The 288,358-nt window shown below is 44.0% G+C and overlaps 1 protein-coding gene across 1 annotated transcript; it reads left to right on the top strand.

Annotated features, from left to right (window-relative positions):
* The first annotated feature begins 51,404 nt into the window (after window positions 1–51,404).
* HMCN1 (hemicentin 1) lies at window positions 51,405–280,416 on the top strand. The gene is made up of 107 exons (XM_044439180.1): window positions 51,405–51,864; window positions 85,366–85,436; window positions 89,296–89,454; window positions 90,805–90,927; window positions 109,368–109,539; window positions 111,095–111,201; window positions 118,157–118,277; window positions 118,789–119,052; window positions 119,226–119,370; window positions 122,678–122,799; window positions 124,209–124,484; window positions 129,824–129,965; window positions 130,998–131,125; window positions 131,683–131,796; window positions 132,744–132,902; window positions 134,582–134,776; window positions 135,899–135,997; window positions 136,791–136,918; window positions 139,733–139,877; window positions 143,937–144,049; window positions 145,173–145,332; window positions 146,125–146,299; window positions 152,141–152,268; window positions 156,255–156,527; window positions 158,587–158,682; window positions 159,815–160,009; window positions 160,956–161,086; window positions 162,277–162,424; window positions 163,471–163,597; window positions 165,869–166,023; window positions 173,131–173,409; window positions 174,329–174,610; window positions 175,225–175,333; window positions 177,399–177,568; window positions 178,730–178,884; window positions 180,348–180,471; window positions 181,336–181,437; window positions 182,996–183,172; window positions 185,195–185,346; window positions 186,464–186,587; window positions 189,465–189,643; window positions 190,984–191,080; window positions 193,250–193,372; window positions 194,519–194,680; window positions 194,783–195,064; window positions 196,993–197,160; window positions 198,721–198,834; window positions 200,234–200,320; window positions 201,692–201,883; window positions 202,287–202,460; window positions 203,745–203,858; window positions 205,930–206,075; window positions 207,474–207,624; window positions 209,436–209,627; window positions 211,379–211,492; window positions 214,139–214,326; window positions 215,694–215,790; window positions 216,719–216,880; window positions 217,777–217,890; window positions 218,004–218,206; window positions 219,204–219,285; window positions 219,573–219,704; window positions 220,750–220,899; window positions 221,256–221,415; window positions 222,052–222,176; window positions 225,579–225,762; window positions 226,957–227,054; window positions 228,644–228,922; window positions 229,422–229,618; window positions 229,737–229,818; window positions 230,530–230,666; window positions 231,219–231,360; window positions 232,459–232,603; window positions 233,691–233,818; window positions 235,435–235,591; window positions 236,655–236,776; window positions 238,291–238,455; window positions 239,335–239,442; window positions 240,807–240,944; window positions 241,942–242,076; window positions 242,600–242,869; window positions 244,622–244,812; window positions 246,200–246,413; window positions 247,609–247,743; window positions 248,092–248,282; window positions 248,990–249,071; window positions 249,670–249,939; window positions 250,462–250,632; window positions 251,601–251,771; window positions 252,209–252,379; window positions 253,693–253,863; window positions 254,902–255,072; window positions 255,975–256,145; window positions 258,846–258,995; window positions 260,191–260,328; window positions 260,897–261,018; window positions 263,004–263,241; window positions 264,618–264,680; window positions 265,623–265,742; window positions 266,133–266,267; window positions 266,893–267,006; window positions 268,570–268,695; window positions 269,592–269,720; window positions 271,121–271,471; window positions 276,246–276,365; window positions 277,421–277,547; window positions 280,039–280,416. Exons 1-107 carry the CDS (start codon window positions 51,567–51,569, stop codon window positions 280,403–280,405), a joined length of 16,947 nt encoding a protein of 5,648 aa, XP_044295115.1. The 5' UTR covers window positions 51,405–51,566; the 3' UTR covers window positions 280,406–280,416.
* The last annotated feature ends 7,942 nt before the right edge of the window (window positions 280,417–288,358 follow it).

The following is a 288,358-nucleotide window of genomic DNA, read 5'->3' as shown; positions in this document are numbered from 1 at the left end:
GTTTCTCCAACTCCTGATAGCTGAAGCACACCTGGCTCAAGTTTCTGTGGCACCTGAAAAGCTCTGTGTTTAAAGTATGAAAGAGTAAGGACTCCCTGCCCGAGTCTCTGCATGAGTCCCTGATCTGGGCAGGAATTACCCATTCCCAGTGGAAGGTGCCTGGAAGGCGAGAGCAGGAACTCGTGAGAGGCTGCGAATGGCCTCCTCTGTGAATGGCTTTTTGGGTTCACAGTGCCCCTAATTATTATCTAATGTAGATTGTAATCCTACATCCAATGACTTGGGAGCAAATTCTGTTGTAGTCAATAGGGCTTCCTTCTGAGTAAAGGTAAAGGTTTCCCCTTGACGTGAAGTCCAGTCATGCCTGACTCTAGGGGGCGGTGCTCATCTCCGTTTCCTGGCCGCGGGAGCCAGCGCTTGTCCGCAGACGGTCTCCGTGGTCATGTGGCCGGCATGACTAAACACCAAGGTGCAGGAACGCCGTTACCTGCCCACCGAAGTGGTACCTGTTTATCCACTTGCATTTGCATGCTTTTGAACTGAGTAGACATGCATAAATCATTAGTTACATTCATAAGGTGTGCTAATGGATTTCTTCAAGCGAATTCCAGAACATAGCAGTAGAGTTTTGGGTCTGGGGTATGCCAAATGATCACTGCATCTAAATACATGAAGATGTACAACTTCAGGGCAAGCGTCGAGCGCAAGCTCCACAGCTCCAGGAGAAAGCCTCTTGGATTTCTCCTGTTCTTCACCGCAGCAAGCTGTTCATCGGTCCCTTGCTCTGGCCCAGTGGTGACGAGCAGCGCATGAGAGCATAAGGACAGCCCTGCCGGATCACAGCCAGGGTCCACCCAGCCCAGCACTCTGTGCACATGGTGGCGAACCAGCTGCCCACAGGATCCCCCGAGCAGGATGGGGGCCAGACCTCCTGCCCAGCTCCTCAGCCACGGGTTTATAGGACTCGCTGCCTCTGAATGAGGGCTGGGAGAGGCTGTTGCTGCCCTGCTCCTTGGCTCTCTGCCCATCAGGCAAGCAAGTGGCCCCAAGGGTGTGGGGTAGAGGTTGCGAGTGCTGGACCGGGGCTTGGGAGATCCTGGTTCTGGTCCCCACTTGGCCGTGAAACTCTCTGGGTGACTTTGGGCCAGTCACAGACACTCAGCATAATCTCTCTCACAAGACCGTTGCTGCGAGGATAAAATGGAGGGGGGAAAAACCCTGGAAGACACGTTGGGTTCCTTGCAAGATGAAGAAAGGTGGGTATGCATGTAACGTAGTAACAATACTAAAACCCTGACGCCTGCCTTGACTCCATATTTCAGAGCATCTTCCCAAATACAATCTTAATAGTAAATGTTTGTGATAATGGCACAGATTAGGTTGGACTAGGTTACTGATGCTCAGGGATCTTCTTAAATAAAGAAAATGAATCCGGTTCTAAACCTGGAATGGTGAGCTCTCATTCTTATTCTGGGTTGTGTAGGAAGCTCTCATTGTTGCATTGTGTTTTGTTTTGCCTCTTGTGTTGTCCTTGAGGAAGGAACAAAGAGTCCAAGTTCACACGGATGTTAAGTTAAATGTTTTGTGAGCTTAAAAAAAAGGAAGCAAGCAAGCGAGTGCCTGTGCTTCCCGCTGCAAAATTATGCAAAACTATTTTCATAACAGCAAAGCTTTTCCCAAAGTAAATGTTTCCTTTGTTGTATCTATGCGGATGCATTTCCCTCCCAGAAGCGAAAATATTTTTTGCTATAGCACTGCCTCATCCTTTCAAGTACAGCACAAGGTTCAAGGCACTGAGATTTCTATTGAGAAGCTGTACCATGTTTTGGTGGAATCATATTTGTTATGAAACAGTGTTAGATTTGCTGGTTAAAGTTTTGGTGAACCCTTCATTCTCCTGTCATGGAATGCCTTCAATTCCTCATGCTGGTATCCTTAATGTGCCCTTGCTCCACCATGTGTAAATGAGTCAAATTAGGTAGCAATACAGCCAGTGCTTTCGATCCAATGCCTTTTAGTGGAATCAGCTTGTGCGTACATTTAGCTGACAGACATCAGTTTGACGGCCTGTTGAAACATACACCCCGGAGCAATGCTCCTGAATGAAGGGCGGTTTTGAGCACTGCCACCAACAGCATTCCTCATGTCACTTGTGGAGTCAGTGGCTTGATTTGTTCGATTCATGAGATCTTTCTCTCTGCCAGAAAGGGTGGAAGCATCCTGCAGAGAAGGTGGATCACCCATCCATTTGTAGATGCAAATGCCCGGCTTCCATGCACGCATTTTGCACAGAGGCACCTCTGCCGTTTCGGAGATGCCTGCTGGCAGAAGCGAGAAGCAAAGGATGAGCGAGGGAGGCAGTGGAGGATTCCTGAGCTGGTGGAGGCCAGTGGCCGCATGGGCTACCGCAGCTCCCTGCAAATAACGGCATGCCTGGCAAGGCGAGATGGTCGGAAACTCCCTTGCACATTGCAGGCTGTTCAGGGGGAGTCATTTGATTCTGAACAGGAGGAGGGCGAAGCCTTGGAGGCTCTTTCAAGGTTGCCTTGTGGGTTTTCTTGGGCTGAGCAGGAGGATCAGCCTGTTTTGGAAGGGGAGGGAGGGTTTTCAGGAGCAGCAGGGAAGCCTGTGTGAGACCCGGTCCTTGACCCCATGGGGAGAAATGAGCTGCTCAGGTGGAACCACCCCATGAAGCTTTGCTGGACGGGAGCGGCTGCAGGGACATTTCCAGCCTGGATTGCACTCTTTCCTTGAGCAGAAGCTCCCCTTTGCAGCTCGGGTAGAAAGCTCTTTAGAGCGCAAACCATTCTGTTATCCTCAATAAAAGACCTGCATTTCAAAGGATCGTTCTGCATTTTGGAAGCAGGGGAAGGGAGAATGGGACCAGCTCTGCACTTGCACTGTTGATTTCTCACCTCCCTTTGTATGTCTCGCACCCGTGCACAGGTTCAGCACTTTCCTTTCAGTCCAGGCCTGACTTGGTACATGTTTCGGTCTCCTGTATTTATTTATTCCATTAATCTATTTCTATCCGGCCTTTTTCCCTTTGAGGAATTCAAGGCAATTTATATAATGCTCCTCCTCAGAGTCTTATCCTCACAACAGCCCTGTGAGGTGGGCTGCCTGAAAGTGAGTTGCTGACCCCATGTCTCCCTGTGGGTTTTCTGGATGAGCGGGGACTAGCGCCCAGCTCCCCTAAGTCCCCAGTCCGGCACTCTTACCACCACCCCACGCTGGACCCAAGGCCTTGCCTCATTCCAAGGGCCGGACGAGTTGTGTCACGGACAGCCCTTTGCACACAACCGCACAACGGCTCCCTGCTCCCCCTGCACGTGCATGCAGCTTCGCCCAGCGGACCATCCATCCCAGGAGACAACTTTCTCCTAGCTTTCTTCTTTTCCACGATGCCAGGCACATGGAAAAGTGTGACTGGTGATGGGAAGACAAGGCAGAGTGGAGGGTGTCTGCCCCACACCAGTTTTGATATTAAATTCTGACCTATGCATGCTGGGATAGCCCCTTGTGCATTGCCAAAAGAGAGGACAGAAGAGGGAACCTATCGATACAAACTTTGCTTTTGCTGATTTGTATGTACAGATAAAAATGAACAAATACTTACTCTAATTTAACTCAAAGGACAGTACGTCTCGCCATAGTGTGGAAGACAGTGACCCATGTGCCTTGGTCATGTGGCAGCCCTGGTGGGGTTGATTTCCAATTTTAATATATGTTTCTGCTGCATCAACTCTCAGCAAACCCTTCTGATGCTGCTTTACCTTGAAACTGGGCCAGGACTGGACACCTGTTCAGACAGGGGATTGTCATTAAAGTTGGGAGCAGTCCTCCAGCCGCCCTTCCAACAGAGGACTGTTCTGTGTAAAAGGAGACTCAAGGCCACTCCGTAACTTGCCATACATGTGAATGGCACCGGCACAAATACAGTAGCAATAAAGTGGTAGGCTTTTTTTTAAAGCACACCTGCTTTGATCCTTTGATTAACTGCTTTTATGCTGCACTTCTGCACAGACAGCTGAGATCAATGTCTTAAATGACCGTTTGCGGGATAACATCATGGCAGAATACGCTGTTGACGGCTGCAGTCAAAAGGTTCATGCCGAAGTCACCAAATGTAATTACAGGTTCAGCCATTTCCCTCCCTCAGTCTCACCACAGAATGTCAACCGACAATGTTCATGTTTTCGTCCATCCTGCAAGGAACCCAGCCAGTCATTTCAGCCGGTCAAACCTACCCACATCCCACTTAGCTCAAGGACACCGTGCAGGCAGGAAAGGACAGCAGAGACACATGTGTCATGGCAGAGAAGACGTCAACAACATTCTACATAATGTTTATCCCCAAGCACCATGCAAAACTCAGCCTCCGAGCTACAGCAACAAATCTTTGGTTTTTAAAAAAAATCTCACCTGTTTAGTAGCATGAAGCCATGGTGGTGATGGTTACCTTCAATTCCTTTGAAGCGACTTTCAGATCTATTAAAATTTCACACTATATTCCATGTTTTGGTTGAGTATGACCTTTGGTTTACCGTGCTTGTTTGGCATTTTATGTGTTTGCAGTACATGAACTCTATTGAAAATCGAGCTGTCAAAGTGAAATTAAGTACACACATTTATTTACTTACACATTTCTGGACAGAGTCTTCTCAAGGCAGTGAAGAATGTTGCAAAAAGTATAAAAAACATTGCATTTTCAGTTGAGTCCCTGGCTTGACATTGACCCCTTACATTTTTGCATACATATTTCATACCCATTAAACATAAAATATGCTTAATGGCTTATCAGCCTTGAATGTTCAGTATGTTTTACTTCAGAATACCAAACAGAAAACTGTGCTTGTTTCTATGGGGAGAGAAAACTGTCAAATGCCACTGCACTCTTGAATTAAAAAATATTGGACTGGTATTTGATATGTATGTATATATGTATGTATCTAAGGCAGTGGGCATGGGCTTGGGTGGACTCCGAGGGACGTTGGAGGACAGGAGACCCTGGAGGAGCATTGTCCATGGGGTCATGAAGGGTTGGGCACGACTTGTTTGCAACTAAACGACAACAAAGGCTTTTAAAAACCATTTGATTAGCAACAGCTCTCAGAATGGCGAACAATTTAAAACAGCATGATTATTTACAGAATGTTGGATGGTTGTGGGTGGGAAAGATCGGATCAAATATGGCCTGATTTGCTTTGCAAAACATTTGGAGAAACACAAGCAGCTCAACTGTTTGGAACAAAGGTGCAGCCTGGACTTTAGTGCAACATCTGGCCCAGTTAGACAACATTTAAGGGCCTCCTACCCCAGTATGGATTAGTTTTTCTATTTCTTTTGTCCATAGTGATGAGGATGGGTTCCTGCCAGCTGGCCTCAGACTCTGCGTCCTTTCAAACTGAGTTGCAATGGACCTGACATCTTCTGTGGGAAAGGGGCTCTGGGTTATGCCCCCAGAACTCCGGCCTCCGCAGCCAAGTCCATCCACACATTAAGACTGCTCCATGAGCAATGAGATCAACTGCTTGGATTGCTTTGGAGAGCAATTGAAATACCCAGACTTGTTTGGAGGAAATGCATACCTTTGCTTAATTGCAGTGCTCATTACAATTACTTGCATTTGTAATATAGAAATGTTGCATGTAAGTGTTGGCCTTCCCCAACGGTTTGGGTGGTACAAACATAAATCTGAGATGACCCGATGGCACACAACAGCAGCAGCAGCAGCAGCAACAATAATTCTGGATTGGGGGTGGGGGGGTGTCCTTAATTGATTTTAAATGTCTTCTCCAGTTAAAGAACAAAGCAGGTTTCTAGATGAGCAATGACACAATACTTCTTGAAATTCAAAGAAGTATTATGTCATTGCTAGTGCAGAAACCTGCTTTGTACTTTCAGCACCAGAAGAAGTCAAATGGATTAAGAACAAATGAAGATAGTCCGGTTTTAGCCCAGTTAGAACTTGCCAGGGACACCTGAATGAAGTACCAGTATCATAGCCACTAATGAATCACCAAAACACAAAACCCGAAAACCGTCAGCTCAATATTTGCATATGCTAAATTGTAGGTACGGATGTATAGATGCAAATTTAGAAATTTAAACAGAAATATAGTACACCTCACTGCAGTGTTGAGCATAATGACTGAATCAAACAATGTTTTAATCAGCTTCTAGAATTCTAGCACATTCTGGAAAGGGGGAAAAATCTCCTAGGAAGAGGAATGGCTCAAGAGATACCGCTTTTAAAGCATGAGTAATGTGGAAGCTACAGACTAATCAAGAGAAACCTGGATGCATCCTGGAAACTAAAAAAAGGTTAATCTAATCAAGCAAAGACTTTTGACACATGCGTAATCCTGGCTCGTGCCATTCATACTGCTCACGTCAACAGAACGGCTTGCATAAAATGAGATTACTTGCATGATGCAAAGTTTGTGTCAGGCAGTGGCCTTTGTGACCTCAGTCTGCTCCATCTGTGACATTTTCTGTATCCTGATTTTACCTCCGCTCTCCCTGTTCTTGGCCACGTGTGCCAAGTTGTAAGAAACTGATATAATCAGCATTAGTGTTTCTATGGTCCAGCCTCTCCTAGTCTGGAGCCTTCCAGATGGTTTAGATTTCAAGTCCCATTAGCCCCAGCTGATCAGGGATGCTGGGAGGTGTGGGTCAGAGCACTGTGATGGCATCATGTTGGGGAAGGCTGCCATGAAAAGCGTTTCACGTACTTCAGCTGGGCTCAAACTGGTTTAAGTGATGAGTTAGCACTGGGCTGGGTGAGCTTACGCTGAACCCTCCATCCCTGCTCCGGTTACATGTCGGCGTCCGTGCTCTCCCAGTGCTGCCAGCCTGAAGGGGCGGATCCTGTCTAATCTTGGAAGCTCAGCAGGGCCAGCCTTGGTTAGAATCTGGATGGGTGACCTGAGTGTATGATTCTGCGATTATTGTTGTAAACCACTTAGAGAGCTTCCCCTACGGGCAGTATAGAAATATAACAACAACAACAACTTTGTCTTGACGTGGTTTAACAAACCAAAAAAATAAACAGATCCTGGCTCATTTTCCAGTTTTTTAGCTGGTATTAAACCTAAGTGCCCAAGTTTTGAGATGAAGGGGAACTCTGGTTGAGAGACAGTGTAGTGTGGTGGGAAAAATGTTGTTCTGGAACTCAGGAGATCTGGGTTCTAGTCCACACTCAACCATGAAGCTCACTGGGAGACTCTGGGACTGTCCCTTACTCTCTGCCTAATGTACCTGCCAAGGTTGTGGTTGTGAGGATAACATGGAGCTATGCAGACCTCCTAGTATTACTCAAAGGAGGGGAAAAAGGTGGGATATAAATTTATTTATTTGTTTCCCTCTCAATAGCCCAACAGGACTCACAAGTGTCTAACAATATCAATATACAGCTCACAGTGCAAGTACGGGGGGAAGAGAGAAGGAACTCCGTTGGAGCAGAATGAGCCCTTGTAATCAGATTTTAAATTCAGGCTCTGCAAAATCTGCCGCAGAGGATAGTTTTTGCCTGGCGCCAAAATTAGAGTAGAGGTGGCGCCAGGTGGGCCTCTTTAGGAAGCCCATTCCAAAGACTGGGGGCAGCTACCGAGAAGGCCCTTCTTCTCAATGCCATCCCCTTTGCTTCCTTTAGGGATGGCTCTCTCAGAAGGACCTCATTCCCAGATCTCAATGGGCAGTGCTTTTTTTGTCATAGAACGCACCGGAACGGAGTTCCTGCACCTTTTTTCGACAGATTTTCCAAATTTTAAAAGTAACTTTTGAAAAGTTGATGTTTGGTTCACGTGGATTTGAATCACCCTGTCGAGCGTAGCAGGTCGGCGGCAAAATCATTAAAACGGTGCATGCGGGCTGCCTGTGTGTCGAATCCGATGCGTGCGCACTTTGTTGGTGCTGGTTGTGATGGCGCTGCTGGGCTTGTGATTGGTCATGTGGTCGCTCGCTGAGCTTACTATGGGCGGCAACGTTATGTTTCGTTACACAACTGACATGTGTGGGTGTGTGTACAGTGACTGACTACATGCGAAAGGTAAATAATTTCATGAGTTCCGGCACCTTTTTTCTTACCAAAAAAACACACTGTCAATGGGTATTGGAAAAGGTGGTCCTTCACATGCATCATCATCATCATCATCATCATCATCATCATCTTTTTGCTGAAACTGATGCATGAAGGAAGAAGGGGAAAGAGGAGGGGAAGCTCTTCCAGCACTCAGGGATGGCTGCAAAAACCATGGTTTATGCAGCTCTGAACCAGACCAATTGCTCAGCCTTAAACCCCTGATATGGCAAGCTGGTACGGAGCGGGAGACTACGAGACCAGTGCCACCCAGTCGGGGCTGAAATGATGGTGAGATTTGGACAGGAGACCTCCAGGATCATTTTCCGAGCTGTCATGTCATGTGGCACAGGTCAAAACATTGCTACTTGTCTGGACCTCACTGGTTTATGGCCTTTCTTAAACAGCCTTTTATCGTTTTAAGAGTGTACATTATTCATATGACTTATTTATTGTTCATCGGCCTGATATTGTTTGATGAAGCGTGGTTTATAAATAGCCAAATGAAGAAGGGGAATCTGAGAATTTAAAAGGAAGGAAGAGCTTGTGCTACAAAGCCAGTCGGAATAGGTGAGTGTGTGTGCAATTCTTTTTGTACTTTGTTCAGAAGATTATATCGCAAAATCTCAACCTGCGTCTTAAGTACAATTTGTACCTTAACCCAGTGTTTCCACAAATACAGAATTCACTCCCTGCCCTCCTCCTTCTTGATCTACCGGCTGAGGTTTCTTCAAGGGGACACGCTCAGTTTCTTAGCTGACGTTCTGAGCTGAAGAACAAACGCAGGAGCTGTGTTTGTTTTGCTGCTGAGGCTGAGGTGAGAATCTGCAAAAACACGCATTTCAGATCAAATAAATATGATCTTGCAAGCATGAAGAAATGAGCCGGCGTTCTTTCCAGGGGGCACAAAAAGCTAGCAGAGAGTTAACTTCTGCCCAGAAGGCATTTCTAGGGAAAGTTTCCCCCAGGAGAAATGTATCTATTGTTCTAAGGACGCTCTTTGCCATTAATTTCCCTGCTGCTCTCACATAAAGGGGGCTTTAGGTGACTCAGCAGCCAAACAGAGGATATTAAAGCTCAGGCGGCTAAGCATAAAGATTGCCCTTCCACCCCAAGGCCAGTGCTGCACTGGACGGACCTCAGATGCGGCTTTCCATCCCTCTGGCTCTCCATTTCCATCTTGCAGTCCCTGCTTACCTGTAGCAGAAATTCTCTAGCTTCGCCTTGTGGTTTATTTTAGCCATGGACCAGCTGCTGGGATCCAGGCTTCTGGAGAAGGCTTTGGGGGTGGTGGGCCAGGAGACCTTCTGGTGGCCGCCAGAAAGATAGCTCTGTGACCTGGGAAGATGATCCATCAGTCCATTAGCTTGGTGGGGAGGGGGGGAAAGACCCCTGCCTGTGTCCATTTGGGGAAAATAGATTCTGTAGTTGTCTGAGACAACATGCCCAACTATGTGTGATTTTTACTATGAGATCATTTATATGTACCTGCTGAATAGTCTTTCCTGCTGTTAAATTCTATTTTATATGTCCTTTGCATTTCAAGGCTGTTGCTATACAAGTTACTACCTGCAGTGAATTTCTCTGCCCTCGTCTTTCCTTGATCTGATTGACTTCTCCACTGAGTCTTGCCTTCACATGATGTGCCCAAAATACGTCAGCTTCGGTTTTGTTACTTTTGCTTCCATAGCAAACATAGAAACAGAGTGAGTCAGAAAGGGTCTCCCGGGCCATCTAGACTGACCCCCGGCTCCAGCCGGCTCCACTCACGACATGTCCACCATGTGGACGTCCAGCCTATCCTTGAACACCCACACCAATGGGGCCTCAAGCACCTCCCATGGAAGCCCATTCCGTACCCTCGGGGTCCTGACTGTCAGGAAGTGCTTCCTGGCATCTAAATGGAGCCTTGGCTCCCTGAGCTTCGCTCTGTTGGCACGCATCCTGCCTTCCTCCGTGTGACATCCCCTCACATAGCTGTATGTCGCCAACAGATCCCCTCTGAGTCTCCTCTTCTCCAGGCTGAAGAGACCCGGTTCCCTCAGTCTCGCCTCATACGGCTTCCCCTCCAAGCAAACTTCTGGCTTGCTTGGCTCCAGCTTTGTCTGATTTGTCTTTCTTCCAGGCCAGGTTATTCTCAAAGCTCCCTTTCAGCATCACAACAATTTTAGTCCTCTCAGCTTTCGACACAGTCCAGCTTTCACACCCATACATGTTTGCTTCTGGGGCACCATCTGAGCCAATGTTCTACCATGTTCTGTGAGCCTTCCCAAGGCTTAAAATCCACTGGCCCTGCTCCCGTGAGTTCTAAGCAACCTGACCAGCGGAAGTGTATTAACTGGCATCAAAATGAAGCAAATGCAAATTAAATTCAGCACGTTGGGCTACTGCGACCAAGGCCAGTAAAGGGGTTGGCAGTCCGTCAAGGAGAGGACCAGTGCTTTTTCTGTCATACAACGCACCGGAACAGGGTTCCGGCACCTTTTTTGATGGATTTCCCAAGTTTTAAAAGTAACTTTAAAATTTAAAAGTAAATTTGATGTTTGGTCCACATGGATTTGAATCGCCCTGTCAAGCGTAGCAGGTGTGCGGCAAAATCATTAAAACGGTGCATGCGGGCTGCCTGTGTGTCGAATCCGATGTGTGCGTACTTCGTCCGCGCTGGTTGTGATGGTGCTGTTCAGCTTGTGGTGCTGCGTGGCTTGTGATTGGTTGTGTGGTCATGCACCGAGTGCTTACTGTGGGCGGCAACCTTTATGTTTCATTACACAACTGATGTGTGTGGGTGTGTGTACAGTGATTGATTACATGTGTTGGGAAAATTTGGATAACTCCCGTCTGAAAAGCATTACTTCTGTGTGCTTTTTGCACTGTGGGATCAAATCCTGTCTTCCTTCTCAAAATCAAGCAGTCACTGTTTAAAATGGCATTCATCCCCCGCTCCTTTCTCTCACCTTTAGCTGTAAGCTACAGTACACAGGCCATTTAGTCCAAATATACATTGTATACCTTCACAATGATTCAATAGTCATTGTTGGAATTCAGTTTACAAGGAAGTATCTTTTGATAGCCCAGAGGCTCCATGTGCCCTGGCCAATTCAGAATGTCTAGAGTAGATAAGAGTTTTGAGTTCATGCATAGTTTCAGTAGCTTGAATTTACATGTCTAAGCAGACCTGGAGATGGGTTCAAGGTACTGAACTAAAGTGTCAATACAGGCAATTAGAAATATTGTAATCTCATTGTTACTGTGTGATTGACTGACATTTCTTCATCTGTTCTGTATGTGATGATCTCAGAATCTTATTGTAATCTCTGCATTCTGTCATCAATTGCCCTGTACCTGTGTACCTATAAAATACCCTGCAATGTGTTGAAGCTTTGCAGCAGGGTTCACCTCTGCCTGCCCGGTAATGCAGCATGCATTATCGTGAGTGTACCGCGGGAACCTTGGATAATACAATAAAGCCTCAGATGGTCTGGACGCTTGATCTTTCCCAAGAACCCGAGTTTTATTCCCTCTTATCAAATTGAGATTCTGGGATTCTGATTCTTTTAAAGGTAAAAAATTTATTCTTTAAAAAGTTGGTGAATTGAATATCTTTTTTTTAATTTTTAGTGTAAAAGTGTAACCCCAAATTTACAAATGAAAAAAATTACTAATTACTTCTCAACCACCGGTCCTGCTAATAAAAAGGCCAGAATATTAACAGACACAATGACAGAACACATAGATACTAACAGCAGGGAAAGGAATCGAGAAGATTTGTTGGACAAGAATTGGACAAAACTTTGGAATTTACTATGAACATTTGCCTTAAATACAATAAATTAAATTTATGTTAAGAACTGAATATATAATTTTTTAAATAAAAGATTAACAAGATGTGAGTTCCGGCACCTTTTTTCTTACAAAAAAAGACTCACGACTTTGACCTCTTCCAGATCTTTTCTGCTGGACAACTAGCTGCTATGGGGCCTCACCTGTCCGTGGCCATGTGGGACTCGAGGTCCTGCCTTCCCGCCAGCAGACGAGGGGAGAATAACCTATCTTAGTCTTGTAAATTTAACACAGTCTTCCCAAGTCTGATGCCATCTAGATTTTCTAGTCTGCCACTTCTGCCATCCCTTCTGGGGTGATGAGAGCGGTTTTCCAAAATATCTGGGAAGAACCAGAACAATACCTGCATCTCCCTTACACATGACAAAAAAATCACACTGCCAACAAAGAACCTGGGAGCCTTTTGTAACGTGGCTGCCGGGATGCGTGTTGCATCTAGTCTGGTGTGCATTTTTATGTGTTCTTCTGATGTACAAACAACTCAAACTTAATTGCAATGAGAGGGAGCCGGTTGCTTGAAACTGCATTGGCTTTTCTCATTGTGATTTTATGGTGTGCTTAGTTACAAAGGATATGGTCCAGTTGCCAGAAACGCCATACAAAAAGCAGAGGATTCTCAGAACAATTCCCTCCATTGTTTGTTCAACTTGGTTACAGAAAGCCCCAGAGTTCAAACAGCCAAAGAAGTGCGGAATGTCAGCCATCGTGAATTGTGTGTGCACAATTCAAAGGCCGGGTTTCTCTGCATCTAACACTAAAGCAGAGAAACGAGTTTTTCCTGCTGGCTCCTTCTGCACTCAATGCAGGGAGGTTCCACATTAGAGCTTGCCCGATGGGTGATAGTCAGCTAAAACATAATTTGCTTATGGAAAAGCCTGAAGAGGTTCTAAGGCTGTGGCTGCTGGGTAGCTGCTGCTAGGAATGACCCCCCTCCCCATCATCTCCTACAAAGCACATAAAATGATTATCCCCATCTCTTGATGACCACCAGGGGCAGACTCATGTTAACCTTGCATTGCACATGCTCCTAGTCCTAAAGAAGCACGGATTCCTCTGTCCATTTTGCCCTCTTCCATATTTATTTATTTATTTATTTATTTATTTATTTATTTATTTATCTATCTAAAACATTTCTATGCCACCCCCATCGCAACAAAGCCTCGGGGCAGCTCACGAAGAATACATAAAACATACATAAATAATAATAATATAGCAATTAAAAGAAGAAGAAAACAACAACAACGACAACATTTAAACCCCCCCGGTGCATTCTCGGCTAAAAATTTTAAAATCCTAATTAATACAATAATTTAGCAATTAAGTTTTAAATAAAAAGGTCTTAGCCTGGTGCTGAAAAACAAATAATGATGGCACCAGGCGGATCTCTCTGGGGAGCGCATTCCATAGATGGGGCGCCACCGCAGAGAAAGCCCTCCCCCGGGTACTCACCCTCCTTATATCATTCACAGAGTGTTCCCAGAGAAGGGCATCCGTTGCTGATCTCAATATTCACATGTTGAAAATCTCACTCTCTTGCCATCCTGTTTATGAAGAAAAAAACCCACACACACACATGAAGTTCACATCCATCCCCACCCCCGGATGCCTATGCATTGCCATGGGTGTTCGTAGGGAGGAAATCTGTACTTGGACAGTGGCTTGCAAGGCTTTTCCTTTGTCAGTGTTTAAGCCAATGAGTGGACATCCAGGGCTCTGGGGTCAGCTCTGCTCTGACTTTTAAGAATTTCCTCTTAATGTCCTGGGCCATCTTGAGGTGCTTCTTCCACCCCATAGCTGAAGACAGCACAAGGAAAAGAAGGGAAGGTTTGCTGGGAAAATTGAGATAAATCCTGGCAGAAAAGGGTTGCTTGTGTGTCTTTGTGTTATACAATGCCTGCACCCCTTTCTCAGGAAGCACCCAAAGATTCCAAGCCAGGCCACTGTTTGGCATTCGCTGTTGCTGTAAGGAGTGGGACTTGGTGGCTTCCCCAGGGTGCTGCCAGGGCTGCTGTTTTGCGGACCAGTAAGAACTGGTAAGGCTGCCAGGTGAACAGCGTTGCAAGCACCCTCATTTGCATGCCAAGACTCACAAAAATCCCATGATCGTTATGTTAATCTCCTGCAATCAAATGCCACCGTACTGAGCCCCCTCTGCAGACCTCTCACCTTCCTCTGACTGTGTTCATCTTCTTTCGTCATCAACCGCCCAGCTGCTGGGCCCACGTGACTCAGAGTCTATAAAACACTCTGCGTATGCTCTAAAAGCTTGTAGTTGGCGGTGCGGACCACCACCCAGTAGCACGCAGTCGTAAGTCACTGCAGGGGCCTGGGTGGTCTCACCAATAAAACGCCAGGGTTCAAGGCGATTCGCTCTTCCCTGCAACTCCTGGCAATTCATTGTTTCCATTAGTAAAGGCTCTGTCACTTCTATCAAACTTGGGATTTTTTTATTATTGGCTAGAGAAATGGGACTTGCCTTAGATTTAAATATGTTTCTAAGTTATGATAAATGGATTTGAATATGACTCTAGAATGTTAAAAAAATATGAGTAGGGGGCTGACCCAGTATGTCTGATGTATTTGATGACTGATGTCTTTAGTGTTAGTTTAAAATCTTAATAAAAATTTATTAAAAAAAAGTAAAGTTTCTGTCACTTTCCATGCAGAAATGCCTCTTTTAACAGGGCTGCGCCTTGAATCCTTCTTTCTGTGGGAACCACGCCATGTGCTGCCCTTTTATCCTCCTGGTGCCTCCGTTAAGGACAGCACATATTGGTGGCCATTTGCACTTGATCTTAGTGAGTGAATTTGCACACACCTCAGGGCACACCTGCCTGGTCTGTGGACCGCGTGGCTGAACAAGCAGCATCTTCTTTCTCTGTGGAATTCACAAGCTGTTTGCCAGGGGAGTTCAGCACAGGAGATCTGGTATGTGCCAGTCTAAGCAACCTTCCAGGCAGCATGGCTCTCTTTATACTTCAGCAGTTCGGCAAATTGAGAGCAAGCAGGGATTGGTTGCTGCTGTAGCAACAGTGGAGAGAAGCATGTGATGGCAAGTCCTCTTGTTGTGGGCTTCTCTGTAACCCTGTAAATTCAACGCCTGGCTTAGCTTGATGGCTTAGCCCTATGATGGTCTCCCGTCTGTCGATGGATGTAGCTAATTGTAAGTTCTTATTTCCTTAAAAATCTTGATCATAATCTGAGGCCTTAAATTTTGCTACAGAAAAATAAACGGTTAGAAAAATAAACGAAACCATGTCCTTAAGTACAGTTTCCTTGCCTGAAGGATGAACAAGAACCACCAGAGCACCATCTCATGGTCTGAGAGGGGAGAGACCACAGAGTCCAAGCCCTCCCCACTTCAGAAAGAGCTGCGCTAGGTGTCCCCACCTGCAGGTTGCAGCTGGGCCTGTAAGAGAGAAAAGGGGCATGGTGGGAAGAGGAGGGAGGTGGGACCACAGATTTGTGCCAGCTTCCCCCAGGCTTCCAGTCTCCTTCCCTCCCTTGCCCAGGTGATGGGTCTACATAGCCTAAATGCCAGCACAGAGAATCTCATTCCAAGCATAAGAAGCACTGGAGTTCAGAGGCTCCAGGCATTGTGGGCGTAGGGCGTTGTATTGGCCCCAAAGGCTGTGATCTCAAAGCCGCCACTGGACTAAGCAGTCTTCCTCTTTACCCAGCATCTTTGCAGGGACAGCTTTTTCCTTTACCACTGAAGTGCTCACATTGCAGCCTGTGGCTTGCTGTGCCCTGTAGAACTCAATGCCTACATTGAGATATCATGTGGTTTGAACCTAACCACAATAACAAACCATGGCTTGTTAAAATGGTTTGTTAAAAATGGTTAGTATAACAAACCATGGTTTGTTAACCGCAAAAACTCAAGGACAACCACAGACAACCCATGAAGAGAACTCATGGTTTGTTGCTGAATTGTGAACTGTGGACTGTTTGTAGTTAACCAACCATGGTTAATTCAGAAAACATGAGAACTGACACATTCTGGATGATCAGGTTGCCCGAACCCAGGCAAGCTAATAAACCATGGCTTGTTTGCCATAGACAAATCATAGTTTGTTGTTGAGTTGTTCACTGTGGATTGCTCATACTTAATAAACCATGGTTTGTTAGCATGGTGGGTTCAGACAACATAATGTATGTTTCAAGAACAAACCCCAGTTCGATGACAACCCACACTTGGCCCTTAAATATGAGATAGGAACTATTGACCACCGACACAGTTCTGCTTTCGGAAGCCAATGTTTGGTTCTGTGCCCCAGACTTTCTATAAGGACAAAGTGTGATGGATGCAGGAATTGGTTTTGGATAGAACTCCCCCTCCCCACAAAAACACTCTTTAATTTTTTAAAAAAGTTATGCACACTCTGGAACATCTGGCAAATGCCTTTGAGTTTATACACAATGTTGATCACCATCTTAAAAGATGTTTTATGCAGTTACTGGCAGAATGTTGGTAGGGGAAGCCAGGTTCCCCTAGTGTTGATTATCTTCATGTTTAGAGTGAGGAGATTTCATCTCGTCCCTTGTGAGTCATGCTCTGCTGCTTGTATCTTCATTTCTCATCACTTCCTAAGTACAAGGCAAGATTAATTCCCCTCGGGCAGCAGGTGTAACAATAGTCCTGCATTCTGAAAAGGCGTTTTGCTCATACTGGAGATGTAGCTTGCAGTCCTGTCCATTAAAAACAGCAAGAATGGGGACACTGGTGGAAGGGTTTCACTGGCAAAAGAGGGTTTTACTGGCAAAGATCCAAAGTAATGCGAGGAAAAAGCTGAGCATGTCACCAGCTCTCCAAGCGTCTGTTATTGAATTGTCAGTTTTGCTCCACGGATACAGGATGCCATCTTTCAAGACTTCCTTTAAATTGCCATCAGGGACCTCCCTGTGTAAGGGAAAGTTCAGGACCAAAAGGGCCTCTGGAACTTGAATTCTGGCTTTTGAATCACATGGTCCATGCCTTGGACCTTTGTTCGTGAGCTACTCCAGATCTTCTGCTCAAGTTTTGGAACCTTCAGGCACAGAAAGGGACAACGAGGTGCCCAGTTTCCCAGAAGGCCCTGTCTGTGCACTCACCTAATATTCTGAAGAAGAAATCTGCTTCTTCAGAGGCTGCCTGCCACATAACAAAATATAGGAATTTCAAAACACTTTTGCATAAAAGTGACCATGGACAAAATACATGCCTATGTATAACACGGATGGTCAATTGTTCTTCACCTGCAAAGCACACCTCTTCTGAGCCTGCCAAACTGGGAACTGCAGGGTTAGTCTTACTGAAGAATCCTTTTCTTCCCACTCCCAGTGACTCACCTTCCATTTGACTTTATTTTTATCCTGCCTTTCCTTCCGCAGGAAATACAAGGTAGTGTACACAACGTTCTCAGGTATTCTCGCATCCACCGACCAGACTCAGACTTGTATAACCTCATCAAGGGAGCACAAACCAGTCTGAGATAATATCATATGATCTTCCGGGATGGTTCTTCCACCCTTTTGTAATTTTATGAGGTTTTTTAACATTGCTCTTTAAACTTGTGGGAGTTAGTGATAATTTTTATTCTTTTATTTTTATTCTGTGACCATAGAGTAAACATTGATGGATTGATTGACCTCCAGCCATTGGGTACATCCTATTTTCTCAGACAGTTTCTTTTCTTTCTTCTTCCTAATCCTGACTTTTCTTGTTCCATTTCTCTTTCTGTTGCCCAGTTAAATTTCACAGTATTCAAATCTTGTATTTGCCAGTGAAACACAGAAAGAAATATATAAAAACCCCTAGTGTTTTAATGCAAGCTCAATCTTAATGCCAATCCTCAGCTCACATTTTCAAAAAACTGGCAGGTATGAAATTACCTAGTGAGTTTTCTTCCCCCGAAATTCTAAGTCAATAGAACCAAGCTAGCAGCTACCAAAATGAGGTAGAAAGCAGAAACCCAAGAAACAGGTCTACAGAATATGAAATATACCACCAAATTATTTTGGCATGCAATAAGTTCTTAATTACACACACACCCTTTGGGCTTCTCTGTGCATTTGTGATTTCTCACTCATAGAAGTGTGGATATTCTTTTCACAATGAAATCACCCTCCAGGGGTATGGAAACCTAGCACCTGTCCTGTGTTTTCTAGCCATTTGGGGCCCTTTTTTCAGAATGATGAAAACCTAGTATTTTCCTGGTTGCTACCATACTTTACTACAGAAGAACAGTGCAATTTTGCAGCAAAACATATAGGAACTTAAAGGAAGGCAGAGAAGAAAACCCCTGGAAATAAAACTCATGTGAAAGTTTCTTTAATCAACTTGCAAAGAAAATGGAAGCAGGAAAAAAGGCCTTGGTAAAAAGCTAGGTTGTATGTCTCACGTAAATTAGTCCTTTGTTCTCAAAGCTGGCAAATGAAAAAAATTATCCTGATGATTCCTACTTCTGACAGCCGCTGGCTGTGTTTGTTCTGCTGTAGCTGATTCTGGAGGAATGTGCATCTCTTGCGTTTTCTGCAAGATAAACCACATGGCAGTCCAAGGAGAGCTGGCTGTTCTCCAATGGAAGAATACCAGTTATTCATGAGGACCTGTAACCTTCTTCTCCTCTCAGCGTGGTCTGCTTTCATTTGTGATTTAAGGAAACAAGGAACCTTGAACTGTTTTGAATCATTTATCAGCACTGTGCACGGAGCATCTGGTTTAATATAAGTTCTCCCCACTCCAAAAAAGAGAAAAAGAAAGGGGGGAAAAAAGCAGATGACTGCTCCAAGGGGCTCCACACTGCATTTCAATGATGGAGAAGACAAGTCTAACGAAGGGTGAATGCAATGTATGCAAATCTGGTTACACAAATTTAAGGCTAAACTAGAAGATGGTAGTAGGTGTGAATTCATGTGGGTTTCTGTTAACAAAACTTAAAAATAAATTTCCATTGCTGTGAGGCACCTGGGTTCTAGTCCCTACTCAGCCAAAAAACTTTCAGGGCGACTGGACAAGTCCCAGACTCTCAGCCTCGCCTACCCCACAGGGTTGTGATGATAAACCTTGGGTTTCTTGCAGGAGGAAAAACGACAGGATATCAATGCAAACTAATGATAATGGTAGAATTTGTGTAAGTATGTTGTCCTGAGAATTGTGTAAACCTTAATTTATAATAACAACAACAATGATAGTCAATGATACCACTGCTGCTATAAGGGATCAGCATTCTAAATATGCTGCGTGGCAAAGTTTAACTCTTTCCTTTGTTATTAACTGTCCTTCCAGAGCAAACACCCGTGGAGTAGCCTATGCGCATTGATGCTGCAGAGTGGGAGAAAAAAGGTCAGTCCTTCTTCATGCAAGAAGTCCGTTTCAGTACTGATCACCCTCCTGCAAGGTTGCTCTTTACATGCTGCATGAAAATTAGATTGCTGAAAGGAAGGGGCATCAGGAATTTCACAGGTCATTTGTTAAGTCCTTCATTTCAGCGGAAGAGAAGAACTAGGAGCTCTTCTGCAGGAGGCATCTTTTCTGTGGGTGCTGACATGATGCCAGGGTCCCTCCTGTTCTTTGCAAACAATTTGCATTTTTCTTTTTTCAGTCAGGGAAATTCTGGTGTAACTGGAAATGACAGTGAAACCCTAGTCTAATTGTGTGATTCCACTACACTACAGCACCACCTAGAGGTCATGTAATGGAATACACAGCAAGGCAGAAAAAGACCCCCCCACCCCCCCAAAAAGTAAAGGATCTGTGCCTGCTTTCCAAAAATGTGGGAGCAGAAACCTGAAGAAGTGACAGGTTAATTTTTTTATGGATTGCTGTGAACTGCTTGGAAATCTTCACCTTTTGGCTCCCGTGCAGAGAAGCAGTGGTCCTCTCCAATACAATTAACTCAAAAAGCCCAAATAGTTCCAAAACAGTTCCAGGAATGCAGTGGAAGTGCACACTACTTGGAATTTAATTTATCAGGAGTGTTCTCCAAAAAATGTTTGAGCCACTCACAGCCAAGGGCAGTCAAGAAATGAACGAATCAAGATATTCTGAAAAAGCTCCCTTTTAACCTCAGCTGGTTATTTTTTCAGTGTTTAACTTTCAACAAGTGTTGAAAAAATCACTTTTAACTCTTGATTCTAAAAAGCTTAAAGTTACATGAAAACTGAACAAATGAAGCTTTTTGAAGTTTTTTCTCTTACATGGCCGCTTTCTGGGCATTTATAAGAAATGATATCTCTTTCTTGAAACTCTAGGACTCCTTGTCTGCGTGACAGAGCATCCCTTCCCACAATTCTTTAGTTCATGCCTTTAGCAATGCACTTAAGTCAACTGCCTATAGGAGAGGAAATAAATGCAAGCAGGTGGAGATATTATTCCCAGAAAGATTGGAAGCAATTTCTGTTGCTAAGTTTCCATGTTCCAGATTTACTAATTCATGCTGAACTCAAGATGTGTGAGTTAGTACACTACCTCTTACTTACACATTTATAAGCCTCTCAGAGTTCTCTACCTGGCTGAGATCTAATCAGTGGATTTCATAATAACATCTATTTTCTGCATTCTGGACATTTTTTGAACAGTGCTACAGTTCCTGAAATCACAATAATCCCTTCATATTCAAATACAGGTTTCATAATATTTTTTTTTTTGCTGAGAAACATGCATATTGAAAAGTGTAGGTTCACCTCTTTGCACCTCTTTTCTTTTTATATACAACACTTCCCCACAGCCTGCTCAATTAAAATGGGCCCTTTAAAAATGCCCCGTGTTACTTTTTCAGTCCTCATTGCACATCTTTGTAGTCCATTGAGCATGCTAAGAATCCCTTATTTCTTGATTACTTAAGAATAGTTCAGAGGCTGTCTTTTAAAAATAACACGATGTGTGTTAACCAAGGGTGAGCTAATTTGCAAGGTTTTACCCCCTTCACAGTTAGCTCATGCCTCTTATTCTGAGAACTGCAATGATTTGAAATCTTAATGTCTTTTACATTGTCCTAGGGAAACAGACATTTGCCCTTGGAGAGGGTGGAAATGATTTAACATAGCTCTTGGTAAAGCATTTTTATTCTAAATGCTATATTTAGAATATTTAGAACACTATATTTTTTAACCAAATGCAGGGCAAGTTCTGAGTAATTCATACTCTTATGGAAAAGAAACTCACTTATTTCTAAAGGGAAAATAATGCTATTGGGCAATTCATTGTATTTCATATGTTGGCACAGATCAGTTCAGCTTTTTACTAATTGTTCTTTTTAAACATTGCTTGAAAATGGAAATATTAAACTTTAACTTAAGTTTGCTAACTCTAAGTTAAAAACTGGTTCTTTTGGCATTTATTCCTCTCTCCTCCCTCCCATGATTGCCAAAATGGAACTTCAAGCTAGTTGGCAACCTGGGGCAGAGCCTTTTTAATTGTGGAACTGACTTCCCAGAGATATTCTCCAAGTGCCATTCTTATAGACATTCTGGTGCCAGACCAAGATGTTCTTATTCAAGGAGCATTTTAATTGTTGATTATTTTAGTTGGAATTTGATTTCACTTGGTATGTTAAAGTAAATTTCAGTATTCTTAATTGTGATGCTTTAAGATTTTTCCAGTCTGTTGTTAAGCTATTCTTTGGTGCTCCGGCTATGATGGCAATACCTTATTTTTATTATGCACTGAGACTGTGGTTTCAAGTGTTCTATTTATGAAGCTTTATGTTGTTGGTTTTTAATTATGTAAACCATCTAGAGAACAATGTGGCTGTGAGATGGTATATAAAAGTGCTAAATAAATTAAAATAATACATAGCCATAGGGAGCCGCATGCAGGCCCAGGAAATTACGGGGGCAAAGTCATTCAGAGGTTTGCCCTACTGAGATGCCACGGAGATGCCCTCTCTTTTCCAAGTTCTGTTCCCAGGGAGTCCTCTGAAACTCTGGACAGGTGTCCTGGAAGAGGTGGGGCACTGGGATGGATGAGGGTGAGCTTAAGCCAGATAAGATGGAAATACCATGATTTGTGGAATCTACTGATATGGATGGAGGTTAAGATTTGACTCTGAAGGGGGCCATGCTCCTGCTGAAAGGTCAGGTATGTCACCTGGGAAAAATGTGTTCTGTAATCTTGCAAATCTTGTGAGAGCAGTGGAGCTTGCAAGGCAGGTTAGGATTGTTAAACAGTTATACCACTCTGTCCCCTGCAGCTTCTCCACTCTCAATTTTCATGTCCTCAGACTGGTTTCACCCTTGCTTTTGAATAGGAAAGTTGCCCGAGGAATTTTTCACATGCATTGGCGTGTGATGTGGGTTGTTTCCAAATGTAGGCAGATTGGGGCTGAACTGACTGAAGTTCCCTTTAGGTCAGCCAGGTTGCTCTAAAAGTTCTCTTTCCTCTTAAGAATGTGCAATGGGAAGAGACACTGGAAGCCATGTAAACAATAGGTCACCATGTGCCTTTGAACACATGGAAGGGGAAGAACACCTTCCACCAGGCCATTGTTTTCTTCAAAGAGGAAACAATTTACTGAGGGATGTTTACTTGCTATTCTTTGCCAACTGCTAAGAACCAGAATTACATTTTTCTTCCTTATGTGGAAGGTGTGGGAATGACTGGGAAGCCAATATCAAAACTTACCCCAAGGGAAAACTGCAGTGGGTCATCAGACGTTCAAGATGACCCTTCTTCAGCAGCTTGTCTTCTTCTTATCATGCCTTAACCTGGATCCCTGCCTAAGGTGATCCAGGAAGTCCCTGTTACTGCATCATAAAGCAGACCTGACATTGTTACTAGCGATAGCAGCAAACCTCAGAATTATTTGACGTTGGCATGTTCGTAATTCCTCAATGTGTAACAAGCTCTAATTTAGATCCAACAAATTTTTGAAGGGTTTTTAATTCAGACCAGGTTAAATAATTTCTTACATCTGGCCTGCATATGGCAGGCATTTCATTGTAAGTGTACAGTATTGGGATGTGCAAAAGAGAGTCCCTTGCAGTTTTATCTCCCTTGAGAAATAGGGACCACAACACAAGGTTTCCGCACAACTACCTGTCCAAGGATTGGTCTACATGGCTTGCGTGTGCATCTTGTACACTGGAGTTTTGTGTCAGATCCTTGGTCTGAATGCATGCTCACATCCTTGACCCTACGGGAAATATTTGTTATGTGAGTCTCTGTGGACGATACGGCCTTTGTAGAAAAGTGAGGGAAGTAAATTCTCCTGTTTGTTGTGTTTTTCCTTGGCTCGTTTTAAGGTTCTGGAAGCCAACAGGAAGAAATAAATACGTCAATTGGTGTGACCATTATGCAAGCTAGAACTGCAACTTTTCTCTTTTCCTCTCTTCCCCAAACTCATGACATGATGCTTTCTTGCAGCTTGGGAACAAAAACACCTTACAGGATATCTGTTATAAGTATTCATGAAAGCCCTAGTTTTCCAGAATAAGACTTTCTGCAATGATAAATGGACACTTATAAGGCTGCCCTTCTCTCTTCTCCATCCCAGTAAGTGTGACAGAATATAATTCAGGGCTTGCAGAAAATCCGTGGGTTTGCTCAAATTTTAGGGATTCCCTTCCTCCTATACCATAGGTTAACCCATTCAGCAGGGCCTCCAATTCTCTGTGTAGCCTAATCAAGTAATGCATGATGTAAACACTCTCCAGAATTACCTGTTCCCAGAGGACGCTGCCTGTTGAGACTCTGCATGAATACCTGTTCTGGACTCACTTTTCTCCATTCAGGAGTCACATCCAGATTATGCAAGGAATGGCTTTCTCTCAAAGGAGGGGGAATTCTTCTTATACACTGTAAAGGGGAAGGGTGTGTTTGCGTGAATGTTGTGGGTTCAGCTCTGCTTTGTAGGTGAGAAATGTGAGCATAGCTATTGAGGAGTTAGGGGATCATCGAGTTAGCTGAACTGACAAGTGGTGCTAATTAGCAGAGGCTTTGTTAACTTTGGCATTGTTCCGTCTTGTTTGGAAGAGGGTACGAGACATCATCCCTATCCAATGTGAGGAATGCAAAAAATTGCAGCGTCGTGTCATCTGCCTTTTGCAGCAAGACAGATGGGTCTGTATGGAATCCAGGAGCTTTATGGCTTTAGGAGCCTCTGCGTGCAGCAGTGTGTATCTCATGACAAAGCAAAGAACACAAAAGAGAGCTTGGGATGGCGTTATTAACTGTGAACGACTGGGCTGCATACCACTGATTCAGCTCCATGGCAGATTTTCCGGGACTGTGTACTCAAGGAGGCTGTGCGTTACATAAGGGAGGCGTGCCGTGCGAGGGGACTGCATCACACACGAATTATTTTTCCATAAATTGTGCTTCCACAAATACTCGGAGCCAAGGCCGGACTGATCTGTTGGGTTACTTGATCTCTGATGCTTGCGGGGCAAAACATATAGCCAGAGGGCAACAGCAATGTTCGAAAAGCTGGATTTAACCTCACGCCGGGCGTGCCTTACACTGGGAAGCGCTGGCTAATGGACGAGGGGTGGGAGCAGTGGCCAGGTGGGTATTTGTCAGTCCATGCTCAGAATGTGAGCCCATGGCTGGTCCATCCACACATCACTTGGCCACTGCAGCTATTGCACCACTCAAAATACGGAAGGAACAGTGTTGTAACGCTGTCGTGCTCCCTCGGTCAGGATCGCTGACGAAAGCCAGCTCACGCTTCTGCTTGATCGCTGAGGTTTCCTGATTGCCCAATGCACCTGCCAGAGTGGCAGAGAAGCAAGCCGAGAATGTGGTTTGGGGGTGGGGTGCAGTTTTGAGAAGCATATTCTGGCATGCCTCCTGCCCTTCTGCTTTATCTCTACTTAACCTCTGGGTTGCTTGTAAACCAAGCAAATATTATAAAGCAGCCATAAAGCTCCAGGACACACCCACTGAAAGAAAAATATGCCGTACCACATGGCTCAGGCAGTAAGAAATGTGCAATTATATTCTCTCTCTCTCTCTCTCTCTCACACACACACACACACACACACAGAGAGAGAGAGAGAGAGAGGGAGGCAGGTGCCAAGTTTGTGTGAGGATCTGGGTTACAAGCTCAAGATGACAGAAGTCCCCGCGATCCAATTGATAAAAGCAAAACTGGTGTCAGAAATAGATCTGCTGCTGGGGTTGATGGGACCTGTGCTCCAGAACATCTAAGTGCACCCCCTTGAGAAATGTGGCCCTAAGCCGTCTTTGGATGACTGATTGTCACCCATTGAACTCCTGAGAGAAAATCCCCCATAGTTTGAAAAGCGATCCTTTTCAGCAGAGGCAGTTGACTCATTCCATATAGGAGTGGATGCACCTTACGCATTCCGGCATTGAGCAATTGAGCGATGTGTATGTGTGAACCAGCCATGGGGAGTCTGGCCTAGAACAGACTAGAATAGTACAGCCCTGTACTTCAAACAGATGGTAATTTAGCACGTCCTCCCCCCCCCCCGCCCCGCCCCGTTACATCAATCATAGCAGTGCATAGGGTTTGCAGGGTGCAATTTCGGCCGTACCGGCCACAGCTGCCATCTCACAGGGCACCCGCATATCTCATGTTTGTTATCATCAAGTGGAGGACGTGATCAAGACCAGTGATGGGTCAGCCCAGGCTCCACGTGAAAGTTATTTCCTGTTGTTTGTTTCTGTTCTGATTCCAGTTCTCAGAATCAAAGCAGAAAAAGAGGAAGAGTGTGTGTGGAGGAATTACTTTGTAAGAAACCGACAGAAAGAGATTCTGGCGAATGATAAAGATGCTTTGTAGAGCGGTGCCCAACATCTTCTCCCAATATCGTGCAGGACTACAGCTGCCAACATCACTCAGCCAGCAGGGTTGTAGTTCAGCACACTGGAAGGTACCACAACTGGATTAGCTTCCCTTGCGTGAACGGGGTGCCTTTTCTCCTTGGGAGTGCCACTAAACGTGGGGACAGGGGAACCTCTGATGGACAGCAGTGCTCTTATTGTGGGAAATCATCTTCTCCCACTTAGGAGTTCCTCTCTGTATTCTGGAATATGCATGAAGCCCATTCTAGTCAAAATGCAGGACATCGTGCAAATCTGCAGTAGTGGCATGCCAGAAGCCCACGTCCAGAACTTGCACTCTTCTGGGTTTAACCCCGCAGGTCTGATCTTGCAGGTGCAGAAGACTGAAGTGGCAGAGTGGGCTGCACCAGCTCAGACTGCAGGGAGGAATAAGCATTTGTAATATCCCTGCAAGTAGAAGAGCTAGCATGTCAGGGAGGAGAATGCTTGCTTTGCTGCTTTTCTGCTTGCAGGGAGTTTTCAAAGAGGGGAGCATTTAAAAGAAAGAGTGTTGATCCATTTGCTGCCCGAGTAATTCTGCTGCATGAGCAGACAAGGCCATCTAAAACCTGCCAGACTAGACGTTGTGTTAATTTCCCAGAATGCATGCATACAAGCATCCCATTTACTCATTGGTAGTTAACTGCACCTTTGTTTCTTCAGTATTTATGGTCTCATTCCACTGGTTATTTCTTTCACTCAATTATTGGCTAAGTTTATATCCAGCCATTACAACAGACCTACGGGTCTTAAAAAGTTTGGTTTCCTTAAAAGGACACATACAACACTCATTCCAGCTGGCACATTCCTAAGAATGAGCATAACAACAGTATCAGTAATTCCTTATCTGGAAGGGGCTGAGAAATCCAATAAGAGTGTTGAAGTTCTGGGCTTCTATGTGCGAACCAGTCCGAAACAACTAGCATATATCGTCTTTTTAAAACATACACATAGCCATTGCTGCTTTGGGGAGGATTTTTGCCTTGTGTACATTTATGGAAGGAATAACCCTGGTGCAACAAGAACAATATCGATTATTTTAAAGTGCAAGGGAATCATGTGATCCTCCCCTACTTGATTGCTATGCTGTCCCAATATCTGGAACAAGAAATGGGTTAAAAGCTACCTGGCTGCAGGGACTGGATGTAAGAAATCCATGCGCAGTCTCTGGTCTGTGGAATGCAACCTTCAAGGTGTCACCATTGCACAAGCCCTTTGCGTATGCGTGGAAATGCAGACAAGTCCACGAGGTTTACTGCCAAGCCGTGATAGCACAGGCTGGACTGGCTGTGCTTCTTTTGCCTTTGTCCTCAAAGCTCACCCAGGGGTTCGTTTTAAATATTTGCTATATTTACACAACTTTAGCAAGAACGTGAGCCATGGCTGGACTGACTCTCTGTCCGGTGGCAGAGAAACGCACCTGCATGTCGAGGGCCTGCTGCAGATGTACGGCTTTGCCCGAGGGAAATACCGTCCCTCAGCCGCAACGCTTCGGGAGGCGGGCGGCAGAACTAAGTGTTACTCCATCTAACAGTCTCTTGCACAGAGACAAATGACGGGCCAGTGAAGAGTTGCAGCCAACTGTTCCCTTGGTGGGCTACTTGCCAAGATGGAGCACTGCTGTCCACTCGCCCACCCGGATGGGTGCCCCAGGGGCAACACACGGGCCACCTCGTTGCCCATTCCGTGCTACTGTCCCCTCATGGTTAGCCTGAGCCACCAGCTGGTGAGGTTCTTCCTGTCTTAGAGGGTGTTCATATGGGTGCCGGGAGGAAGGCACCGGAACACCCCATCCCTGCTGGCCCAGCTTGAGCCAATCACCCTTCCTTCCCCTGCATAACTTAAATCTCAGGTGGGGGTGGACAACCTGGGATGCTCCTTTGGACTTACAGCATCCATTACTTTGGTCAGCCTAGCCAAAGTTCAAGGATCGTGGGAGCTGCAGGGTAAAGTTTCTCCCTGCTGCCTGAAGATGCAGGTAGAACGTGGGGTGAGTGGGAAGGAAGAGAACATCAAGGGTCCATGCATCCACCCACCCGTTACTTTCAGCGGCCGCTCGTAAGGAAGTTCACTAGACATGCTGCTGGTTAGAAAGGTGAGACCTCTTCCCTTCCCTGGCTGCTTCCCCCTCAGCATGACTTCACCTGGTGAACTTCCCCACCGGCCTCTGTCACCTAGAATTGTGCTTTGGAAATACGCACATTCATCTCAAAGCAAAGCTTGAAGTGAATTTCAATTTGCCGTCAGCCCTTTGGTGTCCATGCAAGCAAAGCCTGAACTCGAAAGGTCAGCTCTTGCGCAGACGCCAAAAACTCCTTGGGCGAGATATCCCATGATTATGTCATCTGGGAACATGGGGAACGAATGCACATTAAGTGCCGATCAGTGGTGTATTTATTGACCTATGAAATGTACTGCTACAAGTCTGAAAGGAGCCATTGACGACTGACAGTGTTCATCTCAGGAATATATCCAAGTGAGCAGATTGTGAAGCCTGTGGAACAACTCCGGATTGCAGGCACAGGCTGTGTAAACATCCTGAAACCGATAATGCAGAGGTTTCTGCTACTGAGAAAATATCACTGGGTCTCTACCGAGGCCCTTCTTCCGGATGCCAGAGGCCTCGACAATGGGAGCTTAGCCACACACAACTGGGCCGGGGGGAGACTGTATGAGGATGACCCCGTGTTGGGCCTCTGGCATGTCTTCTTTTATGGAGGGCCATCCTCTGTTTGAGGGGCTGCCAGAGGGTGGTCTTCCATCAGACCTGTCCATTTCACGACTGGGATAATATTTCCCACCAATTTTGGGGGATATATTCCCCCCTTTTGAAATTCACAAGTGAATGCTACAGGCAGAGTTCTAGAGTGCAGTTATGCTGAGGCAAAGTAATTTACGTTAGCAGCAGATTCGAGCTGAATGTTGTCCTCTGTCCCAGGCCTGGCACAGAGATGCTGGGAGTGCTTCCAGTATTCCAACAGTGTGCAACTCTTTCTGTCAATTAAACAGCATGTGTGAAACAAACCATAAGTGTGCAGGGGAACAGAAACAGTGCAGAAGGACAATCCGTGAGTTGCGACCCTTCCAAAACACCCGTGGCCAAGATTGCACGGCAGGAAGAAAATGGGCACTTGAAAGAAGTACTTTCTGTTCTGTTTCTGCTCCAAGACGGAAGGGGACAGAAGGGGACTGTCTTGTAGCCTGTGCAATGTTAATGGATGGATCTGCCTTTTGAAATGGGAAAATTCTCTGCTTGAAAGGAATCAGGTTCTGCAGATGCAAAAACTGGAGAACTCACACAGCTGCACCGATGGAGCGAGCACTCTGTGTTACGCTGAGCCCAGCCGTGCTTTTGCTGCAAATCTAGATAATAAAATAAAATAAAATGAAGGGAGGCCAGCCCTCCTGAAGACGTGGCAGGTAGACAGATACTGTGACCACTGCTTGAATTGCTCACTGATTAGGTCTGTCAACCATGTGGTGGAACTGATCTTGCTTCCCAAAGGAAACTCCCAGGGCAGATAACCCGGTATGCTCCTGATAACTAATTGGAGATATGGTATCTGCTTAACTAAACAATTGGTCATGTGTAGGACAAGAACACCTTTGCACCCAACTTTTGCAGTTACATAAGAAGAATATTCAGTGCAGTGTACAATGCAGTGCGATGTAAGTTAAGCAGGATTTAAGAGCTGCGTCCTTCTGCATTAAGACCTATGTGAAGATACAGAACTCACGGCTAAGTAGGAACCTAGAAACAGAACGAGTCAGAAGAGGTCTCCCGGGCCATCTAGTCTGACCCCCGGCTCCAGCCGGCTCCACTCACGACATGCCCACCATGTGCATATACAGCCTGTCCTTGAACACCCGCACCGATGGGGCCCCAACCACCTCCCCTGGAAGCCCATGCCATACCCTAGTAAACTTGTCCAGGATCAATTTCCGCTGACGTGCAGGTTTGCAGTCCTGATCTTCAGTGGATAGCAGACATGCTGGAACTTTGGCTACAGCTTGCTCTTCAGAACATTCTTTGAATCGTGAAACTTGTTTAGGTTCTTCATATTGTTAACATTTACTAACATTGTATTTGAATATATGCATTTGAATCATGCCTTGTTAGGCAGCCTTAGATTTGCACCCTAAATTTCTTCAGACGACCCATGATTCGATTTTTGCTTTCTCTTTCCTCCATTTTTCCTCGGCTTGTCTAGTCTTTTTCTTATCAATGCCAAAAGCCGTATTGTGGTGATACCAAGCAAATATAATAAGAATTATTGCAGTTTTCTAATTTTTTCACTATTGGCCACATCGGGGAGTTCACCAGTGTGAAATCAGGTGTGTAATTAAGAGTGCTGAGGCTTGCATACCTCCAGCGCTTCTATCTTTGTGGCGGCACTTCATGCCTGCATTTCATTTAGGCCGCCAAAAGTGGCCAGCAAGTGCCATGCGGGTATTTGGGAGGAGGGTGCGGCACCACGTGGCTACGGCACGAGCACGGGCCTCCTTGCTTCCTCTCCAAGCCCAGTTGCCAACCTTGGAGGGGCTGCTGGTACCGTTGTTTCCGTGCTGCATATGCCAGCAGTCTCTCCTGGCTCTCCCAGCTCCTCTGCTCACTGTAACACCCCCTTTTCTCTCTCTCGAGGGGGACTTTCAAGCCACACAGAGGGGGCTGGGTGATTCTCTCTGCACCAGCAGTGGGGTAAGGGATGGTGTGCCTGAGCTCCAAAATCACACCCCCATTCACACAGAATCATGCCTTGTTAGACAGCCTTAGATTTGCACCCTAAATCACTTCTTACGACCCATGATTTGATTTTTTGCTCTCCCTTTCCTCCATTTTTCCTTGGCTTGTCTAGTCTTTTTCTTATCAATGCCAAAAGCCGCATTCTGGTGATAGCAAGCAAATGTGCACAAGGGAGGAAAAGGGGAAAGGCTGGCTTGATCTTGAAGCATGAGCAGGGTTAGGCTTGGACTTAGGGTTTATTTCATTTTTTTTGAGCCAAGGCACAGTGAGGAATGAATTTAAAGGAAAAATGCACCTGGGTGGGCAGATCAAAACCTTCCCCTCCTGTGTGGTGGCCCCAGTCCAGAAGTGCAAGGGTTACCTACAGGGTGTGCATTTTCTATCCTTACAATGGAGTGATGGAAGCAAACCTAGATGCAAGATTGTGTCCACATTGCTCTCAAGATTCTAGTGTGGTAGAAGCAGCAGCAGACTGGATCCTTTCCTTCCCACCCTCCATTTCTTCTTTTTGGCTCTAGGAGTTTTTCAGTTCAACTAGGGAGGGGGCTGCAGAGGAGGAGGGGAGCAGACTGGAGGGGGCTCACAACATGCTCACTGGAATGCCCCCCTTTCTCTCTCTCCAAGGTTGACTCTCTGACCTTGAAGAAGGGGCCGGTGTAATTCTCTCTGGGCCAGTTGCAGGCAGAGGGGAATGGATCAGAACTCCAGCTCTTCTTTCTGAGGTTGGAGCACTATCCTCCGCCTTGGTGTGGAGCAATCCACTTTATCCTGTGATCTCCAGGATGCACACCCAGGGGCCATAGGATCCCTCTGAGCCTTAGCAAATGTTGATGTATGAAAGGGTGTAGACTTAAACACCTGGAGGGCAACCCATTTCCTACTCTTGGGCCAGGCTGCACTAGACGGCATGCATGCATCTAGGTCTGCTGGGACCAACAAAGATGGAATGGCTGGTTTTTCCATTTTAGGTAAAAGGTAAAGGTAAAGGTTTTCCCTTGACGTGAAGTCCAGTCATGCCTGACTCTAGGGGACGGTGCTGATCTCCGTTTCCTGGCTGAGGGAGCCAGCGCTTGTCCGCAGACGGTCTCCGTGGTCATGTGGCCGGCATGACTAAACACTGAGGTGCAGGAACGCCGTTACCTTCCCACGGAAGTGGTACCTGTTTATCTCCTTGCATCTGCATGCTTTCGAACTGCAAGGTTGGCAGGAGCTGGGACGGAGCAACGGGAACTCACCCCATTGTGCGGACTCGAACTGGCGACCTTTCGATCTACCAGCCCAGCAGCACAGTGGTCTAAACCACTGCACCACCTGCAGTCCCTTTTGCATTTCAAAGAACATTAAATCTGGTTCAACCTTGGCTTAATCTCCAATCTTGGAGGAAACACAGCTGCCTGATTTCTGGAGGGGATGGCTTTAGACTCCAGCCATCCCTCTCCCCAAAATGGGGGTGTTTCCAGGGTTGTTGGCTGATGCAGATCTTAACTTACATGCCCTATAGCCACGTTTTGACTTCCAATATTTCAGAGAGAGAGAGAGAGAGAGAGAGAGAGAGAGAGAGAGAGAGAGAGAGAGAGAGAGAGAGAGAGTGAGTTTAGAGGATGAATCTGTGACCATGCCTCCACCTTGTGGTCAACCAGGACACAGCGCTGGTTTTTCAAACCTGCCCGTAGATCCTGGATTGCATGAGGCAACAACCACTTATTTGGATCAGAATCATTTAAAGTTCCTCCAATGCACACCCACCTGGCAGCTGGACTCATTTTATACTCCATAGGTGTCAGCAGAACTATCTTTTCAAGAAAGGAGGCGAGCCAGGGCCGTCTTAACGCATGGGCCTGATGGGCACTTGCCGGTGGGCCCCATACGAAGCTGTGTATGTTAACCCTTGAACAATTGGAAAACTTCCAGCATTAACAGTAGTTGTAGTTGTCGTAGGGGCCCCAGGACACTGCTTTGCCCGGGGCCCATCATGCTGTTAAGACGGCCCTGAAGTGAGCTACCATCGCAGCCACTGCTCAGAGCATCTGCTTCTTTCATTTCTGGGCTAATCCACCCTGTGTGTTAGATTGCAGAATTAATTTCTCCCTTGTGTCGTAACCAAGGAAGGGAAAATCCAGCTGGAATCCAGTTCTCTTGCGTTTTTCCACACTTGGCCTCGGCCAGGAAGTGAGCCGAGCCCAGATCAAGTTCCATGAATGCTCCAGTGCACTAGCAAACCGCTTCTTTCTGCAAATTACACAAAGCGTGCAATTCTTTGTGCAATGCATGCAAAGCGGGTGGAAGCAGAATTCTGCTTGCACGGGTTGGACTAGCTTCTTGTTGGATGCCTGGGTGAATGCTCAGTGTGAGGGGAGCTGAGGGCAGAGGAAAGCAGGCAAGTGTTCGGGGAACTAATGTGAGGAAATCAAACAGATTCCCACCCAAAACCAGATTCCTCATACAAGGCTACTTGCAACATGTAACCACAGCCACAGGTACTTGTAGTCCCAGGGGAGCGGAAAGCAAATTTATTTATTTATTTAAAACATTTATATGCCACCTATTTTGCCCATGGCATCTACAAGCAGCTAACATCAGTCAATTAAAATACATTATAAAACAATAAAGCAACGTAGAAAACCTAATAAAATTACATTAAATTAATACAACTGGGATGTATTAATTATTCATTTGGGATGCAAAGACTTACATGTTTACTCAGGAGTAAGGCCCTTAAAAATGTTTGATCAATCTTGTATTTAAGTAAAAGGAGCTATAGCTTTAGTTTCAAATGTCTGTGCTATTTATATTCTCATTTTTATCCCACATTTTGGCCACAAAATGCAGACTCCTGAGATGCCTAACAACAAATTTAAGTCACGTTACACACATGTGTAAACTTCCATTTAAAATAATGCAAAACAACTGAACAACGCATCACTATTATTGTGAAGCTTCTAGCAGTGTTGCCAACAGCACTAAACCAGGTTGGCTAAGCTACTTCTGAAGGGAGATGGCCTGTGCACAGTTTCCTTAAGAGTCGATGGTCTAAGCCAGGAGTTGGCAACCTTTAACACTCAAAGAGCCATTTGGACCAGCTTCCCACAGAAAAGAAAACACCGGGAGCCGCAAAACCCTTTTGACATCTAAAATGAAGATAGCACTGCATATATCATTTTTTACCTTTATGCTGTGTATAAAAAAACTATAGTGTGTTGCATTTATGAAATCAATGAACTGCTACAGAGAAAACACATTTTTATTTCTGCATGCAACAAAAACATTTTGAACTCCGAAAAAAAAGATGCTGGGTTGAAAGTTATTTTCAAATACAATACTCAATGTCTATCTGAGTCCTCCTCGTATTTATGAAATAAAAAGCCGAACTTATATTATCCACTAGCAGTAAACAAACATGCCACCTGCAGCAAACCAAAAATGCTGTCTGCTTCTGTGTGCCCTCATCCTTTTATCATGTGGTGAAATATTGAACAAACATCCCTCTCCCAATGTAATAATGTTGCTGGAATTTTTATAGAATCTTCTTAAAACAAAGAAGTAGATCTATATCTTCATTATGATTTAGCTGCAGCTCTTGTTCAGTCACTAAAAACTGTTATTTTTAATCTTACATTATAAACTAGTAGGACTCCTTCCATATATTTTGAATAGGAGAACAGCTTCCCGCAGAGTCAAAGTCAGTGCTAAAGGGCTGCATGCATTAAACAGCAAACCCCATAAGTTCATCAGCAGTAAAAGCAAATGAATCTACCCACGTTCCATTAAACTTTTGGTTTTCTTCGGAAACTTTCCTTTTCTTTGGATTTATCCATGGTTGGAAGGGGGGAAAGCTCAATAAAACAGGGCCAGGGGTCAGTCCGCAGATATAGGTGTGTTTAGTGACTGATTAGCAGATAAACAGTCAAGTGCTGTGAAGTGTGACAGGTCCCAAGCACAGCTTTTAACATTCGGATGAAGGAGATGACATTGGGACAAAGAGAATCTTTTCAGCAGTTTGTTTCGTGTAACATGAGAGCCTGCAGGAAGCTTGTTCCGCTCTTTCCCTGCACAATAGCAGAGGAATGTAGCGATTTACTTAACTAGCCGATTGACTTAACTAGCTAGCGCTGCGTTTCTGAGTGGAGCTTCGAGCAGATCGGCAGCTGTGCCGGCGCATGTTTTGAGCGACGGAGCCACAGCAGAGGGGTGCAAGAGCCATGTGCGGCTCTGGAGCCGCAGGTTGCCTACCCTGGTCTAAGCCAAGCAGGCTTCTTGTGGGAATAGAGTCCAGAGAACAGTCAAAAAACACCCTCAGTGTCACAATCCATTGTACTATGAATGGGTTATGAAACACTTAGCAAAGTGCCGGTCTGAGGACACGGAGAGATGTCATATATGAAAAGTCTCTCTTCCTGCATGTGTGTTACATAACCAATACTACATCTTCCCCATCAAAACAACTTCTCATGTAAACTTTTTGAAACAAGCTGGGAAAAGCAACTGAGATTATAGCGATACAGCTGACAAGGGAAAACAATTCTTGCCGTTTTGAAATCACTTAGCATCTCATGTTACTAAAATTTACCAAGAATACTTTGAATAGATTGAGCCAAGACTACTTTGCATACATTAATTTTTCTCTAGCTTTGTTTCCTCTGTTGTAGAGATGAATCACTGTTTTGGCCGAAACAAGAGGAACTAATCCAGGAGCTGTAGAGTTAAATGGTTTGTATTTGACAAACAGAGTTTTGACTTCCAACAGACATGCCATTCCGCAAATATGTCAAGGCCACATCACTGCAAATTTGAACTCAGAATTGGGCTTCTTAATGGCACCTCCTCAGCCTGGGAAGAGGTAATGAGTGGAGTACCACAGGACTCAGTTCTTGGCCCAGTGGTGCTCTTCAACTTTTTTATTAATGACTTGAATGAAGAGGGGAAGGGAATGCTGGTCAGATTTGCAGATGACACAAAACTGGGTGGGACAGCTAATACCCTGGAAGGAACAAAATTCAAAGTGATCTTGATAGGCTGACGGCAACGGAATGAAATGAAATAGGGACAAATGCCAAGTTCTACATCTAGGAAAAGGGAACCAAATGCACAGGTATTTTATTTCCGGTTTATGTCCTGCCTTTTTCCCACAAAGGGCTCAAGGCAGCTTACATCATTCCCCTTCTCCATCTTATCCCCACAACAACAACCCTGTGAGGTAGGTGGGGCTGAGAGTCTGTGACTGGCCCAAAGTCACCCAGTTGGCTCCATGGCTGAGCGGGGACTCGAACCCGGACCCTCTGAGTCCCAGTCCCACGCTCTTAACCACTACGCCACACTGGCTTGGCTCAACAATACTGTAAGTGAGAAGGACCCAGGAGTTGTTGTAGATCTCCAGCTGAAAATGAGTCAACACTTGATGTGGCTGCAAAAACGGCTAATGCTATGCCGGGTTGCAGTGCTCGATGTTTAGCTTCCAAATTATGTTCCTCTCTGTCTGGTACTAATTAGGCTCTCTCTGGAGTCCTGTGTCCAGTTCTGGGCACCACACTTTGAGAAAGATGCAAGCAGACTGGAAAAAAGTTGAGAGAAGCACAGCGAAGATGATCCAGGGATGGAAACAAAGCCCCGTGAGACAAGACTGAGAGAATTGGGCAAGTTTAGCTTTGAGAAGAGAAGACTGAGGGGAGAGTGCTCTGTAAGTACTTGAGAGCTGGGACCTCTTCTCAATCATTCTAGAGTGCAGGACATGGAATAACGGGCTTAAGCTACAGGATGCCAGATTCTGGATGGGCATCGGGAAGACATTCCTGATTGTTAGAGCAGTACAGCAATGGAACCCGTGACCCAGGGAAGTTGTGGACTCTTCGGCACTGGCGGCATTCGAGAGGCGGTTGGACAGCCATCTGTCGGGAATGCTTTAATGTGGAACCCTGACTGAGCAGGGGGTTGGACTCGAGGGCCTTGTGGGCCCTTTCCAATCCCTCTGTTCCATGTTTCTCTGATTCTACGCGTGGTGGACCAAGTGCCATGGATGTGCCTGTATGGGAAGACAGGGCTATAAAGATGAATGCAATCACCTGCCGCCTCCATGTGTTAGTTGTGCTGCAGTGAGCCTGATTTCTCTAGTCTCAACAGGCAGGAAGTAATTTGCAGGAACGTTTCCCAGCCCCTTGCTGTGCTTATATTACGTAGCATCCCCGCTCTGCTTTGTCAGTCGGATGGCTTCAAAGCCAGATGGATTTTATTTGAGTGGCTGAAAATGGGAGCTGAACGAAACGCACGCTCCTTGTATAAAGCACCCTTGGCTCCGAATTCTGTGGGGCAGGTGGAGGTCAGTTCCCTTGTGATGACGGGGATGATGGCGCAGCATTTACACCCTGTCTTTCTTCCTCTTGCAAGGGAACCTAACTGGAGCCCGTGAGATAGGTTGGGCTGAGAGTCTGTGACTAGCCCCAGTCACCCAAGTTTCCCAGCTGAGTGGGGACTAGAACCTGGATCTCCTGAGTCCCAGCCCTGTGCTCATAAGCACTACCCCACTCTGGCTTCATTGTACCACACAGTGGAAAGGGTCTTGGCCTTGGTTTCCTATGGAACGTCCTTGCAGTTGATTATTTTCTCTAGCTCCTTCATTGCTGCACTTCCAAGTCTTACTGGTCTTTGGATTTCTTGGCAGTGGACTCCCTTTGAATTGAGGACTGAGCACAATTTAAACAGAAATATGCCACTTTACATCACAGTTGAGAGTGTTGGGACCAGATAACTTGGGCATCCGCTCAATTTGCTATCGGGATGTGGATAGTCAACTGATTGCGTTTCTTGGGATTCTTTATCTTTCAACTGGACTTGGATCAGATAGCCTTGGAAGAGAAGAGAATTCTTCTGACTACCATTCAGGTAGACCCATGGCACCGTAGCCATACAAAGCATTGTGCTTGGTATGAAAAAGAGGGATACCGAGAACATTTTTACTGGCCTGCTTTAAATTTTGCTGCATGAACAAAGCACATCTTGAATTTTAACCCTGGATAAAAATCTGTCTTCTTAGTCTTCACCGAACTGCCAGTGTTGCAGGCTAGAAACAGACAAAGGATCGGAAAGTCAGTGTAGAAGATACCAGAGGAAAATAGTTCTATTTTTAGTGCCTTTTTGTTATATGAAAGCATATGTGTAATAGAAGAGGTAATCTCTCCACCAACTATGCCTTTTCTCGGAAAATTACACCGGGACATAGAATGCCACCTTCAAGGCTGACAATGAGACTTGATGGAAAATTCTTACTTTTGAAAGACCAGTTTCAACAAGTCAGTAATATACTCTCTGAACCCGGTTTCTTTAAAATAACTGAGCTATGTTTTCTTGTTGGGTATTCAGCACTGCACAGGTGAGCTGGTCTAAATCATAAAAGTGCATAGCATAAAATAAAATATTTAAACCAGCTAGCTCCACAGAAACTCTTAGAAGATAGGCAGGCCACTGTTCTGTCTGAGAACAGGGCTATACGCCAAATATTTCAGAGAGACCTTGCATCGTTTCAGTGGTGGCTGCAGGAAATGGCTCCATATGACTCGGATTTGGGGAGTATTGGGTTTTGTATGTGTTGGTGGAGGCTTAGCTGGATCTTGTTACAAGGGAAAGAAATATCTGACTTATTATCCTTTCTAAAATTAAGGGTAGCTTATGTGGATGTGGAGGAAGGGAAGTGAAAGCATTAAGGGTGGCATCCAGGGTTAGTGTGACTTGGAGGAGAGCGATGGAAATGAATGGAAAGAGAGGCACCCACTGATGTCCTGCAGTTCTGTTCTAAGTAGGAATAACATTGGCTGCAGCCCTCAGGTTTTAACTGCTTGAAATGTCTGGCATAAATCTACCTGGATGTGGGATCTTGCTTGTGAATTATGCTTTCATTCCAAATGTAATCGTAAGAAAGTTGCACTGTTAAGTGAATTTCTCTGCTGTTCATTATATTTATTGTCCATGGTGGTATTCAGGAAGAAGGCCAATTTCTGTCTGAAACAGCTTGTACTTTTAAGGAAGGTGTAGCTAAACCAGAAGAGGGCAACACATGACCCATGGCTTGTATGAGCCCCCTCAGCATCTAGTGTGGCCAGGAAAAAAAACTTTGCAGCTGGATTTCAGCAGCAAATCACAATGGAGGCTTAAATATTAAATTTGCCAGCACACTATTTCAGAAGCAGGGCAAGAATTTCAGAAGCAGGACAAGAATGTTGCCCATACAGGGGGGGCCTTCTAGGCCATCTGGCCTCGCTAAGTTCCCAGCCATTGATCTAAACATGGGTTATTCCAAAGGTATGAGTAGAACGTGGGCAAAAGTAGAGAGGCAGTGTGGTGTAGTGGTTAAGAGCATGGGACTGGGACTCAGACGATCTGTGTTCTAGTCCCCGCTCAGCCATGGATGACTTTGGGCCAGTCACAGACTCTCAGCCCAGCCTACCTCACAGGGTTGTTCTTGTGGGGATAAGATGGAGGAGGAGAATGATGTATGCTGCCTTGAGCCCTTTGTAGGAAAAAGGCAGGATATAAATAAATAAAAATAAATAAATAAAAAGTAAACGAGTCCCAAATCCCCTCATTATCTAAGTGATGGCTCTAAGGGTCTTCCTCTTGCTTCTCTGGTCTTGGTTTGTGGGCTGCCTTTGCAGCTGCTGGTGTCTGGGGCATGTTGGAGGGTGAAGGGGAGCTGGTGGGCAAGGCCTTGAAAGGAATTAGATGCCCCATCCCAGCAAACGCCACCTTTTGTAGAACCTCATACTTCCCCATGACACAAATACAGATTCCACAATTCCACATGACACAAATTCTGTCCTAAAAGTGACTCCCAGAGCATCCTTAGGAAGCTGACATGGGCATGAAGAAGAGCAACCAAAATGATCGAGGAGCTGGAGCAACACCCACACCAAGGCAAGGCATGGCACTGGTTGGCTTCCCATTAGCCTCCAGTTGGCCACCGTGCAGCCAGAGAGCTGGACCACAGGAAGAGTTGTCTGCACCAGCATGGCTTTCCCCATCCTTGGAAGTCAGGCAGTTCAGTCTGGAAGAAGGGGATGCTCAGAGATTATTGCTGCTTTCCACAGGGGCTTGGGAACAGGAGCAAGCATTCCTGGGATTTGCTAGATGCAATCTGAAGGCAGAGGAAAAGTGAAGCTTTCCCTCATTTCCTTTCATCTCAGTGGTGGCCACGTGCCCAAACATTCCTACAGACCTGAATGGGGCTTAAAATGTCTAAACTTTGCTTGCATTGTGCGGGTTGTACCAAGTGATTTATTTTAATATACCAGTAGAGGGTGTCAGCGGCTTTTATATCCTTTATTAAAACCTATAGGGACCTTTTCTCCATGGTAGCCAAAGATATAGCGAAACATTAACAACACTCATCCTCATCTGTGCTAATAATTGTGTAACAACAAACCAAGAAACAAGGGTTCCTTTTAAAAGTCAGATCAATGCCTTTTTGCACTGTCGGGAAAAAAATAAAGTTGGAGATGGCTTGAATCGATCCAGCTGAGAGCTACTTTCTGGGTCACTATCCACTCCAGCTCATGCTAGGAAAGTGTTTATTTGTGCCATGACAATAACTCTTACATACATGCGGGCTTGAAGCCATTCTGTACCATACGTTGAGCAGATGTACATCCTTCAGTGGCACAAATGAGAATTTAGAGAGGAGGAAGCTGGTTGGACGGTGGATTTTTCTGAATCCAGGACTGAAATAGTGAAGCCAAGTTTCATTGAGAAAACTAATTCTTTTCTCCAGTAACAATGAGAAGCAGTGGCATTTGCAATCCTTGTTGTGATGTACAAAGCATTAGAGGAGTGATCTATCATTGTAGAGGCACAGGAAAGGGAAGGCACATCTGTGGAGATGGATTTGAAATGCCCTGAAATCCTGATGTAGGGTTGCATCTGCAATTCCTCAAGCGTTGTTCAGGAAGCCTTCAAATACCTCCTCTCAGGTGAGAAGTGCTTGAAGGGATGAGCACAGCAAGGCCAGGCGGTCCTTCTCCTGCATTCGTCTCTTGTTGTAGAAGGTAGACCTCAGCTCCGACTGATGGAGAAATGTAGCTGCCCCAGGTACTTCCAGGAATGCTTCTAGCTGATCAGCAACACTAAATCTCACCCCTCACCTTATTGGGGTTGTGTGCAGGGATTCCATCTTTGCCCTTAACAGGTTTTCAGGGGTAAGAAAAAGACCAGAGAAGTGATGGGAAAAGTTGAGTGGCTCGTGAATGGGCACCTGGATGTACCTCCATAAGATTTGGTGAACAAGGCAGGGCAGTAGGGCAGACAAGGCGTCCCCTGGCAGCTTCCTGGCTCAAACTTGAGACCAGCCTCTATTCTACTACATAGAGAATAGATCTACATACTGGATGTGAACACTAGGAGCAGTCTAAAGCACTGCTGTGTAAATATTCATTTACATTTGAATATTTATATATTCAATTTACAGTTATTCAATTTACATTTATATACCTCACCTGCTGGTCCCAGGCAGCCTCTCCAAGAGTCCACGGGTGCCATCCAGGGCGGGTGCTTGTAACCCTCCACATGCAGAGGATTTCTAGCTTCTACTCAGAGTGGGAAAAGCTTGGAGGCGAAGGCCACCCCTGCGTTCTTCCCATTCTGCCGAGCTGCTGGACAGCTGGCCTAACTGCAGTACTTCAGAGGGGGAGAGAAAATGGCTGAGGTGTCGGCAGGATATGGTGTATCTTGGTGGTCCCCATCTTCTCCCTTTCCTGCCTCTAAATCCCTTCTCCGAGGTTGATCATACAACCTCAGAGAAGCAGCCAGCATCTTTCCCTGCTGGCCGAAGGGGAGGGGGCGCTGAGCATGGATCCCCAGCTCTGAGGTTGAAGCTGATGTTGAAGCTGTTGCTGGGGAAACCCAGTCTTCTTCCAGGTTGGAAATCTGAAACCTGCCCCTGAGCCTGACAGCCTCATAAGCCCAGTGCAAGGAGACACACAGTATCAGTCATATTCCATCCTGGGATCAGCCAGGATGACCTGGCAGATGCCGCGTTGACCCAGCAGTGTGCACGCTCCTTGTGGGGCACCAGAATGATCTCAGGCCGACCAAAGACCGGTTCTAGGCAGGCATGGTGTATGTCCATGGAGCCCTTGTGTCCCCTTCTGGGGAACCTGCCAGTGGGACCCCTGAAGGCTATAAGACATCCATGGCATGAGCAAAGGAAGCCCATTGCCCACTCAGCCCGGAAACACCTTGGTGTTTTGAAGATGGAGGCACCACCTGCGACTTGGTGGTCAAGCAACCCCTCAAGAATCAAGGCAACCTTTAAGAGCAAGTGTCTATCCAGATATAAAACTTCTGGCAAAATACAGAGGATTTCAAGATGTGCCTTTGGTAGAGACTCCAGGATCTCTGGGTTGGAACTGAAGTGCTGCTGAAACATCTTGCCATCAGCTCTAGAGCTCTTGTTTTGCTGACGTTGCTACAGAAGCTTGGACTCTCATTTGCCTCTTTCTTGGCCTGTGTTTGTATCTGACTCCTTTTCTATGTTTGCAGCATGGTTGTGTCTCCTAGAACCCCCTTTTTGCCTGGCAAGACAATGCTTCTCGCCATTGCACCTTTATGGATTACTCCTGCCCAAAACTGCTCCTTGGCTGGACTGAAATGGCTCTGCTTGGTCTTTTCCATTTACTGACTGTCCACTGGATTCACCCCTCTGTTTGCTTTACAAATGAGTCTGACCTAGTCGTTCCTGATTTATCTGCTTAAGTTCGGAATAGCAGAAGTTATCTGCTCTGAGGTTTTTCTTTGGCTCCCCCTCCCCTTCCCACTACGGTGAGGATATTCTCCTCCCATTTTCATAAGCGTCCATGTTATAAACCTATAATAACCGAGGTGTTCTGAAACATATTGATAGTTAATGTACTTCAATGTGCAAAGAAGCTGCTTCAGCCTGGAAACAGTGATTTGTCTCTCCGGATAGAATGCCATGCAGAATAATACACTTTGGACCATATGTTGCCTCTTTCACACCACATTCAACCATGTTTTCCCAAGCTTTTCAGCTGTGAATCGGAATGACACTTCTCTGAAACCTCCGTGGTGCAAGCAAGAGAGGAAGCAGAAAACAGTAAAAATAAATCTTTGGGCCATTGCAGGATGGAATATTTTGCCACCAGAAATGTTAAATTTTCTTTTAACAACATACATAATAGAATGCATAATGGTTTTTCAAGATGGGTTCTCATAAGCTATTCTGGTGCAGGTTCAGCAATTCCACTGCGACGTAACCTTCCTAGTACATAAAAGTTGTGTTTTCTGCTTGCCAAAGCCTATGAAGTAGTGAAAGGCCTTTGGCCTTTTGAAGCTCATGGTCCATGTGAGCTCTAAGAGGGAATCACTGTTGTTCCAAACTTCAGGAAAGAGTGATTCAAAGCCCAGAACCACAAAATTGAAAAGATCCCTCAAGAGTCCAATGATTCAACTTCCTTGTATTGAGGCAAAATGTTTTACACCTTAAACCACCCCAACAGATGTTTATCAAGCCTCTGAAAAATCGCAGGAGTTTCCTTGATTTTCCTATACATCTCTTCCCTTCTCCAGCACTCTGATTTCTCCCCCATTCTTTTATTAAACGAGTTAATGCTTGGTCTATATGTTCATCGTACAGTTAAAAGAGCTAGAAGCTAGCTTGTCCGAATACATGTTAAAGCATCAACTTGTTAAAATCAACCTTGCCATTAGCTTCCCTTACAAATGAATGACTTACCCTTAGGTGTAGCAAAATTGTTTTTAGAGGTGGGGGGGGGGAGCCATGTACACTCTGTCTTTGCTATGCAGAAAATCAGTGAAATATCAGTTTCACCACAAGCCTTCTTAAACAAAACAGATTATTTTAGATCCGTATATTTTAGCAATTCATTTTGGATAATTTAATTCACTGGCTGCTCCATCTACCTGCACAATTGACCCAAGACAGCTGAGTTGCCAAAACTGTTGTGGAAGTGCCTCTCTGGGTTAAGCTAGCCCTGGTTTCTAATGCAGTCTTCTGCCTCTGATTTTATTGCCTTGGACAGCACAGGGTTATGGGACAATATCAAGTAGGTGGGAATCCTGGCAAAGGGAATCCTTCCAATGTGAAGTCCTAGTTCCCTTATACTCAGTACTAACCAGCCCTCATCTGGAACCCTGTGTCCAGTCCTGGGCACCTAAGTTATAAAAAGACGCAGCAAAGCCAGAAAGGGTGCAGAGGAGGGCAGCAAGGATGATTCAGGGATTGGAGGCAAAGCCCCAGAGAAAAGGTTGAGAGAACTGGTTCAGCCTCAAGAAGAGAAGACCAAGGGGGATATGATAGCACGCTGCAATTACCTGAAAGGCTGTCACAAAGAGGAAGGACAAGATCTCTTCTTGTTCATTCCAATGTGCAGGACATGGAATAATGGACTTCAGTTAAAAAGAATCCAGATTTAGACTAGAGACTGAGAAGAATTTCCTCACTGTCAGAGCTGTACGACAATGGAACCTATTACCTGGGGAAGTTGTGGGTTCTGCTTCACTGGAGACATTCAGAAAGTGTCTGGGAGTCATCTGAGTGGGATGCTGTGAACTAGTGTCCTGCAACACCAAGGGGTTGGATTCATTGGCCTTCTGGCCCCTTCCAACTCTACTAAACTATGATCCCAAGAATGTAGTGGGATTATAGGGGCATCCACCCCACCTTATCCCTCTGCTTCTTGGCAACTTCAGACATGCCCACCTGTCAATGATACCATCAAGCAAACACACACACACACAGAAACACACTATCCATATCTCTGCAAAGAGAGAAGGGATCGTAGGGAAGGTGTAAGGAAAAGCTCACTGTTTATGAAAAGGGAACTTGTTTGAAAGTTGTCTGTAGTTCCAAGTATGTGGAATACGTGCAGACACTGCTTTACCACAACAGAGGCTTTGTGAGAAAGAAGCGTTTGTGGATACATCCTGCTGCGCAGTTCATGTAATCTGAAGGAAAGTTAACATCCTTCTGCAGCACTTGTGGGATTGGGTGAAGAAGCATTTCTTTCTGGATAGCTTCATGCATGCTGTTCTTTGATGGAATCTCCAACTTTCCCCTCACTCAGCTTTTGGATTTGTGCTTGCTTCTTTGGTTACACATTTTGGATCAATCTAATCTCTTCCATTACCAGAAAGTTCAAGCCAGGTTTCTGGATCCTCTGATGGGCCTGATCCAGAAATGAAGTCCCAGACTGCTGCTTTCTGGGGACGAGGAGCAAAAATGGACTCCCAGAAATGAAACAAGGACACTGGCAGCCCTCTGGCCTTCCCCTTTGTCCTGTTACCACAGAGTAATTGATCAGAGGATGGGTTCTTAACCAATTTTTGGAGATGTTTCCAGGAACAAAATGTGAGATATTTTGCCCAACCCGTATTCCAAGGGAATTGCTGATATGTGTGTAAGTCACTCAACATAACAGTCTTGCAAAAGGATGACCCAAAATCTAGAGTACAAAGATAACCCACCTTTACAGAAAACTTGGAACATCTAGATTTATCCTTCACTTCAAGGTTCTGCGAATGTTTCAGCGAGTCAGAGCTGTGTTTTTCAAGCAGTAAAGATTTGCAGAGGATGGTCTTTTTTATGGTCTAGGCTTTTACTGTGTACACTTCTCACAGCTCTGGTTAAATACTTGCTCCTCATGATGTCATTGATGAAAGGGGAGGCAAACAGAACGTAAACATCTGTTTTTTATAAACCAACCCCAGGCCTTATAACTCCATCAAAATAAATAAAAAAGGTTTCTACATGATTAATTTTCCAGTCACAACGTGATGAGGCTTGGAAGCATAGGAGCTAATTACCCATTCTAAGTTCCGTAAAGTAAAGGACTGAAAATCAATATTACAAACTCAATCAAAGGTATCCCCCACACCACCAAATCCTCATGACTTTATCTGATTGAAGTAATGCTGCAGCACTCTTGCCCCATCCCTAGTTTTATGAGAAAACAACAAGGCTTTGTTTGATTTCTGGATTCAGAAGAAGAAGGGCAGTTTTCAGAAGACATGTCTTTACAGTAACCTTGCTTCCACAACTCAGTGACTGCCAACTCTTCTGGACTCCAGATCCCATTATCCTCACCACTTTCTATGTTGCCTGGGGCTGATGGGAAGTGAAGTCCCAAACATTCAGAGGTGTGCAGGACATTTACAACTTCTGAGCATTAGGCCCAGCTCTCAGCATAGAAATTATGCATGGGTCTCCACTGAGGTCCAAGCTACAATTTCCTTACTATCATTCATTCTCAAGCTACCGCTGAACCTTTCAAAGCTTCCTATTGCTAAAAGCACAACTGCATGATTTATATTGTATGCGCGCGCGCATCTGCTGTTCAAAGCGATCTTGATAGTTTGGACTGCGGGGCTGAAAACAACAGAATGGCATTTAATAATAATAATAATTTAACAGGGACAAATTAGAAGTTCTACATCTAGGAGGAGGAAACCAAATACAAGATGGGGGAGTCTTGGCTGAATGATACTACAAATGAGAAGAATATTTTTATTCCTTTTATTCAAACGTCATTTTAACTGTTAATACTATTTATTTTATTCTTCGGCCAGGGCGACTTATTTTATATTGTCAACCTGTTTTATGTTTTTACTGTATAATATTTTAATCGATATTTTTGTGAGCCACCCCGAGGCTTTGGCGAATGGGGCAGCATAGAAATTTTCTAAATAAATAAATAAATAAAATATCAGAATTGTTGAGATCACAAGCTGAATATGAGTCAACAAAGTAGAGTTGTTGCAAAAGAGGCAAATGTATTCTGGGCTGCGTTAACAAAAGCATCACTTCTCGATCTTGTGAGGTGCTACCATGCCAAGCTGTTTCTGGTTTTTTTTTAAGTCTAATTATATAACTGTTTATTTATGTTTATTTATTAATGTTGTAAGCCGCCCCGAGGCTTTTTGCAAATGGGGCGGCATAAAAATGGTTTAAATAAATAAATGCTTTCCCTTCACTCAATACTAGTTGGGCTCCAACTTGAGAATTGTGTCCAGTTCTGGGTGTCACAGCATCACAGTTCAACAAGGAGGCAGGCAAAGTGCAGAGGAGGGCAACAAGGATGATCTGGGGACTGGAAAGAAAACCCCATGAGGACAGACAGAAAGAACTGGGCACATTTAGTCTTGGGGACAGAAGACTGAAGTGAGATATGATAGCAGTCATCAAGTCCTTGAAAGGTGGACACAGAGGAGAGGGCTTATATCTCTTCTCAATCATTTTGGAGGGTAGGAAATGGAATAATGGGCTCAAGTTGCAGGAAGCAGATTCCAGCAGGACATCAGGAAAAACTTCCGGACTGTAAGAGCAATAGAAGAATGGAACCCATGACCTCAGGAGGTCATGGGCTCTCCCACACTGGGCGCATTCAAGATGCAGCTGGACAGCCATCTGTTAGGCAAGCTTTAACATGCAGTCCTGCATGCAGCAGGGGGTTGGATCTGATGGCTTTCCTGGAGGCTCTGAATCCTTCTAGGATTCTGTGATTCCTGTCTAAGTCAGCTTATATAATCTTCCTCTTCTCCATTTTAACAGCAATCCTGTGAGGTGAGTTGGGCTGAGAGTCCATGACTGGCCCAGAGACATCCTGTGAGCTTCATGCTCAAGCAAGGTCTAACTACTGCTCCTTGTGAACTGTTCCTCCTTCAGATCTTCTGTAGCCTTATTAGAACTTATTTCGGAGGGAGTCAGAAGCTCTCAGCTGTGGGTTTTTAGAGGATTATTTTGCATGTGTTACACAGCCGTTAGAGCACAACCTAGTATTTCCTTGGATCCGGATGGGAAAGAGCTGCCGTCTGTTCAGGCCCCAATCCAAGTACTTAATACAAAGTAGGCATATCTTTACTTCTGTTTTTAAAGTAGCTGGATTCCTGTCAACCCTTCCAAGGATCCTGGATTGCATTCTTTCAAGGATCTAGGATAGGTAGCAACATTAATTTCAAAATATAAGGAAGTGCTCACAATGAAATAGAGATCCATAGTATGTATTATAGCCAGAATGGTATGTTTCCACTGCAACAGAAGAGCATGGAAAGCCAGTTCAAATAAATGTGCTTTCTGCGATATGTTCAGGCTTGAACCTTGGTGGCCCTCCAGAGAGCTTCTTATCAGGTTCCAGATGCCCTGAACAAACTAAGGTGCGTGATCGATTTTAGCAGCTCTGCCACCCCAAGCAGTCCTTGGCTGGCGTTCAAGTCTACATTCAGCCAGAACAGACTGGGCACACACACATTGGATGTCTCATGTAGCCTGTCAGCTCTTGGTCATGTGAACAGTAAGATGTTCCATTGACAATCACAACTATGCGATGCTTCATTTACCGCACTTCTGAGCCTGAAGCATGGGAAAACGCTCTTCACCACTTGGCAGCTGAGGGAGGTGAGTTGGCTCATCAGAGAACATCTGTGGTAAGTTACTACTTTGGAGTTTGTGCACTGAACCTCTAAATGTCCATAGGTGGGGAGACAAGGAGACCAGAAATACTTGCCTGTCAGTATACTCAAGTATTGGGAGCAGGATCTTTGGGTTGTGATAACTTCTCTTTGTGTTAGGATGAAAGATGTCAAAGCATTTGAGCTTGGAGTCTACTTCTTTTCTGATGCAACCTAGAGCAGTGGAGAGAAAGATGATCTTTAGAAGAGAGTCAGAACTGCAGCAGAGTTCCTACACGAGGATGGGGACAGCTTCCTCTGTGCCTTTTTTGTTGGGTCTCCCATCCTTTCCTTTCATAGATGGTTATGTGAAAGAAAAGTATTGATAGCAACAGTCTAGGAGAAGAAGGTTGGCCATCAGAATCGATGACAGCAAGATTTCAGATATAGTTTTTCCGGTTTTATCAGTGACATGCTTTGTGACAGGAATTCCATGGTAGATGAGACCTTGGTTCTCTCCATGGGTTGTGGACACTTGGAAGGATTTGCTCTGCTCTACTGCTTTAGGAACAATATTTGCTGCTTTTATTTTTAGACATATAATACTTTATTTGCAGAAAGGAAGAAAATCGATACTTTCCAAATATGGTGTGGGAAGAGAGCTCCTGGGTTGACAGAAAGAAGAACAAGGATTTTCCTAGATCAAATCAAGACAGAAACAAAAATGACACAACTGAGGCTGTCTTACTTTGGACACATCATGAGAAGGCAAAACTCCCTGGAGTAGACGGTCATGCTAGCAAAAGGAAGACCAAATATGAGACGGGTGGATTCCATAAAGGAAGCCACAGCCAGGAACATGCAAAAACTCAGCAGGGCTGTCAAGGATCGTATATTTTGGAGGGCTTTCATTCACAGGGTCACCATATGTCAAAGATGACTGGATGGGACAGAACAACCAGCATTGTTGTGAATTGATGGAAGGGGAGCCCAAAATGAAAAATGTTATGTTGACAACTGTTTGGGCTTCTAAAATGGTAGACATCCATTGGACATCCTTTGGACATTTGGACATCCTTCTCCATAATACCAGATACGTGGGTTTTCTGGGCCAGTTCAGATGCTCACACAGGTGGTGGACCTCTTCATTTGCTGGTGGAGTGGGTGCAGGTGTATGATTGTATGAGGTTTGTGCTGTATACAGAAGCCTGTCTCATGGGCATCCTCGATTGAGTCAATTCTTCCCCTTTATTATTATTGCATTCGATTTATAGCCCAGCCTTTTCTTCTCTTGCGAGAAATCCAAGGTGACTTACATGGTGCCATTTTATCTTCATAACAACAACCCTGTGAGGTGGATTCAGCTGAGATTCAGTGATTTGCCCAATGTCACCCAGTAAGTTTCATGAAAGAGTGCGGAGTAGAACATGAATCTCCTAGGTCCCTAGCAGTATTCTTACCACCACACCAAAAGGGATCTACCGATGGTTGTGTGTCCAACTTTAAAAGGGCAGTTCTTCATTTGAAGGGCTGCCCTGTCCAAGAGCAGGAAAGAGTCTTGAAATCAAAGTTAGCATCTCATCAGCAGACTGGGTGATTGGTCATAGTCTAAGATCAGCTCAGGGAGCCAAGGCTCCCTTTAGATGCCAGGAAGCACTTCCTGACAGTCAGGACCCCGAGGGTGTGGAATGGGCTTCCATGGGAGGTCGTTGAGGCCCCATTGGTGTGGGTGTTCAAGGATAGGCTGGACGTCCACATGGTGGGCATGTCGTGAGCGGAGCCGGCTGGTGCCGGAGGTCAGACTAGATGGCCCGGGAGACCCCTTCTGACTCGCTCTGTTTCTCTGTTTCTAAGATGTGATGTGCTGGATTTCTATTTAAGTTGTAGCAATTATTTCTAATTTTGCATTTTTACCAATACATGTGATTCCAATCAGTGCCCTCTTTTCTGGCACTGCATTTCCTCTTTTTAGGAGTGTTGTGCATGCAATGCCCCAAGCTGGAGTCAGGGTACTACTTTGCAGGCTGACATTCCCAGGGTCAGACTCCCTGGTGTCTGCAATTAACGATGGATCCGGAGCGGCGTCCCTGGGAAAGAGAGCCTGAGACCTGGGCAAGAGCTCACTGTGCGCCTCCATTTTCTTAATGAAACTAGTCCCACTCAGCCGTGAGGTCCATTGCATAGCGTTGGGCCAGTCATGGATTCTCAGCCTAACCTACCTCACAGGGTTGTTGTTTGTGAGGCTACAGTGAAGAGGAGGACAACCTTGGCAGCAGCCTTGGCTACCTTGCAAGAGGAAGCAAGGTGGGGTGTAAATATAATGTAATAAGTCAGGGTGGTATTTGCACGTGCTGTGCAAGAAATGTTGGGGGCCACAGAAATGGTGGAATGGCATTGCATGTGGGCCACAAGCCGTGTGGTCCCATGCCGACCAGGGAGTGCTGGTCTAACGGGTTTTGGCTGGCTTGGCAGCCTTAGTAGCCTCAGCACGGGGAAAAGCTTGACTCTGGTTGCAGAGCATAAAGACAGGACTCTGATAGGAAATGAATCTGTCACCCCAGCTCACCTTGATTTTAGGATTCTGCTTGCATATTAAAAGCATGTCTGAACTGGGATTTAAAAAAAAAAACCTCTTTGTGTGCATTTGCAAGAAACACACGAAAAATCTCCACCCCATTTTTTTCTTGCCAGTCTGAGCCAAGCTGACGGTGGGCACTTGCGGGATGCCTGCTCCCCGCTGAAATTATTCCTCTATTAAATAGCACGATATAGGAAGCAGAAGAATTCTCCAGATGCCTTTTGGAGGGCGACTTCCCCACCAAATCATCTCTGCCTCCGAGAGCTCAATTTACTTCCTTCCACTAAAAGAACAGTGCTTGTCCTTTCATTTAACTCCCCCCCCCAAAAAAAAAAAAATCAGGGGTGTGTGCAAAACGAAAATCTACCCAAAGGCAATACTGGGGTCCAAATAAGGGCACTTCCCAATGGTGTGGATCTAAGGGGTTCTGGATCCCCCCTTCGCCCCCCCCAGTGCCTTTTAAACATGCTTGATAAAAGGAAGCAGAAAGCGACCCCCCCTTCCCACAATCTTTCTCCCTTGCACAGCCGAATCACAACCGTGCCTGTGTTTTTATGACTGCATCTGAAAGAGATTTGCCTTGAGTGATTTTGTGGCACTGCCGTGACCCCGAATACCATTTTTAACAAGTCGCCCTAAAAGGGGGCCTCGGAGGCTATGGCGGGGAAGACGGGTGGACCGATGGGATCAGGGGGAGCGGAGCGGGGCGCCCACTCCGCGCTGCCTCCGCAGCCGCGAAGCTCCCCGCGGCAGCCGAACTTTTGAGAGCTCCGCGCCTGCCAAGAAATCCAGAGGCGGCGGCAGGAGCAGCAGCAGCTGCGCGGGGGACATGAATGGGATTCCCTCTCCCTTCCCTCGGTGAGAGGCTGCCAAGCTCTCGCAGACAAGTAGGCTGGGGTGGGGGGAAAGAGCCAGCCACTTGCAAGCGAAAGCTGCCACATTCCCTTGCCTCTCTACCTCCCTGGAGGCGGGATACTTTGGGGAGGGGGACAAGGTCAAGAGAAGGAACGGGACTTCTGGTGCTGGCTTGAAACAAAGCAAGAGCCAATGTTTCCCCCCTCTTTTTAGAGCACCGGACGGGATCCTTTGCGATGCTCCGCGTGGGGGACTGAGCCGAACACATAGTTTAGGGAGCAAGGAAAGGAAGAACATGCGTTCCCACAGTCTCGTCTGCCTGTGGGCTGCGGGATTGTCTGCATCAGTATTTTGGGCTCTCCTGTTTTCTCCTTGCTCTGCGCAAGATGCTGCTGTCGAACTGGAGATGGAAGGCACCGCCGAAGAAATTCCGGAAGGCGCGTCCACCTTGGCGTTCGTGTTTGATGTGACGGGCTCAATGTACGATGACCTGGTGCAGGTGATCGAGGGAGCCTCCAAAATTTTGGAGACCTCTTTGAAGAGACCCAAGAGGCCACTTTACAACTTTGCCCTGGTCCCTTTCCATGATCCAGGTAAGACAATGCTTTCCGGTGCTCCTCAAACGGGTACGGGATGCAGAGCTGGCTAAACACACGCACACAATCACACACACTTGCACAGGTAGATACGGATGCATACAAAATCAGGCAGGTTCAGGATCATCTGGTGACTTTAACTTAACATGGAATGCAATAACAGCACAAATTATTTTTCAGGGTTAAAACTGGAGGGCATTTGGCTCTTTGTGCTTCAGAAAGATTGAAAGGGATGTGATAGGCAAACTTATCTGAGGATAGGTAATTTTGGAATGGCTCGGCAATAAATGGGAATGTATCACACCCATCACTTTGGAAGTAAAGACATTGCAAATTTACCTTCCCCAAAGTGTTCACTGGAAAAAGGCACACCCAAAGTTTCGCAGGAGTCTTTACTTACCTAATGAATGACTTTCTCACAGGCTCCCAGCATGCTGGTGTGCCTGGATGGACAGATGCCTTGGAAATGATGGCTACAGAAGCCTGGAACACAACACCTTCTGTTAAATATTTGCTGCTCTATTTTCCCAGCATTTTCAGATGCAGCAAATTGTGACCCTCAAGTGGTGTATTTTGGAATACCTGTCCATCACAAGGAGGTGGAGAATGCACCCTATTCATAACAATCAGAGGTGGTCATGGATTACATTGAATATATAAATTTGTACTCCCCATTTTCAATCAACATTTCTAGAGTTTTATTCTAAACTGGTACTTTTCTCAAGCTGTAAGCTGGACACATTTGCCTGCACAAAAGCTAGTCGCAACAAAGGATGCTGTGGGGTAATGCTTTGCATTTTCCCAAAGCATGACCTTTGACACTCCTCCCAAAATTGTATGCTGCTTTGTTTCATTTCTCAGTAAAGTTTTCTGCAATACGATACAGGTTTTATTGCTGTCAGCTTCAGTGTTGTTTTTCCTCCTCATTTTCCTGCCTGCATTCCTCATTCCTTCGTCTGTTTATATACATATTCTTCTTGCTTCCTCTCCCACTCCTCAGCATCTGTTTTCTATCCCCTTTCCAAAACCTTCTCCTCTTCCATTGTCAAATGACTCTAGGTCACCCCCAAAGGAAATAGAAAAATTGAAAGCTTGGGCAAGGGGCATCTGGCGGTGGAACTCCAGAGATAAGTTAAAACTGACCCCTGACAAGTCTGTTTAAAAATTCAGCATTCCTGCTGTCCATTTCACCTGAGAAGCACTGGAATGCCAACATCTGGAATTCAGTTGCATTGGGGGGGGGGCTGATAAATCCAGTTGTTTCCAGCTCTTGCTGCGCTGGTTTGCCTTTAAGGAAAAGGCAGAATACTTATCAGGACTGGTAAGATAACAAGAGTGATTGTTAGTGGTGACATATTGCAAATACTTTCCATTTTAGTCAATTAAAAAAAGCATGTTTTCCCCAAGAGTGTTGCAAAGCCATTACTTGCCGTAGCAAGCATGCTACAAAGGGGAGTGGGAAATGCATGTTCTGTCTGCTGTTGCAAGGCACCAGAATATTCAAGAGGGAGAAATTACCCTTGTGGTATGGTACATACCAGCAGAGGGCCTGAACTGCAGAAGACTGAAACTCCTTTGTGTAGCTTTGAACTAGCAAGCGATTTCAAAGCCAGTTGCCTTTTCCTCCATCTGTGGTTGCTTGCCAACCAGCTGGAGAAGGTTTAGTTGATTGGTCATCAGCCTTTTAACTGAACAGCAGAGAATATGTAGATATATTTGCACATCACCTGAAGCGTTGCAGTACATGCCTTTTTGAGGCACTGACGTATGCTAACAAACTGTTGAAAGTGCAAAAGGTAACACTCACAGTCACAAGCAAGAGCCATCATGAATGTGGTTTTTTCCAGAAATAAAGTGTGGGCTTCGTACTCAACCCCTTCTAGTTGGTGAACGCCATTGAATGGCCTGAGATAGCGAAGGTGCTTTGTGTGACCAGGGTGTGGAGAACTGTGGTCAACTGACCATCCGTTCTACACCGATGCTTCTTGCGGGATTTAGGCCTTATGATGAGCAATCTTCCAATCTTATCTGTGTCAGGTATTGCGGGGGCTGAACCGGATACTGGGGTGGGAATGTGTTCTATGTTCCAGGGGACAATTCTCTGTCTGAAGGCATCCTCTATTTATAGTCACAATTTGTTTTGAAACCCAATAATTGGAAGTAGGACAGGGAGGGATCCCAAAGCTGCCCAGAAATAGTTGGCACCTAGATAACAGACTAAGTGGGCAGGCAAGTTTCCTGATTAGAATTTCCTCACTATGGTGAGATGTATTTTGATCATCTTTAATTATAACCAGTATGTCTAAATTTGATCTTTAATATAAAGTACTTTGAACTCATACCCATCTGTGTCCTCTTTCCCTCCTTTTTGGGAGGGTGCATAAACTCTCTTTTTTTTGGGGGGGGTGATGTTTAAGTTCATGCCCTCCCCTACATGAACCCAAGGTCCTTAGACTGGAATTTAGCCCACAGGAGCCTGGAACTAAAACAGTGTAAGCTTTAGGGCTAACTTTAGGTACAACAGGGACTTGGGTTGGGCCCACCTGGGAATCTGAGGAACTGCTATGGGGCAGTGCTACAAAATGGCTCCCTAGCCCCATCATGGCTGCTATGAGGGGTGGCTAGTCCAAAGAGCAGGGAGATGAGAGAACTATTGAAGGGCGAGGGGGCAGGGAGGAAAAATGGCATGGCAAAGACAAGCAGGAGCAAGTTAGCATCAAGGAGGGGACGGAACCAGTGAGGAAAAGGGCTGGAGAAGCTAAATAGTGAGGTCAAAGGCTGGAAGCTGAGAGCAGCAGTGGGCTAACGGTGAAAGGGAGAGGGAGAGAAAAAGCCAGGCTGCCTATAATTGGTAGAAAGCTGCAAAAGGGCACCCAGTCCAGCCGTGGTCAGTGTAGCTTCCTTGGTTGGTGGCCATGCAACCCTGCCTTTCTTTACATCTACAGGCTGGTGTGGTGTTGGAAGGAATGGACCAGAGAGGCATGGGTTAACATTCCTGCTCAGGCATAAAACTCAGGGGCTCCCATCTTTGCTTTTTCCCTTCCTCTTCTTATCCCCTCCCTCCTTTCTCTTCCTTATTAAGGGTTAGGAGGTATTTGCCCTCCTCCTCCTCCTGTTCTGATCATGATTTTATTTCTGTACTGCCCTATAGCTGACTGTAATGCCAAATGCCACTTTCATTACACTGTAAACCAGATCTGCACATTTGCTTCTAATCATGATCATCACTATGAATGTGATTAAAAAAAAATCATTCCTGTTAAGGGACTCATGGGCTGGTAGGTGTTACCTAAGGACAAAGACATTCCTTGCAACATATTCCTGTCCTAAGGCAAATTTAAAGGAACTGGGGAAGGGAAACTTTGCATCCAGACAAAAGCTCAGAGATCAAAGCCTGCTGTTGCTTGTTTGGTTTCTGCATTGCTTTCTGACCTCCCATTAATTAGCTCACACACATCAGTGGGAGGAAGAGCAGCGGGAGAGGACAGGAAAGCACTGCCCAGCTGAGCGCTCCAGAGCCCTCTCCAGTTAGCTCAGAGCCTCGCAGCCTGTGGGCCACCTTCTGTTGTTGGTGTCTTCCTGGAAACGGCTTAGAACCAGGGTCTGTCTGGAGAAGGAAGGGAAAGTGAATCTCCCCAAAGTTACGTGATCTTTCCTTGACTGGATCCAAGCAAATGGCTTTGATTGGTGTCCCTGTTCCCAGAGAGAGGGCCTTTGGAGAAAGACTCAGAAGTAGCCCGATTGCATGATTTCATGATTTCAGTGAGATCATAGAGAGCTGGCCTAGTGGTGAGAGTGCTGGAGATGGATCTGGGAGGTCCAGGATCTAGTCCCTGCTCAGCTGTGGAGCTCACGGAGTGACTGTGGGCCAGTTAAGACCTCTCAGCCTAACCTACCTTGCAGGGTTGGTGTTTTGAGGATTAAATGGGTTGGAAGAGGATGATGCAAGATGCCTTGATTTCCTTAAACAGGAAGAAAGGAGGGATATAAATGTAAAATAAAAGCAGCATTAAATAGTTCTTTCTGGTTTGGTAAGAAATAAAATAGTTCATCATGCGGATACCTATTGTACCTAATCAAATATGAAATATTAATCAGATTGTAAAAACAAGAGTTGTTTAAAAGGCCCAGGTGAATAAATGGGATCGACCAGGGAGGGAAAAACCAGTGATTCCCAGGCTCACTTCAATTCTCTGAAAATAATCTCTAAGCTCATTTTGGTTCATGCCTTTCGATATCTTTTTTAGCTTATTCAGACAAGAAAACTGCATTTTTAAACACAATAACAAATTCAGGAATTTGGAAAAGCTTGCATTCAGGATTGCTGGCACGGTTGGTGACTAGATGAAATTGACATACATCCCTAGACATGAAAATGACCACAAAGGTATAACCAGGTGAGAGTTTCTCAGGAAGTATTCCAAAGCTGCCATCCAGAAGGCCTTCTCCCCAGTTTCCACCCATCCCGCCATCATTTGAAGGCAAGACGGAAGTATGGCCTTGGAAGGAGACCTTGAGATTTGGGTAGACAACCAGGGGAGAAATCAATCTTTCAAAGAACCTGGATTCAGGCATCCAAAATACTGATTTGAAGAGGAAGCTTGGTCTTTACATGGAGACATGTTGATGTTCATCCATCGTTTCGATGTGGACCTTGACATCTAACAGGTTGAGAGTTGTCCATGGTGTGTCCGCAGGTGGCTGGTAAGGCCGATACGGGCACGGAGTGTTCTGCCACATGTCAGGCAGACATGTGTGGGCACCACTGTTGCAACATTTGCAACTCTGGCTCTACAGAGTGCTCTCTTCTCTTGTGCTACGGTTGTCCTTCTGGCTTCAGAAGTTTGGCAGCCTTGGTGGATCAGCGTGCGCCATGTCGATCGGTCTTGTGCCAGGGTCTTGCAGGAGGTGGTGTCAATAACCAAGGACTTGAGAGAGGCTTTCAGCGTGTCTTTGTATCGCTTCTTTTGTCCCCCTGCGATCACTTTCCTTGAGACAGCTCACCATAGAAATGCTGTTCAGGGATGTGGTGGTCTGGCATCCTTGCAACATGGCCTGCCCAGGGTGTCTGGACTTTCATCAGCAGGGTGTGAACTGATGGCAGGCCTGCTCTGGAGAGGACCTCTGTGTCTGGCACCTTGTCCTGCCACCTGCCACATGGAGCTGTCCTGCCAGGCTCCTGGAACATGGAGCTTTCTTGGACTTCTTGTGCTACCTAACAGCTGATGCCCTGGGAAGATGCTGTAAAGCCTTACAAAACCTGGGGACTGCAGTACCTGTTGGAACACCTGTTCCAACCATGACCTTCTTCATCACTGCGCTCAAACCCTGGTGCCTTCCTCTGAGCGCCAACTCGGAGGGGGGCTCAGAGGGTGGCAACAAGGGGGAGAGCCTTCACTCTGGTGGCCTCCCATCTATGGAACAACCTCCCCAGTGCATCCAGCACGGTGCCAAACTTGTCATCTTCTGGGCACCAGGTTAAGACAGCCTTTTATGCTGTGGCCTTTAAAAATCTACTTAGCAGCCCAGGGGCTTGAGCAGATTACCCATTCTGGGGGTTCCTCTTTTTGCAGGGTCAATTTTACTGTATGTTTTAGTGGCTTGGTATTTGTTTTAATGCTGCTTTTGTTTTCTGAGACTTGCATTGTATTTGATGGTTCTGTTTTTGTGCATTGTTGCAAACTTCTGGAGAGCATCAGCTATGGGGCAGTTTAGAAATGAAATGAAATGAAATGAATTAATTAATGGATGATGATGATGTCACTCTGGGTAGTGTATATGTGCTCTTAAGAGCGGGGAAACTTAGCACTGTGGTAGCAAAGAGACCGAGGGGTTTAGTTTGGGATCCAGGTTGAGTTACCAGAGTCCCTGGTGCAAGATTCAGACACAGACCTCATCCTCTGGAGCAAAGAAGGTAAGAAAGAAATGAGCACACATTCGTGGAAGGAATGCAGCATGGAGAATGTTGGGGTGCAGGGAGACTTTTAGCCCCAGTGGGGTGGATAAAGCACTTGGACGTCGACTGGCATGCATTTTCCAGTCAAGGGTTTGGTATTGGCAATCTTGCCGTGTTTTGGTTTTGAAGGAGACGCATTCAGGAGAGGGGATATTGGGAACACATGTTTTTGGAGCCTGAATCGTAAAAGTCTGTCATGGTGGAAGGAGGGCCTTGGTGTTACAGGACCCTGCTCAGCACGCTCTGGTAATTGGCAATATCTGTTACCAGACTCAGCATAGGCTGAGGCTCTGCACTTTCTCCCTTTAATTTGGTCTGACTCTTCTGCGGTGCTGCTCACGGAAGAGGATGCGTCTTATCCCAAGCTTACGATCCAGTGGAAGGTTAACTGACAGCTGGTGGAAGGGGCTGGAATTTCCTGTTTAGATATATTGCTGTTTAATTCAGTTGGTTATGTCGCGTCTCCTTTTCACAGATCAGACCTTGATGCTCTGCTGGCTTAGTTATTTGATAAGTTCTCCTTCTTGTCCATTGTTCACCCAGCCTCTGGATTTTGTAAGAGGAGGAGACCTTTAGTGGAGTGTCTGTCTCCTTTCAGAAGGAGCCAGAATCTTTTGAGGGCTCTCTCTTTCTCCCACTACTCCTTAAAAGAAAAGCACTCTTTAGAAGCTGCCATCCCAAGCAAAGTTGCCGGGGGAGGGGAAAGGAAGCATAACTTCACCCTTTCCCAACCAGTTCCATCCATCCTTCATCCTTTCCCCACCGTCACTCAGCTCCAGGCTGCTTTGGCAGATTGTGTTGGTCAGTGCGGATACTTTCAGGTCTTCCTCTTCTTGCAATCTTGCATGGAATCAGAATTGGTATTTTAAAAAAGATGGTGCTAAAATCAGTGTCAGTCAGAAGGAGTCCAAGGATGAAAGCAGGAATGAATGACATGTTAAGGGTTCCTGCAATGTGCTGTTTGGGGGGCTGTCTTTGAAAATGGTCTGGAAACTTCACTAGATCCAGAATAGGACAGCCAGATTGTTAATGGGGATGGGCTCATGAGAACAAACGACCCCATCTCTCTTCCAGCTGCGCTGGCTGCCAGTTGAACTCTGGACCTGATTCAAGGCACTGGCACGAACATTCAAAGCCTTCAACAACTTGGCGCCAGGTTACCTTGTTCCATAAGTAGCTACCTGGGTCCTGAGGTCATCTTTGGGGGTCCAGGATCCCCCTCCAAAGGAAGTGAGGCAGGTGGCTCCCAGGAGGAGGGCCTTTTTGGTTGTGGCTCCCTGGCTGTAGAATGAGCTCCCCAAAGCGGTGCACCTGGCACCTACTGTGTAATCTTTTCAGCACCAGGTGAAAACAGCATTTTAGCAGTTTAGCTTGCAGATTCCTCACTCATCCCTACGGCAAGTGTCCGGCTGTCCATGGAATAGCACTGGAAAAGGGCACCAAAAAAGGTGACCCAGAAGGGGAATGGTACCGCATCACCCCTTGGCCATGAAATTCTCTTCATGTGAAGTGTTGAACTTCTAGTTCCCAGGGTCCTTCACCTTTTCAACACCTCCCCAAGTTTACAGGGAGGTATTCACTTTTGGGAGCTTATGGAAGCTGCATAAATTTCCTCTGCATTTACTTCCCAGTCTGCCAGTTGGTGTGAATTGCCCCTTCATTTACTTCCCAGCCATTTAGCTTTCATATATTTCTGTAGGCTTTTCAAAAAGAATGGCAGGGACCACAGGAGTATGTGTCCTGAAAAGGAACTGCCTAAAGGAAGGGAAATACATCCCCTTTCCTGAGTAGCTGGAGACTTGACAAAGTATTAAAAGGGAGGAGGGCTCAGACAGCTGTCAATTTAGCCATTAAAACTGAGAAAATTGCATTGCTAAGTGGGTGATAGTGTTGCCACTCATTCTCAGTGCATGTGCTTTCCCTCTGTTTACTGGTGCTTTTCAGTTGACAGCTAGGTAAATGATAGCCGGCCACAGTACACAGGTCTTGCCTTGTCCTCGCTTTGACAGCTGAAACTGACAAAAAATTGACAAGGCAAGAGTACAAATATCGTACATGTGTGAGTGTGCACTTGAGCAAGAGCGAAAATTTTTAAAAAGTGTAATTTTCCAGAGGAGAAAAATGAATTAAGCTGTGTTGTTCCAGTGGTGCTTTTCTGAGGCTCTGAAAAACAAACAAACAAGCAAGCAAAAAATAAAAAGGACTGAACAAAAATGGGTAGCAGCAAGAGCAGGGAGGGCGGACAAGAGGGATATGAAGGACACTGGGATATGTACCAGAGTTGGCTGGAAGACTGAGGGGGAGACCAACTCATAGTGAGCAACATGGTCCGTCTGGGGTGCTCTGAGAGGGTGAGCAAACCACAGGCCCGTCATGGATTACTGCTACAGCACATGGCAATGGAACCAGTGAGCTAAGGAGGTTGTGGGCTCTCCCACATTGGAAACTTTCAGGTGGCCCCTGGACAGCCACCTGTCAGGAATGCTTTAAGTTGGAGTCCTGCAATAGGCAGGGAACTGGACTGAATGGCCGTCCAACTCTACCATTCTGTGATTTTCTGATTTGCTAGCTAGATGGAGTCACTGCAGCAGCCAGTGTGAGCTTAGGTGGATTCCGGGGGATGGTGGAGGACAGGAGAGCCTGGAGGAATATTGTCCATGGGGTTGTCATGGGTCAGACGCAACTTTGTGACTAACATAAATAAGGCTTCTGCAGACTTGCTCAGAAAGTTGCATCTTCTGCAACTACCAGTGGTTGAAAAATTAACTCTGGTTATGAATGTATTCTAGGTTGAGGCCAAATCTACCCTTGTTTCCTGCTTCCTGTGCTGATCACATCTTCCAACAAGCAGTCTTCAGACTCTGCTGTATACCAAAGAGTGTAACTGTTTCACCCACCTACTCCAAAGGTTTTACCTGCCTCTCCTACAATTACTCAGTAGTCTGAATTCAGACCGATCTTTCTCTGGGTTCAGCTAGCCTTCATCCCTGGGCTTGTATTATGGGACTAAATAAACCCCACCACCCTGGACATCCTTAATGCCACATGGAATGCATTTGTCATTCAATCCTCTATGAATGGCTTGCGTATTGCAGTCCCTTTGACAGATGCTGCTTTTAACTGCATGTCTCTTTAAGAGCACCTCTTTGTTCATGCAAACCGGTGCTGGCAAGCTTCCAGGAGGTTGTCTGAAAGCTGAGCCAAAGCAAAGGAATACGCTTAAACAGCCCACTGAGTGCCAAGCTACACGTTCAGCTCTTGTAGGTATAGCTGACCTGCTAGTTTTCTTTACTCCAGTGTAAACTGCACGTGGTCCTGATTTGGATTGGACCAGTGTGCCCTGGAAGGGAGGGATTTAATGTCTTGTCTCCTTTTTCCAGCATGGAGACTTTCTTTTCTTAAATCCACTCCCTGCTGCAGGAGGGTAGAATTTTTGAAAAGAACCGATTGGAGAAAGGTTCGACCAGTGTGCTACAGGGCCACTCTCATTTACACTGGAGTAAAGAAAAATCGGCTTAGCAACACCTTTGCCGCAAGCTGAGCAGCCAGCTTGGCTTTGCCCAGGCTGTTCAAGGAGGTGAGAGGCAAAAGAAGAGGATACAAACATTGTCCCATCTGACGATACTAATAAATAGGCATATGCAGATCGAGAGAACAAGTATCAACATTGAAATCGAAGTACCATCCTTTGCACCCTAGTGGGGTCACTGTGGCCGGGTGACTTGTGCCTCCACTGTCCAGGTGACGATGGTCCTTGCTCTCCCTTCCTACGGGTCTTCCTCTTTGAATTGGACTGCACAGGTCTCCAGCTGTGAGATGAATAGGAATGGCCAAGCTCCGGGTATGTGGTTGCCTCGTTTGTGTGGTCCAACCTTTGTGCATGAAGCTGGTTGAGTGGAAAGCAAAGCTTATGGGTCAGAAAAACGTAGAGTCCTAGAAAGTGGCGGGACTCAACGCTCCCCCTTCTTTTAATTTGGCCTTGCCTGGGGGAGTTCCTCCACAACTGGAATGCTGCCATACGGTTCAAATTAGATGCTCGATGAGGCAGGGTTAAAATGTAAGCAGGAAGCCCATTGTAATTTTCATGCCTCGGACACTAGTCCATTTTCATGAGCCGTGGTTTTAAAATGTCTCTGGGGAAGCTGAATATCACTGAAACATTTCCTGAGTTCGCTTTAGCTGCACAATGGTATGCCGAATATTGTTTTTGCAAAAGAGCTCTGTTCTTTTTAATGGTCAGCTAAGCTGTAGAGCAGCTTATTCCACTGACCCAGGTTTTGCAGTCTTAATTGTTTTGGAAAAGAAGTCATTTGGGGAGAATGCATCATTCTTGCTTTGCAGCACCAAATAGAGCGAAAAGCTCTGTTTTAAAACCGATTCCAAGCTTTAAAGGGATGGTTTGCACATGCTCAGCTCAGTTTCTCACCGCTTTCTTACTTGACCCTTGGTGACGCAAGTGGGCTGCACTCCACAGAAAAACTTTGACCGGATGGTTCAGAGCGTAAAACAAGCCAGTGGGTTGTTGAGAAAGCCAGCAAAGGTGAGCAACACTGCTACATCTCGCACACCAACTCCCTCCACAATAAACAGCCTAGAAAAGACGTGCCACTGGATTTCTTAATACCATGAAATCTGAACCTGGTCTCTGAGTTGTTGGGAGAATTCTGGGCTTGGGCATCATGGTAAACCATCCTGCTGGGTTTTCTCTGCATCTTGCTTGTGGAACAGTTTGGCAAACTGGCAACCCTTTAAAGAGGGGACAGCCTCTTTTTCAGATCAGTGGCTGCTGCCATAAAGTCAAGTGGCTTATAGTGGACATAGTTCCGAGCGATGCCAAGCCTCATGGGTCAGGGTGGGGGTCCTTCTGCGCCATCTCTTTGATGAGATTGGAAACGGTGGGGCCGGGAGCGCATCTCCAGGTATTTGTCTTTGATCTTGCTCTGCTGTCTAATGGCCCTTGCGCAACCTTTGGCTTTCGATGGCCAGCCGCAACATTTAATTCCCTCCCTCCTTGAGTTATTGCAGTGCCACCGTCATTGCAAGCTGTGCCGCAGTTATTCTTTCCCTCCACTGCCTCTCCTCCAGGGCTGGACCTCATTCTATAAACGTAAAAAGTGACCTCCCTTTGGTCTAGGGAGCATATATTCAAAATAATCTTAGGAGCTATAGAAAGCAAAATACTCTTTGCAGCCATCGGAACTGCTGCTAACTCTTCCCTCTTACTCTGTTTTTCTTACTCCCTCACTCCTAGGCCTTGAGTCAGTCCTCAAGTTACAGAGAGGATGGTGGTGATTTCTGAGTGGGACCATTTTAGGCTTCCACCAACTATAGGATGTTTTCTTTACTGAGGCCTGCCTGGTTTGATGCCCTGATTTGTCGTCCTTTGGGTACCAAGTGAAGAGAGCCCTTGCACTGAAAATATCCAAGCTGAAGGTGGTGCCCATGCCTGGTGTATTTTTAGCAGGACTCTTTTGCATTAAACATTGTTTAGCTGCTTATTTTTTTAAAAAGCAAGTAGTTATTCGAGGGCTTGCTATAGACCCATTTTAGTGCTTTGTTTCCTTTTCAGACTGCAGTCCTGATTCAGAGAGTTTTGATTATTGGGTGGTATGGAAGGTAAATCAACAACGAATGGTGCCATTCTATGGAACTCCTGATATGGGTTCTGGGACCAAGGATTCTCCAGGCTCCCAGGTCCAAGGTTGGTGTTGGGATTCCAGAGGCCCTGCTCCCCTTGCAGGTGCTGAAGAAAGAGCCATGCCGGCCACCTCTCTGAGATTCCAACTGGGTCTCAGAGAGGGCTTGGCGGGGTTGCCGGAGAGCAAAGGAGGCGGGACGGTCCGGGCTTGGAGCTTCTGCTGCTTCCCGCTGGAGGCTCCATCTTCTTCCATCTCCCTCCTCAGTGCATGCCTTGCATGTGACTCTGAATTCACAAACGGGTGTGCAGTGAGGGCAGGGGGCACAGGACTGAGCCTGAAACCCAGAAGTAGCATGGCAGAAGAAACAGCTGCGTGGAAGCAATTTGAAGGACTAGCTTTCTACATCTGGGGGCGGGGGTGGGGGCGGGATTTGACCTGGGAGGGACATTATTAAATATCAGCTTTTTTCCTTTTTTAAAGACGGAGGTCTGAAGCCAGGGGTGGTTGATCCTGCTCTCTCCTTCCTAATCTGGGACAGACACATTCTGCTCAACTTGGAGTTGCCAGTTGTGGGATAGTCTAATGGCTTATCCTCACCTCCCTCCTCCTCCTCCTCCTCCAGCTCCCTCTTCTTCCTCATGGTTGTTACCTGGTCAATCAAGTTCACCTTCAAAGGAAGTGCAGGCATGGAAGGTCGAGAGAATTGCTGTGGCAATGCTGCTTCTTCCAACTGGAAGGCCAGTTTGGAGGAAGAGAGCTTCTTTCTTGCCCCGCTACTTCTGAACACTCCACTAAACCACTGGCCAATTAGAGTTTTGTCATTAACACAAGGTGTTAATTCACATGGCAAGAAGGTACGATTTGCATTGAGGATGGCTGCATGACACTAAAGGGAAAAGCTGTGGATTTTGTTTGTTTGCTTATTAATTAATTTAATTTAATTTAATTTCTAGCATGCCTTTCCTCCAAGGAGCTCAAGGTAGCATGCAGATTTAGTCAAAATGTGGAGACCTCTAGAAATTAGAGAGTGAACACCAGAAATAACAGTTTTCCCCAGTCTTTTCTTTCATGGCACCTTAGTTAAGCAATTTCTTTGACTTTGCAGTTGTTACTCCATATAGCACCTAGACAACAAAGTTACACCCCATCCCAGTGGCATAATGTCCTTTATACTTTGTTTGGTTGTAGTTACAAGGCTGAGCATAGCTACATTTCTTTGGGCCTTTCTTATGTGTGTCCAGTTTTTGTCTGTTAAAAATGTGTGCATTTAAAATATGGAGTGTTTATGTTCGGGGTTTATTGGCCAGATAGAATTTACTTTCGTCATGTTTCAAAGTAACTTTCTAGCTGCAGTTGGGAAGAAAAATAGCAAGGGGAATTGCACCTTGGATGCATCAAAGTGAAATATTTCCTTGGGTTGATTGTTTTAAGGAAAGGGCTAGGGGATGGACCCTCCTCAATAGCTGCGAGGGCCCAAGGGGGTGATGCATTATGCAGAACTTGCTCATGTTGCAGGATGCATTCACTTAACATGTGCAAGGAACATCTGGAGTCTCACCCATAAGTGTTTTCTTAGCCGTGGTGGGTTATTTGTAATATTAGTATTGGCATTGATCTTGTGCCTGGAGGCTCCATCCACAGTGAAGAACTTTTCTTTCTGTTTGGTATTTCGCATGCACAGCGATGAGGCAATGGATGGCTTGTGGTGTGGGTGACATTCGGGGCAAATGTGCGCATTCGCATGCACGAGCCCTTAATAGCCTGATGTGGATTTGACAGTGTATTGAAGTGATAAAATATGCTATAACTAATTTCATTTCCTCATTGCTTCTCAAGTAAGAAACACAAAGCATCTTTTCATTTGCACTGGGGAGATATTCAGGCCGATTAAGATGGAGAAGAAAGGTTGCTAGAAGCCTGTGCATTATTGCATTGGAAGAGGTGGTAGAACAGAAGAGCAAACAGGGGGATTATTTTCATAACAACTGGACCGTGTGGCTGCCAGAATCAGAACCACGTGTAGGCAAATGGATGCTTTTCTCTAAATTCAGTGGCTTTCTCTCAGTGGACAATATGTGGTTATTCTGAAGCCTTCTCATCTGTGGGGCTCCATTTATGGAATGGCTTTCCTAAAGAGACTTAACTGCCCCCCCCCATATTATTATCTTTTGGTCCCACACAAAGACCTTTTCTCCCTGGCTTTCTCCACAATTTCTCCTATGTTCTTAGAGACTTAGTTGTTAGATCTTTTTGGCTGTTCTGATATATCCTGCTATTGTGCATTGAATTGCATTATTTCAATCATTTGTAAACTGCCCAAAGAAACTTTGTTATTTGGAAGACCCAAATACATTGAATACGGAATTGTTTTCTGTCATTCTCAGGGACTTTAAAGTAGGGGTCTCAAACTCAACTTACCTGGGGGCCGCTGGAAGTAGAGTCTGGGTGAGGCTGGGCCGCATCCAGTATTCTACCACCGCGGTGGTGCTGGTCCACTCATCCCGTGGCCGGCCCGGGCACCGCCGGCGCTTTGGAAGCCGCAGGGCCCCTGCCCTGTGCCCCGCCCGTCCCGGCAATTGGCCCGCGGGCCACGCGTTTGAGACTCCTGCTTTAAAGTGTTCCCCAGCTCTGTGCATCTGTTCAGCTAATGGGGTAATGTCAGTGTGCAATACAGCAGTAGCATCAGGCGTATCTACTTCTGGCTCCCATGTTGTTGTTTATATGCTTTGGAATTCCCAGCTGCACAAAAAGCTGCAATCACTGAGGTGGGACATGGTATCCCTCTATAAGTACCTCAAAGGCTGTCACAAAGAGGAAGGGCATGATATCTTCTTGCTTATACCAGAGTATAGGATGGAATAATCAATTCAAGTTGCAACAACCCAGGTTCAGGCTGGACATCAGGAAAGGCTTCCTCACTGTCAGAGCAATACGACAGTGGAACCAGCTGCCTGGAGAGGTGGCGGAGACATTCAAAAAGAAACTGGGCAGCCCTCCGAGTGGGATGGTGTAACTTGGTGTCCTGCAACAGCAGGAGGTTGGACCCAATGGCCTCCATGGCCCCTTCCAACTCTCCTATTCTATGTTTCTAAGATGGTGCCTTTCAACAAGACCCCTTGAACTTATTTCTGAGTGGACATGCTTCCTCATGGTCAGAGCAACACGACAGTGGGACCAGCTGCCTGGAGAGGTGTGGGCTCTCCCACACTGGAAACATTCAAGGAGAAACTGGACAGCCACCTGAGTGGGATGGTGTGACTTGGTGTCCTGCAACACCAAGGGTGTTGGATTCGATGGCCTTCATGGCCCCTTCCAACTCTCCTATGATTCTATAATCTTATTTTGAGAAATATGAGAATGTTTCAGCTGCTAGTTTCCAGCAGGCAACCCCAAACCTGAATTTGGGGGTGTCTGGATTTTAAGGAGGAACACAGTGGAGGAACATTTTCAGTTAGATGAAGAAACCAAATTCTGGAAAGAAACATTGAAGCTTATTGTTGTTGCTCCTATACCCTTCCAGAAAGAGATTTCCACTGATGGTGGCAACCAGATTTTGGGATCACCCCACAATGGAAATTACCCTGCCACATTGCCAGATTTGATGCTTTTCTTGAGCAGCACTTGGAGAAATCATGAAAATAAAAGAAAGGGTCATTTTTCTTACAGTTTCTCAGAGATATGTGTGGAATTGGTTGAGCTAATCGAGAATGAAGTTCATATGAAAATCATTCAAAAGATTAAAGAGGCAAAATACTTTTCTCTTATTATGGACTCTGCAAAAGATATTTCTTCTACCAATCAGCTATGCATTATTTTTCCTTGTGACTTGGATGGAGAAGGGAAGAAGCTATTTTAGTCCTTCCTGCCCAACTGACAGCTATGCTGGATAAAGCTTATGTAAAACTGTCACTAGGAATCTTCAGAAGTGTGATTTGACATGAAGAATTGCAGGAGACAGAGATATGATGATGTGAGTAGCTAATTTCAGGTTCACACTAAAAGTATGAACAACCATGATATGTTTGTGCCTAGTGCAGGGCTAAACAGGATGATAACTTTTCAGTAAAGTTGTTCAAATCACCCGATAACTTCCTATGCTTATTATTCCGGATCTCCCTAGAGATGGAAAATAATACAATATTGATCACTGAATCAAAATCAAAACAGGAATACACAAAGGTTCACCTTGAAAACATGTTACGGACAAGATGGTCCTGGAGAGAAAATGCCACACAAATTTCTCTTGTTTAGTATGACAAGATTTTGGAAGCCTTAATAGAGATTACTAGTGATTTCAGAGAGAAAGTAGTGGTTAAATTAGAAGCAAACTCTTTGATACAGAAGAAACCAAGATCCTGAAAACACTTGAAAAACCTTTTATGGAAGTATTCTGGCATAGAATCTTTCACAGATTTGACTTTGTCAGCAAAACCTTATAAAATCCAGGCCTTATTGCTGTTTAAGGGGAAAAGGGGCATTCCTTCATCTTCACCTTTGTCTATGACACATGGAAAAACTTTGAAGATGTTTATGATGAAGCAAATAAATTGAGTAATCAAGTGGAATTCACATATCCAGTTGGAAGATCAGCTGCTCAGAGACACAGATTAATTTTTTCAGATGGAAAACATGATTGCAGACTAACTGGTAGGGACAAGTTCAGGGTGAAAACACACTTAGGATGTCTTACATAAACATGAAATATGACTGCATTGGTTCAGAAGTTGTGAATCTATTTGGAGTCCTGGCAGGACTGGATCCTTCTCAAAATCTTGATGCATTGGAGTGGGGCGCAGAAGCTCCAGTGAGAATTTACTGACTGAGCTGTCTTCTGAATTAAAACATTTTATTTGTGCTACTGCAGAGGGATGTGGTGAAGCTAAGACTACTGCACTTAGCATTTCAAGATAATTTATAGTAAGGACCTGGTTGAGGATTTTCCAAATGCTACCATAACTTTCTCTGCCTTTATCCAACTCTGCCAACTTAGAATGGTGAAAAGCGTTCTCAGAAGTAACCTGGATTAAAAATACCAAACATTCCACATTGCTGCAATCGAGACTGTTCTAGTTATCTCTCTTCTATCTGTAGAATGGGATTGTCTGACAGAAATCTCTTTTGGTAGTCTCTGAATCTGCTGACAAGAGAAGTAGAACAAAAAGAGATGAGCTAACTTCAAAACTATTCTGAATGTAGTTTGTCAGTGTCCTTATAACACTCTGGTGTCAAATACAGTTGTTGTTTGGAACCATCTGTCACGAGCCGCGGTTCCTCCTTCAAGCTTTCAAAAGCCAGAGACCATTTTCCTTGTGAAACATTCTTTATTGACTCAAAAGCACAAATCAGCCAGAAAGAATCCCTGAGGACACACAGACCACTTAGTTGAACCCAATCTAATATTCACCTCCAGGAAATCTCCTTATGAGCATGCCTGGGCCCCATCCCTTTGAGAGGGGTCTTCTGAAAATGACCACGCCTGCTCTCTGCATGCCGATCCTCTAATTGGGCTGCCCTACTCTGCTGACAATGCATCATGGGGTCGAAAACCCTACCTGCCTTGGCAGTGTCTGAGAAACTCTCCTGCTCTGAGTCCTCTCCTGCCAGCTGTGCATCTTGATTACTCTGAGTCCACCTGAGCATTTGTGGAGTCTGACCTTGAGATAGGCATCTCTGCTTCCCTCATCTCAGCATTTTGGCATGGCCCATCCTCCCCAACTCCCCTTTGATTTGCTTCACATTCCTATTCCATTCCTTCTGAAACTCAGCCAAGAGGCCTTGGAAACAAGGGCCCAAAGCAGCCATTCTTTTCACTCCCAATAGCATCCAACGATGCCTGTCTGAGAATAAAACCCACCACTATTTCCATTCCCAAATGGCCAGCCCTGCACTTTCCAGGGATAACCTGAAACATGTGGGGACACTTGTTCCTGGAATGATGCAGGTCAGCAGGGCTCCCTTATGTGAGTTCTGCTGATGTGCCCGCTTACAGAAATCTGCATTTCCACTTATTTTCGGTGGCCTCTGGAAGTGGGAAATCTCCTTTGTACAAGCCATGGGTGGTGCTTGTGGAACAGATTTGGTAGGGCTGCCCACTTATTTTATTCATTCATTAATTACATGTTTGCCCTGCCAATGAGCCAATATGGCTCCCTGGATATAGCCACTTTGGATACGGGCCAGTGTATCTAAGCTCACTGCTTTTTTTCCACCTGAGGGTGGACAAACAACATTGTCACAAAATGCTGTGAGGAGATGAGTGGACAGAGCCTCCCATAAAATACTGTCTGTGTCTTAAAAATGCCCAGTTAGGAGGCCAAGCTGTTACACGGAGCAGTGTGCATCGCTTAAGAATCTTTGTGGTACAGTGGGGTACTGCCGGAAATGAGCATCAGCTGGATCAAAGCTGAACTTCTTACCTTGGAAGGAGAGCAGGGGGATGTGCAACGATCCTGAATTGGTTTTTTCCCACACACACCTCTCCCTTCCTGTGAGGGAAGAAGTGGAGTTCACAGCAGCTGCACCTCTTTGGACGTGGTGAAATGTAGCATGATGTAATATAACCTCCAATGCTCAGCAGTCCCTTTGCTACTCTGAACATAAGGTTCCACACCCAACGTCTAATGTGTTGCACTGTGTAATGGCCAGACCCTATAGGGATGCGAATGATAATTATGCAAGCTGGGGAAGAGTACAGGACATCTTCCAGCACACCATACGTTATATTTTTATGGAATGTAAAGATGCTCTGGTTGAAAGAGTAAACAATGATATTGTACATTCCAATACTTTTTTTTAAATTGGAAAATATTTCATCTAGTGAAATTCTAGATCACTCACATTAAAACATCCAATTTACAATGTTTGAATGGTTAGAGCATTGCAAATGGAATGTTTTATTGAAACTGATCTGAATGATCACTAAATGAAATCATGTCTAAATAGGAATGCACACCTATCTCAGTTAGAAATAACAGTCTGAATGAGCCAGACTTTCTCTGTCTTTTAGAGGACAATTTGCGTGCAATCTAGACTCTGCATTCACACATGGCAAGCCACCCTCTGTGTTACCATGGTTCAGTTTCTCACCATGATCTATGTGACAGATGATCAAATGCTTTCCATTAGACTTTATCCATCCTCCTTGCTCAGTCCTCCTACTGTTGCCATGTATCCCACCTGCCACTGCACCTGAAATTCAGTCCTAAGGTGCATCACTCTCTGCTTGTGCTACCTGCTTCTTCCTCATTGGCCCATGCATAGAGGTTGGGTGGCTAGAGTGACTCCTGAAATCATTGTTCTTTCCAAAGGACTCTGTGGTAGTCACATAACAGGATTGTGGAAAACATGATCCTGCGTTCAGACAACACAACAAGCCATGATGGTATCGAGAAACCATAAAACAAACCATTGTTTCTTATACTGGTTTCTAAAGAATTTACCATGGTGTAATACCACAACTGGGTTTAGACAACACAACAGACCAGCAATGTTACAAAATCACCATGCCGTGCTGTGCTGTTTGAGCCTGGCCAATGTGTCTTGGCTGGGACAAGCCAGGTTTTGTGCTACCATACTTTCATAAGGGAACGATTTCTAAATTAGGTTATGCCCTTGTGCCCATTTCACAGTTTCCTATAAATATACAGCTGGGTCTTTTGTTAGGAATATTTAGCCTGGTCTTACCAGAAGCTTCTCTGCTTTGATACTACCATTGCATCTTTTGCCATGGTAACAGAGATGGACTTTGATGCAGACTCAAAACAGCTTTTTGCAATACATCTTCTGTAACCATGTAAGACACATGTCAGCTGGGCAGGTATATAAACCTTGAACTATTTTGGTCTTTGTATTTCCTTGACTACAGTTCTGTATTCCTCCATAAATCCACCATCTTTGTTAAGGAAAGCCATCACCAGTGTTCTGACCAGAGGGCATTCCAACTAATCCTGCTTCATTCCACAGTAGTGCCTTTGTCCTTTCGGCCAGGTTAATGAGAAATAGTGTGCTAACCTGATCAGGGATTTGGTCAGAAATTGGAAACTGGGAGCATTTGTCCTTCCTTCTGTGATACACAAAGCAATTGTCCTTCCTTCTGTGATACACAAGAGCTTTACTATTCTTTAACACAGTAGACTATTACGGATTCTTTGTGTTTGAAACTGCATGATCATGTAATCCACTTTGACAAGTGACTCCTAGGATGCCAGGTTAAAGAGAAGGGTAAGGACTCCCCAAAGGACCTCCATCACAACCATCCTCAAATGGCTTTATTCTTCTCTATAATGGCTTTACCCAATGTATGGTGTGTACATAGGCGGACACAAACTGATTGGGTGGGGAGAGCAACATAACCCAGACGAAGGTCTTACTCACCAGGCAGCTTTGGGTAAGGCCCTCAGTCCATTCCTATGTATGTTTACTCTAGGGAATTTTGCTGATTGCAGTGGGATTTATTTCTGAGTAACTGTGTCGCATGCTGCTGATTAAACACAAGACCAGCTATGCAAGAATATCAATGCACTTTTGAATGTCTTTCCATGCTGAGAACCTTTGGCTAGCAAGATGAAAGCTTTTGTAAGCAAGGCATGTTCTCTACCCAAATTCATGAGGCCCACCCAGTCTTTCCGATTTGAGCCTTTGACATAAAATTATAAATTGCTGCATGTATGCATAGATATGAATATGCATTTCCCATATACATGCATATATAAATATGACAGCAATGGCTAAAACGTTATGAATTTCATCATTCACCTATAGATAAATATGCAAAGTTTGTGAACAGTTTAGGCAATGTTTGTGAACACCCCATGTTTAAGATGGTTGGTGTTCACTTGCATAGGTCCAACTTTTGAGAAGATAGGGACATATTTTCAAACATTTGCACAATTCATTCTGGATTATAATGACAATGCTCACCTTCCAAATTTCAGAATTCACTGCATGTACATGGTTGAGATGGGAGAACATGGATTGTTTTTTCATTAGATTTTTTTGGTGGTGTTCTTATTTTTCCAGGGGTGTTGAGGCTTACCGTGGCTTACCATGCTTAGGCTGTACACTCAGTTCCTTTTCACTTCACCTTTCCTCAAGACCTACCCATTAGCTTTTCAACATTCCTGGAATTCTGACCCTGCAGAGAAATGTCCCAAGGGGTGCTTTTTACTTCTCATGAATGCTGCACAGATGTAGAAATATGCAAAAGGGTGATGTAACCATTCAGTTGAGCAGATCTATTAAATTTTTGTCTCAGATTGCTACTGCTAATGAGCAGAAATAATTAGCGGTGGCTTCTAAATGGACTCCGCACAGGTAACAAGATACGTCAGTGGCGATTCAAAAGCCTTTTTCCTGAGATCCATGCATCTGTTATTCATTAATATATTTAGCCACCTTTTTTACATCACTGCAGCGAAACTGAGAAGAAGTTGCCCATATATTCCATGCTGCCTGCTCTAGTCCTCTGGGAATCATCTTCTGAAGTTTGCTTCTGCAAAGTTAATATCAATTAATCACTGAGGACCTTTTTAGTGGTCACCCCTAAATTGTGGAATGGCCTGCAGGGAAAGCTGTGTCAGAAATCCCGTATTATGACCTTCCAGAAGGAGTTTGAGATAAATCTCCTCTGAGAAACTTTCCCAGTTTAGTTTCATCCAATATCCTTGTTTTAAGGCTAAATTCAAATGGTTGCTGGTTTTAATTTCTTGCAAACTGCCCAGAGCCTATGGGGATATAAAAATCAAAAGAAATAAACACAAAAGGAATTCAAAAGCATACTGTTGTTGCCCTGCTGATCATGAGCAACGGTGATGACCCCGGTTGGGGATAAGCCATGCACCTGATTACCATTGTTAGAGAGGAAAACTGGCGCAAGGCTTACGGGCTCAGCTGCTTGGTCAGGCTGCCATTTTTCTCCTCCTGCACAGTCCTTGTGTCCCCTGGAAAGGTCTGAAGGGAAGAACCTGCTCTAACATCTGTGGATCCCCTGAGTGATTTAGCCTCCTGATTGTGTAGGGACTCTGCAACAGGCCATTCACTTCAAAGAATGAGCGGGCAACACGGGAGACAGCACAGAATGCGACACCAGAGGTGGTTTAATTGTGGAAGAAGGACTAAGGAGGACCAGGAAATGTTCTGCAAACAGGATAAAGATGTGACTGAATTCTGGTAATGGTTTTCTGGCAGCATCGCGCATGTTCCAATTTCTGTAGACTTTGATCTCTGTAATGCTTTCCAGTGTTCAGTGGGAGTTCCTATGCTGGAGGTGTGGAGATTTCTCCATGAACCTGCTCGCTTCCTCCTCTGTATCTTCTTCCCTTGCAGTATGTGCCTTTTCTTGTTCATTGTATCTGCCAGCACTGCCAGACAGATTGTTTATTGTATCTGCCAGACAGATTTCAGTGTCTGTCTGTCCGTCTGTCTGTCTCCTGGTGTCTGTTATTCTATTTTCCAGATTGTGATTCTGCATTGTTCTTGGGGTAAAATGGCCACCATCACAAGCAATTGCCCGTGGTGTCTGACTATTTCTTTCTCCAGAATGCTGTAAAATGAGACAATCTGGGAAAACAGCCTGGGTGGTGCTCAGAAGTATGTGCTAAAATCAATGTTGTCACTGCTACTCAGACATAAGCACAAAATGATTAGACATAAGCACAAAATGATTAGACATAAGCACAAAATGATTAGACATAAGCACAAAATGCACGCTGCTGAAAAGAAAAATGTGTATTCAAATTCGTATTTCATGTTGTCATCTAAACAATGGACAAATACATGAATTGAGCCAAAGTGTCTAAGTAGATAATTTGTTTTTAGAAATGGTTCTGCTTCCTAGGAAATGCGTACAATTTATCAAGTCAGCTAATTAGACTGTGAGAGTTGGCCAAAACTTTTGGGACTGAAAATAAACTCTGACAGTGTAGCAAAGAACTGTTGCATCTCCCTGAAACCTAGAAACCTCAAAGATCAGAGGTACTCCAAAGGACATTACCAGTCCAGAATCTTCCCAGATTTCCACATGGGCAGAAGAGCCTATGTTTGTAAAAAGCTACCCTCTGGCTGGGTCCATGTGGCACGACAAGCAACCAGAGAGCTTTCCATGGTGTGAGTTTTTCCACCTGAATGTGTCCAATGGATGGTTCAGTGGTTTCTATGCTAGTGTGGTTTCCGCCTTCATCACCCCATCCTCCTAGCACGTATCCCATCAGCTACCGTGCCTGAAATTAAACCCCATGCTGGGTGGCCAAGCAGCTTTAGCTGCATACCAGTACCATGGAAAGCACAACACCAGGTTGTGTATTTTCAAATAAAATGGAGGGGAAACAATAAAGAAAAAGAAGAAACGGCGAGCCAATACTTTGGAAAGCGTAATTGATTAGCCAGTACTTTTGTCAAGCAAATAGTGACGTTAGAAGGATGCTGGTGTTTCACAAGGCAGAACATTTCCATGTGGAACCTGGTTGCATGTTGCACATGCTTTCAGACAAGGCTTGTATGTTTCAGTGAGTTCCCTCACTGAATTTTATGGGAAGCCCAGATGATGTTGTGTGCTGCTTGGAACCTTCCCATCTTTCCCCAGCGCTGGTTCCACCTCTTTTCTGTGAAGGAACTTGTGGTGCAGCCCCTTCTGAGTTGCATTGCTAGGAGTCCTGCATCTGGAAGCACCTATTTCTGTCTTCAGCCTAATCTGAAGAGGGTGGTACTTTGGGATACTGTCTATTAATTGTGTGTTCTGGTTATTGATGAATCCATTATGAAGGTGTGATGGAAAAGAGCAGCCTCAAGCCAAGAAAAATTGGCTTTCTCAATATTCCCTGGGAATATTGAGATCTGTTTGAACTGAAATGAACACGTAACAGTAATAAAATAAAACTGGTAATAAGAGAAGCTTCCAAAACTTCAAAGTCAAAGTAAACCTCAAAGTCAAATCATAAACTGGATGAGGACTAAGTTAAGTCACACTTTAGAAAATAAGTGGGGCTTAATTTAGCCATGACTAACTTGCTCTGTTGATTTTACTGGGATTAAAATATGACTGATTTAGTTTGGATCTAACTTCACACCTATAGCACAATGAAGTGAAAAATAAGGGAGAACTGGATTTTGTAACTAGTTTTATGGATGCTAAAACCAATTTTATCTATAAATTATTTTGGGAAACATGGAGATTTCCATGTTGGAAAATATAGGACTCTTCTCTCTTTATTTTATTTATTTTTATTTATTAAAACATTTCTATGCCTCCCCTTGCCGAAGCCTCTGGGTGGCTCACAACATTGAATAAAATACACAATAAATTGAAACAATAACAATTAAAATATATACAGTAGAATAAAATAAGCCGCCCTGGCCAAATCGAATTCAATAATATTAACGTTTAAAATGCTGCTTAAATAAAAAGGTCTTCGCCTGACGCCGAAAAACAAATAACGACAGCGCCAGGCGGACCTCTCTGGGGAGCGCATTCCATAACAGGCACCACCGCTGAGAAAGCCCTCCTCCAAGTAACCACCCTCCTAATTTCCTTCACTGAGGGTTCCCGGAGGAGGACCTCTCCCGCTGATCTTCTGTCTATGGTCTTGTTTTGTTCACTTGTTTTATTCTGGCAACCTTTTAAAGTTTTGCATGTTTGTATAATATAGGCATGGTTTTATAGTACAATGAACTTCGGTGTCCTCAGCTGGTTTGGGCCATTTATTCCACTATATTTTATATGTAGGATGCAGTTCTTCAGTGACTTAAACCATCTGTGTGGGGTCCTTGGCAGTTGACCACATGGACCACTGCAGACCCAAGTACACCCTGGCAGGATTAATGCAGAGGCTGAACCTAAGAGTCAGGGGGACTGTGGGAAGGATGGGCGGCCCAATCAGGGCAGACAAGCACATGCAGAAGCTGACAGGTGGGGAACAGAGCAGGCGCATTGTGAAATAAAGAGAAGCTGAAAGTGGAGACACCAGGAGCAAGCTAAGCAGCTGTGAAATCAAGACCAGGGTGTGCCTGGTGCTCAGGTGTAGATGCATTGCAGCTAAAGCCAGGACAATGCTGACTGGATTATAGAGCTATACTGAATCACGGGACGCCAGGTGGGGAGTCTCCTGATCTTGGCCCTCACACTTGTCCTCTGCCCCCTAAAATAGCCCTGTGTCTTCAAGTGAGGCAGAAGATACTTCACCAGTGCTGAAGGAAGACTCAACTGGGCACTGCTGGGAATATACTGTGTTTTAACCTATCCACCATTGTGTTATCATTTTTTTTTTTCTAATGAAAGCCTTCTGCATCCCTCAGATGTTTTCTCTAGAAGGTTCTAGAGCAGTGGGTTGCAAGAGTGACAGCCTCAATAGGCATGGGAGTTGTTTCAAATTGGCAACTACTACAATAGGGAACTTTTGATTCCCCAAAAATAAGCACTCATAGGATAGCTACTAAAGCTCTAACTATAGGATCTGAGACATATTTTGGTTCGACTTGCTGCTACAAACTGATTGGGTTTTTTCTGCTACAAACTGGTTTCTCCTCTTCCTTTAAAATTGTATAATTAAAGTCAGCTTCAAAGTAGGAGCCAAAAGCATCTGAATAATCATAATGTTATGTAGGAAGAAATTGAATAACTCATGACACATTTCTGACTGTGAACCTCTTGGCAGCAAAGACATGATTCAGGTCAATTGATGCTATTTAAGAGTGGTACATGCATCCGCCAGCCTGTAGTGAGTCTATTGCAAATGAGACTTCCAGTCTGGTTTGTCCTTAAACCTCCATGTGATATTTTTCTGTGGGTACAGCTGGAAGGAAAGGCACGGAGATTCTGCCAAGGTTAAGGGCAGTTGCTAAAGAGCTTCATTTGCTTCTGGTACAAGCTTATCCCATATTTTTGTGCCAAGAAAGCAGAATTGGTTACATGTGCATATACGTACTCAATTTGCTGAAGTTTGCCTGAATTTGGTAGGGGGAAAACACCTTTAACTGTTTTTAGACTGATACTAGGTTTGGACATTTGACTGGTTGAAAAAAATTGTCAGTTATCGGTTGGATATTGTCAAATAATAGTTAAATATTTTTCAAGCACTACCCTTATTAGAGCAATAAGCAAAAAGCATAATCAGCTTGTTACTTATGCTAATTACAAATCAGATTGGTAATCTGTTCCTGTGAAACAAGACATTATTTTTATCCAAAACACAAATTGTTTATTAGAAAAATGTTGCATAAGGTTTCTATAAATTTGAATGATTTATTGAGCAGTTCTTCTCTGTGGTTTTTATCCTGGAACAGAAAGGCCACCTTTGGTTACAAAAGTTAAGAATAGAAATTAAGTAAGAAAACAAAGAACCAGCACCAATTAGAAGCCAAGAGTCGACGATTGAAGGCAGCTGTAAAAGTAAGACATGACATCAAAAATGGGGAACTGTAGTTCAATGTAGTTTATTTACCAGGATCTTAAATGCAGGTCATGCCCAAGACATTTTGCTTCCTGAGATGGACTAGTCAATTCCCTGCTTTCAGAATCAAGATACCCATTAACAATGTTAGTTATTTGAGGCACCTCCCTCCCCATGTATCTCCCCTTGGAAGTAAAAAGAACCACAAATGTAAAATGACCAACATTTAACACCCAGAATCAGAATACAAAAGCCTGGTGGCCCTGAAGGTTGTTCTCCTGGGGGAAAGGCCAGAAGGAGAGAGCTGGGAAGAGTGGCTAGCAGGGTGGCTAGGAGATGGGATGGGAAGCAGCAGTATGGCTATTGTGTGATATTTTGGTATTTCACCACTGGTGCCTCTCAAAATGGTCAGCCACATATCGGACAGGTGAAGAACCAGCTAACACATGGGTCCCCAAGTGTTTTGGACCCCTGGGCATGACTGGGAATTGGAGAAGATGCCATGGGCACCACCACAAAATGGCTCCCTTGGAGGATGTGGCTAGTCACAAAATGGCTGCCATGAACTAAAGAGCCGGTGGTTGTGGTGATGAGAAGGACCCAGGTTAGAGTCTGTGGGGGAGGAAAAGGGGCGAGACAAAGGGGTAGAGGGGTGAGTGTCAGGATCGGGGCCTGAGTGACCCTGCAAGTGCCTGCAGAAACAGGAGCCCCCTTGCAGACTCTTGCAGGGAGCAACTGAAGAGCGACCATGCAGTGCAGCTGGAGGTCCTGAAGGGCAGCAGAAAAGGCTTTCTGGCCCTGCTGTTCCTTGTCACAGCAATGCAAGCTGTCCTGGTGTCTCCTTGTGTTCTGGCCCTTGCATCTCTGAGCCCTGCTCCAGGCCTGCTCCAACCCTTACTGCCTTACTCCAGTCTGTTCCTGCTTGCTCCTGCTTGATCCCGCATGCCCTAGTCTGCTCCTGCCCTGCTCCTGTGTGTTCTTGCTTGCTGCAGTTGTTCCTGCCCTGTTCCAGCCCCCTCTTGTCTGGACCACCTTTCTGTGACTGCTTCTCTGGCATCAGACCACTGGACTGTCTCTGGACTGTGCTCTCTCTATTGCCTGTATAATATTGGACTGCCTGCTGCCTTGACTCTGACCTTGAACTGCTGATCATGCCCCTAGCCTTAGCCCAGCTATGCTGCAGGAGCTGGCTTCACACCAGTCTCCTGGTCCCAGCGTTCTGCCTGTTCCAGCCACCACCCATGTTCCAGCCCTTACAGAGAGAAAAAGCAAGGCTAAAGGCCAGAAAGGGAGAGGAAGATGATCACTTGGCATTTTCCAGGGTCTTTATTCAAATATTTTGAAATGGGAAGGAAAGGGGGCACTTCATGCATATTATTTGAGGTGCCATGTTGGCACCCCTGAGCTACTGTAAGGTCTAGAAAATGTGTGAAGAGGATAAAGGTGATAAAACAACGATCTCATTGTAACAAAATGGATAGCAACTCACCAGGCTTAGGGATGGGGGTGAGGTGTAGTGGGTCCAGTTTATTAAGCCAGGGCTTAAGTTCATTGGGATGCAGGTGGCACAGTGGTTTAAACTGCTGTGCCACTGGACTGGCTGAGCAAAAGGTCGCTGGTTCGAATCCGCACAATGGGCTGAGTTCCCGTTGCTCCGTCCCTGCTCCTGCCAACCTGGCAGTTCGAAAGCATGCAAATGCAAGGAGATAAACAGGTACCACTTCGGTGGGCAGGTAACGGCGTTCCTGCACCTCGGTGTTTAGTCATGCCGGCCACATGACCACGGAGACCGTCTGCGGACAAGCACTGGCTCCCTCGGCCAGGAAACGGAGATGAGCACGGCCCCGCAGAGTCAGGCATGACTGGACTTTAATGTCAAGGGGAAACCTTTACCTTTACCTTAAGTTCGTTAGCTCTCCAGATCCAAGCATTCATTATCTGTCTGGCAGTGGTCATGGAGAATGGTGAAGCTCTAAGGAATGCTGAAGAAATAGCTGAAGACCTGATGAAATGTGTGTTCTTTGTGAAGCTGCTTTAGTAAGCCGCGAAAGCCAAAGGGGAGCTTGCAGGGTTGGGCTGAGGGAGTTCTTCCCATGAATCGGAGCCGTTGTTGTGTCTCTGCTGCTTAGATACACTCCCTTGGGACACTGGTGGCTTTTCGGGGCATTTGCTACATAGTCCAATGGTGATGATGACGTGCTCAGCTAAAAATGTGAAGCAGAGCTTTCCTCAAAGTGGTCAGTTCAGGAGCATGAAGGTCCTTGCTGTGGAACTTTAAGAAGCATGCAGAAAAGTGTGAGAACTTGTATATGTTTTGCTCACTCAGTGTAAGAACCGGGGAGGTCTCTATCAAAATGCTGAGGTGTAGCCTTGCCTCCTAACTGGTGCATTCTTGTTTAGCATTTCGGCCTATTCTGTAGCCTCTGGAGGAGCTGGAACACGTTTCATGTTCCTTGGGCTGAGTTTCTCTTTGTCCCCTTAGGCATTTAAAAAAATCTTCAGAATTTTGTAAACCTTGGAGTTTCCTGAACATGTAGATACCTTCTCTTTGTTTTTCAGTGGTCTGGTTTTGGCTGTAATCCATATTCAATATGAGAAGGGTGTTCTGTGGTGGTGTCTGTGAAGGATGGGATAGGGTATTAAATGGAAATTAAATAGATAATGTTAATCCATATTAATCCTGGCCGCCCCTTGAGATCTGCGGGAGAGGCCCTGCGTGAAAGAAATTAGGAGGGTAGGTACTCGGAGGAGGCCTTTCTCTGCGGTTGTTGCCCCAGAGAGGTCCGCCTGGCGCCGTCGTTATTTGTTTTTCGGCGCCAGGCGAAGACCTTTTTATTTAAGTGTCATTTTAATTGTTAACAGTATTTGCTTATTTATCTGGCCAGGGCGACTTCTTTTATATTGTTATTTCTTTTATATTGTTTATTTTTATATTGTTATTTTTGTATTTTATCTTATGTTGTGAGCCGCCCTGAGGCAAATGGGGCAGCATAGAAATGTTTTAATAAATAAATAAATAAATAAATTTGGAAAGTAGATCTATAGGGCCACTGAAAAGTTTAGGTAGCTCTAGACATGCCTATTTGCACATTGGTTTCCTTCCTGTCAAGCAAATAAGTGGTTGCAATAGCGGATGAGGAACATTATAAGCTGGTGAACGAGTTGGTGGCGAGAAGGGAAGTCCTGCCAAGTGCCTCCAAAGACCCGCAGATGGCCTTGAAATATGCTGCAGAGAACGAGCGAGATCTGCTGGACCTTAACATGGTTTGCTTAGTGTGCCAACCTGCCTTGTTGCTTTCAAGCAAGCCAGGATTCCCAAGCCAAGATCCAACTCTTGTTTGCAATCCTGGCTTGTAAAAGCTTCAGCAAGGCAGGATCGCAGTCTTGGGCCACCACTGTGCAACCACTTCTGGTTTGTTTAGCCACTTACACTAGCGGGCACGTTCAAATAGGTGCAAGCAGACTGTGTGCGCTAGCATCCAGCTTGTTCACAGTAAAACAAGGATCTGCCAGAATCCTGGGCTACTGTTCTGCCACCAAAGCAGAACACGCCTGCCTTCCCTGGCATTTCCTTCTGCTTTGGGCTGAAGCCTTTTGGATGTAGCTGTTTAGGGACCCAAGGTGCCTCTCAGGGATTAAGAGAGTTCACCCACCCCATTCAATATTTGGTTTGTATATCTGTGCTTCCCCTCATTCCACTCTGCCTTCCATGCAATTTGACATGAAGAATTCCTAAAACAAATCTTGCAGCTGGAACACGTGCAAATTGTTGCAGTGTGCAGTCCTTTCGGTTGAATTGAATCAAGGCTGTTTTGATTTTGAATGTGATCCTGGACTTCTTCTGATTTGGATATTAGGGATAAGCTAGGACCAAAGCAGGTACATCATCTTTTTTTTTTTCCATCATTTTTACTTTAAGGTGCAGAGGATGAGCCAGTTATCCAAAGCCTTCTCTCCCATCTGCTCGGGACCTGGTGGAGAGCGCCCATCCTATACCTATTCCCGAGTAAAAATGAAAAAAAAAAAAAAAGATGTAGTTGGCAAATATGGATTTAAAGTAATGTCAGCTTTGGCCTTTAAAGTTATTTAAAAATCATTCACTTCATGTGGATTTAATTGTTCTGATACCTTACATTTTATGGTTATTAGTAAAGGGTCATTTGCAGACACTACAAATGTCACAGCTCAGACTCATCCATATGAGACACAAAGTTCTCAAAACATACTGAGATGCTTTGAAGTGTTTTAGTGCTGTCCCTTTCCTAAGGGGAAAAAATCATTTATTGAGATACTTTAATATTTGTTTGTTTCTGAGGGGTGTTGCTTTCCTTTCCTTTCCTTTTTTTGAGTGGGCAGGATCAGCATTCTTATAGCTTGTCAAATCTGTTGGCAGACAGTTGTGTGCAGTACTGTTTGGCCAGTTGCTTAGGGACCAGCCTAAACACCATCTTGGTTGTGTTAACTTCAATTTTGTGGTTTTCTAGTGTAGGAAGAGAAGGTCTCGTTTGCTAACAAGCAAGTATGGCTTGCAGCGGGAGGAGAAAACCTTGCATGTGTGAGCTCTTTGGTGTGTTCTTCAAAAGGTTTTCACATTCCCAGAGTGAATGTTGACAGTTGATATTTATACTTTTGTTTTGCAACCAAAGAGTGAAGTTGAAAGCTGAAGCAACATGAAGTTCTTTGTTTATAATTCCACCAGGTTTCATGCAATATTGAAAGAGACAACTGGGGCTTCCACACAGACTTGTCTGATTGCTATCAATCAAAAGGCATTACAATGCTCTTCTGACTTGCCTCCCAACTGATTTCTATGTATGTTAAAAAAAGGAAAGACAAAAGAAGAAACTGGGAAACATGGGAAGTTACCAATGGAAGATGAATATGGACACCCCAGGAAAATTCCATGTTTGGGGCAGAGTTTTTGCCCAATAGAAGCCTTGTCTGAAAGCATCAGTAAAAGTGTTTATGATTTCAGCCTAAATTTATGTTTATATGTATCTCTGAAATTCTGAATTTTCCTTGCAACAACCTATGTCTTATGCTGGATCGATAAAAGCCATCTTTTTTTGAAGTGCTTTTCGACATTATAAACCAAAACACAATGGCAACCGCTTATGCAAGCAGCAAACTACAACGGCAGGGCAAGGTTCGGTTGTTCCTGTCCACTTTGCTAGTTCTGTGTAGGAAGAGATACTGCTCACGCCCTCCCTGAAATGAACCATGCAGCCGCAGTTGTTGCATGTACCAACCTGGGCTCTTGCTCGATGAAGAACAGGGCATGGAACTGAACAGCCTTTCGGCACATGAAAGCCCTGTGTAGGCACACCCCTGACTTCAAGTATCAGTTGGGTATATGGGAAGTTCCTTTTTTTTTAAAGGAAAAGCTCCCAACTTTAGTATTTGGATCTGGGGGGAAAGGAGAGGAAGCAAACTACCTGAAGGAGCGCTTACATCCTTATATGCCCAGCCGCCCCCTGAGATCGGCGGGAGAGGCCCTTCTCCGGGAGCCCTCCATGGAAGAAGTTAGGAGGGTGGTTACTCGGAGGAGGGCTTTCTCTGCGGTGGCGCCTAAGTTATGGAATGCGCTCCCCAGAGAGGTCCGCCTGGCGCCGTCGTTATTTGTTTTTCGGCGCCAGGCGAAGACCTTTTTATTTAAGCAGTATTTTAAATGTTAATATTATTGAATTTTATTTGGCCAGGGCGGCTTGTTTTATAGTGTATGTTTTATATTATATATTTGTATTTTATTGTATGTATTTTAAAATGTTATTTTATTTTTTTGTTGTAAGCCGCCCCGAGGCTTCGGCGAATGGGGCGGCATAAAAATGTTTTAATAAATAAATAAATAAATAAAAAACTAGTCGGTAGAGTAATATAGTATCCATGCCAGGTCCCAGCCTGAACATTTAAGGAGCTGTCCTTGGTACTGAACCTAACCCCAGTATAGGTCCCAAATTGCAGGCAGCTGCTATAAAGTTCAAATTTAAGCATGGAGTGCATAGGCCTCCGCTTTGACCTTGAGCTCCTGGTCACTGCTGGAAGCCAGTTCTTATATACTCAAGATTCCCAAAATTCCAGATCTTAATTTCTCTCCCACCCCCCCCCTTCAGCATTTTGTAAACTCTTCTTCATATGGCTTTTCTTCTCATCCATTTCTTCCTTTATCATAATCTGCATGTCATGCGGTGCTTGTTACATGAACCTGAGAGTCAGCCTAGAATTGGGAGGAAGACCCCCATCCAAACTCTTGGACCAATTATTATCGTGTAATCAAACCTGTTGTTGTGAGACTAAAAGGGTGGCAGGAAAGACGGATGCATGTCGCTTTAGCTTCTGGAACAAAAGACAGGATATACTTGGAATACAGTTGGTGGACTGTATCCAGTGTTAGCCTCAAGTAATCCCCATTCATTTCTGTAGGACTATTCCAATATCAGCTACAACCCTATGTATCAATATCAAACTCCTTTGAATATCTGTTCTTATGTAGCTAAAGGACTTTAATCTGTGCAAAAAAGGGAAGAATCAGTAGCCCATGGGAACCTCCACAAATGTCCAGAAGAACTTTTATAAAAGTGCAAAAGTTTGCAAAATGTGTACAGAAAAAGAAACCCTGATATGTGGGAATGCTTCCCAGTCAGTGGAACGAGGACTGAACATGCTCAGTGGGCAGGGACTGCTGGCTCATCTTGGATAGTGGCAGAAATTGTTAGAGAAGGGGCAGCTGGAACAAGAATGGAATGGATTATCCTGGAAAGGTCCATCTGTCTGGAACCTTGAACACGCCACACTGGAACCCAAGCCAGGATGCACTTTGCCAGAGCTTGACAATTCAGGGCACCCAATCAAAGGCCGCAACTGCATTTTAGTGAAGAAAAAACTGGAACTAAATATTTCCCTGTATCTGAGCAGCAAGTGCCCTGATCTTGGGAGGGTTGCTAGAGCCAACAGGAGCTATTTTCTGGAGCACGGAGAATGTAGAGCCTCGAATGTAGACTCGAATTTGCAGCTTAACCCTGTGGGGTAGCTTGGGTTGAGAGTCGGTGCCTGGCCCAAATTCACCCAGTTGGCTCCATGCCCAAGCCACGATTAGAACCCAGATTACACGAGGCCCAGATCTGTGCTCTTAACCACTACACTGCAAAGGCTTTTCATATGTCTGTGGAGGGTGTGTGTGTTACAGATTTGTATTGGGATGCCCAGAAAGGATGCTCTGACCTTGTTCCACATTGTATCTTTCCATTCCAACTGCACTGTACATAACGCTACTCAAGTAAAAATGTATACATATCAAGTAAGAAGGGCACATGTGTAAGGGCATGTGTGTAAAATGTAAACAGTTTGTCACAGCTGGGCAATTCTTCTTGTAGAGTTGTACACATAGGGCAGCATTCTGCCACATCTTGATTAATTATTTTAAATCCGTGGATGACCTCATATCTCTTGTCAGAGCCCACGATTCTGAAGCTATTCTTTCTCTGCAGATTTCCCCTGGAATTGAATTATTTTCTTTTCCTTTCAGAAATTGGTCCTGTAACAGTTACCACAGATCCAAAGAAATTTCAGTATGAACTCAGGGAACTTTATGTTCAGGTGAGTGGGCTTCTTGCTTCATAAACTCTCCCTCTCTCTCCCTCTCCCTCTCCCTCTCCCTCTCTCTCATACTAAATGTGTTCTTGTTCAGTATGCTTGATGTGGCGGAGGGAGGACAAAAATATGACTCAGCCCCACCCTCCATCACACACACTTACGTTCTGAAGAAATAATGTTGATTCTACAATGTCTGTTTGCTATAGCACTCTCCAATTTGGGAGGCATTTTAGAACTGGCTTTAGCGGAGTCAATTTTTTAAAAAAAGATGGCTGCCACCGAACAAAGCCTGCAACTAGTTTTATGCCCTTTAGGGAGGTTTGGATGTGAGCAGACTGGCCCAAGACTTTTTGCTGCCTGTTGGGAAGGACAAGATTACATTATTCCCTTTCATGGAGAGATGCTGATTGCATGATCAACTCGAAGGGGGATTATTGGATAGCATCAAGACCATCAGACTACCTTAGGAGGAGCGGGTCTGGTTATGGGGTCCCCATGACTCAGTTCTGAAGGAACAGTCAGCTGGGGTGGGTGATGGTGGAGGGTTCTCAAGACATTGGAACCACCAACTTTGCCTGATTGTAGGTTGTTGTTGAATCATAGGTTGCCATCATGTGTGAACTCTGTACTATGATTTTACTGTGGCTTGTTAGCCAAGAATAATATAACAACAAGCCAAGTTTTTTCTTTCTGTTTGTTGTTGGCGAGGTGAACAACCCACGGTTAAACCACAGTGCAGGGTTTGCATGTAGTTACAGCCCATTATTTAATGACAAACTATGATTCAATGGCAATTCATACTTAACCCATTCTCAGCCTGTTCACTCAGTTGCAGGTAAGTGGAATAAACAAGCAGCAATTCATTCTAAAATCCTATCAATTAAACACAGTCTTACAGAAAGTTGCAAGAAACTTTTGTTGGAACAATAATCTGTGTGGTTCTGGAGGGAAGGCTCCATCCCCACCCACCACACCACAGTCACACAGCTGGAGGTATGGGAAATTGAGGTGGAAAAGGGAACAAAGGGGAGACAGTTAATAACAGAACGTTGTACACAACAATGTATTTTCACTGCAAAGAGATGGATTTATGCTGCAGGGAAGGGGGAAAAACATGCTTTTCATTAGTTCAATAAAGAGAAGAAAAATAATGTAATCATGTAATATTTTGGGAATGCTAAGGCAATGGAACAATTTTCAAAATGCGGTTTCTGAATAGTCTTTATTGCTGAAGTTGTGGTGATCAGATTCGACAGACCTGTTGATGAAGGTCGTTTAGGGATAATGCATGACTCCATGTGCCTGCCAAGAAAAGCTTGTAATATCATGGCAGAATATCATGGCTTTGAGCAGTACAGCCCCCTTGTTAAAGAAAAAGAGCAAGAAATACAAAAGCCAGGTGAATGCATACACAACGGGCATGCCAATAGGACAGGCGTAGATTGATTTAGAGCATCCTTCCTTACGTGGCACCCTTCGGGCATCTTGTACTACAAATCCCATCATCCCAAGACAGAAGATCAAATGGCAGTACTTTCTGGGGATAATGGGCTTTGTAGGGCAACCCAGCTGGTTTGGAGCCTGTTTTAAAGTGTGGTGGCATTTAAAGTAGGATGCCCGGGTGTTCTGGTCCTACTACAGAACCCAGGATTCCTAGCGTGAATATTGTGATACCTTAAAACAGGCTGTAAAACAGCATTTTCCAACCTGATGCCTTCTTTTGATCGTATATTAGGAGTAGTAGAGTGAACAGAAAGAGGGCTTAGCGAAAGGAGTGTTCTCAGAAATGGAATCTGACATGGTGTACAACAGCAAAAGTCAAGGCACTGTAGTAATTTTTCAAAATTTTACTTACATGAGCTATACTGATTCGTCCCTAAAGGCATTAGAACATTGCCAATTCGCATGAATCCAAAGGTGTTTCCTTCTACAGTGATTTTTCCCACTTGCTTTCTGGATGATAGACCTTCTCTGTTTGGCCATCTGTTCTAAAGTCAGAAGTTACATTTCGGAGAAACTTCCAAACAGATTAATGTTTTAAGAACAGATAGAGCACACTTAGGTAACTGGTAGATTTGGTCAGTTTCTTTCTTGCTTTTCCGGCAATTGATCCTCAAGTCCCTTTGCGATAATATTTGGAACAATTACAACCAAGAAACAAAAGCAACCAGAAAAGAGAATGCAGGGGGAACAATTAAAATACTTTTGCATGATATCCAGCCAAAGGTTTAGGAGAACAAAATAATTTTATTTCAAATTGAACACAATAAAGTAGGCACCTGGCTAGCATGTTTGGAAGCCATGCCACACATGGTCTTTCACCAGGCCCACGTAGCCACCCAATTTAATTTGGGAAGGGGCCATTCCCAAAGCAGGACCTCAACTGAAGACTGAAACAAATACACAGCCATAATTTATGCACACCCAATCTACAGAGAACAGGGATTTGTAATATATAGTCTTAAAGTGCATTATAATTTCCATTTTAACCATGACTGAAAAAATACAGAAAACATATGCAAATCTGCTCCCAGGAATTGTGGCTTGAATCCTGAGAAAAGTTAATAAAGATGTTCACGGAAGGAAAATTTCACATCCTTTGTTTCGCAGACAGCCATGCATGTCCCTTGAAAATCTTCCCCACAAGCTTGTGGGCCTCCTGAACAATTTGGGATGGGGTGCAGGAAGGCTGCTAGGGGATGGGGGAATCATTTAGAGGGGAAAAGATCAGGTTGGAATCCATTCATCGGACATATTTCCCACACTCATCAGGAAGCAAGCTGAGCCGAGATGAAGCCCGCGAATGCTTAGGAACAGATTCTTTGTGCAAAGTATGCGAATTACACAATTCTTTGTGTAAAGTACACGCAACCTGCTAGTCATGTGTGAGGGTGCAGAACTGACAGCTGCCTTCCTGACAGATGCCCATGCAGGTGCTTGGAGAGAAGCAGATTTCGGGAAGAGAGAAACTGTACAACTCACTTTCTGGGGAGCTGAGCTGAGGAAATACAACTGTTTCCCACTCCCAAACCAGATTCCTCACACATCCCCAGCATCACTCAAAGTCAACCAGATCTCCGCCTGGTTTCAGCTGCTTCTCCCACCCCCAGCATCCCTCCATGTCTTACCCAAGGGTGCACCAGCTCTGCAAGGAGGCTTCTCCGTGGCTGCTGGGCGAATGTCAAAATGACCACAAGCTGTCTTAGGATCCAAGGCTGCGTAATGCAAAATATGCAATAAGCACATGAAGAGACATTAGTGTGTCCAGCAATTAGTGAGGCTGGGACCTAGCTGAGTGCGTTTCCTGAGACTGTGCTCAGGAGTTAGAACCCTCTTTGGACAAAAGTTGGGTGTTCTCCATTGACTTCTATGGTTGGCAGGAAGCATGGGACCTCTGTATTGGCCATGAATGGCATAGCAGTATACTGTCCCTAGGGTGTATCACCAAGATCTAGGTTTCTTCACAGTCCAGTATGAAGCTTCCCTCTGACTGCAGCTCAATCCCAAACCTTCAGCCAGCAAGTGACCTTAGAAACACCCTAAACTGAGGTTCACACATGCCTGAAGTCTGGATTCAGATATGGCCATCTGTGGTCACTGTTTGGCTGTGCTACTAGACACCATATGGGACTCATTTTTTCATGAAAAAGTTGAGTTTTCTCTTATGGCTTTCTATTCAAGGAGAAGCATTCCCCATACATTTCAGTCGCTGGCACTGAAATCATTTACCTGTAGGAGATATGAGGAATTCAGGATTTTGGAGTCTTCTATCACTTTAGCCCTGATTTTGGGTTTATTGGAAACCATGTCTAAATATAATGCTTTCCAGTGATGAACTGCCTTATCTGCCAATTATGAACAGGGAGGTGGTGACTGTCCAGAGATGAGCATTGGAGCCATCAAAATTGCCCTGGAAATTTCTCTTCCTGGTTCATTCATCTATGTGTTTACTGATGCACGGTCCAAGGACTACAAGTTGACCCATGAAGTCTTGCAGCTGATTCAGCAGAAGCAGTCCCAGGTAAGGAACTCCCTTCAAATTGTGTAGTGTGGTGCCCAATGGTGTCCATTCAGCAGATAAGACTGTAGGATTGATTGATAAGTCATCAGAGATAATAAGGAATTTCTCTTGCGTGCCATATGCTTCCCATTGGATGAGGCCTGTGGGCCAGAGGTTTCCCATCTTTGTCTTAGATGGAGCATTTACCATGGGGGTTTTCCCCACATATTTGGAGCCCTCTCTTGGTTTTCCTTATTCGGGGTTCCCACAGCAGCTTCCTGGACCAGGTTAGAACTCCACCCTCACAGAGCTGATCTAAATGTGTCCCCTCCCATTCCTTGCATGGGGAATGAACCTTTTACTGTGCATGGAAAGAGAAAAATATGGGATGCCCTGTCTCTTTCCACACCTCGGTTCAGTTGTGTCTTACCAGCAAGAGACAGGAGAGACCAGAACTTCCAATACTGGAGGCTACGTCGAGTATTTCGGCTTTCCCTCTCAGCCACATAGGAGGCTGTGTCCTGCCTGCGGCTTCTGATGTACAGACTTGGATGCCATGCTCACATAGCCCATCCAGCCCCTTCCATGCACAAGAGTCTTGCGAAGTTGCAGAAGAACAAACATTCCAGTGAAAAGTCTCTCCAGAAGAACCCAAAGAGCTCTGAGCATGCTCTGGGATGCAGAATACCTGCTATTTTGGAGTGGGAAAGAAGGCAACTGGGTCGGAAGGAGAATGGAACGGAGTAAGGAAAAGGATCCCGGTGTGGCTGGCTGAATGGAGCCCCCTGTGACAGCGCTGCAGAGTGCCACAGGTTTTGCAGATCGCACGTGCCATCAGCAATATTTCCCAGTGGCGGTCTCTGCGCTTGTTGCTCCAACGGGCTGCATGCCTTGCACGGCGCCCTTCCACACATGTCCACCAGCTGCTGCTGTTACTGACGAGGGCTCAGAGCCCCAGTGCTAGGGCTGCACAGGAAACAGGACTTCAAGTTTGGAGCTAGATAAGAGGGAAGCAGGAAAAAGAAAGTGTTTGTGTGGGGAGGTACCCATTTCCAGTTTTTTGACCTATTTAATTGGGATCTTTGGCTGTGCTAGCTGCATTTTTGCTTAAAAAGCAAACACACATTATGAGAGATGAAAACTTGTAATTATGTGCGGCCCTAATGAATGTGATGAATTAACATTGCCCATCATCTGAGTTCTTCTGAAAGATATTACACTAATTGCTTGAGACTGAAAATATTAAACAAAGTTCATTCCTTTAATGAGGTGATGAATATTTCCTGCAGATAATTGTTTTCTGATGCTTTGCTTCTCCCCCATTTTCCCCCTTTTGTTTAAATCTCTTGTTTTGTTTTTCACACCATCCAGGTTGTGTTTGTTCTAACAGGAGACTGCGATGACAGAACGCATATCGGTTACAAGGTCTATGAAGAAATTGCATCAACAAGTTCTGGCCAAGTTTTTCACTTGGACAAAAAACAAGTCAATGAGGTATGCTGGGAGAAGTTTAATTTTGATGGTGTTCCCATATTGATCTTTTATGGGAGAGGGAGATACTTATATTCCATGGGATCCTCAACTCACGGAGTTAGCAGGGGCCATTTAGGGGGTTGAGTTCATCTCCATGTTCCCTGCAGAAACCCAATGAACTCAGCCAGATGGTTTTCCAATCTTTGCATGAATCCCTCCATCAAGAAGAGGTTCTGCTGTCTGACCATTTCAACCTTTGGGAAGTTTTTCCTGATGTTCAACACAAATCTGCCTTCCTCTAACTTTAGCCCATTACTTCATGCCCTAGATTCTTGGATGGTGGAGACTAGGTTGTAAACCTTTCTGTGTGGCAACCCTTTAGGAACTTGTAATGTATTATCATAACCCCCTTAGTCTTCTCTTTCTGAGGTTAAATCTACCCAATCAATCTTTGTCACTCTCCTCTGAACTTGTTCCAATGGTTACGACTCTTTCTTAAAGTGTACAGTTTTTACATTTGTATCTCGACCTCAGGACAGTATCCTGGGAGCTGTTCATGCCATCCTTTTCCTGTTTCTAGCATGGGCTTTTTCTGGACTAGAGTCTGCTTCGTAAGATGGATCACTCATTGTCCTCTAGTTTTAAGATACAGAGATATATAGGCATAGAGACAGATGATGTGGGTGTAGATGGAGGGAGGGAAGGAGGCTGGAGGAGGAGAAAGAGAATAAGGAGGTCAAATGGCAATGATTGAAAAATGTACAGACTGATTGAGGCCTTTTGGATCATGTCATTTACCTTTTCTCTTTCTTTTTCCTGGACATACATTTCCCCCTTATTTCAGTCAAGAATATTTTTCCTTCTCTCCTTTTTTTTTCTTTTTTCAATAAAGCTTTTCAATGAAGCGAGTGTGGTGGATTTAGAAGATCTGGCTTCTAGTTCCCACCAGCCCATGAAGCTCATTGGGCGACTTTGGGCCAGGCACTGACGCTCAGCCTGACCCATCTTACAGGATTGTTGTGAGGATCCAATGGGGAGGAGGAGAAGGAGGAGGAATATCTAAGCTATTTTGGGTTCCTTGCAAGGGGGAAAATTTAATAGTAGTAACAACAAGAAGGCAGGATTCCCTGAAGAAGACAACCATGATAGGAAAAACTGAAGGCAGAAGAAGAAAAGGAGCACCAAATATGAGATGGGTGGATTCCATAAAAGAAGCCACAGCCAGGAATGTGCAACATCTAAGCAGGGCTGTCATGGAGAGTACGTACATTTTGGAGAGCTTCCATTCATAGAGATGCCCTAATTTGAAGATGGCATGATGGCATGTAACAACAACAACACATGAATTCCTAAATATCCCCCGCAATGAACAAATATGAAAATGCAACTTTCTAGCAATTATATATTGGCTTCAACAAAGCAGACCAGGTATCCCAGTTTCCCAGGTATTCATTTGCAGGTAACATCTATATGCCTCCTGCTCAAAGGTTGAAAGTGTCTTTAGGTCCTCATTTCGCTGCATTATAGGAAGGGACTGTTTATTCTTCCAGTGTTGTAACATCAGCCTTTTACCTGCCGAGATGATGTGGGCAGATCTGACATGCTTCTTAGGGGAGGTGGTGTGGCTACCCTTGGTGGGACACGATCTGCTCTCTGTTCAATGGGGCCTCAGAATTATCTCCGGCTCGTGACCATATCACATACATTGCACTTCAGAATGAAGCACGCACAGCCTTGCTTATTTTATATGTTATTATATAGACATTTATATAGATATTTGTCCAATTCAGCCCCCAGCTGGAAGAAAAACTAATCCACTAGTTCCCCTCTTTCCCACTGTAAGAGACACTAGATAAACTGAGCTTCCAGTTTTCAATTATGATTATTGCTATTGTTGTTACTACTGCTGCTGCTGCTGCTACTACTATTATTATTACTACTACATGTGTATCCCACTTTTTCCTCTTGCAAAGAACTCTGATAGAGATTATTTGACCAAGGCTGGTTATTTATGGCAGAAGATTATCAGCTTACTTAGGAGATGGGGAAGGTCCCTCCAGGTGACAAGGAAAAGTATAGCATTCACACACCTGATTCTCCTCCCCTCCCACTCTTCAGCATTTGAATTTAGGGTTTCCAAAGCCTTCAAGATTAGACATCAAGCACGCGTGATATTGGATGCGGAGCTTTGGATTGCATTTGCAGTAAGGATTTGTTTGCCATTCTTAAAACAAAAACAAGAAGCAGAAGAAATTCTTCTACTCACAAATCTTTTATTGGGCACTCTAGAAATGTAATAAATGACTGAATGACAGTGAACATACACGGAAAACTTAATGTATGTAAAATAGGTCCCATGACCATAAAAAGGAACAATAATCAGTGATAAAACAACCATCCTAGCATTGCTTAGCTATTTACATATGTAGTTGTCTGGAAAACCAGTATCCTTATTAATGCCCAGATGAATAGGACCCAAATTTGTTATTTGTTCTTACAGAATCATAGAATAGTAACATAGAAACACAGAGCAAGTCAGAAGGGGTCTCCCGGGCCATCTAGTTTGACCCCCAGCTCCTGCCGGCTCCGCTCATGACATGCCCACCATGTGCATGTCTAGCCTATCCTTGAACACCCACATCAATGGGGCCTCAACCACTTCCCGTGGAAGCCCATTCCATACCTATTCCATATTCATAGGAGAGTTGGAAGGTGCCATGAGGGCCATTGGGTACAACCCTTTGCTGTTGCAGGACAAATTACACCATCCCATTCAGATGGTTGTCCAGTTTCTTTTTGAATGTCTTTAGTGTGGGAGAGCCCACCACCTCTCCAGGCAGCTGCTCTTCTGCTACTTCATGCTGGAGCCTCCTTTTGAAATTCCTCTGTAGAACAACAATAGCTTTCAAGTCCACCAGTAAGTGCCCAGGCAGACAGAGTCTTGGGACAACCTTCTCTGAAGGCTGGGTTTCTGCAGTGTCTCTGCATCAAGAGCGATGGATAGATGAAGCCTTGGATGGTGACACCATCCCAGCAGCAAAGCATCCAGAGATGTCATGGTCAGCCTCTTTGTGAATGACTGTTTGATGTTCACCTTGAACTAATTAATTTCTCATGACACAGGAACAGTTTTTCCATGACACAGTGCCCAGAATGCAATTTGGGAAGGACTCAGTGAGACCTACCAATCTGCTTACTCCCTGAGCAGCATTGAACTGCTTGGTTGAAAAAGATAATCATAACCACCTTGTTTTCTTTGTTAAAAACCATTCACAGCCATCATGTTTTAAAGGTGCGCTCTAAAGGCACAGTAATTTCAGAGCTCTTCCAGAGCTGTTCAGGTTCCACATTGTTGTTATGGACAATAGCTGTTTCACAAGCTCCTCTTGATTAAATTTGCCGAATGAAAAAGTCACATGTTGTTAATTTGGATAATCTGAATCATGTGCCATAACTGTAAACATTCCCTTGGACTTCCCAATATATACAATAGCCCATCAGCTTCAGAAAAATATACATATGTTTTTAAAAGTTTGGCGTTTTGGTTTATGTTGTCAGAGTTTTGACTTCGACTGTTCCGTGCATGAGCTTTAGGACATCATGAGTATGAACTTTTGGATGACTGCTTCTTTTTCTGGTGGCAGATCTGTGTATGTTGTGCTTGGAAGTGGTGTGTCTGTTAGACTAAGTCTTTGTTCAAGAAATAGAAACTGGGGATTTTCATTGCTTGTCTGACAACCTGAGGCAGGTGGGAATAGACAGAGCTTGCTTATAATACAGTTCAGAGGTAGTGGATGGGACAAAAGGCAAAAGTGTCCTTTTGTGACAAAAGGTAACAGCACATTTTATCTTAAGCCAGGAGATCGCCAAAAGATAGGCAAAGGGGAAACGGGCATGGCCTTCTGGGGACTCTAAAAGACTTGACTGAGACACTTGGAGGGATGGATTTCTCTTCTGGATCTGAGGTTCTGCACCCCTACTATAATATAAAGAACATGGGATTTAAGATACTGCTAAATATAGATTGCAATATCTTTTTTGTTTTGGTTTTTTTTGTTTGCCCTCCTCCTTCAAATCATGTCTGTCTGCCAAAATATCAGGCCCTGTGACAGGTTTGGCACATCTAAGGTCTGGGGTCATGTACCTGCCAACCACCAAAAGCAGGTTTAAACTTACACTCTTCCCTCATGAGTAAAATTGGCCATATAACCCCTCTTGGCTTGGAACTGAGCAGAGCAAGAAGAAAACTGCATTGTGGGGAGTACAATAGCCAATGAATTCATGTGCTTTGTTTTACAGGAGGAATGGGGAACCATTTTGGACCCAATGGCTGAATCAACCCAAGTTGAGATATTGGGGTCACATGCCAAGTTTGAGAATGAGACTTATCTAATGTGGGGGGGGGGGTGTTCTGTGCCTACTCCAGATGGGGCCACAGCCAAAATACACCTCTTCCATTTCCATGCACAGGCACACAACCCATTCACACACTTTAGTAGACTATGGTTAATGTTATTTATGAGTACCCTGACTTATTTTAGGATTCTCCTTGGAGATATCTGTACCACACACTAAAATCTTCTACAGCCCATTTTCTTTCTACTAGGGGTCATAGCTTGACCTGGCATAGGGAGAAGTCTAGAGACCACCAATAGTAGCCACACTTATTTGTGTTGGGGTTCTAGACCATATGCCTAATTACACAGCTAGCAGTGCATTAAATTGGACCATTTCCTGGTCCTGTACGTGAAAAGCAGGTTAATGGAATCCGTAAGTACTTTAAACAAACTTTACAGTGCTTTGTTTGTGAAACTTAAAGGAAAACTTCTTGGTGTCCTGTTCCATTTCCTACTTTTAATATTAAGTTTTCCAGTTGGAACAACTAATAAAACCAAATTAACAAAAGCTGTGCCATTACCAAAAAAAAAAAAAAAAGTTATAGAAGAGAATCAGCTTAAAAAAAAATATCCAGCTGCCACTGAAACCTGGAGCAATTTATTAGTGGAAAAATTCATTTGGAATCTTAATCCTTACATGGGTAGTTTAGATGCACCTTGTGTATGAACAGAGATTATAGGTTAATAATCTCAGTTCGTTATGTGCAAAATGTGCTCATTTTCAATAAGTGAAGTGAATGAAGAAGTAAAGTAAGTAGAGAATGGCGCTTTGTTAAGGGTCCACCTTATGAGTCCTTCTGAGCTGTGATTTGAACACAAAGCAGGTGGTTCTTCTGAAAATGGAAACTGCCCTGCTCTGAGCGACTGAGGCCTTTTGACCTATGGGTACATTTTGCAACTTGAGAAACTGCTGTGGGCAGTTGGTGGATTAGTGGACTTGCAATTAGTGGATTTCCACTTGTTGTCCACCTGTTGCATCTATGATGTTGGGATGCATCTTATTCAGTAAAAAACCTTTTGTTCCATGCCTGTTGGACACCATAACATCCCTTTAATAAAGGATTGTCTAATCCAGCTAGTTGCTGGCAATGCAATACGGTTGATGCATCTTTTAAACATATATTTTGGCAAGGCCTATTAGTCGGTTCCTTTTGGAGGGAGGTTATTGTACAGATAAATTTTGTAATGTAACAATCTTCAATATTCATGTATGGACATGCTCCTTTAAATTATTTCCTTGCTTCATAAAAAATAATAAATGGAAGGGGAAATGGAACCTTCGCACACTTTTGACAGCTAAAAGACTGATACTGCAAAATTGGAAGGATAAATGTTCACCTCCTATAATGCAAAGGAACAAGACCTTACAATGCTTCTGATATCTGATCAGATGGCATATGGACATCAGCTACTAATAGATACTTATTTAGCTATTTGATCTGCTTTTGCTGAATCCTATGTAGAATTGCAAGGAGGTTGTATGCATTTCATACAAATGCAATCATTTTTTAAAAATGGAAAGCACAAAAAACAATTTAATCTTTTGGAAAGCCATGAGCACCACATTTGAGATCCCTTTGAAGGGCGGGTCCCACAGGTGCTGTGGTGTCCTTGGACAATGCACTGGCACCGCCTGTTCTAGCTGAGACCAAAATGCAAACCCTTTCCTGGATTTGGCCTACTTCCAAGACCAGGGGCTCATCTTGGCACTCCATATCCTGGGTGATAGCTTCTCCTAGGGGGAGCTTTTTCTATTCATGTAGGCACCCCATGCAGGCAACTTAGAAGCCTGGAGGAACGGAATTCTAGATCAGAAGGGTGACCTCCATGACCAGAAAGGGCTGCCCTACTGTAGAGGCCTCCCTTGAGCGTGTGAATCACTGAGAAGGGCCACATGATCTTGAGGGTGAGACTAAACTGGAGAATCCTGCTGTCCTTATGTATCTATGTTGTCTTTGCGCACAAGTAATGCAGCCTCCCGTATTTATATGCACCATATGATTCCTCCAATTCATTGCATTTCATGTACGTGTTTTCTTTTAAAGCAACATATTTCAGTCAGTTATGACTAATCTTAACCATATTAATAAATTTATCTCGGCTGGTGAACTTTTGCTTGTTTTGACACAGAGAGGTATTGTATTCTGCCAAAAATGCAGATGGCTTTTTGAAAGGAAGGGGAGCAATTAAAAATCCATATATCAGTGTGGATTAGCTCTCCAATGTTATTATATTTTTAAGGAAACAAAGCAGAATTTCAAAAAGCTGGTCTATTAATGCAGCCCTATACTTGCCTTTGCAGAAGTATTTCCCAAAGAGTTCAATGGCTCCTATTCCTAGGGAAATAGGTATACAGTCCAAAGCTGTAATCCTACATACTCATGTTTTGAGATCAACCTTGTTGAATTAATTAGGATTAATGGCTTGAGTTTGGATGGGTTTGGCGTATCTGTAAAATGATTTAAATGGGAGTTGAGCAGGTGCCTTCCTCTTTCATGGAAATCAGTGGGACTTCAAATGGATGAACTTTGGGTCGTGTATGCACTAGTTTGGGTGGATTCTACGCTGTGGCAGAATTTTACCCTTGTTTTTTCTGGACTATGATGTCATTCTGGTAAATTATGAAATGGGTGGCATTAAATGGAGCTCAGCAGAGAAAATAGAATAATCTCACCAAGCTCAGACTTTGATAGTTTTCTGGTTCCTAGAGCCTAGGTCACACGAAAGGTCCATTTAATCAAGCACAGGGTTTCTACGGGGCCACCCAGTTGATGCTGGAAGGCTCACAAGATGGGCATAAAAGTGGTAGTCCTCGTTTGTTGTTTCTTGGAAAAAAGTATTTGGAGGCATCACTCTGCCTTTGAAATTGGAGGTCACCTCTAGACATTCTGACCAGTACCCCTGCATAGACTTTCCCCCTGTTGATTGGGCTATCAATCCGATTTGTTTGCCATTCTTAAAAAAAACAAGAAGCAGAAGAAATTCTTGTTATAAAAGTCACCTAAACATGACTGAATATTGTGACAGTGAATCTGTTAAATTAAATGAAATGTTTGTCCTGCATGCATCTAAGGTTTGCAGTTTTTTCTGTTCTGAATATACAGTTATTCAGTTTCATTGGAGCACCTCAAGTTTTTGCATAACAGGAGAGACTCTTCGATTTTCTATTTGAAACTGTGAAAGCATTATACTTATATTTTTTGTAAGGTTACTAATATTTGGAAAACACAATTGTGCCCCAGAATAAACAACAGGAAATTGAGTCCAGACATGCGTTCTCCACATTTCAACATACATTCCAGGTGATGACTTGATGGTAGAATAGACTTGAAAATAAAGCAAAGCAAAACAAAATTAAATGAAAAGCTTCTAAAGAAATGTTATACTTTCACTTCTCTAGCATTCGGCAAACTGTAGTCCAGCTCTTTACAAAACTTTCAGCAATCTTGTGTCTTTACAAGAAAAGCTTCAGCTTCAGACTCCTCTTTCCCCAGCAACAAAAATCCATAAGCCCAAGTACAACGTAGTGGTGAATGTGATACCTTCTGATTACATTTTGGGACTCCGCCTCACGTATGAGTTTCAAGAAGCTGTAAGAACTGGCTTATTCAGGTGCCTTGAACTTAGGAATATTATCAGTGAAACTGCAGCTCAGTGTTTTGCTCTGCTCTGAATTGGGCAGCGAAAATAAGCTGTGGTAGGTCCGATGGTTTATTTTGGCCATGTCCAATATTATGCCACACATCAGTGGTGGCCAAGTTTTTCTGGAACGTGCATCTTGAGGCAAGGCAAAATGTTAGCTACTACTAATATCTAAATTGTGCGTGCTTAATCATAATGATTTTCCTGTTTGGAGTCTAAAATAGTCATTTCCCCATGAAGCCTTGGACTGAGCAAGTCTTCGCCCTTTCTCCATTGGTTCAGTGTCTTTGTTTCAATCTGTTGTGTCTTCCTTGTGGAAACGTCATGGAAGTTCTCTAATTTGAACCCATTGTTGGTGGTTTCTGGGCTCTTCTTAGTTCTCCTGCAATTTGAAAGCTGAAATGCCTCTCCTATGTCTTCGTTAGTGGCAAGTAGAGCTTTATACTAATCTATGCTAGTAATTTGACCCTGGCATTTGCCTTTGGACCTGCCCACCACCAGAATCCCTTCCACTCAAGAACTTTTCCAAAATGGCATGTGGATCCTGGGCTAAAAGACATCTGGTATTGCTGCTTATTTGGCGGGCGGGGATGCATATTAGACTGCAAAAGTGGAAGGCGCAGTGCATCATGCTTGCAAACTCCCAAAGTGTTTGTGCAGATATAGGTAAGGAGGTAACATCAAGCTGGAGAAGGGAATTTTAATAAGAAGTGAGAGTTCAGTCCTGAAGTGGTCTGTGACCAATTATTTCTTAGACAAATATGTATTATTGAACTGTGGAATTTAAATGTACTTGACATATGTTTTCAGTTTAAAAGCCTGTGACAAATTTTGTTCATTTCCCCCTACCTTCATAATAAATGGGCTCCATTTACATTTAAGTTACTGGGTTGAAAAAAGGACAGGGGGAAAGGAAGGATTTATTATGCTACCTACTCAGGGGTACACACTTCGTTGAACAACTTTTGCTTTTGTTATGTAACAGCAATTTGTCTCTGATGTATGGTGACCCCATGAATGAAAGCCTTCCGAAGTGTCCAGCCCATGGCAGCTCCATTCAGTTCTTCCAATACAAAACTGTGGCTTCCTCTTTGGTTAAGACGCATCTCATAGTTGGCCTCTTTCATCTACAACTTTCCCTAGCATGAGGGTCTTCTCCAGGGAGTCGTGCCTTCTCATGATGTGTCCAAAATATGATAGCCTCAGGTTGGTCATTTTTGCTTCTAGGGAAATCTCTGACTTGATCTGATCTAGGAACCACTTATTCATCTTTTTATTGCTCCAGGTTATACTCAAAGCACTCCCCCAGGACCGTGTTTCAAATGCATTGAGTCTCTTCCTGTCAGCTTTCTTCACTGCCCATATTTAGAAACATAGAAACAGGGCGAGTCAGAAGGGATCTCCCAGGTCATCTAGTCTGACCTCCGGCTCCAGCCAGCTCCGCTCACGACATGCCCACCATGTGCATGTCCAGCCTATCCTTGAACACCAGCACCGATGGGGCCTCAATGACCTCTTGTGGAAGCCCATTCGCACCCTTGGGGTCCTAACTGTCAGGAAGTCCTTCCTGGCATCCAAATCGAACCTTGGTTCCCTGAGCCTGGGTTCGTCAGAGCGCGTCCTGCCCTCCTTTGCAGGGGAGAGCAGGTCTCCACCCACCCCCGTGTGACACCCCTTCACATACCCAATGATTGTGATTGGGAATACAATAGTCTGGATTATCTTAACCTTGGTCTCCAGCAAAATGCCTTACACCCGATCTTTTCTAATAACTTTGGATCCTTACAAATATCACAAATGGTAAACCAGTTAGCACCAGCATTCAATAAAGAAAAAGTTCAGTGTTTTAAACTCAGCAGCATATATTTTTTTTAAGGGAAGGGTTTCAATCTTTATTTCAAGATACAAGGAACCAATGACCACAGGTGCAACTAGTTTCTGCGTTCCACAAGATTTGTGTTTCACAAAGGTAGGTTTTCCCTCTTTGTCATGTGGCAAACTGCTTCTGATTCCTTGTATGATGTAAAAGTCTCCATAAAAGATAGAAGATTACCTGCATATTCAGTCATCTCTCTCTAACTATAAGGACTACACACATGCCTTTTCAAAGAAGAAAGATAAGGTTCTACTGTCTGATTTCTGCTAGGTACTGTATTGCAGGTAAAATCAAAGAATGCAGCCAGTGCTGACAGCAAAGCTGTAAAACTGGATAGAAAAACTACTCTGCATGTGAGGAGTTCTGTTCCTTGTAGCTATGAAGAGAAGCCTGGCAGTGAATAAGCGACACCTGCTGAAGTGTCCAGAGCCAGACGGCACAATACAACTGTTGGCCAGGAGGGTGTGTAGCCATTCACAAGGGACCTGCAGTAGGAAGAGGCTTCAACCTCATGTCTAGTTTGTGGGTTTCCGATGGGCTTCTTGTTGCTTGCTGAGGGAAACTGGATGCTCAATATGTCTTTGGGAAACTGGGATCTGGTGGTGTTCTTATAGGATTCTGTTGGGATCAGGGAGCAGAGCACCATGACCTGAGCATCTGCTTTCCTTTCATCACATTTAAAGGAATCAGAATAAGGAAACAAAATTCATTCAGACCTAGCTGTAGGTCTTTATGTCCCTCACGAGTCTCCTTGGGAAAGGTCTTTTGCATGTGGGCAACTGTGACTGAAAATGTCTTCTTGATCACAGCATCGTGACTCCTAAGCTTGTGACTCCTATGCCATGGGTGCACCTTATCCACTGCCACTTTCTCTGCATTTTAAAGGAGCTATTCAGAGGGATCCATGATGGTGGACCTCTTTGGGGAATGGATTCCAGCACTCTGGATAGCTCCCAGGAAGCTCAGAAGGAAAAGAGCAATGGTTAAGAATCACTGCTGACATGGGAGTCACCCCCCTCCCCTGCGTAGGAGGATCAAAGGAGGGTGTCTGCTCTTCATGTTCAAAAGGCACTCATGTGGGGAAGGGGGGTCTTTTATGCATCTGGACCCCCAGCTGGTACCTCTCTGGGTTGCAGTGCCAGCAACAGGGCACAGACCTATTTGCCCAGCTGCACTGAGCCAGGGGTGGAAAATGACCTCTGTGCACACAGGGGCTGTGTGGAGTAGTGGTTAGAGCACAGGACTGCAACTTGCAAGATCCATGTTCTGGTCTTGGCTCAGCCATGGACCTCACTGGTTGATTTTGGGGCAGTCTCTCTTTTGAGCCAGGGTGGTTGTGATGATAAAATGGGGGAGCAGGAGGGCTCTGTTAGCTCCAACAAACTTCATCATGTGAAAGTTTCATAATAATTTCTTCAACTAATCTCTATCATTTTAGAACAATGACGTTTTAAGCAAACTGAAATGAAAGCAGTTGCTATTATACAGTCGACAAATAGACTGTTAAGTGGCAGCTAGCCAGGTACTTTTACAGAAGTCCTTAAAATATTTAAAGCGAAGACTTTTAAATTTTAAATTTAACCCATGCTAAGTTATGGTGCAGAAATATGGAGCTTTGCAGATGGTAAGAAAACTGAAAATGCCCAGAGTTGCTCCTGGAACCTAATTTTGGTGGTTTCTATGTACTTCCTAGCAATTTAATTAGAGGCAAATTGGATAGTGAAAATATTTCTGGATGGATATATATAAGGAGAAAAAGCAGAATATTAATGTACTATAATAACAATAGCCAGCTGTAAAGATGATAAAATGCATATGAATCAATGAGAAGCTCTTCCTATTGTCTGTTGTGAGGATTCTCTCTCCTTCCTCTCTCTCAATTCAAACACATATTTTTAGAATCTGATTTTAAAACAAACACTCAGTCTTGGCCTGACACATTTCATCATCGAGTCAAAGCCAGCTGTGTTAGCATGTGGTCTACTTAGAACCCAAGTTTATAAAGGCAGAGGGCAAATTAGCAAGTTTGCAATCCTGCCCTAGAGGCAAACAACACACAGGCAAAAGAAGGAACTCTGGCAGGAAAATGTCACTGGAATATTTTAAAAGTCTCACTTCAAGGGTGCATAAGCAACTGTGTGTGAGCCCATCTGAGTGTGCACACGTGCGTGCCAGAGAGAGTTGCTCTCACACTTAATTTTGCCAAACTCTGTCTCCTCACAAACAATGGGGAAAGTGGCTTCATTGAATGCCTTATGTTGATTGAAATGCATAATGTAGCCTGAGACTACAAGACTTCACATTTCATCCTTTGCACGTTCACAAGACTACAAGACCTAACATTTCATCCTTTGCACATTTCATCCTTTGCACGTTCACAAGACTACAAGATCTAACATTTCATCCTTTGCACATTTCATCCTTTGCATGTTCACAAGACTACAAGATCTAACATTTCATCCTTTGCACATTCAGATCCTTTGCACATTTCATCCTTTGCACATCCACAAGATCTAACATTTCATCCTTTGCACATTCAGATCCTTTGCACATTTCATCCTTTGCACGTTCACAAGACTACAAGATCTAACATTTCAACCTTTGCACATCCAGATCCTTTGCACATTTCATCCTTTGCACATCCACAAGACCTAACATTTCATCCTTTGCACATTCAGATCCTTTGCACATTTCATCCTTTGCACGTTCGCAAGACTACAAGATCTAACATTTCATCCTTTGCACATTCATACTTTCTCCTCCCATACCTGGCCCAGGTTTTTTCTGCTGAACAAGAAAACAGCTAGGGTGCTGCAAGGCCAATACTAACAAAATATTGGAGGCTCACAAGAAGAGAAGCAAACCCTGCAGGAGCCAAGCTCAAGGAACCAAGATTCAATTTGGATCCCAGGAAGCACTTCCTGACAGTCAGGACCCCAAGGGTATGGAATGGGCTTCCACGGGAGGTGGTTGAGGCCCCATCGGTGAGGGTGTTCAAAGATAGGCTGGACATGCACATGGTGGGCATGTCATGAGCAGAGCTGGCTGGAGCCGGGGGTCAGACTAGATGGCCCAGGAGACCCCTTCTGATTCGCTCTATGTTTCTATGAACAGACCAGTCCAGCAGCCCATTTTATGTGGTAGCCAAAGAGATGCATATGGGAAGTCCAGAGGCAGGACACCAGTGCAGCTATTGTCCTCCAGTGCCTGGCACTATGGGGCCTGGAGAGAAGTCAGCCATGGGTGAGGATCCTTCAGTCTGTTGTCTGGAGGCATACAATCCTCCTGCTTCTCCTCCCTGCATCATCCTGTACAGCAACTAAGCGTTACATAGATTTGTTTCTTACATATTAAAATGAGCAAGAAAGTGTCAGCCATGGGGGGGGGCAGTCTCACAGGGCTCTCTTTTATTATTACTACATTTCTATACCACCCATAGCCAAAGCTGTCTGGGCGGTTCACAACATTGAAGGCACCCCTCCAGATTTCAAAAAGGGCCAGTCCTGCTTAGCTTCCAAGATTAGGCAGGATGTTAGTCTTGGGAGAAGACCTCACTGAAGCCAACAGAAGGCCTTCTCCAAGTCGAAATGTGTCTGGGATGTGCAACAGTGGATGGAGATGCCATTGTTAGACAATAGCCTCCCTTCCATCATTTTGGTTTCCAGGCCATGCTCAGACTTGATTTCCTTGAGAACCTACTAGATCATGTACTTCATAGCCTGGCTTTCTTTCTACACATTTGGAAAGGCATCACTGGGCACATTTGGAGCCACTCTCTCCATCGCGGTGCATAAGCCTTTGTTCATTGCTGCCCCTGTGTTTACTTCTCCCTCCCTTGTAGGGTTCAGTTCCAAGCCCTCCTGGTGGATTTCTTCATGCTGTAGCCAAATACATCCTTTCCAGTCCTGCTGAGGGGCAACATATTTCTTGCCACCAGCCCATCTTCCAGGAAGTGTAGCCCAGAGCCCTGGAATTAAGATCTCTTATATTGGTACCACCTTCATAGCTAGACAATGATCTAGAATATTTTCTTTCCTCTTCTACTGGAAGGATGGAAGAGTGAGTTATCCGGGTCACAAAGTTCTTGAGTTTCTTTCCCAGAGCTGCATTTGGCAGAGCAAATCCAACAAGGGGTAAAAATCTGATGAATTTCCATTATTTTCAGCCCCCCCCCCCACCAATTATTCTAGTTTCCTAGTCCTGCCCTCATGCTGACTTGCTGCAGTGTGGGTTGAGCCAGCTCACAGACCTCTGCTGCTAAGATGGGCCATGATTTGTGAAATAAATCAAGAAAAAATGCTAAGGAAATTTACACAAAATTTAGCTGATTTGTACAAATCGGCAAGTGAAAAATATGTAGTTCTACCACAATCTGTACAAATGGCAGATTGCTTCCATAACTCGTATGCAAAATATGCTATGACTATGTACTTCCCAGGTGCTGACTGGGGCAAAACTTGCAAAATACTGTGATTTGCGCAAATTGCATAAATTTGTGCAAATGGAATGAGCAGTGCAATTTATGCATATTTCCTAAGTGTTACAAATGTGCAAACTGCAGCCCATCTTACACTGGAAGTCCACAGGAAAAAGCCCAACCTGGTCTGCTTCCAGTCATCAAACTGGACTTCCCTCTGTCAATGCATCTGTATTCTTCTTAGGGAAGAACCAAAGACATACCCACTCAATCCAAACCTACCAAGAGAAGCCTTTCTCAGATTCAAGTTAAAACAACTTACTAGATCTTTTCTCTGCTGAGCTTTAACTGGCCTTGAAATTGCATCTCAGAACTGGCCCTTGAGCTCTTCAAAGCCAGAGGCAAGAAGTGTGAACAGTTTGGCTATTAACTGGGAAACATCGTCTTTAGATTAAATCTCCCAATCAAACACCCATTAGAATTTCCCACTATTTCATTTCCTCGTGTCTTCTAAAGGAGCACACGAAGCGGACAAGTGTAGTGAACATGAGACAAAGGGGCAGCAGCCAGTTGTCCACAAGTGCCCAGGAGTTACTTGGCCGAATTAGTATTTGAAATGAGCGTTCAAGTCCGTTCTTCCATGCATTGGGGATCACGCAGGAGAAAAGGAAATAACTAAGGGAGAATGACAGCAATATAAACGAACAGACAAGCCCAGAGAAAACGCATTCCATTTTAACAAATAACATCTTTGCATTCTCGTGTCCCTGAATACAATATTTATGTATTCTTGGTGTGAAATTTCATCAGTTCCACAGAAACATGCTTGCTGTGAGTGCTCTCTTTCACATCTGTGAATAGCTGATAAGGAAAAAGTATGGCACCTCATTTTAGTGACATTAAAAACGGTCCATATATGTATGGTGCTTATCCAAAACAACCCAGAATGCTTGATGCAAAGGTCTGGGATCAGTTAGCATTAATGGGATTGTTTGTTATTACAAAAACCCCTCTTGTGTCTGGAATAAATTTTAACTTCAGATCGTATGTAACAAATGCGGAGTTGGAATGCTGTAATGGACTAAGCTTCCCACTGCTTTAACAATCTTGACTCTTCTGATTTTGACAGACGGAAGGGAACAGAAGGACTTGCGTAGTTTTGTGGTTGAGAGGTTTTGTTGGGCTTCATGTGCCTTATGCCACTTGGATGTCCATCCTCCCAGCTTGGAGAGATCCCTTTGGAGCTCCTCACAATCCCTTTTGGTTTTAACCACCCTAAATAGTTTGGTATCCTCAGTCAACCTGGCCACCTCACTGCTTAGTCCTTATTCTAGATCATTTATGAATAGATTGCAAAGCATTGGTCCTAATTCCTAATCCTAACGCCAATTGGTCCTAATTGGTGTTTTATATTTTTATACCTAATAGATTGCAAAGCATTGGTCCTAATACCTAATCCTAACACCAATTGGTCCTAATTGGTGTTTTATATTTTTATACCTAATAGATTACAAAGCATTGGTCCTAATACCTAATCCTAACACCAATTGGTCCTAATTGGTGTTTTATATTTTTATTGTACAATATTTTAATTGATATATTTGTGAGCTGCCCTGAGGCTTCAGAGAATGGGGCAGCATAGAAATTTTCTAAATAAATAAATAATAAAATACAGAACCCCGTTGGACCCCACTGCTTGTCTCTTTCCTTTGGGATAAATTACCATTTATTCTCACTCTCTGATTTCTGTTCTTTAACCAGTCACTGATCCATAGGATGAACTCCCCCTTTTTAATCCATGACTGCTCATTTTGCTCAGTAACCTTTGGTGAAGAACTCTCTCAAAAGCCTTTGAGAAGTCCAGCTCAGCAGTATCTACCCGGTTTCCTCTGTCCCCATCCATGTTGATACTCTCACCAAACTCTGAAAAGTTAGCAAGACAGGACTTGCAGCGTGTAACAGCAACAACTGGAACAATGCTGGTGGGCAATATCTGATCATTTAGCCTGCTCTTAGTGTAAGTGGTGAAGACAAGATATTTGATCATGAACTGCTCGTTATACCGAAGTGAACAGATGTGGAAATAATTTCCCTCATGAGTGGGAATTTGCGGTGCATTTTCTAATGAGCCTCATCCTGTGCATTTTAAATTGTAGACCTGCTGTGGGAGTATTTTACAAGCCGTTGTCAGTGTTTTATTGCTAATCTGATTGATAGCTGAATTGTGTTCTGTTTATGAAATACATTGTTGGAATATTGTGGTGATCTTGTATTGCTTTATTATAGCCACTCTTCTAGCTATTTGTTTTTTGCTGAAATGTTCCTGAATGAATTAAAATTGCATTGAGGGGAATGAATTATGACCACACGTCTTTAAATATCTTGATGTTCTACCAGTTATAGGCTGCTGTTTAGTTATTCTTGTTGTGCAATATAAATAGTGAGGTAGGAATTTTGTTCAGTCCAATCTCTCTGGTTATTATGGATTGTTATCCAGCTTTCATTCCATTGCTTGCTCAAGAGGTTTTTTTCCTTTTTAATCACTGCTTTGTTCAACTTGTTCTAATGCACAAATGCACATTGGTGTTAATATGTACTTCCACAAATTGGCTTTTGTTGCGTTCGCTTCATTTCCTTCCCTACTGACTCCCGCACCAAAAAATTTGGGGTACTATTAAGTGCATTTAAAGGAGTGTAAGAAATTGCATTCTGTTACATGTGCAAAGACCTGTCCAAAAACAAAGGAATTCCCAGACACATGTAACTAATGAAAGTTTATGAACACAAATTCCAGTCTATTTTTTTAAAAGTTTGGGACATGTGTGGCTTCAGCTTCCTGGCAAGTGTCTCATGGAGTAGTTAGCCTTGGAGCCTTCGGCCTCACTTGCGTTGGAAAGCCAGGGGAGGTGAACCCAAACTGGAAAAGCACGTTGCAGAAACCTCTGTGCTCTGTCAACTGTTGCACAGGCAACAAGAACATAGGCAGCTGTGGGGAAAACCTGGATCCTTGAGCTGTGACTGTAGGCACAGTGGCCTCCTGAACAGAACCAGGGCGTGGAGCATCAAGGCAAGCTTGGGCATAGCCTGGGAAGTTGGGGTGAAACTTGGAAGAGCCTGGAAGATTGGATGGAGTCGGGACAGAACTAACATACTTCAGACAAGTATACAGAGATCCCCCTGCCAGGGAGAAGTGATCTGGAGCCCTCCTGATGTTTTGGGCTACAACTCCCATGGTCCATTCTCAGGGATTATGGGTGTTGTAGTCCACCACTCTGGAGGGCACCGGGATGTCTATTCCTGGGGTAGATCACGGGAAGAACTTGTGAAGCTCTGAAATGTGCTGTCTTTTGAGAGCCTCCCAAGGCTGGAATCATATGAACTTATACCTGGGAAAAACCCCATTGAATACAGGGCATCTTATCTCCAGATACCAATGCAGTGGATTGCATTCTCACTGCAGCTGTCTGAGAGAATGTGATTTAATTGGCTGGACTAGAAGATGATTGCTGAGGTTCAAGTGGGCTTCTCGCACTACTGCTCTGCCAATGACAGGCGGAAAGAGTTTGCTTAGAACCAAGAGAAACCTTGAACCATGGACCTCCTCGGAAACTTCCTAGTGCATTTACCCTAATTGCTTTCATTGCTGTCCCCACTTTCATTTTAAAGGGATTTATGAGACACTGTTAATGTGTCTATTTTTAAAAGCTGAATAGTTTCAAAGGTGTCCTCAAGGCTAGACCTACTGACATGAATTTATTGCTTGATTTCTATAGAAAGTTGGAATTCAAAGACTTGTGAGGAAATTACATGGTACAAGTGGCAACACTCCAAAGATAAATCATGCTGGGTGAAAGGAATGGGGCAGAGGCAGGTGATCCCGAGGTCTCGGTGATAGTCCTCAATAGAAGCTGCTTCTAGGCCTTGGTGAGCACGGCTTGCAGACTATGTGGGCTTGGCTTTGGCTGGAGGTGCAGTGCGTTGGTGTAGGAAATGGGGCCTTGGTCTGTTGGGCAGCTGTTTCATGACTGCTGAAGAATCTAGCCGTGGTGTACTTTGGGTATTTTTCTGCAAAGCAAGAGATACATTCACTGAACTACAGTACAATTGTTGATATCCTTGTTTCTTGCAGGTTCTGAAATGGGTAGAAGAAGCTGTACAGGCTTCCAAAGTTCATCTCTTGTCCACGGACCAACTGGAATCAGCAGCAAACACCTGGCAAATACCTTTTGACCCTAGCTTGAAAGAGGTCACAGTGTCCCTGAGTGGTCCTTCTCCAGAGATTGAAGTCCATGATCCTTTAGGTGAGGGCTTTATATTCTCAGCACCTAAGCAAATGGAAATTCCCGTGATCCTTTAGGAGAAGCCATGCCTGTGTAGGTGATATAAAAACAGCACACATTTGTACAATAGACAGGGCCGATCTAAGGTATTTTGCTATTTGAGGTGATAGATAAGCCGGCATCCCTTCCCTGCACAAAAGGTGACCAGACTAGCAGTTGGACATTGGCCAAAGGACTATTTCTTCTATCAGAAGTTAGCTTAGAAGCATGTTGAATGGCAGAGCTCCTCCCACTGTTTAAAAGTCAGAGATGAAGCCGTATCCATAGCTATTTGTAGAGTCTCCCACTGTAAATCCACATAGTCTTCCAAGAAGCCTGCTCTAAAATTATTTTCCATGTATTGCTATCCCAGGATAAACCCTGGACAGTACAAATGGCATCCATGTCTCTGTTAGCACCTTATTACTAGTTCGCTACTGGAATTCACCTGGGAGCATCTTTTGTACTGTAAATTAGTAATCCCTCAGTTGTGTGCTGGAACACACAATAGTAGGGAACTACTATTGCACAGTGGGAAATGGATTACCTGCAAACCGAAGGACTAATCCACAGAAAAGGTTGTTCCCTGTGTCTCTGTATGATTCGTCGTCTCCTTTCTCTGTAAATTGTAATTCAGGAAATAATCACCCTTCAACTATTGGGAGTTTGGGAAACAGTCTTGAATAATCTGTACTTTTTCAGTGGTAATTCTCTTTTGTAGGACTTGGGCCATTCCTCAGGGTGCTTATCCATATAAATATCTAATGATGTTAGTAAAGACTTATAAAGCCCTAAATGGCCTAGGGCATGGATATTTGAAGGAGTGGATCCTTCCATATATACCTCCCTGGCCTCTGAGATCTGGACCAGAGGTCCTTCTTCGGGAGCCCTCTTTCAAGGAGATCAGAAGAGTGGCTACCTGGAGAAGGGCCTTCTCTGCAGTGGCGCCCCGTCTATGGAATCGGCTCCCTGGAGAGGAAAAGCTGCTTGACACTGTTTCATTTTGGCACCAGGCTGAAGCCTTTTTATTTTCCCATTGTTTTAAACATTAATACTGTTTTTAAGATTGATTTTATATATTATTATCTCAATGCTGTATCTCATTTATTTATTTTATCGCCACCCTGAGACACTCTGAAGGGCGGGATACAAAAGCTTTGAATGAATGAATGAATGAATGAATGAATGAATGAATATCTCTGTGAGTGGATTACTCACAGGAGTAATGAAATGTCAAAGGGAATTTGTGCACGCGTGTGATTTGATTGAGTTGGCTTGACGTGTCATTCCACTTCTCCTAGCATGCTGCAAACAGCAAAAGAGCCGAAAGAACCGCAACAGATTTGCTGGAGGTTTGTTAGATCTCTGCCCCGTCAGTGCCAGGATGCCCACACTATGATAGATCTGTGGTAATGGAACATGCTCTAGATGTTCAGAGAGTGTGTATGGTTGTCAAACGGTCCAGAATAAGAGATTGGCCCATTTTTGAGGTAACTGGTAAATATAATAGTCTTATTTCTCATTTCCCTTGTTGCAGGTAAACTTTTAAAGAAAGGATCTGGCTTGAACGAGTTGCTCAATATCGAAAACTCTGCTAAGGTAGTGAACATAAAAGACCCTGAGCCTGGGATGTGGACAATTAAGGTACTGTTGCTATGGTGATGATGCAGTCAGTTTCCCACATGTATGCTATAATTCTGTATTAAAGGTTCAAGGCAGGCTACACACACTGATAGAACAACATCCTTCTCGTTGTTTTGCAGGCTGGACAAAAGATAGATGTCCACATGGTTCAGACCAACACCCAGAATGTCCTGCTAGCATGGCCAGTGGTCAGGAATTCTGGAAGCTGAAGTCCGAAACACCTGGACTTTCTGCCCACCCTGATTTAAGATGAAGCCCTTTAAAACTCTCTTTTATTAGGATTGTTAGGATAAAGGTGGTCCCATATGCTGAAGGGATGTTTAAATCCTATCGTTTTAGTTCACTGTTTTGCAGTAGCAATCAATCAATATTTATTGTGTGGCACCAGAACCATAAAACAGTACCAATGGTACAGTAAAAACATAATATTTGAAACATGCACTTGCTTAAAAATACCACCGAAAAAGATGAATGATTACAATGGAGGTGCAAGAATCATCTTGTGAGATCATATTTCAGAAAAAGAGGAACAGAGCCAATCACTCCATTGTTGGCCGATTTCTGCCAGCCAGGAAATGATCCTGATACCATCTCAGTGACCTTGCAGGGCATTTGGCCCAAACAGGGATAATAATTATGTTCTTCACTGAGAAGACCTCATTAAAAATGTTCCAAGGATTTGACTACTAGATTACCGTATCGACAAGGCTTTTCACATGGAATACCCTGGCATCATCCTTCCAGAATTGCAATGTGTCGTGATTAAATCTGATCCTTGAGAGGAACAAAAAACCCCACAACAGTTCTTGGGGACAGATTGGCAAGATATCTGGAGCATTTAGGAACCTTAAACCAAGAAATATTGGGGAACAAGGTTTACAAACATTTGATAAAGATCAATGTCCTTTCTCCATTGTTCCAACATGGGTTTTATAGAGCAGAAACAATGGGTACAGAGTAAGTCTATAGAAAAGTCTAGTGAATACAGTGTAGTAGTAACATCTTTAAACTGTGGACTGCATAAAATGTATCTTTGGAAAAAACTAAGGCTATCTCAGGGAGGAATCAGCATAAACAACCTTGGACCCGAATTTCAGGAAAGTTGTGACCTTCTGGGCAATCCAGGACATATGGGTGGGTTTCTCCTTGGCTTTCATGTCCTTTCAGGGCTGAAGCCAACCAGGTCTGTATTGGAAAAGTGAGAGCCATTCTCAGTTGAGTGCTTTCTTTCTGGAGTGGGATTCAGCCACAAAGCGATCAAAGCTGCTACAACATTTATGTGTCTGGTGAGAAGACCGGGAGATTAAACATAGGCCAACGAAGCCCAAGGACAGGAATTTTGATTCCATGCCTTTTTAGCTTCTCTGGACAAACAGAGACGTAAGTCTGTCACCACCCCAGTGAAGCAGAAGAAACGCCTGTGATGTGCATTATTACGCAAATGAGCCGACCCCTGCCATTGCTCCTGAACAGTGTGGAGTCGTCTCTAGGTGATATTTGTGGCTCGTGTGATTCCAAGAGCACAGTGCAAGCATGACGGAATTATTCCACACTCCACTGCTGCTCCCCAAGCACACACAGCTCCCCAAGCCAAAACATACAAGCTTTAATTACTTAAAGGCTCTTGATGCTGAGTTGTGTCTCCCCCTTGTTCCAACTGTAGAAAGTACTCGGTTAAAGATTACAGCCAGCACCACAGTGTAGTGAAGTAAGGACATGAGGGAAGTCCTGCTGGATTGGACCCGAAGCCAATCTAGCCCAGCACTCCGTATGCATGGTGGGAAACCAGCTGCCCACAGGATCCCTCCAGCAGGATGGGTGCAGGGCCTCCTCCTGTCCAGTCTCCTCAGAGGCTGATGTATATAGGCATGCCTCTTTGGCTGAAGGAGGAAGCGCTCAGCCAGCAAGGCTAGTAAGCACTGGTCGCCTCATGAATCTCCCCAGTCCCTTTTTAAAGCCATCCAGATTGGCAGGCATCACCACTTCCCCTGGCAGTGAATCCCATAATTTAACTGTCAGAGTAGGAGAGTTGGAAGGGGCCATGAAGGCCATCGGGTCCAACCCCTGCTGTTGCAGGACACCAAGTCACACCATCCCACTCAGGTGGCTGCCCAGTTGCATCTTGAATGTCTCCAGTGTGGGAGAGCCCCCCACCTCTCCAGGCAGCTGGTTCCACTGCCATATTGCTCCGACAGTGAGGAAGCTTTTCCTGATGCCCAGCCTGAATCTGGGATGTCACAGCTTGACTTGATTATTCCGTGTCCTGCACTCTGGCATCAGCAAGAAGAGATCTTGACCTCCCTCTTTGGGACAGCCTTGGAGGTACTTCTAGAGGGTTATCATGTTCCCCCCTCAGTCTTCTCTCCTCAAGGCTGAACATGCCCAGTTCTCCTAATCTCTCAACACAGGGCAGTGTTTCCAAACCCTGGTTCATTTTTGTTGCCCTCTGCTGGACCCTTTCTAATTTCCCTGCATCTTTCTTAAATCTTGGTGCCCAGAACTGGACACAGTATTCCAGACAAGGTCTGACTAGTGAGGAGTAAAGAGGAACTACTACTTGTGATTTGGAAGTAATTCTTCTGTGAATGCATCCCAAAATGGCATTGCATGAATAAGTACTTCCTTCAGCAGTACTTCCTGAACCACCTACCAATCAGCTCCATGGGATGAACCCAGGTTTGAGTTGCTACGGGAGATGGAAGAAAAGGTCTCCCTCTCTACTTTCTCCATACCATGCATTATTTTTAACACCTCCATGATGTCTCCCCTCACTTGCTTTTTTTCCTAAGTTGAACACTCGCAATTGTTGTAGGTGCTGCTCCCAGGGAGCAGCTTCCGCCCCGCAATCCTATTTGTTGCCCTTCTCTTGCTGCCCTTAGTTGTGCAAATTCAAACAGCTTTTTCTCTGAAATGTCGGCAATTTTGAAGTGTGAGCAGGTATTTGAGAATGTTTCTGAAGGACACATTCTTCTGCTCATGCTTGTGTTCAGGATTGTGAACAGGGCCTGCTCAACTCTTTTGCAACCACAAATAAATTCTGATACGTTCAGAATTTTTGCTTCTGCAGGGACAGATGGAAGAAGTCTGTGATACAGTGGTGTGCTTCCAGACATTTGCACTTAATTAAAGCTTTAGTATCTCTGACTAGAAAAAGTCACATTTTGCAATCAAATTAATTATGCCACTCATTTTTAATTTGCCATGGGATCATGCAGGAGCAGCAGCTTTAGTAATGGAATTACATGTAATTACTCCTCAATATCACCCCTGTTATAGGGAACACTGGAACTGCAGACCTCAGGAAAGAAACTAAAGTTGGGATTAGATGCAAATGCGTATGAACTCAATCTCCAAAGAGCAAATTCAGAGCATCAGAAAGCTCTTACATTCTTGTTCTGCTGGAAGGTGGATCAGAAATCTTCCAGCCAGTTAGATTTAAATGAACCATTTCTTTAAGGAGAGAAAGAAAATGGGGTGCAAAGGCAGAAAAGAATCAGAAATCAACAGGATGTATTTGCAGTTACCAGCTACAGTTCTACGTTTAGCACTCCTGCTATTTACCATGGAGTTCAGCGAGAGCGATGTAATTGGAATTGTGTGCAGAACTGTAGCAACTACAAATAAAAGAGCTGTCTGTTGGATGTTATATTTATTCAAAAGGTGATGTGATGAGGTACCATTCGCTGCTCACCCAGTTTCCAAACCAATTCCAGTTGATTGGGTGGAGAAGGGTAACAATAAAGAAAGACAGAATCAGTCCAGTTTAATGAGTTACACCCTTGTAACATAAAGCCATCTGTAGCTATAGTAACATATAAACAAAATGTACATACTTTCTTAAAACTAAACACCACCCTAAGCCAGACTGCAGGTTTGCATATAACAAAAATGCATGAAATCCAGTGTATCTGAGGCCTTTAATTCAATTTTCTAAAAAGAACCAAAGCCCTGTCACTGTAATTACTTGGATGGAGCTGCTTAGATTTAACTATTTTCAATTACATTATGAGGAGGTGGGTTGCTTGTTTGCAATGATGTGTACAAGCACTTTCAGGCATTGCTAGTCCTTTTCTGAGAGAGACGTATTTCTCTCTGACTGCTTAAACTCGTTCCACTGTGGTTTGGTGTGAGACTGATTAACCATATTTTGGGCTGAATTTCTATCACACAGAATCCTGTAGCATGGAGGGGAAAGCAACCTTATGAAAGTGTTCTGAAAAGATTGAAAACAAAAGTGCACTCTCAGAAATTGAACCCAAATTTGCTTGTTGCATGTCTGGAACATCAAGGTGGTTTGCATTCTAAGTCAGGACAATTGAAGCCAGCCATCGCTTTACAAACTACATACATAAAGATAACAGGATAGAAGAAATTTCACAGAAAGGGCTTTGTTGGTTTCTCCTTTGTTATTGTCCTCCAAGCAGGGGCTTTCCAGAGGTCAGGGCACCTTCCTATATTGTGTGGGCTGCATCATGAGGATGAGTCACCCAAATTAGGTGCTGCTATTTGCATAAACATGGCTGAGTGCTGAATTCTGGTCAATTCTCTCCTCCCCAAACACACTTCCCCACTCCTCATTCCCATATTCAAGAAAGTTTTGAGAGGCTTCTTGGAGGGAGTTGGGGGCTGCATATATGCAAGGAAAAACCCTTCTACAAATGTCCTTCTGCTTGCAATTCTCAAGGTCAACCTCACTTAGATAAAACAAGTCCTAGCCAATATGAACACCCAGGCTGCCTCCTAACTTAGGGTCATGGACAGAGCTCATTCATTTCTTCTACAGCTCCAAGGTTGAGAGGAAGCCTAGAGTTTGTCATGGACTCTAGAGGCTGAACCCCTGTCTCCAATTTAAAGAAAACTAGCATCCTAGAAGGAAAATCCAAGATCAGGCTACTCCAAGAAGCATTAGTTTCCTATGTGTGAGGATATGTTCACTTTCCAAGAATATGAGCTCTATAACTCATGTTGTCCCACCATAAGTTTTATGGCCTATTTGTCCACCTCAGCATTCTAGCCATTTCTACCTCTTTCTGTTACCTAAGTCTGGGACATTAGGAGCTTCCTGAAATTGTCTGGAGGACCACAAATTTCTCTGAAGTGCCAGCACTGTGGTCCTTCAACCTCAGCGGTGTTTGCCCTATGATGGCCAAGCCCCAGCTTCGCTTCCTCGTAGCCAGAATGAAAAAGAACCATGACCGCTGCCTTTCCGAGAGTGGAAATTCACCTTGGAGTGAGGAAAAGAACACGTTGAGGCTATTTGCCCACGTGAGTTCCTACCAATGTCCCACCATCCTTTGTGGCTCCTACCTGGCACTTGACTAGATGGTACAACAACGTCCTAGTATTGCCCCCTCCTAGTATTGACCAACAACCACTTCAGGTGTGCCCAAGGACTCAACCATGTCTAGTGAGAGCATGCCTGTTTGCAATTTGGACAGCAAACCATGCTTCCCGTAGCCCTCCCTCACACACATACACAATGCCAGTTTGCAAACTGCTTTGGAGGGTCCCTTCCCTTGTGCGGGATTGCAAAATTGCAGTTTCAAAGCCTCCTTGGCTTTGCGGAAAAGAGTGGGCAGTTGCTGGAATTCCAGTAATTACACATGGCATAATTTACCCATTCAGTTGCTTTTGCAATAAAATGGTAAGAGCACTAATGAAGGAAAAGGGTAATTTTCTTAAACGTTGCCTCCCATCGTAGATGCACTACATAGATGTTGTGTAAAAGTATAAAAAGGAACTCTTGTCACTGTGTTTGTCTAAGTAACACTTAACAGCCAATTATCGCTTGATAACAGGAGTCTTTTTTGGCACTCTGTTAACAAAAAAACAAGAGTATTTTCTCTACTCCATTGATCTTGACAGCAGCTCCACTTTGCCAGAAAACCCTGGGGGTGGTGATTTTACTGAAGTGAAATGCTAAGCCATATAAATAAATAGCAGTGCTCCAAAAAAGACACACAGGGATTCCTCACAGTAGCCCAGAGGGACTGGATTGTCTAAGTCTTGCTTTTATGGAAAACAACTGTTTCTTTTAGGGTGCCCTCCTAGTCAAACTTACCCGAGAACAAGCTCCATTTAACCAGGCAGGACTTTCTTCTGAGTAGACACACATTACTGTAATGTTAGTGCATTTGCTGAGTATTGGTTTTGCTAGGCAAAACAACTCCTGTTCTTTTTAACTTGACGTGATTGAATGCCAAAGTCATCCATCTTAATTCCTGGTATGAGGATTAGATAGGGATTTATGGATTCAAAATTAATCTTAGCAGTTCTTCTCAGCCCCAACTTATGCCTTCCCTTCCTTTTAATGGGCATGCGCTGACCTTTCCGTTAGAAGGCTTTGAACAGGTATGTTTAAACTGTTCAGCTCGATCTCACAATCTTGGTTCAGGATATCTATTGAGAGCCAATATGAAGTAATGGTTACAGTTTCAGATGGGGATGGTGGAGATAGGAATTCTGGTCCTCATTTGACCATGGAGCTCACTGGAAGACTTAGGGGACCATATTTTCCTTCTAAGGCTGTTGGAGAACTCTCCATCCCCCTCTGTTGAGAATGTCAAACATTCATCCCCTTCAAACAGGGCACACATGTTATCCATTCAGCATTCATCCCAGATTTCTCTATTGTGCTTAAGAGAATGGGAACTGGGCAGTCGCTTTTCAAGAACTGGATCTCAGAAGCCTTCTAAACAACACTAATTGCTTCACAAAATGCCTGCCTTATCTGAATTTCCTGATAAATCTTTGGGCAGCATTTTAATATGTCAAATACTTTACTATTTAATATTCTTAAAGCTTGATGGTCATCTTGTTTATGTGGAAATAAGTGCCATTATTTCTGTGAGACTTGCTTGTACAGTTTTAATGTCTAGAAGGTCAGTAGGTTTTCATAGACTGCAAAACATCACATGTAGATTGCTACAATTTATTCTCCTGCAATATTTTGCAGACATCAAGTAGTGAACGCCATTCAGTTCGTATCACCGGTCTTAGTACTATAGACTTCAGAGCTGGATTTTCTAGAAAGCCCACACTAGACTTCAGAATGACTTCCAGCAGGCCAGTGCAAGGTCAGTAGATTCTCTCATGCATATTTCAATAATTTTTACTGTCAGGGAGATATTTCTAAGCCAACCTTACTTGCCCACTGGAAAAACGAGGGGCCTACCTTTTCCTTTTGCTCTTTTCCATTTGCCTCTGCTTTGCCTTGCACTCAGCTGGAGCTGGGTCGGATAGCTAAGGAAGTGAAACATCTGAACAAAGTCTGATGATTTTTCCAATGATACCCAAATGTGAAAAATTAACATGTGGGGGAGGATGAATCTGAAATCATGCAGACCTGTGCAAAGGTGACAGCTTGTTTTCCCCAGGGAGAGCCTGTTCGGTCTGTGTGGGCACCAAAGTTTTCCTGTTCGTTAGATGGAATCATTTGTCCACGGTTGCTTCTGAATTATGGCATAATACTGACTGGGAATGAGATGCTGTTGAGCTTCCTAAGCAAGCCAAATATATTTGTGCTGCTTAGTCCAACTGGAAAGGCCCGGCTTTGCATGTCTGTAATTCTTTGTATTTTGTGAACAGGGATTCCTACCTACATTCTGCTAAACACTACAGGGATCCATCTTCCTGCTCGGGTGGACCGTCTAGAGCTGCTCAGTATCGCCGGAGACCTTCTGAAGACCCTTCCTGTGAAATATTTCCCCGAGAGAAAACCTTATGGAATCTGGAATATCACTGAATTTATTCCACCCAGTGATCCCTTCTTTCTTAAAATAACTGGTTATGACAAAAATGATTACCTCTTCCAGAGAGTTTCAAGTGTTTCATTTTCTAATATCATTCCTGGTAATTTTTAAAGTGTTTTCCCCCTTATATGCATGAGGTCTATTTATTTAGTAACTGTCATTTGGAGAGGGAATTTCCAGTTTCTCCCCAGCTCCTGTGACTTGATATAATGCAATCTTGCATATTGTGGAGAAATATTATTGTACTATCTAATGGATTGGCTTTTCTTTTAGATGCTCCAAAAGTAAGCATGCTCAAGAAAACCCCAGGATATTACCTGCAGCCAGGTCACATTCTGTGTAACGTAGCCAGTCTTATACCTTTTACTGTGCATTTCAGCAGAAATGGAATTCAACTTGGAATGGACCAGTTTTTCAAGTAAGTGACCTCTTCTCAGTTTCATTGTGGGCTTTGTCTTTTCAATTAATGCTGGGGAAAGGGAAAGAATATGCATTCAATTTCATTATATACTGATAAACTCTGTGTGAGACTTTGCGATTCTGTATGTGCTCCAATAATTCATATGCTGGACCGTAGTCAGTAATGTATGTGAAAATGTTGGACTGTGTTTTAATTCACCAACACTTTCATATAACTATCAATCCGGTTCAGTGAAAAATCTTGATTTCATTGTCATCTGGGCTTCTTTGGAAACTCATTTGTTCTAGCATAATTTATGTCTTTGTGGAATCATTCATTCTGGAAATGTTGCTGCTGCTGCTTTAATGCTATCGGCTGTAAAACTGTGATTCCTCAGAAGTTTTTGGTGGCTTCTTTAAAGAGAAGCCATCATTACATGATAAGGTTTGCCAAAGGACAGCTTGCCTGTCATTGCCCGATCTTTCCTCTGCCACGCACAGCCTCATCAGAGTGTTGGTTTTATGAGCAGACACAATTTGCATGGGAAAATAAGGCAAATTAACCTCGACTCAGCATGAGCTGCATACAACCCTTCTCAGATTCCTCTGTGACACACAGAAGTTCTTCCAAAGATAACTTGGGATGTGACATGTTCCGAAAAGCTTGATGTTTTGAAAGTTATTATAGTGTATTATATCATTATATTACTTTGGCTGTTGGGTGGTATAGAAATTAATAAAATAAAATAGATTATGTATTAGATCCAGCTTAAGTTAGCCAAGCTTTATTTCCATTGAAATTAATGGATGTAGTCATGACCAACCAATCCCACTGATTTTCCATGCAGCTAAAATGTGACTAAGAACATGGTCCTATCAAAGTTTAAGCAGGAAAAAAAAGTCTTCCAGTTCCCAGCATGGCTTCTTGAATAACTGTTGGCAGTTGTAGGATTTTCTTTTCTGCAAACATGAATAGGATTCAAAATACAGGAACAGCGGGGCTTGAGTCATCGTTTTGATACTTCCAAAATATAGACAGTAGATGCCTACATTCTGCTGTAACTATATCTTGTTTATTTAGTCAATTAACAAGCTGTGCTCGGTAATCCTTCCCTGTACACCATTGCCAATGTATCACACCATCTTTTTATGAACTCCCATTAAATCACTGTTGGCACACGCTTCACCAGTTCTGGAATTCTGCTGTCAAATTTCAGTGATCAAATTGCTTTCCCCCACTCTCTTAATTCATTTCATATCTTGTTACCTGACTTTTGAACTGAGCAGAATATGTGGATGATGTCAGTAGCAAGAGGTTATGGACTGAGAACATCATCTTAAGTAATGAGATTTATCTTGGCTTCTCTGTAGTGCAGCTTTTTATGTGTTATACTGGTCTCTCTTGATTTAAAGTGAAGGCAGGCATAACATTTTAATAGTGTGGGCAGAGGGGTCCTTCAAAAAACATTTTGGTCAGTGGTTATATGTGATGTTTAATTATGCAATGCCGTATGAAATGTAATTAGCATGGCTCTGCTTTACTTCTACAATATGCCAAAGTTGGATGGTTCCACTTTCCTTATAATAGTTCAACCAGGAGTGGAGAATCTGTCTCGGGCCATGGGACAACTGCATGCAAGAACTTTGGGGAAAGTTCTTGAGTTTCGCGTGTTGGTGGAGTATAGGGCTAAATGCAATGAAGCAGGGACCAAATGTACAAAAGAAATACCAACCTAGTATACCTTAAAGCACTTATGCTCAGCAAGGAAGTATTAGGAGAGCCATATCAACCTTTTAGAATGGAGCAAAAGCTGCACGAAGGCCTGGAGACCATCCGAACCATCCATAGTGGGAGAAGCCTGCAGGCCAGGCTGGGACTTCACGAAGGTGGACCTGATGTTCCTCACCATTGACTTAAACCATCATGATCATTTATTTATTTAACTTCTACACCACCCAACACCTGAAACTTTCTGAGAGGTTTACAGCAACCCATTAAAACTCTGTCTTTGAGTCTTTACTGTTCACGAGAGTTGTCTCTCAATTTGTTAATGGTTTCCAAGCCAGCTTCTATGCAGACGTTACTGTAAAAGTTTGCACATGGAACAGATGGTATAATTGCATGGATAATAACTTATAAAGCTTTTAAAAAAGTGGACACTTCGTGTGTTGGCATATTTAGATGCTTTTGGTGCTGCAAGCTGGGTGCATTCTAATTTAGCAGTCTTGTATATACAGTTGTGGCTGAGCTCCTTGTTCTCTTTGCAGAATAGCCAAAGGGGTTTTATTTGGTAAAGGAAGCATTTAAAGAACAAGCAGAGTTGTTCTCCTTGTGCCATTATTGTCAGCCACCAAGAACATAAGAGCCCTGCCGGATCAGACCCAGGTCTATTTAGTCTAGCATTCCATTCACACCCAGTGGCCAACCTGCTGCCTCCAGGATCCTACCAGCAGGATGGGAGATTTGCATGCAGGGGTTTAGCCTGGGAGCCCCTACTGCTTGTGGGTGGGACCTCGTCTAGTGAGGACTGTGGGTGGTGAGGCTTCTAGATCCTTTTACTTTGCCTTCTGCCAAATGCCATGAGCAACCAATGGACTTTAGTTTTGCATTCCATGTCCTTCTGGTCTATTATTTATTTAGATTTTTTGTATGCTGTCCCATTTGCATAAGCCTCGGGATGGCTTCCAACAAATAAATATCTATACAAATATATATAAAAACTGGAAACATCTTGGCATAATAATTTAAAACCAATAAATAAAATCAGCAATTAAAATATTGTTTAAATAGAAAGGTCTTGGCCTGGCGCCTAGAAACAAATAATGACGGCGCCAGGCGGACCTCTCTGGGGAGCGCATTCCATAAGTGGGGCACCACCGCAGAGAAGGCCCTCCTCAGGGTGCCCACCCTCCCAATGTCTTTCACAGAGGGTTCCCGGAGAAGGGCCTCTGCCACCGATCTCAAGGGGCGGGAGGGCAAATATGGAAGAAGGCGTTACTTCAGGTATCCAGGTCCCAAGCCATTAAGGGCTTTATAGGTGATGACCAGCACCTTGAATTGAGCCCGGACTTCGATGGGGAGCCAGTGAAGCTGGTAGAGGACTGGGGTTATGTGAGAATGATGCCCAGTCCCCGTCAGCGACCTGGCTGCTCTGTTTTGCACCATCTGAAGTGTCTACATTTGGGTACAGATCTCTGCAACTCTCACTGAACTCTGAAGGTGGAAAAGAATAGATGGCAGTTTAGCAACCCAACACGCCCACAACTTAGTTTCTCTTCTGTCCTGTTCTACAAATGCTACACAAGACTTTCTTTTTCAATTGCAGAGAATCTGCTAGTGTGAACTGGGAGCTTGCCAAGGTGTCTCTCTCGGATGAGGGTTACTATGAATGTATCGCTAGCAGCCATGCAGGCACCGGACGGGCACAGACATTTTTGGATGTGTCAGGTTCGTGCCATTTCTTCCTTCCTCTCCAAAGAAGTTCATCTGATGCCAGTTGAGTAATTCAAATATGACTTCATAAAACCAACTTGAAAATGATGCAGCAGAGCCTTCCAAGTTGTGCTGTGACTCAAAGACAAAAGGAAATAGCTGACCACTATATTAGTTGGCCTTATAAAAAGGAGGATTTAACTGATCCATGAAGCATGCCTCTATTAGCAGAAATTAGGGCCAAAACAGATATTAATTTAAGGGACCAATTGTATGTGTACTTAACCAGAAACGAGCCTAATGATGCCTGTAACTACCTAGCGAGCTGTGCTGGAGAAGGTGGGACTTTCTTTGCCTAAGCGAGTGCAGCGTTGCCTCCTGGATGTATGTCTATTTTTCCTTTTCACTAGGCTCAGGGACACTGACAGCTAACATCTGGGCTTGTAGTTTTGCCAATAGCAAATAATAATAATAATAATAATAATAATAATAATAATAATAATAATAATAATGGTTTCCCTGTTCTGATTTCTCTGTTCATCACCTCTCACGTTTATACTTACTAGCTTCTGATACAGTAGATCAAAGATGATTATTTTCACTTGTGTGAATGAGTGGAATCAGTTTGATCTTCCTCCACTGGAAAAATGCCAAGCCCTTGAAACTTTTCTTTTCCACCTTGCAACTAACTCAAGCTTTGCAATGTTAAATGCTTGTTAGCTCGGTTAGTTACCCCCGATGGCAGGATCCCCTGAATGTGGAGAAGTATCACCTGGAAAGGAATGAGCTCTTGGTCTGTACAATACAAAAAAATATAGAAGCCTGTTGAAAAGGATGTCCAAGTTTGGCTGCCGGAAAACTAACCCTGAGCTCAGAAAAATGAATGCAAATCCATAATTTTTTTATTTGGAATGTGAAATACTGCTGTATTTGTATGGTTTATTCTGAGGCTGAAATAAGAGTTTTTCATTTAAAAAAATGGAGGTCTGGAAGCTGGGTGGAAAAAGGATAGCTCTGGTATATAACTTGGGGAGGGTATTGGTAGAGAGTTAAGACAGGAAAACTAGAACGTAAGTGTTTCAGCCATAATTAAACCCAGAATACAGGATATAGACTCTATTTTTTGACAGTATATTTGATGATATGAGGGAGAAACGTGATTCCCTTTAAAGTTTGGGGGGATATAGAGGTGACTTTTTAAGAATCCAGTTTTTGCACAAGATCTTATTCCATGCAGATGTGTAATTCCAGAAAAGACGCAATGATGCTCTTAATGGTTGATGGTTGACGGTTGATCCATTTGCTCGGACACCCACTCCATGGAGTGCTTCAAGACGGCTTCCCATTTGTGCTTCTGCTCCTGTTTTCTTGTGCCTTGTACCTGTAGATACTTCTTCTGTTTGTCCTTCTGTTCTCCTCCACAGAACCTCCACCTGTCGTGAAGGTGCCTAATAATGTCACGGTCACACCCGGTGATCGAGCCATATTGACATGCTTAGCGGTGAGCACGGTGAGTTACAATCTCACCTGGCACAGAAATGGCCGAGATCTGAAACTTTTGGAGCCCGCCAGAATCAAAATGATGAGCAATCTTTCTCTTGAAGTCAAAGCAGTCAAACTCTCAGATGCTGGCGAGTACAGGTGCGTGGCTGCTAATGAAGGTGGATCCACAGTGGCATCTGTTTTCCTTACAGTGCAAGGTAAGGCAATATTGTATCTCTCCCCCCCTTCTTTCACTGTCTCCTTTTCTCCCAGATGGCAATTTGGCCTTTCACTCACTTTGTGAAATTCAGACCCTGTTTTTCTGTCTGGCTCCAATGGAACTGTAGGTTTCCTTTCTTTTTGAAATGTAAACACTGAGCATCCCAGCTCAAGGTGATGTCCAGAGTATAAAATGAGCAACTTCTCACACAATTTGGGGATACCTAGAGTGGATTTGAACCCTCTCTTCGATTCTGAATATATGAAAAAGGCAGGGACTGTGTTGGTTTCCCATATGATGATGGAAATTCTGATTGGCCAGAGATTCTGCCTCCAGTTTTGAAAACCTAGGTACCATGAAGATGGCCTCCTTCAACTGAACACACTTCTGCTCAGAAAAATGGTAGGTTGTATGGCCATCTTTGTAATTCAGAACTACTTCTTCATGGATCACATTTTATTTTAACTAAATAAGATTCAGCCATCAAAATAGAATACAGCTGTCTTTTTATTTTTGGTTGGAAGCTGGGAAAGAATGTAGAACAAAGAATATTATGCTGTGAAAACAAAAGAAACTATCTTGATAAAAAAAACCCCTCCTTTACATTCAAAGAAGAAAGTAAAGTACTTTTTTGGAGCGGGGGGGGGACTACACATTTAAAACCCTTTGTTTACATTCTTCCTCTTTTTTCATTAGTTTTGCTAGGGTGGCTGTGGGAGAACAGGAAATACACTTAAAGCACTGTGATTTTTTTCATTTAAAAGCCAGCGTCCTTGAAATCCACACCTAAATTAGTAGGAACACAAAGTTTCAGGGTTGTCCAGAGGCTGTTAATTACCGTTCACAGCAGGTTTCAATGGTAATTATTAGGTGACTTTTTGAAGTTTTCCTCTTGCAAAGAAAATAGAAAATTGTGAAGGAAAAATTGAAAGATGCTACAAAGACTCCCAAAAGACCAAGAGAAATTTGTAATCAGATTTAGTAATCCCTCATTTCTGGGGCAAGTCCATCAACTAGCTGCTGTGAAAGGAAAACAAAAGGAAAGGAACCTAAAGAGAGCTTGCTGCATTGTCACAAGCCTTTGTCAGCGCTGGCTTCGGAGACTGGGCTGGAAGGGCACAGTTCACCTCCTTTGTGTTTCAGGCCATGAATAATTATGTGTCCTGAGCTAGCGACATGTTCTAGCTAGGAAGAACCGGTGTGCAGGTTCTGCTTTCTGAGTAACGGTGTCAAAAGGTGAATAAATTCCATACTATGGATGCAAAACCACAAACCTTTTCTGCTTCCAAAAGGATTTCTTGTATCGCATGATAAATCGAGAAGGTAGTTATGACATGTGAAATCACAACTAGTGATCTTAAACATCTCCAAACATCTCCATCTTCAGATTCTCCAATGGCTGTCTAGACTCTGCCTCGTGTCCCATAGAATTTCGCTTTTCATCACACTGTACCTAAAGCTGTTTTGTCCAGCCTCTTCTAGCACATTTAAAGTCAAATACTGTGCCAAATAATACTTAAGTACAGAAATTCCAATATATATTGATCCAAGAACAAAGTAAATATAAGGAAGTCAACATTTTCATATTGGAAAATGTCACTGCATTTTTGGATAAATAAATAAATAAATAAATAAATAAATAAATAAAGCTGAATTTCTTTGGTAATGAGTTCAGCCAAGTTCCATTCCAGCGGGGAAAAGATAAAAGGAGGGAATGTATTGAATTTGCTCTTCTGGATTTCTTTCAGCAATTTGTAGAATTTAAGAACAAATTAGAAGCAAAAAAAAAGTGTTGATCTTGTAATGTTTTTTCCACATGTGCAATCTTGGTGCTTATGTATCACAGCTCTTAATATCAGTTAAGTATCTGTCTTCACTAAGTCAGAAATGGGTGATAAATGGAAGGTCTTCCAATAATGACATGACATCAAAATCATGAGTCTGTGCAAAAATTCTTGTGCAAAGCCACTTCTCTTTTAGCACGATAATCCAGGATGCTCCAAATGTGCTGGTTTCATTATTATGTAGAACATCAGTGTGGGTTTGGTCCAGCTAAAGCGAAGGGTCATGGGGTTATATTCAGTTCTGTAATATGTGATGAGGGATTGTAAAGCAAGCCCTGTCTCCTAGAAGAGCACAACATTACAGACTAAGGTATTCTGTTATGCATTTTGGGGGGTGATCATGGTACCTGAATGCCCCCACCCCCATGGCCAATCAGGCTACTATTTATTTAATCTGGGGAGAGGTGAACTAACATGATGGAAGAGACCCAGAAAGAGGATCACCTGAAGTTTTAGAAAGCATTCTCAGCACCCCAGCGGAGAAATCCACAACAGAGTAGGAAGACCAAGGGTTAAAACGAGCAGTTCCAACAGTGGTCCTCTTCCAAATCTCATTTGCAATTCCTGTGAAGACTTTAGAAACTGTTGGGATCCTCTTCATCCATAGATCTTCCATGCTATGTTCAGTTTGACCTGTTGAGTGGTGCTACATTCTTGCTAATGTTTCCTGTTCCTCCCAGTTACTGTGTGAGAAGGAATTACAGGAGGGAAATGTCCAGGCATTGACTCTTTCTTTCAGGAGGCTAAGGTTCTATCAAGGAGCTGATATTTACATTTTCATATGCAATTTCCCCTAAAGTATGCATTCAAAAAAATCAGAGAACTGCATAACAAATTCAGAGATGTGCGAAAAACTGAAGGGTGATTGCTGTACAATTCATATTCATTTAGTCTGGGTACCAAATATTTTTTGTCCCATTCCTAATTCCAAGGTCGACTGGCTTGCAAAACCCCTAGGGCAGTTATATATTTGGTCCCTCCATTCCAAGATACCAGACCTAGCAAGATCACTCAGGTCATGAGACCAACTCTGTATGGAGCCTCCATGCCCACTCCAAATAATTTGAAGAAAATACATACAATCCCGAAGACATGTGACCAGTTTGGAGTGTGGGGCAGTATCGTGCCTTGGCATATGGGAGGTATTCCTTGCCACACGAACAATTAGAAAACAAATTTACCAATGGAGAAAAACACCCCCATTAATTCTTTGTCCTTGCTACATCCCTGGCCTCCACGAGACATAGAACAAAGCCAGTAATTGCTAGCAGATGCTGCTATACTTGATTTTGCAGCAAGTTTTGTTGACTTTCCACGGGGCAAACCATTATAATGTACCAAACGTGTGTCTTAATCAAAGACCATTGTTTCTGAGTCGCTCGTTCACCGTGTAGCAGAATTAAACAGCATTGCTCGAGGAGGTACTGTTCAGGCACAGAGTGTCCTCCCACTTGAGCCAATCTCAGTTGCCCAATGTCAACAGAAAAGTAGATCTTCCTCAAACCACGAAGCATTTCAGGCATCCCAGAGTCTGGGTTGGCAGCATTTTATAGGCATAAAAATAGCCTAGGCAGCTGTCCATATAGCAGATCAGTTCAGAACAATTCTGCCATATGCACTGAAAAAGAGTTGTTGTTTTCAAAAATCTGGCTTTGATTCTGATCTACCTTATTAGCACTCTCTAGGCTGTCAGTCAGGTCTTTCCTCCCTCCAGTTTGTCAAGGCGCTTCACACTTGATGGAGTGGTAATGTTTATTGCCGTCATACTGGACTTGCACTGGTGAATTCGTAAAGTGCAGAGGGCAGGTGTTGTCTCCCCGATCCTTGGTACATGGGCTGGGATTCCTGGGATTAATGGTTCCCTGGCACAGTTTCACTTTGAACCTTTGTGGTGTTTGGCTGTAAGGAGCATCTCATATCACCTGGATAGCCACAGAAAATGGCATCTTTCCAATGCTTTTATTTATTTTTTTTTGTAAGAACAAAATACATGCTTGGAGATGACTGGAGTCAAAAAGAGATTAAAGCATGGAGCTTTCTCTCCTGTAACCCAAATCCTTATTTGCCTGACTTGCATTTCCACGGTTGGACTGTCGGGCTCTGGTTTAAGAGACCAAGGTTCATATTATAATTAATGGACTCCTTCAATAAATCTGGCAAAACTGGATTTTTCAGCCTCCATTCCCTGTCTGTGAATAGGGAAAACTGGCAATCAGTTTCATAAGAGTTCAGATTATTGTCAGCCAAGTTGCTCACACAGAACAGATCTTTTATTGGACCAGTTAGTCTATAAACAAACACTGGAAGCTAGTGTCACTTTTATATATCGATGGTTTTGTAATCTCCTCACACTGCAGCCCTGTTAGCAAGAAGGACTATATTTTCCTGAAAGTGAAGGCTATGTAGTGGGAAGCTGATCCTCCCAAGTCCTCCATGGAAGCTCTCAAAGGAAAAGCCATTTGAAATGCAGGAAAGGAAGTTCTTCTGCGACTTGTTTCTTTTGGCATTAGCATAAACTAAGTGCAGAGGGGACTCTTAAGTGAATCTCAAGATGGAGCGAACAGTGCAAAACACCAATTCAGAGAAGCCCCTTGTGTTTGCATGTGAAAGTTTTGAAAGGAGAGTTAGCGGCACTACTGCAGAGAAGGGCTATGACTCGGGGTAAGAACAAGTCTGGAGCTAGGCTGCCCCCTTCACACATTCAGAGCTACTGACCATTCCTTTGCAAAAGTGCTTTATTCTCTGAGTACCTCTGTTCACACAGCTGCTACAGAATGAGTCTCTGAGCATGCACAGAGCAGTTAGTTGAATGCAATCTAGCCAACTACTTCTGAGTCCCCCTGGACTCGTCCCTCTGGGGGGTCCCTTTGGAGGCAGGCAAGCCTCTCCTCCATCCGCTGCCTCTCTAGTTGGCTAGCCTGTCTCTCCCGATGCTGCATGATGGGATCAGGAGTCATACCAGGCTTGGCTGGCTGCTGGAATTCTTCTCCCATGTCCCTCCCTGCAGTTGCAGATCATGGCCATTCTCAGAGTCCACCTGAACACCTGGGGAGGGTGGCCTTGAAATAAGCTCCTCCACTTTACTCATCTCAGTGTCTGAGGAACCTGGTTCTCAGAGCCCATCCTCATCTGATGAGTCCAAATCTGTCCGGCCTTGGAATGCCCACCGAGAACAGCTGCCCCTTCCATTCTCAATAGAACACCTCTTTGGTATGCATATAAGCTAAAGTTCCACCCCGTAGGTCTTGTATGGTAACACAGGAAGCACTGCTGAGTTCATGCTGATAAGGGAGAGCAATCGCGACAGTTTCCTGGGTCTGAAGTCTCTGGCTTCATTGGCCTGAGAACCAGCAGCCATGTCCCCACTCGCCTCCCAGGGAGAGTGCCAAGACAAGGGGGAGAACAGCCTGGACAGAGAGAAACGGATGCCAGGCAGTAAGAGGGTGCTTTGGGAAATCATGCTTGCTGGTTCATTTTCTATTTTATTTAACAGAACCACCCCGAGTGACCGTCTCGCCCAAGAATCAGACGTTCACTGAAGGGTCTGAGGTCTCTATTAGGTGCTCTGCAACTGGCCACCCAAAGCCCACGATCGTGTGGACACACAATGATATGTTTCTCATGACTTCCCACAGGTACGTTTAGCCTTTCTGTCTCTAGTCCTAGTCTTCTGACAGAGGGGAAAAGCAACTTGATCACCAGCATTTTGTCTACCTGCCTCTGTTACAAGTAGGGACACAATCCTATGCATATCTAGACAGGAAAAGGTCCTTCAGTTCACAGCATTCTCCTGCAAATCTTTCCTAGCCATGGTTGGAGCTGATGGAAATTATTGTACAAAGCATCTGAGGGTACCAACTTGTGGAAAACTAATCTAAGGACACGAGATTGCTTTTACTAAGGTTTTGCTGTCATCTTAGCTTCTTCTTTAGCCATGCATAAAATGATTTTGCATCCCTAGATAGTAAACACACCCAAGCCTTTAAAAATGATGTGATATTTTCTGAGAATGGTTATATCAATAATTATACATGAAATGAAATTGTGGGGCACACATATTCCTAATTCATAGATGACATTGATGTGTGCATGTCTTTGTCATGCTGGTGTGATAGTGGGCTCTGTCAGAGAAATTGTAAAAGTCTCATTCTCACCTCAAATCCAGAAGGTGATAAATTTTGCAAGTAATTCTCTGGTTTGTTGACTTGGAGGTCAATAAAGCAACTAACTGTTTGTGGTATGCAGCAAGATTTATTATCGTTCTGTAGAGCAAGTAATCTATCAAGAAAAAGAGCAGATTGCCTGAACAAAGAGCTGAACAAAGAATTCATACTTTTTTTAACATTGCATAACATGAGTGCATTTTAACCAAATGCAAACATCTGCCTTTGATCCTAATGAATGCAAAGGTGTGGCTACACATTACACTCTAACAGAAACTTCGCATATAGCCTTCTTGTCCTCTTTCTCAGGGCATGCTACCCGATCTGGGGAATCTTCTAAAACTTTCTTCCCTACAGCTTCACACTTCTGCAAATCCTCTAGGAATTCTGCTGAAACCTTGAAACTCTCTCACCAGCTTTTCATTCCCAGCAATTTTTTCAAGAAAAACATTATGGTTGTAACAATAACTTCTGGTTCTTGTGGATGCATTTTTTCTGCCACAGGTACAGGTTGACTCCTGAAGGGACCTTGATTATAAAAAATGCAGTCCTCAAAGATGCAGGACTATATGGCTGTTTGGCCAGTAATGCAGCTGGAACAGTCAAGGAGACAAGCATCCTCACTTACGTGGGCAAGTACCAAAAGAAACTGAACGTGTTAATGAAATAATAAAGGAGAGAGAGAATGGCATCCATTTGATGTGAACTGCCCATAGAAGTTTGGCTATTGGGTGGTTATACACATGATAACAATAGCCTTTAATAGCCTTTAAATCCTGATTCATCAGATAATCAAAGATCAGTGTGTGGTGGTTTGAACATGTAGATCTTGTATAATTTCAGATTCTTGGTCTGCATACTTTGGCTGGCAATGGTTTCTCAAGGCAGAGTGGTATTTCTGGGTTTTATCACCTGGTTTTTTTTTTTTTTTTTAAACTGGAAACGTTAAGGATCAAACCTGAGATTATGCATCATGTTGAGCTACTGCTCTGTACTATTAATTCCTTCAGCAAAGCACAGGTATAAATGTCTGTTGCATGTTTCTGATTCAGATTAAATTTGTCGGTCAAGCAGGTAGAAATGCCCAGAAGAGAATTAGGCTTCATGTTGGCTTATATTTTGTTCACTTTGCCAAAGAAATCATTGAACAATTCACAGTGGCATAATCTCTTCCATTGTCCCTTTGCAGAGGCCCCCACCCTGACTGTTGTTCGAAGTGAACTTCTGATTGCTCTTGGAGACACCACCATGATGGAATGCAAAAGCACCGGTGTTCCACCTCCACAGGTTAAATGGTTTAAAGGTATCTTCTCTAGAACCATATCTTGCCTAGCTTAGTTTCTTTTTTCTAAAAACCCATGTATTCCACAGTTCCACTAGCAATATAAGATTCCTGCATTTGTTATCAGACTGTAGGCCTAAATGAAATCACATGCCTGCTTCCCAGTGAGATAACTTTACAGCACTTACAGAGACCTTCAAATGGAGACCATAGACTAGCTATTATGGATGGGGCATCTTTGAGTGAATGAAGCATCTCATGAAGAGCAGGAAACCTTATTTAGTGAAAAGCTAATCTGTTAAAAGGGGACTGCAGGTGGCGCGGTGGTTTAAACCGCTCTGCTGCTGGGCTGGTTGATCGAAAGGTCGCTGGTTCGAATCTGCACAACGGGGTGAGTGCCCATTGCTCCGTCCCAGCTCCTGCCAACCTTGCAGTTCGAAAGCATGCAGGTGCAAGGAGATAAACAGGTACCACTTCCGTGGGAAGGTAACAGCGTTCCGTGCACCTCGGTGTTTAGTCATGCCGGCCACATGACCACGGAGACTGTCTGTGGACAAACTCTGGCTCCCTCAGCTAGGAAATAGAGATGACCACCGCCCCCTAGAGTCAGGCATGACTGGACTTAATGTCAAGGGGAAACCTTTACCTTTAATCTGTTAAAAGCTTCCCTTCTACTGACTGTGTAGTTTGGCCCATGTTTGAATGTTGTAATTGCTGACTTAAATCCTGTAGCAAACCCTACAGAGGTACAGTTGAAGCAAATGTCACTTGGCACAGCATCCACTGTGCGTACCATTCCAAGTGTTCAGCAAATGGGCAGACCTTACATTCAACTGGAAATCTGGAATGAAAAAGAGTGCCATTGTGTCATATCAAGAAGACATGAAAAAGCCGGTCTGCTTACCGAAATGAGCTGTTTTTCCCCTTGTTTTAAATTCTCACTGTCATTACTTTTGGGCTGGATATAGGTGATTTAGAGTTGAGGGCATCGAAATTTCTTATTATTGACTTCCACCGTGGCCTTCTGAAGATTGAGGAAACGCAGGACTTGGATGCTGGCGATTATTTGTGCATCGCGACCAATATTGTGGGGAGCGTGTCTGGCAAGATCACCCTGGATGTTGGCTGTAAGCATAATGGCTTCGGAATGAAGCATGCAAATTGTGCGAGCTTGTATAAAATAAACACATGCATTTTGCTGATTATGGTAACCCCTTGTCTGGAATCCAAAGAGATTTTTGTACACATGGAAAGCCGTTCCCCATGACTGGGGCCTAATTTTCCTTTCCAGCAGCATTCCCTGTGCTGTATTGAATTGTGCTCTGAGGCCCTCTGAACTTCAGGACCATTTTTGGGGGGAATGCAATGAATTTTAGGAGAATGCCAGAAAAATTCCCAATGTATTTTCAGAACACCATACAAGGCCCTTCGTTTTTGGCCATCCTCAGCATGGAACTTGTATAGAAGGAGGAGGGAACAGGGTACATACATCAGTCACTGGAAGCTTCTTGGTTCAGTGCCATTTCTTAATAATTTGTGGGATCAGATGAAAGGAGGATCTTTATTTGACACTTGATGGATTCTGTTTATGACTTTTAATGTCTTGTTTGTACACTAATTTTTTTAGAGATATAGTATATAAGCTGTTTAGAAGCCGTAGCTGGTACAGATTACTGGGACCCGGAGGTCCAAACCTACAAGACCAGTTCTGGCCCCTCTGCATTGACTGCCAGGTTTCTGATCCCAACTCAAAATGCTGGTCTTAACCGGTACAGCCCTACAAGGCTTGGACTGCAACACCTGTCAGAGTGCCTCTCCCAACTCTGATGTACCCGGACACAAAGCTCAGCCTCTAGGGCCTTCCTCTGAGTGCCAACCCCTCAAGAGGCTCAGAGGATGGCAGCTGGCGGGCCATCTTTGAAATAACTTCCCATCTTTGAAATAACTTCCCTGCTGCAGCCTGCCTGGTACCAAATTTGCCATCTTTTTAGTGCCATGTTAAGACAGTCCTTTTTGTGAAGGCCTTCTAAGACCTCCCTGGTCATTCAGGGGCCTAATACCATTAGCAAGGTGCTTTTTATTCTTGGCTGGGTCTTTTAAATAGTCTTTTAATTTAATTTAATTTTTATTTTTCAATTTTTACTGTTTTTATCTACTGTATTTTGTTGTTCTTGTATTCTGTTGTACACCACACAGAGAGCTTCAGCTACAGGCAGTATAGAAATGAAAGTAATAATAATAACTCTAAATCAATTGCTCATCTTTCAGAAACTCTAGGAAATAGGTAACTATCGCTCCTGGATTACATATAAGGGTGTGAGGTGCAGAACTAGTATCTTACTTATTGAAAACCATCTGACAAGTTCATGGCTGAGCAAGCTTGATACCCAGGACATCCTTCCTGTCCAACAGCATCACATTCACAGCATCGTACAGCAACACACCACTTGCGCATTGCAAGATATAAAATCAAGAGCTGGTGTAGTATAGTGATTAAACTGTTAGCCGAGGGCTAGTCTCTACTGGGCCATGATATTTGCTAGCTAACTTGGGGCCAGTCACTGGCTCTCAGCCTCACCTACATCACTTGGTTGTTGTGAGCATAAAATGGAGAGGAGGATTCCCAAGGAAAGCAACCTTGCGAGAGAGAGAGAGAGAGAGAGAGAGCGCGAGCGAGCGCGGGACATGAGCATAATAAATAAATCAACATTTTGGGTCCTTCCTCTGTCAGTGCAAGCAAAACAATTGACACCATATTTCTAGTATCAGTTCTCAGATGTTGTCTTCCTGTCTACACCTTTCACAGCTCCTCCAGTTTTCACCCAAGAGCCTAGTGATGAATCGGGGGATATTGGCTCCAATGTGACAATGGCATGTTATGTCCAGGGTTACCCAGAACCAAAGGTGAAGTGGCGTCGGCTGGATGGTGCGCCGCTTTTCTCCAGGCATTCTGCAGTTAGTTCCATAAGTCAGCTAAGAACAGGAGCCCTTTCTATTAACAGTAGGTAGACAAAACCTTGTCAATATAAAATGCATGACAAAAAACAGAATGCATGATACTGTGCTATCAGAACCGAGTCCACTTGGCCTGCTACAGTTTATAGACAAAGCAATGCTCCTGCAATCTCATTTGTGTCAAAAACTGAAAAATGGAAAGGCTGTTCAAAAGAAATGTACGTAGTGTATTAAGAACCCAGGAAGTGTTAGGTGTAATTTGCATCTTTAGAAAACTTGGAAGTACAAAACCGTTCCGCATTGTGTCTTCAGCCTTAGGAATAAGTGACTTGTGTCAAAATCATGAACATGGAAAGCTACCTTTATACTATATGAACAAAGTGCTCATTAGAAGGAAGGGTTGTAGTTTTCCTTTCTCCTGTAGGAGTCGATGGGAAACTTCAGTGGAAAGTCCTAACCATGCCTCACCTCATTACTGGTGTTAGAAGGATCAGGGGAGGAAGGCAACTTTTGCCTCACCTCGAAAGTCCTCTACTGCACCCCTTTTGCCCAATGTTGCCTGTTTAAGTCAGTGGGAACTTAAAATGCTTTCTGGAAAAAGCAAACATAATTTCTGGCTTGGTGCTCGGCTGTGTACACTCACACTCACTTATATTTGTCAGTCGAACCAAACTTCCAAGTATCTCCCACTTAACATCTATTCATTCCAAAGAGTCAGATAAACCTCACTGACCTGATTGGGAAATTACATTGCTTGTGGCTTGTGCCTGGTTTCATGGCAAACTATTAAAAACAACTGATGTAAATTCAGAATTAGTCCAGATTTGATGTGGTCAGGAGGAATACATGCATATTGACTTTGATCACATTAATATAGGATAATTTTTTACAGATTTATTTTTATAATGCTAATCCAGCTTCTTCTGCTTAAAAATGTTATCCAAGGGGAATATATATATATATTTATTCAATTTTTTATACCATCCTTCATTAAAAAAATCCCATAATTTTTAAACAATATTATCACAATATCACAATTAAAAATTCCTTAGTGATGGTACTTGATATAAAAATTGAAACACCAATTAACCTATTTGTCTATGAGAATCTTTTTAAAGTGCCAATCATGTTTCTTTTTGTAACCCCCCACCCCTTTATTTAATTTTAGATTTATGGGTTAATGATGAGGGGACCTATATCTGTGAAGCTGAAAACCAGTTTGGGAAGATTGTCTCGCAGCCAGCTACGCTTACAGTGACGGGACTTGGTAATTAACCAATCATGTGGAATTTGTAATGGCTGGTTCACTTGATTTCAGTCCAATGCTAGCACTGCATCCAGAGCACAAAGGAAGTTTTCCCCAGGGGCCTTCCTCCTATAGTGGATTGGGGAACAATATGCAGGAAGGACCCTGAGTTCAGAATCTCCATACTGGATTTTTCTTCTCAGCTGATAAGTCACTGGGCCAACAGAATAGAAATGTCACATTCACTTGGTTAATTAGATTTCTCTCCTGCTTAGTATGAAAACTTGTTTGTTTGAAACGACAAGCATCAAGCACCCTCCAATAAAGGCATAAAGTAAATGGAATAATCAAGAAAAAAGAACAATTGTTGGAAAAGATTAACATTTGCTTACTAAAACAGAATGATGTAATGCTAAGGGCTCGCTTATCCGGTAGAACTCTCTTTTTGTTAGTAATTTTTCAGCCGAAAAAGGAAGACCTCATAACACAGTGCAGTAAACATTGTTTGATTTCTGAAATAATTTTCAACTAAGTGCTGTCCACTATATCCTTTTAAACTGCTGGTGAAGTCTCTGTTCTTTTCTTAGCAGGATGCTACTTGCTTATAGGCTTCCCACTGGCATCTGGTTGGGAAGTGAGAGCAGAATGCTGGACAAGATCCGCCTTGGGTTTGATCCAGCACTACTCTTCACATGTCCTCAAAGCTCTGCAATTGTAGAGAGAACATGTACGACTGTTGTGTGATGCCTCTCCTCTCCTCTCCTCTCCTCTCCTCTCCTCTCCTCTCCTCTTGCCTCGTTTCCCTTTGATCCAGTTGCACCTCTAATTGGGATGAGCCCAGCAGCTGCTAATGTCATTGAAGGTCAACAGCTGACTTTGCCCTGTGTGTTGCTGGCAGGAAACCCTATCCCAGAGCGCAAGTGGATCAAGAATAATATGGTGGTAAGAGAATGTCTGATTTCCCTAGAGACTTATTTTCTACTTACTTCAGTGGAGAAGCAAGAATTATAAACTTGCTATGTATCTCTGTAATAACACAACAACAACAACAACAGTGTAGTATGTACCATTTCTTAAGTGCCCCAAATTCCATGCACCGTACAATAACACATAGGATAAAAACAGCAAAAAGAAATCCTTTCCCCAGGATTGCCACCCTGTAAGTAATGATGGAGAAAGGTGCACCCTCAGTGAATTATTTTCCTGGGAAAGTAATACATTCATATAATCGTAGAATAGTAGGGTTGGAAGGGGCCATGAAGGCCATCGAGTCCAACCCCCTGCTGTTGCAAGAAACCAAGTCACACCATCCCACTCAGATGGCTGTCCAGTTTCCCCTTGAATGTCTCCAGTGTGGGAGAGCCCCCCACCTCTCCAGGCAGCTAGTCCCACTGTCGTGTTGCTCTGACCGTGAGGAAGCCTTTCCTGATGCCCAGCCTGAATCTGGGTTGTCGCAGCTTGAATTGATTATTCCATGTCCTACACTCTGGCATTCATCTATAGCATCTCAGATGAGAGTTCTGCTTTAATTAGAGGCCTCATTCTGTGTTTCAGATCATGAGCTTTTGAACTTATTTTATCTTGGGAGCTATATCTTATGTTACTATGTCGTGTGCCATCACATTATACACTCCTTGATTGCTTGTTAGTCACCATGGGATCTTTCTACATATATTTTACTCAGTATTTCCAACAGGTATGGAGGAGAAATATATAGAGCAGTATATGGAGATACATCCGTTCCTTGTATATTCCAAGGAGCCTGGTGATGTCTATGTTGGTGCACAAACCAATCATGTTTTAAAAGACACAGAGACTGTATACACAGAGGAGGATGGGGTCCCTTACCTATTACAGCTTTTCTTTGGAGCTTTAGAGGAGCTATCCATGGTGCCAACCTCCCAAAATAGGGTCACCACCATGGTGCACTATGGATAGCTCCTATAAAGCTTAGAAGAAAAGCTGTAATAGGTAAGGGACCCCATACTCCTCTGTGTATACAGTCTCTGTGTCTTTTTGAACATGATTGGTTTGTGGAAAGGTTCAAATACCCACCTTTCCCTAAAGGGTAAAAGTGACACAATCGCAGTGGTTAAGACAACTGACTTGGTGCATAAACAAAAATGGCATCATTTGAATTCAGACTGTGTAGGCTGCAAAATGTGCAATCTATTCCCAAATTAATAGTGAATTTGTAAGGCCACAATCCAAGCTTGTTACATGGGTGAGCTTTACAAATTATGAAATTCTGTGACTTCACTGCTTGTAAAGAGGCACAAGAAGAAAATAAGAAGAAAAAAGGAAGGATAAAGGAAGATTATCCTGCCGAAGCAGGATTACCACTATTAAAATACTTTATTAAGTGGAGAAAAAACAAATGTATGAAAACAAAATTCTCTTGAGGCTCTTTTTAATAAGTGGGAAGGTCTGATTGTGTAAATATCTAGAGATAAAGGATTATCTAGTGACACCAAAGAAGGTGGGTGGGGGCATGAGACAATAGATGTAATGTTGGCCTATCTTTCAAAAAAAGATACCTGGAAAAATGCAAGGATCAGAAAGGAAAACGAGTAAGAGAAAGCCTGAAATAAATGTTGGTATCTCTCTGTAGCTTTTGATACAGTCTCCTACTAAATGGTATCTAGCAGGCTTTCAGAAAGGTTGTTTAAAATGGGTCCTGGAGTGAAGTGAGATGGAATTTGTCCAGGTTTCCCAAAAGTGAACTGCTGCTTATTCATTTCTCCTTGTTGGCTATGCAAGACATTGCCTCCACCTCCACAAATGTACAGAATTTGGGAGCCCTGGCTTTTTCATTGGCTTATCTAGCTGCTTTGCTTTTCTTGTCTATCTCTGCTAGCCATAGAGTTCTTTTCACCTCTCCTCCATTGTTCTCAGACTAATCTACTCGGAAAGCAGAACTTAACCTCCTCTAGTAACTAAGTAGGTGACAAATTTAGCACTATAAAGCAAAGGTCACAGGGTTCCTTTTTTAAATGCAGGAGAAGGAAAAGATGTTTGAGGCAGCTCAGATCTTTCCTTCCTTCCCTCTGTGTACTGCCACCTTCAAGTTTTCATGATGTGCCTTGATATTCTAGACTGCTCCTGTTGCCTTTATCCCAGAGATTAAAACTTAGAGAGTTCACAAGAGAATGCTTTTTACCAGACCACAATCAGGGATGCTATTTAGGGAAGGCAAAGAGTTTGTGTCTGCCTAACATTTCTTAACACTTGGGGTTATTCCTCTGCAGAACTTGTATCTCTGATCAACTCATTGTTTTTACACTCTGACTGAGTTGTTTTAAATCCCCCTCACTTAATAAGTTACTGTTAGTTGAGGCTGTTTGCTCTTAGTTGAGAAAGTTGCTAAAGTTTTAGTGAGATGTAGTAAAGATAAACAGAAAGATCAATTTAATGTCACAGCTAGTTTTGCTTATGTTTGCAAGATCTGCTTGAAAGAGTGGAAGGAGTGCTGCTTCGGACATCCCAAAGCCAGCTGATGGTCCAAGATGGGGACCTTCATGGCCCTATAAAACTTTTCTTTTCCCCATCACTAGCAAAAATGAATGTGAATGTGAATGCCAACTTAAGCACCAATGCAAATACATTTGTGATGTGGAATTTGTTGTTACCTTGGTACAAAATGATGATTTTATTTTTATAAACTCCAGAGCACACATAACCCTGGATGTCGATGCCCAGGCTAAATGTAGATGAGAAATAAGTCCTATCTGCTCTTCCCATCCTCATCCCACCCAGGTGGTCCAAACTCCCTACATCAATGTTCGTAGTGATGGGAGTTTGCATCTTGAAAGGGTTCGGCTGCAGGATGCTGGAGACTATACCTGCATGGCAAGCAACGTTGCTGGGACCAACAACAAGACTACTGCTGTCCGTGTCTTTGGTGAGAGAAACACTCAGTGTTTTCTGAGATTTTCAATATAAGAATGCACCAAAACCTTGGGAGGAAATATGTGTTGTGTACAAAGAGATATCTGTGAGTCACAATCTATCTAGTTGTCGTGAGCTGGTCCATTTTCTCCTCTCTGTTTACATAACTCAAAACAGTCCTTTGGGTATTTACTGAGACTCCACAATTAGCAGACCAATTAGCAGTTTGAGCTGCAAAGAGCCTTCTAACCAAGCTGCAAAGAGAAGTCTCTGCTCATGTAAAGAGCTGAATCCAAACAGAACTTCTCCCCTCACCTTCTGAAAACCCTTCTTCCCCTTCCAAAACCCTTCTTCCCCTTCTCACACCTGGCTGGAAAAACTTCTCTAGGTAACCTTGGAGACCCTTCAAAGGCTTTGCCCCTCACCTGCTCATCCTCCTCCTCTTCAGGATTGTCTGATAACTCCTCCTGAACAAGTGTGAGACCTGGCCTGTTCTCCATGCTAGCAATTCTCTTGCTCAGGAAAGAAATCAATTACATGAAGTTTGAATGTTTTTGCAAAATGTAAAGGAGTTTATGCAGGAAATGCTCCAAGTGCAACCTTACAGCCCTCATTTCATGTGATTTTTGAGGTTGCCTCTCTCCCTTTGGAGTTAAATGCTGGACTTTTTCTTCTAATCAACAGATATTTATCCGCTAAACTGCAAGCAAGCAAAGCTGGGTTTATGTTACAAAGTAAACAGTTCACGGAAACCAATAACAAAGTTAAAAAGCTGGGTATGCTTTCTGTGGAATCATTTAATTAATGCAATATGATGCACTGGAAAGTTGATTTCAAATGAATTTGAGTGTTATAATGTCTTCCTCTTGGTAGTAGTCAAAATCCCAAAGTTCAAATGCTCAAGATGGCTACTGATTTGTCAGAGCTAACTGCTTAGAATGCCTCACTCATTTTTGATTTTTCCTCCTTCACTGATGTCTCATTCTTGGATCTGTCACATCCATTTCCTCTTTCTTGTCCTCCTCCTCTTCAGAAAGGCTCTGGTTTTCCATGGTGTCAGGAACAACTGGACTCTCTCTTGCCTTCTTGCTTATCCTTAGTTCTTCCATTCTTGGCTCTTCATTCTCTATTTCCTCTTCCCCTCTTCACTGGCATCAGAGTCAATTTCTGTATCTGTTTGTAGCTCTTTTGCAGAACTAGTGGGCCCATTACCCACAGTGGGACCATTTCATGTCCTACTTTCCAAGACCCCCTGTAAGAAATTGGTTTATCTCCCTGACAAAAGGGATCTGTCCCACCCCCAACAGACCACTGGGCAGGCAGGAAGAGGAGGGAGGAAAGAGGAAAAAGGGGGGAAGTGCTGTCCCATTGTAGTTCTGGTCCCAGCCATCCCCCATGTGTGGGCACGGACCGATTACCCCCGAGACAGAAGATCAAGGCCAGGTTCCAGAGGCTCATGAGAAGAACAGGGCTTTTGCTTTGTGCAGAGTGCTTGTGCAAGCAATGTGTGAAAGGAGCTTTTCTGTATGGAAAAAATCTAGAAGAACAGCTCTTTCACATATATGTTCTGGACAGCAGACCATGTGAACCAATCTGACATGCCTTTTGAAAGAACAAGTCAAGTTAGTTAAAAAAAACATTTCCAGGGCATCGAAAAATATTTTTCCCTGTACAAAGGTCTTCTAGTGATGATAGTTTTTACAGACACACTTACTTTGTTAAGAAAACAGAGTCGTAAGTGGGAGATCTCCAAAGTCTAAGAGTTTGGATAATGGATTAAAAGAAGCAACTACCAAAGGGATTATAGAGTTTAAAAAGAAATAACTGGCATCTTATTTTTAATACCAACAAGAGTTGCAGGCCTACTCAGAGGCAGCAAACAAAGGATTTGTTTTTGTCCATTCCTGTTTCAGCAAACCCAACTTTGTGTGAGGTCATGGTTGAACAGAAAATTATTTTCTATGTTCCGTTAATAAGGAGATGCATACTTGAAACTTCCCCACAGAACTGCTGAAACATCCGGTTTTGCTTTATAAAAGAGGCTTTGTACGAGTTACTATTCATGTGTGTTTTTCAAGTGAAGGTTCCCCCTGAAGTAGCACCTTTGGGGTTATATTACATCATGAAAAGTTGGTGCGAGAAAAGGTTGTGCTAACCATTGAAAGGATCCAAGACTTAGGAGGACAAGAAGAGTGTGAGGAAGAAATGTGAAAACAAATATCTGTTCTGGAACAATGTGCCCTGTTGTGCTACTAATTTACAGAACCTTCAGAGAAAAAATTCATAGAAAGAAAGCAGTTCTGAAAATGCATCTTTCCAACATTTCTTCAAAAATGATCAGGTCGCAGCTCCTGCAAAACCCAGATAGGCTGGTGAGTTTTGCAGTTGGATGCTGTGGCATTCATCTCTACATCTCTGCCACCTTGCTGCTATGGCAGACCCCCTCTGACATAATATCTCAGTTCAGATGTTACGGTAAGACAGAATATTCTAAAATTCTGGCTTAGTCTTGAGTGCTCCAGCCTGCATGTGCCTGTGTCTTGATCAGAGCCATGCTGGTCCTCGTGCCAGCAGAAGCATTTTAGGAATCATCATCCTTGGTTTGCAAGGTAAGATGTCTGAATTGGGAACTCTGGCTTGTTTTCCCCCATCTCAACATGCCTGAGTCTTTAGTCTCGTGATTCTGGCTTGCATGACACCTATGCAACAATTAGCAAAAATCCTACACAAATACGAGGCGTTGCTCTTTTCCAAATACATGCATTTATTTTATATCCTGCCTCTTTTCCTTCAAGACATTTAGGTAATCTTCCTCTCAATCTCTTTTCATGCTTTTCGGAATTATCTGCCTCATGCGGATTTGTGAGACATCAAGTCAAATAATTCTTAAAGTTGTGTTCATCACACTTCATTACTGTTACCGGTTATAAATTTTGGAGTGTCCACATGATAAAAGGCCTCAGTAAACTCATGTTTTGTTTAGGAGAACCTACTTTAAAACTTCTTTGGAGGATATCCAATATAAATTTTACTTAAACTATCTCCTCATGTTAAGAAATTCTCATGGGTACACTTCACAAATCTCACCATTGAGGCTGGAACTCCATGCTACATCTGTTGTTGTTGTTATTTTTATGATTATAAAATTTGTATAAAAGCCGCCCATTAGAATTATGTTCTCTGGGTGGCCATTACAATGCTGTTGTTATGTTGTTATGTGCTGTTGAGCCATTGCTGACTTACGGAGACCCCAGGAATGCAAGCCCTCCAAAATGTCCAGTCCATGTCATTGTTTCTTCACTCTCCTAATTCAAGGTCGGGGCTTTCTTTATACAGCCAACCCATCTCTCATTTAGTCTCCCTTTTCTTCTTCTGCCTGCAATTTTCCCTAGCAAGAATTTCTTCTCCAGGGAGTCCTGCCTTCTCACAGTGTGTCCAAAGTAGGAAATTCTCAGTTTTGTCATTTTGGCTTCTAGGGAAACCTCTGGATGAAGGTTTCTACAACCCACTTTTCTCTCTTTCTGTCAGTCCAAGGTATTCACGAAGCTTTCCTCTAGCACCAAGTTCTAAGCAGGTCAATCTAGCTGTTGCTAAGCAGGCAATCCTTATTTCTATCTACCCTGCACCCCCCCACACACAATTCTACAGTGCCAAGGAATGCAAAAAGCATAATATGGTGTCACTACATTGTGAATTCCTCTCCTAAGTCCACTTCTTTGCAGGATGCCTTTTGGGTATAAGAAACCCCTCAGAACACAATGTCATATCATGTTACAGAAAGAGAGGGAGGGAGGGAGGGAGGGAGCCAGCCAGCCAGCCAGCCAATCAGACAGACAGACACACAGACAGACACACAGACAGACACACAGACCAACAGATGGAAAAGAGGGGTGTTGCAGAGCTGTTGGTATCAACAGAGGTCCAACACATCTCCTAATGCTTAGTTCCAGTCTGAGATTAAAATGGTCATACAGGGAGGGTTTTATGTAAGGACTTGCTTATAAGACAGTAGTGCAAAGCACTGAAACGATGTGAACTAATTGGGTAAACGCTGTTGCTTTTGTGCTTTCAGTGCTACCCATAATTCAGCACGGGCAGCAGATATTCAGTACCATAGAAGACAGTCCAGTTACACTGCCCTGCAAAGCCAGTGGAGTTCCCAAGCCATCGATAGTCTGGTCCAAGGTAAGAACTGTGCCCTGAACTGCTTATAGTGAAAGATTGCCTGAATTCATAGCTGAGCCAGGAGAAGAAATAAAGCATCTATTAAATTTAAATCCATCTAATCAAAATCCCAAGCCAACTCACTATTGCTGAGAAAGGCCACATTTTAATATTTTATTTTAAATGTTTTAGTACAGTAAGAGACCAAAAGCAGCATAAAATGATTTGCCTTACTCTCACCTTTACTCATTGAAAGTGCCTCCCACCAGCTGAAAAATGTTTGGTAAATTAATATACCAAGGAAAGCTTGCAGTGCGAATGATTTTTGAGAGGGCATAAATGAATACATAGCTTTAGTCATTTAAAGTATTTATATTCTGCCTCTAGGTCTTTATTCCCAAGGTAATGTGCAACGTTAAAAACGGTACACAAGAAATAAAATTTACAATCAATTAAACAAAAAGGATGGCGTAGGCATCAGCAGCTGCATGCCTCAGTCACTTAAAATATTTAAAAGGTTTTAGGTTCTGTTAACGACTTTAATACATTGCAGGGATTGTAATTTCTCCCTGAAGATCATCAAGAAAGGTGTGCAGCAAACAGGGAAGAAGAGGTTGCTGTAGGGTCAAAGAAGTTCTGCTTTGTTGATTTGATTTCTGCTTTGCTTCTGAAATTGGTGCATTCCAAGCTTGCCCTCCACAGAGATGTTCGGAGCTGGGCAAGTTCAGATGAGAGTAGCTGATTCTTAGCTAGCTGGGCAACATGCTGCTTATTCCATATTCTGGTCTCCATTTCTTCATGGCTAGTTAAAATGTGGTTTCAATGTTCAGTGCAGATGGCAGGAGGTAACAGGCAATGACCCTCATGATGATGCAGGCTTGTGATTATCCCACAGTATATTTATGTATTATAAATAATTGTGTCCTGCCCTTCTGGGAATCATGCCCAAGGTGGTTGACAACAAAAATAAATGCAGAAATCTCTAAGACAATTCCAAGGTTTCAAAAATAAGATCTGGCAAGCAAGCGAGGAAGACAAGATGTTGAGTTGGATAGACCATTTGTTCTGACGTAGGATCGCCATTCTTACATCATGCCATCCTCTGAGTGAGCTCACCCCATTAGATTTTTCCTCTCTTTCACAGAAAGGAGAAGTGATCCCTCCCAGTAGTCCAAATTTTTCTGCAGGGTCCGATGGGAGTTTGCATGTAATTTCTCCAGGAGGTGAGGATTCTGGGGAATACATCTGTACCGCGACAAATGCAGCAGGGTATGTGACCCGGAAAGTCCAGCTGACTGTCTATGGTAAGGAAAAGTTAAAGCCCGAGGTGGGTAAAACTCTCTAAAAGTGCTCCTGCATGGGGCTGCACAGGACAGAGGTCCTTCTGGGGATCTGTGGAGGCTATTATTGTGAGGGTAGCTCTGTTTTCTATGTCTGTCCAAAACACCCAGTGTAGCTGAGTTGCAATGCAAAAGCATTTGAATGTTTTATATTTTAATTTTCTGTTGTGAGCCGCCCTGAGGCTTCGGCGAATGGGGCGGCATAGAAATGTTTTAAATAAATAAAATAAATAAAATAAGTGGATTGGCCCCTTCTACCCTGCAACTGTGTGAACTGCTTTTGCCCTGATTCAGAGTGCCCATCCCACACAAACACGGACTTACACCTTTACAGGTTATGCTCTTGTCTGAACATAGGAACCCTCCTTAGACTCCACCCCAAGGGTCAACCTAAATATATTGAGGTACTCAGTCACTGGTACTTGGTCTGTTAGCTTACGGTGAGAAATAAAGTCCAGTGGATAGACTGTTGGGCAGCTGGCATTGAAATTCAGCCTTTGGTTAATGGTGGTCTTGGATGAGTTATGAGCTCTTAGCTTCTGTCTTCCCAGTTTCAGTGTTTGGCCACACGTGTTTTTAGAATTTAGCTTATTTATGTCATTTCTGCACTGCCTCATAGTCAAAGCTCTCTGGGCAGTTTACAACGCAAGATACCACACAGAAGAGGAGGGGAAAAGAACCTTGTGATCGCACAGTCACTGGGTACAACACGTCCATCTGGTGTGACTTAATGGTAACATGTGTGTCCTGTTTTAGTGAAACCAAGGATATCCAGGCCTGGCAATCAGCAAGGAATTTCACCAGCGAACCCAATCGAGATGTCTGTGATTGCTGGGGAAGGCATCGTCCTTCCCTGTGAGGTGAAAAGCTTGCCACCCCCTATCATCACCTGGGCTAAAGAAACGCAGCTCATCTCTCCGTTCTCACCAAGGTAATAGTTGTTCCATATTTGTTTCTTTTTTTAGGCACCAAGCTTAAATTTGTCCCTTTGATGTCAATCTGGGCTGCTAGGTTACTCTCAGGCTAATTCTTGTGAAGATGCACAAATGGCTCTCCTCAATGAATAATATGTAGGAAGAGTTCAGTGTTCCTCCCACTTCACTTTTTATCTGTTCCCCTGCACACACACATGCTATGGATAAGGAGAGCTCATTGTTTGCAGTGTATTGTGCCGGACAGTTAAAATCGTATAAAGCCAATATAAATTTATCATGTAGATCTCTCCCTCCAGAGATCCATGATGGATTTTGATTCATTTCCTTTTTATACTGTCCCATAGCTGCAGCTCTCTGGGCAGTTTGAAATAAAGATTATAAATCCATGCAGTGGCTTAACTGCCTATCTGCTTTTTCCCTCCATAAAACAAAGTACAGAAAAAAGCACAGGGATCGTTCGGGGCTTTTTCCTTCTCTGTGTGCAAATTGGCCGGTCTCTGCTATTGGTTTGGAGGGAGAGGGGGATTAAGTATACAGTTACCTCAGCTTTACTTCAGTTCTCTTTAGGACACAGTTCTAATTTTAGATTAGTTTACATTGGGGAGTTCACACCAGGATTAACAAATTCTTCCAGATCCCACTATGCTTTTTGTGGTTTTTCTTCTTGAGTATAATACAACAATATGTGCTTTATTGCGAAATACACTTTGCACAAACAAGAACTTCTAATAGAATTGAATAATATTTCCATCCTCCCTGGCTGCTTTTCCTGATGCATTCGTAATGTCGTACACTGTATTCTAATATGTGGTGATAGGTGAAAATCAGTGGTCGATGTTTCTGAGAAGGTCAAGGCTTGCTTTGTAGAGCATCATTTAATGTAAGGAAAGAAAGAACCGCTTCCAAGTTATTTACACTTGATGTGAAATGAAAAGTATATACCATTTTCCTCCTAAACTTTCTGTCATCTTCCAAGAAGGTTGAGGAGTTAATTTTCCTTGGATTGTAAGCCTCCCTCAGTTTTGGAAATGGCTATTTAGAACACCTGCTCTTCTGTATTAAAAAAGGTCCTATTATTATACACTGCACATAAGAAAGATGACCAGGGCTGTGTTTACACAACATGCCAAGCAACCCTGCAGGGTCACCATGCTCTGTGTGTGTATGTGTGTGTGTTTACCATGTTTTCCAAGTGGTTTCCATGATATTGTGGTTTCCATTCTCCCTGCTTAGTCCTCCAACTATTGGCATGTATACTGTTAGCCATTATGCCTGAAATTCAATCCCAAGGTGCACTGCTCCCAGCTTGTGTAGCCTGCCTCTTCCTCATTGGTCCACACATCTAGACACTGGATGCCTGGAGTGGCTCCAGCAGTTGCAGCTATTTCCAGGGGACTCTGTGGTAGTTGCATATCAGGACCATGGAAGCCACAATCCTGGGTTCAGACAACATGACAAACCATGGTGGTACAGAGAAACCGTAGAACAAAGTATTGTTTCTTAGCATGGCTTCTAAAGACCAAACTTACTATGGTGGAATACCATGACTGGGTTCAGACAACACGGTAGACCAATGATGGTGACAAACTATCATGGCTTGTTATGTTGTCTGAACCCAGCCTAGACCCTTCTTTGCAGCATGCTAATCTTGAGACCTTTTAAACATGGGAGAGTACTACATTTTTCAGTAGCTGCTAGAAGCACATACCTAGCCCAGGAACAACACATTGTGCCTGAGTCTGTTTGGCTCTTGGTCTTATTTCCTGCCCAACTCCCAGCTCCCAGCTTTCCCTGTGTCTCATTCTCATTCCTGTCTTAACTTTGTTTATCTGCCACTTAGCCTCCTTTGCCCTGTTCTTTGGTCATCCTGTTCCCCACCTGACTCAGATTATATGGCTCAGACATAGTGTCAGAATACGCCATTGGGATCTGAGTCCACGCCAGGGAGACCCAGCCTTGTTTTAGCCACGCTTTCTAATCCTGTCTTTTGAGGACCATGGCAGCAGTGCTATTGGCTTTGCTTCGGCATGGTTCCAACAAAGGGAATAATTCTGACACTCATTCTTTCCCTTTCACAAAGCACATTGCATGCTTATCAACCATAAACAGTCTATCTCAGCATTCCCAAGCCTGCTGCCTTCAAGATGCTTGGGATAACAACTTCCAGGATTCTTAACCACTGGTGATGTTAGATGCGGTTCATGGGAGGTACTGGATTCCCTCTCTCTGGCACTAGTTCAGCCACATCTGGCATTCTGTGTCCAGTTCTGGACACCAAACTTTGAGAAAGATGCAGACAATCTGGAAAAGGTTCAGAGGAGGCAACAAATATGACCCGGGGACTGGAAACAAAGTCCCGTGAGGAGAGATTGAAAGAACTGGGCATGTTTAGCCTGGAGAAGACAAGAGAGAGGGGAGATAGAATGGCACTTTTTAAGTACTTGAAAGGCTGTCACACTGAAGGGGGCCAGGATCTCTTCTCGATCATCCCAGAGTTCAGGACATTGAAAAATGAACATAAGCTACAGGATGCCAGGTTCCGGATGGACATCAGGAAAACTTTCCTGACTGTTAGAGCAGCATGGCAATGGAACCAATTCCTTAGGGAGGTTGGGGGCTCTTCCACACTGAAGGCTTTCAACTCCATTGGACCTGGTGGCTTTGTAGGCCCCTTCCATCTCCCCTATTCTTTGATTCTATGATTCGATGGAGCTGGACTCCAAAACATATGGAGAGTAATACCTTCGGAAAGGCTGAGCAACCTGATGATATAATTTCTTCTATCACTTCTGACTTGTGCCTTGAGCCTTCAAGGACTGTATGATCACACCATTTTTCTTCCGTTTTGAAGTCATTTGCAAAATAGGGCTTTGCATGCTATGGCTTTCAGGCCACTGGAATCACTTCTCTCTTGCAAGAAGCTCTCCTCCTTTTCATGCCTCGCTTCACGTTGGAATCTTCCCAGTGTACCGTTATGTTGGTAGTGCAGCAAGGAAGGTTAAAGCAAACTGGAAAGCTCATGCAGCCATGGTTTATTTGAACTGAAATACAACTCAATCTATAATTAAGAGAGAAACTATTTTGCTTTAACCCTTTTAGTGCCGATGCCTAAATAATTTCTAAAGCATGCAATGGGAGGAGGGGGGGGACTGGTGAGCCAAGCATGTCATTTGACAATTTTTTTGTTTGCAAAAGTTTTTGGGGCAGATAGCCTGTGGGCCACTTGCAGCTCCTGCTGCCCCCTGGATTAAATATTTTTTTAATACAAACCAAATAGCGTTCCACAGAAGCTTTGCAAAAATTGCAATCAGTGCAAAAAATGGCTCATTTAGCCTGTCTGTAAATGAGTCAGTGTCAACTCTTTGAGTACTGGTGAATGTCCGTGCTGACACAAATATTACGTAAGTCCATTGCTAATATTCTCAGTAGATGGTTCACAGCTCCAGCTTGTGTGAACTACTGCCATGGTGATCGGAAAGGCTGCAGAAAAATTGGGTGTATTTTAAAAATACCTTTAGGGGAGGTTTCTCTTGCTCCTTTTCGATGGTTTGGGGCAGGGTGTTAATGCTCAACTGTTGCCATGAACGACCTTGTCCCAGAACAAGCATTAACCATAAGCCAACAAGGTTTGTGGCTTCCCTTGTAATGACCTACTGAAGCAATTGTTCATTGTGCAAAAAGTCATTGCTAAAATCGGGAGGTTTTCCTGTCATCAGCCCAAGCAATGTGGGTTTGAGGAAGTGATGGTTATGCATGAAGAAACTCCACTAGCAGGTACAGCTCACTAGAAATCTGACACACACACACACACACACACACACACACATATAGTGACTACTCAGCTTCTTTTCATTGCATATGTAAAAACCTTAGCAGCCAGGGAATACATCTCTGGCAAGTACAGTCATGTGCATTCAATTTGTTAACATTAAACATTCTTTCCTAACTCTTCTCTTTGATTTTTTCCCCATTCCCTCATCTTGATTTTGCCTTGGCAAAACCCTGTTCTTGGTCAGCTGAAGAGTGGGGCAGGCAGCAAAGGGCTACCTCTACGTTTCATAAAAAGGAAGGGCCGAACAGCAAGGGAACTTTCCAGGCCAAAGGAACCCTGTGGTTATAGGAAGTAGCTTGCTCCGAAAAAATGCTTGCATGTAAACTTTTATAGCATTAGAATAGAAGTAAAAACAGGAGAATATGGAGAGGGTGGAAAGAGGAATTGTTGGTGTCTCTAGTCAAGTATGAGAAAAATCATTTCAGTTTTTTAAAATCATAATTTCCCCAATTAGTATCTCCTGAGCTGAACACAGACTCAGATACAATAGTGGACAAAGTCCACATGTTTTCGAGCTTATAATGTGACCACAAACTGCTTACATTTGAAAAATGCACACAAAAATGTGTGCATTTGAACAATTCACACAATTACACATTAATCAGAGTGCTTATATTTCAACAATGTGTACAATTCCTTTGATCATTTGGACAAAACTTGCATGAAAATACATGAAATAATTCATGCCAAAAGAAAAGGTGAAAGCAAAGAGGAAAGGAAAAGAAAGGAAAGGAAAGGAGAGGAGAGGAGAGGAGAGGCGATGGAGATGGAGCAAACTTCAAGGTGAGATTTGGAAACATTTGTTAAGCTGAAGTTTTGCTTGCATGCACATCTTTAGGTGTCCCTGACTCAGAACTATCTAGAGGATCATGTAGATATGATACTCCAAGTACTCTCCACAATCTGATTTTTCCATATGAGTGTCAAGAGGGCTCCATATGCATTAGACTGTTCGGGAAGGCTGAGCTTTAGTAACAATCAAAGCTGTAACAAATCTCCTGCAAGCATGGACATTTGCAATGCAATTAAGTGTACAGATTTTATTTCTCTTGTTCTGATTGGAGGAACCACTTTGGGGGAAGTGACTGGAACTTTTATAACTCCTGTAATACTTAGTTGTCTGGATGAATGGCTTATACATTTGGGTAATTCTTGCTGTGGACACGTGAGCTCCAGAAGCCAAATGATACCCAAGGACAACCAGTCATATTCCCACGATGTGTCTCCAAAGATTCGGGGAGTCTTCCCTTGGCTCCACTCAGCAAGGGGCAGGGTTGCTGCAGCTGCCTAGCTACTTTTCCCTCCATGTTTGATTTAGCACAAATGTTCTTATTTGAGAGTGGTGCCAAGTGACCAACAGAGACGATCTGTCCCAAAAATTTATTCATTTTCATTATCTTTCTATCCATCCATCCATCTCCAGGATTAGATCAACTTGTGTGCAAATAAATACATAAATAAAAGTTGTAAAATATAACAAATAGCTACAGTACAACCAAAACAATTGACAATGAAACATAGGAAGGCGATCAGGCATTTTAAAAGAGTTCTCAGAAATCAGTGGTCTACAATCCAAATACAGGGCAGAAAAGAAATGCCATAGGAGCCAACAGAATGGAACAAGAGGATCTTCTCAGACTTAAATTTGACATATTAGGGGCTATCACCAAAACTGCCCTGTTTCTAGGCCAGGAGGAGACACCTGAAACTGCTCCTCAGTTCCTGGAGGCGTGATGGGAACTCTTCCAACTTCCTTATAGATAACAGGAAGTCCTGTTAATGGAAATTACTTTGGTTGTTCTGAATCTTACTTCATTGATGAGCTATGCAGAATGAAAGAGTTGACAGAATACTAGCACAGTGGAGTAGAAACAGCTTAAGCTGAGCAAAAATAACACCAAACAGATGCTGTTTAGTGTGTGGTATTCATTACTAAAGGCTAAGTAATGCTTATGTTCCCTGTGGTAAATATTTATCCCGCCATGTCTGTTTTCTCTTTTTCCAGACACACCTTCCTCTCCTCTGGTTCAATGCAGATCAGTGAGGCTCGGGTTTCAGACAGTGGCATGTATATTTGTGTGGCCACGAACATTGCTGGGAACGCGACTCAGTTAGTGAAACTGACGGTACACGGTAAGCCGCTTAAATAGCTGTAGGAGTGTTTTGGGGGCTGGTTGAGGACAAGGCATTACATGAATGGAGAGATACAACAATGGCCATCTGTGCCAAGTTCAAAGGGATTGAAACGTCAGACTCTCTGTTGAGCAGTACTGTTTGGTCTAGTGGTTACAGTGCAGACCTGGCACTCAGGAGATCAGGGTTCTAGTCCACTTGACCATGAAGTTCACTGGGCCAGTCACTCACTCTTGGCCCTACCTACCTCACAGGATTGTTGTTGAGAGGATCAAAGGGAGAGGAGAACAAGGAAAACTGCCTTGGGTTCCTTGAAAGAGAAAAAAGACAAGATATAAATATAATAAATAAATAAATTTCCAATGTTCGTGCCAGTGTGTGTGCATAAGGGTAGTTGTAAGGGCAGCAGGTTATTTATAAAGGCATTTCTGTTCTGCTTTTTGACTCTAAAGGGCACCCTCAATGTAGCTTGCAAGAAAATACACTCATTTACACAGTTGCTAATGTCTTTTTAAAAATATGCCTTACATCCCATGCAGTGTTTTGCCCTTCAATACCTCCCAGCTCTTCTTAGCTCTGCATCAATGCTACTCTTTGCTTTTTGAAATCCTTTCAGATACCATAATAGATATTTCTGGATGTGCTGGTGAGACACAACTTATTGGAAGACTCTTCTGCATGAGCCCCATATAATAAAAGGGCTCTGCACGGGAATGGACATCCTTCGGAACCTTCCAGATATGGCAAAGAAATCCATAAAGTCCTAACTTCAGCTAGCATTGCCGATCATGAAAAAGCATATAAGAGAACATGTAACCTAACACTGCATGTTCTCTTAACAGTCCATATTTCCTCTTAGCTATTGTTCTTTTCTTCTTCTGATAATGTAACAATATCTTCTTGGAGAGCAGCATCTTTTATGCCTCCCGGAGTAATTCAGCAGGTACAGTTCCCCTTAGAACAAGATAGGCTAGCAAAGAGTCAATAGACTATATATTGTCCCACCTACTGATTTGCATGAGTGAAGGAGTCACTGAAGACTGGATTGCTATTTTTCCCCCTGAACAGGTTGTATACCAGTAAAAGCTGCCTGGTAAACAGAAGTTCAACAGGTGAAGCTTCTTGCAAGCTTCAGTTGCTGAATATCCCATTTCTGTTCAAGGCACAGGATCCAGAACAGAAGAAATTATTGGCAGCCGCAACATGTGCAGGTCAAAACTCCACAGAAGTGATGAGATCTAAGGGGACATGGACATCCAGTTCATAACATGTTTGGATGTGGTATTATTCCATAATAATTTTTAATAGAACCATAGAAACAGAGTGAGTCAGAAGGAGCCTCCTGGGCCATCTAGTCTGACCCCTCCGCAATAGCCAGCTCCGCTCATGACATGCCTACCCTGTACATGTCCAACCTATCCTTGGACACCCTCACCAATGGGGCTCCAACCACCTCCCGTGGAAGCCCATTCCACACCCTTGGGGTCCTACCTGTCAGGAAGTACTTCCTGGCATCCACCCTAAATCTTGGTTCCCTGAGCTTTGCTCCACTGGAACACATTCTGCCCTCCAATGCAGGGTGAAATTTTCATGAAAATTTTATTATTTTCATACTTGCAGCCCACCCTTCTGGCTGCAAATAGGACAATTGTTTCCTTTAATGTTGTTGTCCAATTAAAAACGGGAACACGGAGGAACCTGCTGTATGCTAACCTCCGCTGAGATGCTCTCTACATGCCTGCACAGGACTTCTGGACAATGCAGAAGATTTTAAGTCATTTCTTACAGATTGGGGTGAGATGTTTTGAGTCTCAGGATTGGCTTAGATGGACTGACCTAGAACCTGCCCAACTCTTCCCTTTGGCAATGCATGGCACCGGACCATCAGGAGTAGGAATCAAGTCCTCTTTCAGGCCAGCTGCTCCGCTCTGCTTGCTTTCCCCCCACAGAAGGACCCCATTGTTGCCTGAAAGAACACAGTTCAAAACCCACTGATTTGGACAAAGCTGACGGCAGTGACAGGGATGGCTGCCCATTGCTTCCCCCTGGGGGACCAGTGGCATGCGCGCCGTCCCTGTGCTATCTTCCTGGCTGAACTTCTGTTGGCTGCTGAGGATTTAACAGGGAGGAAGTAGGACTGTTGGGGGACAGGCAGCAAACTGTCAACACAACACATCTAGGCGGACTCGCCCTGTGGAGCGCCAGCAACCACAGTGTGCATGAGGGAGAGAGGGAGGATGGAAAATAAAACACAGAGGTTTCCAGTCTAGACATGTGGTATTTAATCAGCAAAGACATTCTGAAAGCCTTTGCCTTTGGAAGCGCTCCATTGTAGTTTTTATTGTCTTTTTTAAGTCACAGCGGAAGCTATCTGAAGACCCTTAGACAGGGTCTGGATGCAGTAGGATGCTGCATAATATTGACTGATTTATTATATTTCCGTCCTGCCCCTTTTCCTTCCAAAAAGGCAGCTTCTCCGCAATCTTTTCCTTCTCCCGGTCTTATCTTCACAGCAACAGCCCTGTGAGGTAGGTCAGGCTGAGAGCCTGTAACTGACTCCGAGTCACCTAGTGAGTTCTGTGGCTGAGCAGGATCTAGAACCCGGATCTCCTGAGTTTGGGTCCTGCACTCTTAACCACCCTGCCACACTGGGTCCCCCATGTCTACAGACCGATGCTTGCACAGAGGAGATGCGAGCATAGATCTCTCCCCCACTCCCCTGCAGCTCTCCCTTTCTCCAGCCGCCATGAAGAATTTTTCTTGCAAGTCTGCAATTGTAGAGAGGGAGATGCTGATGGGTAAGAACACACTCTCCTTTGGCTATCCAGCTCACTTCCTGCCCTCTGACAGACATGGCAGGTAGACCAGCCCAGAGGCTTATCAAATGCATTTTGTAACACCCCCATTCTCCTGTTGCTCTGCCTGGTTCTTCCTGGCAGGGCATAGGACCGACAGAGGGCTGCCCTTTGTCTAGCAGGAGCCCTACACATATGGCTGAGCTGTAACAGTACAATCTATGCATGTGGATTTGCCAAAAAACTCCTTCTTGTCCGCTGGACTGCAGCCACAGAGAATTAAAGTGCAGCTTTATAGATAGGTATGCATTTAATTTTTAAATCTGAGCTGGTTTAGTGGCTTAAAGTGGAAAAGGCCAGTTCTCAAGTACAAAGACAAGTGACAAAAGCATGGGATATTATCACACACACACACACACACAGTATCTTTGGAGCTTCTGATCATCCAATGCAGTATGGAAGGAGTAGCAGGGATGATCTTTGGCTTCCTGTTTTCCTTCCATTACTAGGTGGACCAGTTTTGCCCATCTAATGACTTTGCATCAGTGAAGGGAGGGATGGAGCCTGGAAAAGGTTCAGGATAGCTCCCATCCTGTCCTCTCCGGTTTCCTGCCCTCCCTATCAATTCAACCTTGAAGGGCAGCTGGTCTTATTCTTTCCATGCTGGCTGTGGGGAGGTGGGAGAGGGATCCGAATTCCTTCTTCCCCTTCTGAAGTCAGAATCCCATCTCTGGCTTTGAAAAGTGGAATCCCCCATATGCAGGGTTGCTCATGGAATCTCCAGGGGCCATATGAGTGGGCTTGTTTTCTCTTTTTAGACATTATGAACACTAGGTGGTTGCTCTCCACCTGTTTTCAATAGGAGTTTTACCTTCGGCATGCGTTCCTCAGGGAAGGACGTGCAGGTCTCATCTGGAGTGCTTGCTTTGCCCAGAGAAGGACTCAGATCCAATTCCCTGGTATTTCCAGTTTAAAAAGGATCTGGTAGCAGGGAGCAGAGAAGACAGTCATATGTGGTCTTGGCGAGCTGCTTCCAGACAGAACAGGCCCCAGGGCAGATGGGGATGCTCGCTGCCCTGGCATAGATCTATTAGCGCTTCATATGTAAGAACCACTTGCTATACTACCTTGATTGCATTTAATCTCTTGGAAATGTCCTCTGTTAATGCTCATGAATTTGATTTTGCCTAGTTCCTCCAAAGATCCAACGTGGGGCCCGAGTAATGAAAGTCAAAGTTGGTTACAGGATTGATATACCTTGCAATGCTCAAGGAATCCCACCTCCAACGATCACCTGGCTTAAAGACCAGAATCCCCTTTCAGTGGATGGCAGGCAGCACAGCATCTCTGCAGATGGGACTCTGAGCATCGCAAACATCCTGCTTTCAGACTCTGGAAGCTACACATGTGTGGCAAGTAACATTGCCGGCCACGATGAAGTGGAGATAAAAATCCATGTTCAAGGTAAATGTACTATTACCAGAGGAAGTGTTGACAGTGTAATTGATATATTTTTCACTTTCAGTGAAGAGCTCTTGGTGTGCTAGTGATTTTTAAAAAAAATAATTTTTTTTACAAGTACATACAGTTTTAAGGAGGCGAGTGAATCTAGTTATGTATCTATACAAGTAGAAAAAGACAAAACACACAATGGAAGGCAGGGGTTAGATATACTGAAATTCAGTATTCATTTGAAATCGCAAATAAAGAAAGTGGGCTGAGGGGAAGGGGCAGCCCAAATTCACACCTAAGACAACAAATAAAATATTAAACAAAAGATAATGTAACTGCAATTATGAGCCAGGCCATCATTCATTATTCGTTCGTTTCTTCTTTATATTATCCAATAGCTGAAGCTACACATCTTATTAAAGATATTGCATGCATCTGCTCCTCTACAGTTTAATTACTCACAAGTAAGTGTTCAGGCTGCACCTGGATTGGGATCACTGCACACAAGGAAGGGGAGATTTGAACCTTCTTTTCCAAGATTGGAACCACTTTTTTGCATAATAAGAATTGCCTTCTGTTTCCATGTGTGGCACTTTTGAAAGGAAACAGATAATCTCACACTGCCACCAAAGGAGAATGGTTGGTTTAAACCCATGTGTGGGAAAGAGGTGTGTGTGTGTGTGTGTGTGTGTGGGATTTAAATTATGCCCCTCCTCATGTGCCATTTTCACAGTCTATATTAGGATTGTGGGAGCTGCTTGTTGTGTTTGTCTGGCCCTGAACAGCTTTCTGGAAAACTATGGATTAAATTTCAATAGAAATACACCTTTTTCATACAAACTCTTGTATATCTTGTCCAAGCTTTCTGTTTCCCAATTAAAGCAACAGTAGAGAGCTTATTCCTTCACTAACTATATATGCACACACACCACAAGCTGTTGCAGGCTTTCCATTTTTCAGAATAATTCTTTCAACTCCTACAATATGAACTGCAACCCACTGAGAGTGTGTGTGTGTGTGTGTGTGTGTGTGTGTGTGTGGGCCACCCCACTTCCTGTTGCAGACTAATGAGTGATTCATAACTCTAAGCAATTGGCTTTAATTAGATGCAAAAGGCACAAGCAAACCAGTCTTGCTTCAGGCCACATAGCTGGCCAGGTTACCAAGAAAGCCTCCAAAAACGTCCAGCTGGGAAAGTCAAGGGCAGAAGAAGAAAAGGAAACCCAACTAGGAGATGGATTAACTTCATAAAAGAAGGCACAACCTTGAGTTGAGTAGGGTTGTCATGGACAGGGCATTTTGGAAGGCTTCCATTCATAGGGTCATCATGAGTTGGTGACAAATTGATGGCACAGAACAACAAAGAGAAGTAAGGACAAGGGTTGAGAGGTGCAGTCATCTCTTGCATCATCAGACTGGGCTAGGTTTGTGGGTATTATCCAGAAGCTGACCCAGCTCCAGCAGATGGCAGCATTGCTTCTCTAGCAAACCATCTGGTGGATTCTATGCAAAGGTGTACTACAGGTTTCAGGTAAAAATCCAAGCTCTGCGGACAATCTTTATTTTATAAATTGCGTGTGTCCAGCACTTGAACCCCACTGCTTCCTCAGTTAAATCTGGTGGAGTGTTGAGTGGAGGCACATATTTTCAAACACATTGGAGATACGTGCTGAGGAGTTGTAAGTGACCTGGACTGAACAGAGACATCTGTAATCCAGCATGTCAGAGAGCCAGGATGGTGTGCTGGTGAGAGTGTTGGACTGGGGAACTTCAAGCCACCTTGGGCTCCCCACAAGAGGAAAAGAGGTGAGATATCAGTGCTATGTAATAATAATAATACTTAATCCATTCTTGTAGTCTATGTTCAGAGAACGTACATTTTCTTCAGAATGCTTTCAGCAAATTCTAGCATACCAAATTCACTCTGCGAAGCTTCTCAGCATTCAAGTGCCAGCAAAACAATTCCAATAAGATGTCCACATGTGCAAATTTTAATGGGGTTTAAAATAAAATTTGGGGAAATATATCAGTCTATGCACCTATGCAAAATCCCACTTCTCTCCTCTTTTAGAGTCTCCCACTGTAACTGTGCTTGACCCTCCGTACAACATGCCATTGCAAGAAAGAATCGCGAACCAGCGGATTGCCTTCCCATGTCCAGCCAAAGGTGTGGGGCACCATATTGTGTTGTGCTGCTTGTTACTGTGGTAAATCCATATCTGATCGGAAAAAAATGCTAACACGTAACACTTGGAGATATTTTTCAAATTTTGCAGTGTTGTCTCAACATTAATTTGTATGTGCAATTAGTTGGAGTAGTGAGGCAGAGCGATCTCAACCAGCAACTGGACTGCTATGGGATTTCTTGGGTTCCCAGCAATGCAGTTGGAAGATCACTCCAACCTCAAAGCTGGTCATTGGAGCTCTAATCCCTCTTCCCCCCCATCCCCAAAGATGGCACAGAGAGAACTGCTCCAGCTGAAAGAGTGACCATGGATTTTGGCTTTGGAGGGAGGGCAGAAATTGGTGCTCCAAAAATGTACCATGTCTTGGAGGTGCCTCAGCCTGGTGGTGCCTCCTCAAGTGTTTTGAGGAGCACAAATCCAGATGGTCACAGGCATCTGGATGGGATTGCATGCCAAGTCCATGATTGTGACCATAAATCATAAGGAGCAAGTAAAAGGATCCTTTCGACCCTGTCTTGCCTGTGAGAAGGACTCTGGCTCAGTAGCAGAGCATGTGGTTTGCATGCAGAAGATCCTGAGTCTAGACTGGGTCATCACCAGGTAAGCCTGGGAAAAATTCTTGTGGAAACCTTGGAGATCCGCTGCCAGTCCGTGCTGACAATATTGGGCTAGAGGACCAACAGTCTGGCTCAGGATGTGTTCCATGATCTAAAACACCAGGCTCCTTGGGTTGCTTGTGTACCTGTAAATGTCATTTCCTGGGAATGTGGCCCATCTATTCATACCAAGATCTTACATTCCGAGCTGCAGGAGATTCCAAAGGGGTGCAATGAATTGGTTACCAATTCATTGGTTGCCACAGCAGGGTCTTCAAATTCACCTGGAGCCTAATCTGTAGTTCACTTGGTGTAGAGGTTCATCTAGCCCTTTATTCAGAGTCCTAAAGTCTCTTCACTGCCTTATGGAGCCCTAGTCAACAGTTTACTTTACAACTCTACCTCATTGTCTGATGCCAGTGAATTAGCAGCACATGCATCCAAACTAATTGTGCACCTTAAATGCTCTCTTTCCCTTCTGAGTGAAAATTCAGAAGACATATATCCTTCTCTGCAGGTACGCCCAAACCTGTTATAAAGTGGCTGCATAACAACAGGGAACTCACCGGTAATGAGCCCGGTATTTCAGTCTTAGAAGATGGAGCACTGCTGGTTATTGATTCAGCCATGCCACACAACAACGGGGAATATGTCTGTGTTGCAGTCAACGAAGCAGGAAGCACAGAAAGAACATATGATCTGAAAGTTCATGGTAAGCAACACCTGTCCTGATTTCACCAAGTGCATTTATGAGAGGGCATATTTTCTTTTGTCGTTGATGATGTTGTGATGTACAGTTGTCCCTTGCGTATGGTGACCCTATGAATGAAAGCCCTCCGAAATGTTCTATCCATGACATCCACGCTCTGCTCTTCTTAATTCAAGGCTGTGGCTTCCTTTATGGAGTTAATCCATCTCTTGTTTGACCTCCTTTTTCTGCTTTTGCCTTGGCTTTCCCCAGCATGACGGTCTTCTCCAGGACGTTTGCCTGCTCATGATGCGCCCAAAGGATGACAGCCTCAGTTTTGTCCATTTTGCTTCTAGGGAAAGATCTGGCTTGACCCAATTTGTTAGTCTTCCTGTTGGTCCAGGACATTCCCAAAGCTCTCCTCCAGCTCCATGTTTTGAAAACATCAATTGTCTTCCTGTCAGCTCTCCTCACTGTCCAGCTTTCTTGCTCATACACAGTGATTAGTAATACAGTGGTGTGAATCACCTTGGTCTTAGGGTTCGGTTAATATTTAGTTGACCTTACAGGGGCCATTTTAGATGTTTGTTATTCTTACGTTACATTTATGTCCCACCTTTTTCCTCTTGTGAAGAACCCATGGTATCTTCACAACAACAACCCTGTGAGGTAGTTTGGGCTGAGAGTCTGTGACTGGCCCAAAGCCACCCAGTGACCTTCAGGACTAAGAGGAGACTCGAACCCAGATCAAGTGCTCTTACCACCACACCACACTGCTCTTTTTAAAACCAGGACCCTGTTTTTAATGGGTCCTTGGCTAGAGTGTAGGAATTAAATATATAAATATAAAAAGCAGACAAAACCAACTAAAACCCTTTCATTGTGAGTGAAAGCCAAGTCACCAAAAAGACTTCAGAGCATCTAAATAGGTGTTCTTACATGCATATTGATTCAGATAATTTTATTGCAGTTCCACCTGAAATCAGAGATCAAGACAAGGTGACAAATGCATCCGTGACCATTAATCAACCCATAAGTCTGTCTTGTGAGGTTTCTGGCAACCCATTTCCCATTGTCACTTGGTATAAAGATGATGTCCAGGTATGTATAGGTACCATGAAATATTTCAAATTCAAAATAAAATCAGTGTGAAGCTTCAAGTAAGAATTGCGCATGTTTTTTCTAGCTGCCCTTTGGTGAGTATTTGATAGTGGTGATTGCCTTCAGTTAGATTGAAAATTGTCTTTGCAAAAGTTCAAGCAATGCATATACAGAAAATGGCAGGTTGCTGTTTGGCTTTGGGATTATATGCCTGTTTCTTCCGTGCGATCTCTTCCCAGATGCCTTTATTCTTCCTCCAAGTCACCATCCTGTCAGCCTAAACACATGATCTGGGCCTCTTGCTAGTTCCAGTCCTTGGTGAAGGAGGGTCCTTTTGAAAATTGTTTGTAAGAAAATGCTCTATTGCGTGAAGTGGATTCTGATTTCTTCACTGTTCAGCTTTCACACAATTATGTGATCACTATGATAATTTCATAAATGACAATGTTGTTGTTGTATGCTGTCAGGTCCCTGTCCCCATCCCTTTCATCTCCATCTTCATCTCCATCTTCTCCATCTTCTCCATCTCCATGCTTTTATTTCATTTCTATACCTTCCCATAATTGAAGCTCCCTGGGCAGTTTAAAACAATCCATAAAAACAAGGCAACAACATACAATAAAAATATCATAAACAAAGAAGCATTAATTTTTTAAAACAGCTAAAGGACCATCTTAACCTGGCACTGAAAAGGTGTCAGGTTTGATGCTAGTAGGACCACAGTAGGGAGGCTGTTCCAAAAACAGGGGACCACTAAAGAGAAAAACCTCACTCTTCATGCCACCCTCCAAGCCTCCTCGGGGGAAGGTCCAAAAGGCTGAGCATTGTGACTGAGTAGGTTCAGGTTATGTCAGTCCTATGAATGAATGTCTGCCAAAATATCCTGTCCTCCACAGACCTACTCAGCTCTTGTAAATTCAAATTCCAGGCTGTGACTTCCTTTATGGAATCAATCCCACTCCTAGCTGATCTTCCTTTTCTTCTCCCGCCTTTGATTTTTCCTAGCATGATGGTCTTTTCCAATGAAAGAAGTTATGTAGCCTCTGCTCTTACTCCTAATTGCATTATTACCTTTCAGTAATCCTTTGGAACGATGCATTGTCTAAAATGGGCCCAGGAAACTCTAAGTTGCACAATTCAGATGCTGTGTTTGGTGGATGTTGACTCAGTTATACTTGGATCCCCTTCAGGTGGTGGAGAGCAGCACTTTGCAGGTTTTGAACAATGGGAAGCTGCTGAAGCTTCTTAACGTTGCTTCTGGAGATGCTGGTCAGTACTCGTGTAAAGCCACCAATATAGCAGGGAGCTCCGAGAAGTTCTTCGCTGTAGATGTGCGAGGTGGGTGCTGTTGGAGATGGTACCCTGAAACAGTAGTCCTTGGTATTCCTCTTCCATCTGACCAGGAATATCATGCAGGACTGGTGTGGAATCCTATGTCAAATCCATATTTCTCACAGTCTTCTGCAATACCATCAAAGCGTCCTGCATCCCATATTCAGTAGGATTGCCACATTCTTTTGATGCAATCCAGCTCCATCTGCAAAGGCAGTGAAGCGTGGACTATGCCCTTGGAAAGTATACTGTGTTAGACCACCTTAGCTGAGCCGAACAGAAGGAATGACTCAGAGCTCCAGAACTGCCAGCACTTTTTCTTTATAGCTATTCACCAAGGGAGCCTGGAGGACTGCAGATGAGGATCCTATGTTTTCATCTTGCTTTAGCGGGTTAAAAGTGCTTTGTCCCTTATGTTACCAGTACTTCCCGTAATCCTGTAAAATGCTCAGCATTATAATCCAAATGCAACAGAAGTGTATATTAAGACTGAAAGGGGGCAGCTTGCCTAAAATCACCGAGGCAACAGTGTGTATTTAGGCAGAAAAATGTCCCGGAAGTCCCAGCATGCTGGAGTTGTATGATTTCTTTCTGACTAAACAGGCATAGGATTCCACCCTTAAACTGTAACGGATTGCCCATGCATTGGATTGCATTGTTAGCAAGGTCATGTCTGAGGTGAAATTTGAAGCTGAGTCTTTCCAAGTTCGCAGCTCGGGCTCTGAGCCAGCTTGCTAGGTTTCTCATAGAAACGGCTGCCAGAACTTTCCATTGCAAATAATTGCAGGCTACTGGCATTCCAGGGAACCTGTAGTGCAGATGAACACATGTAGCAGTGTTCTGCTCGAAACTGCTAACATGGCCAAAGCTACGACGGAGGCACATTCAGAGGCAGGTATTTATAAGTGAAAAGGAAGTGAAATAAAAGGTTCAGATGTCTTCAGGATTAGTTCTCACTCCTCAGTCCTCCTGCCGAAAAAGTTGCATTCCATTCCATTTAAGCACGTGCCTCCGGCTTCATCGTGGATTCTCAATGCTTTCTTTCCCCCCAGTCCCACCCACTATAAGAGGAGCCGATTCACCTGGAGAACTTGCAGTCATCCTCAACCAAGATGCCACTTTGGAATGCCAAGTCAGCGGCTCTCCCTTTCCCATCATCCAGTGGTTTAAAGATGGCAAGTAAGTACCAGGCCTTAAATGGCTGAAAATATGCTTGACCCTTTCTAGCTCACTTCTTGGAAGTGAGATAGACAGAAAGAATGTACTCCTTTCTCACTTCTAGTTTATCTAACAACACAAGTGCATAGCCACAGTTTGATGGTACATTTTGCACTAAGTTTAGTGTAGTTTTAAGTGAAGTGTAGTTTTAAGTGAAAGAGAAAATATGCAAAACCTGCACTCAGATCTTTGGGCTGTATTAATGGAAGTACAGCTTCCAAATCATGTGAGGTACTGATTTCTCAGATTTAGCATTAGTTAGGCTGCCATCTTGAGTATCATGTCCAGTTCGGGGCACCACACTTCAAGAATGATGCAGACAAACAGGAAAGAGTTCAGAGGAAGGCAAGGAAGACGATCAGGGGATTGGAAACAAAGTGCTGTGAGGAGAGATGGAAAGAACTGGGCATGTTTAGCCTGGAGAAGACAAGACAGAAGGGAGATAGGATAGCACTCTGCAAGCACTTGAAAGGCTGTCTCACTGAAGGGGGCCAGGATCTCTTCTCGATCATCCCAGAGTTCAGGACATTGAAAAATGAACATAAGCTACAGGATGCCAGGTTCTGGATGGACATCAGGAAAACTTTCCTGACTGTTAGAGCAGCATGGCAATGGAACCATTTCCTTAGGGAGGTTGTGGTTTCTCCCACACTGTAGGCATTCAGGATGCAACTGGACAGTCATCTGAGAGGGATGGTTTGACTTGGAGTCCTGCATTGAGCAGGAGGTTGGATTTGATGGCCTCCTGGCCTTTTCCAACTCTCCTATTCTATAATTCTATGAATCTATGCTTTGAAAACAATCAGACAAATTTGTAGTATATTTGGTTAGTATCATATTCAGCTCAGGGGAAGAAGGTTTTGTGCATAGCAAGCTACCATGCCCCTGTGCCTTTGAGGTCCAGCTGTAGATGTCTTTTTTATATTTTTGAAGAGCAAATGGAGATGGCCACATGAACCATGCTGGACAAATACCTTCTGCAAAGACAACTTTAGTTTGCAGGGGAGTTACATCAGAACATGAGGTTCTAATGGGGTGTGCATAAGAGAAATTACAAGCAGATCAAGCTTATTATTTCCTTTGATAGACAGAGCACATAAGTACATAAACCATTTTCACAGATGCAAAGAGCTACATTCCAGCACCATGCACTGCAGCCCTGGGGGTTTGTGCCTCTGAACTACTCATTTTCCAGGAAATTTCATCTATTAAGGGGATGAAATCTGGCAGTACAAATGTTAGCAGGATATCAAAAATGAGTTATAAATATTCTTGGACAAATATGAGCATTTAGTAATGCAGATGGTGGCCAACCAAAGTGGATATCCCAGTGGTAACTCCAACTTGGGAAATCTATTCAGTGCTAAAACATCCTTGAGAAATCTGCTGGTAGCTACTGGTTGATGATATTTTATGCTTATTAGGTAGTTTAGTACCAGGGGCTGATTCAGACACAAGCTGAAATTATAAATCCTTTTAGTAAAGGAGGAATTTCTTTAAAGCTACTGTGTCTAATAGTTTACATATGTCTGCATAACAAAAGCAAACAGTTCTGAAACTTGTTCAAGTGTTGAATGGAATTGCTCAAAGGACTCTGGTGACTATCCTTTTGTGAGAAAGCTATGAGTTATTTAGCTCCTGCTAGAATTACAACTTGTTGGTGGCATGGCAATTAAATAGGATTGGCGATATGAATTTACAATGCAAAGAACTACTACTTTGAGATTACAGTTTTAACAAATTCGTTCTTCATAATTCTGATGCAAATGGAGCCGATCCACCTCTATTAACCTAACAAGCAGATCAAACTTATTTATCTACCAACTTTCACATTTGCAGAAAGTTTCAGCATAGTTCTTGGCTCAGAAATATATCAGGACATGTTTAGAAATGCATGCTTGGAGAAAGAAGCTGAATTATTTAAATCCAAATGTTCATGTGGATTTTAAAGAGAAAATAGCAAATGAACAGGAAAAGAAACAGAATGGACTTAGGAATGAATGCACACATAAGTGACATGAACCAGGAATTGATTAACCCACCCCCAAGTATCATAGATATAAAGAAGCCATGTATAAAGTGGAGTGGAGAACCCTTTTTGGCGTGAGAGCAGAATCCAGTTTTGGAGATGCAGAAGCAGCTCCCGTTGTGTTCAGTGGGGCATGTTCCCAGTCAACAGGGTAGCATCAGCTAGCAAAGACAGTATCACCGATGTGCATTTCCCCCCCACAGGCCGCTCTTCTTAGGTGATCCTAATATTGAGCTTTTGGACAAAGGTCAGATCCTGTACATTAAGAGTGCTCGGAGAACTGACAAAGGGCGCTATCAATGCAGTGCAGCCAATTCTGCTGGAAAACAGCTTAAGGAACTCAGGGTCATTGTCCATGGTATGTAATTACAAATGCATGCACTTTGCCATTTTTATTTTTGCTGAAGGAGACTGATAAGAGCAATGGAAGCCTTTGATCCCTGGTTTTCTCGGCTTCCACAAACAAACGCACAGCCGCTGCGATTCTCTCAATTTGAAATGCCTTTTTAATTTATTAGTGATGGACTAATTCACAGTATTTATAATTATTTATGTAGCAAAGTTCTTGGGGTGGCTTATACTGGTACAATTATATAGCAATACAAACAGTAGAAGTATACGTCCAATATTAAGAACAGCTTAAACCTAAGACATCCTAAAAGTCCTAGGGACATGGAGTTTGATGGCACCGAAATGCCACAGCAGGCATGTCACCACCAGAGGAGCTCCCTGGAGGAGCTCCCATGGTACCTTGCTTGGTGGGGGCTCTCAAGGGCCTCTGAAGAAGATCTCTGCATCTAGGTAAGTCATGTGAAATGGGTCATTCTTTGGGTTGTCCTGGTCTCAGGGGCTTCAAGGTCAAAAGCAGCACCTTGGAGCAGGCCTGGAACATAGCTAGAAAACCAAAGAAGATGGTGAAAAGCCAAAGAGGAACTTGACCTGGTGTGCTCCTATCACCCAAGCCCAGCTGGCAGTATCTTTTCCATATTCTGAACAGAGGTTTTTCCAACTGGGAAGGTGTTTTGCAATTCATTGTGGTACTCCATTCTGAAGATCTGCAATAAGATGAGCCAGACAGAAATAATGGCTTGGATGAACTTTTCCATAAATGTGGTAGGGAATCAATATTGTGCCTTCCTGTCCTCCCTCTCAGCCAGCTGATCAACCACCTATGAGCAATTCATTAGCAAATGCATTTATTTATTCAGTATTTTTGTATCCTTCCTTCTTCCAGTTTTTGGAGCACAGGGCAACAAGGGAAGAAAACAACCCTCAAACATAAGTCCCACCAACATGTGCAATTGCCGGGAAACAACACTGATATATTTCACTAAGCCCTGCACCTCACATACTACTCCAAACTCCAAAATAAAAGTGTCTTCAGTCTTTGTGTAAGCAACAGGACTGTCGGGAAGGCCTAATTAACATCAGTGGGTGGGTGTTCCATAGATGGGGTGACACCACCAAGAATACCTTGTGTCATGAGGTCGTAACTCACATCTCCAATTAACTCACACAGCAGCCGGCAGTGAAACTAAAGACTTTTATTGCTATTCACTACAAGATTTACGATGTCACTGATAAGTTCTTATAACAAGCCCCTTACAGTTCTGTGGTTGATTCCTTTCTGAGCTACCTCAGGAGACCACGTGGCATCAGACCTTCCTGTCTTGTCTTTCCATTCGTGGGTGGGACAGACCTCTGTCCTGTTGTCGTAATTGGACTTGTCGCCTTAAAGTTCTCCTAATTTGGGCGTTTGCCAAATTCCCCGTCATGTCTTCTTGTTCTCCTGAACTCTGTCCAGCAGTTTCAGAGTCAGGAATCGGGGGGACAACTTGTTTATGCACCTCAGAGCTGGAATGAGAGGAAGCTACTCTTCCAGATGCCTCCCCATCAGTTTGCGGGGAGGCTGTTCACTCAGGGGCTAAGGGGTCAGGCTGTAGAGAGGTTACTTGCTCAGAGTCAGGCTGCAGAGGGGCTGTCTGGGCACTGGGCCTCAAATGTAAGTCCCCTTGTTCCAATGCCTGACTCTCACTGTTAGCTCCTGCCTCTTCCTCATGAGTAGATGTCTCTGTCGAGCCGTCAGGCATGACACCTTGTCTCATGCCAGCATTTTCCTAGTCTCTGGTACAGTTGGGACAATAAGGAAGACATTCCCTGCTAATTGCAAGCCTTGTGTCATTTGGTAATGAGGAAACAGATCCTTCAAGTACTTGATCTCAAGTCAAGTGCATAAAGCATGACCAATCCAACACAGGTGGGTCTGAATCACTTGTCTAATCATGCAGTTCAGGTCTGTACATGTTGGTCTGGATGCACAAGTGTTACATCCATGTATCCATCTGATGATGCGGTGTTTCTGTGTGCAGAACAATTTCTCTGAACTGGACAAGCTATTATGATGTGGTGGAAAACAGGCTTTGAAGGCGTTGTTAAAAGTGTCTGAAAACTATCTTGTTCTGGAGATTCTTTAAATTTAATCATTTCCTCTCAGACAGCATTCAGGTGTCATGGAGCTCTTTGTCAGATAGGATATTGCTGAAAGCAAAGCTGCACCTTTCTTCTGTAGCTAAATGACAGCATAAAAAGGATTTGCAGATGTTCTCCAGGGCAGAGATTGTGAGTATAACCTGAGGAAGGAGAGCTGGCCAGAAAGAGTAGCAGAGATTTATGTCAAAGTTGTAATTATTGTTTAGCCTTGATAGAAGCCAGGCAGAACAACTTGAATATTGAGACAGGTGGCTTGTGATGGACTGCCAGAATACGTAAGAGAGGACATTAGCAATCTTTCTCATCATGCTTTCATTGGCCTGGGGAGAGAACAAAGACAGACAAGAGGCAAAGAAGGGAATAATCTGTAGGGATGGGGGGAATCTAGGAATGCAAACTGAACTTCTGTTCTATGGCTCCCAGAGTTGTGGATGTAGGTTTGGATGGGGCAGTATATCTAATGTTCTCAGCCTTTTTGACCCCAAATGAAGGCACTCATTCAAAGAATGGGTGTGAGATGTAGGCAAAATAATATTCTAATTTGGTCTGTTAATGAGTTGCCTGCATTCTAAAAGCAAAGGGAAAGAAATTTCTTTGGGATGTAACATGCTTTGTGCAGTCCCTGCCTCTGTAACATTGCATTTTCATGAAACAGAAGGGATATGTCTAGACACACAAGATACATTACACCAAGTTGTGCCATTGCAGCATTTTCTGACACTGTGCACCATTCTTACTGCATCTGCCATCACGTTTCATCACGGGTTTGCAATGCCCACAATGTGCTTCCCAAGAGACTGGGCATATTTGGCAGGAACTTTTACTGCCATTGGGCTTCCACTTATCCTGTGTGCCAGTGAGACCTCTGGTTGTGCTACAAGCGGCTGGTCCTTCTTCTTGTTGCTTTAACTTTTTGTCCTGCATTGAGCAGGGACTAGATGGCCTTGTAGGCCCCTTTCGGCTCCACTATTCTATGATTCTATAAAGCATCCACAGGAAGGAATGGAAAGTGTCATTTTCTGATTGAAGCAAATTAACACATGCCCCTTCTCCTGATCTGCTTCATTCTGGAACTAGCATTTTCATTTATTTCTAGTTGCTTTAGGATCCAGTAGCTCTCGTGAGTGTGTCTCACCCCTTTTCCCTTTCTAGCAGATCTTAACAGAAGGCTTTGGAAACACATTCCTTCGTTTGAGCTAGGCAGGTCCTTGGTGACACAAGATGCTTCATAAAAATGGTTCTTCTCAAGTAACATCAATCAAAATCACATTACCACACATTTGAGGGAGCACCTCTTGGCTCATGTGAAGAATTGATTCTAAATGGAAGACTCCCTCCTTCTTCCCTTTCTTTCTCAAAAGGCTTGACTCCACCCTCAGGGAGGTTCACATTGCTTGTGGGACAGTTGGCAGAAACACTGAACATTACTTAAGTGGGCCATTCATTTGGCTCGAAGCTGGCTCACAGAGGGGGTTGTCATGCAAGGGAGAGGGGGTTTTCATGCATGCTGAGCCGCATTATGAATATTCAAGCTATGGTGGGCAGTGCAATGGGAACTGGTTTATCATGATGTGCAAACTTGGGCAGGGTGGCTTATTGCCATAGATGGGAAGCCACCCAGATCCCATGGACAATTATGTAGCAGCCTAGCAGCTATCAAAGAAGTCATGCTAGTGCAAATACATATGGGGGTCAAAGTCATCAGTGCTGCCTTTCCCCTTTTTAAGGGCTGCATATACTGGTTATTGTTTTTTTAATGGTTTCATAACTATATAAAAGCTTTGATCAGACAAGGAAACAGAGTATAATTGTTGAAACACAGAAGCCCAGTCCTAGTCAAAATGCTGCAGCAGTTGCTACAATAAAGAAGTGTATCTACTTCCTTGGAGTTTTGATATGTTTGATCTTTGTGATGTTCAGCTCAGAGCAGAACATTAGATACAAATCCATTTTTATTATGGTGCAATTTATGTTCTTTTCTTACAAAATATTTATGCATGCTTTGCTTTTTGATGAGTTGAGTTTTTGCAAGCAGCTCTTGCATTTTAGTAGCACATGCTCCTTCTAAGAGTATTAATATTTTCATGAAATCTTAATTTAAAAATACAAGCATGATAGCATTGATGGGATGGAATTAACCAGTAAGAAAACAAATGGCCAGGATTTCAATAATATTAATGAATATCAATGAATATCAGGAACCACAGCTTCACTGTAGAAGAGTCTACCCAAGACTTTTTGAAGTCTGAAGGGTGAGGTAGAAGCCCCTTTCCATGTGCAGAAGCTGACCAGACTGGCAGCTGAATCTTATTTTTGCTCTGACAATAGGAGCCCATTCTGCTGAAGGCAGCAAGCTAGCTTAGAGCAAGCAGGTGGGTCACAGACCCTGTGCAGCTCTTTCATCCAACTCTTCACTGACTTTGCTGTTCTCCCAACTGTAGTTTTTGCCACTTGAGGCAGTAGCATCACTCTGTTTAATGGTAGGGCCAGCCCTGCTCACAGAGGTAAAACTAGCCAATCCAATACTTGTATGTGAAAGAACTCACTTGAACAGAAACTTTTAAATGCTGCATGTTTAGCAACTTCTGATAGTTGTACATGATCGATTTAGAGAGGGCCTTGTTTGCACTAGCATTTTCCTATTTGCTATGAACAAGGAGTAAACTTTGAGCTTTTATGCACTGTTTCTCCACCCCATTTTTCCTAGGTACAAAGTAACCTGTGGGTCTACCAGGTTGTTCTTTACCCAGGAACTCCCCCAGTCTACCGTTTGTAAGGATAACAGGGTCAAAGAAACCCCAGATCCTGTTCAGACCTGATATGCTTAAGTAAGCTCAAGGAGACTCAAAGAAATTCCTTTCACAATGGGCAGAAAACAATTGAAGACATACAAAATAATAGGCTAAAATAAATGGAAGCATTCCCTCATTCATTCCCTCTAAGCAGTGGTTCCTTTGCCCTTCCATAGCTCTGAACTGCCATTTTATAGGATGCCACTGGAAACTCTGAGCAGGTCGGGGTCCATTCCCTTTCTCTGGCTGCAGATGGGCACACACTCATGACCTCCATCCGCTGCCAGGCTACCAATTTAGTCCTCACTTGTTGCAACAGATCTGCGTGCTGTGGGTGTCTCTGGCCCTGTCTTTTATAAACATCTGCAAATGATTAGTTTACATCCATTATTGTTGGCTAGAAAACGGCATAAGTGGTTGCCTCCAGTGCAGAGGGAAATAGCTGGGGTTTCGAAACAAGCTGAATAGCAGGGTGTTGAAGTGTAACTTGTGCTTCTCGAAGTAGAGACGGGTCTCCTGAGGAAGGCACAGTAAGTTTCAAGGGTGAACGTTAAGGTCATGGACACTGCGCAGCCAATTTTGGTTTGTTTGTGTGTGTGTGTGTGTGTCTTTGATGTGTCAAATTGGCTGATGGCAACACTGAGGGCCTGGCCAAAGGGGCAACCTTGCCCGCCTTTGTAGGCTTCCTTCTTTCCTGGGTTCCCTTTCTCTGGGGCCAATTCTCTTTTCCATTGCTTCATCCAGGATGACATAAGCTGAACTATATCAGTTTGGCTCTTCTTACTCTTGGGATGCATCAAATACTTTTTGGCAAGTTGCTCACCCACAGAATGGGGGAAAGATACCTGTCCTAAATGTTCATAGCTAGGACGGTACAGAGTGCATTGATGAGTCTGGATTACTTCTTTTTCTCACACAGGTGCACATGCGTGTATGCATATATATAACACAAGTATGGGTTAAGGGGGATTTAGGAAGGTTTCTTTGCCTTCTCTTCTCTTCTCTTCTCTTCTCTTCTCTTCTCTTCTCTTCTCTTCTCTTCATATGGTGTAGACTATACCAATATGCTCTTCAGAGAAACATTCAACATGGGTTGAAAGCAAATTCTCTTCCACAGTGTCCACCTCTACAGAACCACTTACTATAAGCAGAGATCCTTCTCAGATGGATTGTAGAAACATGGCATATGGGCTGTGAATGATGAGATAATTAATACTGTTTTGAAGCACAGTTTCAAACAGTTTCACAGTTTCCTGAAAATTCTGCAACGGAATCTTCTTCCATGTAGAAAAATAAAAAGCAAGCTTTTCAAGGGAGTGGATTTGGGCCTCACTTTTCCCTGGGTGTGCAACATCATAATCTGAACTGGCATTGCTCAGGAATAATTTTTCCACGTTGTTTGCTGGTTGTGCAGACGAGACCCTCCAGATGTTCAACCTGGGGTCCTCCATATGTGTGGAACCAGCACCATGTTCCATAATGGCCAATGCTTCTGGAGTAGGGCCCACTGGAGAGACCTGGCACAGACTGACCCTAAGCATGGAGGCTACCGTAACTCACTTGCAGGGCAATCCAGTGGGGCTGCCTTTAACCCTTCAAGCTCAAAGGATTATGGGAACCCTACAGAGAGTGGAAGATGCATGGAGGTGAAGGTCACCTCTGCCATCCTTCCATTCCGCAAAATGCTTGGACAGCCTATTTCAGCTGCCCAAGTTTTTTTTCCTTGGAGCACAAGGAGAAGAGACTGAGGTATGACTAGGATACTGTGTATGCTGGCAGTGCCTGTTCTGCCCCTTTCCCACCCCGCAAAAAAGCCCTATCAGAGCTGATGCAATTCTTCCCGTACAGGCTGCAAAGGCACATGATGGGTGCTCAGAGTTGAGAGTCCAAGCCCTGACCTTGGAGCAAGTTTCCAAGGTTGGATCTGGGACTACAAATAATGCTTTGGCTATCTAGACATTGTCCAGTAGCCTCACAATTGTGCTCTTAGAAAGGATGTTTCCTACATTACTGCATGGGTTTCATTTTGCTATTGTGGTGGCATGGATGGAATAATCTGTCCACAGAGAGCACTGTCTATGCCAAGATATAATTAAGCACAGGCTTAATACAAGCTCATTCTTGAAAGATGTCGTGCAATCTTTTCATTGCCTCTTGGTTTTCTTTTGCTTCCTTGGAAACAGTCCCACCTGCCATTAAAGGAGGAAATGTTACCACTGAGGTGTCAACACTGCTAAACAGCTTGGTCAAGCTGGCCTGTGAGACCCGAGGGATCCCAGCTCCTGTCATAACGTGGTATAAAGATGGGCACCCAATTATATCCAGCCCGCATGCCATTTATTTGGAAAGGGGCCAATTTCTTCAGATTCCAAGTGCTCAAGTCTCCGATTCTGCTAGTTACATCTGCCAAGCAACCAACATAGCTGGAGTGGCTGAAAAATCGTTCCAAGTGGATGTCTATGGTAGGAGGAGATGAGATGCATTTGCGAACTGTTTGTTTGATTGTCGCCCCCTTTTAAAACACATGTAGTCACAGTGCTGGAAACTGCTTTGTGCAACCTGAAACCTTCTGGACCTGGTGAAAGTAAACCTGTTTGTTCTTGCCTCGGCTCCCGTTTTCAGCATCTTCTCAGCTACATTTGCCTCAGGCTTTCAGCTGGTTCAGGTCTGAGCCACATTCATGTAAAGATGAGGATATGATCTGAAACAAAAGATGGATGTGAGGGAGCAGGGGCATTGCAAAGGCTGACTAGATGGATGGATGGTGCCTTTTGATGGTTAACATCAAGAGTCCTGTGCTTAGAAGCACTTTTTAGAAATCTGAGCAATGTTTATGACCATACAAGCCATAATACCTAACCTGGGAAAGCCTCAAGCGATGCAGACAGAAGTCATGTGCATGTTCAGCCAGCTTGCCTGAAATAAATTACCAGTTGCCAGTTATGTGTGTCTGCATGATCTGATGATATCTGTCTGTTGTTGTTGTTTTAATGGCTTTTCCTACACAAGTCAGATTAAGTGTAAGCGCCAGTGCTTTGTTGTGTTGGCCAGCCAGGAGATAGATGGAAAGATGGATGGAAGGATGGATGGATGGATGTTTGGATGGATAGGGGTGTGAGTAGGTAAGATGGATAGATGGACAGATGGATGGACAGGTAGGTAGGTAGGTAGGTAGGCTTTGTTGATGGAAAATAAATCTCACATTAATATGGCTAGCCATAAAAGACAATTCCGTGAAAGCAGAACATTTCTCTGAAGGCAAAAGAGCCAAGTAAGACTGTGAATTCCTTAAATGCTGAGTTAGGTTGGAAGGAACCAAACTGAATCATTTTAATGATACTTTTTCTGGCTTGAAAATCATGCTTCTACCTTTTCTTCCAGTTCCTCCGGTTATTGAGGGTGACCCTGAAACTATCCAGAACAAGCAAGTGGTTACTGGCAGCTCGCTGGTGTTGGAGTGCAATGCAGCCGGCAACCCACCTCCCTTGCTGACTTGGCTGAAGGATGGAGTACCTGTGAAAGTGAGCGACAACCTGCACATTGTGTCTGGCGGAAGGAAGCTGGAGATCCTGAATGCTGGAGAGGCTGACCGGGGCCAGTATGTGTGTGTGGCTACCAGCATAGCAGGAGAAAAGGAAATCAAATACGATGTAGAAATCCTAGGTGTGTAAAAATAATGGCTATAAGCACTTTCTTTGCATGGTGCAGAGCTACCCAATTTATGTTTCCTGAAAGAAAGGTGTGAGACATTGATTTATATGCTACATGATCTATTTTGTCCTAATTGCTTCTAAATTTGCAGCAAACTGTTCCTAGGGTTCTGGGTCCAAAATTCTCTTGAAGAATAGTATTTAGGTGGTGGACTGATGGTGATTTGGAACTAATTTATTCTATAAATAAATAGATTGATTACAGGCCTATGAACAGGGCCGTCTTAACACATGGGCCGGATGGGCACTTGCCCGTGGGCCCCATACTAATCTGTGTATGTTAACCCTTGGACAATTGGAAAACTTCCAAAATTAACAGTAGTTGTAGTTGTCGTAGGGGCCCCAGGACACTGCTTTGCCCGGGGCCCATAATGCTGTTAAGACGGCCCTGCCTATGAACTGTAAATGATTTCCTGTACAAGGAAGCCTTGCATGACTCAAGAAAGTGAGGAGTACAAACAGTAGTTTACGATGAAATTCTACTCATTGTTTAAATATGCATTTAAAATAAAGAACCAATAACTTCTAATAATATTTCCATCTCTGTTGTGCTTCCTTTTGTCTTAGTCCCACCAAATATGGAAGGGGGCAATGATTCTTCAGACTACATTGTGATTCTTCACAGTCCCCTGGAGTTGGACTGTCCTGCTACAGGAGTTCCATTGCCAACAATCACGTAAGAGGACACAGTCCAATCTCTCTCTCTCTCTCTCTCTCTTTCTCTCCCTCCCTCCCTCCCTCCCTCCCTCTCTCTCTCTCTCTCTCTCTCAGCATCTATTTCCACCAGTTGCTCCACTATGAGATTTGTCTGGCAGTAAAACTTAAATGCAGAAATGCCTGATGATAGGCAAAAAAGAAGAAGTGGTGGAACCGTATGACCCTTACATGACCGTTCACAAGCTGACATTGCTTATTTTCTTTAGTGGATATTTTTGGCATACTGGTGGTTAGCAAAGGTTTCCTTGGCTGTTTTATATTTCTGGCAGCTTAGCTGGGGCATTTGCCTTTCAATTATGATTTACCAAAGACTTAGCATGGGAGTTTTGCTCAGTAAAATGACCCAGATCGTCACTTTCCAGGTTAAGCCTGCTTCAACCACTTCTCAAGCACTGACTAATGTCAATACACAAGTATTCCTTAAAGACTTTGCAGGTCCCACTTCTATCAAACTTGGGACTCTTTTTATTATTGACTAGAGAAACGGGACTTGGCATAGATTAAAATATGTTTTTAAGTTATCATAAATGGAAAAAGAAGGCTGTGGGGGCTGACCCAACAGGCTCGATGTTTTTGATGATGGATGTTGTTGTAGATTTCTTTTTGTTTTTTAGGATTATAATTTCAAATAAAACTTATTAAAAAAAGACTTTGCAGGTCCCCTTCCAGCAAATTATAATAAAGCCAGTCACACAATTTTTTTGACTTCCCAGTGCAATAAAAGTTATGTTTCCACTATACTGCAATCTAATACGTGTGCAATAGCATGATGCTTTAAAAAAGTAAGTTTTAAGTTCCCCGTCTTATATGGGTACGATTCCTGCTGCCCCAAAACAACTGCAAGAGTAACATCAAAGTTTACAGATCACAGATCACCACAAAAATATAATAATGGTGAAAATGTTTGAATTGTGAGAATTACCAAAATGTGGCATGGAGACGTGACGTGAGCAAGAGCAGTTGGAAAAATGGTGCTGGTAGACTGGCTTGACATGGGGTCAGTTCGTAAAGAACACAGTCCCTGCGAAGTGGAACATGGTGATGTGCAATAAAACGAGCTATGCAGGTAATAGTCTAGTGCAGCTTTGTCCAATTGCTCTCTCCCCCCCCCCCCCCCCCCAAAGAGGCTCACTAGAGACGAAAAACGAGTATTTTGGAAGGCAAGATGTAGATCTGTTTTGGTCTTTAAGCCCACCATCCAGAGCGCAGTCATGGAAATGTTTATATGAGTTGGCTGTTGAGCAACTCTCTGGGGAATTAGAGACTTTTTTTTAATATCCCAACAAAAGTGCTTTTCTAGATTTGGCGGAAAGATTCTCTAGGTCCTGTATTTTCATTTTGTAAGGAGTTCTTTCCCTTTCTCTTTCTCCCCCACAATTTCTTTATGATCTCTAGATAAGGTGCTGAAAGGAAGCTAACTTCCAGCAGCTGAAAGGGAGATTAGGTTTAAAAAATACACCTGTGCAGGCACACACATGTGATATATAATGAAATAAAGATATGCCAAGGGAAATATTGTTTTGTCCCTCGCTAAGAGGCAGGGATCTGTAAAGGCTTTGGTTACATGCCGGTTACTATGACTCCAAAAGAACCTTTGGGAGAGTTCCTGAGGTGTGGATGCCGTCCGTGTGGGCAGAGCAGTCCCTCCTCTGGGACCAGTGTCCATTCACCCTTTCCCTCCCTTCTCTTGTTTGGCTTCCCCCACATCTCCACTTTCCTCCATTCTGTGCCCTCTGCCCTTACTTTTTCTTGCCTGTGATGGGTTCTGGTGCCTTGCCCAGCAGAAATAGCCATTGTGTTTGTTTAGGAACGAGGAACTATCATAGGCTTCTTGGAAGGGGCTCTCAGAGAATGACCCCAAAGATGACCCCAGGTTCCAGGTGGGCTCATATGGGAGGAGGCAATCCTTCAGATCCTCTGGCCCCAAGCCGTACGTATGTGAGAAGCCCTTCGTTAGTAAGTCAATATATCGCGTGCCTTGTGACGCTAAAGAGACGTTCAAAGATCCATTTTCTATTTCCTAGATGGTTGAAAAATGGCCAGCCCATCGAAGGGGGAGTTGGATACAAGCTCTTACTCAATGGACACAAGCTTCTCCTCTCACGGGCCGACGTGTCAGACACCGGCCGTTATCAGTGCATTGCGACAAACAAGGCAGGCGATAACAAAAGGGAATTTGATGTGACTGTGCATGGTGCGTTACTTCTCCAGGAAGGGAAGAGGGTGTGAGGGGGGCAGGCGGGTTGAAGGCATTTCTTTATTAGAGAGCCTTAATTGTGCTGTGGTTTGCTCCACACATAGCAAGAGAGATGAGGAGTGCAACTGATACAGAGCCTTGTGGCACGACCTTGTCTTGTCTCCCTTGATGCACAGGGGCTTGCATGCACCCTATGTCCCAAATGAGGGTGATGGGGTTGCTCTCTGATTTGCATCTAGATGCCTGTTTTCAGCCCTCTGGTTAACACACCGGGGAGGGAAGGAGGCTGGGACTCCAGCAGGAGTGGGCCAAAGTCCTTGCCCCCAGCCTGCTTCCCTCTGTCCCCCTGCAAGCACCACTTTCTCCCCCAAAAGCCCATTTCTGACCTCAGGAGACCCAGCTAGTGGGGCTTTTTCCTCACCAGCAGTGAGCTGGGCTTGGATTTGAGTCCCGGCTCTGAGATTTCAGGATCCTGGAGCTGGGACTTCAGGAGATTCATGGCCCCATCCAGACAACATTGGGAGGTGTCTGCAAATCGCAACTGTGCGAGTCCCTGAACTGCTTACTTCTGCATTGTTTTACTGAACTCGCTCCTCTTTAGTCCTCATCTTTTCAGGCAATCTTCCTGTAGCACAGCTTGGATTTGGAGCAGAGTGCTGTGTCTTTCCATGAGCTCCCTCTTTCTCTCCCTCTCCCTGTTGCTCCTACTGCTCTATGATATATAGGGCAACTGACCAGTGTCCCAATTTCATGGCACTGTGAGATTCCCCACAGGCAACAGCCAATGCCCTGGGACAGGGAGAGGAGGAAATGCACAACATTTTGACATTGGAACATGAGCGACATCCTAGTACATATATTCTGACTGGGAGGAGGAAATAAAAAACACAGTTACCTCTTCTGGCAGAGGAATTTGGTATTTCCCATTTTCAATTGCACCGGTATGTTTAACATAGCAATTTGTTTGGCTTCTAATGCAATCATTAAAACATATTCTTTTCACGGCCTTCTGTAATCAGATAACTATATGCAGGTCCATGGTAGCATGAATACACCCAAGAACTAATCTGAACCATCTGAAACCATTCAGAGAAGTTGAAAAAATCTTATGCAATGTTCGTGCAGCTCCTCCATAAAGGTCTTTATTGATTCTTGTAGTTCCTCCAACAATCAAATCATCTGGCCCTCCAGAGAGATCTGTGGTGATTCATAAGCCGGTAACGCTTCAGTGTATAGCCAATGGCATCCCCGTCCCTTCTATCACGTGGTTAAAAGACAGCCAGCCTGTAAACACAGCTCGAGCCAATATTAGAGTGAGTATCAACATTTAGGTCAATTGTAATGTTAAGTATGGACACCCATTGCCACCCGGATATTAGCAAAACAGAGCTCCAGAACAAGAAAGATGATTAGGCTGCATTCTGCTTGTGTAGGAGCATCATGGCTTAAGAACATAAGGAAGGGCACGCTGGATCAGACCCCAAGTCCATATAGTCCAGCACTCTGCATGCATGGTGGCAAACCAGCCGCCCACAGGATCTCTCAGGCAGGATGGGTGCGAGACCGTCACTTGTCCTGCTCCTCAGCAACTGGTCTGTGCAGGCATGCCTCCTCTGGGAAAGGCGGTAGCATGTAGCCAGCAAGGCCGGTAGCCACTGGTGGCCTCCTCCTCTGTCAATCTGTCCCATCCCCTTTTGAAGCCATCCAAGTTGGTGGCCATCACCACTTCCCATGGCAGCTCATTCCGTACTTAAACTATGTGTGAAGAAGACCTTCCTTCGATCTGTCCCAAACCTCCCACCAATCAGCTTCATGGACTGACCCTGAGTTCTGGTGTAATGGGGGAGGGAGAGAAATATCTCCCCCTCTACTTGCTCCACACTATGCATTTCTATAAACACATCTATCATGCCTCCCCTTCCTCGATGTTTTTCTAAGCAAATGGATCTCTTCTGCAGAATGAGAGCAAACCCAAACACTGTTTTGTATATAAAGAGAGTCAAGATGGTGGAAAGCGTGAACACTTAGGCTATTCTGAGGTACACAGTCTCTTGTCCATGTTTGTTTTCCTTTCCAAGTACACATAATACATTTTCTGTTCAGGCTTGGAAATTCATATAATTGAGATAAAGGGGTGAGGAGCAAAGATCTGGAATAGGTGATCATGCGGACAGTGGAATTGGCTTGGCTGCACCAGATTTGTCATCTTTTCAGCACTTAAGATAGCTCTCTTCTCTGAGGCCTTTAAAGACTTACCTGCCACCCAGGGGCTTGAAGGGGATTGTCCATCCCAGGTGCTTTGCAGATTCATTCTCTGCTATTGCCTGTTTTACCTGTTTTAAACTTTTTAATATTTTCCTAATTTATGCTATTTTAATTGCATTTTTATTGTCAGTCTTTATGGATTGTTGCAAAACTCCCAGAAAGCTTCAGCTGTGGGGAGGTATAGAAATGAAATTAGCAACAACAACAACAGCGACTAGACTTTGATAATCAGGATCCTGTATAACGTCACAAAAGCCAACATCGAAACAAAACAAAACAATGCCCTAAATGATCCAGCTGGAAACAAAGCATGCATTGTAGCTAATTTATCCGAACTGCTGAACTGGAATTTTAGTACGCTTGAGCCAAAAATCCAGACAGGAACCGTTCATGATTATTGTTGTATCTTGGAAGACAAATGGGACGTTTTAGCCAATGGTGCTTGTATTGTATTAGAGGCTGCATTTGGAATGCCAAACATAGCAGGCCTTTGTGTTTGTTTTTTGAGCAGCTGGAATCTTCGGGACGCATTCTGCAGATCGCCAAGTCTCTTGCAGAAGATGCTGGAAGATACACCTGTGTAGCAACAAATGCAGCGGGCGAAGCTCAGCAACATCTCCGGCTCCATGTGTATGGTAATGGCCTTCCTGACACTGACTGGCAGCTGAAGGTAGCCCGTTGGCTCATTGGTTGATTTAAGCTACTTCTATACTGCTTGGCACCCCAAGATTTCAAAATGGTTTCCATAAAACACACCATCCCTCAGAGTCTACCCAAACCCACACCCACTGCCCCCAGGGACTCCATCCAGCCACCCCATCCTCTGCCGTCCCCTTCTCCTTTTGCCAGCAATCATCCCCAGCATTAGACTCTTCTCCAGGGAGTCCTTCCTTCTCATTAGGTGGCCAAAGTATTTGAGTTTCATCTTCAGGATCTGGCCTTCTAAAGAGCAGTCAGGGTTGATCTCCTCTAGGACTGACCAGTTTGATCGCCTTGTTGTCCAAGGGACTCTCAGGAGTCTCCTCCAGCACACAATCCAAAGGCCTCAATCCTTTGGCGCTCAGCCTTCCTTATGGTCCAACAATTCTCCCATGCCTACTACTTATTCTTACATGTGGTGTGGAGCCCACGACTTTGAAAACATCCCAGGGAAGACATGGAAAACCACTGCCATTTTGGGGAGCCATTCACTTATTTTATTTAAAAAAAAAATGTTGGGTCATCTTTAAGGGTACAGTGTACACCCTAAAAAACCCCATACAAGCAGGCATAAATTATACAATAAAATGCTATAAAACCCCATGGGAGCAAATTAGAAATATTTTGCATGGAGGTAGTTTCACAGGCCATCTCTGAGAACTCCTTTGCATTGACCAATCTGCCGTTGCTAAAAACGGTTTTAGGCATGTCACGCAAACGCCTGCACTGCTTGCGGGCAGGGAAGGACTGGGTGTTGTGAGTCTAAACAACGGAGGCCATCATTCCCTACTTCTTTCCAGAGCCACCTAGCCTGAAGGATCCAGGGAAGATGATAAATGAAACTGTGATTGTGAACAATCCAGTACAGCTGGAGTGCAAAGCAGCCGGGAATCCCTTTCCAGGTAAAGCGGTCATTTCTCATCATTTAAAATGTTCACCTTGGTTTGGTGAGAGATGAGCTGTTGCGTTCTTGTCTCTTGAGGAATTCACTAAGCTCTCTGTGGGGTTAACATCAGTGCTTTTTTGTCATAGAACACACCGGAACAGAGTTCCGGCACCTTTTTTTGACAGATTTTCCAAGTTTTAAAAGTAACTTGAAAATTTGATGTTTGGTCCACGTGGATTTGAATCGCCCTGTCGGCGGCAAAATCATTAAAACGATGCATGTGGGTTGCTTGTGTGTCGAATCCGATGCGTGCGTACTTTGGCTGTGCTGGTTGTGATGGCACTGCTCAGCTTGTGATTGGTCATGTGATCACACGCTGAGTGTTTACTGAGGGTGGCAACCGTTATGTTTCATTGCACAACTGACGTGTGTGGGTGTGTGTACAGCAATTGACTACATGCAAAAGGTAAATAATTTCATGAGTTCCGGCACCTTTTTTCTTACAAAAAAAAGCACTGGTTAGCATTATGCTTGAGATGTGCTGTAGCTCATCTTAGCACCGCTTATTTTGGATGGCATTTGTTGCAGTGAACCCTCTGATAGTGGCTAGGTGAACTGCTGTGAACACATGGAGTGGTGAGACATTCCAACATGTTCTTTGATCTTATTTTTTATTAGATTTTTATCCCACCTTTTTTCTTATTAATTAATTTAAAACATTTGTATGCTTCCCAGTTGCACCACAGCACCTCTGGGCAGCTCATAATTACAAGATTAAAACACAATAAAAACCAATAACACATTCAAAATAAAATAACAATAAAATACAAGCAGAAAATACAAAACAAAGGTCTTGTGGCTTTATGAGTGTGGCGTAGTGGTTAAGAGCGTGGGACTGGAACTCAGGCGATCTGGGTTCTAGTCCCCGCTCAGCCATGGAGCCAACTGGGTGACTTTGGGCCAGTCACAGGCTCTCAGCCCAACCTACCTCACAGGGCTGTTGTTGTGGGGATAAGAAGGAGGAAGAGACGCAAGCTGCCTTGAGCCCTTTATAGGAAAAAGGCAGGATATAAATTTTAAAATAAATAAATAAATAGAATTTTATTTATTTTTTAAAGGAAGGTCTTCACCTGGCACCAAAAAGAAATTAAGGAATGTGCCAGGCAAATCTTCTTGGGGAGAGCATTCCAAGTATGAGGAGCAGCTGTAGAAAAGGCCCTCCTCCTAGCGCCCTCCCTCTCACCTTAAGGGGTGGCTCACACAGGAGGGCCCCCTGCGTAGGTCTCAAAGGCCTGGCAGGCACATAGGGGTGCAGGCGCTCCCTAACTTAACTATCTCCCTAAGAATAAGGTAGTTCTTGGAATGAACTCAAACTTACATTATTCTCTGCCTGCTCTCAATCTTATCCCCAAAACAGCCCTGTGAGGTAGAAGGCCCCTGGCCCCACATTTGTGTGACTAAAAGGTTATGCTTTTATGCGTAGAATGCTTTCTTTGAAAAACCGCTTTTGCAGATTCCTGAAGAATGACGAGCTTCATTTTCCTCCCCTGACATTCTCTTATTTCACTCTGTAGTCATCACATGGTACAAGGATAACCGCCTTCTCACCGCGACGGGCAGCATCACTTTCTTGGACAGAGGGCAAGTCGTGCAGCTTGATGGCGCCCAGATCTCTGACGCTGGCATTTATAAATGCATCGTGGCAAATGCAGCAGGGGTAGCCGAGTTGTTCTACAGCCTTCAGGTTCACGGTAAATCTTGCTTCTTGTTTCCGAACAGAGGGCAGCCTTGGGGAAAAACACCTCTCTGCATTTCATCCACACTTTTCAAGTTTTATTGCATGCACTTAATACCTTCCAGGTACTCATTAAAAACATGTTCCATGGTGGTTTGAGAATAAGCAGAAAGCTTGGTTTTGTAGCACTGACATAACTCAAAACAGGAAAGCACTCAGTTCTGAAGTGTTTGCCTGCCAGACACGTGCAATAGAGCCATTCCTGGAAGAAAGATCTCGTGTTGTTATTTCAGCGAACTGAAATGAGTATTGCATTGCTCCTTTTTTAAGACGAGGAGTATTCAGCCTTTTCACACCCAAATCCCACTTTCATTATTTTGTTCCCTGTCTGGCACCCTCCCCACTACACTTCCCTAGCTCCCAGTAAACAACATGGATTTTAAATATCCATTCTGTTCTACATGCTGACCCCATTCAGACAACCCCAAATCATGGTGTCATTAGATGTATTAACTGCAACAAGGTTCAGCTTTGCACACTTCCTTTCTCCTTTATGTGCAAGGAGAGGATGTTTGCACACATGCTCTGCTTCTTGGCTTTGTGGTCAAAAGCTTGTGGACTCTTATTGGTCCTTGTTCAACTATTTACCCTTAATTTCAAGGTTTGCTCTTTCCTAAACTTCCTGCAGAATCCTGCAATTTCAGGATTTGTTACTTTCCAGTATGAAACATTTCTATATTTAAATGCATATATATTTACAGTATTCATGAGAAACTGACTGGTTATCATCAATACTGACAAGTTAGCAAATCCAGTGTGGCAAATCCACTTCTAAAAGCCCATACCTTAATTTATAAGGATTACATCACCCCACTGAACTAAGCAGGAGCTGTGTGCAGTGCAGTTGCTTTTAATATTAATAATGACCTTGCACAAGATATTTTCTTGGGAGCCATGAACTGCCCATGACAAAGCCAAAAGCAGTAACTCCATGTAGCCATTGATTGCTAGGAAATGTTTGGTGCTCTACTAAGCCAGAAACAGAGAAAAGCGGAAGCAAAAGTCAAAGTTAGGAGTCCAAATATTTGTTTTAGTAATACAGAAAGTTGCAATCTATGGCTGTGAAAGCTGGACCATAAGGAAGGCTGAGCGCCAAAGGATTTTGAGGCCTTTGAATTGTGGTGCTGGAGGAGACTCCTGCGAGTCCCTTGGACCGCAAGGTGATCAAACCGGTCAGTGCTAGAGGAGATCAACCCTGACTGCTCTTTAGAAGGCCAGATACTGAAGACGAAACTCGAGTACTTTGGCCACCTAATGAGAAGGAAGGACTCTCTGGATAAGAGCCTAATGCTGGGAACAATTGATGGCAAAAGAAGGAGGGGACGGCAGAGGATGAGGTGGCTGGATGGAGTCACTGAAGCAATCGGTGTGAGCTTAAGTGGACTCCGGGAGATGGTGGAGGACAGGAAGGCCTGGAGGAATGTTTTCCATGGGGTCGCGATGGGTCAGACACGACTTCTTGACTAACAACAACAAAACAGAAAGCAATCAAATGTCTGTCTGTCTATATTCCTGGAAGAGTAACTGTAGAAGTAAGGTGTGTATATGGATAGGGCACCCCTACTCCACTGGGGGTACCTGTTTCTCCCTCCAACAAAGAGGTCCAGATGCATGCTGAATTCTGATGCATCTTCCCCCCCAGAGCCTTACAACAGGAGAGTCTACTTGGCTGCAGATGGAAAATGTGTTTTGAAGAGAAAATGAAAGGAAGCTGGGAGAAAAGCTTCTGGCTTAAGTTTCCCCACTCCCCAAAGTTTAAAAGTTTCATCAGCCTGCACTGGAAAGCGTTGAAAGTGTCTCCCAGCTTTTGCCATCAAAGAATGAAGAACTAAAGACCAGAGGCACTTTCAGCCCAGCGTTTTAAGTAATCCATTAAAACTATGCACATGTTTCAAGGATATGCTCATATGAAGAACATATGGGTGAGAATTGTATGGAATGCTTGTTCTGAACACTCCTTCCTGCTTCCACTTTTCAGTTCCACCCTCCATTTCCGGCAGCGATGAAATGGTAACTGTTGTGGTTAATAATCTGGTGAGGTTGGAATGTGAAGCTCGCGGAATCCCTCTTCCCATTCTGACCTGGCTGAAGGATGGCAGCCCCGTTTCTAGCTTTGCAAATGGACTCCAGGTACTTGGATGCTTCTGCTGATGCCTTAGATCTCCTCTAGAGATTTAAGCCACCTTATTTCATGGAATCAGTGAATGGGGTTCAGGGGCAGCCAAGGTGCTTGCCTCGATCTACCCTGCAAGTGGCTGTACAAAATTTCATTGAGAAGGCTGCTTGGTATGGTCTGTTGGTACCAGCATCTGTATATGTGCATCTTTATTTGGTGGACCAAACTCCCTGCTCTTTGGAAAGCCGCTTTAGTGAAAAATGGGATGGGAGGCAAATGGGAATTTGAGCCCAATTACCGTGTGAGGGTTTGATTAAGGTATGGCAGCTTACTTAGTATTCTCCGCACCGGACAGTGGACAGTATAGAAATGTTCCAATAAAACACCCTCTTGAATAATAGTGTCTTGCCATTCATGGAAGTGTATTTGGAGAAACTGAGCGATGCTACCAGGATTTGTAGCTTCCTGCAATGGAATATAAACCCTGGCGTGCTTGTTTCCATTCTGAGGTGAGAATGATCCCTTCCAGAGTTCTTCAGCACAGATTGCAATATGAACCAGAGAATAATTCCTCCTTCGAAGGTCACTGAAGTTTGAACATGTACAAATAAATACACAATTTTAAATAAAGAAATTCCTGGGGGGTTTTTTTTTTGGGGGGGGGGTCCCTCCTTCTAAATGAAAGTCACTTCCACACTAATCAGTCATCTAAATGCAACACCTCAGAAAAGGAGGGCAGGAGGCTGAGGTGCTACCAAGATACCTGCCAGGGTATCCTCCCAAGCCTGTCTTGGAATGACAGAAAAAAAAACCCCCTCCCTCAGGTAGCACTTGAGTGAATTTGCAAGGCTGGAGCTGGGACTCTGAAGAATCCCATGACCCTGTCCTGTGGATGATGGACTGAGCTCTTGGATTAATAAGTGGAAAATAGCAAGGCAGTGAAGGACATTGCAGAAATATGTGGGATTACTGTGCACACAGAATCATATTGCATCAGAAAATTGCATTGTTATTTGTATTTATTTGTATTAGGGGCCTAATGCAATTTAATATAAGATTATGCTTGTCAATAAACTGCTATCCTGAGTCACTAACCCCTAACATTTACTAGCAACAATACCTCCTTAACAGATTCTTTCTGGAGGTCGCATCCTGGCATTGACGAGTGCACAGATCAGTGATACAGGAAGGTACACGTGTGTTGCAGTAAATGCAGCCGGGGAGAACCAAAGGGATATTGATCTCAGAGTTCATGGTGAGAATTCCTGACAACTTCCTTTAAGGCAAACATTGAAAAATGTCCATGATGGTAACAAAGTCCTTCTTAATGGATTAGAGAATTCCACTGTGTTAGCACTTTTCCCAAACTCCGCACGTTACTGAAAGACCTTTAGAAATTCTGTTTTTCTGGACCTAAGTCTCTTGATCTGATCCAAGAATGTTTTGGTAGTTGATTTTAGAATTCTTTCTCCTGGGACTCACAAGATCAAGAGTCTTGTGTAAGGCTCTTTGGCTGAGATAATCATCTGATGCATTTTTACAAGCATTTAGGCCAAGCTGCTGGACTCTTGTTTGATTTTTTCCCCAGATTTTTGTGAATTTTCATATTCTAGCATGGATGGCTTGGGCATTTTCAGAGCACAGTTATGGCTGTGGGTGGTTCTTGGGCATCTACTGGGTGGGAAACTGACTCTCCATTTTTTTGAGTGTGACAACCTTGCAATAAGTAGTACAATTCAGTTGTGCTTTGTGTTTCCTTGTTGGTAAAACACAATAGAATGTCCACGCACCAATATTTCCTGCCACATAGGCTCTTTAAATATGCAAAAGTTGTATTCAAAATTTCCTGGTACACGTGGAAGAGACTCACATAATTCTGCTGGTTTGATGGAGGATATTTTGTTGACACCCCAATGTGGTTAGTTTAGTTGTTACTCACCGAAAGAGTGTTTATATGTTTGCTGAAATGGTTGGTACATTCCATTCATACATTTAAGTGAGGTGAATTTAGATATGTTTTAGGTTTATGCTATTTTAAGCACTTTATAGCTGAATTGTATGAATGTTAAAAGTGCATATTTGCAAATATATGAATGGAATAGTTACACTCATCAGAGGGTCTGGATTAGTTACAATTTCTTCCCCAATTGTACACTCAGTTGTAAATCAGGATTTGCTGCCATATAATGACTGTTTGATCATTCTAATTTGCTTAGGCTTCTTATTTTGAAATTCCATGTTCTTCAGTTTATTGCACAGGGAGGAAAGCTATTGGCAGAAAAACATTTGCAAATAAATACAGTAAATCCTTATAAGTACTGAAGCTAACGTTTTCCTCCTCAACTGTCAGAAAGAAAAACTGCCTTTGTGAATTCAACAAAGCAAGTAAGATAAGCAGGGAGGTTTCTCGCAGCCCATGTATGACTTATCCAAAGAGATGAAGCTTTTCTCTAAATTATTTCAATGCTCTACAATGATCTATTCCATTGAATCTTTCCAGCACTAAGGAAAATAAGAAGACGTTAATGATGTTTTAAAACAATCACATTGCTGACATATACAATATTTCAAAATGGAAGCATTTTATTTTTCTGTTTCTTAATTAGTAAAATGTTTTTTCTCTGAGAAATGCTGCGTGTTATAAAGGTACACTGTTCTCCCTGGTTCCTGTTTCCACCGTTTGTGTTTCGTGCAAAGCTGAGACATGCTTTATCATCAAGGGCAGTCACAGATAATTTCAAAAACTAGTGATCCTAGATGAACAATTCAAGCTTACAGGAGACTAATATTGGTCATGGACTTTTAGAATTACAGTTTTAAAATAAGCAGTTAATGAAATTTGAAGTCTTGTCATCGAGTGCTGTCAAGTCATCTTCGAGTTATGGTGAACCTGTGGATGACTGTCTTCCAAATACCCTGTCTCTGCTCAGATTTTTTGCAGGATTCAAGGCTCATTGATAAGTAGTAAAAGCAATCCCTGCTTTCTTCCCCTTTGGAAATTGTCACCAAGCGACCACTATTAAACAGAGCTCCAACACAGTAACATTGCTATAGCTCAGACCTACTCAGATATGTTATAGCCTCACAGACACCATGCCAGGAATTCTAGCATTGTCGCTGTCATGTGCCATCAAGTTATCTCCAACTTAAGGTGACCCTATGAAGAAATGCCTTCTGGAATGTCCTGCCCATGACAGCCCTGCTCAGCTCTTGTAAACTCAAGGCTGGGCTTTATTTATGGAACGGATGCATCTCATCGTTGGCCTTCCTCTTCCTTTGCCTTTCCTTGTCTTGTCTTGTCTAGTGACTCGTGCCTTCCCTAGTGGGATACAACAGCCTCAGTTTCATCATTTTTGTTTCTCGGGGAAGTTCTGGCTTGATCCAATCTAGGACCTACTCCAAAGTCTGCAATAAGGTCAGATTAAGGTATTAAGTGACACACGACTCAGACTTTAGTATGGGAGGAGTGAAGTGGGAGCAGCTTGTACGTGGCTGCATCCTATACCAGCCCTGCAGATGAGCCTCACCGGTCTGCTGAATGAAGCTATCTTACACAGATACTGTCCCTTCCTATGGATACCATGCCATGCAACTAAGGAGACACACATGGCTCTTTCCTATGTTCATCACTGAAACAGTGTGGGATCCAGCCACCTGGAATTGGTTTCTGCACTGCTCTAGTAATTCATTGAAGTTTTGGAAATAATAGCTCTTCCAAATAGGGCTTTACTGGAAAAGCCCAGTATGGACCCAGAAGATGTGAACAACTATAGGATGGTTGGTAATATTCCCCTCCTGGACACCAGGTTGCAACTCACTTATGGGAGGTTCTGACTTCATGCATGTCATGAGAAGGCATGACTCCGTGGAGAAGACCGTCATGCTAGAGAAAGTTGGAAGTAGAAGAAGAAAGGGAAGACCAAATAGGAGATGGATCGACTGCACAAGGAAACCGCAGCCTTGAACTTAGAAGAACTGAGCAGGACTATTATGGGTAGATGATTCTGAAGGGCTTTCCTTCATAGGGCCACCAGAGAACTTGACAGCATGGCACCGAACAACAGCGACAACTGACTTCATTGCCCCGGTAAAAAAAGAGATGGAATAAACATGAGCACATTTGCTCCCGCAGTTCCACCCAGCATCATGGGAGAAGAGCAGAATGTCTCTGTGGTCATGGGAGAAGACCTGGAGCTCCACTGCCAGAGCAGTGCCGTTCCCCCGCCCATCCTGCTGTGGCTGAAGGACGGCCGGCGGCTGCTGCTGAAGAAGCAGGGGCTCAGCATCACTGAGGATGGAAGTGTCTTGAAGGCAAGTATCACAATGTAGAACCTTCCCTCTCTCGAGGCCTTTCCAACTCTTATCAGATCTTAGTGGTTTAAGCTCTGTCCCACGCCTGTGCTGTATCACTAGGACCACTTTGTTCCGGCCTTCCATGGATGAGTCTCGGCTTCAGGTTCACCTTACTGGAGTCTGTCCATATAGCATTTTGTGGCTTCCTCTCAGGCTTGGCCCAGTCTTGCAAAGCGAGCCAAGAGGAAGGCTGGGCAAGCCGCAACCTGTTCCTGCACCCAGCTCAGAGGGATCTGTCTCTGTGTTTCCAGGACCAGTTCAAGGTGTTACTATTAACCTAGAAAGCCTTTGGACTACAGTTCTGATGGAATGACTTTCTCAACCCAAGCCTACTCGGATGTTGTGATCAGCATCTGAGGCCCTCCTCTGGAGGGTAGTAGCAAAGAAGAGGGCCTTTTTGGTGGCAGCCCCCTGTTTGTGGTGACAGCCCTCCTGAGGCCACCTGACACCAATGTTGTCCTCTTTTAAGCACCAGATTAAGACCAGCCTCTGCTCCAGTCACTGAATGGCATTTGATGTGGACATTTGTGTCAGCTCCCATTTTAACTTGTCTGGTATAGGAATCATCTTTAGCTGTTTAAATTGTTTTAAGTGGTGCAGATTGAAATTTCATGTAATTAATTTCATTCGTGAAATGTAAAACTTTAATTATTTTGTGCATTTGTGCTCTGTAATTTTTGAATGGCTGTAAACAGAGAGCCTAGGGAGCTTCGGCTATATATGGGAAATATAGAATTAGAGGCATAAAATAGTGAATATACAAACAAACAAATTCTCTCTTTGGCTTTCACTGAAGTAGATAAAGGCAGCTTGTGATCCTCCAAGCCACAAATGCCATCCTGTTGATTTTTAAAGTCCAAATTCCCCGCAAGAGGTCATTTTGCACGTGAAAATAAATTAAACTTCAGCTGGTACAAAACAATGCTTCACATCTCTCTTACTAACACTAGGGAACACCCCCTCTAAGTAGGTGTACCTCAAAAGTCATGCAATCTATTAGTGAGAAGATTCACCAGACAATCTGATCAGAAAATACCAGTATTTAATACAAGTCAACAAGTAGCCTCAGTGATCTAAACAGAGATCTAAAGTAAAATCCACCTTCTTTAACTGAAAATCACACGCTTTTCAAGGATATTGATGGTGGAATGAGACTATGAACTTGTGAAACAAAACAATACATATTGGAAAATACTTACTGGGTGTAAATAGAGGAACAGCACGCAAGTTGTACGTATGTTTTGCGTAGTAATGCATGCATTACTGATAGCCGAAAGGTTTGCTTTTTTGATTGATAGATCAAAGGAGCTCGAGTACAAGATACTGGGCGCTACACTTGTGAAGCGACAAACATTGCTGGGAAAACAGAAAAGAATTACAACGTCAATGTATGGGGTAAGTTCTGCAGCTACTGAAATATCTGGGTGCATGCTGGAAAAGAGATTTACAGAACCTCCGTGGCTATGATTGTGCTGCCTCTCAAGGGATCTGACTTCCAATGGAATCCTGAGAATCTTAGTATTTTTCTAAAAACAAACTCATCTGCTGGATGGAGGGCTAGACATGGGAAAGCATGAAGATCCTTTGGGGATGTGTGAACATTCTTTGGCAAAATAGGCTCTCTTTTGCTTTCTCCTTTGGGGTGGCAAATGGACAGTTTGCGAACTGAAATGACATTCTCATGCATCGTAAGTCTTGCCTGTTGGACTGGAAGCAGCATCGAATGTTTGATGTCTGCTCATACTTGTGTGGGTTTGGATTTCCGAGTGACTAGAAGTTTCCACCAAACCTGAGATGGGCCGAGCACAAGAGAATTTGCAAGAGCTGAGCAGGGCTGTCATGGATAGGACCTTCCGGGGGCTATCATTCTTCAGATTGCCAATAGTTAAACTTAATAGCATAGAACAACAAGAAGAGTTTGCCAGCATTCCAGAACAATGATTTTTCCACTGCCATCCTTCATAGGATCTGTGGACATAAATGCCTCCATGATTAGTTTTGCCTTGCCATCCATCCATTGCCTTCTTTTATGAAACAAGAGGGGTCACACTGTTAGGAATTAACTGGGGGAAACATTTATGTGGAGAAAAGGGTGTTCCAGTCTGAAGCTTAATCCTAGAATCAACCACAAGTACAAATAGGTGAACCAATTTTACTCTTTGTTTGATTGCTTTCAGTAGAATGTCATACACTTCATTTTCTGTCGCAGTCCTGGAAGATCTATGAATTAATGATAAGCAAGGGGAAAGGGTCTTATCCCTGTTCTGTTACCGTACAAGAAGCTTCCTTTCCTTAGCCTCCTTCACTTTCTGCCCTGGCATCTACCAGCAGGGTCAACAGTGATGACTACTGGGAGTTGTAGTCTGGGGGGCACACTGAGTTGGGAAAGGCTCTTATAGCACAAGGGTGCACTAAAGAATGAGCACGAGCATTCTTAATCTACATAGCCCGTTTTTGCCATGTGAATCTGCAGTATTAGAATGCCTTCTAAGATCATTGAAGGTGGCATTTCAGCTTGAGCAACTGAGCCTCCTTCTAGGTCTTCTTCAAAGCATGTTTGTTTAAAAAGAAGGGACTTGTTCTTCCCAATTTTCATGGATACTTTAGATTTTCTTGTGGAAATAATCTGTGAGTGACTGCTGAGGAATACATGGGGCTTGGAAGCAATGTTGGACAGGCATTTTGTGTTTCAAAACCAGGATATCTGTCCATCTCATTTAGCCTCTGATTCTCAGTCTGCTCTTCAGTTCCAGAAGTTGGCAGCATCCAGAGGTATGTGTGAAAGGCTTGGCTTCTTGGAGACTTTAGAGAGTTTATCGGACTGAAGTAGAAAAGAAGGAAATTGGAGTAAAGCTGTATACAGTCTTACTGCTGCCTGCACCAGACCTTGTGCCTCTCTTTAGTGATTGAAACACCAAGACTGTCAAAGAGGGTCCAATAAAAGTGGTTCATTCATATGTTACATGTCACTGAAACACTTCGAATAAACTAAGATCTCTTTCTCTGTGTGTTGTTTCTCACATTTAAGATTTGATAAATTTCAATACCTGAAATAAAGATCTGTGCAGGAATTTGCTTATATTTTCTTTTAATGGATTCTCAGTGGACTTGTGGTAATATATTTTATCATTTTATCTATCTATCTATTATATTTTTATCCTACCCTTTTTCCTGCAAGGAACCCAAGGAAGTTTCCTGCAAGGAACCCAAGGAACCTAAGAGCATTCTGCCTCCTATCCATTTTATCCTTACAACAATTAGAAACACAGAAACACAGAAACTGAGGGAGTCAGAAGGAGCCTCCCGGGCCATCTAGTCTGACCCCCAGCTCCAGCTGGCTCCGCTCATGACGTGCCCACCATGTGCATGTCCAGCCTATCCTTGAACACCTTTTAGCTTATGCTGAGAGTCTGTGTCCAACCCAGTGAGCTTCTTGGCTAAGTAGGGAACAGAGCCCAGGGGTCTTGAGTCCCCATCTGACACTCTAACCATTTCACCATTCCTGGTCTTTTTATGATGTCCTTTGGTATGGATTATCCCTTTTTTAATATTTACCCCCTCTAGTGCCACCAAGTATTTACAATTCAGATATACTTACTGAGATGACTGCAATTGAAGGGAACCTCATCAGTATGATATGCGAGTCCAGTGGAATCCCGCCACCAGCCCTCAGCTGGACAAAGAATGGTAAGTGAAGGGTGATCTTTCCCAGGAACTAGGCATGGCTTGAATTCTCTTGAACATTAGTGGTTACTTTCCTCAATGCTTTCCAAAAGCTAACCAACCATCCTACCTACCTATCAACCAACCAACCAACCATCCAGTCCACCTACCTTCCCATCTCCTGGCCTCCTAAACATGGATATCGGTTTAAACAGCCTGCGCTACTCAACACAGATTTAACATCTGATTCTAAAAATACTTTTGATGTCATAGATGGTGCTTTCAAACAGCCTGGGTCCCCCTTGGTTCAAACTATCCAGCCTGCCATTTAAATGAATGGAGCCAAGGAACCATTAATGTCATGTGTTTGTATACTTATTTATTTAAAACTTCTGTAAACCATCTCATCACTGAAGTCTCGGGATGGTTTAACAATACAAAATGTAAAAAAAGGGGGGTTATTACAAAAATGCAGCTCCCCCCCACTTGCCTCCTGCTTCTTCTGCCGGAAGACTGACTAGAGGCTCTGTTGTAACTAGCAAGAGCTGTCAGTCTTTCTGTCTGAGTTCTGACCACTAAACTGTAAGCATCTATATCATCTTAACCTACAATAAAATAGACAAGGATGCCATCATTTAGGCAGAACAGGCTAAGGACATTGTGATCTCTACAACACCAACATTGTCTGTGTCCATCCCTCACTGACTATTGTACTCTGGGGAGGAATAGTTGTAGCTTGGAACTTCATTGCATTTTTAGCTGAGAGAGACAATTGAAGCAGAGCGGTTGTGCTCAGACATTCATATCCTGGCTGAATAAACTGAGATAAAAATAAGCTTCCTGCTTCCACACTAATCTGCATCATACATACCTTTGCGTGAGCTGATAAACAAACTGGGAAACCATAGTTACTGATAGCCTCTCATCATGGCCAAACTGCAAAACGGTTATATCCAGGTTTGTTTGGATGGAAAGTTTTGGTTAATGGGAATTTCCACAAAGAGAGGAGCAAAGGTCCTGCATGTAATGACATGAAGATTTATATACTAGGAATTTGGTTGAAATTTGATGTTCCAAACACAGCCATTCACTTCCAGAGAATCCTGAAATAAGTGTAACACCTTATCCTATAGTCTGTATTTTATATCTGAGAGAGTACTTCCTTTGCAGGTTCTCCACTGCTGGCTGACCCTGCAGGAAGGGCCAGGATGTTATCTGGAGGAAGGCAGCTACAAATTTCTGTTGCAGAGAAATCAGATACAGCCTCATACATGTGTACGGCTTCAAACATAGCTGGACTAGCAAAGAAGGAATATAATTTACTAGTCTACGGTAGGTCACCTTTCCCAATTTCCCACACTAGGTTTAGTTTTGCTCTCAGAAGCTGCACTCTTGATGCTAAAGTTTGGAACATCATTTTCTTTCTCTGAATAGTTCGTCCAACTATATTGGACAGCAGGAACCCACAATCGGATGTAACTGTGACCCAAGGGAAAAATATTTCCTTAGAATGCAAGGCGGAGGGTATCCCACAGCCAGTTGTCTCCTGGATGAAGGATGCTCGGCCATTAGTCAATGGGAGAGGAGTTGAAATACTGAATGAAGGACGTCGTCTTCGGCTGACGCACGCTCAGGTGTCGGACATTGGCCGCTATGTGTGCATTGCTGTGAATGTGGCAGGACTGGCTGACAGGAAATATGACTTGAGCGTTCATGGTGAGCAAGGGAAACATGTACAACAGAAGAGATATGCAAAGGTGTACATTTGGGGCCAAATGAGCTACTCTGTTTTGTAGGAGTGGGAGCAAAGCTCCTCGTTTGCATGGAGGTGTGAGGATTTATGCCAGCAGAAGAAAAGGCAGGGCATGATAAGGAGGAGATGCATAGTAATTAAAGGGAGTTGAATCGGGTGCAAAACCTTGAATGGTTTCTGAATTAAAAACTTGGGCTGGGCGTGCTCCCTTCTATTCTGTCATCGTATAGGCCAAGAGAAATACCTTTATCTGTTAAGAATGAATGCCTGAATGTGGGTTTGCTCCTGGAAATGGAAGCTTTTCTGTTGCTATCAATGGTAGAGCTCTGCTGCATTCATTTTTGTTCCCAAGAAAGTGGTTGGATGGATCATTGTGATATATATATACACACACATACACACACACATATACATATCACAATTATATATATATATATATATATATATATATATATATATATATATATCACCTTATCAAACTGAACAATAACACAGGAACACTTGCAATAGCATATGTCAGTATTTTACTACATACGGCACATTTCCACAATTACAACGGAACAACTGAAGCAAGCAAAGGCCTTTTTGCACAATTCCACAAGTCTGTGAATTGAAAGAGCTGATGGAACCGATTCCAAGCTGAGCCTCTCTGCTCCTAGAGACAGTGCCTGAAATCCTGTCCGTGGTTCTTCCAACTCAATGAAGCAAAGTGGAGTTAAGCAACTCTGTGCAGGATTCCCAGCAAAGACTTCTATCAAGTAACTTGCATTGTTTTTCTGCCACTGGCAAACTGCCTCTTATGGCACTGGGGAAAGGATGTTCATTTATTTGGCGACCTTCCAGGCAACCAAACACACACATAGGTGTTCCCCTTACAGAGTGAATTTATTCATGCCAGCAGCAATTGCACCGTTGATGAAAAATCTGTTTCCATGCAATGGAGAAAGGTGAGGTGAGGTTAGGCCAATGTGTACTTTACGTGGCAAAGGAAAATGGATGTTGGCATTCTGGTGTTTCCAGTGTTGAACAACATCATGTATGATGGGGAGAGTAACATCTTCAGGGCTCTGGCTCAATGGGAGAGTAGTTGGGTTGTCCATGGAGGGTTCCAGGCCCAACCCACAGCTTCTTCAAACCCAACTGGAAAAGATCCCCTACTGAAAGACTAGAGAGCCACTGCCGGGGCTAGACAGAGCAATGGTCTGGCACATTTCTGTCTTCCACTCCTGGACACGTGGCAAGTAGAAATTTGTTCTTGTTGTCCAGAGATGGGGGAAGGATTAGCCTTTGCATAGCTCTTATTTCATTTTGTTCTATACATGGCAGCCTCTAAAGCAGGGGTGGAACCCGTTACCTTCTAGAAGTTGCTGGAATCCAACTCCCATCAGGCCCAGCCAGCATGGCCAATGGTCCATGATCATGAGAGCAATCATCCACATCATGTGGAAAGCCAAACACTTCCAGCCCTGTGCCAAGAAGCTGATTAAATCCCTGCACCCCAAATTTTCTCTGCCCCCTAATTTTTGAACAAACAATTACAAACAATTTAGACTGTTGTCTTTAGAAGGTCTGCAATCTAGATGAATTGCCTCTTATCCCCTTAAGAATAATTTCTTTAGGTTGGCTGATGGCCTGCTTCTTCCTTGAGAAGGAAGGGAAATAACTGTGGGGTCATCCAAATTTGGGGTATCCTTGAAAGGATCACCCCACAGCTTGTGTCACCCTCAGAATTTGAAGCAAACTACTCTTCTAAGCACTTGTTGCAAACTGCGACCGCAAGTGCTTGGAGCCCGACTCTCCTCTTTCTTTGTGGATTATTTTATGCAGAAGCAGAATTACTGCATCGTGTTTTCTTATGGCTCTTGATCTTGTCTGTTTGGGGCTTCTATAGTCCCACCGAGTATTGCAGGTGACTTGGCTGTGCCTGAAAATATCAGCATAGTGGAGAAAAACCCTGTCACCCTGGTTTGCGAAGCTTCAGGAATTCCCCATCCTTCGATAACATGGTTGAAGTTTGGGCAGCCTGTCTCTTTGGGTAGCGCTGTGAGAATCCTATCAGGTAAGAGGGGGAAGAGGTCACTTTTTGCCTGAAAGATTCGGTGAAGTCTCTCTTTTGTGGTTGACTGAAAATAGAATGAAATACACAGGTATACATGTGATCTGCAAATAGTGTCTAGTGTCAGGGGAAAGTCAGCCAGAAGGACGAGGCCCTGACATTCAAAGGAACACATAATGCTCTCACCATCAGATTAAGGCCAAAAAAATATGACTCCATTCCTACAGCAAGAAGGTGAGATTATATCACTTCTGATGACTAGTGGACCAGCTTTGGTGCCTCTATGCATAAAGGTAATTCTGCACATAGGACCCCGGCAAGTCAGAGAGAAGGGTATGTGGAGAACACCTTGACTGATGGGCTTATTTTCCACCTGCAATTTCTTGAGGGAAATCATTAGAATACAATTTGAGCCACATTCATATCCTAACTCATCCATACACTTAATTTTAAGGGAACAGGATAGACTCCTTCAGATAGTCTATGCCCTGGCAGAAAGAGGTGGGCAGGACAGGGGAAGGATGGAAGCAATTTTAAATCTTGCTCCTCTAAATTATTAAAAAATAAATAAAAGGGTGGGGAGAGGAAAAGGAGCATAGAACCAAAAAAGTTCCTTCCCTACCCACCAGAGGGCTCCCTTTTTGACCCCTATACCTAAACCTTGGAAAATAGCCACCATGTTGCTTTCCATAGTAGCTTTAAAGGAGAGGGGAGAGGGAACAAGGAGTCCGATCCCATGTTTTCAGGTCATAGGAGTGTTTACAGCCTCAAGATGGGGGACTGGAAACACCCTGAGCTGCCTGGTTTACAAGCCCAGGGGCCATTGGACGGCTGTGTAGCAGCTATGGCGCAAGTAGTTATGTCTCTGTCATGTTTCCTCATTGTACCTTCCCCAAGTTCATGAGAGGCTGAAAGAGGCACGTTTCTAATCTCAGGGGGTTCCCTGCTGCCTCATTGCAAACCTTATTCAGCTTGGAGTCACTTCCTGTGGAAAGCTGCTTAAGTGCCTTATTGGAGTTTTGGGAGTTTTGCTTTGAAAGGCATCAGTAAACTGTGACGGGGATGTGTGTGTGTATTGTGCAAAACAAAAACAAAAAATGCATTCATGTTTTTATGCTGTTTCCACTGGTTAAGAACAGTGGAAGGGAAGGGACATTGACGTAATATCTCTAAGTAGGAAACTATTAATCAATAAATGATTTTTATTTATTTAATAATACTTGAGGATGGATTTCACTGGGGAATTGCACAAAGCCATCTAAAAAAATCACCTAGAAAGTTATTTGGCAGTATAAATGTATGCATGAGAAATAAATGGATAAGCAAATAATCTTGTATTTTGAAACTTCAATCAGGTTAAGGAACCCATTAAGAAACACATTTTAAAGGAGTTTTGTTGCTGATGTAACAATGAGGACTTGTCATTCTGTTTTTAGAACTTTTTAAATGATTCTGAGCAAATTTGCTGTAAAAGAAAGGCATCAGCTTTTGTTAGCATGCAGGAAACTGAATGCAAAAGTGAGATTTCAGTATAATGTGCAGAGTTATGGCTTTGCTTTTCAGGTGGAAGAATGTTGCGCTTAATGCAGGTGAATGTAGAAGACTCAGGTCGTTACACCTGTGTGGTGACAAACCTTGTGGGAGAGGAAAGGAAAAGCTTTGACCTTTCTGTTTTAGGTGAGTCCAGAACTGGCAGAAGGACTAGGCTGCCAAGAGAACTTAGGTTATTGGGCAGTACAGAAATGTAATACAGGAATAAATATAGGATTGTTTTCTTGCTACCATCAATGAATAGTTCCTCTGTTTTAAATTTCAGTCCCAATGAAAAACCAGTGTAGCCAACTGGTGGCCTCCAGGTTAGGAAAGTGTAGTTTGTAAAAATGGTATTTTGTTGGAAATTTCAGAATCTTAGCAAATGTCAACAATCAGAGAATCAGTGTTGTGTTGAAACACACATATCTGGGTGCTTCAGAATATATTTGGGTACACTGTAGCTACTGTGCTAATTGTGTTAACCTTTTTTTCAGCAATGGAAACAGATTGAATTTGTTTGCACTCAATTGTGGGTTGGTCCATTCCCTTCTCCTCTTTTGACATCCTGTGTGGCCAGGAAAGGAACTGGCATTCATGTTCAGGTTCCCCCTTATCTTGGCTTCCTGTCACATGCAAACTTGTTCATTAAACCAGTCGGCTTCATAGCTCATGACTGGAAATCAGCTTCTTTGGCAAGTGAGCAAAGTTTGTTTTAAACCACCATTCTTGGTTTGTATTCAGTGCCAAACCAGAGTTAGGGGGAAACTGAAAGTCAATGCTAGTCTTTCTCTGGCTACACTGGAGGAGAGGATTGGCTGGTGGGGGTGGCAAGGAGGATGGCCAGAACCAAACCTTGCTTGGACTCATTCCAGCTCATGCATGTAGTGCTAAGCCACAGTTTAGCATTACAGGTGAACCAGACCTATGACTTTATCCACCCAAGCTCTGCAACAGTAGTGGAATGTATATGTGTTCTTTCACTTGACTTAACCTCTTTGGGATGAGAAAGAACCTAGCTTAGGATGCAGGACTAAGGACTGTGGGCCCAATGTGGGCAATCCTCTGAACCTCAGTGTGCAACCTGAGCCTGAAAAAAGGCATGTGAGGTGATCTCTTCCACCATCACACCTCACACCAGGTATATTCTCTAGATGGCCATTTTTATCCATCAGGATATAGTGCTGTGGAAGGAGAGGGAAGGAATCTGGGATGCCAGTTGGAATTGGTCTGAGTCCACAGTCCCTCTTCCATGTCCCTCTTTCTCACTCCAAGGCCAGTCGCCAATGAACTCCAAAGAGTCCTAAAGTCATGCAAATGAGGTTGGGAGGCTGTAAGATTCCTTCCTTAATGCATGTAAGAATTTATCATACATGTCATACAGGTATGGCATTCCTCACATGACATTTTTGGGAATGTGGTTGTTGACAATGGTGTTGTGTTTCTAAATCTCGACACTGACTCATGGTAGTCTTCTTGTGCATTTCTGTTCTCATGTGGATGTTTTCCCTGTGGTGTTTGTGTGTTTGTTTTAATAATATAAAAGTTCCACCCAACATTGCTGGAGAAACTGAACTGGAAGAGGTGAAAGTGAAGGAAAAGCAGAGTGTTGTGCTCACATGTGAAGCTACAGGTAAGAAAAGTCCTGTGCTGAATTGGATGCCATGCATCTAGTCATCCTATCAAGGGTTCTGTGTTGATACTTTCTATGGCCCCATGAATTGCCAAATCTGTATATAGGGCAAGGGAATGGCCTTCCCTTTTTGTGCTCCATAGCTTCAGGCTAAGCTTCTTGGAGCCAACCAACCTGATTTCCACCTTCCAAAAGTGCAAAGATTTTACACTTTTCCAAATGTTGCACTACAACTCGTGGCTTTAAAATATACCAACTTTATTAATCAATGCATTTATTTTAGCACATTTCTAATCTACTCAATAACTAAGGTATTCAACATGTAATACATATTGATGTATTTATTTACATTATTTACACATGCAGATTCCAGACCAATGAATAATAAAAAGATAAAAAATAAAAGACATTATTAAAACAGAATATCAATAACAGCAGAATACCAATAACAACAGAAGATCAATAAAAACTGGTCAACCCAAACAGCTTCCTGGAAAATGAGAAGTTTTCAGAAGGTGCTGGAAGCAGCACAGTATTGTTGTCTTCCTGACCTCCAGTGGCAGGTTGTTCCACAGAAATTCAGCCACCACACTGAAGTCTCTTATCTTGGTACACTCCAGTTGGGTCTCGGGTGTAGGTGGAATTATTCGATGAGCTGTTGTGAGGTCATAACTTGCGTCTCCAATTAACTCACACAGCAGCCGGCCATAAAACTAAAGTCTTTTATTGCTACTTTCTGCAAGATTTACAATGCAACAGATAAGCTCTAATGGGAAACTCCGAGCAGTGCAGTCGCCCCTCAGTCAGGATGAGGAGAAGCCACCCATGCAGAAGCCTCATCGTTATTTGCTCAGCGGTCTCATAGTCGTGCTGCAGAGGGGTCATTCGGTTTCTGGGCCCCAAGTATAAGTCCCCTTATTCCAATGTCTGATTCGCACTGTGAACATTTGACTCTTTCTCGTGAGTCGACGTCTCTGTCGAGCCATCAGGCACGACATGACCAGAGTGCCCAGGCAGGTTGGTGAGAGCAAAGAGGCTGGAAGGGTGGCTACTGGGGAAGGGCCTTTTTAGTGGTAGTGCCCTGTTGTGGAATCTGCTCTCCTGGGAAGTACTCTTGGTACTGCCCCTTTATTCATTTTGGCCCCAGGCTAAAGTATTTTTATTTACCCAGTGTTTTAATTGGATGATGATGATGATGATGATGATGATGATTATATATTTTATATACTGTATAGTTTCACTCTAAGTGCTGTTGCAAATTTTATACAATAGCTTTATATTTTAATTTTAAAGACCTGCTGAACAGGGAAACTTTGTTGCAGGGTGCAGTCATTAATGTCTACATATATCTTGTATACTTTTGCTAAAAAGGGAACCCCATTCCAGAGGTTACATGGTTAAAAGATGGGCAACCTTTTCAAGAGGCTGATGGTCATCAATTAATGTCTAATGGACACTTACTTCACCTGATAAATGCACAAGTAGCAGACACGGGGCGATATACCTGCATTGCATCCAATTCTGCTGGAGACAAGAGCAAAAGCTTTAGTGTTAATGTACTTGGTAAGTTTTCCAGGATGCAGAAAAAATGGGTTTCCTTCCAAAGAAGATGATGGATCTAGCTGGATTGAATCTGTCATTAAATTTACCTCCTTATCTCTACTTGCAATATTGCTGAGAAAACTTTGTGGGGTTGGTACCGGCCATGTGGGGGAGGAGAAGGGGAATGGAGCAAGCACTGCAGATGTGTTGTCAAGACTGGAGCAGGGCACTCCGGGTAAGTTGTGAGAGCTGCCCACGTCCCTCTTCTAGAACTGCTAGCCCTCTGAGTGGGTCTTGAGGTGCGTCTTGCTCCCAGCTGACCAGTTGTGCAGATCTGAAGATTCAAATGAAATTCACAAGGGCCGAGAGCTTGATTAGCTTTTTGTTTATTTGTTTGTTCGTTTTTGTTTCTGGCCTTGCCCAGTGTCTCCATTCATTGTGGGTGCAGATAAAGATGGGGGCACAGAAGAGGTCACAGTCATCTTGAATAACCCCACATCCCTGGTTTGTGAGGCTTACTCCCATCCCCCAGCCATGATCACCTGGCTTAAAGATGGCGCTCCTATTGAATCAAATAAGAACATCAGGATTCTGCCAGGTAATTCTTTGTATCCTTTTAAAATATGAGTTTGTCCTCATTGATTCTTACATTCATAAAGGGTTTGACTGTACCACTGGGGATGTTTAAGCAGCATAGAGAAGGATGTACAATGGTGTGAAAGGATTGCTACAGTCCATGTGACCAATAGATGAGGTATCCTTGGGCAAAGGAATGATCAGTATATTTGTGTTACTGGAAATTTAAATCCAGCTCTCACTAAGATGGTGTGTGTGAGTGGGCATCTACCACTGTATGTGGTATGTGGGTGTGAGGCTCACATAGTATTCTTATAAACAATCATCCTCTGCAGAGAAAATTAAACTTTCAGAGAGAAGGTTAAGTTAGAACCCTTCTCCAGTACAATCTACTTTCTGCGTAAAGGGAATGCTTCCTTGTGAGCTTCCTAAGCTATTCTCAACCTACTCAAGTGCTCCCCCTTTGACGAGAACTGGGCCTTGGCTGTCCAGGAGTTTAATCTCTTCAGGGTTTGTGTGTGCACGGGGAACATCAAACAAAGCAAGGATCAACTGTAGGGTGTTATCATGAGCTGGTCAACTCAAGTTAGGAATGAAAAAGTAGAGCAAGCACAGGGACTTGGAAAAATCATGTTTCCCACAACAGGGAACATGGAAGTTGGATTCTTGAACCTTGTCATATAATGTGAGGGCAGTCCAGGGATGTGGGCAGGCGCACTTTCAAAATCATTAGAGAATTCCATCATAAGGGAGCGTTCTAGTTTGGCCGTAGCCTGGGACTAATTCACATGTCACTTAGGTGTGCAGTAGCTCCTTGGAATTAATATTGCTTAGCTTGGTTTACCTGTTTGTGGTGAACCTTGTATAGCTATCAGCACATTCAATTTCTCCTGGCATTGGTAAACTAGATGTACGAGGGCTTGGGGTGGGGTTCAAAACTGACGTTCTGATTCTGGCCTGTGGGGACAGCTTTACTTACATATCGCAGGCAAAGAACCAATGGATGCAGGACTTTTCAGGGATAGCCATCCTCTTAGAAGTCCTGGGTGTTGTAGCCTGATTAGCATCATGTTTAATCCAACAGCAATACTTGGTGGAAGTAGGAAACTTCCAACCTTTAGTCCTGGTTTGGCAAACTAGCTTGAGCATATTTTCCCAGAATTCTTTCTCAAATTCAGGTTTTAGATGTGCTGAAATACGTGGTTGCTTGTTTCCTAGGGAATATTAGTGGACCAGAATGTCTATAATTTATACAGAGTTCCTTCCGACTTCACAAACATTAACTTGGAGGTGGGGAACTTTACAGGTGGTCGAAACCTCCAGATTCTGAATGCACAGGAGCATAACATAGGTAGATACACCTGCACAGCTACGAATGAAGCAGGGGAGACGTTAAAGCACTATGAAGTGAAAGTCTACAGTAAGTGTGCCAGCATGCTTTTTTGCTTTTATTTGTTAAATATTGTTCAGTTCCTGCCTTGGGACTTTCTGCATTGTTGCTTGCAATTTCACATGCAGCCGCTTCTCACGTCACTCAATGACTCAATAACTTATTAATCAAAGCCAAGCCATGTTGGTGTACGCTCCTCCCAGCTGGTTCCTTCCTTGTATCAGCCTGAAGCAGTGCTTGTCCTGGTTTATCTTTCAGCACATTCTCTACTCAGGACTCTTATTCTTGTATTTTCTTTTCTATTAATTAGCTTTATACACCTCATAGTCCTTAACTGTGTCTCTGTCTGCTATTCCTTATAGTTTTAGCATAAGCTATAAGGTTCTCAGAAGTAGCTGCACCCTACATGAGGAGTCACCTCTGTTTATTCAACAACCACTCTATACATTTCCAACTTTTTACAAGAATACCATATATGCATTCTGTGTGAATAATGGAGGCCAAATCTGGTCAAATCTGATCAAATTTTCTGATGGCCACCGTGATATGTACATCAATATATTTATGCCATCATTTCAAGTCTCTTCTATACTCAAGGTGACCATGTTCGACCAGGTCACATCTTTGCTACATTTTCATTAATTCATCATTCACAATGCAATCATACCAAGTCTGGTAGAAGTAACCCTCATTGAATTCAGTGGAACTTACTCCCAGGTAAGTGAGCGTAAGATTGCAGCTGCTTTCATGCCATGCATTCATTTCAGAATTTATACTTCGCATTTTCCACTTGTCAGTGGTATTCACTATACATATAAACATCTAATTTGTAAGACATGATTAATCTGTACTAGTTAAAATGCCCAAGCAGCAGATAGCTATATTACAGCTGCCATCCACTCAGAAGGAACTAATGAGAACAGCCAAGTTTTTAATTGATAAGCTTCATAAAAAGAAGGCCAGCCTTCACACAGGATTCTAGAGGCCACATTCTGCTGATCGTAAGTCCCTCATCTACACTCGCACTATAGTAAAAGAATGAGCAATTCAAACGAAGACCTGTTAACATTTATAATTATGGTTTCTTGCCAATGAATAGCACAGAATTGGAAAGAGTCTACAGATCCATCAATTCATATGCCATAACCATCTTCAATGGTGTTTGCTGAAAATTAACTATATAGAGCAGGACAGGAAAGCAACAGAAAGAAGCTGACACCTTTGGTACAATTCGGCATACATTGATTGAGTTTATTAACAAGCAAGGTCGCCAAAGAAACCATGAGCGTGTCTTTCCATATCTTTCCATATCTCAAGACACAGAGCAACCCTCTACCCACGAGGCAGCAATAGGCTTTTTCAAAGAACCAGCGGTGAGGTCAGGAAATTGTTCCAACCTTGTAGCCAGGCCTCAAATCTAGGATGGAAAGCAAATGCGCCAGCTGGTTCTCCAAGGTCGAACAACAACCTCAGGGGAGGGGTTTCCAGGATGTTCCTGGAAGGGGAAAAGGCAGGAGACTGTGGCCGCAAAGATATGATGCATCTTCAGCCATCTTTCTTCCCTGCTGAAGCTCTCTCCCTGTAGACATCCAGAATCAGCTTTGCATGGTAGGTGGACCCCAGAGGGGACCTCTGCCTCTAGACTCCTCCCAAAGACATTGGAAGCCGGTATTCATTGAAACGCATCAAAATGCAGGCATACCCTTTGGATTGTGTCCTTCGATAATTGCAACCCAATCTAAAACCCTCAGCGAATTCCTGTGGCTAACTATATGCTTATTAAGATATTGAACCTCCTGTGACTCTTGTTAAGTCCCTTGTAATGGGATCTTTCCCTGTACTGTATGCATTTTTCTGGTTGCAAAAGCTGCAGCATTTTCTGCAGCATCGTAACACTGATAATGTTGAAAACATGGCATTTAAGACTCAATTTAAAATAATTAAAAATAAAGGAAAAAAGGAGCAGCACTGAATAGAACATGCCTGTTGTAGTACAGCTTATGGCACACCGGCATCACCTTCCCCGTCCTGTTCCTTTTCTCAGTGTAGATTGAAGTGAGAAGCTGATGTGTGGATTCTTGGGCTCTTTCTTTCTGTGCAGTTCCTCCCACGATAAGCAGAGGGGATTTGGCAGAAGTGAGTCTCTCCCCGAAAGAGGTGAAGATCAGAGTGAACAACAGCCTGACGCTGGAATGCGTTGCCCACGCAATCCCTGCCGCGGGCATCCGATGGTACAAGAATGGACAGGCCAGTCACAAACTTCCTTCCTTTCAATTAGTGGTTTTTCAGGAAACTGTAAGCTTTTCTGCAGGGCTGTTTGCCTTTCCACCCTGCCTCGCTCAATGAGATCTAGCACCTTAGGCAGTGATGTCTGTGCTGCACAACCCTGGAAGTGCTGGATGAGACAGGAAGAGCAACCCAGGGCACTCTGCCCTCCTACTTACAATTCACAATTTTGCACTGCTCCTTCTTGTGTTTCCATTTGTGCATTCTGCGTTACAATGCATCCCATATTTTTGCTTCCCTCGTATCCACTGGCATATGGAATATTAGTCTTGGCTCATAAAATTTTATAGGCATTGACATGAGTGCAAATCCCATCAATGGAGAAATGGATGCTCTAAGTTTTTCCAGAAGCTGTCTTTTGGCAAGAGTTAAGAGTCCCGGTATTAGCAAGCACATTAATAGAAACATGATTCTTATTTCTTTTGGCAAAGCAGAGGGGAGCATAATACAATCCCCTCCAAAATGGCTTTTGCTTCTCTTCCCCTCCCCTCCCCTCCTCCCCTCCCCTTCTGCTCTTTTCTTAACGATTTGCAAATAAACTATCAGAAATGACAATATTCTCAAATTTTGGGTGGAAGCAGGAGGGAAAGTGAAGTGTGAAATCATGGCTTGTGTCAGGTCTCTGTGACTTGTGGCCCAGATGTCATCCACCAGCACTAGGTAGCCCTTGTTTAACTTCCAATCTTGGCTGCTTCCCTGCAATTGCAGTATGGAGAAAGGCTGTGGCAGAAGCACCTATCAAATGCCTGCCTGGCTGAAAAAAATGGGCAGCCTGCACAGAAGCATATTTAATTAACAGAGGCCTATTTATTGAGACCAGGGGCTGCAGGTGGCACAGTGGTTTAAAGCGCTGTGCTGCTGGGCTGGTTGATTGAAAGGTCGCCGGTTCGAATCTGCACAATGGGGTGAGTTCCCGTTGCTCCGTCCCAGCTCCTGCCAACCTGGCAGTTCGAAAGCATGCAAATACAAGGAGATAAACAGGTACCACTTCAGTGGGCAGGTAACGGCGTTCCTGCACCTCGGTGTTTAGTCATGCCGGCCACATGACCATGGAGACCGTCTGCGGACAAGCGCTGGTTCCCTCAGCCAGGAAACGGAGATGAGCACCGCCCCCCAGAGTCAGGCATGACTGGACTTCACGTCAAGGGGAAACCTTTACTTTTATTTATTGAGTCCAGCATCTTTCCAACTCTGCCTTGGGCCCTTGGGCCCCAACTCTGCTGCATAACCTGGCAGTTTGCACTTGAACAGCTGCGTTTGGCCTAGTCAAACACAACTTGTGCAGGCATCTTTTATGTGTGAAATGCGTATCAGCATTTCCTGAAATGCTCACATATCCTTTGGTTGATTCCATTGCAGCTTATTGCATCAGATGATCATTTAACCATCCAAGGCATGGGACGCATCCTGCAAATCAAGGCAGCTCAGATATCTGACACCGGCCGTTACAGTTGTGTAGCCACAAATATAGCTGGAGAGGATGAGCTGGAGTTTGATGTCAACGTCCAAGGTATGTGTGTCTGTTTGCCTTCCTGTCTGTCTGTTTGGGTCAGGGAAGGTTATACCTTTGTACCTGTGGGCACCTTTGCCAATCTGAGAAGCTGTCCTTGGCACTGTCACAAGATGGCTGCCATGGAAGGCATGGCAAAGGACAGGTAACCTGCCCAAAAGATTGAATACAAGGCAAAAGTTGGGTCTGAGCACATATAAACCAAAAAACTCTTTGGAACCCAGCATTTTCTGCATTAAGAGAAAAAAGCATTAAGATTCCACAGAATCTTAGCTGCTGAAACAATTGCTTTTTAAGGGATAGGGGACATTGGCAGACAGCAAAAAAGATGCCCAGAGGTAGGGATATGGAGCAATTCCTACTGAGCTTGGTTTTGTTGTGGCCCTGAGTTTAAATTTGCAGGCTGCACACCAGGAATTGAGCCCCATGAGCAAGCAAGGCGCTTCCCTCTTCACACCATGGGAAGCCGCCTTTGTTTGTGCTCCTGCACCTGTGGCATGGACGAAGGTTGTTTGTGTGGGACTCCCCAGGGATGAGGACTCTGCCTGTGACCCCTGGGCAAGCAGAGTCCCCTACTGTGCACCACCTGCAGGAGCCTTGGTGCTACTGCACCTGACTGAGAAGAAGGCTTCCGGTTGTGCAACCTTTGCTCCTCAAGCATTCGTGATTTTCTCTCAGCTAAGTTTGCTTTCTAAGATTGGGCCAAGCATGTTAGGAAGTCCATGAATGCTAGAGGGCTGGATTCCTCAAGGCCATGTGGGCACCATGCTACTGACCTGTAGGTGGTGAAGAAAACTGGAGACATGCCACACCTCCGGGTACCTAGTGTGCAAGTAATAAAAACATTCTACCAGTGCTTAAAGGCTGTCCCACAGAGGAAGGCCAGGATCTCCTCTTGATCATCCCAGGACCAGGTCCTGGCCAGGTGCAGGACATGGAATAATGGGCTCAGGAAGCCAGGTTCCTGTCCATTAGAGAAGTATGACAACAGAAACCATGACCTGAGGAGTTTGTGGTCTCTCGCATGCTAGAGGCATTCAGGATGGAATTGGACAGCTATTTGAGAGGAATAGTTTAACCTGGAGTCCAGCACTGAACCCGATGGCCCTCTGGCCCCTTCCAACTCTACTTTTCTATGATTCGACTATTAATGAGCAATGAAGTGATCTGCAAAGCAGATACCATGGGAGAATAGTGAAGGCATGGCTGACAATGATTGCCAAGGGGCGGAGGAAGGCACTGGCCTTTTGTATGGAACTGTGCCCTTCCTCTGCAAGCTCCCAGAACCAGTGGAGGTGAGGGATGCCCCACACAGTGCCTCTGTTCTTTCTTGGAACATTGGCAGCACTGGGGAATGGACAGAAGAGCACCAAGTAGTTGGTTCAACTGTATATCTCAGCACCTTCTATGAAAGAATTCTCATGCCTTGTGCACTTACAGGTGGGAACATAAACAAGAACAATATTGAATGTTTACCCATGACAATGCTCAATGTGGTGAGCCAGTAAGAGCTTCCTGTGCACTGCCTAGAGAGGAGCATGTTCATTCAGTTACGGAGAAACTGAAGTGTGTGTTTATAGCAGCTTCCCTTGTTAAAGATTTTTGCATATGAGGCCCTCTGGACTGTGCCCAAGAAAAACACTGCACAGGCTAAGTTCTGCACAGGAGACTTCTCTCGGCCATTTCTCAAATCTTTTTGGTGTATCGTGAAGACAGAATGCTGTGGTTGGAGTCTTTTCTTCAGAAAAAAAGTTCAGAATTAAATGTTCCATTGTTTTCAATCCGTCTTTCACCTGTTTCTTCTGTCACAGTTCCTCCTAGTTTCCAAAAACCACATGAAGTCTGGGAAGTTGGTGATGTGCACCGAGGAGAAGCCAGAAATGTGATCATGAACAATCCTCTTTCTTTATACTGTGAGACGAATGCTGTGCCCCCTCCAGTTCTTACATGGTATAAGGATGGTTATCCCCTAAGTTCCAGTGATAAAGCATTGATAGTGCCAGGTCTGTATGCAATAGATTTTCATTCATTTACTCATTCAGCCAAGCCATTATAAAAGCATTAGTCAGGATAATTTCCTGTGTGAGTTGCCGATGTTTGCTTTCTTATGGGAGCAACTTTGTCTGCTGCAACACACCAAGTGTACACACTAGATGCAAAGGGTCCCTGCCTTGTAACAGTTGCTCTGCATCTTTATGCTCATTTCAAGAAAGAGAATTGTCACCACTCTTTTCCCTGCAATGGCTGCTGAATAATGGTCACTACTACGTGGGATTCTTGGAAATACTTGGCAGAAGCTGTGTTTTATATTGAGAGCCAGCGTGGTGTCGTGGTTAAGAGCACAGGACTGGGACTCAGGAGATCCAGGTTCTACTCCCTGCTCATCCAGGGAGCCAACTAGATGACTTTGGACCAGTCACAGAGTCTTAGCCCAACTTAACTCACAGATAAGACTGCGGGCAGGAGGAGGAGGAGAACAATGTAAGCTGCTCTGAAAGCAAAAAAGCAGGATATAAATCTATTAAATAAATAAATGCTTCTCTTAGGTCTGGGCGCCACTGACCTGTATAGGAGCACATGTTCTTGGGCTCATGCACCCACTGTTTGAGGTGGAGGAATTTGCATGTAACCATGTCTGTGCATGGCTGCTGTGGTTGCGCCCATCAAGAAAGCTCCAGGGGTGCGTCCGTCACAGCAGTTGCATGGATGTCGGTGGTTCCATGCTTCTAATTAATATGCTGTTATGCAAATACCATGAGCCATGCACAGGAAAATATGTTGTTCAGGGATTTATTTCAGGGATGTGCAAGGTAGGCATGGAAACCTACTTTCTAAGGGGATGCATAATTAGGAATTGTCCTGAGCCTTTGTTGCTTCAGGTGACATTCAAGGCAGAATTTGAGAAGATAGTTTAAAACGGAAAAGGCTTAAACATTTAGAGCCCAGTTCCTCCCTTACTTTGAGCTTTTTCATGTTTTGATTGAATGTACTATCCACTTTTCACTGTGAAATAATCTCACAGTGGGTCCAGCCAATCAAACACAATGGAATCGTGTGAGACCAACCCAAAAAATCATAACGTGAAGAATAGAAACATAGACAAATAGCCATTTACATGAAGTGGTTCTTGGCAGGAGGGAGGGAATGGAATCAAAAACCTGGGTGAGAAGAAATAACACTCCCATTTCCGATTCCCATTACCTGTAGAAGAATTTTGAGCTTTTCATTTGATGGTCACCAAAACCTCTGAGCTCTACTCTCCATACTCTGAGTCCACAGAATGTACTGCTGTACAGCTACAAAGCTATAACGGTTATAGGGCTGAATTAGCACCTGAACAGTTAGGAAATTGTGTGTGTGTGTGTATGTGCAGCCCCAATGTAATTTTTATACCTAATGATATGCATTCTTGTAATGTTTAACGTAGTTAAACTATTTTCAGATCTTTCCTGTAGTGTTTAAGCATTGTTGTCTACCTAGAATGAGCTAGATTGAAAATATGTATCAGATTTTAAGTCCAGAAGGAGATGTGCTGGAAATGGAGCGTCAGCAAGACTCTGCTTCTGCTCAAGGACTTTGATGCATCGGATCTTCTTGGAACAGGCCACAGAGGAAAAAGGAAACAACTAGGGAGGGAAATAGAAACATTTCATTCATTTTATTTACTAAATGTGTTTTTTGATAGCTTAGCTGTATGAGAATTTCACGGGAGTGGCTTGTGTTCAGAGTAAGTTTGGTTTTGCATTGCTTCTAGGGGGTCGGGTATTGCAGATCTCACGAGCGCAGAGTGAAGATGCTGGGAGATACACATGCGTGGCTGCAAATGAGGCAGGGGAGGATTCCATCCACTATGATGTCTACGTGCTTTGTGAGTTCACCTTACGTTCTTTGATTTCCGTAATCTCATGTATGCTTGAAGGTAACTTGCCGCAGATATTAAGAGTATCAGATCATCGTTCCAAATTGGTTTTTCAATCAACAGGTTAGGTTAGTTGATTCGTGCATTAAAAAATCCATTTGAAAGGCACCTGTGATTTGGGCAACAGTTTTTAATTATAGTTCACAGAATGAATACAAGTTGGGGAATACAAGTTTCTAATGTGCAATGGCCTACCAAGTCTTGCCAGTGTTTTAATTCAAAAAGCCAGCTTTAAACTTGTGCGGAGCTTCAACAAATAAGGCCAAGACTGTGTTTCACTTTCCATCTGCTACAGTGTGGAGTTGGCTTGGATCTGAAGACTACATTTGACCTGGCTGGTGGAGATGCCTCTCTTAGCCTTGACTTTAATGTCCGTATTAGCCCTTGTATCTCTAGCGACATCCCTGAGGATGCATTTGCAAAGGTGGCATGTCTGCTGGCCTACCGCAATGCGCAGTTAACATCTAGCATTTGCCATGAATCTACCAGGTGGTTGGGCATGCACGCACTGTCCCTGGCGGCCACCAAGGTCTGCCTGGCGCCGTCGTTATTTGTTTTTCGGTGCCAGACGAAGACCTTTTTATTGAAGCGGTATTTTAATGGTTAATATTATTGGATTTTATCTGGCCAGGGCGGCTTATTTTATATTGGTATTTTTGCATTTTAACTTAATGTTTGTATTTTTTAATTTAATGTTATAATTATTTTTTAACTTAACGTTGTAAGCCGCCCCGAGGCTTCAGCGAATGGGGCGGCATAAAAATGTTTTAATAAATAAATAAATAGAAACTCCCTGGTAGGCTCATGTCAGAGTAGCAGGGGACACGACCTTTCTGCCCCTCTTTCTTATCCAGCTATGGACCATGTCCAGTGGTCTCATGCCAGAAACTCAGACAATGCTAGAAGAGATCTACCAATTTATTCTTTACACAGGCCCAATCGTTCCTCCAAATCATTCAGTTGAGCATTGTGCTTGCATAAGTCATTATGCAAATATAATGCACCATGGCTTAGGATCATAGAATAGTAGAGCTGGAAGGGGCCCATGAGGCCTTCTGGTCCAACCTCCTGCTCAGCCCTAGGACCCCAAGGACTCCAGGTGAAATCATCCCTCTCAGCTGGCTGTTCGGACGCATCTTGAAGGCCTCCAGTGTGGGAGAGCCCACAACCTGCCTAGATCATTGGTTCTATTGTCCTACTGCGCTAACTCTCAAGGTTTTTCCCCCTGATATTTAGCCAGAATCTGGAGTTCTGTAACCGGAGCCCATTATTCTGTGTGAACTCTTGATTGCACCTGCATGATATGCAGACAGTTTCGTGATTTATTGCCATTTATTTTATCTGCATGTTCTACTTTTATCAGTATTATTATCTGGATTCTCTTCCTGTGTGATGTTTGGAACCTGGGCGCTGCTGATATAACTTGGTTGGATATTGTATTATCTCTCAGTCATTTCTCTATTCATGTACTTGAATATTCTATTCTTAAAAGTTGATATAATTTTAATACTTACAATAGTAGAGCTAATTTGGCGGGAATTTGTCCATAGTATTATAAACAGCATATGCTAACAGTAATAACAAAAGTAGTAATTTCTCATGTGGAAGGACCTTGAGCAATTCAATCATTTTACTATAAATAATTCTAGGCTGCAGGTGTTGGATGCTGCAGCCTTTCAGTTTCTTAAAGGTTATTATTTATTTATCCAATGCATGTGTGCTTTGCCTTTTGGGATGCATTGCAGTCACAAGGAAGTGGCATTCTGTACTAACTGTAGTTTCCAAGCCATCTTTAAAAGTTGACCAGTAGCCATACCCGTCTAACCCAAACTGCTGGCCACTGCACTTACACAGATAGGAAAACTGGACTGACTCTTCAAGGGAAATGCAGTCCAAGAACCAACTGCTCACCTCCACCCAGCTCAGCAGTGCTTCGATCTTAGCTTGGTTACGCTTCAGCTTGTTTGTCCTCCACAGATCCAGACAAGTCTATTTGAGTTTTCAACTGCTCCCCTGGGATCAGGCAGTGGAAAACAGACAGACAGCTGTCTCCTTTTTTCGGTGATATTTATATGTAGCAGAGTTTGTGTTATGATCAGGTGACCCATGAACCTCTTCTCAATTTTTTCCATAAATATTTCCATGACACAGTGCGGTGCTTAATTTGCTGGATAAATGGAACATCTTTACAAAATGCCTCTTTCTTTTTTGGTCTAAATATTACATTTCTCAGACTGAGGGCAAATATTTATATCTCCCTGTTCTGTCGAGAATGATATTCTGAACAAGCATGGGAAGCAGGTTTTCTCCGAACTGTGTTTTCCTCTCACCAGAGATCCCCAATATGCTTTTTTCTTTGATGTTCAGTCCTTCTTCTCTGATCGTTGACCTTCTTTCACCATTTTAGAACTCAACCATTCATCTTTAGGAGACTCTGTGCACCAGACAGACACATTGTTGTTTGGAGGTTTTCAAAAGACCATTCTTGGCTGTTTGCAGATTTGACGTTCATCTTCCCTTTAGTCTCTCTCAGATATTTCATAAAGATGTCTGCAGATAGCAAACACTTCTTCCGAATGTTACTGTTCTTTCTAGTGCCACCATCTATCTATGGAACCAACAGAGATATCCCCAAAGAGGTGACTGTGCTTATGAGCAAGATGGCAATGCTGGAATGCATGGCCAGTGGCAACCCAACTCCAACCATAACCTGGCAGAAAGATGGGCAGCTCTTAGCCGGAGATTCCCAGCACAAAATTTTAGCTGGCGGAAGCACACTCCAGGTAACACTGAGAAGCCACTGTGAAGCTACTGTCTTCTGCTGGCCAGATTCCACTCACGAGGCAATCTTCTCCATCCTTTGGTAGCTCTTTCTATTTTGGCAGGGTGTGTTGGTAAAATGTTTACTGAAAATTCTGTTTGCAAGACATTTCTCAGAAGATGTATAGATTCTATTTATTTAAATGCATTTCCCACTATTTCCTTAAAATACTGCTGAATGTAAGGCTGAAGTTGTTTGCTGAAAAGCAGTGGTAACTTTATTCTGGAGCCTGACGATCAAGGAATGGGTTGGCTCATGCAGCAAAATATCTTGGAGTCCCCAGGAGAACAGAATAGTTTTTGAAAACACTGGCCATCCCTGTCCTGAGTCAATGATGAATGGTTTTTTGTTAGTCTGATGCATCTTTCTCAAGGTTTATTTGTGTCCTTCATCACCTGGTTTTCAATGAGCTATGCCCAATACATGGCTCCTCCTGCCTCTGATTTGCTACGCTGGAAGTAGCGGGGATTTGCTGGCAAAAGCTTGTGCACTGAGTATCTGCTTTACCTGGAGAGGTGGAAGAGGTGGAGGTGGTCACAGCTCTTGCCTACTGGCAGCAGTTAAGGGCATGAGCTGATGGGGACCGGCAGACCTGGCTAAGCAAAGTTACAAGATGCATCAGAGGATAATGCTTGAAGATGGCAGTGCCCATATGGTCAGGCACTAACTTTGATCAATCCACAAGAGTGTAATCAAGTTAATAGTTTTGATTAATGGTGTCATTAATGGTGTCTGTGATTCATTTATCGTATAAGTTTTTTCTTACTTTGGTAGAATTAAAATGGCAAAAGAATAATGACCAAATATACTGCCACAGAAAGTGTTTTTTCAGGAGTTTGAATGTGCTCATTCAAGGCATCAGATTCCCCCAGGGCAGGTGTCTGTCCAAAAAATCCTCGCAAGAGTTTGGCGAACTTTGGGATCATCAAAATTTTGGGGGACAGTATAGTGCAAAGCCTTGCATTATAGAATAACCCTTTTTTCAAGTGGTGCTGACTGAATTTCCATCTTTGCACTATAGCTGCCAACTGGACACCCCTAAAACAGTCTCTGGAAGCATTTCCATCCGGGAAGGGAAGGGAAGGGAAGGGAAGGGAAGGGAAGGGAAGGGAAGGGAAGGGAAGGGAAGGGAATGTTAGCAAGCAGAGTTGAGCAGGATTGCTTGTCCTCATAATTCTGAATGTACAGCAATTATGAGGCAAATAATAGTGAGATCAGTGTACTGAATATTTAGCTGGACATGTTTGAGCTTTTAAGGGTGTGTTTTGGCAACACACAGTTCATTTTGCATATATGTATAATTCCTCTATTTTCATCTTCTCTCTTCAGATCCTCAATTCCCAAATAACAGATACAGGCAGGTATGTCTGTATTGTGGAGAACATGGCAGGAAGTGCCAAAAAATATTTTAATCTTAATGTTCATGGTAAGATTCTTATTTTCTAGGGTGATAACTGGCTATACTCACATAAGGAATATTCCACACAAAATTAGTGAATTACCCACTTCCACCTCCCATTGTGTGTTTGCAAAAAAAAGCATAAGCAGAAACAAAATAGAACCATAAACAGATTTAAATGGCCTACATTGGAAAGACCTCTTTGGGGAGGAAAAACACAATCTTCTTAGAATAAAAAGGCCAGTTTCTGCCTGACTCCGACCCCTGGGGCAGCTCTTCAGTCTAATTTCTCCAATGGCTAACTCTTTCTGGCAAAGTGTACCCCCTCCTCCTTCAATGTTCTTAGTCATTTCTTTATTAATCAGTTTCTCTATATCCTTTGAGTTGCACAAAATGCTTTAAGGATCTTAAGGGGCATTTAAAAATAAATAAAGAAATCTTTATTTCTTTATTCATAAATTACATAAATAATTTTTATTTATAAATTACAGATGCCTTGGCAAGATATTGTTATGTCAAAAGGCAGTAAAGTTAATATTTTTGAAATTCTTCAGTGCAGCTTTCAGTGTATTCTTATTGGAGTTGTCCTTTCTTTAGCTCTGTGAAACATTGAATATTTATGGACCGATGTAAGCAATTGTATTCTACACATATGTATATGTGTTACCTGGATGTTCAGAGGGTCCCTTGGTAGATACATACGCAAGGCAACCTATTCATATACTTAAATACATTTTGTGTCAATTAGACATATGCAGATGGAAAAGACTGAAGCCCTGACACCCTTAGAAACCTTTGCTTTAGGGAAGGAATACAAGTACAAGACCACCTGGGATCCTACTGTAGATAAAATAGGAGGATTAGAATCATGTACATTGTTTCCAATTGCTTGATGAAACTTGGTGTGGTTCTTGGAAAAAGATGATAGCATTGAGAATTGTATGTCTTTTGACAGTTCCTCCAAGTATTGTTGGCCTTAATCCTGAGAATTTAACTGTTGTGATGAATAACTTCATCTCCTTGACCTGTGAGGTCACCGGCTTTCCACCGCCAGATCTCAGTTGGCTCAAAAATGGAAAACCTCTCAGCTTGAACACAAATGCTCTTATCATACCCGGTAAGCAAACTCTGGTTCTGTGGATTTCTCCTCACAGACATATTCTTCTTCTTTCCCTATTATCTTAACAAGGTTGACAAGGAATGTAGATAGGGACAAATAGATGGTTAGAGAATTCCTATTCTTAAAGTGATACCAGTTGAAGAAAGACCTAGATTTCCAAAAGGTGTCAAGGAACTGGATCGAGCAGAAAGGATCATATAACTGTTCAGAACTGTTTGGGTAAGGTAATTTTCCCTTCTGGTTACCTCTTTGAAAAAAATAGTGGTACAAATAGTTCTCCTCTTGCTCCATTCCCAACATCCCCTGAAGATGGTGAAAGCTGATGGTAGCTTGTCTCTCACCTCTGCCCAAATGTTCCCCCAACACCTGTCCTGAAGTGCCTCTTCCATCTTTGAGGCCTCAGCTGGTATGGAAAAACTGTGTTGGCAGAAAGTATGAAGAAGAGGTCTCCACTGTAACCTCTGCCTGAGGTTTTTTTTTTGGGGGGGGGGTTGCAGTAGGGACTCTGCCTGACAGATACACCACTTCTACCAGAGATTCATTTGGGATCTGGAGGTGCTATGAAAAAAGCCTTGTTTACTATGATTAAAGGGCTTGTTCGTTTTGTTCCCTTTGGCCAAATGAGTGTTGCGGCACTGCAAAATCCTGAAAAATCCTGACATAAAACAACACTAAGATCAGAGTTCAAAGCATGGGCAATGATGCTCCTATCATGGTAGGGACTAGGCCCTTTTCTCGCAGAATCCAGTCTTCAAAGGTTGTTGCCTCAGATTCAGAATCAGAAGTAAAAGCAGCTATGGAATGCTTAGCTGATGCAGAGATAAGACAGGTGGCTGAAGAGAACCAGACTGTCTCAAATCCTGTGGGATTTTAAAAATTTTGCAAAATTTCAGGTGGTCACACACTGCAGATTCCAAGGGCACGTCTGTCTGATGGTGGAGAATATATTTGCATAGCCAGAAACAGTGCTGGGGAAAGCCGGAGAAGGAGTTTCCTTACTGTTTTTGGTAGGTTTACACATCTTTAACATGAGAGAAATTACACTGAAAAATCCATTTACAGCAGGAATTCTTCCTTCTGGCAGAAGTCAAAGGATTTTCTTCCTTGTGTCCCCTCACAGTGCCTCCGAGCATTAAAGACCACAGTGGCACAGCTCTTGCAGTGGTGAACGTGAGAGAGGGGATGCCGGTGACATTAGAGTGTGACTCGAATGCTGTTCCTCCTCCCGTCATCACCTGGTACAAAAACGGAGACGTGATCACAATGTCATCTCATGCAGAGATCATAGCAGATGGACAAATGCTTCAAATCAAGGCTGCTGAGGTATTCCAAAGTGCTCTGTTCCTTTATTTACACGTACATTTGTATCCCATTTTTAACACTACGAGGCTTCTTAATTTTTTTTAAGATTTTTATTAGGATTTTTAAGCTGCTACTAAAAACATCAATCATAAAATACATTGGACATATTGGGTCAGTCCCTTACTACATTTTTTTCCAAACATTCTATAGTCATAACCAAATCCATTTATAACTACTTAAAAACATCTTTAAATCTAAGCCAAGTCCCGTTTCTCCAGCCAGTAATAAAAAAATTCCCAAGTTTGATAGAAGTCAGTATCTTCTTTCTCCTTCAGTGATAAAGTCAATCAATCCATTTCTGCACAGTCCAGAATCTTTCATAGAATCAGTTCGTCGGTGGACTACGAGGCTTCTTAAGATGACAATACCACATGTCCAATGGAAAAAAGGAGGCATCAAAAGCATATCAAACTTGAAATTAATGCCAATAGGAAAAACAGCAAAGGGTTTAAATAACCCCCTGAGAATCTCACAATTCAGTCCAAAAGCCCTTTATGAACTTCCAAGTTATATTAAGACTTTGAATGTAAATTATCTCTGATTGGCAGATCATGGAAAGCAGCATGATTCATACCACTGCTCCTGGGGCTCATTTCAGTCTATGCAACTGTTTTCCTGCCTTCCCATGTGTACAGAATGTTTGTCTGGCAGAGTGGATATTTAAATTAATTTCATGAATGCTGATCAATGACCTATTCTGAGAAATGTTATATTCCTATGAGCAGATTCTTGTAAATGTAAACTTACACATTCTTATAAACTTTTGCATGAAGGGATAAAAATAATGGATTAGAGAAGAAGCTGTCCATACCTTAGTGGCTATTTTGTCCAACTGGTGGTGGAATGAGCCAGGAAGGTTGTGAATAATTATGGCATTCTCTTAGCAATGATCCGTTTCAAACCAGAAAATGCTGCTATTTAGGAAGGTGGAACGTCAGTTTTCCTCTTGCTTTCTCAGGTGTCCGACACTGGCCACTATGTGTGTAAAGCCATTAATATTGCTGGACGTGATGACAAAAATTTCCATCTCAATGTGCATGGTAAGCTTATCTTCTGTGAACCTCCAGTGACAGAATCAGCAGACTAACCTGGCTTAGGTTTGGTGAGCCAATCTGATGATAAGTAAAAAATGGCCTTTTAGTCTTGGCTTCTAACTTTGTAGGGGATGCTCCTGAATTGTCCTTGGTGCTTCCCATGAATGCACAACAAAACACAGCGGTGAGCCAGAGAGTGGGGTAGGGTGCAAGTTGCCTCTGATGCCGAGCATCTCAGTCCATCAGCTTTTGGGTAATTTTGTGCCTGTGTCTGCTGCTGTTCCCATTCACAGTTCCACCCAGCATTGAAGGCCCTGAAGAAGAGTGGATCAATGAAACCATCAGTAACCCTGTGACTTTCACATGTGATGCTACTGGAATTCCTCCACCGTTGATAACATGGCTCAAGAATGGAAAGCCACTTGGTAAGATGTTACATATTGGGGATTGTATATGCTGTTTATTTGTTAATTTAATTTATATCCCACCTTTCTTCATATAGTACATAGAGAATCCAAGCAATAAAGGTAACCCTTGAAGACGTTATGGAAGTCAGGACCATGGAGAGTTCCCACTGGCCCTGCTGACTGGCTCTTCTCCACTTCTTACAGCTATGGGAAGGGAGCAAGATTGAATGGGACCGCATTCATATGATCTCTGTGGCTTCTGCATGTCCCTTTTGAGTGCTGTTTTCATGGCTTACCATTCAGGAACTGCTCAGCCCTTGCATAATTCAAACAGCCCATTGGTTATGCGAGGGTTGTTTAACACAGAGAGAAGCCACTTTTGCCAGATTTACAGGACCTGAAAATCCATGACAATTTCCCATTGGAGTTTCAATATTCATTGGCCTCAACTGCTTGTGGAGTTTGTACAAATCAGCCCTCTGCTACAGGGGCCATCTGTAGCTGGCCTTGCTTTACTGGAAGAGCTGGGCTGTTTTTACAAGCACCCTCGTACATGATTCTGCATCTGTTGGTTTTGATGGTAGCGCTTTGTGTACTTGTGAGTCCAAGGATGAAAGCTGTGTCCATCACTGGAGCCCTTCTCCACATAGAACAGCCTGCAGTACTAGCTTGGCATGCTGTTAGTCCGAGATACCATCCCCGGCATCTCCAGGAAGGGCTGGAAAAACCAGGCACCTATTGCCAGTCCATGTTGACAATTCTGGGCTAGGTGGATCAAGGGTCCAATGAAGAGTAATGCAGTTTCTCACATACTTATACACTGTTGAATCTTCCTCAGAGTGCTATGATTCCAGAATGCTGGGATTGGGTACTATGACAGAACCAAACAGTCCATGTTGACTTTATTTCCCTTCCTCTAATATAGTCTAGGTATATGGTGATGGGTTCTTGGTTTTAAATGATGGTTTACAGGGTCCAAAGTGAAATAGATCAGCTTGTAACAAACTGGAAATATTTTCATGTTTTCTATATGTTGATTCTTTTCTTATTTCTTGGTGTTTAGAACACTCTGCCTCCCTTGAAATGCATATTTTGTCTGGAGGCAGCAAGCTGCAAATTGCCAGATCTCAATATTTGGATAATGGGAATTACTCCTGTATTGCCTCAAATGTAGAAGGCAAAGCTGTGAAATTTTATCTCCTCTCTGTTCAAGGTATGCCCCTCTCTATCTCTATTTTTAAAAGGGTGGTATGGGATTGGTGTTCTCTGGTAACTTCATTTCTTGAAGCTCCAAAGCACTTCACAGATTGAACCCTAACTGAAAACCAGCACACGGTTAGCACAGTCCCTGCAAAAATGAGAACTTTGGGTACATCTCTGGATCCTCATCCAATCCTTCCTCTTTCTCCCAAGTGCATTTCTCTGAGCTTGACTACTTTACAGCCAGGAAAGAGCAAAAGGTGGATCGAGAGCTCCCAGTAATGACCCAGGTATTGCTATGAGTTTGTGCTCTTGCTTCTCTCTCCTGCCTTCTAGTGATATTGCTAATGCATACGCTTCTTGCCCCAGTTCCTCCAGAGATCACTGGATCGGAAATGCCCAGTGAAATCAGTGTCATTCTTGGGGAAAATATCCAGCTTTCCTGTGAAGCCAGTGGAATTCCTTCACCAGTCATCCAGTGGCTGAAAGATGGAAAACCATTCACTGAGAATGAACTTCAGCGGAAAAGGTTAGGAACTGACATTTTGCATTCTGATATACAGCACAGTCTGAAGAAGAATTAAAACAGCAGGGTGGCAAGGTGAGGAAAAACAAAGGGAAAGAAAGCTGGGAGAAAGCCAGAAAATGGAAAAGACCTCACAAAATTGGTAGGAAAATCCAAACAGATTTCTGTAAAAGTTTTATGAACTCTAGGTCAATGTAGGTCATAGACATTTTTGTATTTTAAGGACAGTACAAAATTAAAATTGAAACATCACCAGCTTTTGAAATCTTTTGATAACTATAATGTGCTATATAAATTTCCCCTTCCCCTTCCTTTAAATTATGCACAGATTTGGGAAATACAGAGAGCAAAACAGCACTTGCTAACTTAAGTGAGTTACTTAAGATTCTGTGTAGTAAGTGTGTTAAGACAACCTTGTTGTCTATCTGTCTACCTGTTATAATTGAACCAGGCACAAGGTCTTGCTGTTATCATAATGCAGGTACACTCCACACTGCAGCATTTTGTTCCAAGTCCTACATGTTGGTGGTGCTTTTTGTGCTGTATTTTACCAAAGTCTAAGATTGTTACTGCAGTCCGTGTCCTAGCTAACAGGGACACCCTTCCAGAAGAAAAGTGTTCTGTGATTTCTCCCTCCAGCCTGGCTGCAGATGGGACAGTGCTCAACATTTTTGGAGCCCTTACAAGTGATGGAGGAAAATATACTTGTGTTGCAACAAACCCTGCAGGGGAAGAAGACCGAATTTACAGTGTGAATGTGTACGGTGAGTGTTGTTGGTGTTTGGTTTTAAGATGACAACATTACAGGCAGTGGAGATATGTGATTCCAATGTTGGTTGGGTGATGTATCCATTCTGGGTTGGAACCTGAACTTCTCGGGAGCTATTTGTGCTATTGAATCATATTTTTGGGGTGGGGTGGGGTGGGGATGGAGGTTAGCACCATGGATAGCTCCTGGTTCATCCACACAGAGTGGATGACCTTCCCACTGATGCTCGAGCCCCAGATCTCCACTGGTTATAGGAATCTCCCTTGTTCAAGATCTATTCTAAGAAGGTATTTAAGTATTATATGGGCAGAAATATTGCTTGTAGTCGTTACCAGAATTGGCGTGGGGCCATTTCTCATTTTGTTAAAGTGGTCATTATCTGAGGGGTCTGAGGTCTTGAAGAACTGTGTGCTCTTGATAAAATAATTAAAAACTGTATCTCCTACACTTGTTTCTTTACCCCCCCCCCACTATTGTTCTCTTATGATTGAAAATATATTCGAAGGTGTGCTCAGTGCAATTCAGTAAGAGACTGGAATGAGGGAAATGTTTAGAAAGCTACATTTAAAAACCCCTACAAGTTTTCTTGTGAAAGCTCAATCACAGTATTCCATTTTTGCAAGAATCTACATATACAATCTAGATGTAACTGCATCTCTACCTAAGAAATGACATTTGGTGTGTGACAGATCTACAGAAGCATTCAGGTGTGCAAATTAGCTTAAGCAAGGGCCGAACTAAATGTATATCAGTTGCAGCTTTCCTCATTAAAAGTTTCCTTCCAAAATGAAAACATCTAGTGAAAAATATAGGCATCTGTCTGAATTTTCTGTTTACAGGTGTGTTTTGATGGCAACAGCTGCATGTTGGGAAATACTTTGCTGTCCTGGCTCAAAAAGCTATGCCAACCCCAGGCAAGCCCCGAAATTGCAAGATTGGAGTTGTGCTATCATGTCAAGCACCCAGCTATGCTCTCCTAGTGAATCCTACAGGCTGTAGAAAATGGGGTGTCCATTTCTGGCATCTCCAGTCAAGAGTTTACTGAGTGCTCCCAGTACTTCAGAAATCAGCATATACTGAACAATTGCCAATAATGTCGATTTTATTTCAATAGCAGAGGTTTGGTCCAAAGGTTTAGTTCAGTCATAGTTCAAACCTTACTGTTTATGTTAAACTCTCCAATGTGGGCTTAACCTAGACACATGTTGTCTGCTGCTTGTCCACATGAACATAAGAACCAGTGTGGCGTAGTGGTTCAAGGGGGCTTTATGGCTAATGGGTCAGGAATAAACATCTAATAAATAAAGGAATCAAGTGCTTGACTAGGGTTCGGGAGATCTGGCTTCCCAGCCCAGCCCAGCCATGAAACGCATTGGGTGACTTTGCTTCCCAGTCTAATCCACTTCAAATGGCTGTTGTTGTGAGGATAAAACAGAAGAAAAGAATAGTGTAACCCCCTTGGATTCCTTCCTGGAAGAAGAAAGGTGGCATATAAATGCAATAGCAATAACAACATCAACCACAACACCCCTACATAATATTCTATCTGGAGTCAGCATTTGTATTCTAAGCTTTGTTATGCCCCTGAATTTCTTGCTATAGATACAATAATATGAACTTAATTATATTGATAGAAAGATTGAGCTTTTTTCTAGTAAATGTTTTGGCACAATAAGAGGTTTTCAGGGAGGAGTACATGTGGAAAGTTTCCAGAAAGACTCCTAAAACTTATCTTTCTCATATCGCTTCTCAGACTTGCCAATAGAACTCCTTGCCTCGTGCTGCTGACATAATCACTCCACCAGTCAGATTTAACTAGGTGATACGGATAAACAAGGGGAAGGGTAGAGCTTCCTGAGTAGGCATTGATGGACTGTTCACTGGAAAACATTCAGTGCAGCAGCCAAAGCAATTTACTTTGTCCCCTGATGACTCTTCCAAAAATTGTTTCATGCTGGAAGAAAACACTGTGGGGCATTAAGCATTCAGTATTTTTTCTCTCCCTTCGGATCATGTCTGGACCGTATAAACATACCTGTTTGTGCACCAGGCTGTGCATGAGCTCAACTGATGGATAACTATGAAGCTATGACTTTTCGTGCCATTTTGTTATGGAGCCTAGCAAATTCTGGACCAAAAGATGGAAAGCAGAGAAGCCTCTCTGACCACATTCCTATCTTTAGCCCTCCTCGCAGCATCCATTTCCCCCTTCCTGGAACTTAGCAAGCATTGGACTTGCAGTGAGTTCACTGATAAAGGTTTTGGCGAGATGGCTTCCAGGATGCAAAGCTCAGTCACACAATATGAGACCCCATCCATAACAGCAGATATGGCTGATCAAAGTGAAGACACAGGAGTCTTTGTTTGTGTGTCCTTTGGTAGATTGAACAGGAATGGCTTTTTGGCCCACTTTTGAGGAGATTTATAAAGAACTTCAGCATGATCTGGCAAGAGGAATAGTATGAGGAGGCTGCTGATTCCAGAATTTGGATATTATTTAGTTTGGAACGTGGTGGGGAATGTTTCCTTGGATGGGAAAAGCAGTATTGCTGCCATCTCGGGGTTCAGCACCCGGTGAGCTACTTCCCCAGGAATAATTTCAAATATTCACTGTTTAATAGATGAGCCTAACAACTTCGTTCCTTTTCTGAGGCCTGACTGCCCATCTCCTCGCCATCAGAAATATGGGGTGGGTACCAAAGGCTGGGCCATTTCAAGTAAGCAAAGTTTATTGTGTCTTAGTGATCTGCCATTATCTATAGTTACAACTCTACTAACAAGCCTTCAAAAGCTGACTATTCCCTTGACATCTTTAGTATTTTGTCATGTGCATCTGTAAAGCATTGATAAGAAGTTCAAATGTTCTAAACTGCTTATATGACAGCACTAGACAATAAGAAGCAAACCTTTACAAAAGGCAACTTTCCCTTAAGTAATGTGGACAATGGAGGAATATATTTGCTTCTGAGATCATAATAGATAGAACTGTTTAAAAGTACCTGAACAGTATCTTCCACTGATACAAAACTGCAACCACACAGGGTCATTTCAAATGTGGTGTTGTGTCATCTTCTCAAAGGACTTCCAATGGTTCCGTCATCATTCACTTCCGAATGGGAACGAGGCATTCTGGAAACGAGGCATTCCGAGAACGAGGCATTCCGGTTCTAGAATATTGAGGAAGAGTAACATTTTAGAGTTGTCTTTTATGATGATTCAGCCCTTTCATGATTCTTCTGACATCTCCATTAGACTGCTGTAGTTTTGCGGACTTTTTGTTGTTATTTCTGCCATCTTTACTTGCATTTAGAAAATAAGGTGCCTTGGTTATCTGTTAAAATGTGGTTTATAATGTCAAAAATAAGTAATTCACCCTCCATTTGGTTGCAACATTTAGTCCCACCAGCAATAATGAATAATAAGGATAAACCCGAGGACCTAACAGCCTTAGTGGATACTTCAGTAAACATTGAATGCCAAGCTGTGGGCACTCCTCCACCGCAGATAAATTGGCTGAAGAACGGGCTCCCTCTCTCCATCTCTTCACACATCCGGTTGCTTTCAGCAGGACAAATTCTCAGGTAAGGATTTGTGGATCTGGATTGTACCTCATTTCTCAACCAGGAATCTCTTCCCATTTGGTGTAACTGGATCCTGAAAGATGGGATTCTTGGCCTGAGTTGGGTAGGGTTACACTAGAGTGGTGACATGAATTGTGAAAAGTGTTACCACACTGTATTGTTGCCACCTCCTGGAGATCATGTGTCATGTACCATTTGAGCTACCAGTTCTCCAGTTTCTTATGAGGGGAACAAAGGGCGTGTTGTCCTTAGTTGGGAGTCACCAGCTTCTACCTCCTGTCAGTATCAGTTTTCCTCTTCACAATCTTCAATGCGTAGGCTCAGAAGGCAGTTGAAAATAAAATCAGTTGAATTGCATGTGCACATTTGTGGCTTTGTTCACACAACACAATAAGCAGCCCTGTGTGGTTTGAAAGGCTTGCTGTTGTTGTGATGTGGCATCAAGTCCTCTCTGACTGATGCTCACCCTATGAATGAAGGCCCTCCAAGACGTCCTATCCATGGCATCCCTGCTTGAAAGTCTACCTGAATATTATTGCTAAAGGAACATGCTCAGTCCAGTTTTGAAGCTGCTGTAGGAAGAAAAGCCAATTCGTGCACGTCAGAGCCAATATCTATATTTACCATTTCTTTTTAAGAATAGGCACTCCCTTTCAATTTAAAGATTTCTAGGGTGCTTTAGGAGCAAAGCTAGGACCTGTAGACACTGTCTGAGGGGCCATGGGATAGTCTGCATTGCCACCCGCAAAACCAGAGACAGTGCTTTGACCCTGGTGCTGGTAATCAGAGGCCTGCCTGCTCCTTCTGCAGCCTGCTGGGAATTGTGCTGACTGCCTCTCCGAGGTTGAGAATGCAACCTCAGAGGAGGGTAAGAGGGATCATCCTCTGTCACCTCCTTCCCTCCTACTCTGAAACACTGTTGCCAGATGAGCAGAAAACACTCTCCTCTTGCCAGTGAAGTAGCAGGAGCTCAGGGCAGTGAAGACCGCCCTCCCCACCCATCTTCCTACACAGGATGGGTGTAAGCCTCTGAGCTGAGGAGCTTCTCATAACAGGATGGCGCACTCACAGGCATGCAAGCAAAAGACAAGCAGCATTATGCTCCCTGCAAACTGGAGTGCGCTGTGCGTCATGCAGAATGCTCTGCTCCATACCGTGACATTTGGTGAAATGCTTCTCCTTGTGCCCTTCCAGGATTGTGAGAGCACAGATAGCGGACAATGGCATGTACACGTGTGTTGCCTCCAGCAGGGCAGGTGTGGCCAAGAAGCACCATAGCCTTCAGGTGCACGGTAAGCCTCTCCAGGTGTTGTAAAGTGAAACATCCCCTCGAGTGAATTTTCCAAATGCGAAATGCATGCCTGCACTTTCCACTGTGCAAACATCTCCCAAGGGGCCTCGCAAATCAGTGTTATCTCTTCCCTCTTGAAAGTCTCTACCTTTCTTAGGACATGATTTTATGCACATTTAGAAAGAAAGAGAGAGAGAGAGAGAGAGAAGCCCTCCGACTCCCAGCATCCCCCAGCCATGTTTTCAGTCTAAAGATCCATAACATGAAGACCTTAAACAATCAGCTCTTGAAGGCTGGGCCTTTTAGTAAAGCCTGGTACACTTCCATGCTGAGGCAAAACAATGCACGTTGTTTCCTCTTGGCTTAAAAGCTTGGCCTTGGCATTTTCAGCGCTTCCTGCAAACACATTTTCCCTGCTCCAGAGCTGCTCTCCCAGCTCCATTTCCTTCTTTTCCTTCTTAGTTCATGCCTCACTTGTCCACACGGTTGCTGTGGCAACACACATGATTTGCACCATGATGTCATGATGCCATGGACTCTCATTCAGAACCACGAGGAAAAAGAAGGGAAGTGGCCCTCCGAAATCATCGCTGGGGACAGAACCGTGCCAGCCAAGCAGCAACAATGCTGATGTTTTGTTTTTAGGGTGCTCTGTTGGATCTTGATAGTATAGTGTTTATATTTCTTTGTACGTTGCACTCCTTTTCCTTTCTGCTACCCACCTTGAACTTCTTCTTAAGGTGGGATAGAAGGGGTTCAATAAGCAAATGCATTCAAAAGGGGGATGTTTCTCTTGCTCCCCCTTATCTTCTTGTGCACAACCCACCCTGGTCACCTCAGAACTGGGGTGTTCACTCTTTGTAGTCAAATCATATTTCTAGACTATTACCTTCATTGTGCAAACTAGAGGCAAACATGTTGCTCCTGGCTGCAAACAGTATTTTCCTGTGGGCAAAAAGCGCTGATGTTCCAGGCAGGATTTGCATAACAACATCCCTCGTTAGTCAGCGCCCCATAAAGAGAGTCACCTCCAAATGGACACTATGGTCTACCCTTCTCAAGCTCAAAAGGCTAACAAGTCCCTCTGTCAAACTGGGTCTTTCCACATGGACACCTCCCTGGCCACGTGTCCCTGCATTTCCCTGCCTTCTTCACCTCAGGGCTCATGTTCTCCTACCCCTGCATTCCCACAGGTTCAGAGGGCCCAGCTTGGCTGTCTTCCAAAAGGTTAGACATCAGCTGGGTTTCTTCTCTGTCTCAGCCATTCTCACCTGTCCCCTGCTCCCACACACTTGGCCCTTTGACAGCACTTCCCCCCTTCATCTCCCTACCTGACTCTGAATCAGTGCCAATAGCTTCTTGGGGCATGTCTGCAAAGGAGCTGGGCCCATACATTTCAGGGGGCTGCATGGGGAAGCAGGATCGGCAAAGCAACTGTCATCTAACTACCCATTCACCTGTGCTTCTCATGATTCAAACCATTGTCTTATTTCACACAATAGAAACAGCAGTAGCCTAGTTAACCAAAGTTTTGCTTTTGAAATTCTCTGTTGAGTTAATGGCATAAATATCTCCCTGGTGTTTCTGCAGTTCCACCGAGCATAGACAATGGGGGAGGAGCAGAAGAAGTGATTGTTGTAAAAGGGAATCCAGTCTCTTTGGTGTGTTTGGCTGATGGAACACCAACACCGAGTTTGTCATGGCTTAAGGATGGCCAGCCATTACCACTTGGCTTCCATGTGACACTGGAAAACCAAGGAACAGGTCTTCAAATAGCAAAGTCGGAGGTTGATGATGCAGGCAGATACACGTGCATAGCATCTAACAAAGCTGGAGAAGCTGACAAGCACTATGTTCTTAAAGTGCTAGGTAAGGGTTTGAAACCTGTTTTCACATTCTGGAATGGAAGACCCTGGGGGGCTTGGCCAGTCAGGGACTATCCTAAGCTTGGCTGCTAAATCAAGTGTCTAAGCAGGCAAAATACTTCCTTTGTAATCACCATGTGTAAATATCCCATGTGGTACCAATAGTTGGATGAGAAGAATTTAGCACTGGTCTTAAGCCCGGTCTCTGATTTCAGAAAAGTAGGAAGTGTGATAAGCTTCATTGGTGTCTACAGATACATGGCTTCCTTTATGGAGAAAGCTACCATGAAATGCTTTTAAATGTTCCTCATATGATGCATTGACATCTTTTTTCTTTACTTGACTAATTAAAATTCCTGCCACTAGCTAAGAAGGTGTGACAGTAGCTAAGACCCGTTCTTAAGGCTGAGTTATAATTTGGGGTTTGAAGGAGACATTTCTGTGACTACTGTTGGATAAAGTGGTTTTTTTTTTAATGGATGTTTTATAATTTCCTTTGCTAGAACCCCCCCATATAAACGGATCAGATCATCCAGAAGAAATTTCTATAGTAGTCAACAACCTGCTAGAGCTGTTTTGTATTGCTGATGGTCTTCCAGTCCCCAAAATCACATGGATGAAGGATGGGCGTCCGCTGCTCTACGCTGAGGACAGTCATATCCTGAGAGGAGGGGAGGTTCTTCGAATATCCAGTGCCCAAGTAACTGAAACTCATCTATTAAATTAATGCCAATCTAGCCATGTTTTACAACCATCAACAGACTTGTGTTTCATCCCATTTGATCCAGTTCTGTTTCTCATTGATGTTCATCCTGTAGGTAGAAGATACTGGAAGGTACACATGTTTGGCTTCTAGCCCTGCAGGAGATGATGACAAAGAATTTTTAGTGAGAGTACATGGTAAGATTAATTTGGAAGAAGTGGGAGCACCTTTTGTGTGTGTGAGGGGTCTGGATACACATACATTAGATGGTTTAATAATCTGTGAAGGTAAAGGCTTTGGTAGGAACAATTTCAGAGGTAGTATACAGACTAAATGAGCTGTAAGACGAATCTGGGCCAAATTCAGTCTGGGACGTGGTGTGCACACAATCACTCCTCATGGTTAAAGTGGCTGGGAGAGGCGGAAATGGTTGTCTGAATTCACTCTGGGGAAAAAGCATCACATGCATTTTGTACAAATCATATACATTTTGAGAAGTACCTAAATAGCAGGACCTGAGCTTGCTGAAGCTCCATCTGCAAACTCAGTTGCGTGCATCTTGGACATGTATGCATTCTTCTCTCATTGATTAAAGCATGCTTGCTCACATTTCTCAAAGGTACTCATTTTTAATGCACATTAGTCAAATGTTCCTTTGCTGTTGAATGCAGCTTTTTTGATCCATGAATCATGTAGCAAGTTTGGAGTAGGTGGACAAACTGCAGACTGAATCTGTGAACAGGGTAATTCTGAATAAAAAGCCAACTGAAACCATTTCTTCATACAACAGGAGTAAATTCTTTTGAGGCTTGGAAAACGTTATAACAGCATGATGTAATCAGCATTTTAATAGTCCCTTCTAAGTAAATTAAGCTCTATCAGATCCACTGTGTTTCTTTCTCTGACAGTCCCTCCAAATATTGCCGGCACAAACGATCCACACAGTCTCAGCGTCCTGCAGAATCGGCAAATAATACTGGAATGCAAATCGGATGCGGTGCCTCCGCCTACAATCGTGTGGCTCAAAGATGGAGAGATGCTGCAGGTATGTCTTCTTGTGTCATTCCCCAGAGATTCTTTGATCTAAATTGGCCATTTGTGGAGATGCTCAAGTAGGAACATGTGAAGAATCCGAGGGTGGGAGTCTGCTGGATTGCCTGGGCTCAGCATTCTGCATGCCAGTCTCCCTAGCAGCGGCCCAGAGTCCAATTCCTTGGTAGGCTGCCCAGCATTCCCGGGGTGCCCACCAGGAATCGAGTACCACATACTGCTCAAATAAAGCCTCTTTCCCATGTGCACCACCAGCGGTTGCCAGGAATGGTGCCTGGACGGCCTCCTCACAGCATTCCAATTCCAGCTCCTGTGGGGAAAGGTTGCTGGTTGCGCAACAGGGGATCCACGAGGGGTGTTGGACTTTCCCTTGGCTTGGCTCCTTTTGCAGGACTGGCTGTGGAATGAAGTCCACAGGTGCTAGGGGGTGGATTCCAGAAGGGTTTGTCCCAACACTATGCTCAACTGTGTGCGTGGGGAAAGATTAGGATTCCACAAGCCAGACTTGCTGGTAACCAAATTCAGCTTGTGGAAACTTTCTTCTCAGGCAACTCCCCGAGTTCGCATCTTGTCCAGTGGGAGATACCTGCAAATCAATAATGCTGACCTAAGTGATGCAGCCAACTACACCTGCGTTGCAAGTAATATTGCAGGCCAAACCAAAAGAGAGTTCATGTTGGCTGTAAATGGTAAGGAAAGGAATGAATTCTTACGTAATGTTTGGAGGGTATTTCTATAGAATTTTGGGTAGATGAATGTTCAGCGTATTTTCAGGACTCACCCAGAAAGTAACACACTGATTTCATGGTGGAAATCAAAGAATGGATCACTCACACACCCTTGTGCACAACCCCTTATTCATGTTTATTTCTCAAGGGCACATCTATCTTTGGTGTTTATACGGCCTGAAAAGTAACTAGATAAAATGTTATCAAAATACACTGGTATATTCTGCAAGGCTAATATCTGATATATCCAGGAGCCAATATTGGATTCTAAGGGTGAGTCATGATCTCAGCCACCTGCCCCTCTGAAATCTGGTTGTGCCTCACCTCTCTTACCTCACCAGATCTTAAATGGGAATCCTGGCCTTAACCAGGCTATGCTGCTGGTCCCTAGAGGGCTTCCACAGGTCATCCATCATGAACACAGATGGGTGCTTCTGGGACCTGTTGTCTGGTGTTGCAAAGGTCCACCAAACCCTGAGCACAATTTCTCTAGTGCTTCCAAGATTTACATCATCACAGCTACCTTACATTTCTAATTTTGCAGATGATGACTAACGAATGGAGACTGGGCGAACTACTGGAAGAGCTGAAATTGTAGTCCTTTGTCTAAGGCTACCAAAGTATTCATGGCACAAAGCATCTGTCAAATTAAGGCTGCAAAGCTTTGCCCCCTTACTTGGAAATAAAGCCCATTGATCTCAATGGGGCTCATTTCTGAGTAAACATGCATAAGATTGTTCTGTAAATCTGCTACATCTACTTTATTGACTTTATTTTTTTTAAGTAACATGCCGGTGCATAAATATTTGCAATGTAAAAGATATTAGAAGTTCTTAGAAAAAGTGTCATTTTTAATGTACTGGGTTAATTATTGCATAGTCCTGGTAGCAAATTCTACAGGACTCCATGGGCAGAATCAGTCCACAAATGTTTTTACCTTCATGCGCAAGCATCGTTTGGTGATGGAAAGCCTCATCTCTTGGAAGGCGGTGGCCCGTGTTTCCACATGTCCCTGAGCAAACGTTCTGCCTGAGGCTCTCTGTGATTCTTCTGTTGCAGTTGCGCCTACAATCAGGGATGGCCCTCAGACGGTGACAGTGAATATCAATATGTCTGCCATCCTGGAGTGCATTGCAGAAGGCGTCCCAACCCCAAGAGTTTCATGGAGAAAGGATGGAACGCTTCTTGCCGGGAACAATGCCAGGTAACGACTGATTATCCAGAATAAGCAGGCATTCCCCACTACTCCAGATTTGTTAAGTAATGTGCTTGCAGCAGGGGAGTTAAACTCACGCTCTTGAGGACATTTATTCTGAGATGAATGGAAGCATTTGTGAGCCATCCAGAGATTAAAGTGATTGGACAGGCTAGAAATATCTCAAATAAATAAATAGAATAAATGGAAGAATAGGTGGATGAATTTAGAAGTGTTTGGGGCTAGGGCATGAGCATTGAATTGTTGGATGTGGATTTCATCAAAGCTGAAGCCTCATGAGAATTTAGTGCAGGTGTGCTATCAAATCAGTAATTCTCCATTCTTAATTTGCTCCTGTGGTCCTCAAAATAATACTATACTACTCTGGTATCAAGAGATTTTGACCTGAGGCCTCTGAAATGGTAGAACCAAGCAATGTTTGCTTTTATTCTATTCTGTTTAATGCTTGATTAAATATTAGATTTTTCTCTGTTCAGAGAAGAGACTCCATTCCTTTCCATCCTTCTAAATTCCTGCCTTTAGTGTTGACAATGTTTAATATCATTATTAAATTTGGACATACTTTTGGCTGTGCTCAACTGGACAGAGTTGCAAGTCTGCAGAAAGTCAGTGAGCATGTTTTAGTTAAGTTTGTAGAAAGATTCATTTTTCAGAAGAGTCTAACTACCTGTTTCCAGGCCACCTTCCTAGATCTCAGTTTGAACTCTGTAGTGTTAAGGTCCCTGAATACAAACTGCACAGGTACTGAGCCTGTATAGGGAGGGCATATTAATATGTTATTATTTGGAGTGTGTGCCTCTAAAAAGCCAAGCTTTCAATTGGGAACAGGATATACCTCGTACCTTTAAAAACTGTTTGGCTCTGTAAGTCATTGTGCTGAAATTGAGTGCCCAGATGTGGATAGTTTGTTTCTTTGCCTTTCATGCTTTCTTAAATGTTAACTTTCTAGTGGAAATAAAATTATCCTTTGAAATATACATTAAAGAAAGAAGGTCCGGTAAACAGGGAAACGATTGTAGTGTGTGTGTGTGTGTGCGCGCGCGTGTGTGTGAAATCCTCTGTTGCCTTGTTTCAGATATTTAGTGTCAGACAGTGGGTACCTTCACATCTATGCAGCGCATGTTATGGATACTGGGCGTTATCTTTGCATGGCGTCCAATGTTGCTGGTACTGAACGCAAGAGAATTGATCTCCATGTCCATGGTAAGTGTGCCATTCTACAGAAAACCTTGTCCTGAGAAAAGTTGCAATGGACCACAAGTGACATGATTGTCCTTAAAACTAGAAGACGCAACAGGATTCATCCTGCACTGTGCATATGGCTTGCTTGTGCAGCAAACACTGCCAAGTTCCATTTCCTCTTCAGTTATGCATGATGTTATGCATGCATGCTCTGGTGAGATTCCTGGGCACACAGGAGAAATGGGCTGTTTTGGTGGGACTGATAGCTCAGGCTCAGGCTGACGTGGAGTTGGCTGAACCAGGTGAGGCTCAGAGCTCACCCCCAGATAGCAGAATCGTGGTGGTAAGAGACAGCCCGCACCTGCAGACCCCCCTCCGCAGTGCCAGTCCGGGCCTGCTCTGGGTGTAAGTAGCCACGGACACTCGTGGGGCCCGGTCTCCCTCCTGCCTGTAGGGATGGAGCAGACAAAGGATGGGGGGAGGGGAGATGTGGAATTGGGTAGTCTCTCGGACGGAGAATGCCTGCCTCCTGAAGACGTGGGCCCAGGGGCCCTTCATCACAGCTGCAGCCTGGCCCAGTGGGGGGCTCAGAGGGCAGGACCCCTCCTTCCAGAGACCGGCCCCGAAGGGCTCATAAGCAAAGCTTTGGGGAAGGGGGGCAGAGAGGGGTCAACACTTCTCCTGTGTGCTCCGAGGCTTGCGAATGTTCAGAGCTTTCTGTGTAGAATAAAGAGGCTGACCAGAAGGGCTGGAGAGACTGTCTTGCTTGGGAAGGGATGCCTAGCCCACGACACATACATGCTGGACCATTATGGGAAAGAAGCGATCATGTGCACTTCCCGTATCTCCACCCAGTGCTCTTTCCTGGATTGGAGCGTGAATAATGAGCAGCGTGGGAGGGCTGACTTGGAACACATGACTTGCACACAGACTCCCCAGTTCCCATAATGCCCTGCGGGTACACGCACCTGCATTCGCATATCAGCAAGAGGGAAGGGGAAATGGAGCTTTATTGAGTTTTGTGTGACCTATAGCTGTACATCCAACTGTATTTATGTTAGGTTGGATGGCTCCTTGTACCTCACGCCTGCCCCCTGTTCCCTAATTTGAAATGAAATGTTTCATATATTTGATCATTACAATATACTTTTGGGTTCAGAATCATCCATATTGGGGAAAAAAATTGCTATTTCTTTCTTTGGTTGATTTGTTGAATTGGGCGGATAGAAACTCTTTTTTGTTATTAATTGTGAACATTGTGATATAATGTTCTTACTTTTATTTTATTTTAATCATTTTTTTCTGTAAGGCAATAGACCTGAGATATAGGACAAGGTTCTAAAACTTTAAACAAAAGAAGCACTGCTACAGATTTTGGCCTGCAGTCTGCACAGTTGACAATTTTCATTTGTGTAATGCATTGTATGGAAATGGCTAAAAGAACATGGGTGGTCCCAGTTATTAATGAGACTACAGCTCGTTGTTTTTGTTTTTTCATCACCAAATGTTCTTTCTCCATTAATGTTTTCAAGACATGTGTAAACTGTCTGCATGTCAGAAACACTTCCTGCATGCAGCTCAGTCTATCAGCTGCTTGGAAAATACCACCGCCTTCTCTCCTGTGCCTCTTTTCCCAGTTCCCCCATCCATCGCTCCTGGGCCTGTAAACATCACAGTAACTGTGAATGTCCAAACCACCTTGCCGTGTGAAGCCACTGGGATCCCTAAGCCAAGAATATCCTGGAAGAAGAATGGACAGTTCCTTAATGTTGAACAGAATCAGAACACATTCAGGTGAAAGTGCCTGCTTTCCTCATTTGTTATTATTTGTGTAGTGCTGGTAAGTTACACACTGCACAGACGACTGGAGGAGGAGGAGTGTGCATACAGTCAAGAACAGAATGGTGGGGATGTTGAATGTCCATAGATTTTAAATGAGGGTTATCTTGGACGTTGTGCTTCATAAATGTCATTCAGGAGTAATTGGTCACTATTGTCTTTGGCAACGCTTTGTATCCCTTATTCTCATGAACTAACATGAGAAATCGCTAATAACTCATTCTGTCATGAGCTAATAGCCAGCTTAGCAAACTGCATATAACTCCTGTAGCAGTCTTTGAAATCTTTGCTGTGAACTCCATATGTGCCTCTTCCACGTACATACCAGCCGCAAAGACTACAGGTGAGCTCTTGGACTTTTGCTCTTTGGAGGTGCTTAGGTCTCCTAGGGGGCAAAATATCCTACCTTTGGGTCCCAAACAAGCTGCACCTGGCTTGGTAGATGATGAAGGCTCTTCCTCAGAAGTCCAAAAGGAGATTTTTAGAAGGGATAGGATGCCTGAGGTAGAGCGCAGGGCCCAGCCAGGAAATAATTTAGAATGTCAGTTGACCCAAGTAATTAGTCCAAATTTGCACTCAGTCCAGGACCCTGAGCAGAGCTAGGCTTGCTCAGAAGCTCCGCTGGAGTGCGTCACACCTCATGCTGTGCACATGTACCCAGGTTTGTGTCACCAATGGGCCACCTTCTTCATCAGGGTTTGCTAGTGGCAAGCAAGTGCCTGGAGGAACCAGTCAGAGACCCGAGAATGCCCAGGGCTTAATCTAGATACATTTTGAATTGGGCCCAATCTGTGGATACTTGAAATGCCCCAAGAACCAGGTCTCATCATCCATCAACTCATCCTGGGCTATTGGGAAATGTTGTGATAATTCCTGCTTACACTCAGTAAACAGAACTTGCATTTCCCTGATTCTACAGCGATTTTCGAGTTCCCTATATCAGTAACATTAATGAGTGCAGCCTGTTTCATGAAGTACTACAATGAATGAGAACCATTCTTTGTCTCCTTCTTTCCAGGCTTTTGTCTTCGGGGTCAGTCGTAATGATTTCTCCCACCGTAGATGACACTGCACTCTATGAATGTGTGGTATCAAATGAGGCAGGTGAAGATCAAAGAGCAATTGCTCTTTCTGTACAAGGTATGTCAGAGTGCCTTCGTGCAATTTCTTTAAAGTCCAAGTTCATTTGCTGTGAGGAGAGACTAGGGCTATGGGATGCCTGTGGAATGAGCTGCTCATGTTGAACTTTCCGGTGCTTCCAGCTAGGATGTGGGAGACGTCAAATGGAGATGTGTGAAAATCTGGTTGGTCTTCTCAGCTTGCCATTCAAGCAGCCCTGTGCCAACTTATTTATTTATTTATTAGCATTATATTCTGTTTTTTATTTTTTTTAAGAACTCAAAATGGTTTGCATCATTCTTCTTGTGCTGCTCTCAATCTCATCCCCACAACAACAACCCTGTGAGGTAGGTTGGGCTAAGACTCTGTGACTGCCCCAAAGCCACCCAGTTGGCTGCATGGCTGAGTGGGCACCAGAACCCAGATTGCCTCTGTCCCAGGTCCACACTCTTAACCAATACACCATATAAATTGCACCAACATGAAGACTTCCATTTTTAAAACAGTTCATCATTGGCGCGTGTGTGTGTGTGTGTGTGTGTGTGTGTAAATTTAAGCTAGAGAAATTTGTGCAAAATTCAGCAGCACAGATTTACACCAACTGTGAAGCAGAGACTTACATTATGCACACATCTGAAATCATCAGAAATCTGAAGGTAGCCAAGTGATGTATGCGGTTACGCAGCGAGAGTTGGATGCTTCCATAGATCTCATGCTAAACTCTACAGCAAGAAGAAGAACAATGGCTAATGAAGTGTCCCCAGTCTGTCCAAGCTGTGCTTTGCACAAATTGTACTAGAGACACACAGTTCTCAGCTCCAAATTTGCACAAAATTTGCAGCCACTTTTGCAAAAGCCAAGCCCCTCCCTCAACTTGGTCTATTTTTGGTGATCAATCTGGAAATGTGTTGAACATCTGTCAAGTTCTAATGGAAAAGGCTTTCCAGGGTCACACACCCCTTCTCCCAGCTACATATCTGTATCTTCCTTTTGCACAGTGTAAGAAATTGTAGAATTTAGAGAGCTAGCTGGTCCAAGCTACAGTATACAATATAAGAAGAGAGCATACCAAGCTAAGCTTCCACACAAGGCCTAGGATTGAGAGAAGAATGTAAAGTCCTTCTATGCTTGCATGGGGAAGGTTTGCAAATTTTCTCTTCCGATAATCGCTTTGCACTGCCAACCCTTAAGTGCCTCAGCAGTTTTCCTTGGAAACGTGGGAATGGATGGGCAGAAAACAAACGAAACACCGGAAACAAAACAGCATTTTGAGTCTCAGCTAGGAAACTGAACCAAAGGGATGTCAAATTAAAATGTGAATCTATATAAAGAATTTATGATCTAGCCATTCATGCCACTGAACATAATTAACAAAATAAAGATTAAAAATAAGAGTAAAGTCTTAACATAGTGTCTCACTCAGTTCTTGAGAAACTGTCCATTTACATGTAGGACTGCACCAAATGTTCTCCTGTTTTGAAGTAGCTTTTGGTGGTGAGTGATCAGAACTTTTATCTTTCTTTTCCTTTCTTTAGTGCCGCCATCCTTAGCTGATGAAGCAACAGAACTGCTGGTTACCAAGCTGTCTCCAGTAGTGATCCCCTGCACTGCATCAGGTGTTCCTTTGCCCACAGTCCACTGGATGAAGAATGGAATAAGACTTCTTCCTCGGGGAGATGGCTACAGAATCTTGTCTTCAGGTTATGGGTTACAGTGATTCAGAATGTCTTTCTGAATGTTATGTTCATACTTTTGGAGAATGCTAGTCATTTTGCTCCTAATTCTTTAAGAGACACCATCGTTTCTGGACTGGTACATTTGGGTTGGAGCTACTGCATCAACTGAAAAGTGGCATAAGGAAGGGGTGATGTGCAGGGGAGAAATGAAGTATGAGAGTAGTGAAGCTGAACCCTTCCTGTGTCTGCTTTTTCACCAATGCACCTACTTCTTCTGGCTGTCTTTCTTCAAGCCCAGGTTCCAGATTCATGTTGATGATGGAAACCCTGGTCTAAAACCCTGCCATGAGACGAGTGGGGAAAGTTGCAGGAGAAAAACAGTGGGTGGGATAGAGGGTAAAACCCCATTATTTCTGCCCATGGATAGGAGATGGAGAAGTGATGGCCAGAAAGTTGGACACACAAGTGTGCTAGCAAGACGTACTTGCAACCCAAGGTTCCAGCCGGAACCCATAATCCATGCCTAAAAGACACACCATGGTCTCTGCTCCTTCTTCTGCTCCTTCAACTAGTGCTCGGTCCCTGAGGAACCCTTTCTTGGGGTTCCAGTGATCTTGCACTGTCTCCATTCAGGAATTTAGCTACAACAAAGAGGAAGGAGGCTGGAAGAACATCTTTCTGTTCTGATGAGACTTTTTAACAAAGGCTCAACCACCAGGGGCATCTTGTTCTTCTCCCATCGATGTAAGTTCATCTTGTGCAGAAGAACATCTGCCTGAGTGGCACACTCGCTTTCATGATGTGTCTGAGAACTCCACTTCAATTGCCTAAGCATGGCAGGTGGTCCCAATTCACTGTTCCAGATGGGGAAGAACTGACAAACTTTCCCACTTCTTCCTATAGGTGCAATTGAAGTACCTGCTGCTCAACTGAACCATGCAGGCAGGTACACCTGCAGTGCCCAGAATGCAGCTGGATCTGCTCACAGACACATTGTACTACATGTTCAGGGTGAGGTGGGAACTTGTATCTTCCTTGCATAACTCAAAGAGCATTTTCCACAACTTTGAGTCCAAAAGCCTATAACGTGTATGCGTACAAAATAATAAGTGCTCCACCACCGTTGGGACTTGCCACCAGGCTGCTAGTGGAGTAGGTGCTGACCCTTCCCTTTCGATGCACCTTCTTTTGCCACTTTTCTCTGCATTCCAGTGTTTTTCCATGGACAACTGAGCAGCTGGCCCCTAGGAGCTGTGCTCAGATTTGCCGGCATGAAGTCTCACCTTGTCGGTTTCCTTGTCTGTTTCCTTCTCCAATTTGCTGCTTCTTTTAAGAGCTGAAACATTCAAGGACATTGATCAGTCAAGGCTACTTTTATTGGACAGCTGTAAGAGTGCACTTGCAAAAGACAAAAAACAGTAACAATAATACATTGTGCGGTTGCAGAGTTTTCAGGGGTAAAAAGGATACTCTAATTGCGCTTTTCGGAAGCTCCAGGGAAAAGTGGCAAATGAAAAGGGGTTGTCATCAGAGTGGATAGAGGAGGAGAAGACTCATTTTTCCATGGATATGTGCTAAAGGTGGCTAGAAGACTGAGGAGGAAGGAGGAGGAGGACAACCTACAGTAAGCCCAGTCATTGTTTGGCCTACCATAGGTTGCTCAGAAAAACAACCTTGCCCATTTCCTGGGTTCTGCCCTCCAATAACATTCATCACATTACTCATATAATGCAAAGAATGTTCTCTTGGTAGACAGCATTGTGAGCATTATGAAAATGTGAGAGAATTAGAAAGCAGAGAGAAAAAGGGTGTAAGATTGCCTACACCCGTATGATCCTGCCTGGGACTTGAGCTTGGCCGCAGAGGCCCAGCTCCAGCACCCTTCATTAAGGCTCATTAGGATGAGTGAAAGAAGAGACAGGGCCTTTTGAGTGGTGACCCCTTTTGCAGAACTCCCTCCGACAGGAGGAGCATCTGGCTCCCTTTTTGGCTGTTTTCCAAGCGGACTTAAAGTCCTGGTTGTTCCAATCTGTGTTTAATGGTTCTGACCCATATGTTTAAACTGGAGTTTTAAACTGTTCCCAATATTCTTGTTTATTGTACTGTCAGATCAGCTAAATTTCTAGTGGTGGCAGCTCAGCTCTGGGCTTTGGGTGGCTCTTGGGAAAAACACTCACGAGGCCCTTGGGAAAAAGTTATTTCCTTCTTAAGGGCCAACTCATTGTTTTTCCATGGTAACTTCCAAAAATGTGTGATCCTTTGTGTTTCAAACTAATATCGTATAGCCAAATATCATGGGGTTTTTTGCCACTTGAGAAGACTTCTAGTTTTGGTATGTAGTCAGCTCTCTTTTTGTACCCCACTCTTTCTCTTAGAGCCACCCACTATTCGAGTCCAACCTGGAACACTTGATGTTATTCTCGACAACTCAGTTCTCTTACCGTGTGAAGCAGTAGGCACGCCTCATCCGGTAATCACGTGGCAGAAGGAAGGGGTCAGTGTTATCCCAACAGGTATCTTTCCTTGTCTTATGGTTTTCCATTCATCTAAAAGTATTTAGCAAAATTCTGTTGGATGAGAGCTAAAGTGTACTCTGTACTAAATAAAAATCTCCAAGCGCTGGTTCACGCATGCATGTTCATCAGATGATATTCATATGAGAAGGAACCAAGGAAGATAGGTCTTTTCATATACCCTTCATGTTCACAATGCTTCTTGACAGAGGTGGTCCACACATTTCAATTGCCAGTTACCAGTCGTAGAGAAATTGAGTGGGGTGGTGTGACTTGCTGTCCTGCAACAGCAGGGGGTCGGACCCAATGGCCTTCATGGCCCCTTCCAACTCTCCTATTCTATGAATAGGAGAGTTGGAAGTGTTTCATGTAACATGAATGCCTGCAGGAAGCTTGTTTAGCAGAGGAATGTAGCGATTGACTTAACTAGCTGATTGACTTAACTAGCTAGCGCTGCATTTCTGAGTGGAGCTTCGAGCAGATCGGCGGCTGTGCCGGCGCATGTTTTGAGTGACGGAGCTGCAGCAGAGGGGTGCAAGAGCCACGTGCGGCTCTGGAGCCATGGGTTGTTGACCCCTGAACTAGGCCTAAGAGATGACTGTTTCATCTTTTTCTTGAAAATTCAAAGATGAATTTAGATGACGATGGAATGGAGCATTTGTTTGATGCTTCCAGTTATTCTATATTGTTTTGCTAATAAGGAAGTTTTCAACCTTGGGATTATGTTGATAGAGATATTTTAAATTTAAATAATAAATGTTTAATGAATCCATTTGCTTGCTCCACATTTCCAAAGCACATATGCAATTATTTCCTTTTATCTTTTTGCATCTTTGAAAGTATCTGAAAATGGACTTTTCAGCCTTTTCATTTACAAACAAAAAGTTGCTCAGTGCTTTCAACCATTCTTCCTATGATTTGTCTAGGATGTAAACTGGACTTGCTTAATTTCTCTTTAACTGTGTCATGTTTAACACATCTTGTGAATGTATTCTAGGGAATAGTTATACAATTCTTCCCAACGGAAGTTTGCAGATTTTAAAAGCTACCTCTGAAGATGCTGGGACTTATCTCTGTGTTGCTCAGAATCCAGCAGGCACTGCTGTGGGAAAGATCAAACTAAAAATTCAAGGTAAGCTTTGTATGCAAACTGCACATTTGTTAATGAAAGGCTTTGCCCAGCATGTTAACCTCTCTGAGAATTTTATCTGCACATTGCAGGTAAAATTCTCATGCCTGACAAATGATCAGGCCCAATGGGGGTTTGTGTCTCCAGCCTCTTCCTCTTCCTTCCCCCAAGACCTCTTGCAGCATCCCAGGGGAGAAAAATGGGATGACGGAGGCTGAAAGTTGGCACTTTGGGCAGCTGTCACTTTCCTACCAATGCCAGTGGCATGCATGAGCCATCATTAGAACCCTGCCAGGGAAATGCAAAGAAATAGTAGTGCAGTTCCTTTGATGAGTCTTCCTTTCCCCCCTTGTGCATGAGAAACAAGCAATGGGATGAAAAGAGAGGGACCTGGTCCATGGAGAAACCAAGTTCACCGTGTCCACAAGATGGAGGGATCCTATGGATGAAAAAGCCTGGGAGCCATACGGTGTGTTGCTCCCTTGCTATCTGGCTTTGCAGAGTCGATTCATGAATTATCTTTCAGTCCCTCCAGCCATCAAATCTCATCCTGAAGAATATGTGGTGGTGGTGGATAAGCCTGTGACTCTGCCATGTGAAGCCGAAGGCTATCCAGCCCCTGAAATTGCATGGCATAAAGACAGGCAGAAGGTTCCAGAGTCTGTGAGGCAACGAATTCTCAGCACGGGGGCTTTGCAGATCGCATTCACTCAGCCTGCCGATACGGGGAGTTACATGTGCACTGCCACTAACGCGGCTGGATCCAGCAGCTCCAGCATGGAACTCACTGTGCTTGGTAAGTCAGATTAGAAATGGAGACCAAGTTCATCATGCTGGACACCAGAATGGTGGCTAAGTCAGTTTGTTGTTTCTCCAGATGTTTTATTTCTTACTTTTGTTTCAATCATGCAATCATAGGGTGTTCTGTGCTATTAACATGGATAGCACTTCTAGTCATTATTTAACTAATGCTGATTATGTAGAGGGTCCATCGGTCAGAGCCATCTGGTGGCTGCCTAGCCACAGAGCTTGGGTGTGGAGAGCTTCCAGCCTGAACTTCTGCTTGTGCAGCTTTGGAGGTGAGAGAGGCCGAAAAGAAACACAAACACAGCAAGAAAATGATGGGAACATAATGCAGTGACACAGGGGCAGAACCCACCAGGACAGCCCCACAGCATGGAGTTGGGCAACAATGTTGTGATGATCTGTCCATGCCCCAGTATTGCAGCAGGTGTGTGGTGGCAACACAGAAGAATGCAGTGGCCCAGAGTTAGGAAAACAAGGTGGAAGCTCAATCCCTGCCAGTGGAAAATAGTGGGGAATGGGACTTGCTCTCCTTTAGTATGTTTGGATCTAAAGAACTCACATCTCAGGAAGAAAAACGGAGATGCTCCCAGGACGAACTCATGGATGGGCTTCCTAATGACTTGACCGTAGCACAGACTGGAAGTATGAGCTCCAGTTTCTCCCTGTGCCCCAGCCTTGACACCCAATCAGAGATGACAAGTTCTTTCATGCTGGGAACCAATCAGACAGTAGAAAGGTGGGGAGGATTCCCAACCAGGTATAGCTGAGCCACTGTATGGACCAATACCTTGGCCTCCACATGGCCCCATCAGCTTCCCCAAGGGTGCTGCATGGGACCAAGGCCACTATCTGGAGCATCTATCTGGCTGGGTAGGTGGTCTTGCTGGAGTGCCCTGCACCATCTCTCTGTTATCCCTCCCCCTCCCGAGTGAACAGTTCACAATCCCAGTGGCAGCAAGCATCTCACTGTACAATGGGGAAGGAGCAGTGGGAGACATTCAATACCATTTGGACATACATTCTAAAAGGAACATGGACAGCATAGAGAGTAGAGGCCTGGAGTATGGTCTGAAGGCACATAAGATATCCTCCATGTTAAAGCTAAGCAGGTCTGGCGCTGGCCTGAGCATGGAGGGGAGACAACTTTGGAACTGAATGTAGCTGCCTTGAGTTCCACAATGGGAGAAAGGTGGGATATTGATATAATAAATAGTGGTACATTCAGTGCTGTGGGTCCTTTGACCAAACTGAGCACAACAGAGATAGACTATGTCTAAGGCTTATATTCTGACAGCACTCTTTGACCATAATAGTTGCATACATAGTGGGGAAATTCTGTAGTTTCAGCTCTGGTTATCATTGCAGGCCCATGTTCTAGAAGCTTAAAGAGACCAAGAAACCATATTGGGGGCGAGGAGTTCAATTTCCCATATTAATTCAAAATGATCTTCCGGTCTAAAATATTTCATGAAACCCTTCATTCTAGTTCCAATATTTGCAAATTTAAATTTCTCCCCTCCTACGCACGTGCCATTTCCACTTTCATCTGTAAAATGCATTTGTCCTGCTTCTGATGGTTCTCCATGTCCTCAAGTTCTCTCTTGATCACTAGCATTTCCACACTCCTGTAATTATCATTACTGGTACACACACACACACACACACAACACTCAGTGTCTATCTTTCTTGAAACCTAAGAGCATTAAGTATGTTCTTTCTTTCTTTTGTCATCCTCACACAGTCCCACCAAAGATACACAGTTCAGAGGACCATCACACAGTACTGGAACATTCAGAAATAGTTCTGTCATGTGTTGCGGATGGAATTCCACCACCATCCATAATTTGGAAGAAAGATAGAGTTCTTTTAGCGAGCGCAATGGGGACAGACATGACTGCGCCATGCAGAGATCTTATTATAGACCGTGCTGTGGTAGGTACCAACGCTCATGACAGGGAAGGGAATGATTGGCCCTTTTCCTTTTCATCCTAGGCTTAGTTCTTTCAATATGCAGAGAGGGGCCTGGCTCCTCAGGTCTGCTCAGATGGTTCCATCCAATTCTGAGGACGGGGAGGGGACAGAGGAGCAAAGGGGTGGAAGGCTTGGCAGTTTCAGGGTTACCTAGTGAAGATGCTCAGGCAGAACGTGAGAACCAGACTGCCTCAGGAAACAAGGGGGACTTTGGAACTGGAAGGGGAGCTGAAGCAGGGGGAGTTCCTTGACCCTGTCAGGAGACAACAGGTGAAGGGGGCGGACCAGTTCTGAAGTGTCTGGCAATCCCACCCTTCAGCTTGCAATCAGGAGGAGCCACCATGAGGGTGGAGTCAGGAGCTTTTCTGAAAGGAAGGGAAGGATGGAGGTGGGATCAGTTTGGATTCAGTTCCTCACTTGGGCAAATGCTTCTCCCACATCTCAAAGAGAAAGCTACTCTGATTTAGACTGTTAGGAGAAGAACGTCTCTTCCAAGGGTTTGTTTGAGTCTGCTCAAGGGGGAAAGAGGATGGACACCTACTCATGATAGAATATTTCCAGTTGGGAACCTCTTTGGAAAGACTACACCAAGCAGTTTGTTTAGGGGGATTCCTAGGATGGTCTGGTTTCCTTGTCCTAAGGATATGGACTGTGAGGGTTGCGCGTCGGGAAGGAGGGATACATTGCAAGCCAGAGGAGTGTGAGGAGAGACAGAGCAAGGCTAGAGGTAGGGGTAGGGAGAAACACTAAGATAAAAGGATTATGCAGGCTGAAAAGAAAAGAAGAAAAAGAAACAAGGTAAGGGCTAGGAAGGGAGAGAAGATGCTAGGGAAAGAGGTGGGAGAAGGACAGCAAGGAAGTAGATTAGTGAGGAGAAAGCCTGGAAATGGTGACAAAGAAAGAGAGCAAAGAGAAAAGGTCCATGTGAGCAGAAGTTTGACGGGTCCAGAAACGGGTCCTTCCTCCCTGGCCTCCTTGTGCAAGGCTCCGATTGAAAATTAAATATTGAAGTCAGCTCTGTGGGAAGGGTTAAAAATCCCTGTGGGGGCCATGGCACCTTCAGGCACCCCATTGGAGTGCCCTGGATAGACAGCCGGCAAAGCCAACGTCTCAGAAAACTGGCTCTGCTTCTGTCGGAATCCCAAGCCATGAAGCAAGTTCAGCCTAGTGGTGGAGAGGGAGGAATGTACGCCGGCAACTTACCCCAGGCACTTCCAGGTTTAGTTCTGACCCAGCCACCCAGTGGAGAGTCTTGCAGTGTATTCAACCTGTGGCAGGAGACTCCCAAGTGCAAAGAGCTGGAAGAGATTTTTCTTTTGGCCAAAATGGTATTTTTCCCTTTCTGCAGCCTGAGGATTCTGGCAGCTACACCTGTCTTGCCAGCAATGTTGCTGGTGAAGATTCCCACACTGTTAACCTAACAGTCCATGTGCTCCCCACCTTTGTCGAACTCCCTGGAGATGTGGCTTTAAACAAAGGAGAACGGCTTCAGCTCACCTGTAAAGCAACTGGCGTCCCTGTACCAAAAATCACCTGGACTTTTAACAATAATATTATCCCAGGTGGGTTAACCCAGGAGAGGACAGCACGATGATATATCATGAAAGGAGATACCTAAAATGCAGATTGGATTTTAGCTATTTGGATTATGGACACTGAATGTATGCATCTGGGAATGATGCCACATATAAAGCAGCGTTCTGTTATAAGATGGTAAGGTGATGATGATCAGCTTTTATTGGTGATGGAGTGTGCGACAGTTTGAGCTACCAAATTAGCAACACCATGACCACCTTTGCAAGACCAAATTGGAAAATGACATGGTAGAAAGAGCAAAGCAAAGCAAAGCAAAGCAAAGCAAAGCAAAGCAAAGCAAAGCATGGGTCATTTCATCTAAGGACCAGAACCTATGCAGACAATTCTGCATTTGAAATCCACAAGTGGGGCTATTACTCATTTGGTTCCACAGGGAGCACCCACTGCTGGCACAACAGAGTTGGAATACTTCCCTCAGAAAGCCTCAAAATGAACAAAAACAGTAGTTGTTGCACTGGGACAGGACACTGGACCTCCCTTATCAGAGCTTATAAGTTTTTTCTGCTCATTTCCAGGTTCTAATTGTTTAATCCCTGTTGCGCAAGGGGTGGGATTGGCATCCCCTCCTTGTGCAGTGGTCTGCTTGGGTAATGCCAAGTTATTTCATAAGAGGCAAAAATAAACACAGGATATCACAAATTATGCCTGGATGTGTTCTAGCCTCGTTCTCGTTAAGATAAGTGCTCGTCGATGTTTAAATGCCCCTATTTGGTGGAAGAACACCCAATATAGGGGAGATTAATATTCTTGTGTGTCTCCTGCATTTTGCATTGACTAATAAAAGCAAAACTTGGCCCTTATTTGTAATGCAAACATAGTAGCATTTTGATCATTTTTAAACATATTTTAGTGGTTTGAGTGTAATGCCTCTAGCAGAATACATTTCTATGAACAAGGGCCTTGGATTGGGAGTTTTATACACTCTTGCAATGGAATTCAGTAATTTGGTTCTAGTATTTTGCAATCAGCAAAATGCTCCACCACCCAAGATGAACTGCAAGTAGAATGGGGAACAGAAAGAATGTATAATTATCTCCACCAATATTTCCGTTAGGATATGGGATACTGGGCGTCCAAATCAACATGTGTAAAATGTCTGCTTCATTTAGTCTTATCAAAGTTGTTTTAATTTTTGTTGGTTTGTCCCTGTTTTTCTGCCAGCACAATATGATGATGTGAATGGACTTAGCAAACTTGTTATTGAAAGAGTATCCAGAGAAGACTCAGGCACCTATGTGTGCATAGCAAAGAACCTAGTTGGTTCCATCAAAGCTCTTGGATTTGTGTATGTTAAAGGTACGCATTGCTGTTAAGTTTGGAAATAATTTCATCAGCTCCTGATTTCCCACTGAATCTAATTTCAGTATGACAGCTGGTAAAGGATCGAAATAGAAATAGACTACATATTATTGCTAGAAAACAATGTCTGTTTCCTATCAACAGGTAAGCAAGACACCTCTTATTTGGTGAATTGTTAAAACTGAATTTACACAACTGAATTTGGTTTTGCCAAATTTCAGGTTCCAACATCTGCACTTGCTATTTTGAATTCATGTTGTGCTCCCCATAGGTTCACTTCAGTTTTCATTCTATTTCAGTTGCTGTTTCATTTATAGATAGTTGCTTAATTTGTTTTCTCCCCAGAGCCTCCGGTCTTCATGGGAGATTATCATTCCAGTTGGATTGAGCCCCTGGGTGGCAATGCTATTCTTAACTGTGAAGTCAGAGGCGACCCACCTCCAACTATCAAGTGGAGCAAAAAAGGAGTTGACATCCAGATCAGCAACCGGATTAGACAACTGGGCAATGGATCCCTTGCTATCTATGGCACTGTAGTGAGTCACGACGCAGTTTGGTACTGGTGAAAGGAAGGAATGAACTATGCAGAATTTATCAATCATATTTATACCCCCACCCTTCCTCCAAGAAGATCAGGCGGTCCCAATTAAGACTACTCCATTTATCTACATCTTAACTCAAGAGGTTAAGAGTGAAACATAGACTAATCTTAATAACTGACATAAAAGCTTCTTTCAATATATTACATATATTTGTAAGATCAGAGCCAGAATTAGTCATACTTAATGTATCCATTTATTTATTTCCTGGAATTTTCCCCCACCCCATCAGCCATAAGGCTCTGTAATGTAGACAGACTGAAATCCATAGTTAGTTAGTTAAGTCCCATGGAGTTTGGTGGGTCAACTTCAAAAAGGAGCTAATTTGGAACTAGCCTGCAGTGTATTTTTATTTGCATGTAATTACACACTAGTCTATTATTCCCTGGAAAGAGAATTCCCAAGCATTGCCACGCTGCTGTTCTCTTGTTTCCTTTCTAACTTTTCAGGCTAAATTGTAGCTATTGATAGCCACCACAGCATTACAAACATTTCTGCCACCTTCGCTAGATTGCAATGAATCGCTTCTTGTTCCTATACAGATACTGGGCTATTTCTACACCTCCACCAGGTTTAATACACTGTTAACTGGCAGATAATACTGGATGGTTTGCTTGCCTAAGACAATGTCTATTTCTTTTTAGAATGAAGATGCAGCAGAATACACATGTGTAGCCACCAATGACGCTGGTGTGGTTGAACATCATGTTACCCTAGCTTTACACAGTACGCAAAAATATATATTCATACTGTAAACTTGCAGGTCTAAATGGAAGAATTACTACATGGTACACTGCTACATGGGCAGTTTTCAGTGGAAACTGAGGTTCAATGTTCAATTCATTCTCTCTCTCTGTCAATTCCATGGTTTATTCTCTCAGCAGTGAGGTCAGTCTAACTGAGAAGTTATGACCTACCAACAGCCGCTTAGTGAGCTTCGTAGCTGAGTTCCAAATAAAATGCTTTCCACCTTGATTCTGCTTTCAGCCCCCCATTCCCTCCATCATAAGCTACTCCACCCATGGAGAATAAATATCCCCTGAGGTAGGAGACCATGGTATTAGGACTTGGGAGATCCGAATTCTAGTTTCTACTCAGCCATAAACTTCACTGGATGACTTTAAGCCATTCATAGACTCTCAACCCAACTGACCTCACAGAATTATTCTTAGCATAAAAATGCAAAAGGTGATGAAAATTCTGTAGCTATGTTGGGTTCCTTGCAGGCAAAAAAGGTGGGATGTAACTATAATCAAGGAATGTAAATAAGAGCACAATAGTAAATAACAAAGCCAGGTAATAGGGAATATTCTGTGTATTTTAGGCGCTCCTGTTATCACAACTGAGCCAGTCGAAACAATTGTGGATGCCGGGACTACAGCAGTGCTGAACTGCCTTGCAGAGGGAGAACCTCCCCCATCCATTGAATGGTCTCGCCAAGGCTGGCCTCTCCTTGGTGAGGACCGAATGACCATTCTGACAAATGGTTCCTTGCGCATCCTGGCTGCACGCAAAGAGGATACTTCAGAATATGAATGTGTGGCCAGGAACCTCCTGGGCTCCGTACTTGTCAAAGTGCCCCTCATTGTCCAAGGTGAGTGTTACCCTCTCCCTTCTGCTCTCAGGGGACCTCTTTGCATTTGAAAAGCTAGTGTGTTTCAGCAAAGAATTGCTATCCTCTTTTCTTTCCCTCTATCTTTTCTATCCATGTGCTGGGCCATGAGAAGACAGTTAATGTAAAATGGCTACTCTGCCAGTAGAGATGAAAGTAATGAGAACGGCAGAGGCTCCTGTGAGCTCAGCATCACCAACTGCAGAAGAAGTGGCCAACTGCACTTCTTCCCACTTCACTGCTTTGATTTTTCCTTCTTCCAGTCAACCTCCATGGAGTGGGGGGGGGGGCAAACATTTGCAGTATGTCTTCATTGAATGGTATTGGAGCATTCCAAGGTTCCCAAAGCAGAGATGTGGTGGAATTACCTCCTCTTGGGTGCATGTGAGACAGGGGAGGTGTCTTCCCGTTGGGCACTTCCCGTTGGGCACCCTTTTAACACAAAACACTGCCCGGCAGTGAGAGGAATATTGACTAAATGTAATTCAATTGTTCCACTCCCAGTACATGGTGGCTTTTCTGAATGGCTTGCCTGGCAGCCATGCAGTGTGACCTGTGGCCAAGGTGTTCAAAAGAGGGTCCGTCAGTGTAACAACCCTTTCCCTGCCAATGGCGGCCGGCGCTGCACCGAGCCTGATCATGAAAAACGCGGCTGTCAGAACAAGCTATGTCCAGGTGACTTGTCACTCTGCATGGTGGTGGTGGTGGTGGTGGTGGTGGTGGTGGTGGTGATGGTAGTGGTGGTGGTGATGGTGGTGATTAACTATTATTTCTATACAACCCAATAGCTGAAGCTCTCTGGGTGGCTCAAAAAACACAAAAGGTATGAGAAAAACACAAATTAAATAAAACATAGTATAAAATTCCAATGTGCAAATTTAAAACAGCTAAACATTCCAATGTACCAAAATGTAAAACAGTTTAACATCTAAAACATTTATATTAAAAAACAGATTTAAGTAAAACAGCTAACATAACCTATCATACACCATTCAATGCTTTGAAATACCTGGGAATACGGGAGGGGGGGCAGTTTTAATCTGATGCCCAGAAGAAGACAATGTTGGTGCCAGGTGGGCTTCAGCAGGGAGACCATTCTGCAATTGGGGGGACACTACTGACCCCCCCCCCCGCTGCCTCTTTCTGGCCCTCCCTTGGAGGTGGCAGTTGGAGGAAGGCTCCTGATGAAGATTATAGCATCCAGGTAGACCGAGGTTGGGAAGGGCATTCTATCAGGTATTGAGGCCCCAAGCCCATGCTTACATTGTCTATAAGGAACTCAGAAATTACTTTCATCATGTAAGTTCTATATAAAGGGAACTTATTCTTACAGTAATCAAATGCCGATGTACATTTTACCTGTTCATAGATAGGTCATGTATTATGTTCCCAAATGGAATTACTTGGAATCCCATTTGTGTTGATGAAACCTGCTTCCAAATTAGCATGCTTATCAGCCTTGATAACATTGTATTCTTTGCACTTTAACAAAAAGAAGTTCTGGGGAAATTCTGAAAAATGGGCATTTTTGTCATTTATTGGTGGTCCAGTTTCAGCTGATCCCACTGTGCCCCTGATGAGGTTTTGCTAATATGCATCAGCCTGTATGCTCAAGAGTCACACATAATATCTATTCTGTTTAGTGGATGGCCAGTGGTCAGAATGGGGGTCTTGGGAAGAATGCTCTAGAACCTGTGGGCAAGGCAACAAGACAAGAACCAGAGCCTGCAGCCACCCTCCAGCTCAACATGGTGGAAAGCCCTGTGACGGCCATGCTGTGGAGGCAAGCATCTGCAACATGAGGCCATGTCCAGGTGAGAGGAATGGAGGGCTGTTAGGTGGGACACAGGAAGTCTCCTTTCTTCTCTAGAGGGCTGCTTTGCCATCTCTTTGAGATGCAGCTTGGCTACTTGCTGGCTCTGCCTTTCCTCCATCCTATACCCCTGAAAGGCCTCTTTGAAAGGTCTCAGGGCCTTCATAAATGGTGTGAGCTGAGCTACAGTGGCTGGAGGAAGACTCTGTTGCAGCTTTGCTCACACACATGGCACCTAAACCTGACTGAAGTGATTTGCCCTTCCTCCCTCATTAACGGGGTCGATGCGAAGTGGAAGAGAACTGGCCTAGGGAGGAAAAGATGAGAGCGATCCAACATGCAAGCACCCTTCCACTTGTGCAAACATTGGCTCCAACCCAGTGCTCAGTTTCTGTGTTAAGAAAGCTTCCCATTGGGTGGTGCCCATTTGTCTTCCAGTGAATGGTGCCTGGGGGTCGTGGCTCCCATGGGGACCTTGCAGTGCGACTTGTGGCAAAGGGACTCACAGCAGGTCAAGGCTATGCAGTAACCCCCCTCCTTCATTTGATGGATCCTCCTGTGAAGGACCAGAGGCGCAGGTGCAGGTCTGCGGTGACAGAGACTGCCCTGGTAAGTTGCTTAGTTCTGTTCCTAAGGTGTGGGTTTTTAAGCATTCAGACTATGATCTCATCAAAATGGAAATGCTTATTTTAAGGTCAAGGAACTCTGGAAAGAAGAGGGGAATGAAGCCAAGGTAAATTGGGGTTGTGTTTGGGGGAGACCATAGTTATCCTGAAATAAGTGACTGAAATTAAGAGAGAGCAAATATTTCAGAAGAGGACTTTTAGATCTGAATAGCTCCAGAACTAAGCTAAAGAGTTATTCAGGTCTGCACTTTAAAAAACGTGATCATGGATTCTATTCAAGCCAGTCATTCATGTAGTCAGGACTCCTTTATGACCCATAAAACATTTCTTTGAACATTTCTGACCCATTTCCGGCTAGTTATATTTCCATACTAAAATAGCCAAAGCTCTCTGGGCAGTTTGCAGTCATTAAAACCACAAAATAAAGCACAATGAAGGCTAATGTGAAAAGTTTAAGCTAGAATAAAATCAGAGTAAAACCCAGAAGAAAAGCTTGCAGCTGTAAAAAGCTCTAACAACACAATAACACATTTTAAAAAATGGATGGACTGAAAGGTCTGGGGCAATGAAAAGATTTTCATCTGGTAACAAAAAGAGCATGAGAGAGATGTTTGACAAGTCTCTCTGGGGAAGGCGATTCCAGGGTGATGTAATCGAAAAGGTCCTTCTCTTAGAAGTTAGCCACTTCAGCTTTGGTGGGGGCATCAGGAGAGGACCTCTGAAGATGATCTAAAGGGGTCCAGGCAATCATATGAAGCAGGAGCTGCGGTAGTTGTTGTTATGGGCCAGCAAGGCATGTCCAACTAATGGTCACCCTATGAACAAAAGACCTCCAGGATGTTCTGTCCATGACAGCCCTGCTCAGCTCTTGTAAATTCCAGTTTGTGGCTTCTTTTATGGAGTCCAGCCACCTCATGTTCAGTTCTCATTTTCTTCTTCTGCCTTTGATTTTCTTTAACATGCAGCAGCATATGGGAAAGGGGTACAGAAAGGGCCACTGAATCCTTGCGGCTCTCCTCTGTTTGTTTTGTCAGCATCCCCTTCCAGCACACTTGCTAGAGCAAACCACTGAAGGGGATGGGAGGTAAGGTTAAGGGAGTGATTGCGGTGTATCCTTCCTTTCTGTGAAAGAGAGAGACACACACCCCTGTTACCCCATGTGGATGAAGGTCCTCCTCTCTCTCTTGCATTGTCCTTGGAAACTTTTGTGGTTCTTGTGGAAAGTGTCCAGAACATGGGATTGGAGTTGTAATTGACAGCATGTAAACTTTCAATCTGTCTTTCATCTTCGAACAGTGAATGGAAAGTGGACTTCCTGGTCCAGCTGGAGTGTCTGCACTATGTCTTGTGGAGGTGGCACACGCCAGAGAACGAGAGATTGCTCAGACCCACCGCCACAATACGGTGGCGACAAATGTGAAGGGGATGATGTGCAGGTTGACTTTTGTAATGACAGCCCTTGTCCCAGTAAGTGCCTTGGGCTTTAGAACTATGGGGCAACCTGGAGCTTATTACAAAAAACTTTTATCCTTCCCAGAGTGCAGATCAGATCAGCTGATTTCCTTTGGATAACTAGAATGCTAGAGAAAAGAGGCAGATTTTAACATTGCTCCCCCACCCCACACCCTCAGAAGGATTTCCTTCATTTTAACTCAGGCTGGAGAACCAAGTATGTAGGGCAGGAGGAGTGGTGGAGATGATATCCAGCTCCTCGTCTACCCATCCTGCATCTTTTAGTAGGTAGACTTTTTCCCTATGGGATGCTTCAGGTGGGAGAGAAGATGGAGACACTTAGCTAACTCACATCCTGACCTCTGCCGTCTCTTCTCCTCCCCCTCTCCAAAATGTCCCCTTCTTCGAGGTTGCATTCCTGACTTCGGAGAACAGCCAAGTGCAAATGAGCAGGGAATCCCCACCCCCCACCACCCAAGATTGGGGCATTGTCTCTGACCTCAGATCTGGAAGCTGAAATATTCTATGACCCCCTCTAATCCTGCCCCCCACCCTGCCTTTTTTTCTTGGCTGGACAGACTGTTTTGCCCATCTTCCTGGGGTGCATCAGAGAAGGAAGGAAGAAAAGGCCTTGGGATAACTCCTAACCCTAACCCCATCCACCAGCCCGGTCCTTATCTCCTTCTCCAAGGTCAGGTTTCTGACCTTCAGAGCAGCTGTGGGGTGATGGCATTGCTGCCTAAGGGAGATAGCAGGACAACAAAGCCAGAATGCCTTAGAGGCGATGAGGCAGCCCCATGGATCCTGCATGACATCTCCCTTGCGGAGGAGCGAGGGAGGGGAGCTACACTGCGCACATGCAGCATTGAACGAGGCATGCGCAGTCCAGCCCCAGTGAAAAGGGCTCCCACATGAGAAGACCACCCACTGCGCCTTGCTGAGAAGCTGGAGGCCTCCGTCGGTCCACAAACGGTCCTCCGATCTGGGGGGAAATGGCTGCACGGGGTTCCCATGCCTTGAGATGCACATGAGCCAAATGGTCCCTCTCCACAGTGCATGGCAGCTGGGGCCCTTGGAGCAGCTGGGGAGCCTGCAGCCGAACTTGCAACGGCGGCCAGATGAGGAGATACCGGACCTGCGACAGCCCTCGCCCCCTCAATGGAGGGAGGGCTTGTGCCGGGGCAGATACACAGATCCAGAGGTGCCACGCAGAGTTGTGTCCTGGTAAGTGCCCTTCGTATGCTCGTGGCAACCACTTCTGTCTACCAGCAGCCATAATCTGGATTCTGTCCGAAAGAGACCTGTGTGCGTTGTCATTTCTAAAACCGAGATACTAGAAGCAGATGCCTTTAAAGCGGGGTTAAGTATCAACCCCTGGTTGGAGGGAAAGGAAATTGTAGGATGGACAACATGGGTTTAGCTCCACTCTGCACTGACTGTGTGATCAGGTACTTGGAATGGTGTCCCTCAGGAATATTCTAGGCTCTCAGCCTCCTCCAAGAATGCTAAATATTTTCCAGCTTGGCCTTAAGCAAAAGGTGGCCAGCTCACTGAGGAGGCTGATCTCTCATATCACAGGCCAAGGTGTTGTCAGACACACTTGCTTGTCAGTTACATAGCTTCATGTGCAGGTCCCTTTGCCTTCTCACTTTCCTTCTAGCCTTGCTCATGTTTATATTTTTCTCTTCATGGCTTGGAGCCTGTTGCTGCATGTGACAGCCAGCTCCCAATGCTGCAATTTCTTTCCATGCGCATTGCACTTTTCAAATGACTGGGTAGACCCACATCCGAAAGAAAAATCCGCTCTCATCCATGCAGCTTATGCCTTTAAAAAGGCACTAATGTGGGACAAGAGTTGTGCAGGTAAACTTAAGTCAACTAGAGTGGGTTTTTTTTAAGGAGATCTGCTACGGGGGCTCCATCAGCCTTCCCACTGGTGCAGCTGCAGGCCCATGGCCGCACCTTACCCATTCTCTTCTCCCACCTGTGTTTGCACACAGTATTCTGGTTTGACCCCACACTCACACACATGCCACAGCAAAGGAACTTTTGCTCACACTGCTGAAGCACAGCACAGAATGCGTCAGAGGAACAGCACTTCAGCTAACTCTGCTCTCCATCTTCAGAGGACGGGAACTGGGGGACTTGGCAGCCCTGGAGCGCATGCTCTGCTTCGTGTGGAGGAGGGGAGCAGACTCGAACGCGGCTGTGCAGCAGTCCACCCCCTTCTAACAAGGGGCGCCCCTGTCCTGGAGACGAGTCTCAGATATCCAGGTGTAACGCTCAAGCTTGTCCAGGTAGGTAGACAGGCAGCGAGTTGCAGTGGTGTGTATCAAATGCAGAGGAAACATGTTATGGCTGTCATGATGCTTAATATTTCGCCTTCAATGAAGGTGTATTCTGGATCTCAGTGCACAATTCAGGCGTTCGGTCCATGTTGAATGCAGATGCTTGAGGAGAGGGAAAGCTGGAGCCCATCTTCTTCTAGCACCTTTTCATCACTAGGCTAGAAACGGGATGAGCAAAAGTAGACTTTACAAGACTCAGAGAGATTTGCTGCCGTGGCTCTGCACTGTCTGTCTTGCAATGTCTAGTACAAGAAAATGTGTGACCTTGTGCTGGGCATGTCCCCTTGCCTATTGCACTGGGGGCACAGGTGAGGAGGAGGGAGATGAAAGGCATAGGACGGCCTGTTGCTTGCCCTTTGCTTCAGAGGCAATAAGGAAGAGAGAATGAAGAGACCCGGCAGCTGCAGGGATGCCCTGGGGCCTTGGAGGGCTTCTGCTGCTTGTTGAGTTGGGTCAGGGGGGTCCCCTCTTTTGGGCCCATTGGGTACACTTGGAATTTTGAGAACGGAGGCACTGCCTATCCATAAAAAAGCTGGCATGCTGAGCACAGGTGGTTGCAAAAATGTCATTTTCACTGAGAGACAGAGCAGGGATGGAAGGCACAAGAGACTTCCCCCAAAGCCTGAATCCATGTCAGAGATCTGAGCCAAAGCACAGACCCATTCATTTGAAGCTGCTGTTCTCTTTCCTATTCAGAAGCCTGCCCACCCCAAGCTGCCTCCCTCACCATATGCTCTTGGCATACACATCCCATTCACTCCAGGCACAATTTCTCTCTTTTTCTTTGGATCACCCCCTTTAAAAGATCCTCTTTCCCTCTGGATCACTGTGCCCCACAAAACTCTCCCTCCTCCTCCTCCTCCTCCTCCTCCTCCTCCTCTCCCTGTCTCACATTCACATCCCCTCCCCAGTGTGTGCACACACTCCCTCTTCCTGTGCCTGATTCATTCCCCCAACCACAAACCAGATGCTCTCTCTGGAAACTGCCCGAATTCTGCCCAATGCTCTCCTCTGCCCTCAACCCCAGGCCATTCCACAACGCCCACAATGCCAGTCCAATGTACTGAACAGTCCTCCTTCCTTCCTTCCCTCCCTCACTCCCTTTCAAGAGAATTTTGGCTGGGAAGCAGCAGAATGCTGGCCGGGAGCTGCTCTCCATTTCCCTGTGGAGCAAAGAGGCCTGCAGGTGGGAGCTCTGCTGCTTTTCGGCCACCCAAGGGGTTTCTTTTAATCAATGGCAGCGCATCAAAAGGGGCATCGTGGGTCGGCAGGTACCTGGGGGGTGTCCTGCAGCCCTGTGGCACTGCCTTGCCAGCCTCAGGGTTTGATGGACCAATGATGGGAGTCGGGAAGGAGCAGCTTTATATGTCCGGGGCAATTCCACAGTGCTGCTCCTGTTTCCAGGTGCTGATGCAGCACCATGGCATTTACTGGCATTGCGAGGGCTTGGGCTGTTGTGTCTGGTCTTCACTTTTTTGGCAGAGGAGAAACAAACCTCAGAAATTGTCTGCCGGTTAGTTCTCACTAGCTCACACGTCTGGAGAGTTGCCAGGGCTAAACAGAGTGACATTTTGACTTATATTCAGCTAGACTCAATGAGCAGTTTGCAAGCTGTTTGCTTAAACTACCTGGCCAATATTTGCACAGGAATCCAACCATTTCTTCTTATGGCTGCACAGACAGGGGCCTAAAATGTTGAAAAGTCATTAAAATTGCTGTGCAATCCAAGAAAAGTTGCTTGTCAGTCTCCCCACCTGAAGGCACACAAATACACAGAGATCTAGTAAAATGTTCTGAAAATAAGTGTAGTAGAAAAGGTACGTTTCTTCTTGTCAATGTGCGGAATATTTTTTTTTTCAGTTGTTTCCTTAAAATGTGGCACCAGAACACAAAGAAGTGTATTTGCTCTGGCCAAGATCCTAACCAGAGAATTGCATAAAGCCTGCCTGAATTCCTGCAGGAATTTGTTCAGTTTCCTTTCCTGGCACGCTCTGTAGCATTCCCTTTGGCAAGCAGTGTTAAACAACAGTTGCCTTTCACACTGAAGACTCTGCTTCTCACTCTGCTTTTTCGTTCTGTGAAATGTGCTTCTAAACAGGCTCAGGAGTTACCTCCAGGGTTACATGGCCTGGTAGAAGTTTGGTCATGTTGCCATTTAAGTGCACGGTTTTACGGAATCTCTCTCCAAACAGAGAAGCCACTATGGCCTCCCAGAACTCATGTTTGTTTTTGTTTTTCCAAGGGGACAAGCGAAGAGATTTTACTGATGCACATATTTTGGAACATAAGGATACAAAAAGAGCCCTGTTGGATGAGAGCAGCAGCTGATCTAGTCCAGTGTTCTCTTCCCACATAGCCAACTTTGGCTATGGGACGCTCACAAACATGACATGTGTGCATTCATAATCGTCTGTTCATGTTTCTATCCACTGGTATGAAGAAGCTCACTGTTCATGTTACTGGACCTCATCTACAGCCATCATGACCACTAATTGTCTTACCTTTCTTGAATCTGTCTAATTCCTTTTTAAAGGCACCTGAGTCACCACATCTTGTGGAACTGAACTCCATCCTATGACTACCTGCTGTACGAAGAAGTGCTCTTTCAGTTGTATTTCCTTTCCCCTTTCCCAACTACTCCATCACTAGGTGGACCTCCACGCACCAGAGGCAGTGTCATTGGCAATATCAACAATGTTGAGTTTGGAATCGCTTTCCTGAATGCCTCCATAATAGAAAGTCCAGATTTGGATGCTAGAAGGATACAAGCCAAAATTACAAATATCCCTCGGAGTCTTGGTATGTCTGATCCTTTCGACATAGGCTTATCAAATAGTAAATAGTTTAATTCTGCTGAAATACTGGCTCACAGGGAATGCTCATCACAGCGATGGGGCAGCATGGTTTTCTTTGACTGTGTGGCCACTAGGAGCCAAATCCTTGCTGTTAACTGGACCATCCTCCCATGTTTCGCCATGACATTGCATGAAGACCAACGTAATGTGAAATTTGAGTTGGCACATATTATTCACGTGGGAGAGTTGTTAGCTAAAGGGACACCATTTATTTCCATAGCAATAAGATTGGGGGGGGGAGCAGGAATGCACATGCCTAGCACTGTACTTTCACCATCCCTCTTGGAGTGGGTTTGCACATCACAAGAACCCATTGTGGTAACCATGATGGGTTGGTGGATGTGCCAAGCAGACATAAGGTTCCTGGGGGTTGCTTTCCTCCTTCCACCCACCTCCTGCTCTCTCATTCCTCCAGGTGGTATCGGAGGGGATACCAGGGGAAGGGATTAGGGTCCTCTCTCTGGCCGCCATGCTTGCGAGCTGGCTTTGTCTCCCTGTGCCTGTCCAAGGGTCTCTCCTGCCAAACAGGGCTCATGATCTGAAATGCAGAGGAGAAGACAGGGAAACTATCTGACCTTCCTGGACAGCCTGCCTTGGGAGTTGGAGGTGGGATGCCTTCTCCGCTCCATGCTCCGGCCTTGTTCTTCAGGTATCCACTCCACTGATCACTGGCTCTCAGCTCCCACACTTTGCAAACAGGGGCATGCATGCAGCCAGAATGCCCTGTTCTTGGGGCGGCCCTGCAGAATCCATGACCCCACTGCTGCCACGGGAGCACTGTCCCCCAAGGCACGAGTGGCAGTGCAGGAGTTGGGCTTGCTGAGGAGGCACCAAGAATAGGGCATCGCTGCTGAGCACATCTTGTCCCTTCCTGGCTACTTCTTGGGACAAGGCCACTCTGGTTGGTGCCAGGATGTGGAGCTGCGAGTCCAGGGTCATGCCTGGCTGTGCTGTTTTAAGAAATGTGATTGCAATCAGCTAAAAAGGGAAATGTTTATTCAAGATTCCAGAGAGTTTGAGCCAATTTTTTAAGGGGGTGGGTTCTGGGAAGTAATATAAAATTATATGAAAACAAAGGGTGCCGATATCGAAAACAAATGTTGCTGTTCTTATAACAATGGGTTCTTTTCCTTCTAAAGGTCCAGCAATGAGAACACTAGTTTCTATTCTGAGTCCTATTTATTGGACAGCAGCCAAGGAAATTGGGGAAGCTAAGAATGGTTTTTCCCTCACCAATGCAGTTTTCAAGAGAGAGACACAAGTGGAGTTTGCGACTGGTTAGTTATGAAGGGACTGAGCTTTCCATTCTGCAGATCTAACAAACATTTCCTTTAGAACCACTTACCATAGTCACAAATTCAGTATTTTTCCTTCTGTTTCTGTCTGTTTCTTACTCTGAGAACCATTAAGCCGCCTACAGAGATGTGTGTGCAGACTGGGGATAAAACACAGTGTTGACCATTTTTGGAACTGGTTCTTCTACAATCCCTGTCAACCTCCCACTCCACCCTGGTGGCTTTAAAAAATCGTTGCTGTTATTCTGTGCCATCAAGTCATCTCCAACATATGTGACCCTATCAATGAAAACCTTTAAAAATGCCCTTTGCTTGGCATCCCTGATGAGCTCTTGGAAACTCCAGGCTGGGGCTTCCTTTATGGAATCAGTTCAACTCCTAGTTGGTTGGTCTTCCTCTTCTTTTTCCACCTTCAACTTTCTCCAGCATGCTTGCCTTCTCCAATGAGACTTACCTTCTCATGGTGTGCTGTGTACAGTTAAATGGTTCATTGTTAGTACATTTCAGACCCCGTTTGCTTATAAATTAGAACTACTATTAACATTCACAGGGGAAATCTTACGAATGACTCATATCGGCCGTGGCTTGGACTCAGAGGGTTCCTTACTCTTGGATGTTGTTATCAGTGGCCACATATTGCAGCCACAGTCATCAGCTGATGTTAATGTAAAGGTATGTATGTATGTATGTATGTATGTATGTATTTATTTATAAAATTTGTATGCCATCCAATTACTTGCGTCTCTGGACGGCTTACAACATAAGTAAATTGACAACCCACTCTGGCTACAAGTTAATAAAATACGACAATAAAATACAATATTAAAACATATTAAAATATTGATTAAATAAAAAGGTCTTTACCTGGCACCAAAAGACATGTAATGATGATGCCAGGCAGACCTCTTTGGGGAGTGCATTCCATAGTCGGGGCACCACCGCAGAGAAGGCCCTCCTCTGGGTGCTCTGTCTCCTAACATCTTTCAAAGAGGGTTCCCGGAGGAGGGCCTCTGCTGCCGATCTCAGGGGGCAGGAGGGCAAATAGGGAAAAAGGCGTTCCTTTAGGTATCCTGGTCCCAAGCCATTTTGGGCTTTATAGGTGATAACCAGCACCTTGAATTGAGCCCGGACTTCGATGGGAAACCAGTGAAGCTGGTAGAGGACTGGGGTTATATGAGAGTAATGCCCAGTCCCCGTCAGCAACCTGGCTGCTCTACTTTGCACCATCTGAAGCATCCGGACTGTCTTCAAGGGCAGCCCCACGTAGAGCGCGTTACAGAAATCCAACCGGGAAGTAACCAATGCATGCGTCATTGTTGCTAGGCAATCCTCCTCCAGGTAGGGATGCAGCTGATAGATTAGCTGACACTGGAGGAAAGCTTTCCTCGCCACCACCGTCACTTGAGCTTCCAAGGACAGCTCCAGGTCAAGGAGCACTCCCAAGCTGCAGACCCTGTCCTTTAGAGGAAGCGCAACCCTGTCCAGGGCAAGGCCCAAGACACCTACCCAGGAGCTCGAATCACCCACCAACAGAACCTCCGTCTTGTCTGGATTGAGCTTCAGTTTATTGGCCCACATCCAGCCCATTACCTCGGCCAGGCACCGGTTCAGTGCAGCCACTGCCTCACCTGGGTTAGTTGAAAACAAGAGGTAGAACTGGGTGTCGTCAGCATATTGATGATTCCGCAGCCCACACCTCCCGATGACCTCCCCCAGCAGTTTGATGTAGATGTTAGGTGAGTCAGGATGTTACCGCAATCATGCCTATTACTCTTTAGATTTTCCTCTGCTGGTACTTAATACAGTCAGCCACTGCAACATTACGGTATCATATAAAGCTACCATCACTGAGGGTTAAAAGGACCACAGGCAAGGGCTCCATGAGACCGTCTGCCCATTCAGCAAACGAAGAGTTAACTCCAGTCATTCTTGGGAACATCCCTATGCAAGCGTGGACAGAAATGAGTCCTGCCACCCCACCGTGCTGGAGCACGCTGGAAGCTCCTGGGCTTTTTTCTGAATAAATGTACAGGATTGCACCCTTGAGTGCTCCGGTGTGTCATATTTATATATGTAAAGCATGCAGGGGTTTTCTTACTCAGCAGCATATAAACACTACAAATAAATAAATACTGCTTGCTGTTTCTCTCAAGATCTTTTGCTCTACTGTTGTAATGAAGACGAATCTCTGTTAATCTATCCTCCTTCCCCTTCCCCTTCCCCTCCTTGCCCTCGTCCTCCTTCTGTTTTGTCACTTGAACAAACTATTGCTTGCCTCTTTCTTCAGCATATGTAGCACCAGACACATGGATTAGGTACAACTCTGCCTATTCCTTAAGAAAGAATTATTTCCCCATAAACCGAAGACCTGATACACTCTCGATGAGTGTCCCCTTTTTATGTATCATCACATGCAAAATTCCTGGGGAATATTACATGTGAGTTGCACCTTACATGTGCCTTCAAAAATGCATTTTGCCTGCTGTGTAATCAGGGTAGTCAAATGGCTGGACAGATCACACTGCTTGCCTTCGAAGTTGCAAAGATGTGTGCCGAAATGTATTCCAGCATGGGAACATCCTTGATGGGAAGCCTGTAGATGACAAAACTGTCCTATTTCATATCACCTAAATTTGGGATTGTGATGTTTATTTCAGGATTATACAGAAGATTACATTCAAATAGGCTCTGGTCAGCTCTACGCTTACTCTACACGCCTCTTCAACATAGATGGAGTTAGTATACCATATACTTGGAACCATACCATTTCCTACGATCAGAATCATGGAGCAATGCCTTTCCTAGTGGAAACGCTCCATGCCTCTTCTGTTGAAACTGAATACAGCCCACTTGAAGAAGCTCTGACTTTCAAAATCCATGCTTCTATTACAAAAGGTATTGCTGGGGGAGACCGTACTCATGGGGTCTGCATGTACAACTTGTGCTTTGACCTTCTCCAAAGTGGATTATGTCTAAACCAGGATACTGACTTTGATTCCAGGCCGACCCACTCCCAAGGTCCCGGATCAGGCGATGTCAAATGTACAGAAACTACCTGCAAATCGCCAATAAGATGAAGCAAACAAGAGGCTACAGTTTAGTCCATTAATGTTTAGCTATTCCAGGCAAAAAATCTTATACTGGGTGGAACCAGCCTTAGTCATGCTTAGAGAAGATTTATTGAAGCCATGAGCAAAATACTACTGATTTCAGTGGGGTTTGATGTAAACATGACTAAGTCTGGATCCAACAGAATCCATCTAAAAGATGCTTGGGACTGGGCAATGACGAGTCCTAGGAGAAGGGAACTGCTGTGGATGCAAAGGATGCTGGATGCATATCCCGCTCCCTTTGATGTAAGGAATGCCTGGCCAATGAAGGGGTGGAAACACAAGTTTTCAAATAAACTAAAGAAATGCCCCAAGGCTTATGCTCATAGACAGTATGGATAAGTGTAGCAATATATGGTTGTGGGGAATTTCTAATGTGCCTCAATAAAGTCATGGATTTGGAAAGCAACATGAAAGTCTGAAAGTCCAGGGCTGGATGTGCAGCCCTGTACACCTTTATGCCTGGATTCTTATGTCCTGATAGCAATTCCATATTTTACCAGGCATGGCAGGGCAGCAAAGCTCCAAATATGCCCAAATCATTTTCTGCCATAGATTTCCATATTTCACATTGGGCCTTTTCATCTTTCCAGTAGACTGAAAGAAGTCCTTCTGTGCTAATAAAGAAAGAAGACTCCCTGCATTCACAGCCTCTGACATTCTAGTGTAGCTTTCTGTCCCTGGATCAGGATTTTTAGTTTGGACTGGCTTTTTCATCGTGCTACATAAAACACATCTTGCAAAGCTCTCAAGAGCAGTAGATTTTGGCATAAATGTTTGTGTAGTTTTGCATAAAGAGATTTTCAACTGAAATACAGAGTGAAGCACTTCAAAAATAAGTGTAATAGAATCATTGAGTTGTAATGGGCCTTGGAGATAGAGATATTGTAGAAATCCCGATTCATCCATCCTCCTGGCCAATGAAGGATCTACAATCCTGGCACCCCAGTCAGGTGGCCTCTGCCAAACAGCTCTTACAGTGGGAGGTTTCTCCTGCTGTTCAGCTGAAAACTTCCTTGGAATTTCCTGGTTCTGGTTCTTCCTTCTGGGAGCAGCATAAGATGCAGTCTGCTCGATCTTCTATAGGAGAATTGATCAGATGTTTGATAAGACCTGGAGCTTCTGCCAGTTTGAATAACCTTTGGCTTCCTTTATCTTCAGGAGAACATAGCAACCAATGTCCTAAAGGGTTTGATTTAGATTCTTCTGGGCCCTACTGTCTAGGTAAGAGGATGGCCAGAAATTTAACTAAAGACAGAATGTTCGGTGTGTTGCCTTCCTTTGGACTTTGAGTATCCTTCTGCTTAATAAGCCCCATCTGTAGCATGCATCCCCCTTCCTAGTTCCTAGGAAGAAACTCCCTTTTGTTCTTTTGCCAATCAGAGACTATTAATCTAAATCGGGTTAGCATGATGCTCTTATGCTGTCGCCTTATTCTGAAATCGCATCTTTTAACTGTGGAAAAATCCAGAGATGCCTATGAAAGCATATCTGCATTTGCACATAGAAATGCTGAAAGCAAAATAGAATTTGTGGGTCCTGCTTCCCATAATGACCCTTTGACACTTATGGGGTGCAGGAGGGGGTCATCATTACATTTTGAAACACTTTGGTGTACTCCATTGCAGGATCCCTCCATGTGCATATGGCGTGGGGGCGGGGGATGGATTTTAAAAAACACAATTGAATCTGGGCTTGCTTTTCCTTGCCTCCATGCTTCCTATCCTTTAGAACTTTTTAGCATGTTCATACTACAGCTGCAGTTTGGGAGGAGTTATCAGTGTGGTAGGAATGGGGCTCTTTTCCTCCTCCTTGTCATTGTTAAACATGAATATTGCAAGTTTCAGGCAGATAACTAGACCCTACAGGCTTCAAATGGCCAAACTCAGTTGTTCTTATGTGCCACAAAGTCAACTCCAACTTACGGAAACTTAGGAATGAAAGCCCTCCAAAATATCCTGTCTGTGCTGTGGCTTCCTTTATGGAATCAGCCCATATCTTATCTAGGCTTCCTTTCCTTCTTCGGCCTTGGTTTCCCCTTTCTTCTCTAGGGCATCTTGTCTTTGCAGGATGTGCCCCAAGTAGGACAGCCCCAGCCAATCTATGGAGTAAGCTATATTCTGCAGGTGGAACTGACGTGTCATCCTGTCTTGTTTTTCCCATTAGATGAAGATGAGTGTACCGTTCGAAATCCATGTTCCCACATATGCCACAATTCCATAGGCACCTATTATTGCTCATGTCCTAATGGCCTTACCATATCCGCTGATGGAAGAGCATGCCAAGGTAAGGACCACACAGTCCAGACGTCATGCAGTAGCCTGAGAAAAGGGGTAAGCGACCAGCTACTCTGCAGAAGACAACACCTTGAGAATTAGAATCAGTCCTGGATATCACTTGGTGCTAACCTCTGCGCTGGGTTGCACTTTTCCCGGCAGTATTTTCATTGCGTAAGATAATATTATTTATTATATTTTATTCATTCCATCCCATCTTTTCTCCATTGGGACTCAAGCTCTGAGACTCAACTTCACAAAGTTTGATTCATCGTGTGCTTTTTTTTACCATGAGCCGAGATATTGAGATGGGTAGTATCTTCACGGTAGCATTGATGCTGCTTCTTCTCCCATGGTATGTGCTGAGGCATGTCCTCACTACAGTGCATGTCTGTTGCAGATATCGATGAGTGTGCTTTGGGGAGGCATTCGTGCCATGCTGGCCAAGACTGTGAGAACATGATCAGCTCTTTCCGATGTGTGGTTCGATGTGGGATTGGTTTCAGAAGAACGTCAGATGGATTGAGTTGCCAAGGTATGGTGAAGGATTTATCTGTTGACAATGGCCGTTAAATAATGTACAACAACATTAAGCCAACATTTCCATGAGGATAGGCTGGCTCCTGGGAGGTAGCAAGAAACAGATTGGAATAAGTGGTCTTTTTTTGCCTTCTCAATTTGTGATTTTCAGGCAAGTTTTCTGCAGTGTCCAAAATGCCCAGTAAGGCAGATGCTCTCCATCCGTGCGCTTTCACTCACATGTGCTAAAGCACAAGTTCTTGCTGCTTAGGTGTAATATGTAATACTTTCATTTTATGATTTAGAGCAGGATTGGGTGGGGGGGCAGAGCCCCTTTTTGCCCAAGAGCCACGACTGGAGGAGGGTACACTCTTCACACTTTCACGCACAACCACCCACAATCCTGGGGTTTCTTATGCTAGCACTTACAAAGGAGTCCCTCCATATCATTGTTCTCACATGCAGAACCTTGGCTGCTTGATTAGAGGATGCAGAAAAAAGAGCCATGGGGGTTGAGCAATCCCTCTTCCTACACCCCCCAAGTGATTTGCCCCTGTTTAGTAGGACTGGTCAAATTCAGCCCTTTGCACAGCATATCTTCAGGGTAAGGAATGTGTGCTGATGTCCTTCCTATTCCACAGATGTTAATGAATGCCAGGAGTTGAACCCGTGCCATCAACGTTGCTTCAACACCATTGGAAGCTTCCACTGTGGATGTGACCCAGGATATCAGCTAAAAGGCAGGAAATGCATGGGTAGGAAAGAGCACAGAAATGGACAAGGACAGTGCATCACTTCTAGAAAACAAAATCCTTCTAGCATGTTCACAGCTTTCCAGCCACTGATCCAGAATTTAGACCAGGTTCTGGGGTCAGCCTAAATGTAGTCTAATGCTATGCTATTCAAAAAAAGTGTTTCATGTTGGTTATTTAAGTTGGTATCTGTGAAAATACATGGCGAAAGGAGGGAGAACTGGGCCCACAAGAAGTGGGGATAATTCCTTATTCCCTCAGGATATTGCAGTGGCAAGAGGATACATCCCCTTCACTGCCAAAATGGTCCTTCTGCAGGGGAAAGGCAGGCAGGCAGAAAGACGGTGTGTTCTATTCTGCAGCTCTTTGTATTGGCTGAGTTTCCTGCTCAGCCATGCTCATTACCATGCCTACCTGCCCCATGGCAGGGCCAACCTGTCTGCTCTCCTCCACCTCAGCCTAAGGGGATCACAGATATAAAGCCCTTGCTCTGATGGGGAGCAGCAAAGCACAATTAATGGCATCTATGAGGAAAGGGGTTGTAACAGCCAAGGGCCCTGGGGATATCTGAAGAATCTGCTTTTGGGGCGGAACTCCACTGGATGTCCTCAACTTGGCTAAATAATCTCCAGGCCACTATCTCTCTTCCTTAATTTGGCCTCATGCTGCGTGTTTGTGCAGGTGTCATTCAAGTGGCATTCTGCTTCCATACTGTAATGTTTGATGTTCTTAGTCTTACGAAGACCACTCTCTAAACAAGATACAAAAGGTCTTCTTTATTAACTGAGTCACAGTCCAGGACATTCCTGCCTCATGTAAAAGTAGGATGGGGATTCTTATAATCAGTGTCACACCAAAATGAGTTCTCCAGAAGAACTTATGCCGCAGTAATTTTTGTCACTTTGTAATTCAGACATTAGATATTGTACTGTGATAGCAGCTGACTGAATAAAAAGCAGAACTTCCCATTTAAGGTCTAAAGGCGCAAGTAAGAATAGAAATTATGCATATTTCACACTTGAGAGCATTTAAGTCACTTTTACTGTTGAGAACCTGAAGGATAATGTAGAACATTTCAGGTTAGGAGCACCATGGTTATCTTTACTAAATGGAAAGATTTGTTTCTCTTTGCATAAATACAGTGCAGTGTATATTTAAAGGGGTGAAGAAATACATTTTGATGAACACTGCAGTCTATTTCACTTATAATAATAGAAAGTCAAAGAAGGGTGCAGTTTTGTGTATGTTTCAGCAGAACAAAGTCCTACAACACCCAGAATTCCCCAGCCAGCAAATACTGGGAATTGTGGGAGCTTCTTCAACTTAAAAATGCACAGAATTGCACTTTAATTGGATTTTGGTGCAGCACACAAATTGTAAGTCATTATCTTTTGAGCAGCATAATGATTTTTTAAGCAATCATTTTCGTATCTAAAGTGTGATTTTTAAAGGTGCACAAGTATATGGAAGAGAGAAAGAAGAGAGGAAAAGAAGATTACCTTTAACCCACGTAAGGTGAAAAATGACACGATCCATTCAGCTATTTTGCTTCCTATCTTTTTAAAGATGTGAATGAATGTAGGCAAAATGTGTGCAGACATGATCAGCTGTGCAAGAACACACGAGGTGGTTATAAATGCATTGATCTCTGTCCAAATGGAATGACCAAAGCAGAAAATGGAACTTGTATAGGTAGGTACACTTATTTTCCTAAAGATTTGCAAAAGCTACGAGTGTTTCCGGAGAAGGTTTTTATTGTGCAATTGCCCTGTCTCTTTCACAGAATTTTGAATGGAGACCCAGGGTCATCAACTTCACTTGTAACTGTCCTCCATCTTTTTTCTTATCACAAAAAATCATTAAAGAGGGAAAGATGAGACAACTGATCAATGGCTTTTAACGAAGAGTGTAGCCAGCCCTCCGTCTGGAAGTACCATATAGCCAAGAATCATGGCATCCCCTGCTGTTTCAGTGTTGTCTCTTTCCTTCCATAGCATCTTTGACTTTCATTCATGTACTCCTTTATTAGTCTCAGGACTCAGACATCATAAACATGAACGCTGCTACATGAATCCATAAGGGCCACAACTCAAAAAGGAAAGCAAAACTTTCACTTTCTGTTGAGCATTTAATGCTTCCATCTTCCTCATTCCCTGACAGTGATCATTATTTAGAATAGTGGTGTGTGCTGTCTAATGAGCACAGATGGGATAGAAACAGAGCGAATCAGAAGGGGCCTCCCAGGCCATCTAGTCTGACCCCCAGCTCCAGCTGGCTCCACTCACGACATGCCCACCATGTGCATCTCTAGCCTATCCTTGAACACACTCACCAATGGGGCCTCAACGACCTCTCGTGGAAGCCCATTCCATACCCTTGGGGTCCTAACTGTCAGGAAGAGCTTCCTGGCATCTAAATGGAACCTTACTTTCCACATTCTGATAATCAAGGTCCCAGAAGAAATCAGAATTCAGGGTGGGGTACAGAGCACTGCAGCAGGAGAGTACAAACCCTTGGAGAGGATGAAAAAGCAGAGGGCAGTTTTGCTGCAGCAAAAACAGCAGTACTTTGCTTGTGCTTCTTGTCAGATATTGATGAATGCAGAGATGGTACCCATCAGTGCCGTTACAACCAGATATGTGAAAACTCACGGGGAAGCTACCACTGTATGTGCCCAAGAGGGTACAGATCCCAGGGAGTTGGAAGACCATGTGTGGGTAAGTTGGAAGCAGGGGCTGGATGGACTGGAGTACCATTGCCCAAGTTTGCCTGTCGCTTAGGCAACAAAAATGGCTCAAGATCACTTGCATCTTAAAATCAGCAGGTCTCGGAGATAGCTAAGACCTTTGATTGAAATCCTGGTGAACATGATTGATGAAATAAGTTTTATCATACCTGATAAAATAAATGTGCATTTATCAGAACAACAAGGAAGATGCACGTTCCTGATCATGGCTAGTCCTTTGCATGGCATTTGATTTCATAATGAATGGTAAGTTGATGTGCCATTCATTATTTGAGGGCCAAGCTAAATGTTTCATTGGTCACATCATTAGCACTTGAGTGCAGAACATGAAGAGATGGTTAAGATCAGGACTTTGACAGGGTGGTTGTGGGACCATCCCCCCCAATAGTCCTAACTTGCTATTTGCGGAGAAGAAAAAGCTCCCATTGAACTTAATACAGCTTTCAAGATTGCCAAAGGGGTTCTTGTAAGGCTTGTTCTAATCTTAAAAGGGGACATGGACTAAACAATTCTTTGGCTGTAAACATGGCTTTTAACAAGTTGCAGCATGCTTCTTCCAAGGTTCTGCTATAGTCAGAAACGCTGCACGTCTAAAAACAGCTTGCTAGCACTTCTTCAGCCCTTCCATCTATTTTTCACTGCCGCTTTTCATTGTTGAAAAGAGCTTTTGATTTTAGCATTTCTTTCTTCATTATTAATATTTCTATACTGCCTTGCCTAACAAAAACAAAAGCAATAAACACCAAGGCAGTTATATGCAGCAGCTTATAACAAGAAAAGCTTAAAACAAGAAAAACAATGATATTACAAGAAGTATAAAAGTAAAACATCAGACCTACACATTTGAAAGGGCTGAACTGAAAGATGCATCTTCACACCCTTTCCAAAGACTTCCCAGTGCGATCTTATGCACGACCTCTTTGAAATAAGACCCTTGTGTCTGCCAGGTGTGATTAAGATCACAACATGATTCTGCTGACATTTCCACACAGATTCTGCAACTGTGGAAGCAGGGCAGGCACAGCTCACAGCTGTGGGCAGCCTGGGCCATGGAAAGGGATTATGGGAATAATATCCAGACATCTCTGCTCAAGGTTCAGAAAACCCCCTCAGGGACTGGACCTGGCAATCCTCGGTAATGCCACCTTTGGAAAACCCCAAAGCAAAGTAAAATTACCCAGGCCTCTGTTTCACTTGCTGTATTCATAAAGCATTTAATTTGCCCCCATGTTATGTGGGCCCAGGGTGGGTCTGTGTGTGTGTAAGTTTTTTCTGCAGACTGATGTGCTTTTTAATGTTCTTTTGTGTTGTCATTTTTTCTCCCTCCCCTTGCCACTGGTGTGATGCTTTGGAACCATGTCCCATGGGCAGACACTAATGAGTGTGAACAACTGCCTAAGCCTTGCGCGTATCAGTGTGTGAACAGCCCCGGCAGCTTCAAGTGTATCTGTCCCCCTGGACAACATTTATTAGGCGATGGCAAATCTTGTGCCGGATTGGAGAGGTTGCCAAATTATGGCACCTACTACAGTAGCTATAACTATGCCCAGCTCTCCCCCATGAGAGACAACTACCGACCTCAGCAATATATCAGGCAATCCTCCAGTCTCTACAGCTCCTACACAGAGTATAGAAACAGCAGAGTTCCCATCTCCAGGACTAAAAGGAATGTTAGAAAGACTTGCCCTGAAGGCTTTGAGGCAAGAAATAACAAATGTATAGGTAAATGTCACATATATGTATGTGTATATATATATATACATGTTTGTCTATGATGCAAATTTTCCTCCCTCCCTCCCCCTCCCCTCCCCTCCCCTCCCTTCCTTCCTTCGTTCCCTTTTCTCTTTCTTTCTGTCTATTTTCTCTGTGCTCATTCACTGTTAGGTTGCTTTTATGCACCAATATGATGTGTGATTTAATGGGGTAGAGGACCAAATTGCAGGAAATAATTGACTGACTGCCTTTCCTTTAAAAACCAAATCCCACTCTTTCCCAAACAACTGCGAATTAGCTTGCCAGTCCCCCGCCACTCAGACCATGCCACTCCATCATCCTCCTTCTGCCCCCACGTACGGCAAAAATTCATTCTAACATAGACGGCAAGCTTTGTTTATGCCAAAATTTCCAGAACTTCAGTGGACGTGGGGAAAGGGAATGTCCCACCCAGCGAGCGCTGGCTTTTGGGACTGCGGAAACATCATAATTGACACGGACTCTGTGGGAGGTCTTGTGTGAGTTGGCCTGGAGAGTCTGATTTATGAATCGGCTCAAGGGTGGTGCCTCTTGGGTAGGCATGAAGAGGGAGATCACTTTAGCCAGTGATCCGGGATGAGAAAGCGGGTGTAGCCACTTTGCCTGTCCTTTTCATGTTTTCTCTCCTTTAAACTATGTATGTTGCTGCGGTGGTTGGGGTATATGGAGTGAACAAGTCACAGACTGCCCTTTGTGTATGTTCTCTTGGGCAATGGCAGGCAAATTTGCAGGGTATGGACACAGGTGGGAATGTGCAAAGATCACCTGGGCGCCACATGAAATGGGAGGTGCTGAAAGAGCAAGTCACCTACCCAGATTTCGCCTATCGAAGGCAGAAGTGTGGTCTGAGCCCCAGCACAGTAAGGTCCTTGGAATCTCTCATTTTCAGTACCAAGCAATCCCAACAGCTGGCAAGAAAATGACTTTTTTAAATGGGAAGGACAAAACAATTGGTGGGTAACAAGAAAGACATCTGAGGGCTCAGTGGGACCTTCAGGAACTCTCTTGCTTACTCCTGCTTTTGAGGAACAAAAGTGAGGCCACGTTGTTGACTGGTTCCTGTTGTGAGTTGGGTTTTCCTCCCTCTGCACATGCAAGGGAACAGACCGGTCCTTTGCAAAAGCTCTTAATTGTCCAAAGTATGCCCCATCAACTCAGTCACCATAGAATGTGTCTCTGGGCATGCACAGAGAGGTTAGTCGAACCCAGTGTAAACAACTGCTTCTGGAAACCCTTCTTTTGAGTATGCCTGGGCCCGATTCCTTTAGGAAGGCCCGTCTGGAAGCAAGCAAGCAGGCCTTTTCTATGCACACTGACCCCTAGTTGGCCAGCTCTCCTCTCCCACCGCCCTGTCATGGGATCAAGAGTCGTAACAGCTTTGTCTGGACTCTGGGAGCTCCTTTCCCATGCTCCCACCTGACAGCTGCACATCCTGGTTTTCCCAAGAGCCTGCCTGAGCACTTGGGAAGGATGGCCTTGAGATGAGCACCTGGGCTCCTCTGGAGCCCCACTTCCCCAAGCCACCCCTGGCTCCATTCTCTGGCTCAAGAGTCCGGATGGGCATGACCCAAGGGGGCAAGGAACCAGGCTGAACTGCCCCTCTCATTGCGGACAGTTTCTCATCTGAAGCAACGCCACAGAGTTCACTCTGCTTCGGTGCTTCCTTCATCTGGGGAGGAGCATCTTCAGGAACGGAAATGTGGTGCCACTTACAGTTCTGCTGCTTTCCATCTGGGGGGCCCCAGCAGCATGCATGAAGAAATGCGCTCCCCAGGCAAGAGCTGCTGCACAAAGTGACAGCACCCCACAGAGGCCTCTCACCTCAGGGCTATCACAGGTGAAAGGGCAGAAGTGCCACGTGGCTTCCGACCCAAAACTGGGTGGAAACACATGGTGTTTCTCCACACTTTTCCCCACTAAGATGGAGGAGAATATCAGAGACCCTCATCCCGTGGCTAAGACCCGCCTCCCTCTCACTCTCCCGTTCACACACAGACATGCAACACGATGTCTGTGGCATGGATGGGTGAATTCCATGTGTGAATGAGCCATCACAGAGCAACTCAAGACGGATTCAGCTGACGCGTTCCACCGCAATTCATTCTCTGAGGTCCATTCATGTGCGGCTTTAGTTACGACAGCTGCTGGTTTCCATCACTGATTGCTTGTTTTAGGATAGGTCTCTGGAATATTCCTATCGATCATGGAACATGTGATGCAACTTGGAACAGCAAATAGAAAGAAGCACTGTGTTTTGTGGCTTTAGGGAGAAAAATGAATGGGGTTTTCTCTACTGCCTTTTAGCAGCAGCAGTTCATGTGCTGCTCAGCTGCTGGATAGTTTTCCCTAAAGTAGAGGCAAAAATGGTGCAAACCTGGATGTGATGCCTCACTGAATCAATCCCAGGATGTCTGTTTCATTATTTACATGTGTATGAACGGCCTTTCTGGACAAAGGCAGAGGGTTGCTTCCAAGGGGCACCATTTACTCAGGGTGGAGGGGGCAGTCACTCCCAACCCGTATCTATAGCCAATTAGTGTAACCAATCCAATTGTTTACATGCAAAGTGGCGTGTGTAAAGATCAAAACTGAAATCAACCATCTTCTTTGAGCAGCGACCTAAGTAAGCAGATAAGTAATGGAAACTTTTTGTGCATCAAGTCCTTTCGAAAGGCGGGGAAGAAATAAAACAAAAATGAGCTTCTCTGAGACAAATACTTGTCCATCGGCGGAGGGCAATGGGGACAATGTTTTTCTCAGAGCAACAAGTATTTGGGAACCATCAGTATAGGAATGGATCCGCCATAGTGGGGCTTTGTCTTATGTCTCTTCTTCCTCTGTTTTCTCCTGCTGCAGCACATTCCAAATTCATACTTTTCCTGGCTTGATTCTAAGCAGCTGCTTCATCTAAAGGACTGATGCACCTATTAAATGCATTGGAACAAATGGATAAGTTTTGGCCAATGCAAATTTCAGGGTTGCAGTTCCTGAACTGGAATAACACTGCAGCAGGGAGCAAAGGGTTAACCCCCCCCCCCAATCCAAAGCGGTTTGGGACCCCTGTGGCTTGCTTTTGAGTGCAGAGAAAACAAGGATATAACTGCCAGCTACATTTTTAGAGTAACATGTTGTTTGCACCTGATGCAGGGGTGATAATGAGTTTACAGTTCTATTCCAATGGCCTAAGTTCTCCAGTCAGTTTACAAAAGACACATGCGAAACAATACAATATCAAGCATCATATAGAAGCAATTTACTGAACAACTGAAATCAAATAATATTGTATGAGCAACAGCATCTCATGGATGGCACCTGCTTGGAGTAGTACACGGAACCCATGCCAGGATACATCCACCAATATTGTAAAATATATCATCACACAAATGCTCTAACTGGAAAAATGTTGCCCTTCCCCTAGTTTCTAAATGCCAATGTCCCACCCTTATTGGTAGAATTCTGCTCCTTCTCTATGGTACCCCACTCACCTTCAGTGTAAGAAGCTGAGCTCATCGAAGGCGTGAGGGACGCGTTTGTGCCCAATGAGAGATTGGCCCCTGGGGAGCCATATATTAGATTAGTGACTCCCAGAAGGCATGAATGACTGGCTTTGGTAACAAAGACCCTCTGGAGCTTGTTGAGTAGTCCTTGGGCATGGTGCACTGCAGGCCACGTCCTCCTCCCTTGTCACTTCTCCAGCCACCCAGCGGTTCCTGCAGACCATGACTGGAAACTTTTGACTTCAGATTCTCCCTTCTGCCTGCTTTGAAGGACTTGGCAAGAAACGTTGGTCTAATAATCAAGAGAACTTTAGAAGAAATGTTACATGCGGCGAACCCTGGAAAGGCTTGGATGTGACTGGGTTCTTCAGAACGACTCAACTGCAGTATCTAAAGAAGACACTTAAATACAGGGGTACCTTGGCTCACGAACTTAATCCTTTCCAGGACTCTGGTCGTGAGCCAAATTGGTCGTGAGCCAAGTCAAATTTCCTCATAAGGTTCAATGTAAATAAGGTTCATCCGTTCTGTAACTATTTTTTTTTTTAAATCAGAAAAATGTGAAGCAAAGTGACAATAACAAAGATCACGGCCATCTCCCCCCACCACCCCGAGCATGAGCGTGGCCATCTCCCCACCACTCCCTGTGCGACTGCGATCACGCCCATCATCCTGGCATGCTAGTGGGAGAGAGACAGGCACGAATGCGGGCACGCTGCGGGGTGGGAGAGATGGGCATGAACGCGGGCACACTGGGGGGGGGGGGGGGGGGGGGGGGAAGCGGGCGGGGGGGGGGGGGGGGGAGACGGGTGTGATCATGCTGGGGGGACAGATGGCCGAGATCGCGGTTGTGCTCCTGCAGGGAAGATGGGTGCAATCACGGGCCCGCTCCTGCAGGAAAAGATGGGCGTGATCTCAGTCATCTCCCCCCAACTGCCCCCAGCACGATCATGGCCATCTCCCCACTCAGGGGGGGCGGGGAGATGGCCATGATCGTGGTCGCCACCCAATGCGGAGTTCGTGACCTGAGTCAAAATTTTCATGAAATTTTTGTTCGCGACCCAATTTGGTTGTGTGAACTGAGGCGTTTGTGAGTCGAGGTACCACTGTAGCCCTAAAACATAAACTTTCTGTGGCTTAGAGTACCTCTCTGTGTGTAAGAATTTAACTGCTCCAAGAGTTTTTTCAGTGTTAGTTTGTCTCCTGCCCTCAGTATCTGAATGTTTTTGCCTTTCTGCTTTTTACAGATATTGATGAATGTGAGAACAGAGATGCTTGTCAGCACGAGTGCAGAAACACCTTAGGAAGTTACCAGTGTTTCTGTCCAACAGGTTACCGAGTAACGCCCAATGGCAAAACATGCCAGGGTAAGAGAATATGTTGATATAGGGGAAGTTGTACAAGAAGCCATTGACGCAAGCTCATAAGAGCCTTGGCAAACAGACTTATTGGAGAGGTTGCTCCAGCTTGCTTTAATGCTATTGAGAAACGTGTATACAGAAGATGACTGGACTGGAGGCTTTCTGTTCATGCCATTGGGGTGGCTTATTCACAGATGCCCTTTAGCAAGGGGACGGCTGTAACCACTCCATACCACTGGTAACATTCTCAGGGACTCCAGTAGCATTGGACGATTCACTGGTTATCTATTAATCCAGCTGCTTAATTAATTCTTCTTATGGGAAAAGAATTGAGTGGGATAGCACAATCCATAGGATGACTGGAACATCCTGAGATGTTCCGGAGCCATCTAGAGACATTCTGTAGGGGACAGGATAGAAAAGCTATAAATACATACATACATACATACATTCCCTAAGTCGGGAGCTGGTAGATTTCAGGCTTCAGGAGTTGCTTGGATATTTTCCCCAGCCAGATTAAATGGAGGAATAAGATTTCTCCCAGAAATTGACTGTCTGGCTGGCAGGTTCTCTCTCCTTCCCTTCCCTTCAGCGGCCTAATATTTTTGAGGGGTTCTGTTTGTTTGTTCTTGTTAAATTTTTGGTATCCCAAAACCCTTCCTGCTCTACTGCAAGTTACCCTGAAAGCAACCAGAAGATCAAGACCATCTGTTCCTGCATGCGGTTAACATTACAAACACTCCCTTCACTGCAGTGCTGGGTTTGCATGCCAAAAAGCCATCCACCCCATTGTTTAGAGCAACAATTTGCCCCCCCAATAATAACACTGTGGGAGTTATTAAGAGGCATAAAATATATAACACAATTAACAATCACAACACAACTGCCTTTTTGCAGTTTATTAAATGAACACATGCAAGAACCACTTTTGAATTCCAAGATGTAACAGCTCAAAACTTAGTGTCTGCATGCAGGAAGAGTTTTGGGTGGTTTCTCTTCTGACTGTATATCTATTAGCTTAAAATCAGCAAGTCACTTATCTGTTGTTGTTTTTCAATTAGATATAGATGAATGCCTTGATCAAGATATCCATTGTGGACCAAATCGTATGTGTTTTAATACAAGAGGAAGCTATCAGTGCATAGACACACCATGTCCCCCAGATTATCTGCGAGATCCTTTATCTGGGTAAGTTTTATTTTCGGGTCTTTGTTCTTCCAGATTTCATTTCTGATATTGCAATATGACATAACATTGCAAATACATTGCAATTCACATGCATGTTCTTTGTGAGATCACACCTTCTTTCTTCCCAGCTCCTCCCACAGCCAAAAAGAGCTCAGCTTCTGCCCCACTTCCTCCCATCTTCAGACCAGAGTCCTCCTCCCTGGGATATTCCTCCTGCTCCAAAAACCTCCTGAGGAATTCCTTGACTCATCTTACCTAGCTTCCTGTGGGCATAATGCAAGGGACTGATTTTTAAGTTATGAAAGAATGAGGAGTTCAATACCATACACACTTTCCTGGAGTAAGTCCTGTTAAATCCAGAAGGACTTACTGTTGAGCAGATGTGCATGAGTTAGTACTGTCAATCGCTTGAGCTGCTTCTTCAGTGAGGTTTTCTTTGATATCTCATTATGATCTCCGAAGAACAGCAAGGAAGATGCATCAAACTCTACTCACCCATCAACCAAGTTTGCCTGGTGAATGCTAGCATTTTGTGAATTTTTAAAAAATACTTACACCCTGCTTTTCCTCCTAAAAGGGCAGTTTATTAATTAAAACTAAAATCACAAGAAAATGCATGAAGCACCCAACGGCCACTCTTGTTTTGCCTAATCTTTGGCTGATAGTTCTGCACATGGGGTGAGGACAGTGGGAAGAAACAACTCTTCAGCTTACTTTGTCTCAAGTAGCAGTTTGCAGGCTCAAGTTTTTGGCTAGCATGTAAAAGGAGTGATTTTTTAAACCAATACTAAAGAAATTCAATCATCAAATACATCAGACATTCTGGGTCAGCCCCCCCTACTCATATCTTTTAACGTTCTATAGTCATATTCAAATCCATTTATAATAACTTAAAAACATATTTAAATCTAAGCCAAGTCCCATTTCTCTAGCCAATAATAAAAAAAATCCCAAGTTTGATCGAAGTCAGTATCTTCTTTCTCCTTCAGTGATAAAGTCAATCTGTCCATTTCTGCACAGTCCAGAATCTTTTTTAGAATCAGTTCATCGGTGGGTAATTCCTCACTTTTCCAGTGTGTGATTCATTTTTTTTTAATCTACTCATCCTTTAGCTACAGTTAGGGTGACTGAGGCTCGGACTTGATAATATTTGTTCGTTTGTTTTTCGAGTTATAGCCTGCTTTTTTCCTACAAAGGGCTCAAGGCAGCTTATATCAATCTCCTCCTCCCCCACAACAACAACCCTGTGAGGTAGGTTGGGCTGAGAGTCTGTGACTGGCCCAAAGTCACCCAGTTGGCTCCATGCGGGGACTGGAACCCAGATCGTCCGAGTCCCAGTCCCACGCTCTTAACCACGACACCACACTGGCATAATATGGGGTGCTGTGTAGATACCACCCTCCTATTGGATTCTTCCTCCTTTTGTAACATGGCGCAATGCAGAGAAGCAGCTGCACTGTTACATCACTCATTTATTTTAAGCTATGCGTTGTGGGTTGCGGGTGGCGCAGTGGCTTCAACCATTGAGCCACTGTGCTGTTGAACTGAAGGGCGGCAGGTCGAATCCGTGTGACAGGGTGAGCGCTGCTGCTTTGCCCCAGTTCTTGCCTACCTAGCAATGTGAAAGCATGCAAATGTGAGCAGATAAATAGGTTCCACTTTGGTGGGAAAGGTAACAGTGTTCCCTGCGTCCTGGCATTTAGTCATACAGGACGCATGACCCCAGAAACATCTTTGGACAATGCTGGCTCTTCGGCTACAAACGGAGATTAGCACTGGCCCCAGATTCGGACACAACTAGCACTCATGTGTGGGGAAACCTTTACTTTTCCTTTATGCATCACCAGGTGACTCTTCATGGAAGCACCCACCCATTTAAGAACCTAAGAGCAGCCATGCTGGATCAGACCAAAGGTCCGTCCAGTCTAGCACTCTGTTCACACTATGGCAAACCAGCTGCCACAGGATCCCTCCAGCACGATGGGCGCAAGACCTTCTCCTGCCCAAGCTCCTCGGCAACTGGTGCATGTAGGAAAGCCACCTCTGGTAATGGAGGCAGCACATAGCCAGCGAGGCTAGCGGCCGTGGAAAACTTCCTTCCCCAAGCCTTGGCTTGGAGGAAGGAACGCTTCAACTTTTTGACCTCCACCATCCTGCTTCAAAGTCACCCAAATGGGTGCCCATCACTACTTCCTGTGGCATAACGCGTCTTTGAGGCTCATTCTTTGTGCCGCACTGTCAACAGTGTGCCTTTAATTCCTTCTGGCAAGGAAAAACCTTGCACTCTCTTGCATGCAATTCCTACTTAATGTCAGCCTGGCAATTGCATTAAAAAGCTCGCAAGCTTGTGAAACTTCTGGTGGCTGGATCCGTTGCTTTCCTCCCTATTTTTATTTTAATATAATGATAAATAAAAAGGCACATTTGTTTAACTTTATCACTGGTCTGGTGTGGTCATGGTCTAAGTCTTCGTGGCTGTATTTATTTTTAGGTTTTGCCTCAAGAACTGCCCACCCAATGACCTGGAGTGTGCCTGGAGCCCTTACACCTTGGAGTACAAACTGGTGTCCCTCCCTTTTGGGATTGCAGCCAATCAGGATTTACTCCGGCTGGTTGCGTACACTGAAGATGGAGTCATGCATCCAAGGACAAGTTTCCTCATGGTCAACGAGGACATGACAATCCCTTTTGCACTCAGAGACGAGAGCTTGAAGGGCATCGTGTACACCACCAGGCCTCTGCGTGAGCCGGAGACGTACCGAATGAGAATCAGGGCTCTGTCTTATAGTGTCGATGGAGCCATTGAATATCAGACAACCTTCATAGTTTATATAGCTGTGTCTGCCTACCCATACTAGCAAAAGCACTGCTGACGGTGATCCAAATATGTTAACCTAACTCAAACGTGCCGCTGGGTGTCACCCCTTCCAGATGATTGCTGCCTCATCTTACAACATTTGCGAGCGTTGCAACATGGGGGGAAATGATGCTGTGTTCCATCCTTGTTTTGTCCCCCCGGCTGCTGATCTGTTGAAACAATTCCATCTTGACAAAAATGACCATAACCCTTGATCCATCGGCATCTCAACCACTCGCTTTATTTATTACACTGGAACAGCCATTCTCCAAAGATGGTTCCGCTGACTCTTCGTAACTAGTTGGAAGTATTTAACTGGGTGGTAATTTGGTGACTGAATGTGGTAGGCAAAAAAAAAAAAAAAAAAAGCTTGTTGTTCTCTCCCAAAACAAAAACAGAGCAAGGTATATTTCTCACACAACCCCAAGGAAAAAGAATGTCATAACTTAAAATCTTAGTTTCCTTGCTTGGTCAAAATACAGTTGTATTTTCTGGTTGCAGTGAAAAGTGCCACTTCCTTGATATTCCTAGACACTGAATGAAGACACTGCTCTTATGTTACTAAATAACTGGTAGTTTTAAAGTGTCTGGGGAGAATGATATCAATGCTATTAGGGCTGGGCCGTTACGCATTTTGCAGAGCAGCAAACCTGATCAGCAGCCGTAACACAAGCATCCAATCCTGGTTGCCTGGGAGGTACCCAACAAACATCTCTTTGTCGCATTCACGTTTTCAGCTGTATGGCCTTAAGCGTCACCTCCAGCAGTGCTATTTGCAAACTCAAAGGAGCTCTTCAGCTGAGCAAGCAGTAGACCGTTATGCTTGCACAACCAGTTGTGCAGTGAGTTGTGCTATCGGTTAAGCAACTAGTTCAACAAGCATGCTTGTGCAAATGTAACTTAAGCTGGAGTCTCCTCTTGGGCATAGTTTGAGATCCAGTTTCTACCAGCGCAACAACATTTCCACCACTGGAGTGTCACAGCTGCATACTATCTTTAGTGGGAATGGGCAATTTCCATCCTATCCACCTTGAAAGTCCTTCTGAGTGCTCAATCAGAACAGTAACAGGGCTGGACAGTGCATCATCATTTCCTCTTTTCATCTAGGGATGGAGGGGCGAGTTGTAGAAACTCCCTGGGTGTGACATGAGGTTTGTCTGGTGTTCTTGCATGGTTGAGCAGCCCACTTCAAACCTTTGCCTTGCTCCCAAGTCCTTGTGTGTGGGAAAAGTCCTACAAAATTGCTTCCCACTTACATAAACAAGCCAAGTCACTTACCCTGATTGAACACATCTGCATTCCAGTATTCCTGGGAAAATGCTTTGGATCACTTTTCCCCATTTCTCTTTACAACTGCTGGCAACACAAGCTTAGCATTCCAACATTAAAACAGGGAGTCCGAGGTGGACTGTACAGACAAGTAGATTCGATTTTCCCCTTCAAGAGTTGACAGAAGCACTTAGTTTAGAAGGAATTTTGCCTATCCCAAACCAAATAGTTTTCAGGAAAAAAGAAAGAATTCTTGCAGGTCTAGTCAGGCAATGTGTTAGGTGCCAATACACTGTAAACAAAGGTGGTAACAAACTCTGGAAGTAAATTTTGCCAAGATGTATTCTATTTTTTATGAGAGTGTGTGTGCATGCGTGAGTGTTTTGTTTGCTTGTATGTTTTTTCTATGCAATATCAAAGAGGTTTTCCCAAAAAAAGAAAAACAAAAATGTGCTTTACCAAAGAGTGTTGTTTACACAATGGAAATAACCAAAATAAAGGATCACATTCTTCTTTTTTTAATTAAACATGGCAAGACTGTTGTACAGTGCTTATTATTCCATTTCCTTAATTTGTTTTGTTGTCTGGATTAATTTACAGTATTTTCAAAGGCTGTAGAAAGGGGAGGCCCAGAGACTGAAGAATCAAACTTTTCTAGACGGGACTACAGTGGTACCTTGGCTCATGAACTGAATCCATTCCAGAACTCTGGTCGTGACCCAAATTGGTTGTGAGCCAAGTTAAATTCCCCCATAAGGTTCAATGTAAATAAGGTTAATTCCTTCTGTAACTATTTTTTTTTAAATCAGAAAAATGTGAAGCAAAGTGACAAAGAACAACAAAGGTCACAGCCATCTCCCCGCCACCCAACACACCCACGATCATGCCCAACATCCCTGCACGTGCTTGTCATCCCGGTGGCTGGTGGGGGGGAGACGGGCATGAACGGGGCACACAGGAGGGGAGAGAGACGGGCACGAGTATGGGCACGCTGGGAAGGAGAGACGGGCGCGAATGGGGCAAGCTGGGGGGGGGAGGAGACTGGCGCAATTGTGCTGAGGGGAAGATGGCCGAGAAAAATGGGTGGGATCTCAGCCATCTCCTCCCCAGCCCCCAGCACGATCACGGCCATCTCCCCACTCAGGGGGAGGGGAGGGGAGTGGGGAGACGGCTACGATCATGGTCACCACCAAATGTGGATTTCTCAACCTGAGTTAAATTTTTTATAAAATTTTTGTTCATGACCCGATCTGGTCGTGAACTGAAGTGTTCGTGAGCCAAGGTACCACTGTATTCTTAGCCTATTTAGCCTAGTCTTTTTATTTCTGGTATCACTACAGAATTAAGATAGGAACTCTACATTTTCCTTTCCTGTCCTTCTGAACTTTCACCTAGAGATAAAGTGGAATGAGGTTACTGCACCAGTGAGGGCTAGTGCTTTTTTCACTTGCACAAAAAATACTAGATTTTCCCTGCTCCCCCAGCCAGAAAAACTGCTCTTAAAAATCAGAAGTGAATGTGAATGGTGATGACTTTGGCTGGGTTCAGACAACGTAACAAGCCATGTTTATTTTTGTTTACCATTGTTGGGCTGTTTTATTGTCTGAACCCAGCCATGTTATTTCCCCATGTGTAGGTTTGGTCTTCAGAAACCGTGATAAGAAACAATGGTTTGTTTTATGGTTTCTGAACTCAGAACCATGGTTTCAGCCGACCTGGTATGCAACTACCTCAGAGTCCCCTGGAAAGAACAGCAACTGCCGGATCCACTCTATTCATCCAGTCTCTATGAGCATATCAATGCACCTTGAGATTGAATTTCAGGTGCAGTGGCTGATGGGATACATTCCAACAGCAGGACAACTGAGCAGGGAGCGTGGAAACCATGATAACATAGAAACTGTTGTTGGGTTGTTGTTGTTGTCATCAAGATAAAAAAAAATGTGGTAACCACACGCTTTTACGATCCCATAAACAAGCATAAAGGATGACTGAGGAATGCACAATTAAAACCTCATTTAGTAGCCTATGAAAGCTATGATTTCCCCACCATACCATGCTGGAAGAACCAGTGGTGGATCTCTGTTTGGCTCTTCAGCATAGAAGTTCTTCTTCTCTGCAGACTCCCAAACTGATGCCCTGATTGGTTAAGCAGTAGCATTGTCGTAACTGAGTTGATCAAGGGCGAGGGGCCACCATCCTGATACAACACCGCAATTTTCAAAGCAATGTCATGTTCACATGACAGAAAAAACCATTGTGCCTGCTGGCTGTGTGACTACTGCAAAGACATGACCCACTATTGCTTTACTGGCTACCGACCCCTTTACCAGCGATGGTAAAACAAACATTGCAGAAAGCCAACACATCAGTACAAAAACAGGATGAGCCAGACAGGATGGAATGCAAAAGCAGCAGTGGGAGGGGACACCAAAAGTTTTGCCCATCATTTTAGGGAAATGTCAGCCTCACATTAGCAGAAGAGGATCAGTCTGCTGGTTGCAGGATTGTGGTAAAACATCTGGCCAGTTGTTAGAGTAACAAGGAAAAAGAGGACTGGACTTATGAGAGGCAGTAATATACCGTTTCTTCAGTATGCGTTTCCCTTGCATTGGGTTTCCTATGTAAGAAATTCTTCGAAATGTCTTGTGCTGAATGAATTATAATTTAATGCACCTTAGCAAGTCTTTCTTCTCCTTCCTACATCACTGCTCTCCTTCCTTTGCTCCTAATGTGTCCATGTCAATAAGCGGACAGAACCTAGACACAAGAGTTGGGACAAACCCTTTCAGAGGAACCTGTGACTTTCTACCATGCTCTGCCTAGTCTGCAGAGAGAGCCAAGCCAACAGGAAGTCTGTGAATGCTCGTGAACCCCCAAATGGCAGCCTCCCCCCCACCATTCCCAGGGACATGCAGGGAAAAGGGGACAGCGAATGAGGACACCAGCCACTATTCCGAGTGACCAACCCTCTTCCTCATTTCCTGTAGCCAGTGGCAGTGGTGGGCATGGAAGAGTGATGCAGCCTGAGGGACTTGATTCCTGGCAAGGACTCCACGAATCCCGCACACGCTTGCTAAGCCCTTGGACTCTGGCCCACTTCAAAGCAAGCCAGAGTCCAGGAAGCCAAAACCAGGAATCCAATAGATTTTCCGCCCAAAATGGATTCCTCGCACATCCCTACTATACCCATTGACTTAACTGCAATCTTTATTATCAGTGCACACCTTCTGCCTATTTACCAACTCCAGGAATCATTTTTAACAAAACAAGGTTGGCAGGACATTTTGGCCCCATTCGAATTGTACATGGTGACTCTTATCCCTGACTGATTAGTAAAGCTCTGCTTGTCAGAGCTTTTTGGCTGGAGTCTATACTACGCTAGGCATGAGTCATCATCTTTTCTGTTAAGTCCAGCTGATGCCATGCTGACTCATTGCCTCAAGCAACACAGGCCAGGCCAGGACAAATATTCATAATTTAGACAGCTTTCAGCAGCAAGCTGCTAGGCAGTGATAACATAGCACATTGGAGAGGACCAACTCCAGCATGGTGGGAAGACACGCTGTAGGATCCACGAAGGCTGGCAGGGCAGATCAAGGACATCTTTGAGCAAGACAAGTAAGAGGAGCCAGAGGTGCTTCCTCTGCATCTCCCCCAGCACCATCACATAAGTTGTCCCAGACAATTTGCAGGAAGGTAGGGAAGCCACTATGGTGTAGTCCTTAGAGTGCGGAGCTGGGGTGCAGGGGAGCCACGTTCTTGTCCCCGCTTGGCCGCAACCTCACTGGTCCATGACTTTGGACCAGACCCTGCTTCTTGGCCTAAGGCACCTCCAGCATTACGGTGAGGATAAAAGAGAGAAGCAGAGACCATGTGAGCTGCATTGGGTTCCTTGGAAGAGGACAGGAGTTGGGATATAAATGTAAGAATGTCATTATTTTTATCATTACTTTTGATATGCAACAGCAACAATTTTGCTGATCTTTGTTTTTTAAGGCACCCTGGGAGGTGGAAAGGGAGCAAATCTGAGTTCAATTTTAGTTGTTCAAAACAGAGGTGAAAACAGGGCACACAAGATCAGTAAGCAAAGGCCTTTGCTTGACTTCTGCTCTCTATTCCTTCATAAGTTCCGGCAATTCCCTAAAGATAAGATTATTTTAAAATTGTAAATATAGCCACAAAGATTAAGCGATAGATTCTTTTCATGCAACATTCTGCAGTAGAGTAGAAATGATCAAGCACAAAATATTGACATAACACAGCGGTTTTGAAGGGTGCTCAAGGGACAAACTATCATTTCCCTGTTCAAATAAGTTAAAAAGGCCATCTGGAAAGTATCGCCCTCCACAGTTCCCAAGCATCTTAAAAATAAAAGGAGGTGTTTTTACATCCCTTGTATCATCTTTATTGCCCTCCAGATCATCAGCATCCTTTTTAAACCTGGGTACCCCAAATGGAATGCTTCCATATCCTGTTTCTAATCTCAGTCACGCCAGATGCTCTTCCACTGAAGCAAATGCCAGATCGACCAATTGTACCCATTTACCAAGACCCCTCCCTTTTGCCTATTATTTTGGTCCTGATAAATTGGTGTCACCACTTTTCCTGTAGGGGATGTCACTTAAAATGTTGCGAATGTGCACAGCCAATATAGCATAGAGGACAGCTAAACCTCCCCACCTCGGGTCTCTCCAGATGCTCCAATCTAGCACTCTCATCAGCCCTGGGCCAGCATGGCCATTGGTCAGGGATGATGGGAGCTATTCATCTATTTACTAGATTCATGCTCCACTTTTTTCTTACAAACTCAAAGCAGCTTACATCATTCTCCTCTTGCTCTCAATCTCAAGCTTGCTGCCTTGCTCTCCATCTTATTCTGACAACAACAACCCTATGAGGTAGGTGGGGCTGTGACTTTGTGACTGGCCCAAAGTCACCCCATTGGCTCCATGTCCCAGTGGGGACTAGAGCCCAGGTCACCTGAGTCTCAGTCACACGCTCTCAATTGCTGCACCACACATTTTTATGGGTCAAAACATTGCAGGAGGCCTGGGACAGTGATGGCTGGAACATCATTGTATGGTTATGGAACTGCCATGTTGTTCACAGGGAGTACCAAAGATTGTGGTGGTCCATGGTTTTTTTTTTTTGCAAGGGTTGGGTGTGTTTGAGCGGCTGTTTGAGCACTCCAAAATGTCCTGCACAGCTGACCTTGTAAACCCAAGGCTGTGGTTTCCTTTAAGGAATCCATCCATGTCATATTTGCTCTTCTGCCTTCAACTTTCCCTAACATGATTATCTTCTCCAGGGAGTCTGTCTACTGCAGTTTTATCACTTTTTGCTCCCAAGGAATGTTCTGGCTTGACTAGGCCTAGGACCCACTTCTTTGTCTTTCTGTTAGTTTAGGGTATTCACAAAGGTCTTCTCCACCATCATGTTCTGCAAGCATCGATTTTCCTATCAGCTTTCATCATTGTCCAGTTCTCACACCCATACATAGTGACTGTGCATGGTCTGGGCCTTGGTCTCCAGTGAAACTTCCTTACACTTGGTGTCTTTTTTAGTTCCTTCATTGCTGCACCCTCTAAGTCTCAGTCACCTATGAGCTGCTGTAAAACGCTTGGGTTGAATGAACATATGCAGAGGTTTGGTAGCTTGAGGGTGACATCATGTGGCTCGTCAAGTTCATTGCATGAATTTGTTTCCCCATGACTCAGCTCACCGTTCCACATGTGAAGTTTATGTAGTCCATAAAATGAATTCATATTCATTGCAAACAATGCAGTAAGTCCTTGTGTAGGACTTGCTTATGCAGCTATAGTGCAGAAGTTCTCTAGTAGCTCTTCCACCGAGTTAACAAGTCCTAAGGAAAGGAACATGAATTGCCAAGAATTTCAGCTTAAGGATTTTGTTGTGCTTTTTGGGTAAAGCTGGTGGTAGCTCATGATGGAGAACTTCAGATGCAGGGGATGATGGTCCTTAAATGCATTTAGGGCATAGAAAGCAAGAAGTGTCATGGGCTACAATTAGAGGAAGAGAGGTAAATGCTACAAGATTGAGCCCAAAAGACACTCCAAGAGAGGACTCCTAGTCACAAGCCAAGTTAGCTATGATAGTGTTTGCGTCTTTAGCCCTTGAGCTGCTACTAAACAAAACAAAACAAAACAAAATCACTACTTCAAGGGGGTGAGGTGATATGAACCAGGTCCATGGCTTGGAGGGAGGAAAGCTTTAACTTTTTGACCTCCACCATCAGAATCCCAACTGCCTAATAGTTACAATGGAAGGAAAGTTCCTGCTGGCACCAATGGGAGTTTTCTTCCCTTTGTCCATCATCACATGCTATCAAGTCATCTCCAACTTACGGTGACCTTTGAATACATGCCTTCAAAAATGGCCTATCCTTGACGGCCCCTGCTCAACTCTTGGGTTCCTTTATAGAATCAGTCCATTTCATGCTTGGTCTTGGTCTTCTTCTACCTTCAACCGTTTCTAGCATGATTGTCTTTTCCAGTGAATCTTGCCCTCTTAGGATGTGTCTGAGGTATGACAGCCTCCGTTTTGTCATTTCTGCTTTCAGGGAAAGTTCTGGCTTGATCTGATTAGGACACACTTGATCTTCTCCCTGTCCAGGGTATTCACAAAGATCTTCTCCAACACCATGCTTCGAATTTTCTCCAGT

This window comes from Varanus komodoensis, unplaced genomic scaffold (genome assembly GCF_004798865.1).
Source record: "Varanus komodoensis strain SLA01 unplaced genomic scaffold, ASM479886v1 scaffold34_1, whole genome shotgun sequence".
NCBI lineage: Eukaryota > Metazoa > Chordata > Lepidosauria > Squamata > Varanidae > Varanus > Varanus komodoensis.
The sequence above is the reverse complement of the archived record's forward strand: the minus strand, read 5'-3'. Positions and strand labels throughout refer to the sequence as shown.

Bases quoted from the DNA above. Each gene is read 5' to 3' on its own strand.
- HMCN1 (XM_044439180.1), top strand. From the start codon at position 51,567: ATGCGTTCCCACAGTCTCGTCTGCCTGTGGGCTGCGGGATTGTCTGCA. The intron at 131,126-131,682 runs GCAAGTACCAAA...GTCCCTTTGCAG, and splicing joins AAGCATCCTCACTTACGTGG to AGGCCCCCACCCTGACTGTT. The intron at 131,797-132,743 runs GTATCTTCTCTA...GGCTGGATATAG, and splicing joins ACAGGTTAAATGGTTTAAAG to GTGATTTAGAGTTGAGGGCA.